This window comes from Anser anser (assembly GCF_964211835.1).
Source record: "Anser anser genome assembly, chromosome: 13".
NCBI lineage: Eukaryota > Metazoa > Chordata > Aves > Anseriformes > Anatidae > Anser > Anser anser.
In genome coordinates this window covers 15930858-16214711 of record NC_139734.1, presented here as the reverse complement: position 1 = coordinate 16214711, position 283854 = coordinate 15930858, and the positions used below count along the sequence as shown (strand labels likewise).

General features: G+C 43.9%; 10 protein-coding genes and 3 long non-coding RNA genes across 50 annotated transcripts in view; 4 read left to right on the top strand and 9 right to left on the bottom strand.

Annotated features, from left to right (window-relative positions):
* Positions 1 to 8334, bottom strand: part of LOC310881028 (transmembrane 9 superfamily member 2-like) — a 32022-nt gene extending 23688 nt beyond the window's left edge. Inside the window, exons 1-6 of one of the 2 annotated variants that reach the window (XM_083797729.1) lie at positions 8069 to 8334; positions 7516 to 7583; positions 6066 to 6159; positions 4232 to 4359; positions 3880 to 4009; positions 1545 to 1672 (exon numbers count right to left, since the gene is read on the bottom strand). In XM_083797729.1, the coding sequence (XP_083653855.1) occupies positions 1545 to 1672; positions 3880 to 4009; positions 4232 to 4359; positions 6066 to 6159; positions 7516 to 7583; positions 8069 to 8185 (665 nt within the window). In that variant the 5' untranslated portion in view covers positions 8186 to 8334. The remainder of the gene's footprint in view (positions 1 to 1544; positions 1673 to 3879; positions 4010 to 4231; positions 4360 to 6065; positions 6160 to 7515; positions 7584 to 8068) is intronic. The other variant, XM_083797730.1, reaches the window with a different exon arrangement.
* A 3883-nt stretch (positions 8335 to 12217) lies between these two features.
* Positions 12218 to 28209, top strand: RBMX (RNA binding motif protein X-linked). 3 transcript variants are annotated; one of them, XR_014572065.1, is made up of 10 exons: positions 12218 to 12499; positions 13854 to 13980; positions 14171 to 14277; positions 19561 to 19732; positions 20800 to 20916; positions 21280 to 21394; positions 21513 to 21638; positions 21730 to 21818; positions 24460 to 24546; positions 26783 to 28209. XR_014572065.1 is itself a non-coding variant. In XM_083797732.1 (9 exons), exons 2-9 carry the CDS (start codon positions 13872 to 13874, stop codon positions 22625 to 22627), a joined length of 1143 nt encoding a protein of 380 aa, XP_083653858.1. In that variant the 5' UTR covers positions 12218 to 12499; positions 13854 to 13871; the 3' UTR covers positions 22628 to 22924. The 3 variants fall into 3 exon arrangements, 2 of the variants coding, with proteins under 2 accessions (XP_083653858.1, XP_083653857.1); XM_083797732.1 differs by lacking the exons at positions 24460 to 24546; positions 26783 to 28209 and adding an exon at positions 22320 to 22924; XM_083797731.1 differs by lacking the exons at positions 24460 to 24546; positions 26783 to 28209 and adding an exon at positions 22320 to 22924 and having other exon boundaries at positions 21715 to 21818.
* A 183-nt stretch (positions 28210 to 28392) lies between these two features.
* ARHGEF6 (Rac/Cdc42 guanine nucleotide exchange factor 6) lies at positions 28393 to 69486 on the top strand. 12 transcript variants are annotated; one of them, XM_083797716.1, is made up of 22 exons: positions 28393 to 30861; positions 31841 to 31924; positions 39511 to 39595; positions 44448 to 44575; positions 44992 to 45193; positions 47906 to 47976; positions 49416 to 49510; positions 50630 to 50725; positions 51380 to 51502; positions 52709 to 52847; positions 54681 to 54740; positions 57057 to 57203; positions 58125 to 58211; positions 59204 to 59282; positions 59657 to 59790; positions 60086 to 60211; positions 62835 to 62855; positions 63691 to 63784; positions 64768 to 64857; positions 65628 to 65727; positions 66666 to 66720; positions 67121 to 69486. In XM_083797716.1, the coding sequence occupies exons 1-22, from the start codon at positions 30697 to 30699 to the stop codon at positions 67259 to 67261; spliced, it is 2322 nt and encodes a 773-aa protein (XP_083653842.1). In that variant the 5' UTR covers positions 28393 to 30696; the 3' UTR covers positions 67262 to 69486. The 12 variants fall into 12 exon arrangements, with proteins under 12 accessions (XP_083653842.1, XP_083653850.1, XP_083653849.1 ...); XM_083797717.1 differs by lacking the exons at positions 28393 to 30861; positions 31841 to 31924; positions 62835 to 62855 and adding exons at positions 36563 to 36657; positions 37882 to 38159; positions 39195 to 39286; XM_083797723.1 differs by lacking the exons at positions 28393 to 30861; positions 31841 to 31924 and adding an exon at positions 36555 to 36657.
* On the bottom strand, positions 68323 to 73181 carry LOC310881034. Its single transcript, XR_014572071.1, has 2 exons — positions 72036 to 73181; positions 68323 to 71084 (listed from the first exon to the last, which is right to left on the bottom strand). It is a non-coding gene; the product is annotated as an uncharacterized lncRNA (long non-coding RNA).
* Positions 73182 to 74035: 854 nt separating this feature from the next.
* On the bottom strand, positions 74036 to 79721 carry CD40LG (CD40 ligand). The gene is made up of 6 exons (XM_083796765.1): positions 79303 to 79721; positions 77320 to 77457; positions 76498 to 76543; positions 76205 to 76252; positions 75928 to 75990; positions 74036 to 74609 (listed from the first exon to the last, which is right to left on the bottom strand). Exons 1-6 carry the CDS (start codon positions 79456 to 79458, stop codon positions 74242 to 74244), a joined length of 819 nt encoding a protein of 272 aa, XP_083652891.1. The 5' UTR covers positions 79459 to 79721; the 3' UTR covers positions 74036 to 74241.
* Positions 79722 to 82961: 3240 nt separating this feature from the next.
* Positions 82962 to 88311, bottom strand: LOC310880609. The gene is made up of 3 exons (XR_014571801.1): positions 87671 to 88311; positions 84729 to 84821; positions 82962 to 83375 (listed from the first exon to the last, which is right to left on the bottom strand). It is a non-coding gene; the product is annotated as an uncharacterized lncRNA (long non-coding RNA).
* A 9223-nt stretch (positions 88312 to 97534) lies between these two features.
* On the bottom strand, positions 97535 to 107056 carry VGLL1 (vestigial like family member 1). Of its 4 annotated transcripts, XM_083796722.1 has the most exons (7): positions 106365 to 107056; positions 105846 to 105881; positions 103663 to 103725; positions 102627 to 102856; positions 101617 to 102036; positions 99568 to 99627; positions 97535 to 98714 (listed from the first exon to the last, which is right to left on the bottom strand). In XM_083796722.1, the coding sequence occupies exons 4-7, from the start codon at positions 102835 to 102837 to the stop codon at positions 98674 to 98676; spliced, it is 732 nt and encodes a 243-aa protein (XP_083652848.1). In that variant the 5' UTR covers positions 102838 to 102856; positions 103663 to 103725; positions 105846 to 105881; positions 106365 to 107056; the 3' UTR covers positions 97535 to 98673. The 4 variants fall into 4 exon arrangements, with proteins under 4 accessions (XP_083652848.1, XP_083652847.1, XP_083652850.1 ...); XM_083796721.1 differs by lacking the exon at positions 105846 to 105881 and having other exon boundaries at positions 106365 to 107049; XM_083796724.1 differs by lacking the exon at positions 105846 to 105881 and having other exon boundaries at positions 101617 to 101731; positions 106365 to 107039.
* Positions 107057 to 108081: 1025 nt separating this feature from the next.
* On the bottom strand, positions 108082 to 121662 carry HTATSF1 (HIV-1 Tat specific factor 1). Its single transcript, XM_083796719.1, has 9 exons — positions 121328 to 121662; positions 118453 to 118657; positions 118073 to 118120; positions 117184 to 117338; positions 115898 to 116061; positions 114153 to 114252; positions 113776 to 113865; positions 113129 to 113266; positions 108082 to 112717 (listed from the first exon to the last, which is right to left on the bottom strand). The coding sequence occupies exons 1-9, from the start codon at positions 121511 to 121513 to the stop codon at positions 112433 to 112435; spliced, it is 1371 nt and encodes a 456-aa protein (XP_083652845.1). The 5' UTR covers positions 121514 to 121662; the 3' UTR covers positions 108082 to 112432.
* Positions 121663 to 125140: 3478 nt separating this feature from the next.
* BRS3 (bombesin receptor subtype 3) lies at positions 125141 to 133660 on the bottom strand. The gene is made up of 3 exons (XM_083796720.1): positions 132397 to 133660; positions 129418 to 129769; positions 125141 to 128822 (listed from the first exon to the last, which is right to left on the bottom strand). Exons 1-3 carry the CDS (start codon positions 132825 to 132827, stop codon positions 128415 to 128417), a joined length of 1191 nt encoding a protein of 396 aa, XP_083652846.1. The 5' UTR covers positions 132828 to 133660; the 3' UTR covers positions 125141 to 128414.
* A 4711-nt stretch (positions 133661 to 138371) lies between these two features.
* On the bottom strand, positions 138372 to 194701 carry ADGRG4 (adhesion G protein-coupled receptor G4). 7 transcript variants are annotated; one of them, XM_083796698.1, is made up of 26 exons: positions 194356 to 194701; positions 193701 to 193753; positions 173963 to 174146; positions 170085 to 170189; positions 167673 to 168287; positions 162502 to 162585; positions 161939 to 162033; positions 161560 to 161612; positions 159979 to 160018; positions 159450 to 159475; positions 158044 to 158192; positions 156965 to 157097; positions 156329 to 156447; positions 155048 to 155258; positions 154323 to 154488; positions 154052 to 154201; positions 153065 to 153187; positions 151281 to 151326; positions 150305 to 150408; positions 148745 to 148866; positions 147668 to 147936; positions 146364 to 146457; positions 145002 to 145291; positions 144345 to 144446; positions 143360 to 143512; positions 138372 to 142699 (listed from the first exon to the last, which is right to left on the bottom strand). In XM_083796698.1, exons 4-26 carry the CDS (start codon positions 170173 to 170175, stop codon positions 142572 to 142574), a joined length of 3363 nt encoding a protein of 1120 aa, XP_083652824.1. In that variant the 5' UTR covers positions 170176 to 170189; positions 173963 to 174146; positions 193701 to 193753; positions 194356 to 194701; the 3' UTR covers positions 138372 to 142571. The 7 variants fall into 7 exon arrangements, with proteins under 7 accessions (XP_083652824.1, XP_083652826.1, XP_083652821.1 ...); XM_083796700.1 differs by having other exon boundaries at positions 173963 to 174110; XM_083796695.1 differs by adding an exon at positions 171547 to 171605 and having other exon boundaries at positions 193701 to 194583.
* Positions 194702 to 194892: 191 nt separating this feature from the next.
* Positions 194893 to 243325, top strand: MAP7D3 (MAP7 domain containing 3). 9 transcript variants are annotated; one of them, XM_083796703.1, is made up of 21 exons: positions 194893 to 195120; positions 208707 to 208808; positions 209613 to 209693; positions 211113 to 211276; positions 214150 to 214264; positions 214766 to 214798; positions 219918 to 220019; positions 222504 to 222602; positions 223016 to 223114; positions 224202 to 224327; positions 226423 to 226568; positions 226926 to 227056; positions 227640 to 227887; positions 232683 to 232818; positions 233889 to 234069; positions 235261 to 235365; positions 235618 to 235671; positions 236509 to 236602; positions 237182 to 237380; positions 238332 to 238627; positions 239993 to 243325. In XM_083796703.1, the coding sequence occupies exons 1-21, from the start codon at positions 195027 to 195029 to the stop codon at positions 239998 to 240000; spliced, it is 2613 nt and encodes an 870-aa protein (XP_083652829.1). In that variant the 5' UTR covers positions 194893 to 195026; the 3' UTR covers positions 240001 to 243325. The 9 variants fall into 9 exon arrangements, with proteins under 9 accessions (XP_083652829.1, XP_083652830.1, XP_083652828.1 ...); XM_083796704.1 differs by lacking the exon at positions 239993 to 243325 and having other exon boundaries at positions 226447 to 226568; positions 238332 to 239572; XM_083796702.1 differs by lacking the exon at positions 239993 to 243325 and having other exon boundaries at positions 227643 to 227887; positions 238332 to 239572.
* On the bottom strand, positions 242294 to 274558 carry FHL1 (four and a half LIM domains 1). Of its 7 annotated transcripts, none has more exons than XM_083796712.1 (6): positions 274068 to 274558; positions 246548 to 246729; positions 245540 to 245717; positions 244868 to 245037; positions 244097 to 244283; positions 242294 to 243323 (listed from the first exon to the last, which is right to left on the bottom strand). In XM_083796712.1, the coding sequence occupies exons 1-6, from the start codon at positions 274123 to 274125 to the stop codon at positions 243166 to 243168; spliced, it is 933 nt and encodes a 310-aa protein (XP_083652838.1). In that variant the 5' UTR covers positions 274126 to 274558; the 3' UTR covers positions 242294 to 243165. The 7 variants fall into 7 exon arrangements, with proteins under 7 accessions (XP_083652838.1, XP_083652839.1, XP_083652842.1 ...); XM_083796713.1 differs by having other exon boundaries at positions 242294 to 243320; positions 274068 to 274546; XM_083796716.1 differs by lacking the exon at positions 274068 to 274558 and adding an exon at positions 271235 to 271699.
* On the top strand, positions 249114 to 261565 carry LOC310880605. The gene is made up of 2 exons (XR_014571800.1): positions 249114 to 251863; positions 255131 to 261565. It is a non-coding gene; the product is annotated as an uncharacterized lncRNA (long non-coding RNA).
* Positions 274559 to 283854: the final 9296 nt, after the last annotated feature.

Below are 283854 nucleotides of genomic sequence, written 5' to 3'. Positions count from 1 at the left end.
TTTGTTTTTAAACACTGGGGCAACAGAAGCAACTGCGTAAACCTTTTAATTTTCCATTCCTATACAAGTAGTCTAATTTCACCTCTATTCAGTCTTTAATACTCAGAAAAATATAGAACAACTCTGAACAACATTCTACAGTTCAAACGCACAAACCCTTCTCTGTTGCACCTTAGAAATACTACAGCTATAGAAGCACAAAATCAAAGAAACCTTAAGGTTTGGTTGAATTTACTCCTGTGAACCTTTTCTAACACTGGAAAATAGCTTCCCTCTCACATCCTCTCGGCCAAGATGTAGTTACCCAGCGTAGCTAAACAATTATTCCTTATATGCATTATTACATGTCAACAACTGAGTCAAGCTACAAGATAATAAAAACTTTCATGAACAGTCTAGGGTGCTCCAACCTCAAATACTGCCCATTGGGAGAGACTAAAGGTTGAAGCAAAGCACCAAGCAAAACATCAGGTCACAGAATGACAAAATTAAGGTTATGTGCAACCTAACTGTGCCCCCTTGTGGTTTGCATTACAATCAAGTTCTCTTACTTCTGAACCAGTCAGGATTCAACCAATAAAGCATTAAACAAAAATGGAGAAGGTTTGTAGAATCTTCTTGCCACCATCTGGGAGCAGAGGAAAATGGAAGGAATAAACAAGTATAGCAAGTATAATTCACTAAAAATTCACTAAAAATACACCATACCATGGCAACAGAAAAAAAAAAAAAACTACATCCAAATCTCTATACAGATCATACACATCTGTATAATTTGAGAAGTTGTAGTCACGTAATTTAAGAACGTACTTAATCCCTATAGAAAAGGTGGAAGACTGAACTGCAGTTCTCAAATATAAGTATTAACTATGCATGAGCAAACTGGCAATAGGCCAAAGTAATCGCTTCAGTCCAACCTCTGAATTCTTGCATCTCCTTTCTTGGTCAACCTAGTAGTGCAGAAACCAAAAAGCTACTTATAAGAAGATAAGTCAGTCTTCTCAGATATTCTGCTGTTTTGAATGGCAGTATTAACTTGGTACTTCACTTGTACTTCAATATCCAAACTAACGCAGGAAAAAGTATATCTGTACAAATACCGCACCTTTGTACAGAGCACTTTTGGGGTGCAGTGCAGCAAAAATAAGAGAGATGACAAGGGAAACTTTAACTCAGTTAATGGATGTTTCTTGTGTATCTAAAACATGTTTGTTAAAGGAAAAAAATACACAGCCATACGCAAATCAATATAAACATGAGAATGCTTCTATTGTTTGTGTCAGGTTATAAGACTCCACAAAAGCAGTTTTTCCAATCAGGATGGACTTTGGAGAACATCTGAAAAGCAAAGTTATACGACATTTACAGTCATGGAACTGCTCTTTGCAAACACAGTTCCAGCTGTGAACCAGTACACTGAAAACTTCACCAGAGTTCAAAATAACTGGTTCCTCAGAACTTAGTAACGCCAAGCATCATTTCAAAGTTTGCAACTACTGATAGATTCCTCAGTATTAGAATTTGCTGCTCTAATGCAGAATTACCTTTGTGGTCTCAGTCGTGCCATCACCAGTCTTGCACCAGGCCAGTTTTCATCCTTCCCACTATGGTACATGATTGTTATGTCAACGTGGTTGAAGAGGTAGAAAGTGTTCTTCTTGTTAAACTCTGACTAAAAAATATCATCAAGAGCTTAAGAAACTTCCAGCAGGAGAGGGCGCAATGCAGTCATGAATTTTAGAATGAGACTACTGTCCAATGAAGGAGCAGGAAAAACGTTTTTCTACACGCTTGTATAAAATATATACACATTTTCTTAAATAGTATATTGTAGTATGTTATCTAAATAAAACCCACATAATAGTTAAATCATCACGTGTTTCTATTAAGATTTAAAAGCATTTGACACTATTTTTGTACAAAGTTGCCAAAACAAGTTCAAAGATCTTACTCAAGCTGCAAGTAATTCAGATTCACCACCACTCCCACCCAAGACATACAGCCAACCTGGTAGACACTCCAGCTACTGAAGCTGACAAAACAGGTTCTGCTTCAGAAAAATACCTTTCACTTTCAGTAGCTATTCTGCTTTGTCATCCATATCCTTCCAGAATTTGGAATTGAAGAACTATATAAAGTTCACATTCAAAAAAAATCACAGAAGATACCTGAGTCAATTCAAGTTGACTTGAATTTTCCTTTCTTCTCACAATTGTCATTGTTTAGAAAACTTTAACCATAACTTTCACTTGAATTAAGGGACCAGGATGATGGACTTCCAGTTGAGTTTCCAAGTTTGAAGTTCCTTTCTTGGTTTTATATGTTAGCCACTTTCCAACTGCCATAAAATATTCCTCTCCTGCCCCTCTCAGCAAAACATTAGTGTCTTGCACTAAAGTTATCTGGATTCCTCACCTTTAACTGCCAGAAGAAGACTAGAATCATGCCTGTATCGTACTATAACCCTATCTAAAGATACCTTTAGGTACCTTTTCCCTCCAATTTAAAGTAGCAGCTGAGGCAGTAATATAGTTTGTTAGCTGCATAAATGTGAGGATGAACAGTAGTTCTGACACTGCGTGATAACAACCTCTTTTCTGCCCCATTTTGAAGGGATAATTACATCTTCCAAAATAGTTATTTAGGTATACTTCCTGAGGAGGATGATATTCCCCAACTCAGTCCAGAGATCAGTCATATTCCCTGTGCTAGGTTCTTATTTGCCCAGGTAACAATTCTTTCTTCTACTGCTATGCTTTGCAACATTCTCATTGCAATGAGATGCTACAGACATAAAACCGAAGCTCGGTATTGCAGCTACGCTAGCAAAGCACCCACACCATAGCTAGCACACCCATTGTGTACAGCATTTCATGGATATACCATACAAGCTCCCTGAGCACTCACTGGGAAATTCAACCATTGCCACTTATGTATGAAGCTCAACCTACCAAAAAAAAAAATAAATATTTTTTTAAGTTGCTGACTTTGCCACAAACATTTTCCATGTACCACATAGTTTCCAAGACAGCATACACCAGTATCAATGTAACATAAAATCAATCTTCTCCGTAACCCTACGGTGTAACATCACAAAGTAATAGAGTTGAACACCTAACTACAGCAGGTTATTCAAATCACTGACCATTTTCAGAGTTAAGTGAACATGCATGATAAATGCATCACCTGTGAATACAAACAAATTGACTGCACTACATACAAGCAGTAAGTTATGTGGCAGAGCACAGCCACAGCAAACAGCCCCCTCAAGAGGGTGGTCCTCCACCTCAGAAGAACTGCATCACTAATATATGTAACAGCAGTAGTTCACCATACAACTCCCAGGATGAGTGACACATTTCAAACTGTTGTGAATATAATTCTTTTCTCTATCACAGCTGTGTTATCTTCCAGCCATCTGGGAAAAATCCTGAGATATTTAGGTTGTAAACTGTGCTAGACATAACTTCTGCAACTAGAGCACTGCTCATTTCTAGATCTTCACTAGACAGCTTGTATGTGAAATCCATAAAAGGTCTTGCACACAGATACAATTCAAGTTGGGTGGACACAGAATTAATAGGTGCGGGGATGGATACATATGATATTTCAGAACAAAAACTCTCAGTTTTCTAGGGCATCAAAACAGTTATTTTATAGCATCATGTAGACAAACAAGCATACAAAGTGTCTTTTTGGACACTTGTATCAGTGAGACACTGCATACAAAAGAAGCGTTCAGTTTTTTCAGTGCCCACATACTGAATATTAACTATACTTAGGAGGATACCTATTCTTTTTCAGGAAAACAAAGCTTAAAAATAAAACTCTCAATGAAATTATATCTACTATACTAAAGAAAAAAGTTCCACCACTTACATTTATAACACAAGCATCTTTAACTCTACCGTCTGGAGTAACAAAACATCCTATTGGGAATCCTGGATTACAGTACTTTTGTCCATCTTCCACATCATAGCACCATGTTACAGGCATGTTATCAATAATCCTATAAAGAAATCATCAAAGAACAAGTCCTCAGAAGAGATGCACCTTATTTCACACTGACATTTAGCATCCATGTAATGCACGGTTTTCAGTAGCACCCAGAAGATGCACAGTAAAGGACAACAATCAGATAGAAGAAGGAAGAAAGCAACCACTTAGAAGAAAAATAACGTGATGCTAAAAAAGGAACATGAAAAAAGCTCAAGCACACATCTCAGCTTACCAGTGATGTTGATAGTTCAACTGCATTCCTTTCTTCAAAAAAGCCAGCTTGCTTCTATCAGCACTGTTTTCTGGGTCATAAGACCTTGTACAAACTTTCTTGCATGTTTCCTGCTTCTTAAAAGTGAACTGGTATGAAAGTACATAAAAAGAGTGACTTAAGTTTTGCTTCAATAATCTGTCCAGACTTTTCTCACGTAAAGCTGACTTATTCGACATACATCCTTGACACGGAAGTTTGAGGCAGAATTCCCCATACAATAAATTGCTTTAACTAAATTTCAAGAGTTCTGTATATCTGGAAACTGTATTCCCCTTTCATGTTGCTAAACGTCTACAACAGCCCAGATAAATTACCTTCAGATGATCAACATTTTAAAGTTAGCAGAAAAGGTATTGCTTTCTTATTTTAACAGTTTATTTTGACAGTTTCATCATCTGTTACACCAGACTTTTAACTAAATCTTTATGGAATGTTCTGCTTTAATTTTAGCTGTGTTTCCCCATGATTAAGTTATCAGACAACACTGCCAAAAATGCAACATGTTGCACAACGTCTATGCTTCAAGGGCAGATAACACCTAATGCTAACATGCTCACATTTGTATATCAAACTGGTATTCTAACCCAGTTAGAATTTACCTGTTACTGAGCTAACATAACTAAGACCATGACTGAAAATTCTACCATATCAAGGCTTAAGTGCTAAGCAATAACAGGGCATTTTTTAATTACTGTAGTATACAGCCATTTCAAAGACTTAACTGTTACAATTCTTAAACTACAGGTATCAAACCCAAATGACACATCGTACTTTGTATTTAAAAACTTCTTGCGGTTAGCAGTCGCATGACTCAAAACTACATTAGCTCAGAGAATCAAGGAGAACGAGACCTCTAGGAGTAGTTTACACAAGGGAGGAGTCATCACCTTCTTAACAGTCCTATGAAAAGATGTGACTAGGTCCCTAATGACTGAGCAGCAGTAGACTCAAACTCTGCTGCCTCATTGTCTCACAGAGATTTGGATTATCCAGTAACCTCACAGACAAGCATAGCCCAGTTTTCAGTTTAACCAACAAATCCCAGTTTGGAAAGCCAACTTGAACAGCATAGTTTTCAAGCGTTAAGAGCCACAGTTTGACCATATCTCCTTTATTGCCAATAAATTTCCCAATCTGATTGGCCAGTACTTGACAGATGCTACTTTTTTGTCATTGGTAACACAGTGCACAAGACAGAAAAATACCTAATCTACGGAATACTTGCACATCTTTATTTTATAGAAGATTTCAAATGGCATGCTTCAAAAATGAAAATGTTGGTTTTATACAACAGATTTTAAATGCATACAAGCAGGGAAAGCTGGAAACGAGCCCCAGCTTGGCTTCCCTTCCTACTCTGGAAGTTGCCTGACAGCACAACCAAGATATATGAGAAACATTTCCTGAACCAACAGTTTATAGCCTCCTATATTACAGCTCAAAAAAATAATGATTTCAGATCACCTAACACTCTAGGCTATACAACCAGCTGTTCCAGAACTAATTAGTTTCTCGATTCCTCTATCATAGAGAAACAGGAAAGAAGAGTGATTACTGGCTCACAGCTTCCTAACTTTAATTAGCCACCCTTTGATGCTTTTGGAACTGGAAGGATTTCTTTTTTGTTCATTTTTATTGCATAAACTGTACAAAGTTTAAATGAAAAACGAAAACAAAAAACCCACACAAACATTAATTCTTCAGCCATGTCTTCAGCTATATCTACGGACTACAGCCAACAAAAAGAGAGCTATCAAATTTAAACAGGATTGTATTTAAGGGATGGAACAACCTTATATGGAGATGATGCTATCCTCTCTCCAAACAGCACTTGCCCAAGATTTTCAGATGGTCTTTTCTCTTCCTTATCTTGACAGAAGTCAAAACTGGAAAAAAAAAAAAAAGTAGAAAAGATAACCTTTAATTTTTAATTAGTATATAATTGTAAATAATAGCCTAAAACAATTTCTTAAGTTTTGTCCTTAGCATTGCAGTTTTCACGTTTCTTTCAGTAGGTCTGAAGCTGTTAATAAAAATAGAAGTGCTTCTGTATATACTAAATAGAAATATTCCTATCTGATGTCACTTTCAACCAAGATATTTCAAAGGTAAAGTATATTTAACAAAACAGGTGGCTTTTAGTCCAAACAGTCTTTTCAAGTAGAGTTTAAACAAACAATATCATGTTTCACATTAAAAAAAAAGAACCTGTCACAGACTGTCTGCCCATTCTCTTGGAAAAAAAAAAAAAAAAAAAAAAACAGAAAAATAACCACCCCCCATTCTTAAAGGGGTTTTTACAAAGATTCTTTAATATGAAACATGTTCCAAAGAAGGGAAGTACTTCCAATATTAATGTGCCACACTGCTAAATGCCATTCACCAACTCTTTTTGACTCAATGTAGTCTGAAACAGCTGAACATAGGAAAGAGAATATAACCATTCTGAGTCTTTATTATTTAAACACGGTCAGCAGTAGCTTATGAAAAAAAGAAATTCACTTATCTTTGCTGAATAAGTACTTTTCCTCAATGTGTGGGCCTAAATTCATTGGCTTTCATAAACTTTAGTGCAAATAGAGATATTGTTGGCTTTTTGAGCTAGTCTGTGGCCTTGTTGCTACTGTTGCATTACACAGCGTTAGAGCTACATTAACAGCAAGTTTCTCTTTTCTCTATGTTAAACAGCAAGGCAATTTTATTGATCGCATATAACTGCTTACTAGAAGTGCTTTTGTAGGTAGTTACAGTATTCACCAACAAGAATCAAAGTGAAAATAAAACCCAAAAATTACATACAGAGCTTTGGCGGTAAAAGAAAAATAACAGCGACTCTTCTTTCAGTTACTTTAGTTGCCAGAAACCAAGAACACAAAGATCCTGTCTTCCTGGATTTGACAAATAGGAAGGAGTTTCAAATGTGTCAAACAGTCTATGCTAAATCTAAAACTGAGCTTAAATGCAAAAAAAACTGTAGAAACTCAACAACCTCATCTTTAACAATAACAGAAGGTGGTCAGAGGGCACAGGGTTGGCCTTCATCCTTTCCACTCTTGCATTTTAGTCCTGCTGATGAGTACTGGATTTGCTCTGCTATCTGTACATCCAAAACAATCCTTTCTCTACATCCAAAACAAGGCTTACAAGAAACAAGAGTACTTGTGTTATGGGTTGTATCACTGCACTAAGAACAGAGAACAGGCTTTCCAAATGCGTCTGCAAGCCTGTTGTGATGTACTTACGCATCATACTCATAGGGCAGAACCGATTCAACCGAGTCCAGTCTGTTCACAAAGAGCTCGATTAGTGACTGAAACGGAGAAAAGAAGTGTGAAAATACAAATCTGCAAAATCAGACGCACGGCCAACACGAAGCGCATCACCAACTGTCAGGAGCTAATCAAAGTTACAGCACGGCAGAGTTACTACACTCTTCTGACAGGCCCCGACCGCAGCGCTGGGCCACGCCACAGACAACCCCCAAGAGCACCACCACCACAGGAGGCTGCAGCAATGAAGGGAAATTTGATTTTTTCTTGAGTAATGACTGAAAAATTGGGCGGGAAAGGGAGAATTCTGCCTCCCCGGGGGAAATGCCAGGTGTGCCGGGGAGAAGGCGGCGGGTGTCACTCCCCGGAGCAAAGGTTGCCTCCCGAGAGGGACCGGCCGGGGCTCACGCCGGGCGCCCGAAGGGTTCCTCGGCAGCCCCTCCCGGTCGCAGGAACCCCGTCAAGCCCGCTCGGTGCCTCCGCATCCAGGGGGGAGCCCCGGCGGGCCTCCCGCGATGGATCTCACCTTGCAGCCCTCGCTCTCCTTGTCGTCGTCGCAGAAGCTGACGGGAGCCAGGCCGGGCAGGTAGAAGGCGGTGCAGAGATGGGCCAGCAGCAAGACGCCGGCCGCCAGCAGCCTCATCTTCCAGCCTCAGGGGGCGAAGGCAGCATGAGCCGAAGCGGCAGCCCCGACTCCCGCCCCCCCCCGGCAGCGCCTTGCGGAGGCAGCCCCAGCCCAGGCAGAGGCCAGCAGCGGCGGCGTCACAACGGCGTTGGGGCCGCGGCGCCTGCGCGGTGCCGGGTGAGGGGCTGGGCGCCATCTTGAGGTAGGGCGCTGCGAGGCGCGGCCGCTCCGCTCCTCACGGAGGTTGGCGTTACTCTGGGACGTTTTGGGGGAAGCGATTTCTCTTCTTCCTCGCCTTCCACGTTCACTTCAGTTCTTGCTCTAAGAGCGTGGCTCTTACCCCTCTGCTGGCACTGGGTTCCACGCAGCTGAACTCTGCAGTGCTCCCTATTTATTTCCAGTTTCACGATAAATAGAAAGGTGCTCTTTTTCCTAAAGCCTCCTCTGGGTGATTAGTACCAGAACCTCTTTCCAGGTTCTAGCCCCCTGCATAGCAGAGAAAAACTTAAATTAGATCTTTACCAGCTCAGAAATTAGGGGTGGAAATCCCAGATATTGCAACCTGTGGTTGCAACCATCACTTTCAAGAATTCAATGTGGTGGGGTTTGTAGGGGGAGCAGGGGGATGTTGTTTGTTGGTTGTTTTTTGGTTTGGTGTTTTATTTTTGTTGTTTGTTTGTTTGTCTGGATATCCGGTTCATCAGCTTGTGATGCTTACAGCCAGTAACAGTGGGATGCACACCAGCTCTTGGCGTTGCCTGGCTCCTTCCCGCTACAATGCAGCTACAGCGGTGCCACGAACATGGTGTCAGGCTCCAGGATCGCCTGTTCAGGTAGCAACGGCAGGAGCAGTGCTCGGGGGCAGCTGCAAAGCCTGTCTGAGAAGCAGGGCATGTGAAAGCACGGGCTGCAATCCAAGCTCCATGCCACTATGGCAAGACGTAAACTCACTGCTGAGACATTAAGCTAAAAGTATGGCTGTTGATACAGGGTAGGGAATGTCTCCATCTTCCTTTCTGTAATTCCTGTTGGGGCAAACTGTTGCCACTCTGGTTTCCAATCTATCTATTTGCATTTCCCATGCAAAACTATGTACAACAATTTTATCCAACTCGTAAATCAGTGGTGTGTTGCCTTTACCAAAAGGAGAAAGAATAAAGGAAGGGTAATAATTGCTTATCTCACGTGTCTTTTCTGTTGAATCTGGGGAAACTGAGTTGTCATTTCAGGAAGCTCCAATTATAGATCAGGGAATTGTGATCCACCTTGTATTGCTAATCTGAAAGGGAGCACAACTAGATCCCAAATAGGTTATTTGGGAGAAACACATAATGGAGTTGCGGTTTAGAGAAAGTTGACAAAGTTAATCCCAGAAACAACTGGTTTGTGCTGCTTTGATCCACTCGATCCTGAATTTCACAGAGCAAAAATACTGATCTTCTACAAATACCTAGCAAGTGACAGCTGCCCAGAAAATTGTTCTTTGTCATGGAAGTATTAACCTGATCTTTTCAGTTATTAGTTTTTGACTATATATCTGGAGGGAATTATGTTCCTTTTTTATTCATTCTGATTACATTTTCTGACATACTTTTAATTCTTCCTCTGCTCAGACATTTGGAAGATAACGCAGTTTGTTCTCTATATTTTGTTTCAGGCTTATTTGATTAGGTGTTGTACGTGCAGATCTGTTTCTGTGATTATCTATGCTCATTAGCCTGGTTTTCTAAAAATGAAGCCAAACAAACAAACAAAAACCCCAAAACAAGTCTTATGTGATCGGATTATTTTTGTATTCAGTAGTCCTCATCCCCCAGCTCTCCTGATCCTTTTATCTAGATTAAGCCCAAAGTATGATGAACTTGGTGAAAGGCCAGTATGTTTGATGAAAAAATGCAGGATCTAAAGGGGGATCCGAAGTACTGCCCTTCTGCATGACAGATTCACAGATTCACAGATTTCTCTAGGTTGGAAGAGACCTCAAGATCATCGAGTCCAACCTCCGACCTAACACTAAGTACTCCACTAAACCATATCCCTAAGCTCTACATCTAAACGTCTTTTAAAGACCTCCAGGGATGGTGACTCCACCACCTCCCTGGGCAGCCCGTTCCAATGCTTAATAACCCTTTCGGTAAAGAAGTACTTCCTAACATCCAACCTAAAACTCCCCTGTCGCAACTTTAGCCCATTCCCCCTCGTCCTGTCACTAGGCACGTGGGAGAATAGACCAACCCCCACCTCTCTACAGCCTCCTTTCAGGTAACTGTAGAGAGCGATGAGGTCGCCCCTGAGCCTCCTCTTCTCCAGGCTGAACAAGCCCAGCTCCCTCAGCCGCTCCTCGTAAGACTTGTTCTCCAGACCCCTCACCAGCTTGGTCGCCCTTCTCTGGACTCGCTCGAGCACGTCCATGTCCTTCCTGTAGCGAGGGTCCATGAATTACAGGTCATCTTTCCCTTTTCCAACGGACAGTAATATCATCCAGAAACTTTTACCATTTATGCTGAAAAGTTATCTTTTAAGTACATACTACAGTCCAGAGTGTTTGAGAGCTACCTTCTTTTGTATTCTCAGCAGATCTATGAGGTAGTCTGAAGCAATGTTGCTTTCTGTTCTCACTAACACATAGGGCAGTTGAATGTCAGTAACTGAACAGAAGGGACTGAAAAATTGAAGATAAGAATAGGGTCTGGTGTTCTCTTATCAGGATGTGACAATTATGTAGCCACGTGACTGTAACTGCACTGGGCAGAATGAATAGAGTCTGTGGACTCTGTGGCACCTCTGAGGAAGGACAGTCTGAAGAATGCCACATTGGTGAATACAAGACACAGAGGGCTTGGGCAAGTGCTAAGAAAATGGATGAGAATGTGCAGCTGGACCCATATTCTTTGTCTCCTATGACTGCCACAGGACAACATGGCCTGGAAAACTACACCACCACTTCCGATTACTTTGAGAAGCCCTAGGAAAAGCCATTGGTGACCTGATGCCACTGATGCAGATGCAGTACCAGAACATGGAACGCTCTGCAAACTGGCTCCTCACAGCTAACATCCAGCTAACATCCCTCAGTACAGAAAATCCATCCCTAGGAACGCACAGGGACTGGCTGCCGGCATCCTATTTATTCCTCAAACCTGAGATGAGGGAGCTTCACGGGGGGTTCTGAGTTCCCTGGTTTTTAACTAGTAGGATATCAGCATAGGAACCAGGTGTATTAATTTACTGCGATACATCTTGTCACCATTCCCTTAATGTACAAGGATGAGTTAGGAACTATATGAACACCCTAAAACATTCAAGGAATCTACAATTTCCTAGTTTTTGCATCTTGCAGAAATCAATTTAAGGGACCTTCAAAGAGTATGGATGACATTACTAATCCTGGCAACCAGCTAGCCTTTTGAATTTTTGTAAAAGATAACAAATTGAGAAAGCACTTACAAAATAGCTATCCAGTTTAAAACCTCACAGAATAAATAATCAGGCAACTTCCCTTTTGGTTTTGTCACTTACATTTTAAAAGCTAACAGAAAAATCAATTTTTGCTTTTAAATTAAAAGACTGAATGATATTTACACTGGGGTGACTCTAAGAAAATAGGCCTCGTTGACAGTTTAGATGAAACACAAATTCAAATTATGGAAACCTAGCAAATTTCTGTATGCACAGACTTCTTTCTGACTTTTCAGCTATCAAATTTACTCGGCAAAATAGCCACAATTAAACTTCAGGTATAATTAAAAGTGGAGTTAGTTGAAAGAGTGGAAAACTCCGTGTTATGAACAACAGATTTCATTTTAAACCAGGCTTGTTTCAGTTTACCACAGGTCTCTGAGGAAGGGGTATTGACATAAGCCTGCCATGTGACATACACATATATTAACTAACAGTGCATTGAGAAAGCTCTAAGTGTTAAACTCCCACACAGACACTTCCACGGAGTTTGACCCTACTGCGAGTTGTTTCCAAAGCAGCGAAGCGACCGCTCCGGGTGGCCCGTCCCAGCGCAAGGCGAGGAGCGGCCGCGCCTCCCGAGCTCAGGAGCCTGCAGACAAAGGCAGAAGCGCGGCGTGGCTGCAGAACGTGGCTCCAGCCGGGCCTAGAAAGCCCCGCTCCTACCGCACCCCGGGGCGGCGCAGGGCCCGGCCGCGGTGCTCCCGGTGCTCGCGGGGCCCGAGGCGGCCCCAGGGAGACCCCGGCCTCCCCCCCCCCCCCGCGGCGCCGCGTGCATCCGGGGCCCCGGCCGGCCGGTGACGTCAGCGCTATAAAGGCCTGCAGCGCCTTTGTTCGCTCTCATTGCGCAGTTGCGGCACGGCGGGAGCGGGGGTGAGTGCCGGCGGGCGGCTCCGGGGGCTCCGGGCACCGGGGAAGCGGGGTGCCGCCGCCGCCTGGGGGCCGGCCGCGGAGGGCGGCGGCGCGGTAGCAAGCGCGGTGCGTAGGTGAGGCAGCCGGGCTCCGCGCGGCCGCCGCTGCGGGCCCGAGGCGCGGCGGAGCCGGGCCTGGCCGCCTGCCCGCCCCGCGCGGCGCCGAGGGAGCAGCGCGGCCGCGGCGGGGGGGGGGTCCCAAGCGTGCGAGGCGCGCTGCGGCCGCCATTTTAGGTGCGGGGGTTCCGCGCGGGGTCCCGCCGCGGGCTCGCCGCGTCCCCGGGGAGGACACAGGAGGGGCGTGCGGAGGGACGGGGATGCGGTCGGGCTGCGCGCTCGGGTCAGCGCCCAGGCGGTCGTCTGGCGCTGGTAGGGAGAGGAGTCCCCGCCGGAGGTGGCCGCCATTTTGTGGAGGTGTGTGGAGAGCGCCGAGGGTCTGCCGCCCCCCTCCTTGTCCTCCTCCTCCTCCTCCTTTTCACAGCCCCGCCGCGCGGCTCCGCGGGACAAGGAGGGGGCGGCCCCCGCGGCTTTTGCGGCCGCCCGCGGGGCTGAGGGGGCCCGGCCCGGCCCCTCCGGCCCCCGGCAGCCCCCGCCTCGGGGGGCTGCTTTGTCTCCGCGCCCCGTGTGCGCAGGGAGCGGCGCAGGCCCTTGGTGCGCCCCGCCGCGGGCTTTCCCGCCAGCGGCCCGCAGGCGTGCGGGTAACGCTCGGCCACAGGCGCCAGGCGCTGCGCCAGGCGTTCTGAGGCTGTGCTTTGTCTTTGTTCTGGTCTCTTCCCACTCCCCTTAGCCGCGGCCTCCTTGCGTAGGGTTGCGGTGATGGAGTGGTAGCCGTTCAGGCTGATGCCTTCTGTAGGCCGGGACTCTGGCGTAGCCTCGATGTTCTTAAAATAACTTAAAAGATTGTGCTTAATTCGGAGTATTGGCCCACCTGGCTTTAAATTAAGTACTTTGGTTTTATCGTGACATACTAAGTATATTTATTGGAAAACTTGTGGTAGGGCTTAAGAGCAACTGCTAGGATTATTATCAAGGGCAAAAAAACTGCTTTTCCATGTTCCCCAGTATTATTTGATGTGAAAACTGTTTTCATCAGTGCTTTGCTTTACTTCTCAAAGTTGACTTACTCTATTCGAAATAGCTATTTGCCTTAGCCTATTACTTTTTTTTTTGTCCGTTATACATCAAATCTCTTAGTTGACATCCTATTCAAGGAAAATTTCCTTGAATGTATGAGGAAAGTTGAATATTCCATGAGGTTGTCTGGAAGTCTCTTTTAGTTTAATGTTTTGTTAATGACACCTATATGCTTTTAATAGGTCATTTGTGGCATCAAAATGGTTGAAGCAGATCGTCCTGGAAAACTGTTCATCGGGGGCCTGAACACAGAGACAAATGAAAAAGCCCTTGAGGCTGTATTTGGCAAATATGGACGCATTGTGGAAGGTAAAAACAATAAAAAACTCTTGTTACTTTAAGATTAAAAAAAAAACTTGGCTGTGATGACTCTTTGGTGTTGATCATCTGAAATGATGATACCTTCGTGTCCTCTAAGAAGTTCTGAGCTTAAAGCTTAAATAAAGGCTGTGTTGTAACCTAATTATGGAAGAAGAATAACATAGCTTTATTTCCGCAGTCCTCTTGATGAAAGATCGTGAAACCAACAAGTCCAGAGGGTTTGCATTTGTAACGTTTGAGAGTCCAGCAGATGCAAAAGATGCTGCCAGAGACATGAATGGAAAGGTAGGAATTAAGATCAATTACACTTTGCTGTTGCTACTAACCAGAAATACAGATCTATGGAGTAAACTAACTAATAATAAGACTGGGAAAGACAATGGACTAGAAGATCCTGGAGACAAGTCATAGCTTTAAATATGTCAAAACATATTACTTCCTGGTAATCCTGGATATGACAGTAGAAAGTGAAGCCTGGCCATCAGTCAGTCATACTCTTTCAATTGGTGATGGATGGTTTTCTAGTAGACTGCTCTTCACTGTTTTCTGTTCTATGATGCTTTTTTAAACTGTATTTGAATGTAGTGCTGTAGAAACTACAACTTGGGGAAGTGACTTACCTGAAAACTATGAATGTTCCCCTTAACATGGGTTTAACATGACTTCCCTACTCTGTGGTGCATTGATGCACCCTTAATTTGTAGGTGTCCTTACGTATGTGAGTTGCATCGTCAACCCGCTTGGCATGTATGTGGAGCATCTTTCCAGTTACTGTGAAATAGCTTTGTAGTTAACTAGCAATTGAATTGCTTATTTACACCCTACAGTGGAACTACATGACTAACTAGAGAAAATACTAAATAATATGTATTTAATGTTTTTAAAAGACAATCAAACCTGAAAATTTGGAGCAAAGACTTATGAGATTAGCATCAGGGTAGCGTAAATTCCTTCAACAAGCTATTGTGATCTGTGTCTGTTCCAGGATGTGTTTGAAAAGCTAGATGCTGTAACTTAATGGTCAACAGCAGCCTATCTTCAAAGAGATGCTGTCTTTTTAGACAGTGCAAGCTGTCATCTCAGTTAACTTGAATTTCAATCTCTGGTCTTTAATGCATAATCTGAACAGGTCAGGTGTTAAGGTCATGCTGAATCAGCCTTTCTGTAAGCAGTGCTTCTGGTGGTGCTTTCGTGTAAGGTTAAAAAAGCTTCTACTTAAAATGATTGAATAACACTTGGGTTTTTGATAGCTGTTGGTGCAAGATACTGAATTAAAAGAAAAATGTCCGTTATTGCAGTCCATAGGTAATGCATATAAATATTTGCACTTCTGGCAATAAAAAAAATCTTTTTCTAGTGTTCACAGAGAACGCATATAGTAAAATGTAGTTATTCCTTGGTTTGTGTTATAGTGGGCTGTCTGCTGTGTGTGCTTCTTAGTTCCTGTGTGCTTGAGGACAGTCTCATGATGGTTAGTGTTGCTTTCTTCAGAGACTTGCTTTGTCTTACTCAAGTTAGTCATTTTTCTCAAGGTGGAGAGTGACAAGTCAGATAATGTCCTTTCTATTGCTGGTCTAAACATCCTTAAAGGTGTACCTGTTACTGAATGTACCTCCCATTGTGTAGTTTGCTGCAGTTCTGAAGACCTGTTTACCTGCAGTTCTGAAACCCTGATTTCCTCTGAATTAATCATTCCACTGAACCCTCGCATACGGTAACTTGAAGCACCAGCAACTAACTCTCAGACTGAAAGGAGTTTAGTCACTAATCCTAGGAACTGTTTGCGGAGTGCACCATTTTCATTTAATGCCTCTGAAAATAAATCGCCAACTGGTCTAGATCTTTAGTACTGTCTTTTTGATCACATTGGAAACATTCATGAAAATAATGCTCAGTAAAGTAGCTAAATGAGATTTAATGCTTGTCTGAGATGTCTGTGTTGGACTGCACCATATGCATCACTCAAGAACTGCTAGAAAGTACTGCCTTGTGGGTCATCATTCTAATGGATTCTGTCTTCAGAGCTGGAAAACTAAACATGCCTCCATCTGCTTTGAAATCTGAACACTGAAGTATGAAAAGAATTTCCTCACTCAGGATTTGGCCAAGAATGACTGTTTACCATAAACCTTGTAGGTGTTGCTATATATCATTCCAATTCTGTAGTGGTCTAGCATGGTTTAACCATGGTTATGGAAGATGTGGAAGATGATTGGGAGGTAGCCTCTCGTCCTCATCTTAAGAAAGCCTTCTGGACAATAAGTGATGCTTGTACTTCAAAAAGACTCTGTACTCTAGATCTGAAGAGCTGTGATGCTTGAGGCATGCTGTGGGAAGAGATCATTCTAATCTGTCTGAAATAGAAGCTTCTCTTCACGTTTGGAAGCGATGGTTTGGAGTACTCATGAAAATTCCAGGCACTTCAAAAGACGCAGCAGCAGAAGTACTGTGCAGACAATAGTTCAAGCAGTCTGTAAGGAGTAAGTTACAGTCTAGCCAGGGGAGAAGGTTCTGTGTGGCCTGTGTGTAGCTCATTCTGTCATTCCAAGAAAAATCAAATTTGCAGCCAGTAGAAGAGGCTGACTTCAATGATTTCTGCAAGAGTGTATCTGCAGTTGCTGTGTTAGGGAGGGGGGTAGGGAAGAAAAGGGTTAAATAGCTCACTTTAAAATGGAACAGGCATAAACTAGTCTCAGCATGCTTGTTGAAAATTTTAGTCCTGAAGAAGGTCAGGAGATAATAGTTTTGGGGGAAGGGCGATTTTTTCAATTTAAACCTTCTCTGCAGAATTGGATCAATCTTAGCCTGAGTAGCACAGTAAAAATGTTAGAAGTATCTTATAGCGAATTCTTCAGGAAAAACCTTAATTGCATGGTAGTAAAGTCAACATCCTGATGTCATGAAATGGACCTGCTTATCTAAATACAAGTGTGAATACTCCAAGTATGTATTGAACATTCTATGAAGTAGGCTGTTGTGATCTTCTGGTTTTAAGTCCTGAGGGGAAAAAAAATCTATAATTAAAGAGAATATGACCTTAGAGAAACATCCGGGACAAGCCAGAGATAAAATTCCATTTGAAGACCTGCCAAGCCAGCTGGAGTGTGTTGAGATGTTGGAAGCAAATACTACAATCCAAATGACAGTCTAAACTGTACTCAGCACTAGAGAAGATTGTCTTCCTCTAATCATCAGAAACCTATTTCCCATTCTTCTGGTGAAGAATTGATACAATATGCAGAAGCTCGGCCTGATAGGAAACTACCTTCAGTTCTTGAATGTATTTGGTGGAAGGAAGCCTTCATGATGTGATGTCAAGGAACATGCAGAAATGGTGGAGTCACTGCAGCATCAATAGTAAAATCTTCCACTTGAGAGGGAAGCCCTATGTGATGTTAGGCTGCTGTTTCATGCAGGTTTCTTTGGAGCTCTTAAATTATGGCTATTGAAACCTTCCAAATACACTACATTTAACTCCTGTTGGAAAGGGAGCAATTTGCAGGACAGTTCTCTAATTCTGTTTGCTTGAGGTTCCCTGGCACAATGCAAAATGGTACAGGTTGTTCATTCCACATATGAGAGTTTTAATTATGATTGCAAATCTACTACTAGCCTTAGATGACTGTTCAGTAGACTTCCCTACATTCTAGCACCAAGGTGATGCCACTCAGTGGTGCCCGGATCATACTACAAATGCTGCTGTAACACTCTGAGTCAAGATTATAAACACCAACTAATAAGTTCATTTTGACAGCTTTTTTTTTTTTTGCTTTGGGCCCATTGGAAAAACAATTCCTTATTCTGAGATGGCTTGTCTGAGTTTTATCTCTTCAGTAAGATGAGAACTTTCTCTACTTGACCTGAAAACTGATAACATGAAAATGTTCCCTCTGCTTTAAAATAGGACAAACTTTGACAGATACCTTCTGGTTTAAAAAATCTTTTTGGACTTCAGGACTGCTGGAAAGCATTTTGAAAAAGAAATGTTTTGCCTGGGTAGGATGCATAGGTTCAAGACATAAGGAAATAGTAGAAGTCATTGGGAAAACTCTGCTCCCTATATTTAGAAAAGCAAATCAAAAAAAAAACGGACTTGGCATCCAGATACTCAAAACCCCATGGTAATGAAAAGTGGTGATATTAGGTTTCCAAAATTCAAACAAGCTATGAGGAATTTCTCATGAAATGGGACAGTAGCGGTTGTGATGGCAAAGTTTAAGGCTTCAAGCCTACTTTTTCCAGTTTTGAGAAGGATGACTGAGATATGAGATGTGATGGCAAAATTATGATATACAAACTAAGTTCCAGGGATTAGTGGTATTAATGCTTTCTCCTGGAATGTTTCAGCTTGTCATGCCACGTGTTTTTGAGAAACTTCATATAATTAAAAGACTTCTATTAAGTCAAAGACGAGACCAGTGTGATTTTGCTAATATTTTTTTCCACAATGGATCGTCAGACCTTTGGATATACACATGTTTTTCAAACAGTAGGTACAACTCTGGTGGCAGAATACATGAGCTACTGGAGTGGATGATTTCAGAAAGGGACAGATTTCAGTGAAGATTATTATTTTACCTCAGTAAGTAATCACCAGCAGTCAAGAATAACATACTACTAGCAGTCAGTTTTTGACCATTATTGCAGTAAAGAAGTGCAATTAACAGCACTTCCTTTCTAATTCATTAGGTATTGTAGCAGAGTCAAATATTTAACAAAAAGGCAAATAAACATATTTGCCAGGACAGATGTGCAATAAGCCAACTTCGGTAGAGCTTGTGATCTTGACTCTGTTCTGTTGACCAAATGTGAGGTGTCTGAAAGGCAATACAGAAATTTGATAAACTTAAGTTACTTGGTATGTCTTACTACCTGCTCATATTTGAGGTACAATAAGCTGGCTGCAGAGTTCCTGTTACTGCAGGTCTGTGCTCCAGAAAAAACATACACTTCAAAGAAAAGTCCCCTCTGCAAAAGCAAGTAAGAGTAATTTGTGGCAGTCACCTCTTTTTGAAAACCCAGCTTGAAACAGTAGAAAAGAGGGGTGAATTACCATACTCAGTCTGCTTTGTAGATGCTGAAATTACTTCTAAATACTTCAGCGATCACCGTTTAATCAGGACATCAAGCAAATGTACTTAAACGGCCTCCCCATTGCCAGAAACCCCAACTGAAGCTAAGATACCTTCAGCTTAATCCTGTAACTACTGGTGCAGTCAGTTTGGTACAAAAGTTCGTGGCAATTGGAAGTAAATTGGAGCTCATAAATCATATTTCATTTACAGAATAAATGACATGGGGCTGCCGTAGTCATTGGACACTTTTGTTTTGACTGAAAGTCCTTTTCGATGCTGCTCTGTATTTTTCATCAATACAACAAGAATGAAGTACTGTAGAAATAGGCCCAACATGCTGCTGAGTACGTGGGGACTAATACTGAAGACTGAAATCTGTTCTAGAGTTGCTCTAACTTTATAAAATGGAAGCCCTGTAATAGTGAAGCAAGAGGGGCTTAATTTAAGAAATACAAACATGACTGAGCAATAAGTAAAGCAGCTTCTTCTTTAGTCATTAGATGGGAAAGCAATTAAAGTGGAACAAGCAACCAAGCCCTCCTTTGAAAGTGGTGGTAGGCGTGGGCCGCCACCCCCTCCACGAAGCAGAGGTCCTCCCAGGGGCCTTAGAGGTGGAAGAGGCGGAAGTGGCGCAAGAGGACCACCTTCAAGAGGGAGTCACTTGGGTATGTATTTACCTATCTCATTATATACTTGGACAACATACAAGACAATCCCATTGGAAGATGACAATAATCCTACTGGAAAAAGCCAAAGAGCTGAATAGTGCACTCCTTGTTCATTATTAAAATGATGAAATATGATCTCGGCAGTTGAGTCAAATTTTTGATTAGGCAAGTACACCTTAAGAAAAAGGCTTTCAAATATGAAGATTCCCTTCTACATCTAACACTCCACCTGACTTTTGGCTATGAAAGAAAAGCAAAACTCCTGCCCTGCACGTGAGAAAGGAAGTTTTCTGGTATTCAAGTTGAAAAAGTGATTCTCTTCCACCAGGGACAGGGAACTGCCTTCTGTTCTTACGTAGAAAGTGGTCTAAACTCAGTGAACTGTAGGTGTTTAAATAACTGATCCTTCTGGGTCACAGTGGCAATTAGGGAAGTTAAGCATTACTTGTTACAGTGTTTTCAGATGAAGTTTTCTGAAGTGGAGGGGTAATATGCTACTTGATACTGGATGTTCTTTAACTTAGATATATCTTTGTTTAGAGACTTTTCAGTATCAAAATAGTCATTTAAAAATAAAGCAGCACCTGAGGTATAATGAGGGGAAAAATGGAAATAGTAAAAACTCCATTCTTGGAGAGTCTGTGTAGTAGGTCCTACAGAACCTCTGTTTCCTCTTTATGTAGGATCTTCTCTAGTACATCTTCCCAGGTGGCGGCTTTTTGTCTTTTGAGGACAATAACTTGTTCAGCATTTAAGCTGTGGCTGATGACAGATACCAGTTTTCTTTCTCCCTTGCATCACACCCTGTGGCTTTTGGTTCACTTCTGTAAGATAATTCTTAAAAGGAATTAAAGCCATGAAAAAGTTGATTTGGCATGCTCTCAATTCTGCCAGTAGTATCTAGTAGTGGCCAAAACACAAGAGGAGGGGTTTTTAGGTGCCTAAAATTAGAGGTTTGCTGTTGATGACGCAGTAGTGGTAACAGCAGTTATTGCAGTTCAGGCTTTTAAGGGTATACAGATGAGTATCACAGAAGTAACGAGGTGTGTGGCTTACCCTTTTAGGGTCTTCTCGAGGACCACTTCCCATGAAGAGAGGTCCACCTCCACGAAGTGGAGGCCCTCCACCTAAAAGATCTGCACCTTCAGGACCAGTGCGTAGCAGTAGTATGGGAGGAAGAGGTAAGAACTTGATAAATTATGTTATTGCTTAGTCAGCCAGCTTGCAGTACCTTAGTCTTCAGAAACTAATGCAAATCATTGATTTTAAGTTAAATCTGTTGTGGGCTAGTGCATTCTCTTTACTAATCTGTCAGTTCTCTTATTTACACCACTTTGTAGCTGTTTGTACAATTTAGTGTGATTCTAAAGATGTTCCTGTTAGTGCTGCTTTAAAACTATACAAGCAGAAATGTAAATTACTGCAAGGTGAACTACAGATGGTATTCCTAAATCACTGTAAGCTGTTTGCTAATACTGCCTTGAGGAGTCTTCTGTGTGTTCAAGTGCTAGTTAAATTCTAAAATTTGGGTTGCTTCTCTTAAGCTCCTGTGTCACGTGGAAGAGACAGTTATGGTGGTCCTCCACGCAGAGAACCGATGCCATCACGAAGAGATGTCTACATGTCTCCAAGAGATGATGGCTACAGCACTAAAGACGGGTAAATTTTCTTACTAATTTAGCTTGGCTTAATTTTAAGTTCTTCTAGGAAGGATTTTGATCCCTGATAGTTTCAAAGCGTGACATGTAGTTAACAACACAATTCTTGTTCTTTGTAGTTACTCAAGCAGAGATTATCCCAGTTCCAGGGATACAAGGGACTATGCGCCACCTCCACGGGACTACGCATATCGTGATTACGGTCATTCCAGTTCACGTGATGAATACCCCTCGAGGGGCTATAGGTATCTACTACTGGATTTTTGTCCATGTCCTTCTATTTCTGCTGTGGTCCAGCTGACTTATACTAAGTCTCAGTAGTCTTTCCTCTTACAGTGATCGTGACGGATACGGTGGTGGACGTGACAGAGACTACTCAGATCATCCAAGTGGAGGATCCTACAGAGATTCATATGAGAGTTATGGTAAGAATTCATTTTGAGATTCACATAGTAATTTTTACAGGTGTCATTAAAATTTGACTTTTACTAGGTTGCTCATGTTTTAGGGGGAAGTGGCACGCTTTTTTTTCCCCTACAGTGAAAGTGCAGTTGTTGGTTATCATTTGATCGTCTTGTTAAATAAGCTATAAACTAAAGAAGCAAAGTCTACAGTTCAGAATTGCAACTATCTCTGGAAAATGTCTGAGTTTCTTCTCTAAAGTAACAAGCTGTTCTGGAATACCCAGTAAAGAGCCTGCCTGAATAAACACCGTCTGCAGTCCTTCAAAGTCTTTAAATCCACTCACTGCCTGATACTCAATTCCCACTTTAAGTACCCTTAACATGGCAGATTATATAAAGAGCATCTCGATACATACGAAAGAGTAACAGTAAACATTTAATACAGCAGTTCTGTAAATTCAGATTGAAATTGTTATATATAACTTATGGTGTTGCCATATTACCTGACCATTGACCCTGCAGGTAACTCACGTAGTGCTCCACCTGCACGAGGGCCCCCGCCATCTTATGGTGGAAGCAGTCGATATGATGATTACGGCAGCACACGTGATGGATATGGAAGCCGAGAAAGTTACTCAAGCAGCAGAAGTGATGTCTACTCAAGTGGCCGTGATCGTGTTGGAAGACAAGACAGGGGTCTTCCCCCATCCATGGAAAGGGGCTATCCACCGCCTCGTGATTCATACAGTAGTTCAAGCCGCGGAGCACCCAGAGGTGGTGGCCGTGGAGGAAGCAGATCTGACAGAGGTGGAGGCAGAAGCAGATACTAAAAACACTCTTAAATTTTTTTGGACCAAGATAAATTTCGCAAACAAAAGTGGAAGTTGTTCTATCTTTACTACCAGAGGACTACTAAAAGGAAAAGTTGTTTTTACCTTTTTTTATTGTTGCCTGTTAAGTTTTCCCCTCCATGACTTTTATGCTTTTGTGAAGAAAAGTTAAACCAATGTTTAATTTCATTTCAAAATTGTTAACATTTCTTTCAAAAGGCAGATGTTAAATGTATAAAAGTTGAGCTGTGTACTAGTGTTGTAATTTTCAAAGTAAAGTTTCCCTGAAATGCCACACTTCCCATCTGACTTTCCTCATGAATGGAATAAGCAGTTCTTACGATCTTCCACACAACATCTAACCATCTAGGATGGAGCTGGATTGTTCTACATATTCAGCATCTCATTCTTAAAGTATTGGTTGTGATGTGGAGGGTGGTGGGGATATTCCACACAAAGTTCAGTTTTGTCTAGAATTTGACGTTAGCGTTCCCAGTTCAAAATGCCTTCAGATCCTTGTATAAAGAAAATAGAGGATATCATTCAATTAACCTGAATGAAAAAGCAAGTGGATAATACTATTTTTTTGCCTTCATACTGTTCCGTGGGGAATTTAAAAAGATGTCCCCTCCAAATGAACCATGTACTTGTAAGTCAGCTACAGAATACTGTATGAAAAAAAGTAAAAAAAAAAAAAATAAAAATAAAAAGTTTGACCAATTCCATCAAAGAAGCTGCAAAACGATGCTTACTCATACTGTTTCAAATTTTTGCAACTCTGTAGTGTTTCACTTTTAAAGGAACATCTTTGATTCCAAAGGAGAAAATAAGATAAGCAAGGAAGTCTTTCTCTCCACTTCTCAAAGGCTTATGGCTTCATAAAAACAAGTGAAACTTTCAGCATTCCACAGCTGATTTAAAGCATCAAATGCCTGTGAAACAGCAAAGATGGTAAGCAAAGCAAACTAGTTTTTCAGTCTAAGTCAAAATTGAATCAAGTTGTCTTCCTCTAGTACAGTAAGACAAGCTGCACGTCATGGCAATGGAAGTGCTGTCTAGATTAAAAAAAAGAAAACGAAAAACTTCAATGCATTAGAAGTTCTCCAAATTCAACATTTCTTCTTGGATAAAAGCATTTATGGCACTGATTTTGAAACTAAAGACGTGAGAATGCAGCTCGCTATAGACAAAATACTGTGAAGTAGGGTTGGGAGGGGATATTTTGTGCCCAGTATCTTTCAGTGAAGATGCTTAAACAGGCTGCATATACTATTATTTTAAAAATAAAAGCCTTGTGAAATCAGGAATTGGTTTAGATTGACAAATACCATCTCGGCTATTGGGAGTTTGAAGCAAGCCATTGCAAACTTGACGTTTAGTTGGATGCCTGACTCTTTAGTTTGACACTACGTTACAGGGATGTCTAGCGCATGTGGCAGAACCTGGGGCAAGTTATGACTCAGGTAAAGCCACGAAGTTCAAAAGATGCTCTTGAATGTAATAGACATGAAGACCTCCAACTAAAAACAAAGCAAAAGCATTGTGCTACTGTTTAGTCCTCAGTAAATTTTGTCGTTCAACTTATGGATTTAACATGGCAGTGCACCATTGAAAAGGAATGAGAATCCATAAGCCATGCAACCTATCACTAAGTCATTCCAGTCCATTCCAAGCCAGTGAATCTTCCACCACTTAGAAGAGAAGTAGTAAAACTTGCAAGAGACTAATCTGCAAACCCAAGCTTGTGACTTGAAATGGGGGGAAGCACTGTAGGTTGACTTGCACTATAAAATGTACTCTTCTCAGTTTGTTATATCTTACTTTGATTGCAGGGTGATAATTTCTAGAAGATGCCACTGAAGTAATGCTGGTTCGTCTGTGGATGGCAGACATGAGTGGTGCCTGTACTAATAGAACAGGTAATTATTGTACTAATGAAGTAGCTGGATGGAAAATCTCTGGTGATTCTGTATTTATAGATTTGGGTGGATGGTCTTGGTGGCTAAATAATCCCTTATGATCTGTTGAAAGCAAATTTTGGTGGAGGCGGTCTTGCTGGGCTTTTTAATTGCCAAGTTAGGAATGACAATCTTACCAGCAGTTTAAGAACAGCAGATAATAAAATATGATAACAAGTCCATAATAAATAAAGATGTGGAGTTTACTTAATTAGCAATCTTCACTAAATTAAGACCAAAAAGATAGGAATACAAATAATAGATGTTGGTACAGACCTTTAATTGGTCTTGTTAAATATGCAGAATGTAGAATTTAATGGTTACAGTAAAATGTAGTCTTTGACTAGGAGTTAATCTCTGCAAGTGTCCTTGGATTAAATTGCAGGCTTACACTCATGTCAAAAATTGCTTTAAACTTCTTAGGTCAGTTGTACTACATGATTTCAAAGCCCACCACATTAAAGTTACTTTTCTCTGTGAGCGGAGGGACAAGTCGATGTTGGAATAACTGTTCAGACGTCATGTGAAAGTGTCACTGTTCTGTTTCTCTGATACTTACCAGGAAAAAAGAAAGCGGTAGTGGCTGCCCTGCTAACATAGCGCCCTGACAAACTTGTCCACTAAACAAACATAATTTTAAAAAAATGTGTGTAATGCCTTTTAAAAACTAGCATAGAGTGAAGGATACGTACAAGTCCTTTTTTCAAGGGCAGTACTGATGTAAGAAATATGTATATTTAGGGAAGTTTTCCAGAATTATTTTTTATGTGATTTTTTTATTAGTATTCAAAGTACTCTATAAATATAAGAACCTATTTGGCTGCTACTTTCAAGTACTGCTTTTGAGAACCAGCTTTGAAATGGTGAGAAGAAAAAGCTGTACTTGATAGTGTTGTTCATTTGACGCATTATTACTGATTTTAGGGAAGATCCATCTTGAACTAATAGGTTTTGTTGCATACTATATGGTATTATAATCTCAGTTTGCTTACAGTTTTTTTCTAAGATTCTATATACAATGTTTTTGTCAGAATATTACAGTAATATTTTGTACATGCTCCTGACAAATTCCTCTTTCATTTCAGAGTACTGGATTTTATTTCAGATAAAATACAGAAGCATCAAGTGTATTTTCTAATCCGAGTTGGAGGAAGCACATAGTTAAATAAAAGCTGTTACCTGGCCAGTTTAATATTTTGCTGTTACTGATAAAATCTCAATGAACAAAAAATGGGAAAATACATGATAAATTAAGTTCTTTTCCCACCCTTCCCCACCTACAAAAAATTAGGAGTCAGTTATCAAACTTAAAGTTTGAGGCTGGTCCAGGTCATGAATTCTATAACAGAGATGACAGCCTGTCTTTAATGTGCAGCATCCTAAGTGACTTTAAAAGGTTTTGCCAAATCATCATATAGATTGTGTCAGAATGTTTTCAGCTTCATAATACATATATGCCACGTCAGCTTCAATTCTCTGTATTAGTTGGGAAGTAGATGATTCCCCCCCCCCCCCCCCGATCTGCTCTAGGCAAATGAAAAAGCTCTCTAAAAATTTACTAGATGTGTTTTGTCGCTTACTAATGCTTAGTGTGGGCCATGTTGTAATTAATAAAGATAGCAAAAATAATAACACACTTTCTCAGCCTACTCTGCAGCTTATAAACATTTCCAAGTTTTTAACAGGAATTATGACAATCTTAGTCTAGGGAGCAGTAAATTTAATATTTAATAGAATTTAAGTGACTACTTGGCAGGAAAGGTAATAGTAACTTCCTAAAAAATACTAATTGTACTAGTTCAGGAAGCTGATTGCTTTTTTATCCTACGTTTTATTTAATTTATAGCACATTATTTATAATCTGTACCTTTGTGTGTACCAGTTTCTTAAAAGATTCTTGAGTGGTCAAAAACCAGTGGGTTTTTCTGGTAGACAGGACTTGGAGAGGACGATATAGCATGGGTGTTACAGAGGCGTTACTTGGTACTCAGTCTAGAGACGCTGTTGTTCCATATCAATAAAAATAGTTTTCAGATCATTTTAATTATTGTGGTTAGCTTCGGATGTATTTTATGATCCTGGGACAGTTTGGAAATAAGCCAAACGTATTTGTTGAATATACAAAAACAACTCAATTTGGCTTTTTTGTGTTTCTTGGTTTCTGAGAGTATACTAACTTGAATTTCCTTTTTTTCAGACTAGAAGAAGGCAGTGCAGCAGTGGATATGCTTGGAAAAGCGAAGGATAACATAAAGCAGCTGATAAAACTTGTCTTTTGACCATGGTGTTAACCAGTATTTGTTTTAGAGGGTTGTGTTACCATTCAGGGAATTGCCTAGTGCTTCTAATCTCTTGGATACAAAAACTGTTCAGATAGGTGGAAATCAGTTATTGTCTCTTGCAGCGAACATCTTCCAGGAGTCTCAGTGTACATGCATCAGTAGATTGTGCAGCAGAAAAATAATCCAGGGTATTTACATGCAGTGTTTTCCCTCTCTGATGAAAAATAGCCAGTTATATGAAAGTAAGTTGTAGTCACCTAAATTGCAAAGGACTAAATTGCTGCAAATTCTAGCTCACAAAGAAACCATCAGAAGTTTTACAGTATTCTTACATTAACAGTTTTATAATTGTCCAAGCCTTCTGGATTAGAGTAAGAAAGTGTTCATGTACTGAGATGATGTTAGTGATAAATCTCGAGAATGATCTGTTTTTACATGTACTAGGTTCTCACAGAACTCCACCCAGCAGTGCATCTCTTAACAGGTGTAGAATTCCATAGAAACGATGTTTTCTTCAGAATATTTTCTTGGTTTTGATGCATTTTTGTCCTAAATATGTGTTGATGTGCCAATGTATGTAAGAGTAATCCTCAGGCATTGGTATGTCATACAGAAAACTAACTTCACATTGACTTAGTCGTGGCTAATACAGTTTATAGTATTTCAACAGTAGACAAACTTTTCTCATTTAAACAGTTCTGTTACTATTGAGTAGCTAAGAAAGAAAAAGCATTTATATACCCTTTCTAGGCATTTAAAACTATCTTTTTTTTTTTGGTATAAGAGTATCACTAAGCTTCAGTTACAGACTGCAGACTCTAGTAGTAAGTCTGCCTGTATATAGCACGTAGGTATAATAATATTTTCCAAGGCTAATAAGCAGTTAAATAAAAGCATTATGTGTTTGTTCTTAAGAAAATCACATTACTCAGCTACACTTGCGTAGTAGAAATGTTTACCAACAAGTACTTTGTAGTGGTGGTGTACTGTTAAGAAGTGGTCTGTGGTCTCAGAGAACGTACCTTACTTTGAAAATAAATGGTCATACTCTGTAACAGTAAGAAGACTTCTTTTTCAGCAGTAGGTTATAGTCTGAGTACTGCTCTTCAGGATAAACCAGATTATAACTGAAAGCTAATGCAAGTGTATGAGTTGTATGAAAAAAGATTCATATGTATTGGAAATGTTACATAATTCACATCACTGGTGTTTTCTCATTAGCTCATGTGCTGTGTTTCAGACTTCATCATTGAAAATCAATGGCTTAAATGTAAAGCATTGTTGGGTATTTTCTTCTATGCAGAAAAAAGAGAGTTACATAAAAGTGACTTGTGTACAAACACTCTAGAATGTTTTCTTGATGTCTGAACAACGTTCTTAAATTGCTCCTGTTACTGATTGTATATGCTGTTTGTTAATTTGATCTAGACCTCCTCCTTCCTTTAAAACAAAACAAAACAAAATCTAATACTGTAATATAGTCATTATTGGTGTAAATCAGGCTGCAAATAAAAGCTTGTTGGTAACTTGGGGGTAGAGGTTGACTCTGCAAGAGATGATAGACAATTCATTTGTTTTGTTCCTCTTAAGTAAGTAATCAATGTTGAAGCTTTTTCCAAAGACCAGACAAGAAATTGTTCCTTGCTTGGTGGGTGGTATACTTTCATAACCTGGGTTCTGCAACAGACCTAATTCTACCGTGAGGGTAGGTGAACAGACTGGAAGATTACTAATTGGATGCTGACGATTTTCTGAAAAGTTGGCTTTGAAGTGGCTTACCTGCAATGTTTTAAATTTGGGGGTTTTCTGAATATGTAAGAGGTCACCCTTTCAGGCTCTTGTTAAGTATTCAAGATGCAGGAAGTATTTTCATTTAATTGTAGTTGAAACCATTAGCACAATACATACCTGGCTGCAACACACAAAAACAGGCATAAACCTCTAAAACTGCCTATCTATGGGGAAAAAAAAAAAAGTTTGCTTTGGAGGAGAGAGAGAGTGAAGTATTCTGTGTTCAGGTTTGTGACATGGACTGTGAAGCAAGTGTGTAATTCTCCATCTACTGAAATTGCTACGCACATGATCTCTTGCCTTATATCAGAAACTTGCTACGTTCTAATTAGATCACTGAAGTGGGTGTCTTCCATATGCATACGTTGTTCCTATACACATATGTTGACCCCAGTGGATAAATGAACATTGACAGTTGTCTTACCTACTATAGGTATGGTAAAAGAAGAAGCAAGCTATGAACATGGAGATTGGCTGTATTCAGTTCTACAGAGTAGTGCTCAGAAGAACTGTAAACCAAACCAACCAAACAACAGCAACAACAAAAACACACTAAAGGTCTTGTAATTAATTTGAAACATTTTGCACACATATGGATAGCTATAGATGCACATTACCAGATGGCAGTGTTTTGTGATTTAGCTTCAGCCTGCTTTACTGTTCACATTGGCTGCTGCTATGTGCTATATTTTCACACAACATAGAACTCATCTCCACATCCTGTTAGAGGTCAAAAGTCTGTATAATCCTAAAAAGGCAATGTTGATTTCTTATTGGTAGCTATTAAAAGTGATAATTAGGTAGGTCCAAGTATCAAGCATAAGACCTGGAAAATTAAGAGACAAAGCCATGCGTTTTCATTGTATGTAGTTTTTCATGTTGCTGTTCTATTTCTCTCTATGCCTCAAATTACTGTGTAAGCAGTTCAGAAGAGCTGGTGTCTTGAAAACAATAACAAGGTTAGGAATTGGTTTCGAATATCGTCATTGAGAAGTTATTGTCTCTGGGCTAATTTGTTCCTGTTTCATTGCTTTAATCCATGATATTCTAGTTAGGCATCATCAACTGATGGGAAAATTGCTTTATTTTCTATTTGTGCTGGTGTAAGCAGTTACAAATGACGATTGCAAAATGACTGGGCTCTTCTAAGTTAATGTGGCCAATATGGATGGTTAATATCTCCCAGTTCAGGGTGAAAAACTGAAACCACTTGTTCTTTAAACAGTAGCTCTTGAAGAGCTGGTAGGAAGTGCCATTTTAATAGGACAAGTAAAATAGTTGGAAATTTTCACTCAACTTTGGGTGACTTAGTTGTGAACTTTCAGACTTACCTGTGATATTTGTTTTGAGAGATTACATTTCATCCAAAGAACCATTTTGGATTATATGTGTTTCTTACATAAAACAGTTGAAAAAAATAATTTTTTTGTACATTAAGTGCATGATCATAATTTATTTTTTAAAAACATCTTGAAAATAGGTAACTAAAATGGCAATTTTACTAACAAGGCTTACTACAGAAAAAGTTTAAAAATGTTATTTAAAGTTAGTGTAACGTCCTCCCCAGTCATGTTTAGTGGGAATTTCAATTTTAACTCTGTAAATATCTCAGTGTATTAAAGACATTTACTACTTTGGGCAATAGCCACAAGTGAAGACCAGGTTTACGAGATGATATTGTCTGGCAAAAGGAGAAAGTCGGTAGGTAAGATCTTTAGTGTGGAATAAAAATCTCCACATTAAATACTTCTGTTTGCAATAATTTAAACGTGTAGTTGAAGATCTGCTTTCACTGTCTCTCTTTAACAGAGCACGCTAGAAAGCATTTTGTAAAAAAGCTGTTTCTTACCTTAAAGTATCATTACTTCAGATTCTTTAGCTTTAGTGAGCATTGGTGCTGAGCAAAAAGGAGGGAGAAAAAAAAAGTTGTTTCACGTTTGAGCTCTGCAACCAGCAAAAGAGGCAGGAAGATGTAATCACGGATGTGGGTTAGCGCAAGCTGCTGCCCAGAACTGTGCTGGTGGCAGAAGTCTCGGCAATGAATCCAGAAGAGCAAATTGTAACGTGGCTTATTTCGCTAGGAGTTCTGAATTCCCCTAAGAAAATAGTAGATGATCCAGAAGAGTTCCTGAAAACTTCTCTGAAAGATGGAACCGTGCTCTGTAAACTCATCAATCGACTTCTTCCGGGATCTGCAGAAAAGGTAATTCTCGTAAGATGTATTTTGCTAGTCTGAAATAACTGCACGGTCATTTTGGGATACCTTTTTCTTCATCGATCAGATGAATGATTAACATTCAAGTTGCTAGTTATACGTGAGAGCAGAATACGATTTCGCCTTACTTCTTTGATTTTGTCTCCTGACATCCAGAAAAACAACCCCAGACGGTTGCAGTTGGCTGAGTTAGCGCATGTTCGTTCAGGGACAGGAAATACTGGGCCTACCAGAAATGAAAATCTTGGTTTTGAATAGGGTATGCAGTTTGTATTTACTTAAATACCATGAATTACAACAGTGTAAATATACTCTTTCAGAACTCTTACTGTAAAATACTTTGCTAATCAGGAAGTACACTAGAGAACAAGATTAGGAATAAATTAACCTTATATCCATGCAATTTTGAGCTGTTCCAAGTCCAGCAAATCCATTGGTACTGAAGTCATTTAAATATGTGAAAACCTCATATTACAGTTTTACGAGGCATATATCCAGACAGTCCAAAAGTGCTATGTAACTGCAGGAGAAAAAAAAAAGGGAAGGAGTCCAATGAGAGATAGGAAATGGCAACACAGAAGAGAAGCTGTTAAATTAAAAAAAAAAAGTCTACCCTGTAAAAGAAGAGCCTTTATTGTGCAAAAAAAACAACACTTGCTAGCTCCTGTTGCTTATATATGATGGTTTGGGACTGTGTGTTCTTAAAAGTCATCAATGTCCCCCTCTCATTTAGGGCATTGTCATATGCTGACATTCAAAACAAGATGCCGACCATTTCAATTTATGCATCACTTCCTCCAGTGGCTCTTTCTTCCTGGTTCGACAGCTTGCCTGCCACCCCCATCCGCCCCCTTAAGAAGCTTCCCTAATTCAGTATAAAACACACGTGTCAATATTCATGCAGGCCTTCTGACTAGAGGCTATACGGAAGGTAATGCAATGATCTCAGTGGATTTTGTTTCTTTAGTATTGTCTGGAGCCTAAAAATGAAGCTGATTGCATCAGTAATATCCAGGAGTTCTTAAAAGGCTGTGCGCTTCTTAAAGTGGAGGTAAGTCAGCTTGTATCCTTTACATTATTTTGTTGTAATATTGTGCTCGTATAATAAACCACCTGAATGGAAGCCAAATGCTAGATGGACAAAACTGGTAGTCATTCCTAGTCTTTTGTATTAATAACGTGAATAGGAGGATCAATAATTTAATATTCTTTCTGGAGAACTTGGTGTGTATTGATTGTGAGCTTAACAGGTTCCTCCGCATCTTTGGGAAGAATCTAAATGGTCAGGTAGAAATACATGCGTCAGTAACAGGAGTTCTGTCTAAACAGAGTTAAGCAGGTGAGCCTGTGCATGTCTTGTTTTGTTTTGTTTTTTATTGGAGGCAAGGGCTTGCAGTTTTTAGCCTTGTTTTACTATAAAGGTGAAATATTCTTAATCCTGCAGTATTTTTCATCTCTTTGCAAATGTTGCATGAGATTCTGCCAAAAACATAATATTAGATTGATCCTTATCCATATAAATAATCCTAATGAAGACAAAGAGTACCTTATCAGTGGCTATTCCTGATCCTATATACATGCAGATTCTTATGCCTAAGTATAATTTATATTTGCAAGATCAGAGTCTAAATGAATGACTTAAGACTTCAGCTAATTGTGCCATTACATTTTTTACTAAATGCATATGGATTTAAAATATATTTTAAAGACTTTTGTATCACACTGACATTCCTACGGTAGAAAGAAGCCTGTAATTAAGAGCTGTCAACGTCTTGTTTAAAATACCAACATTGTGAAAAAGACAAAATCTGCCAGAAGCAGGGAATGGCATCCTTGGGCATTATGCAAAACATTCACGCACCACAGTGAGGAGAAAAGTCCAATTCATGGTAACTCTGTTCCTGCATGTCTCCTTTGAAGGTCTAAGCAAGCAAAGATCCTTTCTTCTCTACAGACCTTTTCAGCTAACCAGCATGAAAATTTGCTTATTCCAGAACTGTTTCACTAGCCTGTTGTTTCCCAGTAATCCATTTCTAAAAGCCTTTGCAGCAGCATGGTTTAAGAGCAGATATATATAGAATCACCGAAGGCCTATCACATCAGAAATCAATGTTGACAGTCTTCTGGTACTTGACCATGTGATTTTCTCAAATTTTCAGAGAGATTATTTTTCTATTTAAAAACTAATCATAATGGTTGTGATGGAAAATATCACAAAATAGAAATCTTAAACGTCTAAAAGATAAGACAGGAGTAGTCCTCAACTGTTGTGCTTTAACATCTCATAGTATTTAAGCCACTTCTGCAATACTGCAGTCTTTTCATGATTTTCAGGTATTATGGACTAGCAACACTGCATCTCGCTCCGGGTGGTGCTTTGATCTTCCCCATTCCTTTTCTTCCTTGTTTTAACTTAAGAAAATGGTTCTAACTTTGGTTTTTTTTTGTGTTTGTTTTTTTCTGTTTCTGATTTACAACCCCCTTAATCTTTAAAATATTCTCAGCCTTCAGTAGCTTTGATAATACTCATATGGCTGCCCCTGTCTTGGCTGAAAGGAGTCCTCAAAAACTGAATAAAAGCTCATGCTCAGATCTCTCCAGCTAAAATGATTTTTTTATTATTTGTTTCCAAAAAAATAATAGCCATATTAGGATGCCAAGTGAAGAGGGATGCTCAAGGCAGGAGAGCTGAGATGATGGACAATACATGGTACATGTGTTACGTTTCTCTCCAGCTCTTCTCTTCCCACATTACCAGCTTTTCTGAGTGCTCTAGAGGGAAAGCCACAGGGAACTTGAAAACCTTCTGCCATGTGTTCCTCCCAAATACTGCCCTGTCTGGACTCTCTTGGCAATGGCACTCTAAAAGCATGCCTATAGGTGGCTCTCCCTCATGTCTGATACTTAGTTTGCCTTGAGAAGGGCTGCTGCCTTTCAGAGGGATTTTCTGCCCAGCTCATTGCACTGAAAGCATGCTGGGAGCATCAGAACAGGCAGGGAACCTTCTTGTTCCAGGATCTATCAGCAATGAAGTTGTAGTGATCTGGTGTCAGGTCTGAGGAAAATGAACACAGGACAGAAAATCTGTTGTGCCCCAGTAACCGGGCTAGAGGAGAGGGTAACATCAGGAAAGCTTTTAGTTTAATAACCGGTTTGAGTTCCCTGACTGCCATGCTGCTGCTTACACAAACTTAGGATTTGAAAAAAAAACACCTAAAGGTTCTGTCAAATTCAGCCCTTCTCCAAGTGCCGCAGAACTCTTAGGCAGAAAACAGTAGCCTGGCACTAGGGCTGAGCTACTTCTCCTGTCTTGAGACTGACAAGTGCATGTTAAGGTCAGAGATTCTGTTCCTGTTGCAGATGTGAGCAAAAGAGGATGTTTGAGGACATTCAGAGCCCAGAACTTCCTCTGGATAAGGACCTGTATGAAAGGCTCATCCAGGGGAATCTCAAGCATTCATGACATTAGCATCCCCTCCTAGCATCCCATGGCTTTGTCATACTTTGCTACAGCGATCCCTACCTTTATACTATGCCTTAAATTTGTTTCAGTCTCCACGCACCTTTGTACAGCTGCCATTTGGAGCTGAATACATGCCCTCACGATGCGTCGCTAGTGTGCTAGGAAGGTGTGGGTTAGTGCAGAAGGTAGGTTTTCCAACAGCATGCAGTTGAAACCCAAGTCCCACCTTCCTCTGAGCAGATGCTGCTTGGCTCTCTCTTGTGGTGGGGGCATGCTGAGAGGTTACTCCTGCAGAGCTACATGCGTGCACTTGCCTCCCACCCTTCTTTGTTGTCCTGGTAACTCAAGTCTCAGGAAATGGGAGACAGATACAGCAAGGCAAACAGCACCAAACAGTCAGACGTACACTTGGACCCAGTGGAAGGGAGGGAAAAGGACACTGTGACCTTTCTGCTTTGAGTGGCTCTGTAAAGTTGCAGCAGCTCCACAGGCTGGTGGGGTGAGCTGGAATAGCGCATCCCGTTGCAGGGTGTAAGCACCCGACCTCTTCCTTCGCTTCAGCCTAGGACTGAAGCCTCTGCAAAGATTTGCTGCTTCAAATGTGTTAGTCCTAAAACAAAGGAGGCAAGCGGTGAAGTCAACACCTACTTCTAACCAGACAAGTGCTGTAATAATTAGGTGAAACAATGAGACTGCGTCTAAAATTTTCCTGCTGCTTTTCAGTGCCAGAATTTGCTGTAAGTCACAGGAATGCCTATCAGCCCAGCTCTGCTGTGACAGAGGATGGGGGTGCTTACTTGGAGCTTAACCGTCCTTAGAGGATTCTGTGGTGGTTTGGGCTGAGGAACAGTGCAGATAACCTCGCTGCACTTTGTTTACGCTGGCTTCAGCTCCGAGCTGTGTACATGACCCCAGCCCTGGCCCAGTGAGTGAGTGCTGCTAAGGCAGTGACAGCTGGATGCTGGTGGGTCGAGGGGGGAACTGGAAGGCAAGGGGGTCTGTCCCAAGGGCCAGAGGGAGTCTAGTGTAGCAGATCAAGGAGAAGGATCACAAGGAAAGAGAAAAATGATGAAGCGGGTAAAAAGGCCCAGCTTGTTCTAAGGGCAAAAAATGGGAACGATGAGTTGCTGTTGATACCTCTATGTATATATAACAACAACTAAATAGCTTCACTTACTGCTGAAGAATCACGAGATCATAACTTCCATTCAGCAGCAGCATTTTATTGCTAGTATGACCACAGAACTTCTGGCAAGGGGACGGATTTTGTGAACTAAGACTGGTTTCTGAAAATAAATCAATATCTGGATTAAGTCAGACTGTCCAGAATGACCATGAAGCATGCAGCGTGTCACAGGCATTGTGGGCGGAACTGAAGCTCTTTCTGAAGTTGGAGGTGCTTGCAACTTTCACCACAGTCTTTCTAGACCGAGACATTGGGAGGGCAGCTGAAAAATCGTCACCCCCTTGGCTCCCCATCCGTGTGCTTCCTCAGCCTGCTCTGCTCTGTCTTCGCTCCTGCTTTCCTAGCTGGGTAATGTCAAAAGCGAGAGCCCCTGCCCAGCACCGACCAGTGCAAGCGCCGGGAATGGATACGGCCGAGACGGTGACCCAGCACCTGGAGACCTCCAGCCCGGAGGTGTACGGGGTGCCTCTGAAACCCCTGCGTCCCCCGTGGGGTAGGGGCCTGCAGCTGGGGTCCGCAGGGGCTGCCGGCGCGGCGCTTCATCCCCTTGCCGTGCTGCAGCCCCGCTGCTGTGCGGGGGTGGCGGGGCAATCTCACGCTCCCCGCAGGAGCGCGTTCCCGAGCAGATGGGCACACGCAGTGCAGGCGCTGCGCTCGCTGTGCGAGGACACGTTGTTTCGGGGAATGTCACTGCCTCCGCTGAGCTGCGGCTCAAGCACAGCCCTGCTGCAGTGTGGCAAGAACGCTGTAAATACCGTCTCCACGGCTTGCATTTTCCCTTCTATCCTTTCCCCTTCGTCTTTCCTGTCGCTTTTTCTTTCTCTTTTTTTCTCCTTTTCCCCCTTCCTTTTCCCTCGCTTTCCCTAACCCCCCCCCCCATCCCTTCCTCCTTTCCCCTTCCCCACCTCCCGTTCCCCCCCTCGCCCTCCCGCTGCCTCCCACCCGCGGCCGGCTGAGGGAGCCGCGGCGGGGCGGAGCGGGGCGGCGGCGCCGCCCGCCACTTCCCCTTCCCCTTCCCCCTTCTCCGCGCCGCGATCCGGCTCCGGGTCAGAGCCGCAGCGGCCGGCACCCGGCCCGCAGCACCGCCCGCCGCCGCCGCCATGCCCCGGGGCTCCCCGCCCGCTCCCCCCCCGCCGTGAGTCCCGCGGAGTCGCCCCCCGCCGGCCCCCCACGCGCGTCCCCGGCCGCTCCTCGGGGGTGGCACCCACGGGTGTGCCCGCGGGGGCATCGCCATGCCGCCCTCCCCGGCCCCGGCCCCGGCCCCGGTCCCGGTCCCGGCCCCGCCGGTGCGTCCGGTCGCGGCGAGCTGTGGGCTTGGCGCGCAGCGTGGGTTCTGTCAGGGGTTGCGGCCGGGCGCGGGGATGCTGCGTGCGGGTGAGGCGGCTCGGCTCCGGCTGGAAACGCTAGCCCGGCTTCCCCGAACTTTTCTGCACCTCCTGGGGTTTCAGGGCCGGCGGCTCGAAGGGTGCCGCCGGGTTGGGTTTAGGCGTGGGTTTGGTTTTTTTTTGGGGAGGGTCAGGGAGGTGTCTGCAGGGAAGGGCTTCACCGGCGGCTGTCCCCTTCCTCGCCAGCCCGCTCTTCGCTGCGAGGGCCGGCAGCAGCAGCGCGGTCCGTCCGTCTGTCCGTCTGTCCGTCCGTCTGTCCGTCTGTCTGTCCTGCTTGCTTGCGGAGCAGCCGGAGCGATTCGCTGCCGGGAGCCGCAGTCTGCGATTCTGGAAGTAGGAGAAGCTTTTTAACCCGGGTTCCCTAAAGGCAGCTGTAGGTTTAGGTGGGGTTTTGCCTCCATCCACCAGCTCTTCCGTGAGCTAACAGCAGAAGGTCTCTCCCTCTCTCTGTTTTTCGTCCAGCCTTGAGGCTCGTCTTGTAGTTACGAATGGAATTACGGGTGGATTGCACTGGAAAAAGCGACTTTTAGCTCATAAATGAGGACTTTTCTATAAGGTGAGTTTATTCTGGAACAAGCTGAAGAGTACATTTAAATTACGCTGGCTCAACTGGACGAGTTTTTCACGTTGTTTCACAGTAGCTCTTCCAGACAAATTCTCCATGCAGAAAAGTCCTAAAAGTTTGCTTGCTTTCGTGCTAGGATTTATTTACGTATCCACCGCCACCATTTTCCTCTGGACTTTGTCAGTCTGATGACTCTGAGCCTGCAGCGTTATTCTGTGCATTAAAGGACTGGGGAAGTATTTCTCCACCTTGGTCCTTTAAGAAAAACACACCATTCATTCAAGGCAGGACTTGTTTTTCTGGACTTACTGAAGTGGAAGAAAAAAGGCACGACTGAGAAAATGACACACCAGAGGGATGCACGCAAACGCTGCAGCCTCGCTGTTTGCTTTCCGCTTCTGCTTGGCAGGAGGGTGAGGACGCGTTACTGTAACGTTGCATCCGCTAGCGGCTGCCAACGGGGTCAGCGTGCGCTGGGGCTCTCCGTTACCGTCTCCCTTTCCACGGAGGCTCTGACGTTGCTGCTCAGGGCTGGAGGCGATGCTCGGATAGCATCGGTTGCCACCGCGAGGCAGGAAAATAGTTCTCACTCCAGTGGACAGCCGGCACGGGGGACAGGGTCCGCGTGGTCTGCAGGAGCAAAACCGAGTGAGAGCGGGCGATAGATGAGCTCCAGATCAGCCCGAGGTAGGTGGGGACGTCCCAGAACTGTGCGGAGCGGTGGGCGCGATCAGAGCCGCCGATTTTAATGCTTGTAATGTTCGGGTGTGAGCCGCAGCAGCGTGTTTCCCCTCTGAGCACGGATTAAATTGCTTTCTCTCGGGTAAAGCCTTTCTCTCGGTATTGGGTGTCCGAGTCAGGTTTTAAAAATATAATCAACAAAGAGTGGCCTCGTGCTGCCCGTGTTGGACTTTTGCTGCACGGATGTGTCGGGGAAAGAGATGCCGCGAGCATCCAGGGCTGCAGAACAGGCCAGTCCCATTCCTCTTTGATATATGCCCAGCGTACCCAAGGAGCTGTATGTGGAAAGCAAGAGAGGGCCATTTTAAAGGGCAGTGCTACCCTAAGGATAATTAATGCTCTTGTACTTATTTAGCAGGATAGACTCCTTAGTGCATTGGAAGTATTTGTGCGTAGATGGTGTCTGACGGGACAGCTTTAAAATCACCTTTTGTACTTGTTGGATTTGCAGATCTGTAGCCTCTGTCTGCAAGACAGCATGTATTCATGGATTGGCAGGTGGTGTCTTGGTGGTACCACGACCAGGGGCTTTTTCTATCACTTACTTCTGCTTCATTAATGAAAGGGTTTGTACAGTCTGTCTGAACTCCAGGGCTTTTCTCGCGTGTTAGAGGGGATTGCAGTGCTTTGGAAACTCAGGTTGCCCCTCTTTGTGGTGGGGGCGATTTGTAGAGGGCTGGGTTTACAACATCGGGTTTACCAGTCACAGAAAATAAGCCGTTGCTATCCACGTATTTCTGTTTTGCCATTGAGACTCAGCAGCACAAAATTCTTGAGAGTGGGATTTTTGCACATAAAATAACCTTTTCTTGCTTCCTGTGAAAAATTGTGAATGTATTATATGTGCTATATTGCAATAGCAGAGAATTCTGTGTGTTTGTTTCTTCTGCTGTGGAAAGTGTGTGTGTGCGTGTATGTACAGCCTCAATCTCTTTAGCTTTAGATAACAAAAATAGCAACAAAATCTTTCCTTCCCTCAAGGCAAGCAGTAACCTTCTCAGCGATTTTCAAAGGAGTCCCTTCTCTGCAGGCAGCACCAATTGCTTCCCTCTGTGTCTGCAGCATTGCACTCGGTATGCCGATGGGTGCCCCTGCCTTTCCCGCCCCGCATGTCACCGCCACCCCAGCAATGCCCTAGCCCCAAAGGAAATGGGACTGATCAGCCCCAAGTAAAGCCCCTACCCCTGCCGAAACATTTGGGCTACTTAATCATCTCTGATGCCGTGCAGCAACGTGGGCTGCTCAGACGCGAGAGTGAGATGTTTTGTGCTAAACTGACAAAGTTCTTTTTTTGCAGCTGTTTGATCCACATGATTTGTACACCGGAGAACAGTTCTCCAAGGTCCTGAGTACATTAACAGCTGTAAATAAAGCTACCGAAGGTAAGAAAAAGGTTTTTTTTTTCTGTTGTATTTTCAAATACTATTTCATATGCGTGCTGGGGTGGGTTTTTTGGTAATTCATTGTTTTCTGGAGGCTTGTCAAATTGTGCTGCCAGCGTTGTGTGCCTGATACTGAATGCTAGGATCAATACTTCATGTTTCTACTAACTCCAGGTTTAAATGTGGTGTTTCAGAGTTGCTGTATGCACTTTGCAGAACAAGATTATCACTTTACACTAAGGAACCTCTGTTCATTTTTGACAGCATTAAGGGACCTCAAAGTAGGTCATTGTAAAGGAGCCTCGACGTAAATTAGCATGTACCTCTCAAAATGCAAATGTCAGATTTCAAATAGTATGTTTTAGAGCCGAGCAGGAAAACAGATCCATCTGTGTAATATCTTTACTGAATGTCAAAACAAACAACGTTGCCAGATGCTCAGTCAATTGTATTGATGTTCCTCCTCGGGGCTCTGTGGAGTGGGATCCCATAATTGGGAACCGAACGCTGACAGTTGCGGCTGATGACTTCTCCTGTCTCACTCAGTGCAGGAGCAGGCTGCTGAAGCAAAGCAAATCATCTTCTCTTTTTTCCATCCCCAATGCTTGGCCGTTCTCTGCGGCCTGCTATATGCCAATATGTTCAGTCACTTGGGCTTTGAAAGCAGAGGTTTGATGGGGAGTACAAAAAGGTTTTCTGTATTTTCACAGACAGTTCCCTGCTTTTGTACTGACAGAGGAAGGGGTTCCAGTGTGGTGTTCAGGGGAGGGATGCAAGGACCAGGGTCTCCTTACTGAGGGGCTGAGGAACAGGTCTGCACTGAGCTGGAGAGATGTTTCAGGGTGGAGAACACTTATCGCCCCATCATACAAAACGGATTTGCACAGAGAGTCCTGCACACCCACCAAAATCCAACACCAGGATGCGAGTTCAATTTCCCTGTGGGAGATTACATTTGAGATGATTAAAAGTAGAAAAATTCAAAACCCAAAACGCCATTTTCCTTTCATGGGCAGGTTTTTCTGTTGATTCACTGTGTTTTGTCTAAATTTAGTTTGTTTTGGTTTTGAGTTGTTTCACTTTTCCAATGTAGTTTTTGCTTTGGGATTCTCATCTGCTAGCACGGTGCTGCGGAGCTGCTCGGGTGTTCAGTTAAACAACCTCATCGCCGGGACAGGACCCTCTTCTTTCTTTTTCCCTTTTCTGTTCTGATGCAAGGTTTTATAAAATCCTTTTTATATTTATATGTAATACATACTGTACTTATATAAACTATTATATAAACTCTAATGTATATATTATATAAACACCAAGGGGTATATGATATATATACGTACACACACGCACGCACACGTAAGTAAGCGTGAGCGTGTGTGTGCGGCGCTGCTCCAAAGAGCCACAGGTTGCCAGACTGCCCCTCTGCAGCCAGCCCTCAGCCCTGCCGCCGGCTCGCTCCCCGGCTCTCGGTGATGGGAAGGCAGCCTCAGCACATCTCACAGCCTCTCACCGGCCCATTAAATGGCAGCACCCGGTGACCCCGCTTAGAAAATTCCCGCAGTTCAATACGATGGGGGTATAAAATGCAGATTGCCTAGACAAGGAGTAGCCTTTGCAAACGCTGTAATTGTGATTGGCATCAGCTTCATTACTCTGAGAGCAAAGAGTCAGAGGCTTTCCTGCCTCTCCTGGCATGTTGCTGGAGCGGAGGGAGCATGCCTTTGCTCCCTGCGTGACGATGGGACAGCGAGGCTGCCGTGCTGTTGTTGCAGCAGTCCCCAGATTAACAGCCCCAAATTGTTTTTTTGCAATCACTGGGGGAAGCTCAGGACACGGCTTTGCAGTGGAATAGTTTCTATCACGTGTTCCCCAAGGGGCTATGGGGGAGCTGGGATCCTCTTGGTTTCATGGCAAACATCTGTTTGAGCATATGCTTTCTCTGTTTAAATGTTAAAAAGCGCAATGCCTGTGATATAATTAGCTGCTCAGGCAGAGAGCACCCTTGGGAAAAGTACAGGGTAAAATAAATACATGCCTAAAACGTTTGCTTTTTGGTGGCTTGGCCAAGTTCCTGAGAAACAGGAGCCTGCATCCTACAAGCCGCCACTGCGGATGGCCCGGTTTGTCTGTCCGCCAGGGCTGAAAGGGGTGGCAGGACCAGCCTGGTGCCGGCTCCTTCAGCTTCTGCTGTCACAAGGGCTCCGGCAGAGCTGCACACACAGCCCTTCCCCGCAGAGCACCCGACACCCGTGTAGGAGACGGCGAGAAGGAGATGACAGCTAGGGAAGCGGTGTGAGAACGTGTTTCTGAGCATCCACTTGAAGCCCAAATCCTTACGTCTTCGTGGGCCTTGCTATGCAAATAACTAGGAGCATGGTGAAGTGTTAAACTCAGTATTCAGCAGCTGTCTGTCAGATAACAGCAACACAGAGCTTGATGCTTTTATCTGAAAGAGAGGGCAGGGGAGGAAAACCAGCTGTGATGGATCAGGCTAGGCTCTTCTGCCCAAAATAGTGTAGGAATGTGAGCAGAAAACCCAGCTATTTTAACCGTAGTTTAAGCAACATATGGCAGCAGCGTTCCATGCTGGACCAGGCATAAAATAGGACGCTGTCATGATGCAATATAAATGATACACTTCCCTGCCAAACTGTCAAAGTCAGTTTTACATTTGTTTCTAGGTTGCTGCAGATATTTATAAAAGCTTTGGAAGATAGGGAGGGGCAGAGAGAAGCATAAAATCTGCAGCAACCAAGTCATTTCCGTGGGACTGTGGCTGATTGCTTGAATAAGCAGAGAAGTCTAGACTCGCGGTCTACGCCCTCCCTTTTTAGAAGGAATCAAGGGAAGAACATCTCAGACTGGCAGCTGGCCACCCCTCCTGGTCTGTGTGTTGCTGGGAGCAGCTGAAACCACTCCTGCTCAAATATCAGGGTGCTTCAGAGAAAAAAAATCCTGTGTTTGCAAAGCGGGTTTTCCATACCAAGAGGCTTCGCTATTGCTGCTGCAGTCTGGGGAGCTGGGAATTCACTGTGTGGTCATCAGGCAATTGTGTAATGAGCAGGGCGAGAGAGAAAACTGACTCACCGATGGCACACTTGATTTAGCATGAACGTTGTCCATCGTTGGAGCAGGGGTTGGACAGCCCAGTGCGTGTTTAAGGTATGGCTGTTGACCTGTGAGGCAGCGGCGCCTGGAAGTCGTAGTCACGGACCTGGTCCCATTGTGCAAGGCATTGCAGAGAAAAACAAAGCAGAAGGCAGTCCCCTCTCCGAAGAGCTTGCAGTTTGTGTTGCTCCAGGTCTGATCTAAGGACGAGGTGTTTTTCTATTGAAACAAAAATCCTCTTGGGAGAATAAAAGCCCAGCTGAGTTCCAGTAACTCCCACCAAGCTTCCCCTTTGGAATGATTTTTCCATATTGACATTCAGACTGGAGGATAACAGGGAAACAGCGGTCTCAGCTTTGTGTTTTCTGAGTTGTGCACACACTTGGTCGCTTGATCACCTTCTCCAGTTGCAGCGTTTTCAATGAAGAACTCCCAATGTTATCCAGAGGACCTGCAGGCCCAGCCAAGTGACACCTGCAGACAGCAGTCTGCTCTTCTCAGGGCTTTTGTGATCTGTGGGCATGCAAGCTCCACACTGCAGTTGGAAAGTAACTTCTGTGGAATACAGGCATTTTCTTAGATCTAAGAAGAAGCTAGAAGGGAAATCTCAAAGTACTCCACACAATTTCCTGAAACGATAATATCTGCTGTTGCTTCATTTTTGCCTGCTGGCACATAGAGAGGAGGTGATCTGGTTGTTTTCCCACAGTGTGGCGTGGGGTACAGTAGCAGAGGACTACAGGAAGCCGCAGTGCCTTGAAACCCCCCTCTTTTCGCAGCTGTGCAGCATCCAAGCAGGATTAGGGCTAGGTGCTGCGAGGTCCTGCAGAGGCTGGTGCTTCCCTTCAAGGCGATTCTCTCTCAGCACAGGGCAGTTGCAACCACAAAACTTTTTACCCTCTGGCAAGTTCCTCGGTGTCAATATAAAAGCGAATTGCTCATTGTGAAACACAGATCTGTGTCAGAGCAGCACTGTTTCCATCGTCGGGCGTGCGGTGTCAGGATCGGGCCCAGAGACCGGTATGCAAAGCGACGAGCTCGGAGCGTGCGAAGGAAGCAGCAGAGAGCTGCTGGGATGGTTTCGCCCTTTCTGTGCGCCGTCAGCCTCCTGGGGGCGAAGCTCCTGTCCTTCCTCAGAGGAACCCGAATCCCTCTCTCACGTGGCTCGTGGCGTCGGTCCATGAACAGTAATCAAAATTGTGCATAGCCTCTCTCAGCTGTGTACTGAACCCAGAAGGACTTATCTAGAGAAGGATGTGTCGAACAGCTGTTAGCCTTTTAGCGTTCTTCCCCACTCTGCGGGGAAGCCCACGCCACAGCTGCAGAGGTGACCTAAGAGCACTCACTCGCGAGCTAACCTTTGAAACACCTTCAGTGGTGCTTGCTTGGATCCCAGAGACATTCCCAGTTGGGCAGCACCGGGCTAAGCATTAGTTTATTTTTCAGCTGTTTTAAGGGCGATTTCAAAAAAATACTGCAATTGGGTATGTGGCCGCAGGGCTGGGGTAATGTAGGAGCGCCTCGGGATGTAATTCAGCTTCTTCCCTCATGGAAGAGTTAACCCAGCCCAGCAAAACCATCCTGACTGTTGATTGGGAATGCCTTAGGTATTGTGCTCTGATAGGTGCTCCTCCAGCTGTTGTCCCCCTGTTCTTGTTTCCTTCGTGGGCTTCGTTCTTTGCTTGGTGTGACGCAGAGGGATTGGGGAGTGCAAGGTAAATCTCAGACGTTGTTTTTGCTTTACCAGATCAGCCGTCAAAAGGGCCATGTTCGCATCTGTCGTCTCTTAGCTCTGCGGCTGGAGGTGCCCACGCTGACTCCAACAGCACAGCTTCACAGTCAGCAAGGGTGTTAAGGAGGCAGTCCAAGCCTGTGGTATCCTTTATTTAAAATTTTCTTAAGGGTTTAATGGCTGTGGGGGCAGAGGGATGTGAGCAGTACCTCTGGGTCGAGCGTGCCAGCGTGGCTTGTTCTGCCCTGATCTCCATCGCAGCTTTGCTGCCTAGGCTGGAGAGAGCCTAGTGGTGGCTTCTCAAACTGTGGTGCTTCTCTCTGGGAAATGAAGAGGGCAATGCTTATCTGCTTCCCAATGCGCTGTGAGACTGAGTTAATTCTTGGGAGGGACCTTGTGATCCTCTGGCGGGAGTGCTTACACAAGAGCAAGATGTTACTGCTGTTTTGAAGTGCAATACTGAAAAAAACAGCTGTAACAACAAAGAACAATGGCTTGTCCTGCTGGCTTCTGCTTTTCTGGACTATCCACTAATGTTTTTCCATGTTTCTTTCCTTAGGAGATGACCGAGAATGGCAGTCATCAGCTGGTGGTAAAGGCCAGGTTCAATTTTAAGCAGACCAATGAGGATGAACTCTCCGTTAACAAAGGAGACATTATTTATGTCACCCGGGTTGAAGAAGGGGGCTGGTGGGAAGGGACCTTGAATGGAAAAACAGGCTGGTTCCCAAGCAACTACGTCAGAGAAATCAAATCCACCGGTAAGCAAATTGCTTTCAAGGGCTGATTGAATGACAGTGGTATAATGCAGTGTAGATCCTTATGCCTTTGGGAAAATGCTGCTATTTATTAGGGACCGTTAGTGTGCTTAAAGCAGCAGTGCTAATGGAAGTATGAATGGCGCCGGGAGGGGAAAGCTCAGGCTTTCGCATGACTTCTTTGAGAGCTGCTTTGCCCTCTTCCCCGGTGTGCTTTGCCGAGCCCCAGCAGCACAGCGGCACGTCGCTGCAGGACGAGGCTGGAGATTGCTCCGTGGGTCTGCTTGCCTCCCGCTGTTCTGGGGAGCTGTCAGGTCGCTCCAGTGTCGAAACACAGAATTAGCTTTTTGTTAGAGACCTAGGACAGGCAATGCATTTGCCTTTGATCCTGCCATTTCTGGCAGTGGTGGAATGGATACTCCCAGTCTCAGCGAGGAAAGCAACAAAAACTGTATGGCCGTAGGGAAAGACCCCTGGTTTTGTGCATAGCAATGGCTGATTTCACATAGTACATTTTCCCCCAGATGCATTTTCTGCTGTGAAGCTACAGGCAGTATTGAGAAAAGAGCGAGGGAACAATCCAGCTGATGACATTTGCCTTTATTGAGCGTTGTCTCGAGTGTCCTTAACATCTTCTGAGATGTGATTTTAACCAGATGTGGGGTGACGATGACATGAAGCATGCCCCTGGCGAACTGCCCCGTGGTGTTACATAGCCATTCAAGCAGTTCACCCTGTTGTGCTTCTGAGGATGCGTGACAGTAAACTTGTTTTTTCTTAACGTGCCTTGAAGACTTACAATAGATGCAGACCTGTTGTGTGCTCGGTGTTGTTTGTGCGGGTCAGGATCAGCCCTGGCCTCAAACACCGTGAGACATAAGGAGTGGGCTGCAAAAGGGCTGCAAAATGTGCAACCCCCATTAGACATCGTTACTCCCACACTAGCAATCAAAAAAGAAGAGGAAGGAAGAACAAAAGTAATGAGTAAGTGTTCAGAATTAGGCCAGTTTTTGTTTAACTCTAAATGAAATGATCTTTGTTAGGATATCTCATCTCCCACTATTTCCCTCTGGGAAAATGATGTCTGAGCTGGAGCAGGACGTTGCAGCAGAGATTGAAGCCATGTCTGGCACAACCCAGGAATCACTAATTAAGTCAGTGAGTGGAGAAGAGAACCACTTTATAAAAGGAGAGCAAAATTCAGTCCCATGGGATAGGTCAGATGGGAGCTGCATGAAGCAGCACCTCATTGAAGCCACGGATGAATCCCCCATTGATCCCGATGTAGGAGCCCGTCAGATTTTTTTATGTGCAAAGCTTTTGCCCCCCGGTCTTCCCACTTCACGTGGGAGCAGGGCTTGTTCCCGTGGTGCAGGCACAAAGCCAAAGAGCGGTCTCCGCTTGCTCGAGGGCCCGTGGCTGTATTTCAGCGACCGATGCAGGGAGCATCAGCTAACCCACCATGACTGCTGCCCGGGGGACAGCCCTTGCTGCAAGCCAGCGGGAGCTGCTCTCCTCGCCTCCGAAGCGCGAGACTTGTCACTCTAAATAGAGTCACTCGTTTTTCAGCAGTGTCTGTACTTCCACCGTGTCCTAAGCGTGCCCTTTGGGTCGAAATAACTAGCTGCGTGGAGCAAAGCTCCTCGGAGCCTTTAAACGAGGCACAGAGCTCCTGGCTGGAAGCGACGGGAAGCTCTACAAGGGCAATAATTAGACAATACGTCAAGCCGCGCTTCCCAGCAGCTGAATTTATCAATTTCAGCTTCTCCCCTGCTGTCAGCGTGAAAGTAATTGCTTTCCCTGAGTGCGTACAGGGAGAAAGGCCGGCCTGGCCACCCTGCACAGCACAGCCCTCCGAGGGGCTGTGGGCTGGCCGGCTCCGCAGCTGCGACCGTGCCTCTGGGCTGCCCGGCCAGAGGTGTCAGAGCCGCTCTCACCTGGGTCGTGAGACCGAACCCGGCCTGCGACGGGCACATCTCCCAGCAGATGTGGGAGTTTCCCAGCTGCGTGTCCTGGCGGCAGCGCAGCAGAGGTCTTGCTTCCTCTGCTGTGAGCACACGCTGCTTGTTGGTGGGTCTGCTGGCAGGGGACGCGCTTTGCGAGGGAAGGAGCAACGGAGCGGGGGCTGGTGTGGGGGTGCGTTCGTGCCTCTGCGCACGTGTGGCATCCGCAGCGATTCAGCAAATGCGTAAGAAAAGGACGACGAGAATTGACAAGGTTTGCGTGAGCTTTTTTTCTTCAAATCTGCCTTCATTCACACACGGATTTTGCATCACAGGTGACCACAGGGGTGGATCAGGGTTAATTTACCGATTGGCGTTGGCTTCAGTTTGTGAGTTGCCTGGAACTAAACGCTCTATCCAGCATCTTTGGTAGACACCCGTTTTTAAAACCCAAATTTTGCAGGCCAGGTGAAGGCGCACTGTAGCTCCAAACAGTGCCAGACACGGGGCTGCCGCCAGGGGTTTGGGAGCAAACCTGCGAGTTGCTGCCAGGTGCTGTGCAGTGCCGCGGCTGCGGCTCGCTCGGCTGCAGCCAGCGACTGCACGTCGTCGATTCGCTCCTGAATTTTCTGAAGCAGAAAAACCAACCCTGCAACTGAAGTTGTGTGTTTACAGGGGTGATGTTATGTTTGCTGGACATGATGCAGCAGTGACTCTTCCTGCTAGAATGAGAGCTGTGCGCTATAATTTATTGATATGTTTTTTTGTACAGATAAACCACTCTCTCCCAAAGCATTAAAAGGACTTGAAAGCACTCAGCTGACAAAGAATTATTACCCTGTGGTAAGTTTTAAAGTGCTGATCATACATTTTAATAAGTAGCTCATTATTAATCTTATGAACTGTCTCCTTACCTTAGAAATCATTGAAACGATTTGTAACAATTGGTGATGAGACTGTATTTAAAATGCAGCTGTTGCCATTTGCTTGATTCAGGGCTATCAAGACAATAAACCACAAGTGGAAGTCACTGCAAAATGTCACGAGGAGAGGCTGAAAGTAGGCAACTAAGATAGCATAGCAGAGGTGGTAGTTTGAGATCGGTGTTGGAGAATAAGGCACGATATCTCAGTCCCAGCCCTTTCCTGTCTGTTACTATCTCCCATCGATAAAGGTGGGGAGGTAACGTCACGGCGCAAGGCGAGCCAGATTAGGGCTGTGACCCACGATCTCTTTTTTGGGTTTGGCTGGAGGTGTTACACCCGAGCTGTCTGCCCACTGCCTCCGCCAGAAGCTGCAGCCCCCGAGAAGGGGCAGTGGTCACAGCTCCCAGCCTGGCTTGTTGGCTTGGTTTTGGAGCAGGTCAGTATGCCAGGCTGTGACGTGTGGCTGCAGAAAGGTTAGAGAAACTTCGCCTGTTCTGCCATCTCGCTACCAGAGTGGTGATGTCTGGCAGAGGGGGCAGGTACCTTCCTCCAGGCTTGAGTAAGCCCTGCGGTATAAGCCAGATAAAATGCATGCATGTGGACATCCCTGCCTCTCAGTGCTGGAGGTGAAACATGCTCATCAGCATGTCTAAATATATTTCAAACAAAGCAAAGCAGAAACAATATCTCCAGACAGCTGGGAACCACCTCCACTGTCTCAAAAGCTCTTCTGCATTGAGAAACTGGAGTGTGTTGTTTTTTTTTTTTCCTGCATTGAGAATCTGGGAGCGAGGGCCGTGGGTTTGATGTACCCTGTGCTGGAGGCAAATTGGCTGCTGAGGTGGAATCGCAGGGCCAAGCCAAACTGGGCACTTCCTTGCAGCGGCCAGTGAGCTGTGCCCTGGCTTGAGCTGTCTCAAGAGCCGTCCTTATTCCGGCCACTGTTGTGTTTAAATTGTTGCCTGCCTTTGTGCAAATGGTGGTCCCAGGATGCATGCACGAATCGTTTGTTTGCATACCTTGGCAGCCAGTTCTGCATGCAGGGTTAGGCATGAGCCTCTCAGGAACCAAATACTAAACTCAGATCTGAACTTACATTATATTCATGCTTTGCCAGAGAAGAAGAAACATCCCTTAACACTTGCTGTCCAGGCCTCCCCCGGTTTGCAATGTAAAATCCATAAATTGAACCACCAGGGTTTTCCTGAGCATTCTGGGTTCTGCATTAATAATTTTAAATGCATTCATGGACATAAAATACACTTCTGTGGTTTGCCACACTTGGAAGCTGATGTCATGTTCCTTTGACTAGTCCCTAGTACTAAGATCTACTCAGTGCTCTGTCTCTCACCCTAGGTGTTGCAAAATATTCTGGAAACAGAACGAGATTATGCGAAGGAACTACAGTCACTTCTGGGAACTTACTTAAGACCCCTCCAGTCTTATGATAAGTAAGATATAAGGGCATCTGAGATGGACAGAACCCCGTAAAATTGACCATAGTTCATTACTTTCCTGCTTTTGAATGTTTAGGGACTGTCACTGCCATTCTCGTAAAGCCTCACAACTTCTCTGTGAACCAGAAAAAAACCCACACGTTTGTACAGGTTTCTGCTTTTTCCTATTCCTCAGCAATCATGCAGGCGTTCAGCTGCTAGAGACGGGCATTTCTGTCCGACCGAGGGCTGGCTGCTGCCTCCATCTGCAAGCTCCTGTGTGGCTGTCCTGGCATGCATGTTTCCTGGCGGTGTGCCTTGCATGGCTTCTTCCCTTGTAATTTGTCTTGCTGTGACTTCTCAGCCCCAGGTGGCACCTCCTAGTCATCTCTTTGTTTAGTGAGCAACAGCACATATTCCTGTGGTTAGGTTGCTTCTCGCTAAACCCAAACTGCTGCTGAGCAAGAAGTGATCTCCCCGTCTCCCCATCTATGCAGCGATCTGCTTAAAGTCCCTCCACGTCTTGCCTTCCTTCCCCAAACCTTCACGTTGGGATATCTCCAGCTGTGAAAATTTCCCATGCTCTCAGCCTGCCTACCTTGTAGGCGGCAAATGGCTGAAACGAGGAGTGTAAGGGAGTGACAGAAGCAGGATGACAGAAGCGGACATGGTGCTTTCGGTTAGGAAAAATCCAACCTTAGGGAACAAAGCGACCCCCACCTGAGGGGCTGCACTGCAGGACCCTCCTCGTGTAGGAAACCCACAGCATGAGCCCATGAAGACAAAGCGGTCTTTGTGTCTGTGCACACACCTCCCTCCCCGCCCCTGGAAGAAATCCCATCTGTCTGTGTCTATTAGACAGCTAAACATCTGAGAAGATTAGCGTGATTAAGTGATTAAAATCCAATTAAGGTAATCCTTGACAGCAGACATCTTCTCCAGGAGGCTGTGTTCTGTAGCTCACAGATCATGGGTTTTGTGTTTCCCCATGCCCCATGGTGTGTCTGGGGAAACAGAAATTCTTAGGCCTTTTTGGAAGGGCTGCTTGCAGATACCATGGGTGCTCCTGAGAGCTGTGCTCAGAGGCACTGCCCAGCATCCCTTTGGTGCTAACTGGTGATTTGACTCTTCTAGGCTCAGCGCTGTGGACATCGCATCGTTGCTGGGAAATGTGGAAGAAATCAGCGCGTTTCAGCAAACACTGAATCAAGCCTTGGAAGATGTTGCAAAGTAAGCTCATGCCACAGCAGTGAGGGTGTTAAGCTATTAAACTGCAGCTAAAAATAATAGAAAGACCCATTCATTAACGTTCCTCCTGGCTCCTGTCTTAGGCTTGTTAAATATAGAAGAAAATAACAGGATTGAAGAAAGGCAGCAGGTAGTGCTTTGGCAGGAGGTAGAAGAAATGTTGACATTTCTACTATTCAGCTGTCTGCTGAAGCAGCTGACTTCAGAGTGTCACTAGCCCAAAGATGCAGACACGTGTGTGATGGGAGATATGGTAGGCTTGAAGGTGGGATTACCTGTGAGCAAAAAGCAAATTATCAGAGGTAATCCTTTCCCTTAGGGACCAGCCAGAGGGGGCTGCAGCATCCCATCTGCATCTCAGCTGGTGGGACAGGGCAGGCTGGGTCACCCTGTGTCCCGGGCTGGTGCTGGGCTGTGATACTGGCTGCAGCACAGACATCCAGTCTCACCTGAGGACCTTCTTCCTCCTTCTCCAGTGTCAGGCATGAGTGTTTGGATGGGTGCTCCAGTCTTGCAGTGACCTGGGAGTGTCCCCGTGCAGTGGGTGGCTCCTGGGCAGATGGGTGAGTGTGTCGTAGCTGCAGGGTGCAGATGAAGAGCCTCAATAACAGTGTGCTGGTGTGTTGGTGTTTGTAGGCTCTCCGAGAACCAGCAACGCGTGGGAGGCTGCTTTATGAACCTGATGCCCCAGTTCCGGTCCCTCTACCTGACGTACTGTGCTAACCACCCGTCCGCAGTCAATGTCCTCACGCAGCACAGGTGAGTAATGCAGGAGGAGACCCAGACCGAAATTCCTCCTTTAAAAGTTACTTCTGCCATTAGTGTGTGAGCCGGCGTGGCTTTTGCCCCGCATGTTAACGGCAGGCTTTGGGCTCTTCAGCATTGCCTCTCTGCTGCAGCGTGCAGACATCGCCTGCTGCTTTGGTCAGCTCGTGCAGCTCTGCCGTGCACTGACCTGAGCTGGTCTCACAGGTCCTGTCTGTGCATGCAGAGCTCTCTTGCCCTGGGTAAAGCAGAGGCAATAACCCTTTGCCTCCCTCGGCCCTTGCAGCAGCAGCTCCTGTGCTTGTTATAGGCTAAGGACCCGCATGCTGTTTCAGACCCACTGCTGCAGTGCCCACACACTTGCAGATGGTGTGGGGCACACTCTTGCAAAAGGAGGATGCTCGTTAAAATCACCCAGAGTTACCCAGTTTAATAATTGAGCTGCTGTTCAGCTGTCTGGTTGCTTTGCAGACTCTTTGATAGATCACAGTAATAACGCCTTCCTTCACAGCGTGTCCCACTTGAGCAGACACCTGAATTTGTGTAAGGTCATGCTAAAGAGCACACTAAGCTGAAAGGGTAGCACTGTGTCATCCCTAAGGCAACTTAGCTGTCTCCCTACAGTGATGTTAAAGCCAGGATCCCAGCTGTACTGTTTAATTCTTCCCTTTCTGTAATAGAAGCTTGCAATATATTTACTTACCTGCTGAAATCCAGCTTTAATTCAGCTTAAGATCTGGGTTCCTGTAAATGATTCTCACTAGCCTGACCCCTTTTGTTAAAGAATCAGCTTGGACAAATGTGCTGACATGGGCGTTGCGTGTGCTAACAGCAGCGTCCCAGAGGGGTCCCGGTGGCACAGCTCCCACCACATCGCTGCATGTCCTCTGACATGACATGAGCACTGTCAGCCAGCGCACACCATCAACCAGACACCTCGCCCTGGGCCACTCTGCTGTGCCATCACCGATGTGCCCCAGACACTGAGTGCACAAACACCCACCACCACGCAGCATCCCCGGGGAGCAGGCTCTTGTGCTGCTGTGTTTGTAAGTGGTTACTGGGAGGGGAGGCTGGAACGCCTGTAAGTCAAGTGCAGCTCAGAAGAGAGCCCTGGCCCTCAGGAGAGCAGTGGGAGGCAGCAAAACACAGCCCTCAGCGGTGGTGAGCCCAGCTTCTTGTTGTTGTATCTATTTATAGTGATGAGCTGGAGAAGTTCATGGAGAGCCAGGGTGCGGCCAACCCAGGCATTCTCATCTTAACCACGAGCCTCAGCAAACCCTTCCTGAGGCTGGATAAATACGTGACACTTCTGCAGGAGCTGGAGCGGCACATGGAGGTAGGTGGGACACCAGGCAGGCTGCGCCCCTGGGTGCTGCAAGAGCTGTCCCCAAACTGCAGGAGGCATCTCTGCTCCTTCCCCTAGTGTTGAAGCATCACACTGCTAAATGTACTTAACCCCCACTCCAAGGAGCTGGAAGGGGCTGTTATATCTGCATGGGACGTTAGCTGCCCCAAAGCAGGAAAGGTGGGGGAGGCTGGGGGAAGCTGTGGGAAGACATCGCCTGCTCTTTGCCTGAGCCAAATATGGGCCAATCCCAAAGTGGAATTCAGCGTCAGGCTACAGCTGGCATTTATTTGCCCAGCACCTAATAAATCAGTATTTTTATAACCGTTTTATGGGATTTCTATCCCTGGCTGCTCACTCCTGCTGCACACAGGCATGTCCCCATTCCTCGCCTGAGGCTTGTGCTCTGGGCTGGAAGCAGAGCCGCGCACACAGGCGTGGATCTGGCAGCCGGTGCAGACACGGGGGCGGAGGAGCGAGTGCCTCGGAGCAGGGAGAGCAGCCAGCGGGTAGAGACTTCCTCAGCGGGCAGCAGATCTGCTCTGGGACGTTTGTCACCCAGGCATTGTTGTCATCTCTGTCCCTTACTGCTTTGGCTCTGCTGCTCGCCTGGTGGTGTGCTCCAGCCATGGTGCAGACCTCCAGTACCAGGAGGTGAGGAAAGCAAGAAGTAACAATCTGGTTTTAAATGTTTTCGCTTTTCCCTCTTCTGATATTAATTACCACCAGTTAATTACTCAGCAGACTTAGCCATGATCATTCAAATCCATGCCCCAGCCAAAGGATTATAACCACTGTGTTTGAGCAAGAGGTTTTTCTTTATAGGAAAGGGCATAAGACCCTGCACCTTAGGCAAACTTGACCTCCCCTCCTCTCGCCTGGCCTGGCTGAGCTGCAGGGGCAGAGCTGAGCTTGGATGCAGCCACTGTGACCATACATAGACCGGCGTGCTCTTTGCAGAGTGCCATGTCAGGGTCAGCAGTGGATTCAGGGACACGCACGTCACCTGTTTCTTTTAGTTTCTAAGCCGGGTGTGGGAGTAGAGGTTTTATTGCATGAGTAAGGAGGGTTGAGGTTTAAGCTGTGATGCCCTGGGAAGCATATGTATGTATATAATGTGGGTATATGCAGTGTGGATGTATAGCACAGCATTCCCTGCACTGCTGCACAGCTGGAGATGGGGCAGGCCTCTGAAAAGCCATGGGGGTAGCTCCATCACAGCCTAAACACCTTATGATTTGCTTGGCATGAGGTCTGGATGGTGAAGAGCTTGTGATGTAGGGCCCCGAATGCCCAGGGAGTGTACCAGCGTGCAGCTGCAGCCAGAGATAAGAGGCAGCATCCTGCTTTCCCCTCCCTGGCCTGGGATGTGCCCTCCCTTAAACCCAGAGTTGGAGCTCCCACTGATGTTCATGGAAACTGCACCCTTGATGGTGCAATGGCTGGAATATTTGCACACTAACAGAAGTTCCATTTGTGAATGTGAAACTAGAAATCCACCCTACCTGCCTGTAGGGTCTGCCTGGTTGAATTTATTTTCCTTAAGCTTTGTAAAATCATCTCTAGTCTTGCTCTGGCCTCTTTACACTCATTAAATAGGCCGATATCATTGAATTGCATAGCTGCTTTAAAAGATGCCAAGTTGAGCAGGGTGGTGAGGAAGCCAGCACTGGTAGCTGGGGGATTTGGGCTGCCCCCTGCAGTCCCTGATGCCTGCCCCTGGGGCCCTGCAAGCCCTGGGTGCACTGGAGCCATCAGGCATGTTGGGCGCTTTGCGGGGCTGTTGCTGTTCGTGATTCAGGGTTTTTTCTCTCCCTTCACTAGGAGGCGCATGCAGATCATGAAGACATCTTGAAAGCCATCACATCCTTCAAGTCTCTTGTGGTAGGTGGCAATTCTTAAAATAGAGCACTCCATTTCAGAGCTGCATTTCATGAAGAATGAGTCAAGCCTGACATTTGTCTCCTCATTTAAAAGAAAAGAAAGGTCTTTTGGAATGGAAAAGATGGGTGATAAAGATGCTTAATTTCAGGTTTCAAGCCTAGAGTGCCCCTCTGGTTGCATGTTTCAGCAGTTACACGCTGGCTCTGTGGTCCCAGCAGCAGAAGTCTTTGGCTCTGCGCAGTGCTACAGAAGGCCATGTATGGGTAGTGGTGGTGGCTGGGACCCTTTCATCTCCTTTTGCCTTTTTACCCTGGTCATTTGCCACCTGAAACTATACAACTATACTGCCCCTTGCTCTTGAAGGTGAGCTGTGAAGGAGTAGTACCGGTGTCTGGCTCAAATGCTGGTGCCAGCCGAAGGGTCCCCTCTGAGCCACTGGACAGCTCAGGGCTTTGTTGAGATGTGCTCCACGGGCATCAGGAGGCCCTGGCCATGGTGCAGATATTTGTGGCTCCTGGTGCCATGGCCATCAGTGGGGAAAGGACAAATGGCAGCAAAACGATGAGTCAGAGGAAGGTACCAGCTCTGTTTCTGTGCGCTGTATTACCTATGCCCCTCAAAATCCTAGTGCAATGAGATCAAAAAGAGGGGTGAAAACCATCCGCATGCACAAAGGTTTTACCTAGCAAAGCTTTCTTTCGATTATTATAAAAGCTATCATTTCTCTTTGTAGCCACTAAATACCTTTCACTATAACCACTCCAGATGTGGTCCAACTTCCTTCCTTAGCATGGCAGATGCAGGCTTTCAGTGCTTAGCAGTGCAGATAAAAGATGCGGAGGAGAAAGTTCATAGAAAACAGGAAAGGGCGATCATGTTACATTTACTTAGAAACTCAGCTCCCGTTCCATTAATTCTAGTAGGTAGTAGGGGAATAATTCAGTTAAATTATAAGATGTCATTCATCTTTAGGAACGCTCATAATTTTTTTACTTGAGAAGTGCACTGAGCAATTCAGTGTAATTATGGTAGAACGAAAGGGGTTTGGCATGGGTTCGAGGTTAGATGGGCAGAGATGCTCCTCGCAACGCAAGCATGATGCCTGGGACCAGAGGCTCCTGGGCAAAGGCAGGGCAGTAATTGCAGAACTCTGCCATTTGGTGCCTCTGTACAGGTTGTGATGGATTGCTGTGCATTTAGTATGAATTTACGTCCTGAGAACTTCGAATTCAGACAATCGGGGAGCTGCTGAAGCACCCAGTAGTTGCAAAACCAGAGGAAGCCCCCACAAAATTGTGTCTTTTCATACTAGACCCAGGGCAGCCTTTCCTTTGGGCATGCCTGAAGATCTGGATAGTCAAAGAATTTGCATGAAACTCGACTCCTTCCTGAGTCTGAAAGGAGGAAAATCTCCATCAGAAACCAGGGTTTGGAAAAACCAAGCAGTGGGTGAAAACTGAGCCCAGATTTGGCCTTGCAGCAATTTTTCCCATTGGCAGAAAGGTCAGTTAAAACAAGTTTTGCTTGGATTCGCAGGGCTGCCTTTGCTCAGTCAGCATTGTCCTTTGCTTGCTGAAAGCAGCTGCAAGACCGGCTGCTCCATGGAGCTCTGAGTCCACAACTGGAAGTATCGCTGCAGTCTTTTGAGTTACGGCAGTCTCAGAAGCTGCCTTTCGTGTTGCTGTACTGCATTGCTGAAATACTGTGCCAAGTTCTCACTTCTGGGTTTGCAGATTTTGATAAGAAAATATCTGCCTATCTGAGTCGTGGGGGCTTTGCAGCGCTGCAAGGATAAGTCTTTTTGCTGTTTCAGCAAAGTTGGACGAGTCTTTCTGAACACCAGCAAAATTAGCAACATTTAACTCTGTGGCTATCTTGGTTTGGAAAATGTGACCCTGTACTCTCAGAGGTAGAACTGGTTTGGAAAGAAAAGTTTGCTCGGTACAGTATGCAATTTCTTTGACATTTTAACATATTCATTACATCATAAATTGCTGTGGTGTGATTTTTGACAAGGTTTGTGTAATAGAGCCAAAGCAGGCTTTTCTGGTTGAAAAGTAGTGATGCTTTCACAAGATGGCAAGCGTTTTGTATGTGTAACTCTGGCCAATACTATCGACCTTTGCTAAGTTTGTCTCATCGTTCTGGGTCTCTTTTGGGGTAAAGTGGTGAAACCTGGAGCACTGCAGGCAAATTTTGCATGTGGTGCAATCTGTTGAGCACTGAGCAAGTTTGGCTGGTGAAACCATCTTCCTTAGGATGGTCTGCGTTTGCATCTGCACTTTTGCTAACAAAACATACCGTGGTGATTTCCAGTCACAGTGTCAGGAGCTGAGGAAGAGGAAACAACTTGAGCTGCAGATCCTTTCTGAATCCATTCAGCGCTGGGAAGGAGAGGACATAAAAACGATGGGGAACATCATCTACATGTCCCAGGTTATGGTGCAAAGTGGGGGGAGCGAGGTGAGTGCAGCTTCCAGGTAAAGACATTGTGACCAAATGCCCTCTGCTTGGGGGATCAGCTGTGCAAGGTGACAACTACTCTGACCCCAGGCCAGCAAAGGGCTCACAAAATGTGCCGATACGTAATTTTACCTGGACAAGCACTGCATGACTGGAACTGTGCATGTCTTTGGAGTCAGGTATCAAGACCTGGTTGCTTAGCTTCAGCCCTTCAGTGACACACTTTTCCAGCAAAAGAAGTGTCTTAGTGTCAAACAGCACATTAATTCCCCTCCTTTCCCCGTGTGACTTACTCTGAGAAATGAGAGTGACTTTAACGTGTGCATTAGCATCATCATTTTGCCACGTCCTGTGCGCAGCATGGTGGCTGTAATGGTGTTCCACTCCAGAGCTGACTGTGTTTAGCAGGGAATCAGAGGGATCCCTGCCAAACCCATCGCTGGTCCCGAAGTATCACACCTGTGCTTTCAGCAGATGCTCGCCAATAGTGTTAGACCCACGAATACCGCATGTTTGGTGTTTGCTGCCTGCTATCGATGAATTACTTGCTTGCTGTAGCAACTTTTCCCTGGGAAGGGAAGACCTGTAAAACAAAACTCTGCAGAGTCTAGTCCTAGAGTTTTGTTTGGGACGTGAAGTGCTGGGGACATAAGGTCTTAGTCTTCTGAGGCATTTTGAAATGATGGGAAGAGGAAATTAAAAATATCTTTAGGACTAGCAGGATGCAGACAAAAATGTATGCAGGCTCCCCTGGAAAAGCCAGTATAGAAATAAGATGCTGTAAAGAAAAAAAGCCAAAATAATTGGTTTGGGTTTGGTCTCTCTAAGGCTGTGGTTCCAGCTGCAGTGGGTGCCTTTTGCTGCAGGAAAGTACTTGTGATACACTGTGAACTGGACTAACCTAAATTCTTATCCCTGCAGGAGAAAGAAGAGCGGTATTTCTTGTTGTTTTCCAATGTTTTGCTCATGCTGTCTGCAAGCCCACGGATGAGCGGGTTCATCTATCAGGTAGGCATGCTTAATTTGAAGTTGCAAAGCATTAGGTGTGAAAAAGGAAATCAGATATCTCTGATCAAATTCAAATCCCCTCCTTCCTTAAATCTCTGTTTTATGCAAATGGGCTGGGAACCAAGGCTTTGTTTTGCCATGCATGCCAGGACACTTACTGCAAGTAGCTTTGTCCTGACAACTGGTTAGTCAGCATTTGGGAAGTGTGAATACTTTGAAATTAGAAAAAATATAAAAATAAAACACACCAATCCCTATCTTTCGTGCTCTTCTCAAGAATTCAGTGTGTGTGTCAAGTGTCTTGAGCCAGCTGTGGGGTTTTGCCCCAGACAGCCAGTTGGCTGTCAATGTTGTGTTGTCTCCGTACAATATCTCGCTATTATAAAGCCCACTGTAAACAAGCCCAAATTTCCTGTGTGTGAGGCACCCCGAATGATGCGCTTCAGGTGTCTTACTATTCCGAATGGCTGCCACCGGGCTCTTTCGAGCTTGGCTTCTCTCCAGTTGCCTGAAACAATCGATGCCCTCCAGGAAAAGGACACTCCTCTGCTGATGTGTCATTTGTCATACGAGAAGGTGGTGAGACAGACGGTGGAGATTTGGGAAGGATTTGGCTGGGTCTTTAGATTTTACCCACCAGTGGGAGTAAGGTGAATGGGCAGCGCGCCATGCAAAACAGAGGGACAGGGAAGGCTTTCAGAAAAAAGAGGGGAAGTTGATAGTCCTGACTTCTTTGTAAAAAGGGTTTGCACCTCATGAATAGAAAGGGCGGCAGATGAGCTGGGGATGACTCAGTTGTCATGGGAGCCTCTTCTCAGGGGTTTGACCTAATTGTGCAGGGAAATCTAGATCCGTGCATTAAAGGATACTCTTCCTGCAGTCTGAGGCCTTCGCAAATCAGTTTTTAATGGCAGTTCCCAAAGAGTCAGCAGAAAGGAGCAGAACGACATTGGAAGTAGATGCAGACATTCACTCCTCCTCAATTCTCCTAGGGAAAGCTGCCTTTAACAGGAATGACGCTGACAAAGCTGGAAGACGCCGAAGGGAACGAGCACGTGTTTGAAATTGCAGGTGAGTGTGGCCCCTGCCTGGGGCCGTCCCTACCAGTCCGAACAGCAGCTGCCACCAGTGATGCCAGTCCTCCTCACAACCACCACGCTGTGCTTTTTGCTCTTTTCCTGTGCGTTGTCTGAGTTCTGGGCATGTCCCTCCTGGTTGAGGCTACCTCCTCCCAGGGCCGGTTCCCTTGGCTTCTCTGTGCTGCTCCAAGGCTGCCGGGCACTGGCAGCCCAGAGCAGGACAGGCAGCCGCATCTTTGTGGTCTCTGGCCACTGAACTTTGCAAACAGAGGAGCCGCTTGCTGCCCTGCTGAGCTGAGCTCCTCGTGTGTTTCTTCCTGCATCTCTACCACTCGCTAAAGATGATGGTTTGACCCTCTGCTGCAGGGAACATGACAGAGCGGATCACCGTGTCCTGCAGCAGCAGCCAGGACTTGCACGAATGGCTTGACCACTTGCAAAGGCTGACCAAAGGGACGTGCAACACCGTATCCAAAACGCAGTCCTGGAGCGCTCATTCGGTAAGTGTGCTGCCTCCCAGCCTGTTTGCTGCCTGTTGTTTCTCAGCCCGGGCTGATCTCTCTTTTTCAGCAGCGTGCTGTGATATTGAGGTAATACAGCTATAAAACTTTTCACATCCTGCAGTTTTGTTTATAACCATGCGGTGCTTGTACCATTTTTCATATATCCTGCCCTAATTTTGTTGCAACTTAGGTGTCTAAAAGGCATTCATGGTGAACCTTTGTCCATCCCCCTCTGCTTGACTACTTTGTTTGGTGGCTAACAATCTTCACTGCTTCTCATCTATTTTCTCAGACATTTAGCTCAACCGGACAGATCCGTGGCCCTCTGGAACCCCCCAAAATCCTCAAGCCTTGGAGCTTGAGCTGCCTCCGTCCTGCTCCTCCACTCAGACCATCAGCGGCACTGAGTTACAAGGAGGTAATCCTGCGTGCGTGCAGAGGACCCTGATTTCATGGCAATCCCTAGCGCTTGTGCCCAGGTTTCTTACCCATCGCGAAGGCACAGGTTTGCTGCTCCTTTAGTTAATAGGGATGCTGAGAAAAAATACTGTGTAAAGCTATGCCCAGTCGTGCAAACCGGTGATGGATGCTTGTCGCTGCAGCTGGCTTTGAGCTGCAAGCAAAGCATGAGCACGTGTGTTTGCAGAGTCAGCCCTGTCCCTGGTGTTTGCTGTAGCCAGCGCTCTTGGAACAGGTGCAGGGGATTTTGTTGCTGTAGCTTGCAGCGTCCCTACCTCGCCTGCCGGATGTCACTGGTCTCCTCCTCTGGGTTTGGCCAGAGCTGTGTCAGAGCAGCGCTCAGGATCAGGCCCCCAGCTGTGCTGCACCGAGAGGAGGAGGAAAAGGCCTGTTGGTATTCTGTACGATTCCCACCTGTGTTTTTGTGGGGTGCTCAACCCCAGTGCTTTGCACACCCGTAACTTGCTGGGATGCAGCAGCTGGGGTGTCGCTTCCCCCGCAGCAACCCCCAGCCCAGGAGGCAGGAGGTGGTGTGGGGAAACCCAAAATAAACCCCAGCTCCCATTCTCACCCCCTGTTGCAACTGCAGCGCTGTCCTTCCCTACCTTGCGGTAAACTTTTGGGATTACTCACCAGTACCTCTGTAACGTTCCTTTTACTGAATGAGCACTCCGGTTCTGAGTCACCAGCCTTTCTTGGTACAGCAGCCTGGGAGCTTCACTGCCCAGGCTCCCAGCAGGGACAGGGACAGGGACGGGGCTCGTGTCAGGCTCAGCGCCCCAGCATCCAAGGAATGGAGTGCCCAGCAGCCGGCGGGGCTGTGGCTCCTCTGCTCCAGGCAGATTCTAGGTAGCTTCACGGCGTTTTGTTAGGTTTACTTCTTAAAATTCATTAAACAGTGCGTTTCACTTTGGGAATTAAATTGTTCCAAAACCAAACAAGCAGGCTGGAAACCACCCTTAATCTTTGCATGTTCCAAATCCCTGATGTAGACTAAACAGTCTTGCGCTTGCATGGTGCATTAAAATATAAGGAAAGGCTTTAATTAGAGGAGAAATTTTTCTGTATGAAAGTGCAAGGATGGTATTTATTTATGATGTAGGGCAAAACCACAAATTGAGTGATATCATTAATACCACAGCTCTCTGCAATTTCTCAGTTATTCTCGGCTGCGCACAGCAGGAGTTAAACCAGCTGCATAGAAAGGAGCCGAGAGGTTTTTCAAGAGAGGCTGTGCTGGCAGGGAGCTCCAGGCGCAGGATGGGGCTGCAGGCTGGATGGCAGCATGCAGGGCGTGGAAGGACCAAAAATGTGGTCACAGGCATCCCCCCCCACTCTAATAAGCCTTCAGTTAAAGGCTCTGCAGAGGCTACTGAGTCCCCAGATAGAGAAAAGCATGTCACGTCCTTGCGTTGGGTGTGGACATGCAGCCTGTGGACACAAGCTTGTGATGACAAACATGAAATAAGTTCACTTGTTGGCCCAAAATTAAAGTAGGGCACAAAATGAACTATGCTAACAGCTCAGCACAAGTCACCTTTCTATAACAAAGAGATAATGAATGAATTCAAATATCAAATGTTATTTGCAGGGAAGGGAGTAGGGGAGTTTGGCTAAAAGATTAGAGATTTTCAGACATCCAGTGTTACTTTAATTGGCTTCTAGTAACGTAGGATGGGATGGCATAGTCTTGTGCATTTCCTCATACCTAGTTGTGTTCAGGAAACCCCAGAACCTGCTTGCATACCGCACAGCACTGTTGTTATTTCCATTGAAATTGGGTCATTTTTCCTGTTCTGTTTCCAGTAATCATTTGAAATGACAGAGCAGGTGCTGTGGGTAAAGCAGTGTGTCCGGATTCAGGTTAGCAAAGCGAAAAAGATTTACAGATGATTTCCACTTTTTTTTTTTTCCTTTTCTATTTTTAAGCGGCCTGCTTTGCATTAGGTGAAGGGGTTTTTAACACCGGGATTTCTAGCTTTTGTTGGCCAGACTGGCAGGAGAGCGGTGAGGCTCCCTGTGCCGGGCATCCCATGGACGGGACCCTCTGCAGGGTGTGGAGGGAAATCCTACTGCACGAACGCCTGATACTGTCAGGTTTCCAGTGAGCACGGCAGGTGCCCTCCAGGAGGGTCCCCTCTGAGAAGACAAAGTCCTGGAGGATTGTCACCGGGTCGGGCAGAGCAGCACATCCCTTCTTCCCCGGGGCTCGATGGAGCCTGGCGTGCTGGGTGGCTGCGGCACTGGCACCAGCTGTGTAGGTGCTAGCCTATTTTAAGCACTTTCCTCTTAAGCAACCAATATCTACAGAAATCTACTACTAACACAGGAGGCATGTTCTCTATTTTGATGTGTTCAGAGTGCATTAATGCCCACTTACCATGCGTTTCACATGTAACTTTTTCAGTTTTGCATAACACCGTTCTTTGCATGTTGATAGCAAAACCAGTACAGAGGGTGTGCCAAATTAATCACAACACTAACATTTAAATGTGGTTTAGAAATGTTGATTTAATGGACTTGGTCAGTAAAATCATCAGTCTCTCACACTCATCTTCTCTTTCTTTGCATATTCATTGTAGAGGATGTCTTATATCTTAAAGGTAAGGGTAGATACATCTCTTTGGCTTATTGTGGCAAAGACTGCTTGTTGCTGTTCATGCTTCTTGTGCTTGCATGACCCTAATTTTGCCTGGCTGTATCAGTAAGTTAACATGAGAGTCAGTGGTGACTGCTAAATGTATTTTGAGAGATCTTTCAAGAAGGATTTAGGACTGTGGTACTAAACTTCCTGGCATGCCTCTCCTGCTGCTTGTCATTCCTTAAAGTTTGTACTGCATGTAACCCATTAATATACTAATTCTCTCCAAATCAGCATGACTCGTAAGTCAGTGAAGGAGATAAAAGCTAAAAGCTTGTGTTTCTTACTTGTGGAGTCAAAGCAAGCACTAACTTTGTGTGTATTTGTTTGTTTTCCGTGTATGTTGGGGGGTATTTATACTCTCAAACAAATTGTGTACATTGAGAAACGATGTCATTTGCCCACTTCCTTTTAATTAGAAATCAAATTGAGTCAAGGAAATAAACAGTATTTAAGGTTTTTTAACAAAGACCGTGGAGTTGATAAACAGACCCAAAGTGCTGTGAATATATTGGAATTCTTTGGCCAAAGGATATTAGCTGAGGGATATTAGCTAAAGGAGTCTGTCCGGACCTGGACCTGCAGGTGCAATTCCCACCGCTGTTAGAGGGAGCAGTGGCTACAGGTCTAGTGCATAGGAAAGGCAAAAAGCATAATGTCCTCCAACTTTGTTGTCATCTGCTTTGTAGTTCTCTAATGTGTTGCGCATAGCACAGATAGCCACATTCAGCCTGAGCTGCTCCATTGTTTGAGCTGCCTTTGGTTCTGGTGAAGTACAAGAGTCTGTTTCTCTGTAGGACTCCAGCAAAAGTCCAAAAACCATGAAGAAGTTTCTTCCAAAAAGGAAGACTGAGAGAAAAGCATCAGATGAAGAGTTTGTTATTAGGAAAAGTAAGTGTTGAATTTTTCTCTTCTTTTCTGTGGTTTCTTTGTGCTCAGTAATCCCCACAGGGCTTTGAGAACAACCTTTCTTATGGCGCTGAATGCGGCACGCGAGCAAGCCTACGTGCTGCTGAGCACGGGAGGCTCCTGCAGGTGCAGCCTTTCCCAGGCACACACAGATCCCCTCCGAGCTGTGACTGTCAGGCAGCACGATTGTCCTCACTGTGATTCCTACCGTGAGATCACGTGGCTCTGGGTGGTCTTGTTGAGGCTACGAAGCCAAGAAATTACGCCAAAGCAGTTAAAAGCTGCACTAAAAGTGCACACCCATGGTCATCCAGATGTGTCTGAGCTGGGACAAACTCTTACCTGTCCATGCCGTCAGGTCCTGGAGCCGTTTCCACAGGGGACAACAGAATAAAAATAAGGCCCTGTTCTTGGAGAGGTGTTCACCTGCAAAGAAAGATGTCCTGACTGCTACCTGAGGCCAGTCTGGGATATTCCTCAGGGGAGGGAAGGGTGAAAGGCCAGTGGTGCGCTGCTGCAGTATGAACCTGAGGTCACTTGAAGACAACACTGAGCTAGGGTTAGGAATGAAGACTTCACCTTTCAGAGTCCTGTTGTGTTGTGGCTGTACCAGACATCTCCCGGGGCACTGCCCTCCTCTGGGAAGCCCTCCCAGGACGGCTGTTCTGCCTGCCCATCTCCCTGTGCTGCTGGCACCCAAAGTCAGGCATCATCCGCCGAATTTTGCTAAGGTGAGCCCTAGAAGTGCTTTTTCCTACCATTTAGTCATGGTGCTTGATGTCACAGGATGTTGCAAAGGCCAGAAAATGTAAGGGAACTCAAAAAGGGATTAGGGAAAGTCCCCAAGACTGTCAGTCAAGGAAACAATGCTCTCTTGCTCTGAAGTCCCTTAACAGGAAGGCTGGGAGAGAAGAATCCAGAGCACTTGGCTTTTTGGGGCAGCTATTGTCTGCAATGTTTTACAGGTACTGCTGCATTGGAAGAAGATGCTCAGATCTTGAAGGTGATCGAGGCGTACTGTACCGGGGCAGGCTTCCAGCAAGCTCTCAGTTCAGGTGGGCACAAACAGATTATTTAGTGTTCATTCTGCCTGTAACACTGATAACCTGTCTGGGAAAAAACAGATGGTTGCATCAGACAGCAATGAGACTCATGCTAGGAAACTGTGTGGTGTTCAATCTTCAAGATAAGGGAGCTTCATCTACCTAGTGGTTTAGTTGCCATTGTTTTTCTTCTAAACACAGAATGAGCAGGTAGGAGGGTAGATGAGACACAGCTACTTCACCAGCACTTGCAGCACTTGTTAGGAATTAAATGAACCTAGTCAGTGCCTGTGGCTGTCAGCACTGAAAATCTGATAGTAATCTCAGGTTGCATATAGCTTTAGAAAGGAAGCATGAATATTATCTCTCAATCAGCTGCGTATTTAAGAACAAGCTACTTCATAAGAACCTATCTAACATCTTAAACTCTGGAAATATAACTATTTATCATTGCTGGTAAGATGTCAAATTAAATCACTGAACTATCAAATAATGGCACATTTACAAAAGGGAGACCGTATTTCTTCTGAGAGCTCTTGACCCGAACTGAGTGATTTAATTTATAAGTAATGATGTAGCTTTAGGTGCCCTGAGCACTCTTGGAAACTTTCCCTTCGTGGCCTGGCTCTGGCTCAGCCGCACACACCAGCCCGCGTTTAACCCTGCCGAGCCTCCTGCTCCCAGGGCGAGCGAAGGCTGCGTTTGCTGTGCTGCCTCCGGCACGGCGTGGGCGCCAGGGAAAGTCTCCCTTTTTCTTCATGATGAGTAATTCTTGCACACAGGCTCCCGTAAAGAATCCATCCCCCAAGTCCTTCTTCCTGAGGAAGAGAAAATCATCATCGAGGAGACAAGAAGCAACGGCCAGACTGTCACGGAGGAAAAGTAAGCAAGGCTGCATATTCCCCTGTCACTTTTTGGAAGGATGGTTAAAAACCAGTGTCCTCTCTGTCCTCCGCCCACAGAAGTGGAGCTGGTCAGGAGCCTTGTCCTGGCTGTGCCAGAAATGCTGGGCTATTCCAGTTGCTATTTTGTCCCTTTTTTAAGACCAGAGCCACGTTCCCAGCTGCTCTGACATGGCTGCAGCCTCCTGGGAGCCTGTGCCTGGGTCTTGAGAGCCAGTTTATTGAGTCCCAGAGCTTCTCCGGATGTACTGAACTGGGTCAGGGAGTACAGAACCAAACAAGTGTTTTTTTTTTTGTTTAGTTTTGTTTTTTTTTAAGCTACAGACATAGCAGGCTGCTGCCACCCCTCATGAGGCTGTGTGATGCTGCCTGTGAGTGCTCCCAGTCTGCTCCATAGCGCTTCAGCATCTGGGTTATGATGTTGGTCCCCTCCTTTTCTAACCCAGGCAGTACATTCCTTTTTTGTTTGTTTTTTTATCAGCACAACCTCAAGGAATCAGGGCCATTTAACAAAAGATGCTCAGGCACTTGAGTTTTAAAACCTTTTTTTTTTTTTTTTTTTTGCAGTAGCATAAACAAGGAAGCCAAAGCCACAGACCTTTGTTGTTAACTTAAAGATAGCAGAACAAGGTTGCTTGGTTTGCTTTTTTTTTTTTTCAGTGTTGAGAAAAGAGCCCTGAATTTTTGGCTGGTGGTCCATAAATGCTCCTGGGCTTTGTTTCCAGAGTGACTTCATAGGTAACAGTGCCAGTGGCAGCCCCATGCCTGCAATGGACAGTGGTGAAAAGGGAGCTGGAAGCACCTTCCCCATGAGCGCTTCGGTCACAAAAGCTCCCAGGCTGTTGCTGTTTTGCTGCACTTCAGCTCGTTCTGTTTTAGTTTGGTTTTTGATGTTTTGCCTTTTTTTTTTTTTTGCAGGAGCCTTGTTGACACAGTTTATGCACTGAAAGATGAAGTCAAGGAACTGAAGCAGGTAATTTGAGTGGTTTTGTTCGTGCCGTGAGTCGACTGGTGCATGCCCAGGAAAAGTCTCACCGATTGCTGGTCCCATCCTGAAGCTGCTCCGTGCGTGCAGCTGGATGGTGCCATGACAGGATCCTCCATCCAGGCTTGGAACTAGGTTTCCAGGAGGATGCTTCTGCCTGCTTAGTCCTGGAACTTCTTTGCATGTCCGTAAGGTGGTGAGGGTCTGCTTGAACAGCTCAGAGCACATGTAATGCGTGTTCATCCTCTCAGGCAAGCATTGACCTGCCAAACATCCCCGGTATCTTACTGCCCCTGAGCCACAGGCAACCAGGATAACAGAACTACCTCACTGCATCAAGTGCATGGGCATTAACTGCATCTTTGTTCTTTTATTTTTCACCTTGTAGGAGAACAAAAGGATGAAACAGTGTTTGGAGGAAGAGCTCAAATCCAGGAAGGACTTGGAGAAGCTGGTCAGAAGGCTGCTGAAGCAGACAGATGAGTGTGCCAGGGAGGACACGGGGCGCAAGTCGTCTCTGATTGCCTGAATTTGGGGAGAAGCTGCTGGCAGTGGTGTGTGACCTCAGGTGTTTTTTGGGAAGCAGAACTGGATCCTTTGCCTCTTCTTGCTCCTTATTTTGTTGGTTTGGGGGATTTTGTTACCAAAAAAATGTCAAGAGAGAAAAAAAAAATAGTTTTTCTTCCATCCAATAAGGAAATAAAGCAAACAGAAACAATCGATCACAACTAAAACAGTAAGCAAGTGGTCCATGATTCACAATTCATCTGCAGCAACTAATACCTCATCGTACCTACTACTGGGAGCAAACACAATCTCTGCTAGTGATTGCCGCTCACAAAGGGTATGGCAGCAGTTTCCTAGAGGAAGCTTAAGCACTTTTTAATGCTTTCATTCTTTTCAAAAGCACCGGTACCTATTTATTGAATGAAAACATTACTGAGTTGGCATTGAGCAGAAACCAAAAAGCACCTTGCTCCTTTTTTTCAGATAATCACAGCTGGGGAAGCTTTTCCCATCCACCTTCTTTTTTCCCCATTAGTTGACTGTAGCGAACTAGAGCCCAGCAATACTGTGGTTCCCGTGTGGCCTTGATACTGATTAAAATGTGCAATTAACATGAAGACATTTTAACTCCTTGGGGAAGTCAGATGTGGAGCACCTGTCAGAGCGCACGGGAAGGTATGTTGCACAGTACTGCCTCCTAACAGCTCGTGATTAGCACAACAGGTAACTGCTGTTCTGTCCCCAACCCCTTTCGTTAAGCATGACCTGAAACTCCTACACCCTGCTTTCTTTTCACTTTGAGTGTCCAGGTATTGTATGAGTTTATAGTTTTGCTGTGCTTCCCCTTGCAGGACATGCTTTTCTCTGTATGAAATGCAAACACTGCTTGACAGCAAAAACAACACCCGAATATGCTTGTCCCCCGCTCCCTTCTGCCCACGTTAGGCTCTCCTTCCCAAAGGCTAGGAACGTACAGCCAACGGTCACTTCTCCCCCATTGCCCCAAAGGGGCTTTGCTCTAGGAAAAAGGAACTTTTGGGATAGGAAAGGTATTTATATTCAGGCTTTGACAAGAGCTGTAACGCTCCTGGGGCAAGGACGTGCAGTACCTTCCCGATCCATGCACAGCTCCTCGAACACAGCACACGGACAACATGCATATGTATCGGCTATCTTCATCTTATTTGGTGTTACATCCTAGTTTATAACTGATGTTTTCCTTCCTTCCTTAGCAGCATTATACAAGTAACCTTCTGTTAAAGTTAATAATAAGTCTTATGTATATCACAGGGCAGCATGGTCCCAGGGTGTGCAGATACACTGCAGCTCCTTAGTCATACCGTTACATTGTTCATGAAGGATGTAATAGAGGCAATAATAATAACTCCCTCATCGCAATTAAAATTCAGCCAGAACATAGCAAATGGTGTTTGGGGAGAGCAAGACTCTGAATCATCACAAGGAATGTAAAAAGAAGCCCTCTTTAAGCTGTTTCTAGGACAAAACAGGGGCCTTTTTTTTTTTTTTTTTTCCTCTGGCTACATTTGCTATCTCCAGGGCATCCTGGTTAGACAGCAGCTCTCTGCCTCCTTGCCTGGGTACACAGTTGAAAGATTGGGTCAACAATTGAGTTCTGCTGTGCTGGATAATCATTTTCTAGGATAACGACCTTTGCTGCACAAGTTAGCACGGCTGAACCGCTGTTCTGGGATGCCATGCCCAGATGCCCCAGCATCATCCAGTCCGGCTGCCTGCTCGAGGGTGGGCTGGAAACGAGGCTAGCAATGTGCAGTCAGTGCAAGGAAGTCAACCAAGGGCCATTTGTACTCCCACGGGAAGGTAGAAATGTTTCCCTGCTGCCCACAGTTCAGTTAAAACCCATGCTGTGTACATATGCATGTTTCTAAGATGTAATGTGATGGAGGGCACACTGGGACATTTTTGGATCAGGCGTTTGTCAAGAGCTAGAAGCCAAAAAAAAGAAAAGAAAATAAAAAGGAAAAGAAGCCATGCCAGATGGACAGCAATGTTTCCATATTTACTTTGTTTACAGTGCTTTGTAAATAGGTTCTAGTGAGTCCATCTATAGATGGATGTTGTGTCAGCTGCCTTCCAGTTTATCTTTGTCATGTAGGTTTATTTACTGTAACTACTTATGCAAGTTCAACTTTTCTAACATGTTTTTATTTTGAACAGTTTTTTAATTGACATTTTCAACAAATAAAGAAGGATAAAAATCGCTTCTTAGCCCTCAGTGCTGCTTCCTTTGTGTCTGTCTCACCTCTCTCTGGGGCTGCACCCAGGGAAGCAAGTGGGCGCAGTACGAAAACCTCGCTGAGCGCTCAGCAAACATTAGAATGAAAGCAAAGCCAACACTTGCTCTGGGCATTCCTGATTTAAGAAAAGATATCAGAACACCCACAGCTTCATCATGCCCCCTCTGGTCCATTGGGCAGCGGGGAGGTGCTTGTGTGAATGGTCATGCTGGCCTTTGGACTGTCACTCCCACCACTGCATGGCCCCACAGCAGGGAGGGAGTTGGTCCTGGGGCAGGGTGATGCATTTCCCTCCCTCAAGTCCCAAACACACATTGCTAACATGGATGCTTTATGGAGAAATTGCTCTTCGTTGCACCAGTTGGTTGCTGTAGATAAGTCATTTCCTGCCTGAGATTTTTTTTAAATTTTTTTTTTCTGGGGATTAGGTGTGGTGACAGGATTTCCTTTGGTCTACCACTTGGACAAGACCTCCTGCATGCTGGTATTTTTAACTCTTTGGTGAGGATGCCACATTCTCTACCTGTGCCTGAAGTGGGTCTGGGGCTCGGCTGTGGCTGATGCTCAGAGCCAGCAGAGCAGCGGCACAGGAGAATGGCTGAGGATGGCTGTTCTCAGCATGCAGGAGGGTCCAGCCCTGCTCTTCCTCTCCAAGCACATCAGTCAGAGCAGGAGAGAGGAAAAACAAGCAAGACACACTGACCATGGGTGGAAAACACTGAGGTCTGCAAGGGAGCATGTTTGAGTCCAAGTGGTGCTTCAGGGAATTACTGCGGAGCCAGAACAGGACCACATTCAGACCCAGGTGTCCCCGAACCTGAACTGGTCAGAAGAGCAAGGACAAGGCATCCCACAGGCTCATTTTGGAGGGAACATCTCCCCTCTTGTGCCACCATGAAGCCAAATCCAGGCCTTAGCCAGAAAACCTCCATCCTACCTTCCCACTGAATATGGGGCCCATTTGTTCCCTTCTGTTATGCCAGGTCCCAAATTTTGCCCCCTTTGCACAAGTAATATAACGGAGGCAGCATCAGCATCCTCCGAGCGGTAGGGTTTGGCACCAAACAACCGTCAGTGTGAAATCAGACCAGGAAAGAAAACACCAAAAACCAGCTTCATCTGTGCAGCCCAAACCGCCGGCGTGCCTGGGGAAGCCCCGGAGGTGCCAATTCACAGTAGCCTCCCTGGCACATGCAGCACTGCCACAAACCCCCCCAAGCCTGAGCCGAGAGGATGAGGGAAGTGAAGGCTCCCACCGCCCCCGGGGCTGCGTGGCGCTCAGAGCACTGCCTGCCGCGTCCCGCTGCGTCCCGCCACCCAGCGTGGGGTCAGCGACTGCAATGCAATGGGAAGCAGGCGAGCAGGGCTGGTCTGTCTAGGGACAGGAAAAAGATCATTTGCTAGGTTTATGGTCAGACTTGACGATCTTAGAGGTCTTTTCCAGCCCGAATGATTCAGGAAGGGATGCCAGGGCAGGCTTGTCGTATCAGCAGCCACATCACAGCCACGCGGCCCTGGGCTTGGTGGCACAAGCAGGGGGGGACCCCACTTGGAAACTGGTATCACGACCTTTGTTTGGGGAAAACAAACAAAACCAAAAGCCTCATTTCTTATACAAACCTAAAACCCAATACATTTCCCAGTGGGATCAACACTTGCAAAGCCACATGAGCACCATCCCCAGCAGATGACCACGCTGTTCTCCTGCCACGGCTCATCGATGTCCCTCTGTGCCAGTCCTGCCAACGTGCCCAATGTATTCACCTCCCCCTCAGCCCCTTTTCACTTTACCCAGAACAAAGAAAAATCAGCTCACAAACTATAAATTCCGCACCCAGAGAAGTGACAGAGAGGCCCCGCAGTGAGGGAAAAATCAATGTATTGACGACCTTCAAACTTTCCACGGGGAGAGGAAAACTGTCCGCCACGGCACCGAGGAGGGGAGGAGAACAAAGCCGCTCAGGAGAAGGCCACGGTCTCAAATTCACAGCTGGATGGCAGCACACGCATCTCCTCCCCTCCCACGCATTACCTCTCATCTGCATCCCACAGGCTATTTTTGGCAAGCGAAGAAACGGAGGCAAGAAACAAAAGCCCCAGGAAAGACAGTGGCACAAGGCAAGGAGCCCCACTTGCAGGGGGAGGCAGCAGCTGTTGTTGCACAGTTTCATTTAGTGGTTTTTCAGCCCAACAGCATTTCTGCTCCTGAAGGTTTCCTGCGCCTGAGGGCAAGCACTTCCCTCCCCACCCACTCGCACCCATCCTGCTTTTTCTCCTTTCTCAGACTGCACCACTTTGATCGGTTTTTTGTTCCCTCCTGAAGTATTCAAGACCCTATCCCCACAGCAGCCATGCACATCCCCAACCCCACGCTGTCCCTGCCGCCCCTCACTGCCCCCGCCAGCCCGTCCCGCAGGGGCTGCCTGGGTTTTGGCAGCAGCAGGGACGCAGCCAAACCTGTGCCAGTGAAGGTGCTGACCAGTCCCTGCCACCCCGTGTACGGCAGCTGCAGCATCTGACCTGATGCAGCATCCAAAGCAGACAGCCCTGCAGGGTCCAGGTAGGTGCAGGAATCTTCCCTTCTAGCCAGGTGCTGTAAATCCCCCTAAATGAGCCCCTACAGCTGTACCTCATTCCTCATCGCTGCCCTCCTGCCCCCTGCTCCAGCCCAGCCTGGCCAAAATGTGCCCAGCCTGGCCAAAATGCATCCAGCGCTGCCCAGCCCCAAATCCCCACTGTGCCCCAGGAAGGGTGCAGAGGCTGCCCCAGGAAGCGTTTGGGACTGGCCGTCCCCACCGTGCCCCTGCACTGCCCTGCTGCCCTCCTATCCCCCAGACCCCGAGCAGGGCCCCAGGAAGCCTCAGCCCCAGGTGAGAAGGGGCGGTGGCATCCGAAGCAAAGTGCCCAGCCACAGACGTCCTAATTCATCGCTTGCGTTAGTTGTAGCATGAGGGTGTGCAAAGCCCTGCACTAGCACATGTTGTGGGGCACACAGCTATGCAGCCCGCACGGTGCTTTGGATGTGCTCAGAAAGGGGGACCCTAAATGTCGAAATAAACTGCAAAACAACCATGGCCACACTCACCTCATCACGCTAGGCAGTTTCCCATGCACTTTGGGTTAGTCTCTCTTTTCTGTCCACAAACACGAGGCAGTTTTAGCTCTAGTTAAATAAACAGTTTTATACATAGCACTGGACAGGAACAGTCCATTCTCTGGCAAAGTTATGCGGCTTTGGAGAACAGCCACTGAACTGCAAATTAAATTACAGCGATACCAGGCTGGCAGCCTCCGAGCAATCCTCTACTGAATCTGGGAGGGAACAGCGGCAGGCACCCACCACTGGCAATGCCCCGTGCAACGACTGCCCCGTCCGTCCTGGCGCTGCCTGCAGTTGAGCACTACAGTAGGAGCAGGTCCGCAGCCTCAAGCCAAGCAAACCCTAACGAGTGCTCAAATCTGAAATCTCTTCCACTTGCAGACCTGCTGACTTGTAAGAGTATTGCCAAGGTTTGTGCTCAGGTGAGTATCACCTGGATATTTAAAATCACTGTACCAGCAGCCTCGTGTCCTGCTATGGCTCAGCTCACCCTCCCTGTGTGCCAAGCTGGAGAAGAGGGTCAGGGGATGCCCTGGTGAGCTGTGTCACCTGGGTGCCCCTGCCTGAGAGCGTGTCCTGCCCGTCTGCATTGTCCTGCTCTCCTGCAGCACCAGAAAATGTGCCGCTGTGGACACATCCGTCCTCATGAGGACAGCCAGGAGATGCTCTACACGTGCTTCTTGGAGGACTTGGGAGGAAGCTGTTCCTGCCACCCCTGTGCTTTCCTGGTCCTCCTCCCAAGGGAAGACAGGTCTTGGGGGAGGAAGCTGGTCCAAATCTGACCATGGTGGCCAATGCCCCTTCCACAGGGTCTGAAATAATCCACAGGCAGAGGACCCTCAACCCGGGAGGAGGACAGCCTCATGAGCACATTCAGCTCACCAAGAGCAGAGCACCACCAGAGCCTTACCAGAGCTCTGGGCTGAAATCAGCAGCCACCCCTTGGCCACCAATAGCCCCTCTGGTGTAGGGCGAATTTCGCCCAGCGCAAACCCGGCCAAGGCAATGCCACTCTGAGCAAGAAGGCTTGTTGAGCTCTGTAGATAGCTATGGGTGGAAAAAAGGGAGTTCTCAAGATAACACAGGCAGTTAGGGTGGCAACGATGCATCACCAGCAGCCACCACGTAAGGACAGTGCATGGCTGATTGATTCCCTTAGAGGAGACGTTCCTAAGCCTTTTAATGTTTTTTCCGCTGATGTTTTGTAAGCAGATTGGTACAGGAGATAAGTATGAACCTAGCGTGGAGTGGAGTACCCTGAGCCATCCTATGGTGTTAGGAAAGAAAGGCTGCTGGTAGAGCCTGCTAAATAAAGCTTACGTGGTACAACGGAGCCATCCTCCCGGCCAGGCGAGCGGGGCACGGTGGCACACGGCCCCAGCACCTCCCAAATGGTCAGCAATGAAAGAAAACAGCAAAGTGCAGACAACGACAGCTTCAAACTTTGTTCCATTTCTGTTCTTAGGGCCCCTTGGCCCTCATTAATAAATAACAAAATATACAAATTAACAAACAAGGACAATAAAGAGGCAGAGGAACATAAATACGGGAAACAAGGAGAGCCACTTGGCTCAACAAAGTCGGGCTGGGCCTCCTGGGGGGGGTGCGGCTTGGAGTGGCCCCCTCCTACAGCTTGAAGATGCCAAAGTAGGTGCTGCCATGGCTGTAGTTCACTATCGTTGAGTCTGTCACGTTGACAAAGATCATGTCGCCCTCCCGGAGCTCAAAGACACCTCCCTCCCGGATGGACTGGAGGTCACAAACAGCCGTGGAGGTGCTGTGCGTGTTGAGTCCCTTCAGCAAGAGCCGGTCCTCTTCCATGGGGAGGTACAAATAAATATAGAGGGTAAACGGTGCCGAAGCCGCTGCCTTGGTGCAGAAGCTGACTTGTGCGTAGATGTAGTAGAGCCCTGCCTTCTCCACCTTCAGCTTCCCCTCGTGGTAGGATATCAAGCTGTTCATCGGGGCGTAGTTCGTCGTCTTCCACTCTAGCACTGTGAGGAGAAAGCACGGCTGTTGAGCTGGGACAGATCCAGCTTGGGAGGCTGATTTTTGGGGGATAGCCCCATGGATATTGGACATCACAGCCTCCATCCCCTATGGGGCAGGCAGGGTGGTGCTGTCCATCTCAGGACACCATCTGCAGCCCATGGGACAGGGGTCCCTGTCTCCGAGGCCGGGGCATGCTTAACCCCTGTTTCTGGTTGCTGGCCTGCCCTGCCACAAGCCCTTGTGTTGATGATATGAGTGGAGGACCACTTTGCTTCCTTTGTCTAGCCAAGTGGAAATACTTGGGATGGAGGACTGCAAACAGTTGCCACTACAGGCCAAGTTCCCTGGTATCTCCGTGCCTTTTGGTGGCCCAGCCTCCAAGCCCTGCGAGCACTTCCAGAACACCCTTCAGTTCCTGTATTCAGAGGCACCCATCCCAAGCCATAGAGTTTTTCCAAGCCGGAAAAACTGCATTTCTTCCAAAGTCCTTTCTCCACTTAGCCTCCACCAGCTCCTGGAGAAGGTAAGACTTCTCCAGGGAAGTACAAAAATGACCGTCCCTCAGGTTTGGTGCACTGGGTCCCCGGCAGGGTGCAGAGCTCCAAGGGTCTGCATGGTACGTGCTGCTCCCACCTCCCAGAGCTCTGCTCACCTCACAGACCTGCTGCTGCCGTAGCTTTTGGGGCACTAGTGGTGCCACGGCCATGGGTGTTGAGCAGGGCTATGGCTCTGGGGAGGGTTCTGCACCTCCTTCCTACAGAGACAATCATGCGAGCAGCGAGGGTGAGCAAACCAGCTCCAAACCCTGCTCCAGGGGGAACCGCACACAATCTGTGGTCTGTGCCCGTGCATCCCACGGGGACACCCCTGCTCCCCACCTCCGAGCTGCGGAGCCAGCTCCAGGCAGCCTGCTGAGCGCGGGGCAGCGTCAGCCTGCTTTGTGATCGCAACAAGCACTCGAGCGGGGAGTTTTAAAAGGCAGCAAGCATCTCGCTTCTTTGATCTTATCTAACACAGAGCTTTCCACAGGTAGACTGAGCTCTGGGTGAATTGCTGCGTCAGAGATGGAAAGAGCAGTTGCTGATTACTGGCAGTTACTCCAGAATTAAATCAAACATGCTCAGATTGAGAAATCCTTGCCAGGTTGAGAGGCTGACCTTGCAAACTCTTATTCACCTCGGTTGGCCTTGCTCTTGCAGGTGGGAGGTTTGCTTGTGCCATGGGACACGCTCCTGTGCTGGAGGCGCAGCGTCCCCGTCCCTGTTGGATACCCACCACCATGCCCAGCCCTGCCGGCTGGCACCGAGGGCTCTGCCTTACCTGGCACCGCCTTGCTGCTCCTCTGCCCTGCCAGGTGGGCTGCAATCGGCTGCCTCTTCTCGGCTGAAATTGGGAAAGGCCGGTGTTACTGAAGGCCGAGCACCCTCTCTCCCCCCTGCAGCATGGCTCTCCACCAGGACCGCAGCGCCTCCCAGCCTTGGGGTTTCCCCAGGGGCCAAATCCAGCTCAGAGACACAGTCTCCAAAGCAGCCCCCGAGTGAGGCAAGGTCTGGCCTCTGCTTAGCAATGACAGGACCTGGACGTGTCCGCTCCTTACCTGCCACGGATGTCTCATTCCTGCTCTTCGAGTGGGGGTGCTCATGGCCTGCAAGGAGAAAAGGCCGCGGTTTTAATTTTGGGTTCATTTTCGTTGACTTTGTGCAGTGCAGCTGACTGGAGAGATAGCCGTGCCTGGCGCCCGGTCTCTGCCAGCTCTGTGTCGTGCACAGTCCTACCCCCATGGGGACGCCCTGCTACGCCCGGCTGACCCCACCACGGGCACCAAAGGACCCGACCCTGTCCCCTGCAGCCGCTCGTCTCCCCGCCCTCCAGCAGCACCAGGACACTCACCTCTTTGCATTTCAAACTTTGGCCCCTCCTTGTTGGCTGCCCCATCCTGAAACAACAGCAAAAATATACATTCAAAACATATATTCTTACGTTTCTAAAATATAATATTTTAAGATGTACAAATCAAACATTGGAAAAGCCTACCAAGCCCCCCAGGATTGTGTGTGGCCATGGTCTGCCCTGATTTTTGCAGAAGGCAGGGTTGCAAGGCTTTTGTTCTTAGGTTTAAAATGCTGTGCAATTAATTTAAAAAATGTTGTGCAATTAAAATGTTGTGCAAGGTGGCTCTTCTGCACCCAAGTGAGAGAAGTCTCTGGCCTGGCGGGAGGTGATGTCCCTGAGCCATGGGGAGGCATTTGCATAACACCTTCCTCCTCCTCCTCCTCGCAGGAGCTGTGCCGCCTGGCCCAAGCCCTGCACCGTCATCAATGTCTAGGCAAAGAGAGCATAAAGGTGCTCCCACCATCAAGTGGCCACGAGCATCCTCATGCCCACCAGGTGCAGGATGCAACAAGGTGCCGGACAGCAGAAAATCAATATTTTTCAGGCCACGATGGAGCACAGGGGTGGCAGCTCCATCCCGCCCCACCTTGGGCATGCCACAGTTGGCTCAAGCCCGCTTTGAGCAAAAATGGATGAGAGCGATGTCAATACAGTGTAAAAATATAGTGTTAAAAAGAAAAGTATAATAAAGGTCACGTGCTCTGCAGCCCCAATGTTAAGGACACCCCTGGCTTTCAAAAAAGCTTTGGGTGATGTGTGTGTGCCTGGGATCCTCCCTGCACCTTCAGCAGGGTCTGTATCCACTCAACAGCAATCTACCTTGCACTGGAGGTCCTTGAAGCCTTTTAAAATTTTTTCACAGTCCAATAACGTCGACTTCTGACCTTCTGCTGTTTGACATTTCTGTACTTTCCTCAGGAAGATGTAGTCTTCATTTAAGCTCAACGCCTCTTCCATCTGCCGGCGGGGGAAAGAAGAGAGGGTCAATGGGCTGTTACTGGGAAAAGCAGGAGCGCAGCCAGGCGATATCTACCCCTTCCCACGAGAAACCGCGGCTTGGAAGCTCGGTGGCAGTTGCTCAGCTTTGGGAGGAGAGGGGCAGACTCCCACAAGCTGCCGGCACGGCCTGCGGGCACACATCCACCAGGAGCTGCACCGACCCGCTGGCGTGCAGCGCTGGGTGAGAGGAGAGCTGCTCCCACCCTCCTGGACCTGCATCAGTAACTGATTTATATTTTCCGCTCTGCTTTTTACAAAAGGTGGCCGGCAAATGTGCGTCTGACTGCATCTATGATAGTGGCACAGAAACGCCAGCGAGCAGTTTGGGCAGGCTGCTGGGAAGCCTGCCTAGCCCACCGGGGGCAGCTCCTTGGTTTTGGGTAGCTTATTGGCTAAACGAGCTGCCAAAAGGCCAGCACAGCTTGTGAAGTGGGGCTGAATTCTGCCAGGAGTTTCAGATTAAAAAAAAAAAAAAAAAGATTAAAAAAATCAGAAAGCTGAAAAAGAATGATATATATAATTATATAGATATAAATATATTAATATATATAAAATCATATATAAAATATGATTATATATTATATATACAATTAAAATATAAATATAATTATATTATATAATATGATATAATATGACGTAATCGTATTCATATAATTATATATATACATACATAAAAATATTGATTTTTGAAATGACACCTGTTTTCAGAAAAATCTAATATTTGGCTAGGCAACAAAGAGAAGTCCAGGCTGACTTCTGGCAATGCTGGGTCATGTTTAAAACCTGCCACGAGCGCTGCAGAGAGCTGCAATCCTCCTGCCCCTTACGACTGCGCCTCATCTGCTCCGCTCCAGTGGGGCAGATGCCACGGCCCGGAGCTGCCACACTTGGCTCCAGCAGGGACCCCCAGCCCCCAGGCCGCAGCCCTCGATGCAGCAAAGTCCCCCTCCCACCCTCTGCTCCAAGCCACCCAGCTCAGATTTGCTGCCAGCCCGTGAAGATCGGCAGTCACCCACTCGTATCTCAATTCGGATCAAGAAAACACATTTAAAACCCACTTATACAAATCTTATCTTTGCATCTGCTGAGGAGATGGGTTTTCTGTAACTGGTAGTCTCTGCGTTTTCTGCTTTGGGAAAGAAATGTTTTAGATCGGTGACTTTAAGCAGCATGCAGTGCAGCTGCAGTCACAGCAACCTCAAAAACAGGTTTTCAGTTTTTTAAATTTTCAGTATGTATTGTCCCACGTGTGGGACACGATTATGGATATTGTGTCTGTTTCATAAAAATAAAGACAAAGTATTAAGATCCACTGTTTCCTTCCCAAAGCAGAAAGACAGTATCTGAAGTGAGATGTTGGTAAAATTAATACATGCAAACACAGAAAAAAATCATTTCTGGACTCCCTCCTCCTCCTGATGAGCGTCCCGGTGCTGCCAGGTGCCATGGCACCAGAACGACCACCAGGTAACCCGAAAATCCTGAAACAGTCCTTCGTGTTTAAGCCCCCTCTCCTCTCCCAGACTGGCCACTGTCTGCCAGGTTTGCTCTTAGCAGCTCCTCTTAATTGACCCATTCTCTCTTTGTTAATGAAGGGAACGGGTCTCTTCCTCTGCGTACATCTTCACTTAGTGGCAAATTAAAGCAGAAATAAGAACATGGGTGTATAAACACCACTCCTGCATCAGTCCAGTGGCCATCATCATCTTGCACCATATTCACCCTGAGGGTGACCAGGGCTCTGCACACCGAAGGCAAATTGTGTTAGCAATCCAGCAGAGACACCCTTATCTCTACACTTACCTTATCCATCTTCATGTGAAGATACAAACAGAAGAGTACAGTCCCGATCGTCTGTACTACCATAAATACAGCGAGGAAGCACATGAACATTTTCATGGTGCTGGGAGAGGTGCTGCTCATGGATCGGGGTGCAGCAGAGCTGTAGGCTTCATTCATCCTCCGGGCACGTTGCTGGGGCGCCTTCAAATGATCTGCTTGCAAGTAGCATGAGAACTGTTGTGTGAGCACCCGCTGCTCAAGGGATACAGGTTGCAGCAACCTACACTTCCTGGAAAAAAACCTTCGTAGTGGGTACGTTTGTTCACTACCATCTCCCACAACAAAAAAAAAAAAAGGTTACTTAGACTTTCTTCTCTGGTTCACTTCCATGCTTTTTCCTACCATCCTACCAGAAGCAGATATCGATTCTTATTCCGTATATTCATATTTGCCTTCGAAACGCTCCTGACTCTGCCCCGGTGTTTTTTTCCTGTTGTGGATGAAAACCTCACGACTAGTCATCCTCAGAGCAACGAAGACTGTGACTCCACGGGCAGCACTGCTGAGTGGTGGTGCGGGCTGCCAGGGGTTAGGAAGCACTTGGGAAGTCAGCTGTTTCTCAGAAGGAGAAGAAGGGCTTTCTGCTCTCTGTTTTCTTCATGAGAAGGACAATTGTGCAGTGAGGATGCTTGGCTGAGGCAGGTGGGTTGTGCTGGCTCCTGGCCTTCCCTCGTGCTCCCCATAGGTGAAGCCTGCCCAAGTAAGATGGATGCTCCTGGGGAAAGGGACGTCTCTTTGGGCACGGGGACCCCAGTGTGGGTGTCGTGCTCCTTGACGGACAGCCAGCAGGACTTTGGGTCTCAGTGCTTGGCCACCAGTTTGGAGAGACAAGTTTTGAGCCGCTTTCCCAATACCACAGTGAGGTTCTTACCCTGCATCCATGGGCACAAGGATCCTCAGATCGTACTCCCATTTACACATATGATTTTTATCATCTGGGCATAAAAATGGCTACAGGGGACATTGCCGCTCCTGACAGCCACTGACGTCCCAGCACAACCTCCATGCAACTTCAGGCGACCCATGTCCTCCCCACATCCCCTGGCCCAGCAGCAGAGGTGTGGTCCTGCCCCTGAGCATCTCCCGCCCATGTTTCCAGCTCTTCAGGCATCTGACACTACACAGCCATGGAGAACCCATACAAAAATTCATGGTAAATGCAGAGGGGCCTTGCTTTCAAGAAGGGACAGGTCTCCTTTGCTCCATGCTAGAGCAAAGAGGATGAAGCTGGGCTGCCAGGCTGCCTGCACGGGGGCTGGGGCGCTGGTTTAAAGGCAGCGCTCAAACTATCATGCAAAGTTGTTTTGAAAGTAACAGCCTGAAGGCAACGGTCTTATCAGATGTGCATGCAGCAAATAAAGGGCCGGATCCTGCCAGCAGCAGAGGGGCACTGAGCAGGGTGCTGCTTGCCTGGCAGCCACAGCAGAGGATGGCACTCAGCACCGTGGGGTTGCTCAGCGTGGCAGGATGGGGTCCAGCATTCGCTTTTTCTATCTACCCAATCTCTCGCATCCTGTCCTGTGTGGTTAGGGTGCTCTTAGCTGCAAATGCAAGCTCTGGTAACAAAGCACAAACATCTCTGCAACTCAGTCAGCTTTTGACCTTGGCAGGTTACCGTGTGCCTAAATATAGCACCCAAATCACAAACGTGTGACAGCGCCAGGGTCTTTGTTGGCAGCAATTCAGTGACCAGGCAGAGTCCAGCCTGGGGCTGATGCCCCGATGGTGCTCTGGGGCCATGCGTTCCCTTGCTAGGGCTGCTGCCTCCCTGTACCAAGGGGAGCTTTGGGTTGGGTCTGTAGCACACCCCCCACACACACAGAGCCTGAGGGCTCTGCCAACCAGTGCTTTCCTTCCTTTCTATCTTAAAATTGGTGTTACCTTTAGAAATGCCAGCCCTGGCCCCCTGGCAGGGGTCTGAGCTGTCGCCAAGCCCCCAGGCACTGTCTGCCATGGAGAGCTTTCCACCTTCACCAGCAAGAAGCTGTTTCATGGTGGACATCTCCAAGGACACCCCATGGCACTGAGGGCCACAGCTGTGCTGCTGTATGGGGCTTGGGGCCATGGCGAGCACCAGCGCCCGTTCTCCAAAGTCCTCGTCCCATGCATTGACCAGATGGCAATCACCGACATTTTCCAAGGCTCTTCAGAGTTTCCTCTGAACTGAAGAGTTATGTTTGGAGGAAGTCTTCATATGAGAAACAAGACGACATGAGAAGTCATTACTTAATACTTTCCCCGAATCCTGAGTGTCAGGACTCAGAGGCAGTCGATAACGTGTGAAACCACAGCAGTGAGTGATGCAGAGAGCAAGTGAGGTTTTGCACAGCTATTCCTGAGCCCTGGCCGTCCCCATCAGACGAAACTTTTTCAAAGACGTTTCTGGATAGTCACCCATCACCGTTTCACTGAAATGAGAAGAAGCTGCAGGTAATGACGGAAAAAACCCGGCACAGCTCTGGCCGCGTTGCACACACCTGGCTGGGGAGGCAGAAGTTCGGCGAGGATGAGGAATGGCTCCCCTTCAGCATCCCCAACACGAAACATCGGCAGAGGGCTGGCCAGCCTGCTCTGAAAACCAGGAAACCCGTACTCAGTAGTTACCAGCGCCCTGACAAAAAAGACGGGGTGGAAATTATGACGGGGGGGGGGGATCCTGGCAAAGATTCGTCAGCACGCCTCGCTGGGAGGGCAGGCTGGCTGCTCCTCTTCAGGAAAACATTGCTTTGTGTTGGCAACCCAGCCCTGGCCGTCTCCTCCAGCCCCCGTCACCAGGTCCTGTGGTGGCTCCTGCTGGGGGGCAGGAGCCCAAACCTATGAGGAGGTGTTGGCTGAGCTCTGGGCAAGGCAGAGCCCCGTCGGGCCATGCCCTCACCTCTGCTGGGCGGCGCCAGGCAGGCTGGTGGGTGCTCTGTCACTGTTTCACACAGGTGGTAGGGATGGGGCAAGAGGCTCCGACTCCTCAAAGCTCATGTCATCTCTTGCCAGGGTCAGGTTGTGTCATGGCTGCACATCCTTGGCCGCTTGGCTGCTGTAGGAGCTTGGGGGAGTGTTGCAGAGAGGTGAAAGAGGGTCATGGTCCGGCGGGCTGATAGGCAACAGAGGAGGACCCAGTGCCCGAGGGAAGAGCCTGTCTACATGGGATTTCCCCGGGGAAGGTGAAGTTCACCTGCACCTGGTGACAAGCCCATCGCTGAGCAACCAAAAGGGCTTTCTTTCACCCCAAACTCTCTGAACACAACCATAACCATCCGCTTGCGCACCCAAACGGGCACGGTTCCTCCGGCCAGATAACGCCTGGGTGAGACGATGGGAAAATGTGATCCATCGCTTGCATTCCTATTGACCTAGTTGCGGTATTTCCGCTGATCAGCAAATTGTCTCCGCTGCACTCGGCACTCGGGGCTTTGTTTACCGAGAAAATATCCGGTTGCCTGCCACGGTGATCTGTCAAAGGCTGGGAGCGGTTCTGAATGCAGTAAGGTGAAAGCTAACGAAAAGAGAGTGATTTTTTGGGTGCCCGCTGCGGTTTCGTATAACTAGCTCTATAAATCGTGCTGCTCACCTCACATACTCTTTACAATTAACAAAAGCCAGGTGCTGTGAAGTACTAAGAACAATACATTCAGAAAGAGGATTTTATTCTGAGTCACAAAAGGAGTTTGCTTGCAATGCCGTGGGAGGGATGCAAAAGGGAACCTGTAAGAGAAACCTGAATTTGTCCCTTCAGCGCAGGGCTATGGTTACAAGGGAAATTTGAGCTTGTCCATAATTTGTTTTGTCATTTCTTTAGATTTTCCTTTTGCTGTATCTCCCAAGTCCTCAGGATTACGCCTGTCACCAGAGAGACGGGACAGACAGAGCCAGAACGTCACAGAAAACATCACCAGCATCCGGAGAAAGAAAGGTTACATTGCAGTTTCCGTTCATTTCTTTAACTTCGTATGAATTAGAGAATGCTCCAGAGTCAAGAGCAGCAAGAAGCAGGCTCAAGGACAGGAGGAGAGGTCAATACTTGCGATGGTCACGTCTCCCTGTGGAAGAAAACAGCAGATGTTGGCTGTAGATAATACTACTATAATAATACTACTGCGATAATGGCAGGCTGCAGCCTGGTCGTTCGTGGTGTCCTTCACCCATGGAGTCCCATGTGGAGGTCAGCAACCTTCCCAGGCTCCAGCAGGCGTGAACACGAGCCGTCCTGGGCTGTGGCACAGCCTGGCTGCTGGGGAGCGCCCGGGCTGAGGAGCCAGGGGCCAATGCCCAGGCAGGTGAGGGGACATCTGCCCCTTCTCTGCCACCTTGCAGAGCAGCAAAGAGCAATGGGGAAAGGCTGCAGGGGACAGCACCAGGTGCTGCTGTCCCTCTGAGCTGCCCTGCTCCGAGGGCTGTCGTCTCCTGTGCCCTTCCCACTGTCTGTCCTCTCCTCCAGCCCCTTGGATGCACTCCAAGCTGGTCTTTCCCAAGGGGATTGGGGGGGTGAAGGGCCAGGAAAGGCAGAGGAACCGGCCCCGTTGGAGGACAGAGAGCACCGAGGGGCACGTGGCTCTCGTCACCTCTGGGCAGCACATGCCACATCTGGGCAGCGACGCCAGCCCTGCCGCGCTGAGCCACTGAGGGTGCGCATCTCCAAACTGCTGATGCAGAGCCTTCCTGCGGCCGTGAAACCACAAATGGCACTAGAAACTTCTTGCTGTGACGGCTGCACCTACCTCTCCCGGCTTCCTAAAAATAGAGCTTGGCACAGGGCACGCTGCAGCCCCGGCCCTGCCAAACAAGCGTGAGTCACCACGGAAGAAGGCAGGAGCACCCCGCACGTCCCGGGGTGCAGCTCTGCCCAGCGCAGGGTGCAGAGACCCAGAGCCATCAAAGCCAAAGCGAAACGCGCTGGGGATGAGCAAAGCACACGGGAGGTTTTGCACCCAGCGGCCGCCTCCCACGGCAAGGTGCCATTGGGTGGGTGGGGGGGGGCCCAGCTTTATCTGTGCGTCGCCCCCGGCTCCCCAGCCCAGGACGGGACCAAAACAGCCACGGCATCTGCATCTGTGTGGGGCTGGCGAGCAAAACAAAAGTCTCAGGGGCAGGGGAGGAATGCGGCTGCTCCCCCCATGCCATGGGGGCCAGCAGTGCCCACCAGGGCAGGGCCACCCACCCTCCAGCTCCCACCACCCCACCGGGGTCCCCGCCACCTGGGTGGGAAATGCCCCTAGGTCAGGGTCTCTACCTAAGGACGGGATCACAGCCCATGGCCGAATTTCGGGATGTGAAATTATCAGACAATGGGGAATCACCCAAAGCTGATTTGGCAGCCTCTAATTTTAATCTTCCGCCTTGCTCTCCCACTCCGAGCATTCCTCCAGCACCACCTCAACCCTCCAGAGCAGTACCCGTGCAGAGAAGGTGGCAGAGGTAGCCGGGTGCTGCTGGGGCTGTTTGGGCTTCTGTCCACCTATGGCACACGGTTTGTGTCACCAGGCAATCTGGAAAGCAAAGGCACGTTGTGTTGTACTCCTGTCTCATCACCCCACGTGAGATCGGCCATGCTCTGAGTGGTGACAGCAGGGGCTGGAAAGGCTGGTCGCTAAATCTTATTAATGTTTCCTCTTGCATTAAAGTAGAATTTAGACACTGTGGAGAAGATGGTGGCCAAACCCACTTGAAGGGGTCCCCCTAGAAATGCTGGGCAGTGAGAGAAGTGGTGTCTGCTTGGGAGACACCCAGCGTGCATCCCCTTGGGTCACTGGGGTCCCCTGGGATCCTGCACAGCCCCGAGGTGAGAAAGGGAGTCACGCTGCTGAAAACAACAGGAGGCAGGATGGCAGGGGTGAGCTGCCGAGTGGGCGAGCCTGCTCGAGAGGGGCAGACAAAGAGAAAAGCTTTAGCCCCTGCCTGGGATTGACCATACCATGGAGAAGGCAGCACCTGCATGTAAATCCACACCCTGCCACACTTCCCTAACAAATGCTCAGTCTGAGAGCCCAAGCAACGTGATGCACACGCGTCCTGAGCCAGCCAAACCAATCCCGAATCTCTCACAGAGCGACGCGAAGGCAGGGGAGCATCGCCTTCGGTCGTGTGCAACTGATGCTGCAACGGTAACCCACAGCGCTTCGGTCTCAGCGCTGGCAGCAGCGAAGCTCTGAGCCGGCCTCGTGGGTGTTGCTGTGCCTGCCGGGAGCCCTCTACCCATGCCCCATCCCGGCCATGCTGCAGCACCACGGCCTCGGCTGGTTTGCAGCGGGCCTGGCCACAGCTCGCTCCGAGGCCACGCTGCAATGGCCCGAGCCTTGGGCCGCGGTCGTGCTAAGGAATCCAACACAAAATCCCTGTGAGCTTGCGAGAGATGCGGCAGAGAGCGGATGCTAAAACAACTCTGCCATCTACTGACTCCTCGGCTGCCCTCCCTCCCCCTGCCCATCCCTCCATCCCTGCTGCGGCCACGCTGAGGCTAAAAACGAAGCGTCTGGCCGGATCGGAGCACCATCGCCTCTCTAGTGAAATTAAAAGGAAACGACACAGGCAGAGGTGGAAATAGAAGAAAAACAGCCCTGAGGGCCTCAGGCCTGGCGTCGTGCACCCGTCACCCTGCCAGCATGGGAAGGCACCTCTTGGGCTGAGCCCTGGCCACGGGGTCGGCTCCCTCCTTCCAGCACCGCAAGGCAACGGAGCCGCTGCTGCAGAAACTGTCAGTGGGAGGCACCAGCCACGAGGACGTCACCTCGGGGTGCTTCTGCAGAGGAAAATGTCAGCAGCATGGTGACAAATGTCAAACCTGCATCTCAGAGGCCACGCACAGCCTCTCCCCGTAGTCCGCTGGGGAGGTACCAGATGAGGACATTTCCGTGGCCGTGCGGCAGCGGGATGATGCCACCGAAAGCATTGATGTGAGGGTGTGTAAAATGTTTCTTTCTAAAGAGGAGTGCACAGAGGAGCTGTGGCACGGCCATGGGCTCTCAGCTGGCTGCACTGGAGCCTCAGGGTCCTGAGCTCTGCGCTGCTGCAGGCTCTGAGGTCCCTTATGCCCTCTCTTAGTGCCTTGGGTGAGCAGGGGACAGGGTGACAAAGCAAAGATCACGGTAGCTGCATAGACAGGCTGTTCCACAAATATAGTATTTTGCATACTTCGTTTTCAACACAGGCATCAATGACTGAAGGCTGTGCTGCAGCTCTAACTCTCCTGCTCACTCGCACAGCATCTCCATCAGAGCCAGGCACTTTTGTCACCAGGAAGCCCTGTTTCGAATAATTTTGTCATCTGCTGGAGAGAAGCAAGACTCTGAGCATCCTGCTGAGCTATCTGGGCTATGCATCCTTTCCGCAAAGGGTGCTTCACACTTGAAAATGAGTAATGAGGTCAACAGACGTGGCCTCACACAGCACCATGCAAAGGCATGGCATCGGGTAGCCCACCTCCACCGCTCCTTTCTGCCCTTTTCAGCCAGCCCCAGCACTTCTGATGGCACAGGCGGCTGCAGTGCCGAGATGCTGCTCCCACCTCCAGCCAAGCCCACCCCTCTCAGGCAGCATCACTTCTCCTTGGGTGTCTGCCTTTAGCTAGAAGGCACAAGGCTCCAGGAAAAGCTTGGAGATGCTGGCTCTGCCCACCAAAATTGTCTGTGCAATGGCTGGGAGCTGGCTCTGGCTCCGCAGGCAGCGGGTTGGAGCCTGAGCCAGGGTGGTCAGCGGGACCCTGGGCTTGGGAGAGGGCAGCAGGGTGAGCTGGGGGCTCAGGATGCTGTGTGGAGGTGGCTTTGCAAGGATGTCCCCAGCACCTTCACTCCTAAGGGAAGTAGCTATTTTCAGAGCCATCCAGATCTCCATCACCTGCGTTTTGTGACCAGAAGGGGCTCAGTGCAGGCAGTCTGGAGCTGACGGCAGCCTATCCTGGGCAGGCTCTGGACCATTTTAACACCCTGTTCTTCCTTCACCTCTTACCCTGCACTATGGCCCTGGAGCATCCCCTCCATGGGCTGGGAGTCCAGGTTGGCAGATCTGCTGCAGCCGTCCCCAGGCATGACCAGTGGTTTGTGTTTGCACTGCTGCTGATCGCTGTGAATGTCACCACTGCGGCATCAGCCTTCTCCAAGGTGCCAAAGGGAGGGAGCAGAGAGGGTTTAGGCAGGCCAGGGCTCCCCCAGAGCTCCCCAAGTCAGAGAAGAGGCATTTCCGAGAAGTGGCTGCAGCCCCCGTGAGTCACAGCTCAGGTGGGGAGCCGGGCATCTCCCGTCCTTCCAGGAACGCAACGGCAGAAAATGCTGCAGCCTCACCCCATGGCCCTCTGACACTGGGAACAAATTCACTGCAGTTTCTGGGTACAAGTCAGCCTTACCAGCAGATGTGAAACACTTCTCGGAGCTTGCAGGCTGCTTGCAGAGGGCTGGGAGACGTCAGCTTGCCTCGTGTTCACCACAGGGGCCAGGCTCGCACCCAGGCGGCTGCTGCAGGGTGCTGCTGCGCTGGGAGCCCCGCACCCGGCCCCGGTCATGGCCGCGTCCTGGCAAGAGCAGGGTGAAATGAAACAGTGCCTGGAGTCCCTCGGGACAGCAGGATGGGGCTAAAAACCTAAATGAGAGCTAGCCACATGCAGCCTCCCCACGGTCACATCACACTGGAGGAACAAGCTGCATCTGGAAAAGGCTACAGCAAACTTACCCCACTTACCCTTAAATCGGACACAGAGCTCTGGGTGCATGTGCCGGGGCTGATCCTTACAGCAAACTGCAGAATTATGCGATTCAGCTTCCCTGCTAACATCCCAGTATAAAGCTCCTACTGCCCCAGAAGATTTCTAAAAGCCCTGAGAAATCCCTCTCTAGCTGCAAAACACCATGAAAGAAAAACCCATAGAACATGTTGAAGGAAAACACCCAATGCCATGGACCATAAGGAGCGAGAAAAGGATTGTGTTCAGGGAGGGGAAGAGCAACATGCTGCTCTCAAGAAACCGTCACCATTTTGCTGAGCCATGAGAAAACCTACCCACATAAGTGCTGAGTGTGGTCAGCCCTGTGACTGTAACCTGGGGCAGCTGTGCTGGAAACGGGGCTGAGCGGTTTGAGAGAAAGGAAAGCAAACCCCACAAACGTCCCGGCTCCTTCCCTCAGGCTCCTTCATGCCTGCCACGGGCCAGAGCCGTTGGGATGTGGCTCCTGTTGGGTTGTCCTGCTGCAGTCTGTGTCAGGATGCTCGCGGTACCCTGGAGAAGCCAACTGGGCTGGATTTCACTAGAGGTGGGGCATCTCTGCTGCTGGGGAAGATCCAGGGGTGGAAAAAGGCAAACCTACTCCGTGGGTTTAGAAAAGAGTCACTGTGCCAGCTCTCGCCTGAAGAACAATAGGATTTCAGAGGGGAATTCGCTTCCCCTGCTGCACACAGCATCCCACGAGATGCAGCTGCTGAGGAGCACGAGTGAGCTTTTGGGTTTCCTGAGCACAGAATTCCCCCTAATTCTCAACAAACTAGGCAGACCCTCTGCAGTCAGCAGCAGTATTGTAGCAGCTTGGTATTGCGGTGCGATACCGAGCCCCAGTGCTGCTGCACACACGCACGTCTCCTCCCCACCAGCCATCCCCCAGGACCAGAGAGGTCTCTGGCAGCGCCACGTGCAGAAGCCTACGTTTGGGGCAGGAAGGCAAATTTCCCCCCAACTCCCTCTTTCAGCGTGTGAAATAACAGGGGAGCACATGGTCTCCGAGGCGGCCATCAGGACCTTCAGAAAGGGACCGCTTAGGTTTTTCTCTTTTATTTTGCACGGCAAGAACATCAATGGAACTGAAAGTAGGTTCACACCACAGTGCCCACCCATGCAAAGCTATAATGAACCACAAAACCAGGCAATTACACAATCTTCTTTTAATATTTACCAGGCTCGTTTTCCGAGCACTGGCTGATGCTGGAAACAGCCTCCGAAGAGTTTAGTGGTGGAAATGACCTCTTGGCCTGCTCTTGCTAGAAAAAACACTGAGCTTGTCCTTGAGGGCAGAAGCACGTGATTCAGGTCTCTAAGAATGAGCCCCGGTCTTCAAATAATCCCGCAAGTGCTCGGATTGCTTTTGGTACAGTCCTGGGAAGGCATATATCACTATCCCTTACATAGCTCAGCTCAAAGAGAGAAGATGTGAAGCATCTCCACCCTCATCTTCCTCACCCTCAGGCCTCTTCACAGCTCGTCAAGGCTTCCTGAATCCCCACTGCCAGCAAAACCTCAGCTGCTGGCTGTCAGGGGGTGGACACTGGGGTTTCCTTCCAGGCAGAAATCCAGTGGGGTATGTGGGCAGGACATGAGCCGCCATCACAGCATGCCAGAGCATGCCAGGGCACCTCCTGCTGTCTCCTGGAGTCTCGTGCCCACAAGATGCAACCCAGGACCTCAGGGCAGAGGCAGGACAAACCCTTTCAGCAGCAGCAAGACAAGCACAGCTTTCCCTGCCGTGAAACCTCCACTTCCACTTAGGTAACAAGAATCCCACGGTAAAATCAAAGCACCCAGAACATCAGCTCATTTGTTGAATTAGCATATTTGGCCAATTAACCTCAAGCCAGGCACAAAAGCAGTGTTGGCTGCCGAACAGCTGTTTGCACAAGGCAGCTCCTGCCAGGACATGCTGTGCAGGGCAGCCCATTAACCATGGAGATCAACAGCACGGTCCCACAGGGCTCTTTTTCACCCTGACGCTTGGGGGATGCGATCCAAAGAGAAATAAAAGCCAAGCTCCCCTTGTCAAGCTCCAGAGAAGTCAGTGCAGGCTCAGGAGGGGCAAATGTCTTCCTTCAGAGATGTGAGTGGTAGAGTGTGCTGTGCACACCTGGCAGAGGAGACATGTACCAAAGGAGCGTGGGCACATCCCGAAAACCTGTAATTCTTTCACAAAAGGCAGGCCGAGACCTCTGTAGTAAGCTGGGGCAGCGGAGCTCTCACTAAAGTCCACAGACCAGGGAAGTGAGGATGAATGCTTGCGCCCAGCATCACTGAACAGGTTGAGAGCTGGGTTATGATGCAGCCTGAACAACTGAGCCAGGCCAGCCCTGCTGGAGCTCAGGGGACACCATGAAGACAAGCCCTGAGACCAAAGGTTTGGTGCCCACCTCCAGCAGTAGCTGATGGTCAAGGAAATTAAAGTCCCACCAAAGTTTGTTTGCAATTACCTAAACTGGGGATTGCATCAAGAGCACCGCCTTTAGGAGAGCCTTGTGCGTACCTCTGATTCTCCAGCATCCCGGGGCTGGGAGCACCATAGTTTGCTTACGCACTGCAGCAGAAACGCTTCCTTCCCCTTGTCGCGCCCTGCCGTCTGATCCTCGCTGAGCCACTCTCCCGTTTTCATTTCCTTAGCAGCAGGAATTCACTAGTCCTGCTGCTGCAACACAGCAATGTAGCACTTATCAGGCTAAGCCTGGTGGGAAGTCGGCTCCCCACGCTGCACCGTTTGCTGGCAGCTCAGGGCTGCAGTGCGGCTCCCGGGGAAGCAGCGGTCGCTGTGGGAGCCGGGACCTGGCTTGTGGTGTGCAGTCTGCTGTTGCCTCCTTTCGAGGACTAAGGCACATGCAGGCACCGGCAGCATGCACGAGCTTTGCATAACACCTCTTCTGCCAGGCTTTGCAGTTTGCTTTTCCAAATATCTTCTTGTTTTATTATCAGGCAGGAGGACAGGATTTGCGTTCCTTACCTCAATCCATTCCTTATTCTTGCGGTTTTTTTTGCTGTCTGTTCAGCAAATGTAACGTTCAAAGACTGCAACAGCAGCAGACCATGAAAAATGTTAAAGTCTTTGGGATCAGCAAGCATCTTTTCATCCTGTGCATTTACACAGCAGATGAGCCTTGTCCTGAAGGAGCCTCCTGGAATTACCACGCCAGCATCAGGACTTTGCATTTTTCGCCCAGGCACCAGATATCCATCGCAGTCACTGGCAGCATGGTGAATCCACCCACAAACAAGTGGCAAACCTAACAGCGTGCGTGGCAGCACACTGCATGTCCTCAGGCTTGCAAAGCTCTGCTGTTAGCACTAGCAATATCAAACAGCGATATAACACACACAAGCAGCCAGAGGTGACCCTTGCTGTTTTGACTGCAGGTCCAAGCCCTGAATCAGGCCCTTTAAAGAAACAAAGAATAATGAATCACATTTATCCAAGAAATAAATGGCAACGTTGAGCACTCAGGAAATGCACAACCAGACTCACTTCCTACATGGGGAATAACAACATCTTCTTTCATGCCAGAATGGCTTTCTGCTCTCAGGACTTTTATTGTATGCCAGATGACTGAAATAGAGCTACTTGTGTTCAGAGCCCCCGCAGACAGAGTGCAGTTAATGAAACTGTTACTTTGGCTGAGGTTTCAGAGGAAGGGCTTGTAGAGACCTACAGCAACAAACCAAACCTAAACGCAGCCTTGCAAGAAGGGCTCTTAGATTTACATCCAACCACTGTGAAAACCTTAGAACTGACAGATTATCAGCTGCAAAATTTACCCAAACCTACTTCTAAATAATCATGAAAGTAGCTGTCAACCAAGAGCAGTCTCAAAAACACACATCAAGAGCCAACACAACAGCTTAAAAAAATCCTTTAAATGCATAGACAAGGGAAGCTGTACGGCTTGACTCATTTAATTGCTTAAATCAAGCAAAATTCCAGTTTAATAACAGCCTTATATACAAGGAATATGTCACAAATAATGTGTCAACAGAAATACGTTTAACACAAAGAAGTTAAACTGGTTCTGTGGCAGATGCTCGTTTACATATGTATTGATTTAATTACAGATTTCTCTCCCTGCTTTCAAGATCGCTAAAAAAGATTCAGAACACCATTCCAGAACCTCTCAAGTTGAGCCAGACCGTTGGGATGCACTAATTTTTCCTTTGGTTGTGCCGACAGAGATGTGCAACAATCCTGCTCGTATTGACGTAAACAAAGTCAGAGGCGAGGGCAGTCCTGGCGCTGCCGAAGCTCCTGATGCACCACTGGATGCGCCGATGTTTGTGGCTGCCTTCACAAGCATAAAACATGGAACTGGGCCAGAAGACCCTTGGGTTTTCAGTCTGCATTAAAGCGAATTTCTGTGCATGCTTCAGCTGTGTACATGAAAGATGGGGGGGGGGGAATGGGTGCGCATAGAGGAATAAACCCGACTTTAGGTTCAAGCGCTCCCCAGTTTGCAAACCACAGAAAGCATTGTTCCCAGGCGAGGAGGAGCAACAGAGGAGGCTCTTATTTCCCTGAAACCCCTCCCTTCCCAAGTGTTTCTGCATGGAGACAGGCAGCAGTTCTCATTAGTCACTGTTAGACAGTTGTTTTGTGCCCTCCGGCCTGTCAGTGTGGGAAAAATGCCTAAGAAAGCTTAGCCTGACAGCCTGCTGCAGAGCCGGCAGTGCGAGCGCCCCGCGGAGCTATTCCAGAGCTCGTTCCCAGACAGTTATTTCTCACCAGTGTTTCCAGGCTGCTTTCCTGTGTGAGGAACAAGAAGGAAGAACTACTTTTTGGGGTACCGTTACAAGCTTGCAGGCAGACACTGGGCTTCTACGCAGGGACCGCTTCAGCAAAGCGGAGATGGCACCAGGCACTTACCTAGGCACCCAGTGATTGTGCCCAGATGTAAGACACGTGTAAAAGATGTCAGAATTCACATCCCCCATAAAGGGGAGCCCCAGAATCAGACACCTGCGTCTCAGGAATGCTCCTCACGCACCCCAAAGCTAGCAAAGCATCCTGCTGGGATGCATGTGGTGACTGCTCACCCATGAACAGGGTACCTCTGCTTGCGTCCACGCTTGGGCAGGACAGCCTAAATCACCCAGGGTAGGCATTGGGCAATCGTCTCATGCTCTGTCAGCAAACAGGGAGATCAATGACTGGGTGCTTGGAGTCTGCATGCAGCAAACTGGAAACAGCCCCTGCCCCTCCTGCCCCAGCCCTTTTACTCAGTGTAAATCACACAGCGTCCTGCTACCTGCAACGCCCTGTGCTCCTTGATGCTGTGGCTCTAGCGAGGACCTTTGTGATTCATGAGCAAAATCACGCCTAGCTGCTCTTCGCACACTTAAAATCAGCACCTATTGCCAACACCTTAGGAGGGGAAAAGAGTATTTTGATGCTGAACTCTTCTTAAGATGTGGAGCTAAGCTAGCATCAACAAGTAATGCATGGTGGACGGAACTGTTAGTATAACATGGTTTAAATGCCTTGGTTATGTGGTAGCTTGACTAAAGTCAGGATTTTTTCCTTAAAATCTACTTATTCTATGTTTTAAAACCTCCTTTATGCATCAAAAAGTCCAGCTGGAGTACTAATCTAATTACCCATCATTTTTAATTAGCCCTGGTGTTTTTCTCTGGAGCGATTTGAGTACAGTACCCAGATTGCACACAGCGTTCCTCACCCTGGTGAGCTGCACATGGTGACGTCTGTTAAATATCACTTATCCGGCACTCACTTGAGAATTGATGATATCTAGGTAGTTCACAAGAAGCAGTATTTGTCCTTCCTGCCCTCCTGAGAAGATCCAAACCTGATGTTTCTGGTTACCCCATACTCCTACACAACACTGTAAAAATCCGGAGGCCCTGGTCTCCAAAGCCACCGCCAAAACCAGCTGGACATGGAGGCTGCTCTGTGGGACCAGGAGCTGGATAGGGTCTGTGAAGCCTTTGGATGAATAGAGAGTTGCTCTGCCAAGATTGTGTCAGGCTGGTTTTTGCTGTGCTTCCCCAAACTTTCTTCTTCAAGTGTCTATCCAAGAGAAAAACCTCTTTTAGGGTCTCTTCATAATTACTGCAGAGGACAAGGGACTTTCAGGATGTGGTTTACCTGATCTGTTTTATACTTCAGGGTGGGATGTTCAGGCCTACAAACTCTTTTTGTCTGCACTGTCTGTAAAGAGACCTTAGAGGGATTCCACTGTCTGTCTACATGGCTAGATACATATGGAGAAACCACCAAGACAAACAGGAGGAAAGCAAAGCTTTCATAGGAACTAACCTTTAAAGACCAAGAGAGAATTAATCGTATGAAAGGCCAAAACAAAGTGTTGTCCCTTGACTGCATCTTCCAGGGGTATCTGCAATAGTGGGGACCAAATCAGCTTCAGCAAGGATACAAGACAGGCAGGCAAGGCAAAGGGACAGAACAATAAGTAACAGAAAAACAAAGGAGGAGAAAAGTTGTTTAAATCGTTGATAGAAAACTCCTTTGTAGCAATGCACTGTGGTGGAGGCTCTGGGCTGGATGGCGACCTGCTCCTTAACATAGAGGCAATGGCTTCTGAGCACAAGGACTCTGGTGAGCCCTGGGTGCAGCCACCACCAGTGCACAGCGGGTGCCTCTCCCCAGCGGGACCAGCGCTCACAGGCGGCAGCTTGCGACAGGCAGCCAGCCCAGGATTATTTTAGGCTGTGCTCAATTACAAGAGACACCCTTTGGGTGTTCAGTACATTCAGTTTCCTTCGATCCGCTCAATTTGTTTTTCCAGCTGGCAGAGGGATTTACCTAGAATAACATTTCTCTTTGGTAAATACATGGCATTGTGAGCTAATGCAAGTGGTTTATAATGCTGAGCATAGAAACCTTTAATCCTGCTGACTGGGAGAGGGTTACTTTATCCCTCACTCAGGTAGAAAGGTAGGCTGTAGGAAACGTACAAAGTATTGCTTGTTCCTGTTTATGTTACCCTGCCCATTACCTAGCACTTGCCAGGTGGATAAAGACATGGGGAAAACACAGCTCGCTCTGCTCAGGCTTAAACCCAGAGTCTGCAAAGCCCAGGCTGAGGTGATGGGGATGCAAGAGCACAGGATGCTGCAACCCTTTGCACTTTCCTGTGAGCATGAGCTGGGGCTCTTCTGCACAACCAGGACGGGTCTGCACCACTTCCCCTGTGCTCTGGGACCTGAAAAACCCATACAGCGATGGAACCTGAATACACGGAGACAGCTCAAAGACCTCAGGTCAGCTTGGGGACAGCACTGCTGCAGGAAGCTGGCACACTGAGGGGCGTTGTAGCTGCTGACAAGCAACGCAGCAGGAGTCGCAGTGGCTCGGTGGGGATGGGGTGCTCTCTTCATGCCATGCTTTGGGGATCACCACACCTCCGCCGGCTCTTATCCAGCTCCAGCCAGCCAGGTCTGCCCCAGCTGCAGCCATGCAAAATCCCCAGGAGCAGCGGGGCCCCACACTGCTGCCACCCCCCCCCACACGCACCTTTGCACCTCTTCAGCAAAGAAACCACGATCTGGATGATGCGACCACAGCCAAGCTGCTTGCACAGCAGCACTGTCACTGAGGTGACACACAGCCCTCCGAAACGGCGTGTGATACCAAAACAAGGAACGAGTCCCAGCACCCAGCCCCTGAGGCACCAAAACCACCAGCCTGCAGCGTTTCCCTGCTGAAACCCTCCAAGATACAGGAGAACGCGGGGGAGAGCTCTCCGGATCACTTGGAAATGGCAGGAGAGGAGGCAGCCCCTCAGAGCGTCGCAGGGTTGGGCTTGGCCACCATTTTCCTGGTAGCTTCTGGGCACAGGAGCTCACCTACCCCGGAACAAGGAGCCGGCGCATTTACAAACGAAGATTAAAGCCTTTCTGTTCACATCACAAGCTTTTTCCTACCCTTGCTTTCTCTCTCCATGCTGGGGGAGGGAGGATGCCATAAATTCACCGTTCTCTTCCCAAAACTGCTTGTTTTCTTCGATGCTTGGAGATGGTTTTTTTTTCTTAAAAATAATAATAATAAAAAATGGACACCTACAATCACTAGTTTCCTGACCTTTGCAGCACTGTAGCTGTCTGAACTAAAGGTGTGAGACATGCCAGGCCTGCTCTGGCCAGAGCTTGTCCTTCCCCCAAGGCTCAGCTGCTCACCAGGAGCAGGGCTGTTTGGCAGAGCCTGCCAGGGGAGCGCTTTAAAATCAGTAAGATGGCTGTGGCCAAGTCACCTGGTAGCATTCCTGCCTTATTTTCCTTTTATTTTTTTTTTTTTAACCTTTAGGTTTTTCTTTAATAGTGAAAGAATTGTTCCTGTTTGTCACCACAGCCCGTGACTATTTTTAACGCTGCTCACAAGTGACTAAAGCAGGGTGGAGCAGCTAAGCCAGTCACGCTGCTCCCAGCCACCCACAAAGTCTATCTGACCAACAGAGCAGGAGCTGGAATGTGGCCACCTGTCCCTGCAAACGTCTGTGTCCAGGGACATACATGGTTTAAAGGTGCAACAGTTCTGCCGGCTTATTAAAAAAAAGACCCAGACTCCTTCACAGGATGTGTGTATCAAACACACTTGCAAGAGATCGATGATTTCTCTTGGTGTTCATACTCACAGAGCGCATAGTTCACATCTCAGCTGCCCCATCATCACAAAAAGATGGGAAGAAAGCCACCCATTCAAAGAAAATAATCCTGGGCTAGAGCAGAATGCTGTGAGCTTACACGCTACCCAAATGAAGGCAAATAGCTGTTTCCTACAGGGTCAGTAAATTACCAGGAAATGTAATGCCCAGGCCACATTTGTCCTTCTGTCCTTTGGAGCAGTCTCTGCAGAGATGCGTGAGCATGCAGGGAGGCGGAAGCTGCTGAAATGGGCACAGACCAAGCATCCCTTCTCCTCCCGTCACCACAGTGATTGCTGCATTCAGAGGGGGAACCGAAAATAAACGTGGGAAGTGCCAGATGGTAGCTGCTGAATGCAGGGCGCTGTTTGCCAAGCCCTTCTGAGCAAGAGAGCACCCCTTCTGAATGGGAATGAAGATGCTGTCATCGGAGCATAACGGCAGTGTGACAGCATCAGGGACATGTCGCAAGGCCGAGCAGAAAAGCAAGAAACAGTACATTCTGGACAAATAATATTGTAGAGGAAGAAATAATATATATTGTAGGCTTTTTATAAATAAGATACCCTCAGGCTGGCCAGGAACTTGCTCTCTTTTGCCAGGTCTGCTGCACAGGGGCAGGACGACAACATTGCCAGGCATTGCAGCAATAGCTTGAAGCATTCCAGTGTCAAGGCAGAACCACTGATGTCTCATGTCCTTGCAGTAAGAGACATGCATTTAAAAAAAACATTTCCACCCCAACTCCCTCCACACACACTTTGTCCAACTCTACGTTGTTGGCTCACCAGAAATACTGACTTTAAAAATCATCTTGAATATTTCTATCTGTGACATGCACAGGACCAAATTGTTTCAAGAAGCATTAAACTTTAAAAGCATTTAAATATACTGTTATATGTCTTTACAGACCTTAGGGATAAATCATTTCAGCATTTTCTTTTAGGAGGGATGGCAGAGGCAGACAAAAATTTTAAAGAAATAACTTCAATGGAATTAAAACAAATTGGTAAGACAGATGTAGAGAGTATAGCACAGAAGTCTTTGCTTTGACTCATAGAGGAAGCCAGATTATTTTACCATGTAGCCTTAAACTGGGAAAGGTGGATGTAATAACAAAAGAACTAATTGGAAATGTATTAATAAAGTTAAAAGAGAAGAAAGGCAGTTTTGTAAAAAAAATCAAAAATCACCTTGTTCAGATGGCTGAGTCCTACAGTATAATTATTTAAAAAAAAAATCAATCACACAATGGATTTAGAAAAAAGTTCCTTTTTACCTGCAGAGAGGCTGGGAAAATGAAGCATTCCCAGCTCCAGCTTTTTGCTCAGTGGTATTTTAATCGCATCCAATGATTTCTAGATTTCTTTCCAGATCTAGAGTTAAATTATTGTTTTCCAGAAAATTATACATTATGAGGGCAAAACAGAGCCTTCATGCATATGCTTATTATATAGTTTCTGAAGAATGTCCCCGTGAATTGCAAACATGGCCACAAATTATCATATTTATATTTTGGGAAGTGCAGTAATATACTTCTCTCGTGGCCTGTGGTTGTCTTGAAGTCTTGCAAAGGGAGCCCACAGTCTAATACTATTTTAAACAATATGGAGATATAAAATCAAGATAAAAAGTTGCAGCAATGAATTTATATTAATTGCATCCCTCCAAGATAGAATTGTGCTTCTTACCAAGAATGAATAAAAAGTGCTGAAAGTCCTTTCAAGAGAGGGTTAAGTGTAAAAAGCTGTAAGTAGACAATATTTCTTCACAAAAAACAGTCTGTTAGGTTCAATAACCTTCAATACCACAACCATCAGAAATTATTTACTGAATAAAGAAAGATTTTTCATTCCTAAAATAGTAAATAGTATGTGTATTCTTCCATCTGAAAGAAAAAGCATGGCATAGCTGCAGTTCATTTCTTCTTGATTCACAGTTGCAAATAATAAAAGTTCATGGCAAGAACTTTCTCTGTCAGAATAAAGTAGAAACGTCCTGTTGCTAGAAGTACAAATCCCGTCTTCTGTCATGAATCTGAATACCTGAAAGACATAGCATTATCAGGACTGTCGAACAGCATAGTCCATGCAAACCCTTAGGATGTTGTGCAAACAAAATTGTACCTTTTGGTCTTCCCTGATGCAAGAGGGCCCTTACTAGAATAACCAGAATGACCCATCCAAGGTCTCCCCAAAATATTGCACATCAAAGAACCAGCATCAGGGTAACCTCCCAGATACAGGATACAATCTCAAGACCAAGAACAACACGGAAGCCCAAATGCTTTGGGAATAATTTTGTAGAGCAACTCTCCTAGCAGTGTGGTAGGTTTGCTGGTGAAAAGGGGTCTAGAGCTAGCACACAGGTCAAACAGGGAGCTCAGTACGAAGCTGGATGCTTGAGATACAAAGCAAGGAGCAGCCTGCTGCAAAGCCACAAACTCCACAGCTGCACCTCAACACCCCTAGGGACACACAATAAACCTAAGTCCTGCAGAAAGATGTAGCATAACTGTGCTTCACCAGCAGGGAAGCCAGTAAGTTTCTTCAGCTAAGATTATGACAAATCCACCATCTTACATTTGGCATCTTTCTGGGATTTGAAACTTGGACAGGTAGTGAAAAATAGGCATGTTGTGAAGTGGCAGTCTGATGCTACAACAACAAAAACTAAGGTAGATGTGATTTTTCTAACTTAATCTCATCTTAACAGAATGTTTTCCCTCTTTCTTGTTAATGTAATTTTAGGAGGTAGTATCTCTGGGGAAAAGATAAGCTTTTGAAATACAGTCTGGAAGCAAACAAAAAAAGCTTGAATTCTTTGTGCATAAGAAAGGCAGCTATCCTTTACAAGTGAGCATTAATTTGTTCCAAACCTGCTAGCTTCATTACTCACCTGCAGTGGCATGGCTTGCACTGGGATTTTCTGAGCCCTGGTAAGAGCTTGCTTTCCTGTCTTAAAAAAAAAAAAGAAAAAAATACCGGAGATGAGCAGAGATCCAGCATAGAGCTAAAAGTAGGAAGCATTTCCTAAAGAAACCTTGTGCTTTTGCAGCCCAGCCTATAGCACAGGTGCTGGGGAGCTCTGTGCTGTCTGGCACAGAAATACACACTTCCATAAATATAAATATCAGCTGTTCTTAAACATGACACAGCGCAATGAGGAGCATATTTAACAGAGCCAAGAAACAGGGACTCTGACAGCCAGACTAGATGCATACATCCTAGGGACTTGCCAAAGGCTCCCTGTGTGCACAGGCCAGTTGCTTATCTCTTCTTTTTGGGTTGCTCGATAAGCACATGTGCAGCATTACACACGTGGTGTTATGAGGCTCCCCAGACATTCAGAAAGGCCTTGCGAACATCCCTAAAGAAAATACTTTAATTGCAGATGGTTGTGGGACATTAAGCTGTTTCACTTTCTTTCTTTTAATTTTTCACTCAATTCCTTTCTGAAACATTGAACTGAAGTTGACCGTTGTTAGTGCTATTTCCTCTTTTTGACCTGAGTTTCATGAAACATCTCTTTTTTTTTTGGAGGAGTCAGTTCCTCAGGCTCGCAAACCTTGATAGGCTCACATTGCCCCCTTGGGGAAGAGAGCACTTACCCTTGTTCTTAAATGAAATCCTAGAAGCCCAGACAGTGTCTTTAAAGCAATTAGACTGTCCTTTAATTGCTGAAAAAATCTAGAATGCTGCCTGCAAAATGCATACGTATAGTTTCAGCTAAATCTATACAGGTGCCTATCACGAGCAGAAAATTTGCATTCCAGCTGAAGACACACACTCTCCCTTTTCCATGCATGGGTAGGCATACATTAGGCACTCTAGTAGGAATAAGTTAACAACACACCTACAGCTGGGGTCCTTATAACAAAGCTTTGGTATAGCCTCAGAAGAGGGACTGCGGACCAGACCACACGCAGATATAAACAGTACTTTTAGCTCACGTCCTGCCAAATTCCTGCTGATGCAGATTAGAAACTGGGTAACCAGTAGGTGTTTTGCAGCAGGTTATTTTTCAAAACCAAAGGCTCGTGATCACTTCTTCACATGCCTGGTCCTTTTTATCCAGAAGCACCAGGTAGGACGTGTTGTTTTTTTTCCAGCAGACTCCCTGAACAATTTCACAACCCATTTTCTTGGAGGCCAGTGCCAAGCTGCCACCCGGGAACGCCCAGGAGCAGCAATGCAGCTGTACCTTAGCTGGGCACCCAGGCTCCAGCCTGGGTCACAAAGAACTTCTCAAATGCAGAAATTATACACAAGGGAGTGATGTCATCCAGCAGCCCCAGGTGCTGTAGGTATGTAAGCACCTGGGAAATGGACTTTAGTCCTGATGCACGTCGGGATTGTGATTCCTACTAACTGTTAAGAATAAATAAAAAAATCTTTGCAACTCCGGCGTGAGCTGCTTTAGGATTGGAAACTCTACTGCAGAGAGCAGTCACAGCCTTTCACATACACACAGGGCAGCACAGCTTCATGGAAGAGAGCCATTAGCCATGAGATGAGGCAAGGCTGGCCCACGAGCCCCCCTACCCACATCCTTCCAGCTGCAGACTGAGACTAGGGAAGGGAGAGAAACACCTGGCCTTTCTGATAAGGGCTGCGATTTCACATCTTGTATTCACAGCATCATTAATGCCATGAGGAGTAAGATAGTTGCTCAGGGCTCTTACCTAGGCACCCCTTTCTAATAATACGGGAGCATCAGTGCCACCATGCCTGTTACCTACAGGCTAGAGGTCTTGATAGCATATGGGTAATATCTATATTCACTTAAGCGAAGCACCACAGTACCCAGCAATGGTTATCTACTGAAAACTATTTCTATGAGCCAGGCTGAAGAAGTCTCAGATTTTAGCACTTTTGGGGCAGACTGTGTTATTTTGTCTCTTTGCATAAGTTGCCATCAAAGAATAAAGCGACAGTATTTCCTTACCTCCCCCAGGAACTGAACTTTGACTTATATTTTGTAATCCAGTAGGTCCAGTCATACAAGCAGGACTTGAGTGTTGCTTCATGGTACATTCTTGCATGGATGTTAGGCACCTTTCCTGTTGCAGAAGACCAAGAAGAGAACCGTATTTCCTGTCAGAGATCGGTTCATCTACCACGTGCAGGTCAGGCAAGGCATGATGATACACCGAACTGGTAAGAGCGGGAGTACCGATCGAAGGGAAGGGCCACAGATCTGCAGGTTGTGTTGGATGACTCCGCAGAGCTGATGGCTGGTCCTGGCCTGCCATACCAGCAGCAGAAAAATTCAGACCAGAGTTTGACATGCTTGTAGCAGAAGATGAAGGATATGGTTTGGAGCAATGTGAAGAGAAATTCCATTGATGGGGAGACATGCTATCTACTTAAAAAGAGAAAGAAAGCATCTGAAGTCTCATCAATTCCTGCTTTTTTTCCCCCCAAGGCAAATTCCAATGTATTTCTAAGGGAACACTACTAGACTGCATATTCTTTTTTACTGAAATATATATATTCAGTTTAGTGCTGCCTATCTTAAAAATCAATAATAAATTAATACTAAAAGCAGGCTAAATCACCACCACCTATACTTTCAAATTAATATTATACTGTTTTTATTCATCTTCTTACAGGCCACTGGCATAGACCGAGTTTTAACACTTGCAAGCTTAGATAAATCTCTTTTTGCAAAGACAACAAATTAAGCCATAATGCACTTACTGCATCTGACAGTGACAGAAGCTGGAAAATGAGGCCCTGGTCCTGCCAACAAGCCCATGCAGAGTTTGGGAAGCATCCCAGCAAAGAGAGGGATCTATCCAGGAAGTCCCTGCTTCATAAACCAGTGCTTTCAAAGCGTGATTTTGCTGCTATTTGCACACAGTTCCAAACTCTATTCATCAACAAGGTATGCATGAGAAAATAAAGCACATTGCATCTTATATTTCTTAGTGAGAACTAGTCACCCCGGCTCACCGTTCTTCAGGACAACAGTCTCGCCCTTGTGCTTCATGCTCAGGTCTTGTGGGTTCTTGGCACCGCTTAGAGCTCTAGAAAAATGTTCATCTACCACGCTGTTAATATCCCCTTGGAAATATGTAAACACGACACTCTGAGACCCCCATTCTGTTTTCACGGGTTCTTTGCTTTTACATGGCTTTGGAGAGAGCTTCCTTGTTTCCTCCATTTTCAATAACGAGCAGCTCCTGCCAAAAAAAATAGAGTGGTACGAGAGAAGTACTGTTCAACTTACATTGCACAGCCAGCGTGAGCCCATCCTCCTCCTGAAACTGGTAGTGCCAGAAGAACTGTTGCTGGTAAAATTAGGTCCTTTATCTGGGTTTCTGCCCTTGTCACTCACCTTTTCTTTCTGATTTCCTTAATATATCCTTCTAATGCAAAATACTTTAGGAATATAACAAAAGGAGAAATCTTTCAATAAATATGCACTACATTTTTCAGAATCATGATGGAAATGCATTTGTCCCAATCAGATAAACTGAGTTACACTCATCTAACTCATTCAAAACTGTTTTTTGCTGCTGAGCTTTATATTTGATATCTCTATACAATATATAACATTATTAAGGGATAGAGTATCTTGAAAGCAGAAAATGGACCTAATGGTTACCAGCATTGTATGAGTTACTGGTTAATGCCATAGCACAGGCTCTCTTGCAGAATAAAATTGGCACGTCTGTCCACCAGCTGCCATTTCTCACCCCTGTCTTCATCTTTATAACCCTGGGCCTAGGATACGGCACTGTGCAAAAATACCCTGAGGATGGAACTATTCTAAAAGAATTGAAGCACTCCAACAAGTAATTCAGACAAAATACAGAGGTGGCAGTAGCTGTGGATGACATTCAGGATGAACTTATCAAAATGCTTTATTCAATTCTGTTTTCTGCATTGTTCAAAAAGTATATCAATAAAGTGAAAAAAAAGGATATTAAAAAAGAAAAAAGACTAATTGAAGCTTAAAATAATAAGTTCAGATAAGGGAAAGTACCTTGATGACTTGTCAGCACACACCTCCACAAGGAAAAGATTTGAGAGTAGTCGTTTGCTTCACCTGTTAGACAGAGAGACACTCAACTTCAAATTATAGTAAATAAGTTTTAAAAGGCTCTTTTTTAATTTTTTTTTTTGGGGGGTGGGGGAACAACTTACCTAGAAATGCAGTGGATCTGACAGTTGCTTTAAGCTTTGGTAGCAAGACTGATAAAACATGCTGTAGCTCAACCAGAAATTAAGGATTTTAGGCAGGAATTACTCTAAAATCATTTGCAGGAAGTCAACAGAAGACTGTAAGACTTCTTTTTGTTCTCCTTAAAATCTTTGCTGCCAGATATGGTAAGAGTAGGGCAAGGAACGTCACCGCTTGCACTGGAAAAGCCTCGTTTTTATGCATTTGTGCAGTTTCTGGCCGCAGGGGAGTTAGTTCTATAGCCAGACCTCGCACATTCTGCTGTAATCAAAATCATATTTAGCAGTGCTCATACTATGAACGCAGTGAGAAACGCCTGCTGTTTCTATTCAGTTTTTCAGTCCCACTGTCAGCTCATCACATGGCATAGCATAATCGATTCACCTTGGTAGCAGAAGGAGGCTGCTATTTTTTGGACACCAGGGGAACCTTTGGTCAATTATGCAAAACCTAATGAATCATCAGATTTGTGTTTCAATCCAACTAACCCTGCAACGGGAAGCATTGATTAGCCCACTCCTATATATTTATCGTATTTCTTTTCTAATAAACCCTCTCGATCCTCAGAGGTTTCCCAATAAACATTGTGTTCATCTGCGTGTCTTAAGTATCTGCAATGGCTGTCTCCAATTGTCTGTGTTTCCTACACATGAAAAGACCATTCAGGCTGCAAAGTCAAGTACTCAGACATTAGGAAATTTGGGGGATTAACATTATCCAGCCATAATCCATCCCCCTTTTCATGACTAATCCTTACAATCCAATCCTTAATTATATATGTCATTTTAATCTAGTCACTCAACCCCCCAAAGCTGAGACAGAGCCTATTTCGTCCCCTCTTCCTCTTTTTTTTCCCCTCTCTCCACTGCCCCCTCCCCAGACATCTAAACTCCCCCAACTCCTATGTCTGGTTTTGTGTGTTAACTCTGCCTCCCCCATATGCTCTGTTCAGTTCTCCCCCTCATCATGGTCCCTCCCTCAGCTAGCCCTAATCCCCTCTCATCAGCTACCAATTCGTGTTAAAACTCAAGAGTTTCTCGGTCCTCATTTTAGGATTTCAACTGCTTTGCCTTTCCTGCTTCCTTTCCCCAGCCTCCAGTCCACCCGAACACAGTGGTGAGGATAGGACACGCACAGGTTGGGTACCAGTTAGGAAATGCAAGGAGATGCTCCATAACAGTTATCTGATTGGGAAGACACTCTTCCAGAAATTTTAATACTGACCAAGCTTTCCCAAATGCAGTGAAGTTAAACCAAAAACCTTCCTTCTGATTTAGATCTACCTTCCCACGGCATATGAGGGGAACAGGAACTAGCACACCTCAGCCAAACATCTAGTTTAAGCGCAAGGACAGGCACTACTTTTCTCCAGTCTTGTTTCAGAAAGCAGTGCACTATTTAGGTTATGAAACTTTCTGGTTGCTCAGCTGGAGGCTGATGCTTGCCATGGAAAATTCCAACCCGAGCGGTGAAAGTTTGGCAAAGTCATCAGCAACCATATGGCTCGAGAAAGGGTTGAGAAAGATCAGATGATCTCGACAGCAAGCACCAAACCAGCTCCTCTTACACTGCTCCAACTACACATCAGCATACAATTTAAAAGGCATTAGCTCTGGCCCAAAGGACCATTTTTCTTGTTCCTCACACACTGCGAGCCAGCCATTGTGTCTTTATACCACTTTATTAACGCGTTTAAGTTGCTCATGACATTAATTGTAAGCTCCTTTGGCACCATTTATTGGCGCGTAGCAGCTGGTACGCTTGTGTGAACTGTGACAACAGTACAGTTACAACACTAGAAAAAAATAGGCTGATAAAGAAATAAATCACCGTTCTTGCTTTCTCGTTCCTCTTAAAAATCTTTTGGGTTTTCTGACAAGCAGTCATAAGAACGCTGGATATAACCTGTTACCTCAGTCCTCTCAGTGCACGTGAGGAGTCTAATGCCATGAGAGTCAGGGCTTAGATTTTGTGGTCTCCATTACCTGAACATCTCACTCTTCTATCTTCTAGCAGGAAGCCTGGAAAAAAGGCAGAACTCCTTCCAGTCTGCCTGCCACAAACTGCTGCCAAAATATAGTAGAAGTGGAGCTCAGGACGAACAGACTCAGCTAGCCTTACGTTGCTCTCAGAATGAGTGGATTATGGCAAAACAGTGCAAGCAATTGTCCAAGTTATTCGCCCTTCAGCAGACAAGGCTACATGGTAAACAGGCTTAAGAGATGTGGTTGTTGACTGCTCACCGCAAGTGACAACACTTTGTTTCTCACATTTCCAGCCCTTGCCTGTGCTACTGATTTCCCATCACTATAGCTTCAGATAGGGAACTCTTTGCTATTTCGCACTGCCTGAATCAGTCTTAAAATAAAAACCAAAAAGTTTCCCACTTTCCAAGTGCTGTGCAATAACTCAGCAAGCAAACCATCCTCCTTCATTAAGTGTCTTTCAAATAAAGGGGCGTTTGAGAAAGCCAGCGAACATGCATTGAAATTAAATTCTCATACCTTAACTCACTGTCACGAGCTCTGGCACACCGTTAAGATTTTCTCCCGGCGGGATGGTCATACTGTGTCCAGCAGCTTGCGATCCTTCCCCTGTACAGCTATATACACAAGCAGCGACTGCAGGAGGAGACAAGCAACGTTCATGAACTCCCTACATGCTTTCTAGCCTCTAGCTGTGACTGAACTAGGCGTTTCCCCCAGCCTATCTACTAAGAATGCATGAAATGCGCTCCAACAAGTCAACCAGGTTAGGAGGTTTCAGGAATGAGGAAAATAGGATTGTAAGCAGGGCTTTTTTTCATGACAATGTACACAGCCAAGACGACAGTGTCTGGACCTCAGAAGAGTTTAGAATAAAGTGATAAACAAGTTACAGTAAAGAGCCAAACTGCTTGCTTGGCCAGGGTCAGAAAGGACTTTCCTGTTACAGGTTATATCACATTCGGCATTAAGCGTTTCACTAGAAATGTCTGCAAGGAGATCATCCATCTCCATTCCACATAGGCTGGCTAACCAATTATGGTTTATTCATTTATGGATCTCTTTAAATGGCTACAGAAATCTTCAGAAAATAAAAATATCAATCTTGTTCTGTAAGTGCTGTAGCAAGAAACCAGTGGGTTTGTTCTGTCTTTTGCTTTCATGGTAAGTTTACCAAAACTACCAAATTGCTGCCATTCCAGAAATGCTGCATCAAGGTCAAATTCACGTCTCAGCTAGAAAAATACACTGGCAAACTAGTCACCAAACTGGTGACAATACCTTGTCTCTTTTATTCAGTGGCTTAAGAGTTTGTTTACTCACCTAGGCAGAAAGTAGGGCAGCACAAGACAATTCCCTCTGTAGAAACACGGCACAGAACGGATTCACACATCTCCCAGAACAAGTTAACTATCAGCCTGTAAGATTTTCCAGGACTGTGCTTAAGCCTTTTGGTTGACACACTCTTCACGTAAACAAGTTTCAACCACGAGACAGGCTGGATTTCCAGTGTATCAGCAGGGCCAGTGCCCTCAACATCTGAATCACTCTTGGATCCACCTTTCCAAATTCAGTTTTATATTGCAGAGATAATTTCTGCTAAAGCTTTTTTAGACGTTGCTCATGAACATCCTCTGAGGTTTGCAGTTAAAGCATAGTGGTGTTAGATGGCCTCAATTTACAGCCCCTCAGTGAACACCCTGAAGAACAGTGAGGTAAAAATGAGATTGCTGTCCCTGTTTCTTTCCAGTGTATGAACTGAGACAGCGGACTACCAATGCTTTTGGTTTTAGCATTCAAAATGTCAAGCTTTCAACAAAATAACAGCTCTGATTTGTGAGAATAATTAAAAAAATCTGGTTGTCCTACTTGGGGGGGGAGGTCGGGACATGACCATGCACACACACAGCAGAAAAAAAATCTCAATTATAACTCTGTTGTTTATGCAGTTATTCCTCCTGATCATTCTATCTTCAAAAAAGGCCCATAATGCACCAAACCAGGAAACCAGGATGAAGTCTGGGGTAAAACCCACAAAGGAGGAACAAAAAATGTGGCCCAGCGTAAGCATTAGCAACTCTAGCAACGTCTATGCTAGACTCCAGTTCAAAAGCTCTGGCATGTTAACACACATGCTTTATGAACTGAAATCACTGCCCACCAAATGATACGGTACTTTTTTACTGAGGAAAAAAAAAGAAAGAAATACATTCTCTCAGAACTCATAAGAAAAGACTTTTTGTTCACGAGTTTGTTTATTAAAAAGGTAGTATAAAACACAACCCCTTTAAGAAACAAAATTGAAGACAAATCAAGGGATTTTCAGATGCTGTCACAGGTCTAGAAACTATTCAATATTTTGAAATGACTTTTTTTCTAAAAGATAACCGAAAACGATCAATTTAACTTATCAAAAGAAACTAACCTGTCAGAAAAATTCAAAGTCAACTTAGTGAATTTTAATCTAACAATATACTTTGATATTACAGAATGAGCAAAAAACCAATCTGCTGCAAAAGATTCCATACTTCTCTAAATATTTTACAGAACTTTCAAGAGCATCGTGACAGTAAGACTTCAAGCCCTGTATAATGAGCACTGAAATACACACAAGCCAAGTCAACACAAGTACACAACTTACATAATTATATTGCAGTATGTTTCCTCAAATCAGAAATTTTAAAATCCAATTAAAATCTATAGGTATCTATCCCCCACTGTTTTTTGGTTAGGTTATACAGTTCAAGAATTCAGGGTAATGATACTGATTTTTACTGGAAAGTTTAGAGGCAAGTCTGGGTTTCTATGAAGCATCCAATACCTTTAAGTTTTAAGAGAATTAAGCTGAATAAACTTGAAATTGTGAATAGATTAACCTTAACTGAATAACAACTAGGACATGGTTTAGTTAAAATGCACTGCATTTAACATACTAATGATTTTAAATGAACTGCAATCCCCATACAAAGTGTAAGTTGTATGAGGGACTAAAATTCAATTAAAAAAAAGGTAATAAAGTCAGCAGGAGAAACAGGTAAACATTTTGATGCAAAATGAAACTAACTCTCTTTACAGCTGCATATGCACATTCGAGAACCTGTTGCAATTTCCATGCCTGTTCTTTTGGGGCTTTTTGTTTCTAGATGTCTACCTTGGCCATGCTCCTCAAACACAATCTCCGATGAATACTTTTAATTCCATACAATTACCTTGCCAGCAAACCACTAAACAGTGTTTTGATTGTAAAGCAAACCACCAATATGTCTTGAATCTAAGCAACTGATTTTGTACTACATGGTTAGGAAAGCGATCACCTATGCTGAATTACACAGTAGTAACAATTAGTTGATATTCTTTCCCCGCTGTTAGATTTAAATTGCTTCACATCCAATTTGTCACACCATGCGAATTAGCAGAAACATGTATTTAGTTCAAAACTGAGCAACAATTATCCGCAAAGTGTTTCAACCCGCTGCTAGTTATTGTTTTCATAAAATACTAAGAGGAGGAGACAACTTTTCTTAAAATGAACCTCTCCCTAAAAGGCTAGGGATGAAGAAACATGCAGTACCCTGGAACAGAACCCAAGGACAATTAAAAACTTAGAAACTGAGCAAAAAGTTTGATTTTGTTGCTACTGATAAGCAAAACAGATTATAAAGTCAATCCCGCATTCTCAGGAAAGATCCACTTGAGTGAAGTCATTAGAAAGAATTTTTTATTTAAGAAAAAAAGACAGTGAGAACTGGATTGGGGCTTTAACCCTTTACTAATCTATTTATGATGATGCTCAGAAAAAAAATTAAAAGCAACTCAGCTCATTCAGCTTCCAATTTGTTAAAATTTGGTACTAAACAATACTGCTCTACACTATGAGAATTTTTATAACCTTACTTTAAAAATAGTAATTTGAACTTTTGTGAAAATGTAATTTATGTTCAGATTAATTTATAAAAGCTTGCATCATTTATAAGAGGAAATCAAAAGAATTTAATCTCAATGCTGAAAAGAAAGTCACAGCTGCATTAAACTCTCCATGAGCCATTAAATGCCTTGGTAACTCAATGAATAGTTTATAAAAATATATTTTTACATTTTACTGGGGAATAACAGAGGTAGACAAAAAGAAAATACCAATTTGAGTGTAATGTAACTTCAGAACAACATTTTTGTGGAAAAACAGCTTTTATTTTCTTAAGAATCCTAGTTAATAGGAAAGCCAATAAAGCATTTAGTCTCAGTCTTTGTCAGTGCTCTACTTCAGCGTGAAGTCTAGAGGAAAAGGTGAAGCAACTAATATCACATTTGACTTTTGAAACAAGCCAATCAAATTTGTACACCAACTGAAGAGAGGAAGATTACTGCACAAGCAATGATTCTTTATTTTTCAGTCTTTTTTCAAACACTAATACTAACCTTATTTTTCGTATTCGATATCATGATAAGGCTTCATAGAACTGTACAATATTTATACATTTGTCAATAGCTTCCCTATATCAATAGCAATTCCACCGTAAAACAGGTGATTTAACTGTGTAGAGTGTTGCATGACTAGACTCTCTTAAAAAAAGCTAACAGAACACAATAGTTTAACAGATCTAAAACTTCGAGTCTAGAAGCTGGAAGAAAAAAGGAGCACTGAAAGCAATACTCACCATATTAAATTACATTCTTTCTGTGCCAAAGCTCTTTCTGCGCCCTCAGAGGTCTGTGGTGTTGTTTACCAATAAAAATCCCAGGCTGAACAAACACAACCCAGAGATGTAATCCGAATATGCCACCACGTGCAGCTACAAACCAAGCAGTATTTCAGATTCCCTAAACTGTTACAACACTTGCTTTGCTTAAATGTACAATTCACACTCTTGTAAAGAGGAGAAAGTGGTCTTACTTAGATGGCGTTAAGAGTTCTCCTTTACAATACAGCTCATTAAAATTGGAATTTTGTCATACCAAGTCATAATTAGCCCCCAGAGTTTTAAACCTTGAATTCAAATATCATACTTGTTGTAAGACCATGTATTTTGTCACAAAAGGATGTATTTATAACCACAATGACAAGTGTTAACTTAGATGCTCTGGTTGCTATAACTACCCAAATATACTGATTACAAAAAAAATTAGAGCATGAGATAGACCACTGGAAAAAAATATAGATGGCGATCTAAGAACACACAGTTTGAAAATACCAACTTTCAGAGTATTCTGAATACTTCAGGTTTGAAATATACCTAAGAATTAGCATCTATGGTTTCTCGCAATCCAATATGAATTAAAAAAAATTAAAAGATCCTCCTTACAAACGTGCATTAACAGCCATCCATATGAACAATGTGCTATGAATTTAGCACCAATATTTTAAACAATTCCCTAAATCTTTACTCTTATATCCTTAGGTATCAAAATAATGGGACTATAAATGAAGAATGACCATGCCCAAAACAGCTCCCCCAGAGTTATTCTCAAAAGCCTGCTTACCTAAAGCTAGAATATCTTCTAAATCTTTGTTTTCGGAAATATTTCTAAGAAAGCAATATATGACTAGCTTTTGATTTTTTTTCCCCCCATAGAAAAGAGAAATATTCTTTTCAAGCATGTGTTCAAGTATTCTAACATTTACACAACAAAATGTAGTTCAAGTTGCCAAAAGCCTTTAGGTTTTATGGAATACGGGAGATCTCCCCGTTACCCATTGAAGGGCACATTAAGGCTAAACCAAAATGTTGAAGAGAACTCATACTCATCATCCTAACTAAGTTAAACAAAAACCCTTATTCTAACATTAAAAAAAAAGTCAAACCATCAAAAGCATGTCTACTGCATGCAGACCATAAGTTTAAGATCAGTCTTCTTTCATTATAGGCTAGAATGTTTGCTCATGCATTTCTAGTCTCCTTCACACAATTCCAGCCTCAAAAGAAGATCTAAACATCAATAAAGTTCTAAACAGGAGAAGAAGAAAAATAATGTACTGAATGCTGTGATTTAACCTTGTATCTTCACTCGGTTGCCTTATGTTGGCCATAGAAATCTTGTTTGTTTTCCACTTCTTTAAAGTTTGCAACTTAATATTATTCTATCATTTGCTACTTGATGTACAGCAACATATCCAATGCATTCATCCTATATGTATCACAGCATCTATTCCATAAAATGATCGAAAGTACTCAGGACAAGAATAATTTTAAGAATGAGATACCAAGTTTTGAGGGCTACATGAAAATCGATGGCAAAATCCACAAATCTTGTAATAGCTTTGCATTACTTAAGTTCTATTTAGTTACATAAACTTTAGTGTTGGAACATATTTTACACTTATATAATGAAACACAGACAAGCATAGATAGAACAAAAGCCTGATGAGTTCTGCTGTATTCTTGGCAACTTGAGTTACTTTATCTGAACAGCCAATTAATACAAACTTTAAGAACCTTATTAAATACTGCTTTTAATGAAAACTTCAAAGCACACAGTTGATGACATTCTAGTAATGCATATCATATGAACATTGTCTGCAGTCACCCTGAAGAAAGGGATAAACTCAAACATCACCCTAAAAACCATGCTTTCATAAAGCATTGAAAATGTTATGTATCTGCTTCAACATCACTGCCTGCGAGGCTGCTGTCTGTGGATGGAGCACCATCTTCATTAATGCCCTCACCATTATTCTCCCTCTTATGGGCTTCATCATTTACATCCTCCTTAGAGGTGTCATTAACTTTTGAAGGTTGTCTGCCTTCAGGCATTTTAACACTACTTGTTGCAGAATCTGAATCAGACGTAGTTTGCTGCTCCTTTGCATCAGGATCCTCTAGAAATGATCCCCACACCTTCAGCCTTTCTTCCCTTTCTCTTGCAGTCTCCTCCACCTATTAAAGATACATTTATACAAGTCACTACAATATCATACTTGTAGAGCGAACACATTTACACAGATAAAAGTTATATGAACATTTATATTGCAGTAATACCTCAAGACTTCAGTAGGACTTGACTGCAAACTAATAACGTTTATATCCAGTAACCAATCCTCTATGTTTACATCTCTAATACACAATTTTAAAGATGAAACAGGTGCTTTCTTTTTTTTTTTTCCTGAATTGAGTAATTAAGTATAATCCTGTCCTTTTGAAGGCACCCTAGCAGTTTTTGTGGAGAAGCAAGATGGGACAAGGGAGAAAGTGGAGGGTGTCGGAAGGGGGTCACCAAGCAATTCTCAAATGAACACAGATTTACAGTTTAGAGGGAGAATTTAGTGAAATAGAACCATGAAAGACTACCTGATAATCTGTTACACCATCCCACGTTTCAGCACTGAGCTGACGGCCACCAAACCACCTTCCATTTAGAGTTAGTTTGCACAGATCAGCTTCTGTTGCTTCTTTAAATGACACAGAAGCCACACCATCAGGATGTCGCTGTAAGGGGAGACAAGTTTTATTTAATAGTATTCTAAATAGCGTAACTATTCCATCATCTTTTAGCTTGCCTTACAAAGTCAGTCAGGATATAGCTCCATCCCAACAATACATAATCTTGTTTGAAAAATAGATTGTAAGCTTACATGTTTTGTTCTACTGCTTAAGACTACCTTAATTTTTCTGTTACACAGAGCAGAATTTTTGAACGCAGAAAACAAAACATTTCAGCTAGTTTAGCTATGAAGAAATTTATTTATAAACTTCAAATTTGTGGCATGTATCCGGGTTACTAGGAAAAGTTAGATTTTGTATTTACATAGGCTAAAGTGGACAGGTGCTTCAAAATTAATTTCTGAAACAGCTGATTTTAAAATACTGAAAGATTAGGTCAGGTTTCTATTAAATAAATCCATGAAAAGAAATGCTTTGCTCATATTTAAAGAATCCTATTTTGCACACTTTCAGACTACATCAATTCTGCCAACACAACATGTAAAAATACCTACATCAAATATGAGAACCTTCTTTACTTGACCAAACTTTTCACACTCTGTCCGTAGATCTTCTCTGATCTCATTTAGCACTAAGGGATCCTCCTGCAACGCAATCACACATTAATTTAAACATTTTTTGCTTAACCACCAATGGAATACATCTGCCAATCTATTACAAGTTCACAGATCAAGTGTTACACTGCATTTTCAAAGCTACTTGAAGTTGACAGCCCTCACTTGAATAAATTTATTCAAAATAAACTACTTATTAAGAAGGTTATTTTGTGCTAGCTTCTCCACTCTAACACAGATACTATGGACTCTTGGCAGGAAGTTCAATGTTAGCTATAATAGCAAATAATCTATAGTAGCAAATTGCATCTTCCTACCTCAAAGTCCTTTGGGTGAAACATATTCCTGATAATAACGATGCGTTCATGTCGCATTCGAGCTGCGCCATCTTTCTTCTCAGGCCTCCAATCCAGCTGTCTAATGAAATGAAGCAACAGTAAGAAGATATTGTTGCGGCTCTCTTCCGTTTCTACAAGTATTTGTTGAAAAAAAATCATTAATTTTGTATTTCTTGCAATACATCAACTAAAACATGTATTTTGACACAGTTAAATTACTCTTTAAAAACGCAATAAAAATACAGTTTTAACACTTCTACTACAAAGTAGTTGAGGTTTTAAAGTACTTAAATGCTCACAGAAATAAAAGCTACTTTAACAATCGAAGCATTTTCCTAAATAGTGATAAATCTTCCAAGTTTCAATTCCTCCCTCATCAATTTAGATTAACCAGCTGCTGTCAAATACAATAAAAGCGTTAATATTCTAATAACCCTTCTAAATGAAGATTTATTTTATAAAAGGAAATCCACTATTCCCTTTGGTAAAATTTTACTGCTTATGTTTAAACAAACACACAAGAACACCTTGAGTCTTACAAAGATTGCTACAATCACAGTGTACAGAGCCACTGCCACAAACTAGCAACGCAATTCAGGGTATCTGTCCTAGGACTTTGCTGTCTCATAAAAATGATACTTCTTGGAGAAAAGTCTACTTCATATCCTGTAACAAAATAAAAAGGGACAAATTCACTTACACTTCTAAATCTCAAAATCTTAGATTTAAGGGGAAAAAAAATTGTTTAAAATTCCTCTTTGTATCTGCTAGCTGAAGAAAACCTGGATTCCCCAACAAGGTAGTTTTGCAAGTAAATTATGCTCTTCAACTCAAAAGGAACGCCAACTGAAGTCAATTTGTATAAGATAGGTTCAAAACAGCTAAATGACTAAGAGAAAAACACAATTTCTTTATTCACAGGAATTGCTGTCAAATGCAATTTCATTATTTTCATACTTCTCCCCCCTCTACACTACAGACTTCTTAAAACAAGAACTAGCAGTGTATCTTTGAGGCAGATACATTTCAAGCTACTTTAATTCTTAGACTTCGATCCCTTTAACTATGGCAAAGTATATCTGCATTATTATTTAAAATGTTTAGCGGAATGATGCTTTCATTAAAATGAGAGTCCTATACAAACTTTTTCTTCTTTTTAAATCATCTTCTTCCAAAATGCAGAAAATCAATTATTAAAAGTTTAAACCAATATATGCATATATAATTAAAAAAAACAACAAAATATCACAAACCAACAGGCAGATGTCTGGGGAAATGTACAGAGATATTTTGATATTTGCTCCTAAGACAGCATCTCTTGCCATTTGCAGAAAGTAAAGTATGGTACAAATAGTACGCAGACACCTAGAGTGTTACCACCTTATGCAAGTAAGCTTAAATATGACAGAACTCAGGCATTCTCACACACCGGGGGGGGTGGAAAAAAAGTCTTAGCTCCCCAAAGTTGTAATATTTTCTTCAATAACTGAAAGAAAAATATTACATAGGGAGCAAAGATTCCTAATTTGGCAATTGTGAAGAAGTTCATTATGTCAACAGTTACCTTAGAAGCTCCTCCCCTCCACACGTATATTATTTACGCTATTTCTCTCTCAGACTCTAGCTTTTGTGCAACTCTTAGCATTTCATCTGAAAGCAACATCTTACTAATAGCACTTAGAATTCAAGCAATATTCTACTGAAAGAAAAAAAATAATACAAACTTCTGCTGTTGAGACAATTTCTTCTTGTAGTCTTTACATTTCTTCTTCTTTTTGCTTGCATCATACTCCCCCTTCAGTTGGAACTTTGCAACTTCAACATGCAATTTATAGCCTCTAATTTCTGCCTCATCCAGAAGTCTCAAAGCAAGTTGAACTGATTCTCTCTATGTGAAGACAAAACAGAGCACAAGCTTTAAAAAACAGAACAAAAAAACCACAGTGCAGTCAAATTATTCCAGTAAGGTTTAATTATTATTGTGCTACAGATTAATTCCCTGACACTGAAAGCCGTAAGGCCAGATCTCCTCTGAGTCTCGACTAAAAAAACTTCACTGAAACACACACTGTTGGCCATGTGTTTCTTTTATTATCAAAATAAAACCAGTATTTCTTTACCATTGTTTTAGCAGACTAATGCTCCCAAAAGCAATTGCTTCCATTTCAGCCAAGTATATCATAAAAACTAGTCTGCAGTACATAAGCTAGTGAACTTAAAGGAACAGAAATATCAGACGGTTGATTTATTTTCTGTATAGCTTGTATCACTCCCCCTAGAACAGCAGACAGTTAAGACTCTTAAGCCATTTAAAAAGTTTTCCAATAAGTTCTTCAGAGGGGAGACTATCTTTATACTCATGTACTAAGCAGCCCTAACTTCTAAAATCATAAAGCCAGACTGTAGAATGCAAGACAGCTGAATTAGTACTACCTGGTGCTTCCTGCGGAGTTAAAACAGATTGCACTAGCATGCACTAACTTTCCAAATGATCCACAAGTGAAACACACAAAAGAAATACTACTGGAACACTAACTTTTATAGATTAACCAGTTTTAACTGTTCTACTGAGAACAAGAACAGTTCTAAAATCAAAGTCTGAACTTAAAGCAGGTGTCAATTAAAAGCTATAAACACAGCTACAGTATATGTTCCTTTTCATCTCATTATTTCTATATTTTTGGCCACATAGAAGTGTATTTTTTTTCTAAGTAAAAGGTGAAGAGGTCCCCCGTTCCACACCGTAATTGGTGACACCTAAGACAGGAACCTTTTTTAGATATGTTCGGTAGGTATTAATGGACATTTTCAGTAGGGGGAGTGGATAAAGGAAAAACAAATGAGGCACACAGACAGTGATTCCAGAACTGCCCACATGTCTGCTTAAAACAGGCACCCATGTTCTGTGTTGAACTTCAGATACATTAAGAATCTTCTGAACATGACTCTGAGGCAGTGGCCAAAAGCATCTTTACCAGGAAGGAATACCCCATTTCATTGCACCACTGACCTTCAGATAGCAACACAGGCCGTCTCCTTTGAGATTTCCTTCCTTATCTTTGTAAAGTTTGATTTTGTGTTCTTCTGTCTGAGGATCTCGCATAATGATACCACATTTTGACATGACTTGTACAAATTCATCTTTTGTAATGTCTGGTGGTAAACCTACAAAGTATGTTAAAACAGAAGGCTAAGTATGTTCAGTTCGTTCAATTATTTTTTTTTCTTATCTCACTAGAACAAAAGAACCACAGTGTTTCTTCAAATGAAAGATAGGAAACTTGAAAAATGTCTACATACAAAATAATAAGTCACAGCCCTTGGAACCAATATTTTTTTTTATTACCTTTTAAATATTACTTCATACCAATATTTTGAGAACATTTTTACTTCTAAATAGGTTTAACATAGTGATATTGCTGTGCTCCCCAATATACAGACCTAGAGCATTCCTGTTACAGACAATACCAACCTTCAAGAGCTCAGTGATCTACGTGAATGCTGCTATCCTGACAAAGTTTTAAGTTCCACTACACCTCTAAGCAACACACAAAAAGCCTTATGATCAACCATTTTCTCCACCCACAAATTCAATAAATTTGCAACCGATAACTGAAGATAAAAATGCAAGTGATGCATGCAAAACATAGTGTGCCAGCTATAAACTTGTTCTCTTTAACCTATTCCTTACAAGTTTGCAGGGACTGGAGAATGTCCCTTAGATTACTTTTCAACATCTGTGTGACCTTTATAACTGCATATGTAATGTGGACAGGAACAACGAACGTTAAGTAGCTTGCAAATGGCAGACTAAAAATGTAATATTAGAAGTCAGTGAGACGTCCAATTCTCTCTTACCACATTTAGGTCAAAGTAGGTAAATAAATGCTGTTACTTACCAGTCACGTAAACATTTGTGTTTCTGTCCTCTTCAACATGAAACCATCCTAAAAAATAGAATTTTAATTCAGTTACATCAATACATTAAACATGGGAGCACACACCAATGCACTTCTGATGTTTATGTTCCATAAGATTTCTACAAAGTTTTTGCTTATTCAAGCATGTTCAGAGGTTTTCCTGTGAACTTGCTTATTTTCCACCTTGTATATGGTCTTAGAAAGATGGCTATGAAATATCACACAATTTAAGATTTGTTTTGGAAGTTTTCAGAACGATATATACCTTTACTGCTCATGCTAACACTGAACAATTGACAGTTTCCACTTGGTACTATACAGGTTGAGGCCTACATAGAAAGAAACACTTCATCGCTTACCTGGCTCAAGCTTCCGTTTTTCTGATTTTTGTTTTGGATCTGTTTGTTTTGGTCCTTTCTCATTTGCCGATGGTTGTGTATCTGACGTCTTAGAACTTACTGGTAGCTTGCTGTCAGTTGCCGTGCCAGAAGCAGATGAACTGTCTGTGTCATCTGCATGGAAGCCATAGTTAGCATGATACGTTGCCAGAAAATCTTCCGTTATCTGAAAAAGAAATTGGGAAAATTAAAACAAAGGTTCAAAGAACTACAAATCCAGACTTGTGTTTTACTGTTAATGTTCTGCAAATGACCCTAAATAATGATGGTCATTTTCTAATCCAGCACCATAGAAAATAACAGCATTTTAAAGCTTTTTAAAAAAACTTTGTGAAAAGCCATACAGACAGCAAAAATTATCGAGATATTTCCTGACCTGGACTAACGTATTAATTCCACACAGTACATGAAGTTTTTAAACAAACATTTCACAAGTTCTGCCTTTTTTCACGCAAAGCTTTCTGCTTTCAATTTAAATGGGAACCGCCTGAAGGTCAGAAACTAAGAGCTCCTGACCACGTTGAAGAGATAAAGTGACACTGAAGGTAAGCCAACAATTTATCCACAGATGACGAATGACGGACACCTGTAGGCATCTGCCTTTTCACAGAAACATTTTCAGAGATGAAATATATTTGTGGTGATAGACAATAAATATTGCACTTGAACAGAGTGATATTAACACGTTGTTTATGGCTGCGTGTTGTACTTTTTATTCTAATAATACATTCCATATGTTTTACTTTATATTCTACTAACAGATGAACAATTAGCTTGCTCTTTTCTGGAGAGAGATTATTTGGATAAAAGGTGAGATTAGCTAATGTCTATCTTTAGAGACTGAAAACAAACAAACTACAAATTGCACCCAGTGCTTTCAGCCAAATACATTTTAGTACTAGCCACTATCTTTTTGGAAGTTACTGATAACATATCATACCTGATTTTACTAACATCACTGCACAATAAAGTGCTTTCTGAAGTTACACACATTGAAATTATTCTTTCCCAATGCTGAGTCTTAAGCTTTGATCTGTACTGCACTTGCTTTATCTGCATTAAGAAGGGAACAAACTCCATTCCAGCACGCTATTGCAAGAGTGACACAACGGACAGTAGCAAGAGACCACAATGACAGCATGCTCTCATACTTTCCACGGTGATTTGAAGATTAGTATTTCAACTCTAAACTTTTATTTTTGACAAATCAAATCAAATATACAGAGTTGACAGAGACAGGCTTGCCATGGACCATAAGTGGCTGCTCTTACAGACACGGCATGACATAACACCGAGAGTAATGAAGAGTAAAACAAACTTTGGAGGAAAAAAAGGCTCTGTGATCCAATAACATTTAGTATATTTGACACTACCTATCTTACCAAGTCCACAGCTTCACAGCTGATGAAATCTAAAGAATTAAAAAGGTTCTAAACTTTCTGGGGAACTGTATTATCACTAGGTTCTCTGATGAAAACGAGTAACTTAGTGATTAAACCTCCTATAACTAGCCACCGTTTTCTAACAATATCATTTTCAACTTCACAAGCAACCTTTTCCTTATGTAAAGTTAAATTTATTCTTAGCATATGACCTACTATGGACTGTCAAATTCTACCAGCCAATATCAAAGACTTCCGTCATGCGTGATCAGAGCACCATTTCCATCATTACAACTACATCATTTTTTAAATACCTCTGTACAAGCATTAAGGAATGCATGCAAGTATAAGGGCTTTTACTGGAATTTAAGTGACTCTATGCTTGCATGGAAAACAAGCAGCCACAGAATTCCTTAATGAGGACTTCAAACTAGTTCTGGTGGCAGACATTATGGACAAGTAGTAAGATCTATCTCCATACCCACTGTTGTACAGTTTGGTTCACTTAACCTTATAGGAAAAGAAATACAATACTACAGGACATGCTAGCATATAATTAGCTACTAATTACTCTGAAGTGGAAAGGAATCAATTAACCAAATGAAACACAGATACTCCAGCCTTACAGAACAAAATCCCACATCTATTTTTTCCTAGTAAGCAAGGAAGGCAGATGAATTCAACGCGTGATTTTGTGCTGTGTCTGAAGGACTATGAAACGGTGGCATCCATTCTATGGTACCTTCGAAAGAAAAAATTATTAAACAATACACAAAGTTGCAAACGCTTTTATTAAGTATTTGAACGTCTCCAACTTTTTGAACAGGAAGGAACACAGGGAATGGAAGAACCCTTTTTTAAAACTTCTGTGCTTACTGGATACGGCAACCCACAGGGAGCCAGAGAATACTCTGTTCTCTGCTGCTCCACCTTGTGAGTCTGGATTTTGCACATGGTTTTAGCCCTCTGCGAGCCATCTGCTGCACGGACACCTTACTAGGGCTATGATACACAAACCTGGCTTCATTCTCACTCAGGTTCTCTGAACTGCAGTGAATTCATGGTCACAAACATGAACTGGCGCAACAGATTTCCCAAACAGATGGGGTAGAGCGTCTTCATACTCGTAAACAAAGTAGCTACCCCTCACTGCTGTACGGTAACAAGACTATTTACTTGCAGATGGGCAGACTGGCTCACCACGTTAAACCGACGCCACCTCTCGCCATGCTCCCCTTTTCTATTTAAGATACTCGAAGGAAACGCTGCGGAACTAGCGCTTCCCACCTGCGGCACACCCGCAGCTCACACCCACTGCGTTCCGACGCCCAGGACCTCAGGAAAGGCGGCAAGGGGCGGCGAGGAGCGCCGGGGGCAGGAGGCAGGAGCTCCCCCACCTCCCCCCGGCCCTCCCCGCCCCCTGCCCCTGCCGTGCCCGCCCCGCCCGGAGGCACCTTGGGGAACCAGGCCTTCTTCTCGCGGTCCCACTCGTAGGCCGCGCCGTCGGCCGGGTCCACGTAGGTGAAGGGGTCGGGGGCGGCCTCGCCTTCGCCCTCGCCCTCGCCGCCGCGCTCGGCGCCGTACTGCTGCTGGAGCTGCAGCTGCCGGTAGAACTCCTCGTTGCCGTCCTCGCCGCTCATCCTGACCCGCGACGGGGCCGGAGGGGGGGGGGTGGCCGGGAGGGCGCGGACACGCGCAGGCGGCCGCGGGGGCGCGCACCGGCACAGGCCCACCGCCGCCGCCGACCGAGCGGCCCCGGGCACCGCGCAGCGCAAGAGCGGAAGCGGCTTCCCCGCCCGCCCCGCCTCAGCCACTGAGGAGCGGGCTGGGCGGTCACGTGAGGGCGGCGCAGCCAATAGGGAGGAGAGCGAGGGGCGGCGGGGTGCTTCCTGGTTGAGGGCGGGCTGAGGCCTGCTGGCGAGGCTGGGGAGCCCGCGCCGTGCCCTCCCCCGTGAGGCGTTGTCCGTTCGGGCGCTACTCCCCCGGAGAAACAAAAGGCCGCTGGGGGTGCCGGGCCTCGCAGCGCCCTGCTGCTGCGGTACCTTCCCCCGCCCTGTGCCGCAGGGAGCCGAGCAGCCGCGCTGCGGCCGTCTTGTCACTGAGCCCATTTTCACGTCGCGCTCCAAGCAAACACAAAAGCCACGGGCGGTGGAGGACGCCGAAATGGCGTGGAAAATGCCAAACCGACATCGGTTCCTGCCCCTGCCTTGGCACAGGTGGCAGCCCAACGCCTTCCAGAGTCGTCCCCCCCCCCCCCATCACACTGCCTTCTGAAAGGGTTCTGGCCGTCGGTGCTACGCCAGGCATCAAGCTTGTCTTCGGATTTTTAAATATGTTTGCATTAACAAAGTTCGTAATTAGGTACTCACCGGTGCAGTTATCTATAGGTGCTTAAATATTTTTAATAAAAAAAATCTTGAATCGGTTCATTTAACAGAGCCTTACTTGGTGCCATCTAGTGGTTTTTACACTGCAGTCTGGATAGGTTTGCATCAATAGCAAATTTACTTGATAAAGGGTGTATTCAAAAGTATTTTTATTTAGGGTAGGAAGAAGCACGCTATTTACGTGTCAGTATGCAAACTTTAACATCGAGCTATAAAATCTAGGTATTAAAACAGTGCAGGTGTTTTAAACGGAAATATAACGGTTCCATCAAAGATGGCAGGGGCAGGTTGCCAGGTGACTTTAGTGACAAAGCAATCGTTGCGCTCAGAAATGAAAATGATATTCTGTACAGAAGCTTTCTGGAAATAAGCGTTCCAAGAACAAATATATCTTTACTGTCATATAGACTGGAATGATAATAAAATCAAAGACACAGTCCTGAGCTTGTGAAGCTCTGTAGGGAGAGAAGACCAGTGTCAGCTAGCTGGCTGGTCAACAGACCGTCAGATGAAATTGCTAAGGATATAAATATAGACTTTTAGTAACCTTTGGCTGTTACACAAAGAACACGCAGCCTAGTTAACAACATCTTTCATGCTTCAAGAATTTTCTCTTGGCAGGGCTATTCCAATAGTTGTCGAAAGATTGTTTCATGTTCTCTTACCAGCCGACAGCTTAAGAGACTCTTATTAGCTCTCAAATAGCTCATTTTGGTGGGGTGCATGTGAGGCTTAACATAGAATCACAGAATCGCAGAATGGTTTAGGTTGGAAGGGACCTTAAAGATCATCTAATTCCAACCCCCTGCCATGGGCAGGGACACCTCCCACCAGACCAGGTTGCCCAAAGCCCCATCCAGCCTGGCCTTGAACACTTCCAAGGAGGGGGCATCCACAGCTTCTCGGGGCAGCCTGTGCCAGGGCCTCACCACCCTTATAGTAAAGAACTTCTTCCTTATATCTAATCTAAATCTACCTCCTTTTGGTTTCACATACACTGTGCATATTTGAAAAGTAAAGTATATCTAACTGTAGGTCAGAAAAATTGTTGTCCTCGATATGTTGCTGACACTGGTAAACTCAGAGTAGCCTAAACTGATGTTTGAGGGAAAAAAAAATAATGAGTTAGCTACTGAGGTTTGATGCCCACTCCCTCAATTTCCATTCTTAGATGGTAAAATGAAGGGAGGCCAAGTCTAATTGTTCTAAGCATTTACAGGGTTTGAATTGGATGTATGTTTGAGAGTAAGATAATCATAGCATTAAATCTTGTAAGAGCTATACAACGTAAGTCTTAAACTGCTCATTTGATTCTGGCATTTTTTTTACCTTTATAACCTGACTAAATGTAGTGAGCACTGTGTGGACACAGTGTCCACTACATTTCACAGTGTTCTCTGTGCTCACCATAGTGTTTTGCATTTTACTTTAATGAACAGTGGATCAGATGTCCTTGGACCAATCATCCAGTCGGTCGTTGGACCGATGATTCAGAGAGTTAGTACATAGCTCTCTTTTTTCCCAGTTGAGTGCTTAACAGTTAACTTAAAAATTCAAATTCCTTCTTTTACTTTCCAGTGCAACAAATGTTTTGTTGCATGATATAGCTGTGATGGGAGGAGTGGAAAGTGTTTTCACTGCAAACCTGCCTAAAACAAGTTGTTAGGGCACTGTCCTGGGGAGTAAGACATTGAAGGTTAATCCCCGCCATCTGATGGAAGTGAGAGCCTGGTTGCATGCAGCAGGGTTAACAAGCTGCCACACATCAGTTCCTGCATGGTAAATCTAATCTGTACACTTTCACTGCAGATAAGAGGACAAACTACCTCAAATTCCTTCGCACTTCCCACAGAGAACAGCATGCATGAAGGCAGCTACTGAGGAACAGCTGACATCCAGTAGCTTCCTACCTTGTCACCACCATCTGTTCTCTTCCTCTTCAGTAAAGACTGCACAGTGATCCAGCTCAGGGAGCTAATTCAGCTGAAAACCAGTAACTTTTTTTGGTTGAGACAGCTTTCATCTCAGTCATGTCCTTGAAACAATTGAATTCATGGCTGCACAAACACAGCCGCTGCAGCAGTGGAAGGATGAGCTGCAGGTTCTGGGCTATGTGAACATCACAGCTCAGATCAGCCTAAACTGTCAGGAAATGGCATTTTAAATGACAAAATATCTCAAAGAAAACAGTAAAAGGAGGCATTAGCATGTTAGGTAATGATGATTTTGTATCTGTGTCTGACTTTTCTGAGTGATAAAAGGAAATCTTGATTCATCAGAGCTGATTGTTGTTCTAGAGATACCACCTACTAAAAGTACAAAATCTTGGCATAATAAAGTGTTTTGATTTCTATTAAAGCAGAACCAGCAATTCACTAGCTAATGCTAATCAGCTAAACATTTAACACTTTTTTCTTAAGAAGATTCTTTGTTACGTTAAATCAAGGAGGCAGTAAATACTAATTAATTACAGAAAGGTTACTCCTCTTTGTGCTTTCCGTGGGGCTGGAGCCTTACCTGGTACACACACACACACGCTAGGGAGAGTGAAGAGGTGCCTTAACTGTGCGAAAAATGACAGGACTGGATCCAGATGTGCTAAAAACTAAATAAGCTTTCCTATGTTGACAATGGAAATTCCACAGAACAGTTAGCCTTTCACTGAGGGCATCGGTTGCAGCAGAGCCTGTATATTTTTTTTTAATTCTAAGTACCACTGATTGAAATGTACAAGTGGTGTAGCTGTGTGTAACTTTAGCTTATTCTTTAATTGCAATATTCTTAGCAGAAACACATGATCATCAGCAGGCAGACCATATTTAACTATGTAAAATAAAACAATGCTTTCTATGGAAACAAGAGGGTGAGCTTTAAAATGGCTATAGTTTCACAAACTGATTTTAATGTTATTCTGTGCCATTTGCTGCAGATGCAGCCTGTTACACCATATCCATGCTTTGACATGATTTTGTTCATTTTATCTGGAAAATATTTCTTGAAACTAAACCAATATCTTACACTGAGAGTGCAGATCAGAGCACCGATACTGAACCTGTTGCTGACTCAAACATGATTTGTTACATCTATATCTATTAAAGCTGGCAGTGTGAACATATTCACAAAACAAGCTATAAAAAGGCACGTCTTAAAAATAGTATTTACTTACCAATAAAATTCCACATGAACAAGTCCTGTGATAGAGTCTTGTCTTTCAGTATTTTGTACCTTTCTTCTACATATTCTTTCATTGTGGATATAAATAGTAAAACGCTAATTCCTCATGCCAATTCTTTGCTAAATGGCATTCAATATTTCTGTAAATACACATTATTCCCATTTTTTTTATAGAATTGCACGTGTATTACCTAGGGCTGAAAGAACTGTTTTTAACACTGAGAAAAGGTACCAAAAGAAACGATTCCTTTCTCCTAAATCCAGTTATGGTAACATGGAGACATTTTATGGATAGTTATATTGGATGAATAGATGGAATGAGTAACATCAGATCATTTAGATAAAAATAAATATTGACCAATATATCACCCCCATTCAACATTTCATGAAGATTTGAAAATATAGAATTATTAACATAGAATAGTTAAATCATGACTTGAAATATTGCCAGTCTTTAACCAAGATATGTGTAGCATATAGCAAAACCATCACACTTCTAATACAATATATTAGCAATGGATAGACCATCCAGTTGGAGGAGTAGTTACACAAGCAAAGAGTAGCTGCATGCAAAGCAAAGAAAATGGTGAATTAGGAAACTGATTTTTAAGGGCTACTGTGAGGTATCACCAAGGACTTTGCAGTGAAAAATATGCCCTCCAGCAGAGACAAATTGTGAAGTCCAGAAACATGTGGCAGATTTATTTTCTAAAAGTTTCAATAAACTAAAATAGAGAGTGTTGTAAGGGACTATAACGTTTGTTGATCCTTCTTTTATTTAGAATTCCCTATAGTAAGATCTAGGAAAAGAAAAGTAGGGTCTTAAGTGTGTAGGCTTATTTGCCCATTTCAGTCTCACCCTGCAGCTCCATTAAAGAGAATGAGAAGGGGAAAATATCAGTGTAATGTGTTGCATTTGTACGTTGCTCAGTACCAGGGAATGTGTTCTGTTAAGACAAAGAGAGTAAGATGAGGTCTCTGGAGTCTGCTTTGCCATAAATTGCATTTCTGTGCTGTTACATTTCTATTTACTTCAATGATCCTATCCTGGCATACAATTGGTACAATAAAATGGAGAAACCGTTTGAAAATTAGTGCTTACAGTCTTGCAGCAAATAACGTGAAGAGCGTAGTACAATAAGGGCAGGCCTGATGGGATTAAAATGGGCTATCATTAAACTGGTTTAAGATGACTACAGAGGTTGTATTCCAATGCCTTTGGGATTTATAGATTAGTTTTATTATTCTGATTAGGACAGTCAGAAGAGAGAGACTGCAAATAGATTTTCTGCATCTTATAATGAACTCAAATAACAGTGCACGGATGGATGGATTTCCGTCCATGTGTTGTTAAGGGCTCTGTACAACTGGAGGAGTGTTATGTCTTCAAGGGTTAGTTAGTCTTTCAAATAAGAAATAAAATTCAAACTTCTGTGACTGACAGCAGCAGTTTGTATAATTCATATGTTGCAACCTCACTTCAATAATTCAATGCACAACTTCTTTTTTGAAAAAGCAGTCCCTTATTTTAAGCAATAGAAAATCTATTGTGGATTTTTAACACCAACTCCCACAGAACAAAATTTTGGTTCAGGGTACACAAGCCTAATAAAAATAGGTTTCATTCAACGTTTTGCTAATGTGGGGCTGGAAGATTTGCTTCTTGTATTTCCTGATAGGAAGACAGTCCCTGCCAGCAGCGCTGCTTTGCTTTTTAGGCATAAACAGGCTGCCCATGACAGGCTATAGCTGACTTGGTTACACATACAGAGTCATCAAAATCAGTGGATTTGAGATTAAAAGGCCAATCTCATAAAGACAGTCTATTATAATATGAAAAGGGGATGTTACTTGAATAACTCAAAAATAGAAGGCTGGTACAATAGAAAAATCCAGCTCTCCCAGCATGCTTGTAGATGTGCAGATGATTTAGAAATGACCACATTATCAAGCAATACCCTACGGGTGCAGTGGATCTGTACAGGGAAATGGTTAGCCTGACACCCACAGTCTACACTTTTGGGGGCTCTAGTTCACTCCAGCTCCAGTCTGGTTCCATGGACCGAACACAGTTTTATCTGAAAGAAAGGCAGGTTGTGCGCTCTGGGAGGCAGACCAAAGTAAGGCAGGTAGGGTTGTCTGAGCAGTTTGCTTCAAAAGTGCGCTGCAAATCCAAACTACAACTCTCATACAGATCCAACCCAATTGCTCGATGTAAAATCATTATAACTATGAATAATTCTGCTCATTTGAGAAGTATCCATAGATCACAAAGAACGTTACAAAAGTGGCTAAAGATGATTATCACAGCTTAAGAGAGATGATCACCTACTGGATTGCTTGACCTTCTTGGGATGTGAGAAGGGCATCACTTTAAACTGCAATCAGCTCCTACCCCAAATTTCAAAGTCACTGGCAGAGCAAAGGGTAGCATTGATCTGGCTCATAATGCTTTTTTTTTTTTTTACTACATCATATTACAAACTTTTTTTTTTTTTCATTTTGACTTGCTTCCCAACGCATTTACTCATTTTCAACATCTGGGACAAGGAAAGGAATAAAAAATCTGTCAGGCTGATGGTTTTATCAAGATGCATGGTTTTACTTGCTTGCTTTAGATGGAAGTACTTCACAGAAGGGAGCTCCCAGTCGCAAGTCACCAAGGACAAAACAATCCCCACAGCCAATTTTCGCAGCAACTTTGCTGGCTCCGGTCCTGCTCAGCCCAAGAATCTCCGCTAAGGTCGCCTGTTGATGCTCGGGCAAATGAACAACTCCTTTGAGCCTACGCTGAAAATTTCAGCTGCTTTATCTTCGTCTGCCACACACTTTGATTTCTTTGTTGTATGCTTTAAAAAATTAGGAACTCCTGGTGAAAATCTTTTCAGAGGCAGGGCAGGGCATGGCATTTCTCCATGACGCAGACAGTAGTGACTCAACTGCAAATGGTCAGTTTCTGTCCTTCTTCATCACAGATGGACTAAACACTTTCCTCTTCTTTTGTGATACTGTAATCTGTTAGCAGTGTAACACTGATTTCTGAGCCGTGTGTGCTGCCTGTGATTGACAGGGCTCTGGTAGGTGAATTGCTTTGGGTAGCACTGGGAGGCTTTGTACGAAGTTTTGCCTTGCAGCATGAGACTTGCTTTTTAAAATGTTGCCGGAAACTTTTACTCAGCCAATAAAGAGCAAAAGGGTTGACACAAGAATTGCTGAAGGCCAATGCACGGGAAAAAATAGTAGCTATCAGATGAAAGGTGGAAGCATCTACAGAAGAATGGTATGTAAAGGAGCGGTATAGGTAGAGGATGTGGTTAGGCAACCAGCAAAAGGCAAACAAAGCAACAAGCACCAGCACTGTTTTTGCAACTCTCTTGCGGGATTCAATCTACAAGAAAATAATGCATACCTGGTATTAATAGCAATTAGTAACACATTTATGTACTTGCTGCTGATTTTCAAAGGAGTTTAAAAGCCTAAATGCATTAGTGACCAAAAAAAACCCCAACATGAAATGGCAAAGAAAAAATAAATAAATAAAATAAATCGATTTCATATTTTTTTAACAAAGTATTTCCAATGCAAAGCACATTCCCCTTCTATTATAAATCACATGGGAATCTCAGCTAGATTAGGATTTATAAGTAAGTACAGGTCAGCTAACATGGATGAGGTCTTACTCTTTAGAATTCAACTTCATAACTCCTGAGGTTCATAGGGTCATAATAAAGCAAAGCAAATTTTTAGGGAAAAAAAAGTTTCTCTTTAGGAAAGCATGTACACTCACAATTAAGTTGATGAGACATAAGTATATGCGTAAGTGTACAGCTGCATTTGGATTGCTAATATGCACTGAGTTTATGGAGAATTTTATTCATCTGTTTGTGCATATTATTAGGAGGTTTTGCACTCGAGAATGAAGACTTGAATCAGCTTGACAGATTCTGGAAAATTGGACGCTTTAGTCCTTGATCATAACTTACCTGCTTACGGGCGTGACCGTGTTCTTCTGCTGGCATGTTGAATGTACTTTTATATAAAGTTCTGGCAATGAGAAAATAATAGACAGAAATGACAGCTAATGGCACAATGTAGAACACTAAGAAGCAAACCAGGGAGTGAGCTTCCTGCAGTATCTTCTCAGATACAGGATAGGGGGCACATGCCTCAAAAGTTACATTTTTCTCAGGATTACTGAAAGAATACAGGTCTGAAAAAACGGCCTCTGGAATAGCAAATATCATGGAGACAATCCAGACAGAGCCAGCTTTACAGCAGGTCTTCAGGAGCGCATCTGAGGTCTGCAGTTCCAAGGGCTTAACAATGGCTCTGTACCTAAAAGCAACCAACACCACTGTCAGAGTAAATACAGTAGTAGTACAAGCACTGATTGTGTAAACTTTCTGAGGATAAAGCCATCCCTATTTGCACTAAACTAAATTTTGAAGAATCATCTTGGAAATGAAACATATACTAGCTCATTATAATTAAGATGAAAATGCAAAAGTTAGTTTCAAGCATATATCGTTTTAATGAATTGGCTGGCAGGACTTGTGATTGAAGCCTTCCTTAGTGAAGGTGCTTTCTACTGTTTGGATTAGAATCAGTAAACTCTCCTAGTTTCGTGGAGCTGCACAGAAAGATAAATGAGAGAGTTAGCTGCAAAACTGGTAAATGTATGAATTAAGTTAACTGGCTTATAAATACATGAAACCATCTATGTGCACTCTTCGTTTCCTCCTTGTTCCTAAGATCCTAGCTGAGTGCAGTGATCTTACTCAAACTAATGCTCAGGTGTTCATTCACATTCATAAAATATGAGCTAACACTGCTGTTGATTCATGGCTGTGATTCTGCTGCATCCGGACTGAGTGAAACGTATGAGAAAATCTGGACAAATCTATGGATGAGTCAAAATCTCTGTGGAAAGGGGACATGGAAGAGGAAGCAGCTCCCACAAAGGTGGGTGAGGCACACGAATCAACATACCCTGCTCTCAAAACATCAGTGACACTTAATGATGCGGACAGAAGAGGTCTTTCCAGGGGTGCACAAGACTGGCATGAAAGGAAACGTAGTGAAAAAGGATCCAGAGAACAAGACAGTTCAGATGTACTATTTTGCACAAGCTGAGGATCTGGTCTTCTCTTTCTCCTCTAGTCAAGTTTAAATAGAAAACTGAAGTCTGGATTGTTGTTTATCAAATAAACACAATTTTTATTGACCTCAAGCTCTTCTAGTATACTGGAACATGATTGTGCCCATGACTTATGTTCTGAATTGTCTGAGTAAGTTTGCCATATAGTTATCCTGTGAAAACATCTTATGGAGTATTTATATAACAACTACTATGAAGAATCAAATACAGAAGGAAGTGTCTCAATGATGGATGTTGAACTGACTTCGTGCAGGACCACAATCTTGAAACTGTGATAAATATTTCAGTGAAAACATCATCTTAATATTAGTAACAAATAAAATGCAAAATGTTAGGAATTATTAGGAAAGCAAAGGATTGAAAAGAGAGATTGTGCAATTATCTTTATGTCTGGTTCAGGCAACTCATGAATACCATGTGCTGCTCTGCACACATCTCAGAAAAACATACTAAGGACGGAATATAACATGAGCAGCCTGGAGAGGATGGATAGGGATTGTTAAGTCTTCTGGCACAAGAGCCAGAGCCATCAAATGAAGCCACGTTCAAAACAAAACAAAAATCAAAACAACAACAAAGAAGAAAGAAAGAGCAGGGGGAAAGTCATTGCTAACCAAGTTCAAGAAGAGACAGGACAAGGATCTAGAAGAAAAATACATTGAGGTTATTAAGTAGACAGAAACCACATCTGCTCAGGAGATCGTCTGAAGGCTTAGGTGTGTTATTGTAACATCACTGTGTTCTTACCCTACCTATGTGTCTTTTCTTGTCTTCGTATTACCACTGCTTGAGTCTGGGTTTCGGCCTGCATGGACCCTTGATCTGACAAAGCATGGCCGGTCTTATGTTGGCCGAATTGTTTTAGGTTACAGTTACAGTAGCATTACTTGGGATTTAAAGTCTGGACACGTGCTATTACATACAATCTACAACTGCTGATATCTGAGATGAGAATCTTTTTATTAGAACTAAAACTAAATTTGTCTTTTTCTGCTCCGTGCCATGCTCATGCTGATTGGTCTGGAATCTCATCATAGTATTGTTCATTCAGAAAGGAGGTGCACTGAAAAATGGTTATTCAGCAGTTCCTTACAACAAGAGTCAGATGGGAGCACTGATCCCTATTAACAGTGCTTCATTTGTACCCCGACTTTAATTTCAGGACTTCTGGGCTAAAATATATCTGGAAAAAATGTAAGAACTGTAAGCTCAAAGCAGAGAAAGTATTCCAATTGTGCCACGTTATCTCACACTAAGCACTTACCAACATGAAAACTACTATAAGTATTGCAGTAACCATCAAGTCACAAGAGTCATGAAAGTAGTTTGTCCCACAGTCTGTTCGGAGTTTACTTTTGGCTCTTCATCCCACATGTCACTTGTTTTAGTTCTAAGATTTTAGAGCCTCACTGAGTGCACAGGAGTAAGACAAAGGATTTCCACTCAGTCATTTTTCACAGTTTTATTTTTCATCTTCATTGACTACTTTAGTGCACCACTAGATAGCACCAATATACTGTCTTTTCCCTGCCTTAAGCAATTTACCTTTTCTGTGCAATGGAGAAAAAAAAAAAGTACTTCAAAACTAATAAAAGGTCAGAAGACTTAAAGAGTCTTTCTCACTTCAGTCTATTAAAAAGAACTGTTCCAATTTTTCTAACACACATTTTTAAAATAAATGGGAGGGTTTTTTCTTTTTTTTCAGTCCATTAAAATGTGCCATTTACTATTGTGCAAAATGATCATTTCTGCTCTTTTATTCATTTCTAATTTCACACTGGCAAACCAGTTGCATCAGACCCACCTGTCAGCACTGAGAACAGTCAGTGTGAACACTGATACTCCAACTGAGGTTAACTGGATGAAAGACAGCAGCTTGCACCCAATTCTTCCGAAGATCCAGGTATCCACAATGTAACGTGTTGCATCTACAGGCACACAAGTTAATAAAAGCAGTAGGTCTCCAAACGCCAGGCTGGTGATGAAGATGTTTGGAACCGTCTGCATTGATTTAATCTTGAAAAAGACTTTGATGAGTATAGCATTTCCAAGGAGACCCACTGAAATGATCACAGCATATGTAACGTAAATTGTGCACAGTATTTCTAATCCTGGAAAGGAGTCTTCAGTCCATTTTTCACTTGTGGTTTCATTATCAATGATTGATTTCAGTTCTGTACCATTTGTAGATGCACACAAAGTCTGATTAGATGAATGCAAGTATACTCGAGACATTTCTTTAACTGTTTCTTCTCCCCAGGCTGGACTTAAATTGATCCAAAAAAAAAAAAAAAGTTTAGTAATTAGCTTGCAGCATATCAGCAAGGTCAATAGAGAGGTACAGATTAGTGTCTGAAGTTAAGATTCCCGTTGCACATTGACTACTTGCATCCCCTTCTGGGTCTCAAAGCATGCCTAGGATAAATGCACACAGATCTTGTTCTGAACTGTGTAGGAGGTGGAGAATTTTTTTATTGGCTTTTCAGCTAGTGGAGCAGAGAGGGAGGAGGAAAAAGAGAAAGGGAGTTTCTTTAAAGATAGTAGCAGAAATGGTGTGGATTTTTTTTTTTTTTGGAGGTATCTGGCAAATAACTATTGTATTATATTCACTGTGCTATTACAGTTCACATAGTACCTATCAGATGTTTGTTAATATTTTTTCAAAATACTCTAAAAAGAAAATAAAATGAAAACCTGAAATAGTTTTATAAAACATACGGGTAAGCATAGAATATACTAATTTAACATAAAACTGTAAAGTATACCCTGATGACTGATAAAAATATCTCAAAATATAGATAGTATTCGTTTAAAAAAAAAGCCTTAGAGACAGCCTGTATTCGTCTACATTCTAATTAGTATTTCCATAACTGAAATGCAATAACGTTCCTGAAGGCAACATAAGATAGAAATTTATGGCCATAACGCTGCTAACACTTACATTAAAGTATAGGTTTCTCCGTTGAAACAGTCCCGTTGATAACAAAGCCACAACTTATGCTGAAGTTTGGACAGGCTTACAGACAGTTGCAGTACAGAAGCCCACTATCTTGCAACAGTCCATGTATTTATAGGCTGTGAATGGTACAACTGATGATTCAAGTTTTTTGAGAGAAAAACAACTTTTCATGATGCTGTCTCAATCACATATGTTAGTACTACGGGTTTTCTTATCTTTAGATTAGTCAACAGTCAAATCTGAAACTGTACTCTGTGATGAACTCCTGATTAATGTTAGTGGAAACTAAGGTATGAGGAATGTGACCTATTGGGCTAAATTTCCTGAAATTGAGAAAGTCAAAATCTTGTTTATAAATAATGAAAAAGGAAAGGATGTAAAAGGGCTGAGTTTTATGTCTTGAAAATGAAGATCAGTAGCTGGAGTATTTTTTCCTCCAGATTGGTCTTCAGCTGTGATGTTGGAGTGAAGAAAGTAGTCTGCGCAAATCACAAAAGCAATCTTATTGCCAAGTCCATTACCTTTCGCTATACACACACACACAAATCAAGCTTATTTCATTCAAAATACCTCTTCTACATACTAAATACAAAAAATCCCAGTCCCAAGCCTTGCAAGCACAACTATGCCATGGTTATCAGGCAGTGATGCAAGTAGACCCATGCTATGGCCAGGTGGAAGAAGTAATCACTGATACGACAAGGATGTAGGGGTTAAAAATTCCAATTACATTTTTTCTGAGTGCTTTTAGAAGAAAGTTCTTGTCACGATCAACCATAATATGTCCTTTTATACAGGCACAGTATGTAGGTTGCTCACAGATTTAGGTGTCTTTGAGGATGCCCGATTATGTTGTCCACCCACACCAGTGTAGTACTGTGCATTATATTTAATATAGAGTTCGGCAACTGTAGAAGATTGTGACAGCTTAATGTCAGATACTTATATAAAATGTTTAGATTTCCTGTATAGGAGAAGTGGGGTATCAGCAAACATTAGGAACTAATTGTTACCCACCAAGTGTTGAACACTCAAGGGTAACATCTGAATGAAATATCGGGTGTTTGGCTAAAATTGCAATTTAGCTGAAAGAAGCTTGTTACTTTCCTTGATTTGACAAGAGGTTGGTTGAGGTAGCAAAGTTCAGTTAGCAGCATAGGTTCTCAGCCTTGTGCAGTCCCAGAGTTTTCAGACCCATCAGATTTGGGCTGACAACTTGAGATCGTATCATAGCTCAGTTTAATCTGTCCCTTGATTTTGTACAGCAAGATAGAGGACCCAAACTGGTACCCTTCTGTGTAAGAGAGAACCTAGAGGACTGGAGACTTTTGAGTTATGAGGTGCTCCCAGTGTTTGGCTTGGGGGATGATTCAGGTATGAAAGGAAAGGTGACAGACCTCCCAAGCTGTATTTAAAATTCTTGACGTTGCTAACATCTGTCACAGATGAAAGCAACCCCAGAAAGGTGCGAGGGCTTAAAATTCTGTTTACTCCTGACATTTTGTGTGCTGTTTATTCATAACAGGACCTGAATTTAACTATCTGAACCTGAATGTTCTGTCTGATGCTTCACACTGTGAGGCCTGCATTATCTGGAAGCACAAAGACATTTTTCCTGCTCTCTCTCTAACAGGGCACGGTACATACGTCTAACCAACTTCACAGCAGTATGAAATTCTACTTGATTCTCTCTTTCTATTGAGAGAATATATTTTTCCCAACTTTCTGCCTCCTTGATGGAATATGGCAGAAGAAAGCTCTTTTGCTTCTCACAATTCTTCCTACAGAGCTTGTATTACTGCAGGCTTTAGCTCGTCAGAGAGGTCCTCTCCTTATAGAGCATAAGATGTTCTTAGTTGACTGTCAGGAGGTGAAAAACATCATTTTGAAAAACCACACAGAATCATCTTCTGTAGGAAAATCCAGGAAAATTCCAAGGAAATCCAGGAAAACTGAAGAACAGATAGTAAACATCAGACACACAGTTTGTTAGTGATGGTAGAATTTCAGTGTTTCTGTTCAACAATTCTTGTGTGCTCTTCATTGGTTTCATGGGTAGAAACCAGGCAAGGGAAAAAACACCACATTTTTAACACAGACTCCAATGACTGTGAATCTGAGAATCCAGCTTAAAAGGAAGAGAATGGCATCATTATTCTAAATAGTAAACAACTGTAAGATGTTATTTTAGATCTCTGTCTTCTGGTGTTAAAAGCAATTTGGGTAATTCTGACTATTGTTTAAAGCACTGTGTTTCACAGAAAATGAATGTTCCTTTCAAACTCCATGCTGAAAAAAAAGTGCAAATAAAACACTCAAGAGTATATAATGTAGCAGTATTTTTCATGCAAATTTTCTGTTTTAATGCAGTGTGACTGCTGACTTAAGTCATTTCCATGTGCTGTGTAGTGTCACCCACTCAGAAAAATCTCTTTTGGAACCATTTGCTCTGCACCAAACCAAAATATGGAGAAAGCAGCCAAAATCTTAACTTGTGCAACACATTTTTATTATTTCAATATACACTGGTCATTCAGAGTTGATTGTTATTTACACAAATATGTCAAAATGCTTTGTAGCTAGAGTGGTAGGAATTCAGAACTGATGCACAGGGAACTACGGCTGTATTTGTGAGCCTGTTCTTTTTAGGCTTATTTTAACTCACTTTCTTAGGTCATTATTTGTATCAATGCTCCATCGAACTATTTAGTTGTCTTATTTTTTCTTCTATGTCTCAAACACATTTTCAACCCTTGCTTTAATTGAATCTCCCAGCAGTGTTGCCATCTGTTTATTGCTGGCTGATGTATCTTTCTGTCTCTCCGCTGAGCGAACTGACGTTTATGTTCTTAGGGTGTTAACAACAGAGAGATACCGAACAGCTTGTCTGTCCTAGTAGGTGGAGTCAGTCTTGAATTTTGGTAGACTCTGTCGTGGCATCCTCTCTTAAAAAGGCTTTTCTCGGATATAGAGCTCTCCTACAGATGAGCCACTTGACCATCCTGAAAACTCCAAAAAAAGCCCTAATGCTCAGTCTCAATAATAGCAGCGCCCTTGGATGCCTTGTGAGTACACCATCAAATAGCTGCCGTGAAGTGCCATGCTAAAAGAATGGATATGATGTACTAGATTAGCACCTCGGATGGTGAAGGGGGTGAAGGGAATGCACCAAGGCAGAAGACTGAGACCATGCAAGCGCGGTGGGAAATGGTGAGCTTCCTGGGCAGCTGCTGCTGGCATTTGTGCCCCAGAGGGCCAGCAGAGCAAAGCCCATCACACACCCTTTCCCAGCATGGCGGAGACCTGCAGACCCATTATTTTAGGCTGTTCACAACAGAGCAGAACTCTGCTGCACTGCAGACAGTCCTCTTACTCCCCTCCTTCAAAACTTATTTGAAGCTTAGCAGTCTGCTGAGTTCCATGTAAATATTTTCTTTCCAGGACAACAGTCCAGTGATTCTCAGTAGCCTTTTTTTTTTTTTCCCCAGCTTATCTTATTTTGACATAAAGGTGAAGGAGGGTTTTTTGCTCCTCCATCAAGTAGTCCTAACCTGGAGTTCTTTAACAGATCTAGCTATTAAGCCACAGTCTACAGCTATAACTAGAGCTATGTTATCTGAAATGTATTTTTCTTCCTAGTGTTTTCTGAGCTGGCTCTGCTAATGGCAAATAATAATAATAATAATAATAATAATAATAATAATGGTAGGAAGATACACACTTCTGCTTTGTTTTCATCGCCATTCTCTCCTCTCATGCTAGTCTCTGTTATACTTAGATCTGAATTTTAATTTCTCTATGCTCTTTACAAGCACACAGCACACCTTGCTGTTCTTATAAGGGAACTGTGCCCACCTGACTGAAGAGCACTGCAATACTTGCATGACCACAACTCCTCATTTTTTCATTTTGAGCGTGTCACTGTGTTGGGAAAGGAGTACCTGCTATAGAAACTGCAGACTGACAAGGCTGGGAGTGTGCAATTTGTTTCCGACTTGCATCTGAGTTGCACCTTTAGTATCTTCCCCTTAAATTGAAATTGCCATGAGTATGACAAATAATGACAAGATATGGGGTCAAAGAGTCTCATATCTCAGGTCAATAGTAAGAATGAAGCTTTTACTTGACAGTTATTTCATAGGTTGTATGACTTGTATGACTTCTGAATCCATTTTCTGGTACCCGGGCAGGCAAGTATTAAATGGGAAAGAGTGAATGCACACCCAGAGTGAGCTCTGCTGTCAGAGACAGCAGTCCATGTTTAGAGCAAATTACCAGCAAATCCAAGGCTGTTTCCAGCTCTGCTCTGGGTGGAATGAATCATTTCCGTGAGCTGCATCTGAGTCCCTCCTTAAACAGAGGGAACATTTTCTCCCCATCTCGTCAGACATTCATTTCTGAGCTACCAAGCGTCAGGAAATGGAAGGTTACATAAGGTACTGCCCATGCTGTATTTCTTCACTTGTGAATACAGGAGCTTGGTTTCCATGCCTGTCAATCTGATGTTTTTCACCCGTATATGGGAACTCTTCTCTATCCTGTATTTTGATTTTTACCATTGCCCAGTGTCCTTGGCAAAACACTGATGGAGGCAAAACATAGCTGGAGCTATTAAAAAGAATATCTTTCCAGGGCACTTTAGTGACAATTTGGTCATCTGTATCGCATTCATACTAGAGTCTAACCACTCATTGTCAAGACCACTTATTTGTGAGAAAAATACATTGTTCTATTACTGGCTCTATCCCCCTGTCACCTGTGCAGAGTTGATACTAAATGAAGACCAGGTGGAGCTGTACAGGCACCGGGACTGAGTAATGTTAGATTGGAATTGGTTTTTGGAACTGAAGATGAGTTGCCAAGTTACACTTCCAAATACCTCAAGACTTACCAGCAGGATTAGGAGCAAAAAAAATGCCATCCCACCCTGCAGCATTACGAAGGTGAGGTGGAAGGCCAGTTCAGATGAGCTATCAAAAGCAGCCTTCAGTGACACAGCAACAAGGCTGGTATCTTGTTGGTTAAAACCTAAGAAAATAGCTTTTGATTTTGTTACTAAGTCTAAATCCGGACTGTTCAGAAGAGTTAGTGGGACTCAGTCTGCCTGTGACAAGATCTCGAAGGCACTCACTCATCAATGGTTCCAAATACCTTTCATCCTGTTTTCTCCACTCTTGCATCCCATTCCAGACCCTCTTTCTAAGAGTTTCCTCAGCCAGCTTCAGTATGAGAATGGCAAGTGAAATACCAGTGTCAGAAAAGAGAGAAAAATAAACATTAAAACATATCTTTGAATTTCTTCCCTCAAGGGAACAGTTGGGGAATGAAATAATATAGCAAGCATATTCTTTTGGGCATCCTTGAAACACTCAATGATTCATTTAATTTAAAACAATTAGAATGCCATTACATGTGAAATACTTTCTGGTAGTTAAAAGCACAGAGTATTATGCAATAGGTAATTATCTTCCCAGTATTTTGATTATTAATCTCAATTCTTTTCCCATAATGACATTTCTTTCAATGTCCCAATAATAACTGCCTTCTAAATTTAGAAAGAATTTTACATCTTGGGCGTAAGTACATACCTATATTGCTAACCATTACTGTAGACTCATAAACTGTCAGAAGGAAACTTAAAACAAAATTACTGACCTTTAACTGTCACCCTATGTAATATCTATCTATCATATCATATCAATGTGCTGTAAATACAGGTGGCAGCTTTAGCCACCGGTCCATGCAGAGGAATAAAAAAACCCTCTATGGCCCCTTGGGTGAGCTACCAGACCTCGGGTCTGAATGCATGGGCGTAGCTGGTACAAAGGGTGGTAGGGTTTGGTGCTGGTCTAAGCAGCAGGATGGGAGTGGGGAGGGTTTTGTCTTTCTGAGTCACCACAGAGGCTGTGGGGATTTTACTATCATTTTTTATTTGTTTTGCCCATAACTGGGTTGTCTAACCCATTGTTAACAACTCACTGAGATCTGACATCAAATAATTGCCTTCATAGATAAATACACTTTTAGAAATCCTTCTTTCATCAGTTTAAAATAGAGCACGCATTTTTCTGGTGTATGTATGGCTAAAAATAAGCAATTTAGGAGTAACTGAGAATGACTTAAAAAATCAAAGGAGCTTTTAGATACTGCTTTTCCTGATAGTGAACAGAGACAACTGATAGAATCGAAAGGGGGTACAGAGGACTCGTTCGTGCTGGTAATGCTCCTCAAACCGTCAGGTCCTTTTCCAAGCCAGAGCTGCAGGAGCTATTCCTGTCACTTGAAATTGTCAGGATGTGAATCAGAAGTGCATAGCAATTTTTTATTAGACTTGTCATTGTGCATGTCCTCTCCCTGTGAAAAACATCAATGCACAATTCTGTGACAGAATGTCAGCATAGATACATTGGAGAAGAGCAAATGTAATGGTGCCAGCGCGGAAGATATTATTTCAGCCCAAAGAAAATTACACATCTTCATTCTGGCTGACAACCTAAACAATGCCATGCTTGAAACATAAATGATATACTGTTTAGCTGGAAAAGCCATTAGGCATATGATGGAGAGTGGAAGTGAGCTAACTGCCTTCCTAGAACAAACAGTGCTTTGCATTTCACATAAGCATGTTGACAGGTTTTTAAAAATTTACTTCCAGATTTTGCTTTTCAGACAGAAGAAAAAAAAATCAATAGCAACAATTGAGAAGTGACATAGCTACACGCCATGCTGCTTTCTCTTCTTCCCACTCTTACACCTCTGAAGCAGGAACCACACACTGACCGGCCAGCATTTCCATCCATTTTCAGGCAGTCTGAAGTATTCTAGCATGTCTCACTGCTTGTCCAGCTTTTATCCAAAGCTTTGTTCCTCCTGGTCATTTAAGCATGTTATGGGGGTATTTAGCAAAAGATTTAGAAAATCAAGGTAGGTTTCATATTTTATCAGGAATGATACAAAGCAATTACAGTATGCAGACTAGGCCAATCTCATGTTGTTTCCGTATTGAGTCTCTTTTGATGCCATTTTATTTTAAAACAGAATAACAGAAAACAGAGTTAGCAGAACTTTCAGCAGGTCTTGCAGTCCATTCTTTTCCCTAAGGCAAAATCAACCTTGCTTTTACCAATTATGGCAGGTATTTGTCTTAGCACCATAAATGCTTTTTAGGACTTGCAATGACAGCAGTTCCATGTGCTCTCTAAACCACTTATTCCAGGGTTATCTGACATTAAAAGTAGAAATTAGAAAAATTAGAAAAATTAGAAAAAGGGAAACAGTGTCAAGCTGTCCATCCACCTAGACTTGGTGATATCACAGCAGAGGCAAACTGATGTGAACGGGGTTCAGGGAAGGACTGAAGCTCCTCTTCCCCCAAAGGCCTCCCACCACAGCCTCCGTCCTTACCCTGGCAGGACACCCCGGGGGTGGCCCAGCCAGGTTGAGTGCACAAGGGGAGTCAGGCACTATGGTCAGCAGCAGGCTGTGGAACAGAGTTTTCATTCATGCTACTAGTGAAAATAAGGAACACAAGCAGAGGATTATAGTTCACATGCCCTACGTACTGAATTGTATTTCATTGTAAATTTCTTACTTTTTTTTTCCTCATTAAAAGCAATTTCAAGTTACAAACAAGTGGGTACTAGGTGGAACTTGTTTGGCTGTTTTTAATGCTAACATTTCTCCCAGAAAGACAAGGATCTGAAGGTGGTCTGTCTAATTTCAAGTAGGCTGGCTGTAGCTACTGTACATTGAAATATTCATCTTTTCCACTAATTGCTGTGTGGGAGTTATTCACAGAATGAAAGAACCTTTTGTATTTGCTGTCATACATACCAGCTCTAAGACAACGTTCCATTATGTTTTTTTTTTTCTTCTCTGCCATTGGTACCAGTTAGTATTTTACTATATTAGCAATCATCCAAAAAATCTTTACTTGAATGATACAGAGAAGGGCATTCAAAATTGAAACTAGCATTTGGTTAAGCAGGCAAGTTACTGATTCAAGCACGCTTGTTGAAATAAAGACCTTCTTCAGTAAGAGAGGAAAGCTACGTCTCCCAGTAGTCAGGATGGTGCATTTCTTCTTACCACTACTGTGATCAAATTCCTTCTTTTACAACCACAAATCTGATCCAACTCCTGCTGCAGTTATTCAAGAGAGTGCTGCAGACGTTGAGCGTGAGCTGCAGTCAGGTCACAAACAAAAGCAGAAGTGGTTGCTGATACCAGCAGCAAATGTCAAGCAGTTTCATTCCAACCTGTAATGCTCTACTGTTGTGATGTTATGATATGGACTTTGCCTCCTGCTGTATTCACAGAGAAGTATTAGTAAAGGGCAAACTTTTTAATTGCCACCTCCAAAATTCTAAAATGATAGGATTTTATCTGCTTTTTTTTTTTTTTTTTCAAGAGATGTAATCAGATACATTTATCATACATGTGGATATCCATTACAGGTAGGGATTTCAATTTTTCTTGATTCTACATTCCATTTTAGGGTACTGGGCAATGTTTTCCAACATTTAAATGATAGACTCCTCTTTAGAGTTCTAAATCTAAGGTAGAAGTGCCAATACATCTGAAAACAAAAACATACAACTAACAGGAACATCTTGGAAAGCTGAGTCCAATTTGTGTAAGTTGGTCAGAGTCCATTTTAAAAAAGCAAGGAAAGATGGTCATTGAGGAACCTAGACATCTATGCCAGAGATAGCCAGCTAACAAGCTCAAAAATATGACTGAGGACAAACTGTGAGAAGTGAAATGACAAGAAAGAGAAAGCTTCCAGTCACTGTTTAATATGACAGCTAATCTAAGAAACACAGGGGGACCATATTCTTAAGTGGCCAGTAGTGTCATGCTACTGAAGCCTAGATAGTTGAATCATGGGAGGGTTTAGCTCTATAACTGTGTGGAGAGTGATAATTGTACATTAAAAGTAATTATTTAGATCAATGTTTATTTCTACATGCCACAAAAAACAACCATCGTTAGAGAATCAGAAGAAAACAAATTCAATATCAATGAAAAAACCTTGCTGTCTGTGGATAGTGGAGCTTTTTATCCATGGATGATATTCTATGTGAATAAGGATGTTTGGCCTCATCATCTTCTGGAGTTATAGCAGTTGGGTTGTAATGAACTTCAGCTAGGGAAAATAATGGGGGAAAATTTTCAGTGGTGCTAATTTGTTTTTACTTATTTAGAAAGAAACCTGACTATGCACAACTCAATAAATACAGCTATGCTTTAACTTCTTTGTGAAACTAACTGAAATCATCATGTTTCCAAAACCAGCTAGGAATGTTTGGTGCTTAGGTCAGAATTCCTATAAAAGAATTTTGTTTTCAAAATACAGCTCTGCAACAATCTCTCCATCTTGAAAGGCAAAATATTCTGCTGGGATTCTTCTGAACTAAACAGGCTCACAGCAGGTCCTGTTCAGTTTTCTGTAATCCCCCAAATCTTTGAGCTTTTGGGAATGCATGAGATAGAATAGACTACAGTACTCCCTAACTGGGAGCAGGTGCCATGAGAATGACAGCCAGCTGGCACAGGGTAGAGCATTTCTTAAGTGCCTAGGATGGAAGCTAAGCTGAGAGTTCCCCTCCTTTTGGAAAAAAGCCATACCAGGATCTTAAGGGTTTTCTTACTTTCCTTCATATAGCAAAAGCCATCTGTAACACAGCCATTAACCCCAAACTGAAGTCTGGCATAGACAAAGCAGTGAAAGCTTTCCTATATATTTCCATTGGTTGGGATTTGACAGTCACCATATGGAACCTTAGCATTTAGTCTATTTTCTTACCTATCCTAAAATTCATATCCGGAGAAGTCCTAGAGGGGAAATCTGAGCCACTCAAAGTTGAGCTTGTTCCATTGCAATTTAGATTCCACAAAGTTGGGGACGGGTGTCGGTGGTTTAAATTCCTTGGTGTAGATGCACTTGATCCACTCCAGTCTGAAATCAGAGAGCAGAAGGCACAGGAATAAAATCGTGTATGGGAAATTCTTCCTGGTGTGTCACATTTCAAACTACCAAAGACCAGGGAGGAGAAAGTTCTGGGCTTGTTTCTTGTACCATCCTTGTACCTGCCCTGAAGCACTGGTCTCTGTGCGGCATAACGCACAATTCCTGATGTTAAGTTTTACACGAGCTATGTCACACTTGTGCAGGTAAGGCTGGATACCAGCAATTCAGTCTTCTACTTCCCCTTTAGGAATCAAGTCCAGTAATACTCATTTAGATAAGGCCATGCCAAAGAGTTCAGGAGATACACAGGGGAAAGGAATGGCAGTCTTACCCTTATTGTATCATACGGCACAGAGCTGGCTGATGCTCAAGGGAAAGTACACCATGTGCTGCTTAGAGCATTCTTGCTGAATTCCCCCAGCAGAAATGGAAAGCTACATATTCCTCAGCAGCACACAATGCACAGGACTGTACACACAATGCTCATGACACAGTACATTTGTGTTAATACAGGGTAAGTTTCTGAATCTCAACTTTGTGAAAATTGGAAATCCACCAAACACATAGCTCACACACTGGAACGACGAACTGCACATATATTAGTGACCAAGCTGGAATCTCTTTCAGAAAGCTACATTTTTCACTGCATACTGACACCTCATGCTCATATCATACAAGCAGTTAAAGGAAGAGGAAAAAGTCCAAAAAATTATCCAATGCACTGCAGAAATAATAGAAAACTATTGAGAAGAACACCACACTTCTTAAAGTAGGACAAATGTGACACAAGCCAAGCTAAACAAAACCCCTTAATGCTTACCAGAATAATTCTTCCGATTAAACCTCCTCCAACAAAAGTGCACCTGGCACTGCTTCATTACATTATCCTTCATTAGGCAATGAAACACAAAAATAAAGAATCCTAAAGAAGTAAGAAGAAAAAAATCACATTTTTGGGGTTGATTCTCCAACCTTCTGTCCCTTTTCTGATGTTTTTGTATGCCACTGAGTTACAGTAAGTTATGTATAGGCAGAGAGGTGGCCTCTGGGCCAGTATCATGTTGGTCCAGAATTATACTTGAAAGTCATTTGTGCATATGAAAGGGTAATGGAGAGAGCTGCCTGCACATTTGGTATAAGAATAATCTCAAAATCACTGGAGATTCTCAGCAACCATTTTTATTCCCAGATGAAAAAGACTGTACCAGCTCCTGAAAAGATGCACTTATTGGGACCCATCCTTCTGAAGCAAGCATTCGTGTCTTTAACAGTAATATCTATCATAGCAATGCTATCTAAACAACGCTGTCATTTCACTTCAACAGAGCTTTCCTACTGAAATAGCTAAACAGTATAACACAAAAGCTATATGAGCTCTCTGCTTCCCCCATACTTGAATTATATAATATTACAAATGTATTTCTGTTCCACAGTCCTAAACTGTTGCATTTATAGCCGTACTCCATTCAGAAATTACCTTGCAAGCTGTTAAAAATGCTGAAGAGATACAAGAAAAATATCCTTACTGCTCCCCAGGCAAAAAAGGCAAAGCCCCAAGTTACGCCCAAAAGGAACATCAAACTGAAGGCACTTTTGACGTCCTGGAGAAAAACCTGCTTCCAGAATCTGTCTCTCTTTTGTGTCCTTGATTTCACAGAGTGGACTTGAAGGAGAACTGTGATGAACATGGCTGTATTCATCAAAAATGCTAAGAAGATATAGGCCACAACGGAGATGTAAAACACTGTGTTATCTTGAATCCAGCAACTGCAAGAAAAGGAAGCATGAATTTGATAATGAATTCTGCAGACAGTGAAGCTAATGAAGCTTGGTTTCCAAAATAATCCTCATGTATGGTTCTCTGATACCTAGCAATGAGCATTCCCTAACACCCATTACTTTCCCCCAGTAAGGACTTTCATAGAATCTCTCTAATTGGTTGCCTTTTTCATGGATGTTATAGAAATTTAATATCTTGGAGAATTTAATATTTCTGTCAAATTAAGATAAACTTGATAAGTGTTTCACAAATTAATAATGTGCACACAAAAAGATACACTGCCTTAGGAAAACCAAGTTAAATATGACTTAATTTGGAGTTTAGAAATACAAGCATTGGCTAGCTTTTCCTTGTACAGCAGTTACTGAGTTTTGTTGACTTTTTGCTAAAGACTGGTAACAGTCTTCCCTCAAAGGTGTTATGGGTGTGTGTTGTCCCTCTGACAGTACAGAATTCAAATATTTCAGGTAATCTTCACCAATGTCATAAAACCCTTTTAAAGGATGAAAGAATGTAGCGTTTTCCCACTGGAAAAGAGGAGGTTGAGATGATTAAAATAAAAGAATTTGAAATGATCAAAGGCTTCTTAAAGATGAAAGAGACAGTGATGTGAATTGACATAAAAAATAAAAATAAAAAAAAAATAACAGAAGCAAATGTGCAAAATACTAGAGCAATTATTCTGCCTTTAGGGTTTACCAGAAATCTAGAACATGCAGGAGCAGATACAAATGTCACAACAAACTGAGTTACTGTCGTGTAAAGGAAGAGAAATTTTCCAGAAAGAAAAAGTGTAGCTGATACAAACAGTGGCAAACTACTGGGCATAAAACTGGAAGAATCCCATCCTGTCCACAATTCCAGTCCACTCAAGTGAGAGTTACTCCATATGTTAGCCACGTAGTCCAAAAGGATCCACTCAACCAGAACCACTAAAAGCAGAGGGTTAAGATGGCAGAGAAAAGACAAAAGCGAGAGCGCAGTTGTTGCCTTTTGGTTATTTCTTCAATCTTTAAGATACTTTGAAAACCATCAAAACAATTGAAATATTATACTTACAAATTGCTGAACGGATTCTTCTCAGACTGTGATCCACCGCCATAGAAATCTTTATTTATAATGAGTACAATAATAATTACAATAGCTGGTATTCCTAAAGTGGAAAAACAGAGGAAAGGAAATATTTCAATTAAAAAAAAAGAAGAATATGGGAAGATGTCAGATAATTTCTGGTGAGTAATTACCACAGACATGTACATCTTGGGATCAAACTGTACTCCTAAAGCTCCTTCTGAAATGAGTGTAATTAAATGTGTGGCATAGCAGGATTAATCTCCTTATTTATGTAAATTACAAATGAGTAGGCATAAAATATCTGTGTTTGCAAAATGTTTGTGAATGTTCAAACATCTCCAGAAGGGATCCAATCTGGTAAAATAAAACCAAATGATTATTACAAAAAGCAGAGTGTTAAAAGATACGCAGACCACAGCATTTTGCATTAAGATCTGATAGAGACAGACATTTTCCAGCCAGTGTTTGATCAGTCTTTTCTTCCATTCATTTCCTATTTGCCACATTTCTTTCAGTTCTGGCTCTTCTGTTCAGAATAACCGCTGCCAGCAGTGCCATTACGTATGGCTGCCCCTGAGAACAATTATGTGCAATATTAAATCTGAGGATAGAGATGATTATATGCTGCACACTGTTCAAAAACATAAAAAATGCTTTAAAACAGCACCTAATGGCCACCCAAACAATATGGGTCAAATTCTGCTCTAGGTCACTGCCTTTGATAACACCTTTTCTAATAACTGAGCCAGCATACTGGGTCCCTTTCATTATGTTTCTCCCTAACAAGTCTCTTGACGCCAAGTGCTTAGAGGAAAGGTGAATCAGTGAAGTCCCCAGGAATGAAAGCCAAATCCATCCCCTGCAGGGGAATTATGCATAGATAACAGCTAAGAACACTAGGCCTGGTGGGGGAGATCAGAATTACCTCTGTGCATCACCAACACAGGGGCACAGGCTGTGGTCAGCTCACACCTCTTCAGGCACATGCACTGATGTCAGCTGCCATGATAAATCATTCCTGTACAGACTAGGAGCAGTAGGGAAGGCATTTCTTTACATTAACTTTTGGCTTTCCTTGCATATAACTGTGCAACATGCACTTCCTGCTACTGTCTCCGTGAGCAGGAGAAACTTAAGCTGAACCTGCCTGGGGGAAGAAATACATCCTTAAGGCTTAGAGAAAGCACCACATTTCTACTAGCTCAGTGTCCTAACTTACTTTTGCAAACATGCCCCTATCTTAGAAAATGTAACGAGCACAGAAATTCAAAAGAAATTCACTTGCTTACCCCATCCAGCAATGCAGCATTTTAAGATGTACTTTGGGATGTAAATATTGAAAACTTTAACAAGAGACAAGTAAAAGTGAACAGACTCCAGGCACATCCATGTGAAAGCTGCAAGCAGGAAATAGTGAAGGAGCGCAGCTACAGTGATACAGAGAGCTGGCTGGTTGAATGAGGACAGCCAGGGATTGACCAGGAAGACCAAGTTCAACATCAGCAGCGTGGCACAAAGATTTAGCAGGATTTTTGCAGGATTGTCTCTCCGCAGCTTTCTAAATGGAAGTGGAAAGTTACAAGGTTATCATTGCACAAATTGTGCTGGGTACATTCTATAATACCAGGTAACATAAATGTGTGTTCAACACATTACAGATTGGCTTCCTGTAGTGTAATTTGTATCTACATTAACATTTTGAATCAAATCATTAGTTTATTTCTGAAGCACATCTTTCAGTCTGAAAAAAATAGAGCTTCTATATACATGAAAGACTTACTAGGCTATTCACACTTGGTAGAAGAGAGATTTAACTTTTTTTTTTTTTTACTACTGCATGAAATGTTAATTGTTATTGCAATATTACTGTCTTAGGAAAACACCTACAGTTGCCTAAGGCTAGAGCCCCATTGTTCCAGGAGCTACTTGTGCATACAGTATGAAACAAAAACTATCCAAAAGAACAAAACACCAGAACAATCAACAGCAAGAGAACAGAAATATAAGCATTTCTTTGTTATTGTTAGTGTCCTCTAATGTACCGTCTATATAGAGAGAATATTCCGGTTTCTTGACATGGTATCTTACCCATATCCACAAAACACCCATTTATGAAATTACAAAAATTTAGGAACACAGAAGTTGTTGAACAGTTCAGACTAGTGCATGTCTCAAAGTATAAGGATTTTAAACCCTCCTGTTTCACCACAGTCAGAGGTCAAAATAAAGCAATACTTATACTTTCAGATCTCACTCTTGCCTCCTGTGCATCACATTAACAAATATTACCGAACATTCTGCTAGTTACTGAAAAATCGTTATTGCTAAGACATTAAAAATGACACAAGACAAAGGATCAGACTTACTCAAAGGCTAGATATGTCACCAGTGTTATACCCAAAAAAAGGGAAGAAGCACCACATCCTGCATAGCTTATCAGAGTTAATACACGATCATTTTTGGTATCTATCTCTGTCCGGGATAAGTCCTGTGTTACAAGATAAAGAATCACAGTTGTTTGCCAGATAAAGAAAATTGCTTTCCATATTTTCACATGGATAAGAAAACAAACTTCTACTCTGCCTACTGTTACTTTAAGAGGGTTTCCATGAATATTTTTATGTGTTTCTTATTGTATAGCCCTACAGAATATCCACACTAGTATGGTCAGCTCCTATATTCAGTATTTAAAATATCTAGTACTTAGTTGTGAAGCTAGAAAAGCTGTACTTCAGAAACCAGAAATTCAGCAAGGATTCCAGTATCTCACACACATTGTTCAACTGGGAGCTTGCTTTGTAGGAGAAACTCTGGTTTGTTTCACTGGCAGTTGCCGTGCTGGGAAACTGCATAAACTTGCTAAATGTCTTGGAGTGTGGGAGGACTCTCCACATCCAGAAAGCATCACCCTGAAAAAGTCATCTGGGAGGCTGGGTCTTGCTTCTCCCAGCTGTTGCCAGGAGCAATATTGATGAGATTTTTGATGTTTCCTGCTACAGTTTCTCTTCTCTTTGGTGAAACTTTGAACCTCGAACAAGTAACCTACATAGCTGGTGTACCATAGACTTAGTGCTGTTAAATACCTGTATCCATGCTTATTGCTTAAGTGGAAGTGCAAAAGAGGTGAGTTCTTAAAATCAGACTGATTTCTGTTTGCTTGAATAGCAGCTTCAGCAAGTTGTCTAAAATCTGTAGCATCTAAATTCCTTCTTGCAGAAGTCACATTTTTAAAGCCTAGAGAGGGCTTCCGTGCCTCTTCTTGAGCAGGGCAATGCTGACCTCTAGGGGAGGCTGGGCAGGCATCTGACAGGGAAGGGACAGCCTTTACCCCGTAGGTTGTGTCCTACGGACATTAAACAGTTCTCAACTATCTACCCAGTTTGCTTAGACCTTTCCTATTCCTATGCATTTGTTGCAATCCATTCTCAGGCAGCCATCTCTGCACTCTCATTTTTTGACATCTGACTTTCAGAGGCAGTTTTCTGTGTATTAAAATACTGACTGCCTTTCCTGCCAAGAGATGATCGTTAATGACATCTACCATATTTATATTAAATTTACCTTCCTGATGGAGTGTAGACAAACCCTACAGAAAGATGTAATATCATTAATTGCCAACTGGTAGGTAATAAATTTAACACAGTATTTCCAATGCAGCAAATAAGGCATTAATATGTATTAAGTTACATTTGCAAAGAAGTGCAAAACACATCCATAAAATGAATTTGTCTTGAAGCAAGTGACATTTAGAGGACTTTATACCATAAAAATTATTATAACTGTTTTGTTTGTTGTTATCAATTTTGGCAAAATTGCAGATAACTAACAGCTAGTATAGATATGAATCTCCCATCTCTCCCCAAAATTAGTGATGACTTTGTCTAGTGCCACGGGACTTTTTTGGAGATGATTCATGCAATACTTACCAGCAAGACTCCAAAATGGGTAAGATGGTTACAAAAACAGATTGTGTAATTCATATCTGTATATTCCATTTCACACCCTGATGTATTCCAACCACCCAGTCCATCTGTGTAATATAGAAAAAGAGATTTTTAAGTAGAGTTAGTCATGCTCAGTCATTTATAGCTCTGCAGCATGCGGAATGTGTGAAGATGAGCTCAAGTTAGTACAGATTGCAGGGTCATTTAGCAGCACACAAGTGATATTTCACACAGGAACACATCTTACATAGTTGCCTGAGTACCTCAAAACTTGGATGAAAGCCTCTGGTGGAACGAAGAAATATTTAAAGTCATTTATATGCCTGCACACAGAGAAAGCAAGAAGGTAAGGAAAAGTCCATTTGACTAGATTGTACTGCAGGATATGGAAATATAGAAGGCAAGAAATATTTATAGGGCAGAGAAATTGTTTAGACAGCATGTAGCATTGAAAAAGCCACATCTTCCCTAGTAACGTTAAATTTATGACCCTATTTATGTGGCATGTATGGCATATTCAGAAGCTAAACTTCTGTTAAATAAATAAATAAAATCTAACACTAATAATTGGGAATCCTCTCCCACATGAGCTGAGTTAACCCAATACATGGTTATCTTTCTGTGTCTGTTCATTCTCTGAGCCATATCCAAGGCTCGACCCCAGCAAAGCCCCCACTGACTTCCCTGAAGTGACTGTGAGAAGTCATCTGACGTTTCCTTGCATTTTTGCTTTTTTCTTAGACTAACTCTTCTTATCTGTGTGGATGCACCATTGTACAATGCCAGACACATAACCACTAGTAATAATGTCGATTATTGAGGTATTGGTGCCAGTGGAAAGGAGCAAAACAGAAGGGGCCACACTGAAGAGCACAGACTGAAAGTTTCAAACTCCATGTCAAGGAGCCAAAGGCTCTGGTGACACAGCAAATGCGACAGCTCTGTACACAGCACTTACTGTTCTTCTGAAAATCCCAAAAGGCGCAGTGCACTGCTGCATTACCCTGAAAGCAGAGAAAAAAGAGGCTGTGACATTTATTCAGTACATCTGTGCATTGTCCGCACTTGCAGACAGTGCATCTTGCTTGTAATCAGGATTTATAACTATGGCACTTTGATTTATCTTCCCCTGTACCGCTTGACAAGAAAGCCCACTGAGGAATGAGGAGAGTTTGGTCTCTGATTATTAGCATAGTAGTGCCTCAAAGGGTCTGTAGGTTACTGAAAATGCTGCGGTTCAGCAGCAGTGAGACAGCTGGTCCCTGGAAACCAGCTGGGACATGGTGCACTCATCCATGGCACTGAAAACCAGCAGAGGGTCCCCATTTTTGCCTTCCCCATTAATAAGTGAAATCGTAGCAGTCAGTGATTTTCCTGGTTTTACCAGCCTTTCTGCATCTTTCATTGTCTGTTTAGGCATAAAAGCTGACAAGTTGTCCAGTTTAGATTGATTCCTATGTCTGACCTCATTGGCTTCATGTGGTGTCTGAGGTGTCATACCTAATTACTGGTGACATTCAAAAATTATGGATAAGACCTGGAATAACAACCTGAGATTTTACATGATAAAAAATAATAATCATAGTAATAATCTCAAGATAAGAAAACCTTTATTTCACAATTTCAGTGTTTCTGTTCTCTCTCTGAAACCAGTCAGGGAAGAGACCTAAGAGAAAATAAAGCTTGCCTGTAGGTCACAAGCAGATGAACAAATTTAAATGGATATTTAATGCAATGTTTGCTCTTGGGGACATTCTAGTTTATTACTCATAATGCTGCAGCAAACTTTCCCAAGGCGCAGATTCATTTTCCTTTATTATGAATAAAGTTTGGTAAGGCACAGAGTTTACAGGAAGCCACCCTAACAGATAAGCTGTTAGGACTTGTGATCTGTAGACTGCCAAATATAATTAGGAAGAGAGCCAAAGATGTAGGTTAGGATGATAGCTCATTAAATATTTAATTAGGATATTTTTAAAAGGTCAAGGAAAAAATCTGAGAGGTGCCAGATGGCCTGGTGGAGTAAAAATGACAGAAGAGAGGGGATATCTGGATGAAATTTTTGTTTTCTAGAACTGTATGTAAAGAGCATATTGCCAAAAAAGCAGCATTTTCAAGCTGTCATTAACTTGAACTTTAATCAAATTCATCTTATTGAGTAATTTTGTTCTGCCCTCAGTTTGCAATGTGTTTGTGTGGAGACTGAACCATAAACATTTGCAATACCAAAATGTTAAGGAGGAACCCATTCAACAAGTTGGACCCATGCCCACTAAAAAACAATTTAAGATGGATTTTACTTTTGAAACATCATTTTGAAAGAAAACAAAGCAAAGTAATTTTGAAAACATCTGCAATGTTTTTGAGTTTTTTGAAATTTGCCCCTCTTGGTGACTAAAACAATTGGCTGAATTAGGAGCAACCACAAATCATTTCAGTCAAACTCAAGCTGCCATTTTTTAGCAAATAAACTATTCCTTGAAAAGAGTTGCCCAGATAAAACAAGGAAAACATCCCTTGCTTCTAGCATGGATTTAGCACGGAGACACAAGCTTTACTAACCTGCAGGAATAAAATTAGCCACCGAGATTTGTGTGGACTGTCAATCTTCTAGCTGATAGATGTTGGACAGGTCAGTCAGCAAAAATTTTTAAACTTATCTGACTAGTTGCCAGTTTATTTTAAGGATAAGTGAAATAGTTTCTATTTCAACAACTCTCTGATTAAATGAACATATCCTACCGTATTTTGGTCTATGTGCTGAAGAGTTATATTCACAGGTTCATTAAGGTTCTGAATCAGTGAATTTTCAATGCTGGCACTCACAACATAAGTGTTCAGCCTCTCCTTCTGTAAACTGTCATCCTACAGTGGAAAAATACACACATGCAAACAACTCCAAGTCATTTAAGTTACCAGCAATCGTACCCTTTGCTGCTTCCATTTTTTTCAAATTGTCTTTCTTGGAAATTGTGATCAGCTAAACACCATGGGATGCCTGATATACTTTAGCTACTTTCTACTTAATTGGAAAATGTAGTTAGTAGCGAATTCAGGGAAAGTCTCCACATCAGCAGAAACAGAACACAGTTTCAGATGCATCAGCTGGATTGAGAAAGCTGCATAACCATTTCAGTACATCAAAACATTCAGTTGTACATCATTTAGCTCATTAGACAGTAGACACAATCGTGAATGCTTCTTCTGTATGAAAAGCATTGCTCAGCATAATATATGTTTCATCATACCAAAAGAAACGCCTTCCTTTTTAAATGACATTCATGCCCCAGAGTTAGGAAAACACAGCGAATATTAGAACATTCCTAAATGATGCATATTACTTCTGCTATTATTTTGATGGAGAAAGAAATCCTGAAATTATTTTCATGATATTTGACGTGTACCGTATGTGTTTTTTAAGCAAGAGCTTACTGTTTCCTAGAGGAAGATTAGGGTATGTTCTTTTCCTACAGAACATAAGTATTGGAATAACATCAGCTACAGAAAATGAAGAAAATATCTACAGTCTCCAGACAATTCTCAGAGCATTATCACTACTGAGAAGGTTTTGCTGCTTGAATGCATTTTCCCTGCACATTTCTCAGGGCTCCATCAGTCTGACACTAAATGCCTAGAACAGATTACACTGTTAGGATTTTTCTTTTGTACACATTAAGGACAGCTGAACCAATTGCTACCATATTAGCATTTGTTAGGAATCACAGTTACCACAAAAAGTGAAGTCGTGCCAAAAAAATTAAACTGGATCTTTGGATGCTTTTCTGGGTCAGAGTACTTGTCCCCTAAGAATGTCTTCAGTGATTTTGGCAAAAACACTGAGGCCAAGGCCTTTTTGAAGGAGTTTTCTTGAACATTGATCTGCAGGAAAGAAATGACATGCTCAGAGCTGCCTTCCTCTAGTCAAATACACAACAGTACAAAACAGCAACAGGAATTGCCTGGTTTAGTCAGTAGTCCATGAGGTGACACTTATTCTCACCTTGAGATCCACTCCTTGGTCATATGAGGTGATACCAAAGGCCAGTCCTTCAAATACACTGGGATCTGGACGCATCACCAGCAAAGCCAAGGACGTGGTTACAACTGATGCGTTTCTTTCTGTGTAAGCCATCTTATAGCCTATCTTCTCAGTTGTCTCCAGGATACTTTATCAGGAGCAACAGCAAGAAAAAAAAGACACACCTCTTGAAATATTATCCTAGTTTCACAATACCCAGTCAGGAGACGATCAGCTAAAAACCTCTGCTCTGGTGTATGATCACAAAGAGCACTCACTAGAGCAGGATGGAACCAACTCAGGATAGATGGCATTTTGTTTGGCACAGGGTCAGTTGACTGCAAGCAAATGAGTTATCATAGAATCATAGATTCATCCAGGCTGTGTCATACGTGTCTCCATGCTGAGCTGTAAAGACCACCTCTGAGATGAGGTGGTAGCTACTCAGTGTCCCTGATCTGCCTCCAGCATGAGATACTCACATACAACAACTCTGTGATGAGGACTTCTACCGAACTGGTTCTGGTAAAAGCACTTCGGACAACACAGAAAACAATTTCTACTCCTAAGAACCGCAAAAATGTCTAAGATCCAGGTATGGAAAATTGCTAACTCTTGTGGCAATTGTTTAACAGACAAAAAGCATGAATTTCCCCATGCTTCCATTTTAGATTAGAAAGCTACTTCTGTGCAGTGATATTACTTACATATTGGTCATTTTTCTAAAGTTCTGGTCTTCTATTTCTTGAAGTAAAATATAGTTCAATATAGTCAATATATCCTCTGCAATTGTCACACTTATATCTTCCAAATTCACAACATCAGAAATTTTATTTGCAATGATTTCTAATTCTTTCATATCCAGTGTTGCATCTGGCAAGAGATCTAAAATATGCTGTACAACATCTTGTGCATTCTCTGAAAAAAAAAAAAAAAAGGAAACACAGATGATTTAAGCAGTACAGCCATACTTTTAGCTATGTAGCTACAAGTCTCCATGTTAAAGCAGGGGGGCAGAGTGTGCTTTTCCTCTGTTTCCATATGGTCATAATGCTTCTGGTCTATTACAAAATTATGACCCCAAAATATGTCAATATGCCCTCCACATGAAACTGGCAAAAACTTCAAAGCAAAATCTGGATGTCTTAGGTTATATTTTAAAGGGGGAAAACAATGTAGTTTTCATAATATTATCACCTGCTTTTGGATAATAAAGATTATCTGTAAATACTATTTAGTTTTAACTTTGATCATGTTTACAAGCATTTGTGAGCTCAAAATTAAACAAGACTCTCCCTCAACCCAAATACTGCTTAACTGGTATAGCAGCAAAAGCAAATTATGAATGGTATAGTTTGAAAAATAAGTATTTGCCATTCATTATATCATCATTCTTCTATAATTTTTTCATAGAAAGAGAGCTTTACACCCTGGGAATCAGAGAGACTATGCAACTGCAGATATCTTTCAAAGATCTATTTATTGATGCCATTGCTGCGTAGGTGGATAAACTATGGTATTGGTTTTGTACACCGTTCAAACAGCTTGCATTGTTTGACATAGTTTTAAAAAGAGATATAACTGGGTGATAATGGTCACCTTGTATACCACACAAATTAGTGCAGACACTTTCAAATTCCATGTGCTAATTCGTGTTTACTTGCACGCAATCTACAGAATATGAACTCTTTTGACATGGTAACAGGGAAAGTATAGACAGGCAAAACTTGTCATATTATTCTCTTGTTACTTACTTAGTTCTACATCTAAATGTAGAATTTTAGACTAGTCTTCAGAGTAATAGCTAGAGAACTTTGAAGCAAATGTGAAATTCATTTACATTAAAAACATTTTAAGATGACCACGTGAGTAGGTTGCACATAACACAACCTTATAGCTTCAGTTTTTCAGATGTCCAACACACACATTATCTAAATATAAGCGTTCTACTTTGATTCACTGTGTCACTGAAGTATCTGGTGGCTTACCGTCTGTAATGGTGATATCATGAAGATCTAAAATATTATTTGGAAGTTCTTCCAGTAATTTACATTCAGTCATATTGGGTTTTTCCCAGAAAGCTTGCTCAAGATCAATGTTAATTCCACTGAAACATGAAAACACTGCACATTAAGTTACATGAAAAAATATGCATTTTTGAAGTTCCCCATATTTAAGTAGCTAAAAATGTAATTAATTGGCCCAATTTTGAAAACTGACTTGCAAGTGAGACCTGATTTAGCAGTCATTTAGCACAGTAGGAGCAGAGCCCAAATGCCAGAGCAATTTGAAATGCACCTAGAGATCGTGACTTTCTGCCACTGAAGGGCAACGTGCCATAAATGTAAGCACAAATGCTACGGTGCATCTGTTTCCTCTCCCTGCTAAAGCAGAAAGTCAGCTTCCTACTATGCTGGCTTGCACTTGCTGCAGGTGGTGGAAATGATGCAATACTCCCTTTTCCTGCATCCTACACTGGACTGGCCCTGTATACTTTCCATTTTCCTTGGCATGGCACTGTCATGTGCCATTACAGATGACCATCTGGACTCTCATCACAGGAAGCCTTGCACTCCCTCCTGTTTGCCATGCAAGAACCAAAATGAGATGATCTCGTCACTCACCAACTCCTTTGAGCAGACTCCAGAGGGTTTTTGCTGCAGTTGACCTCAGCTTTGGTAGCTGGACTTGTTAGCGGCCAGTAATAATTACCCTTGTATTTTGTCTGTGAAAAGCTCTCTGGACAGTCCATTAGTACTGAGGAAGAAATACAAAAAGCTCTTAAAAAAAGATTTAGTAGTCAAAAAGAAGAATTCCTTGGCACCCAGGGACCAGCTGTCCAGTTTTGGACTTCCACTCCTTCTGAGACCGAGCTGTACTTTTTACTTCTTTTGTAGGCCGGATGGGATTATTTTAACAAGTTTACTGGCTGAAATAAAACATTTTGCCTAAATGTTTTGCCTGTTCTTCTGAGGCCTTTTTCTTTTTTGTTTGACAAGGTCAGTTCTAAGGTGAAGTGCTCCCTTCCCAACATCAAAAATCGTAATTTAATGACAGTACATTCTGCAGTCTTCTCTAATCTATCTGAAGCTACTTTCACACTGCCTCCCATTATCCCATCAATGTCTTTTCCTTCAGGCTTGCAGTTTTATGCTTGACCTTTTGTAAGTCTTCGGTAAAAAATATGTTTTTGAATTTCAGGCACAGTCTGTTATCTCTTATCTCTGCCTTATTTCTGTATTGGAAGGACTGATAAAGATTGTAACCAAACCAAAGAGATTACTTACAATTTAAGGCTTGATCCAATAAGCATTAGCATTAAGAGAATGCCTGCAGTGGGTTTGGTTTCAGTGTTCGGCTCATGTCTCCCTCAATAGCCAGAACCTGGGGCACTGCCTGTGAGCAGGGGCTCCCAGATATGCAGCCATATCAGTCTGCCCTCCCCTTCATTGCAAAGGTGCTCACACCTGCCTCAGTAGCAGGAGTCATGGTTTAGCCTACCTCCATTTGTCTAGAACCAAAGTTTTTGATCTTCTTGTCATTACATTGCATTCTATAGCTTGTGTATCAGATAAGGTCAGTTTGGATACTTGCAGGGATGTTTTCTAGCCCTAATATCTCCACAAAGTTTCAGTTTGATAAAACACTTGCAGCTAGAGTTACAAAGCATATGATTTCCAGTGAGGTTTTAATGAAGCATTACCTATTGGCTTGACAGCCACATCTTCAGGGTTCACATATAATGATAACAGTCCATCTTCATAAGTGTCGTTCAGTAACAGCTTTATCTTGTGAATCAGCCCTTCTTGTGTTTCAAGTGACGTGGCCTTTATAATGGCCTTGCAGACATAGCTAGAAGTATAACACAAAATAAACAAAGCTACCATATTAGTAATTTTCACAGTTATACCTTATAATTTTACTGGCTACAAAATTAAAGAGTAACACAAAATTATATTGAATTGAATAATTGATGTATTTTGTTCACTGTAAGTGCTATTCTCCAGCAAATGTCACCAAATGCCACTTCTTATGTACATTAGTACCTTATCACTTGAAATACTTTACAAAGTACAAATTACTGGGAATGCAGGTACAAGAATCTATTTATAGTTTCACGGTAAATACCTCAAAAGGTTTCCTAATCATGTTATCTTGGCAAAGGAAAATCTCTGTGACAAGTAAGCATTTTTCAACCATGTTTTAATGTTCAGAGTGAGCTAGTCATAAAACAATGAGGTACTTTAGTACCCCTGTGTCCAAACAGAAGTGGCAGACTCCAAGGCTCCCTGAAAAACAGAGATTTAACTAACTGTTGTCGGTGTCTCCATTGGTTTCCAGCTTTTTTTTCCTCAAAATGGCCAAGTATGTTTGCTGATTCAAGCAGGTTTGGAAAGACTGTCTCTCTCTTTTGAGTTGCTTCAGACATGGCAGAAAGAACAAACAAGTTGCAAGCTCTCAGTTGTGGGTGGATTACCTCAACAGACCTCTAAGTTAACTGAGGGCTAACCTATGAGACTTTTTTAGGACTGGGATGTTTCAAGTGTTTCCAACTCACTCCTGTTTCTACTTGGTTGTTCCCTGCTCAGCATGGCCTTTGGGGTAACCATTTACAACCCTTTGAAGGTGATGGGAACTCAGTTCCCTCTGCTCTTCTGGCCTGAGGTCAGAAGGCAATTAGGATTTCCTCCAGAAGAGGTGCAGGATTCATCCTGGCAGACTTCTTGGGCACTGTCCAGCAATGCAGTCTTCCACTCACTGTTCCGGCCTCAGTGAAGGACACTGCTCACAGTCAACTCTAATAGCGCAGCGCAAACCTCCCAGCTTGTCATGGAATCAGTTCAAGACTTCCCAGATATGGGGTATGAGAGGGAAACCTTGGATGCTCAAATACATTTCCCCAAGTCAAGCATTACTGTGCATCTGACTCCACATGTGTTTTTCTGTTTTAGACATCTAAAGGTTCCCGCTTACCCTGAAACTAAAATAGCCAAGAAGGGGTATAATGTTTCCTCACCCTGTTTATGAGCAGGCTTATAGCAGGAGGCAGAATTTTCTTATTAAATCAGTACGAACTATGAAAATCCAGCTCATAACCATGTGTCTTACCTTTGTGACATCTGCTTTACCTTCATCTTCAGTTTTCATAGGACACAAAAAGTTAGAAGCTGGTTAGAATCAACAGTAGAAACTCCGTGTGTTCATTAAAATAGAGTCGTATTGGTTTAAATGATATTAGAACCTAATTATCTAGAGTAGCCTTCATTTCACAGTACTTCTGGAGGTATATCAAGACAAAACAGAACATCACAGTGCATGGATGCTAATTCATACAGAGAGCAGAGTAGATCTATATCTTGCAGTGCTCAGCAAGCTTGCTCATCAGAAGGCTATTCCAAGGTAGACTGCTTGAAAATAATGCTGAACACATCCTGCCTTCCTTGGTCTTACGAAGAACATTTCAATATTTATTGAGACACGGTGATTCTCCAGCCCAGTTACTTACATGGGATACATTATATTTAATACTTTCTACGTAACACAATAGTATCAGCATTTAGACCATGCAACTACTATACCCTCTGTAAAAAGATAAGAGAAAGTAAATTTTAATATTAGAAAATAACAAGTTACATACTTGAGTCCTCTTATAGACACTGCTTTGTGGATAATTAGTCCTGCAAGCAAACCAGAATAAAATAATTGTTTGATATTAAGTATATGGATATAACATGTTCCATTATGCTATCACCTAAAAATATCTTGTGACCACAATGAGACAGACTTTGCAGCAGAGAATTCATCTTGAATTCAGCATAGATGTATCTGCATAAATCTCTAAGAAAAATGCTGTAACAGATATGCACTCAGACAGAAACCTCTTCCTCTTCCAGAACGGGATGCACGACAGTAGGGTTACAACTCCCGTCCTGCTCCCCATGCCACCAGACCGTGGCATCTCTGACATGGTCCAACCAGTCCTGTCCTGCACAGCAGAGACAGGAGGGATCCAGTTCAAGATCTGTTCTCTGAAGTATCTTTGAAAGTATTCTAAGCCTATTCCATCTGCCTACAACATTATTCAATTATTCAATACTAAAATTCATTTAAAATTCAAATTTATTCAATACTAAAAGCCTGTATCAGTGTACGAATTGATTGTATCATGTTTCCTATTTTTTTAAGTTTAACTCTTCCTCACACTTTATAAATATTTTCTCTGTTAATTCCTTGGAAATATTTAAGCAACATCACTTCTATATGGGGGATGAAGATCCACAGGTAACCCTGTCTTTAGCTGGTCTTTATTTCATTTGATATTTCTGTTCTTACAGTTTTCAGACTCAGATTCACCTCACATAAATAGTACCATATGTTATTGCATTGTTGTCATTTGTAAAGCAAGCAGTAATTGCAGACGTCAGAGAAGAAAGTAGGAAGACAAATATGTATAAAACGATAAAACTCAAAGGCTAGACAAGTGACACTTTTATGAATCTAACAGCTACTAACTATCCCTCTTAGTTGCTCACAGTTTGGCTATAAATACAGATTAATTGGTTTGAAAGGTACATAATTGGAGTCTTGGGCAAAATGTCATTGTTTCTGAGCAGGGTTTTGGAACTGTAATGTACTTTCATTAGACCCTGCCATGATAAGAACCAGAGTGTGCCTAGTTATCCAACCTGGACAGCCCATACGGGTCTGTGACCCTCGCTCTATGAACAGATGTGACCCTCAACTTCCCTTGCACTCACATGCCATCGCTGAAACAGGGGTTCAGCAGTACTAACGTGAATTCTGCAGATACCAGCACTCTGCCCTCCTTTCTGTCCCCCACAAATACCAATTTCTACACTCTTTGAATTGCCATGATGGCACACAAATACATCAGCCCACATGACTCACTGCTCACGTATCACAGAGGCAGCAAAGGCTTCACCTTCATCATGAGCCAATTTATATGGCCAAAGATGAGTTCTTAGTTTGGCAGCAGATACTTGCCTTGCATTAGGCAGGATATATATTTTCAGGTGAAGTGAGCCGCATAAACAAAATGCAGGTGCTCCAAATGATCACAGTTGTATAGATCTGGGGGACTGATTTACACCATTGTCACAGGACTGGTCATATGTTAAATGGGTATTTGGAACATGGCTGCTATTTCTCTCAAAGGACATAGTGTCAACATGACACCACTATACAGCGAGAGGCTTACCTGACTTTAAAGTTTGTCACAACAAATTCTCCTCCAGTGAATATGATATTAAACTGGAAAGAAAATGATAAATTTTTTATTAACTTGATTTATCAATGCTTTATCTAGACCTGCTTGTAAATTTAAATTGTCATCAAAATTCTAAATTCCAATGAAAAGGGCTAAAAATATTTGCAAAATGTCAACACTTTTCCCTTCTTTCTGAATTTAATTTTATCCTGTTAAAAATGCGTTGGATAACATGATTATGAAACGCCACAATATTGTTACATGGATACTTATTTTTGTGTTGTTCCATAAGTTTGCATTCTGTACCAGCTGTCCTCATCATCTGATACTTTCTAGAAATAAAAGAGAATAAGAAAAGAAAGCTACTCACCCAGTTTTCTATAAGCTTCCTTGCATCATAGTAATCGGGAGCTCTCCCAGTTTTGTAGAAAAGAGAAAAGTTCATGTCAACGTTATAGAAGCTGACTGTAACAAGAAAACAGAAGTGAGATGCATCCTACAGTTTGCACAGAAGGGTACCTGCACTGTCTCCTCGTCCCTCCCTGTAGCCATGGCTATGTTTCCCATTCCCAAAGTCATGAAGACTCTTCAGGAAATTCTACCCTCCAAGAGTCTAAGTCTAGATTACTACTGCATTGCTAGAAATTTAAGGACTCTAAGGGCCCAAATTCATGGCCAAGTTATCACAGTTTAACAAGCAAAGGCACTTCAGCTGAGCTGATTTTAATACTTGTGGGTGCACTAGCTTTGCTTTTACCATACGCTAAGAATGCATAAGAAGAGATAGGAAGATTTGCTGATATACAACACCTTGCCAAGCAGCAATAGCTTAAACATGAGACCAAGTCTGAAACTGTCATGTGTTTGGTGTCAGCCAGTGTCAGTGATGATCAGGTCAGCATTTAAAACAGTCTTGTTTAGGAAAGTACTTACGTGCAATGGTAACATTGGCACTATTGGTTGGAGATAACGGTGGCAACGCAGGAGCCATTGTTGATGATGCTTCACTTGAACCAGCTGAAAAAAGTATTGAAAGGCCTAAGAATCCGCAGTGGCACAAAGTGCAAGAATTAACATAGTTCGTAGGAGGGAGACGGTCTCTCTCTGTTCCTTTCTTGTTTGAATAGTCTGTGCCATCCTTCAGGAAAAGCCATGTGTCAAACACAGAATGCTAAAGGGTTGACATAAAGTAATGAAATTGAAACAAACATTGACATTCATGGGCTTTTATTTGATGATAACCTGGCATAAGGACTCCCATTATAAATGCCAGCCATCCTGCCTGTATGTTTTCAAAGTAAAGAATTCTGAGAATTTGTTCTTAGCTAATTTTCCTTGAAGTGAATCACCTTGTCAAACCAGATAGGATTTTTGCATTTCACATGCAATCTGCCACATCATCAGACAGACAGGGACAAAATGGGTGATGCTTGCTCACACGTACTACAGAAAATTGCAATGAACCGAATCACCGTATAAGATTACAGGCCTCGGTGATGAAAGAAAAGCATGATCACAACATTTTGCTCTAGAGATACAGTTTCCTTGCTATGCTGGTGATTTGTGTTTTTTCTTCACTCACATGACTGTCAGAGACTTGACAATCTAGTTCTGACTAAGAGAAATAAACTTAACACATGAATACAAAGCCAAATATGTATGAATAAGGAGTGCTTGGAAATAAGTAGAATAAGGCTATGCTTCATCAAACATTGTTTTCTCTACTGGAGTTCAAGGTAAGAATCACCCCCGCTTAAAACAATAACAGCCCATCTCTGACCTGTTTAAATCAAGAGCAACACATCCATGGACAGTAACAGAAACAGAGGCTGTTAAGAGCTTGAAGTAATAGTCTACTGTTTTTATCCTAAATAGCTCAAATTATTTTGAAGCCAAAACACCCTACTGAACAGGCACAATACACAAGCTATCTTCTCCCATGGTCCTTAACCCATTGGAAATAGGAGAATTAGCTTACTCTTCTGCTTCACTCTTCCAGCAAAATGCGAGTAACTCCAGGACCAAGCTGTCACATTGCCATTTCAAATCAGCAGCTTGCAGCCAGTCAGACACCTAACCCGACATAATGGCTATCTGCCGAGTCTTGATTTGGAAAAGATCTGCAGGCTTGAATCATTGAGCTGCAAGACAGACCTAGATATTCAATATACAGACCTCCTACCGATATCCACTAACACTGTTTGCAGACGTATGAATATGCAGAAAACACGAAACCAGAAATCAAAAAAAATAAAAAATAGAGGCAACAGAAAACAATTCTTTAAAAAAAAACACAAGGACCTGAAACCGAAGACCTGTGCTTTATCCTCCAGCACCCATGCACACCAATCCCTCCCCATTCTCACAGCACTCGCTCCCGTGAGAACACAGAGTAAAACCTCAGGTACCTGACCCGTGGTGCTGCGGAGGGCCTGGGACCCATGCATCCCATGTGACTTTAATCCCAGGGTTTAAACTTCTAGTGGAAACCTGTGTGCCTTCCTGCGACGTGAAGCTGCAGATGCGGGCTCCCTGAGCCCCAGTACGACACTACAAATAATTCGTCCCTGACTTCAAGCTGTCAGAAACAGTGGAAGAAAATGAGCGTCTTTCTATAAGAATTCCTGACAGATAGGAAGTGTGATGAGAATGCAGAAGGGATAGTGCTGTGCAGACATGCCCTATCATTGGAAAAAAAAAATCTTTTTTCTTTCCTTATAGGAATACAGACATGATATTAGGCTATGATTTATCAAGTCATAAGCCAAACTATTTGTAAACCTGAGGTTCAATTTATCCTCCTGACTGTCACAGTGCTGTAGATTCTCTCCAGACAGGAGCCTGAATAGAGCTGTGTGATTGCAGGCTCTGTTCTGTTTTCAAAAACCATTGCCTTAGGGGTGATGTATGATATGTAATGATGTATGTATGATATCACCCAGTGTCAGTCAAGATGAATCAGAAAAAATCTGCTGGGAAGAAAAAAATAAATACAGAAATGGCCAAACAAAACTCAAAACCATTTTAATCAGGACTCAACACAGTTTTCATCTCCCAACAAATGAAGCATAATTACAACTTCACAGATTCAAATTTCTTTCTTTCTCTCTTTCTCATTATCACCTGAAGAAAAAAAAATCTGTTTATTCTCACATGTCAAGGATCATTACCAGCAGGCAGGTGTGGGACTAGCCACCTGCATCCTGTAACTTCATTTGCTTTAATTAACATGCTTGTAATTCCCTTCACGAACCAAGGGCTAAGAAGTGATGACAGATGAGATCTAAAGCTAGAAAAATACTGTACCACCACCGTTTTTGAAGTCCCAGTTCTGGATTTTTATTTGATAATGTAATAAATGGTTTATTTGGTATCCTGCAAATATGCTTTGTTTCCAGTAGAAGAAGCAGTAAAAATTAGATCAATGTATAAACGAACTGTAATAAATATAATTTTGTATTACTAGCAGTAATTTTCATACATTGTATATTAATTCCTCTCCCAGATTATTTAAAATTAAGAAGAAAATTAGAAATCAGTGTGTGGGTGAGGTAGGGGGAGGAAAAGATGAAGACTGAGTCAGAGGATGAGAACGCACACTATTACTTCTACGCTTTTAGCAAAGGCCCAGCTGAGCTGGAAAAGTAAAGGATCATCTTCAAGAACTCCGGGAAAAAAACACAAAGGTAGAAAATAACTTTACTCCTTGTACCAAGTAAAACCAATGCAATTGCTACAATAATTATATCACTTGTAAAAAGTCAACACACCCTTTCAAGGCTGTTTCCTTCTATATTTGTATGAACAGTTTCACTCATTTTGCCTAAATGTGCCTTGTCTTTCCAAAATTAATGTAGGATGCAGCACAACTGCATGAACTGTCTATTGTTAAGTTGAATCAAGCCCTGACAACTAAAGCAATTCCCAGGTATAAACAGAGTATACAAATATGAGAAAAAAACTTTGCAACTAGTAATTGTCATAGGGCATAACGATTTGAGTCGTGTCATTAGCACTGAAATGGCACTTCACCATGCCATTTCACTACAAAGCAACACTTTGGCACAGCTGTTTTGTACACGTGTACTTCAGATGTTCTGGCACAGACTCAGTAGTTATGGTCCCATATGGACAAACTAGACCCAAGCTTCCCCTGTAAGACTGAAATCTTGGTATGTATTTTATCACACAGGACTGTTTGTACCATTCACTGGTATCTCTATCTATTATATCGCCAGTTTGTCTCTCTGCAAGAGCTAGCTCATGAATTTCAGTTAATTAAAGTGAGCAGTAGATTTATAGAGGAAGCAAAGGTCTTGCCAAGAGCTGACACAAGTCAGATTCTCATACACAATTGAATGTTATGAACATCTTTACAACTGGGATAGTCATCTAAGTTATTGCTCCTGGAAAAAAGCCAGATTCTATCAGCCCTTGTCCCTGTGTGAAACACCTACCCAGAGGCACATGGCACCATAGGCAAGACTAGCCTCAGTGCCTTTTAGCTTTCCTCTTGCTGATAACCTTTGAACATTTGGACCAACATTTTCCAGACTGAATGTCCCATTCATGCTGCATCGGAGAATCCTAACTGGAGGAAATCACCTGGTTCTTGGGAGCACTTTAGAGGAAAACAATGCTTCATCCACTGAAAGCCTCTCTCCAATGTACTTTGTCTCACCAAAAATCTGCTCAAATTCATCCAAGTTACTGTTTCGAACAATCAAAGTCCAGGAACACTGAGGGGAGCCTTTGATTTTAGGTGCTGCACTTCTTGAAGTTTTCATCAGCAAACATGACTAAGCCTCTCACAGCTCCTTGCCAAATCAAGCACACACCTTTCTCACAGCGCAAATGGGCCCAAGGGCAAAGGCAACAATGGTGTTAATTGGAAAAGGGAAATGGACTGAGCCTTCCTCCTCCCTCATGGCCCCCCAGTCAGTGACACGAGTGAGGGAATATCTCAGGCAACAGGCAGCGCAGAAACAGGACTGCCTGGATAAAGGCAATGGGGCGAGGAGCCAAGAAACAGATGGGAAGGTTGTGATTTACAGCAGTTGTTATTTGTGCCTCTTTTCTTTGCTGCAGAGCAAAGGGGTGTGTAATGAGAGGTGGGGGAAATCCCTCTGAACAAATGTTTCAGAAGCAGTTGTTTGTTTCCTGTTCTACTCATTTCCTTGGGACGCAGTTTGATGTAACCCAGAGCAGGAGATGCAAAAGTGCACAGGGAGCTGAGGTGAAGTATGCAGTTGCTGCGCTTGACAGAGAAGCACTGTCTGGTGGGAGGCTTCTCAGATTCTCAAACTGGGCACCAAAACTGAGCAATTACTTCTGACTGTGTGTCTGCACTCCCTGTGAAACCGCCATCTTACAGAGGACGAGTAAAGATGCATATACTTTTATTGTCGAGCCCCTAAATATCATGGCATGTCATTAGCTTTACGTAAATTAGTCAGTCATAAGCTTTATGTAAATGAGTCAGTCAAGCAGTCAGTCTCAGACCTCTGGTTCAATACTGTGTAATTCAAATGCTGTTTAGTACATACAGACATCAGGACTGAATGGTGAGATAACACCAAACACTGCTAAGAGTGTTTTTCAATGGAGCAACGTCCATCTGGGGCAGAGAACAGACAGAAGTCTTGTGGAAAAACAATTGTTATCATCTAAATAACGGCTGTAGTTAAATATCATTAAACATGTTGGAAGAAAGTTGCTGAGTCCAGCCTACATCACTCAGTGCCAGGCCAGCTGAGTAGCAGGTTGGTACCCCAGCAGAACAACAAACCACAAGAAGGTTCATCTAAATCATGCCACCTGCCAGCATCCTCCAAGGGATTCTGGTGGCAGAGCCAGGCTCTGCCAGCTTTTCCCCATCCACAACCTCTATAACTGCTTCAAGAAGAGCCTGTGTGGTGTGAGTGGGGAAAGCCATATGCGAGGCTAGCCCTGAGCACTCCTGGTCTCAGGCCCACAGCAGTAACTCAGGATATAAGACAATCCCTGCTTATTGTCCTGAGCAGCGGAGGGTTTCCCACTCTCTGACGTGTACGATCCCCAGCAACACACAAGCCCCAAGGAAAGAAAATATTGCAGAGACTCACCACAGCGCAGGCGATGGTCAGCAATTGGAGGAATGCGGAAGTCCCAGTACTCTTCCTTCCAGCCGACAATATTGCCCTCAGCACACCCCAGTAACTCTTCCTGACGCATCACAGTGTCCCACATTTGGAAGTAGTACAAGCTGCCAATGAAGCTGTTGCTTACTCGTACAATAAATCCATCCTTTCTTTTATGCAGGTGACCCAGCACCAGGTTTCCACTGGGTTTCAGGCACTCAGTGCTGTCTATGGTTTCATTATGCATGAGATTACCATTACAGTAGACCTCCAGCAGTTGTTTTCTGTTGTCCCATAAGCAGCACACACTATACCATGTGAAAAGGGCTAAATCAATCCCAATGTTTCGACTGGTGCCAAAAAGATATACTCTCAACTGCTTGTTTTCTCCAGAGAGACCAAGCTGTAAGTCATTTATGTCAGTGGACGCGTTGTTAGTGTCATAGGAAAATGCTGCCCAAGAGCTTATGTTAGTAGTCCGGTTTAAATCAATGCACACAGTGAACTGACATAGCTCAGGAATGCTGTAGTTGATCAGAGACACGTACTTATCGTTCCTTCCCAGTAAATCCAGTCTTTCTCCACGCAGAGAACGTGTTTCTGTAAGAAGAAAAAGCATTAGGAAAGAAGGTAAGGAAGGAAAATGAAGTGTCACTTTCAAAGAAAAAGCTGCAATATGACCTCATTCAGGTACTTCCCTGAAAGTCAATTAAACAAAAAAAGAAAATTAAAAGTTTATTCTATTTCTGGTTTCTGCTGTTTTTGAAATTTAATTTTGAGACCACCCACACTACCAGTAAAGAGAAGATGAGTTTAATTCTCCAAAGGAAATGCTGAGGCCCTCAAGACCTACCAAATACAGAATTCAGGTCCACATAGTCCAACATCTGTATGGGTGTTCAGTGTAAAGGTATTGGTCCGGCATGCTCTGGGAAAAGACCTGTTTGCATGTTTGGCTCCCAAGTGACGTATCAGACCCCTGACCTTTAGTCTTTAGGTTAGGGTTTCTGTTAATAATAAAGATAGTCAGAACAGTCCTTCTCTCAGGCTCTAGAAAGTTGGTCTGGACAACTTTTATCTTGCTTATTTTTAATTATCTAATTATATCTTTACAACCTGCTCATAAAGGTTTTGCTGACAAAGGCCAGAACCTCCCTGAGTAACACCAGCCACAGCCCCCCACTCACAGGGAGAAACTTGTCTGCATGCGACCCCACTGCACCTGTAGTAATGCAGCTCTGCAGAGCAGCAGAGCAGTAGTTGTAACGGCTGTAAAACAGCCACCTGAGATCAGGGGTCAAAAGAGTAAGAAGCCAGGCCTCATGGGTTGGTCCAAGAGAAGGGAATCACTATGGGATGTATGACTGGCAGAGCTGGCACCCATCCCACGACTGACCAGAGTACCATTGTACTCTACCAGAGACAGGCTGACAGACAGCCCTTTCAGGGGTCAGCCCTTCCGCTGTCTTACAGCAGACACATTAGGAGCCTCTAGCCAAAGCTGAGAGAAAGTGTGTACATTAGGCAAGATCTAAACATTAATTCAATCTTTTCATTATGGAGGCTTTATCTGGAAAGAGCTAATTTTTTCCCCAACTGCACTGTGTGCTGGAAGTGACCCCAGTGCAACAGGACGCATTTTAGAAACACAAATTATCTCTGTGTTCTGCATTATTCTCAAGAAAAATTAAAGAAGGAAATACAAAAAAAAAAAAAGAAAAACAGAACTAATTATTGGAGATCTATGGTGGAGTGAGAGGGTGCTGAATGTGTGAAGCACAGCTTACCGTGGTTGACTCAGCACCTAAATTATTACGGGGGAATTTGGTTCTGCCTGTAGCTTCATGTTTTTCCCAGAACACCATGAAGCAACTAAATGCACAGTTCATATTTTACAGTGATCAAAGTAAAACAAGAAAGAAAAGAAAAAAAATGCAGGAAGACACCCAGGAAGGAAACAGGTGAAAAACAACAAAACTTAAAGACTTTTTACCTCCAAACATGAACAACTCCTGTGATGCAACAGAAACTTGACATTTCACTCCTTTTCATATTTTCTCATTTGCACTGACTCATCTGTGGCCCAGACTGAACCAGAAGAGGGTATTGTATCATGCCCAGACCTGTAAGTCTGCAGGCCCTCATATACTTAGGGATGCATAATAGGCAAGGACCCCAGGCCCAGCTGGAGTTACCAGCAAGAGGTCCAGGGCAAGAGTAACTCTTGCACTGGGGCAGAACAAGAAAAAAAAAAAGGTCTTCTATATATATACTGTGTTTGGACAAACCAAGGGAACAGCACACACCTCCTGGGCTGTGGGGTATGCTGTGAGCCTCTGCCAGCAGCAACAGGCACCTGACAGCACCATCCCTATGGCTAATCCTGAGGGGAATTACCTGCAAGAAGGAAAAATCCAGCAGCAACCATCAAGATGCAAAAAGCCTTGTCAGAAGGGGGCTGTCCAGGTCTACACGTGAACATCTTCATTCTTTAGGCATGTTCTGAAAGAAAGATGTTAACACTTTCACACTCACCACATGCTTGCATGAGAAATTCAGTCTGCTTTCTGCAGGTTGCTGAAATGGCATTTGCAGCACGTGAGCCCAGAAGGCCTCACTCCCTGTGACTGAGCAGAGTCACTAGATCAGTAATCTCAGTGAGGGTCACAGCTATATAGCCCTCTGGTTTCTGCTAGTTTCTAAAATGAGGTCTAGGCGGTCATGCTGTCAGTGCATGTTTTGTCCAACCATAACTCTGCAAACCTGCTAGCTGGTTTCAATCTGCTCTGACAAAGGAGTCAATGTCTGAACTGGTGAAGTTCCTACACGTGTTGGGACAACAGGAAGAGAAAATCCTGCCAGCAAAGTAAAGCCTGAAGTGCTCGCCCACAGCTCTGTGCCACAGATTCTGGTGGGATGGGGGATCAGGGGGCAGCAGCCAGGGCAAGAGGCATGGAGAGAAGCAGGATGCAAGGCTGCACGCAGACAGCACGGTCAGACAAACTGTTCTTTCTCACTGTTGGTCTTTGTCTACAAAAAAGCTTTCATCAAATTAATTAAGCCCTGGGAACACACTGGTAATTGGAGAAAGGCTAATTCAAGGATATAAACATACATTGGACACTTAAAGCAAAATGAAAAGATGCCTCTCTAAGCTGGAAGAAGTTTGTCCTGTTTTGTACTTCAGTTTGACTGAAGTCTAAGACAACTGTAGTTAAACCAGAGCAAGTGAACGGACAAGCAGCCTAGATTCCTGAGCATCCCAGACTCAGTGCTGGCATCCTGCACGCTTCCCCGTGGTGGTATGTTTTCTCTACTCACTTCACTGGGGTCAAACGCCAGGGCTTGTATTGGTTTAGGACTACACTGGATTAAATCTTCAACTCATATGTATAAAAATATCTGTAAGGGAAGGACTTGGTCCTCAGATTGTCTAAATTGGCCAAGCTCCACCTAGAGAAGTCACCTGGCTTAACATCAAATGCAACCCTTACCTGGGGCTTTCCACTAAGGGTTACTACAGTCTGACCACTGACCAAATGGAAATTATTCCTTTGTGTCCAGATGTGCATGATAAACATTAGAAAATGATAAAAAAAAAAAGAGAGAGAGAGAGTTAATAACCACTTTCTGAGTTTCCTTTTAAAGCTGCACTTTACAACATTTAAAGAAAGTTAGGAAATTTCATCCAGCTTTCCATTTAGTGCTGTGACAGTGACTTTTGCAATAACATTTCAGAAATAAATCATTATACTCCCAGCCTGTGGTAACTAAACAGAAGATCCTGCACATTTCAGGTGATTCATACTTTCTCCTAAAAACATCATAGTCTTTAAAAAGGTGCTGCTCAAACACTCACCTCCCTGCATAGCACAGAAATCAAGGTAGATTTTTACCAAGTCCTCCACACTGCTTCTTCTGGCAGATGCCAAAATATAGATAAAGAGAAACATGAAGAGAAAATCAGGTGGGATGTTGCGATGTTTTCAGTGGGTCAGGCAATGAAAAGCAAGTGATTTCCATTCTGAAACTTCATTTCTTAGGTATTGGAAAACCTGCTGTGACAACAAATCTCTCCTCCCAACCTTCTCCTTTATCATTCCAGCAATGATTTGTTTACTTTTTCGATAACTTTTAAGAAACAAATCACTATGCTTCCAATATGTGATACGTCACAGGTTGTATTAAGTTTTGTCCAGAGCAAAGTCCGGAACATGTAGCCTTATAAAACACAAATTAGGAAGGAACAGCTGAAATGTTTCTCTTGTTCCTGATTCAAAAGTGGCTGCAGTAAAGGGCATTAGTTTCAGTTTCCCTACAACAGCTCTCTAGCTCTTTGTGTGGGTAACACTGTAATGTGAAGATCAACTTAACTGCTGCTTGCTACTGAGAAAGATTTAGTGTGTTGAAAGTGAGGGGTGAGAGGCACCAGGAAAGGAGAGTCCCACGTGGCTGTCACTTCAGCTACCTTGAGGTTGTCTTGAGTTCAGCGAGTTAGCTCTGGAGGAAGGAAATGGTTTGCACAGGACCCTGGAGGGTTTGCCCCCGTCTCCTGCAGCAGCGCGTGTGATCTTACATGTTTTGGCTGTGGCTCCCAGCAGTTCAGCTCCCTAACTGGATCTGAGTAGGGAGATGAGAGAAACCGGAGAAAGCCTGAACCTCCCAAGGCTGCTTAATGCTGCAGTTCATCCTGCTCCTCCAGACACTCTAGTCTCTAAACAGGATGGAAGTCTCCTTCTCTTTCACTCCTAAACAATCCAGTCCTCTGTCTTCACTTTTTTCTTGACAAATCTGCCTCCTCCTCCTGTCTACCCTTGTGTAAGCACCCCAGACTGGAAGTTTCTCCTCTAAAGACCGCTACAGCACCACTTAGCCAAACTGCCCCACGGCCCAGGGACCCCCCTTCTGCCCTGCCTTCTCCCTGCGCAGCAGCACAGACCTGCTCGTGGTCAGCAGCTGCTGCAGAGCACCCACACACCTTTTATCCGCCAGCCTGAGTGGGAGGTTTTGCTCTGTTTCTTTTATGGGCAGAGCATAATCACTGAAATTACTAGGCATGAACCGCTTGCCTCTTCAAATCCAAGTGTATTTGTTTCAAGTATTTACATAAACTCTTGCGTGGAAAGCCATTCTTCAAGCATGGGACAGAGCAGGACTGTTCAAGGATGGGTGCTTTAGAAGTCATCCTTTTTCTGTACCTGTTAAACCAGCATTATAGTATCATGGTATGCAAGGAGTTCTTACTGCAACCCCAGAGCAATTACTGAGAAGGCCTCACTGTCCCCTTTCTCCACTTCCTCCGTCTTCTTCTTTCTGTTTCCTGTTTTGTTTTGTTTTCAGTTTAGTCTTTTTAATTATTCAACACAAGTTGTTTATTAACTTTGCTAGAGATTATTGCAAGGGGTCCAGAAAACCCAAGTGGGGGCACCTCCTCTTTGACACTAAGTCACAGGCAAAGCCCGATCTCATAATCAGCATCCCACATCCATTTCTGATCAAAACTATCCCGGGAGACTTTAGAAGAGAACACTCAGGACTCAGAACAGAAAAAAATGCTCTCTGAATAAGGAGTACAATGACATGAACAGAAGCAGAAAATGGCCATGAACACAGAACACTTTCAAACTCACTGTGGCCGTTCAGATAAAAAGGAATTTTGCTTTACTTTGGATGTGCGAAGATTTTTGCCAGGAGGTTGCTATGGTGACTTTTCAGCTTTCCCAAACCTCTTCTTACTGTAATTACATCTCATAGCCTTTGAGCTGGGAATCTTTGATTCTTTGGATGAAGAATGTGGGTGGCTGACTCTTCAGGATGTTTTTCAACCAGCCATATTTATTATAAAGCAAAACAAAAAGATTCATATCCTTGTGCCTTTAACAGCTGCTTACAGTTCCTGTTAAACCTTCTGGCCTCATTGGCTGTCATCCTCCTGAGACCTTCTTGAATATTTTTTAACTAAAAGGCTTCCTCTTCAGAACACTTCGGTACTGCACTGACCATCAGCTAAGGTTGTTTAGAGAATGCTTAGATCTCAACTGGACTGAGCTTTCTTCACACCACTGTACATTTACGTTTGGTCCCTTAACTAAAATATGCATAATGACAGGGTATTTTTGCATTTCCTTAGCTTTTGTTATTTACATCAGGTGTCACTGATTGAAAGTTGAAGGCAAATATCCTCCTTATTTTCCTGTCAACAGACACCCCCACTTATGCACAGTTCCCCTGGGATAATGCACCATTAAACAAGAGTTGTGGCCAAAAATACATACCTGTCAGTTGAGCCGGTGTTCATTCCTGGACCACAGATCTCCCTGTGCTGGCGATGGGGCTCTGGCGTAACGCAAAGAAGCAGCAAAGCACCGTGCTGGATGCGGTTTGTTCACAGGGCAGCAGCTGACTGGGGCTGACCTCTGGACGCTGCCCTTCAGCACATGGCAACGGCAGAAATACGGTCTGTAAATAGCACGCTTGATCATAAACTGCAATCCTTCAAATTTTATTGTAGAAGATTAGATTAGTTCACTAAATAAGGGTGGGAAGGAAGAGATTAGCAGTGTGTTAATCTTCTCTTTCAAAAACTTTGAAGGATGTAAATATTATAGTTGGGTTTGGTTTTTTGCTGCTTTTTTGTTTTTGGAGGCAGCTAACAGCTACTCTGCGCAAACTGTTAGGATAAAATTGGTTTTAATACAAAATGATTTTTTTCCCATTCATTTTTCATTTCAAAACTATAAGAAAAGCTTTTTGATCATGATTTATTAAATCCCATAGTAGGTATGCTAGAAATCTGGGTAAAATCCTTATGAAGTTCTAGGCATTCAAGAAGTATGACATTAATACAACCAAACTTTTGGAGTAATTCAGGTCCTTTGCTGCAGGCTGATTCTAGAATGACATATATTTTTGATTCTGTCAAAATATCCCAAGCAGGTATTTTTAGAAGGAAAAATTTCAAAATTCTTCTACATTTATTTTTAATTTTTTAAAATATATACTTGTAAAATTCAAAATGAAACAAATATTTTGTGACCCAAAATAATGTGTTCTGAAACATGTTTTCCTCTTTCTTTCCTGGTTATGTTTCCATACAAGAAATAGTAGAATTTTTAATGAAGTGAAAATCCCACTCCCCCCTGGATGATTACCAATGAAAGAAACTAGCCGTCAGCAAACATCTTGCACCTTGTTTATTGCAGTCTCCTGTGCCATCACCTCACATTGCCTTTCTGTGTGGCAGAACTGGATGAACTTCCAGAACATGACACTCAACAGGACCACTGCCACTTTCTTTTACTGCCACCGTGAGACAGCACTGCTGTTTTGGCAGAGCTTCCTGGGCAAAATATGCATCTGTGCATCCCCCACTGGGCAAAATACACCACGGGTGTTTGTTCACTTGCATCAACCTCATTGCATGCAACTGCTAAAATGTACAACCACTTTACTCGCCACGTGTTACAGCTGGAACACTGGGCGCAGCTGCCTGCACTGAGAAAGGGCTCATGTGAGGTTCCTGACAGCCGGAGTGGCTCAGCCTTGGCCTTTCGCCTGCCACAAATGTTGCGTTAGCCCCAAGGATCAAGCCTCACCAGCATTTCGTCCAGCAACTTTAACAGAGAATCTTCTACACGACCCCTGAAGCTCTCAGCAGCACCTACTAGGTGGCTCATTGATCCAGCCCACTGCTATTGCTATTACAACCACAACACATAGTCTCTTAATGCTGGGATGGAAAATGCCACTTCCACGCAACACACCCATGCTCCACTCCCTAGCTTAATGGCCCTGGAGTGACTGCAGCATGAAGGCTTACATAAATTGCAATGTTAATCTCATAACTGATTTTACTAGCAGTACTGCCTCTTCGTCCTCTGGAGCTGTGGATTATGAAAATTGCCTTGAAAGTCATTTGACATGATGAGAATTTAAAACAGGACCAGAATGGCCAGAGTAGTTAATATTGTGTTAGACTCACCTTGTGGGACATTTAGGCAATGAAAGAGAAGAAAAGCTGAGGTAGATGTGAGTGGCTGTAGTGGGATTTTAAAAGAGGAGAGACAGATCTGTAGCAAAACATAACTGAAAAAAAATATTAAAGTATTCCAGCAATGACCTGTTTAAACCATCCTGTCTCCACAACAGAGTATGATTGAAGACACCTGGTCTGCTCTGAAAGCAGTAACTCAGATGCCCTGCTCTGCACAAGCTGATTTACAACATTTATAAAACCCTAGCCTGTGCAAAAGACTAGTGTGAGTCCCTCACAGGGACTCTGATGAAATCCCCCACCTTTGTCACGTCAGTCTGCACCACCCTCCGGTGCTTGAGTGCATTTAGCTGTCCTCGATGAACCGAGCTGTGCCTTAGCTGCCCCCTGCCCGCCCAGTCCAGGGGATGCTGCAGACACACGTGCACAGACTGGACTTAGGAGCAGACCACAGGGCTTTGGATTTGTTGGGGTGGAGGGGATGTTCCTCACTTTCCTTGGCTTCTTTGGTTTTCCCCACTAGAATCCCATTTCCAGCCTACCTCACCGGGGAAAAGCAGTGATTCTTTCCACTGCAAGAGTAACTTCATTAAATACATCCCGGGCTGCCTTCCTGCAGAACTCTTGACTCGTGACTTTAAACTTCACCTCGAGAAACATGAAGAGTGGGGTCCTTAGACTAACGGTTCAGCCTCGCTAGACCTCCCAGTAGGTGAGCACAGTAAATATATACAATAAACAGCAGAAGGGCCTACAGTCACATACCGTAATAGTTGTGCAGGTAAGCTACAGGTGCAGCTTTCCTTTTATGAGGTATTTGTGACACATAGGAGGAAATATTTTCATGGAATTGCACTTACATTTTATTCTGAGCAACTTCTCGCCCTTCCCGTGTTAAATCATGTTACAGCCACGCAAGGTGCTACCAGCACAGGGTGAAATCCCGACTCTGTGGCAGAAGTGACAACCGCTGACTTCAGTGGGGGCCCAGTTCACTCGCCACAGGGAGCTGAACCCTGGCCGACCGATACTGGCAGATGTTCGCAGGTTCTGGGCTGACTCGGGACCACTGGATGTCACTGTTGCCCCACGCAAGTTCTGCTGGTGGGCCTTTTCCTGGGCTCGCAGCAGGTGGCTCCCGCAAAGAAAATGCCGCCACTGAAGCAAGAGTGAAAGCAGCACAAAGAGGAGACGAACGCCGCTTATTTTTCCAAAGCGGCATTTAAAAGAAAGGGTAGAACCGCAAGAAGCAGAGTGTGAATTTTGCTCTCGGTTCGTTGCTTCCCCCCGAGAGTGACATAAGCTTGATTCCTCGGGGCTCGCAGCAGCGCGAGAGCGGAAGGAAACTTGTGCCAAGCTGGCGCATGCTGAACGAGGCACAGGCTGCATCCCTGTCAGCTCCGTGTTGCTGCTTAATGTATGAGCCTGAGAGACTAAAAAGGTTGCTAAGCACGGCTCGCGGTACACCGTAACCCACCCGAGGAACCGCAGGGCTGATCTGTAGCATCCCTAGATCCTCCTCGTCTCCTTTGCTGGGTTCAGCCCGTTTTAAAATATGCTCCTCTGCATTTCCCAGGCACACGGACAGTACAGGAACAAAAACAGTCATTACAAGTACTGTCCAGTGGTTAATAATTCCCACCGCCATTCGTCTTAAAACAGAAGCACCTTCTGGAAGAAGAGTAAGAACCGTTGGCATAATCTGGCCTCAGAAATTTCTTAAAGTCACCTTTATAATCATTTGTGCCAGTGAGACAGAGTCCCCCTCGGCATGAGGCCACCAAAATTACAGAGATCTGTCCCTGTGCCTTCAACACCTGCCATGTCACACTTTAAATCTCCCCTTCCTCAGTAAAATCTTAGTGGTATTCATGTACACACAATGAAGTAATGGTTCTCATCTGAACCAAGTGCTGCTACCCAGGCAGAGTTCAGAAAGAACAGAGACCTCAACAATAGCCTGCAAAGGGAGCTTCCTTCAAGCTACTGAGGTCTCATAATCATCCATGACCTTTTCATGCCTGTTGGTTGCGGTTTCAGTAAAAAGGATCATCTGCTCTGAATTTTGCATCGGACGTTTTGCACTGGAAACATGTGGTGGACCTGCTCTCTGGCTGTCCGTCCCATCTGCAACTGCCACCAAGATCCAGTGGTTCAGTAACGGTAACATTTCAGACAGTCAGCTGGGGCTGAAAACAGATAAAAGCAGCAGGAAGAAATCTTATTCCAGAATAGTTGAGGGGACACATGACTGCAGATGTGGAGGAGAGAGCACAACGCGGTGACTGTTGCAAGGGGTGCACCCCACTGCACCCGGCTGGGGAGCCAGAGCAGCCTGAGCTATGCAAGCTATTCTGCTAGGAAAGTGCAGATGACGCAGAAACTCAAACAGATAAGTGTCATAGCCAAGATTTTTTCCACAGCCTGAATTCAGTGTGTCACATCACTGCTGCTTTTCTCATTCCTGTGGCCGGGGAATGTCTTAAAGTGATCATAACATTCTCACTAAATGTGAACCAAAACCCTGCAAAAGCTTTGTGGTTAAACATACGAGGGTGAGATTCATATCTCGTGTCAGTGGGTATAAATTCCTGCTTACACTAGACCAGGATTTAGCCCCGGTTGTGCCGTCAGGGGCCCAACACACGAGGACATGTTACCAGCTGGCAGCACACCACACAGTCCCATCAGCACTTGGTTTTCCCAGGATGGCCTGACTTGCTAAGGGGCAAGAGCCCTTCTCTGTAATGTGTCTTACAGGCCATGATTTATTACTAGTTTGTTTGGTTTTTTTTTCCTATTACCGAGCAATGCCAGGAGTCTTTTTACTTAGTCTCTTACCAAAGAGAAATGCATTTTATCCATTAATTTTGCATATTAAATGTGAGTGGGAGGAAGAGCTACTGTTTTCTCTCCGTTCCAGCTACTCAACTGCTTGCATCTGGTGAGAAGGCAAGACGCTCACACAGAGGCAGAGCCTGATCATTGGAAACGTTGCTCTGGGGCCTTCCCTGAAGAAGCTGGGGGTTTTGGTGCACCTCTCATGTAGGCGGCGTGCACCACACAAACTGCTAGCAGATCCCGCTTACCCCTCTGCTGAAAAATGAGCTACGCCTATCTTTTCCCACCAGACGTCCCTCCAGACAAGTGATCTGCAAAGGGAGAAAAGGAAGATGGTGTCCTGTTTTAGGATGGATGGAGGCCGGAAGGACTGCCTGTTCTCAAACAGTACCTCAGCCCTCGCTTGCCATCACGCCCGGGGTCCAGGGGCTGGCCAGCAGGGGGGCTTCCTTCCCCTCCCGCAGCGGCCAGACCATGGGCACAGCAGCGCTCACATGGCCGGCGTTTGCCCTGGGTACAAAAGGCTTTGTCCCGTGGCTTCTGCCTCCTGCCCGTGCCTGCGGTCGGCTGTCCATTTTACCTCTGCTAGCACAAGGCAAACCGCAGCGGTTTGAACCAGACAGGTTTATCCTCAGTGCATTCTCATGCCATCTGCACTTTGTGCAGAAAACTTTGACTGGGAATTTCATAAGGCACCCTTTTAACTCTTTTAATTCCTCTGTAAGTAAGCAACGGCCTTCACTTAGCAACTGCCTGACTCATTTCCTTTCTGAGCAATCCCCTGGGTTCACTCGACATTACTTCCTGTTCACATTTTCTGCATCTTCTGATATTTTTTCCTTTTACAGCTGAGACAGGCAGTTAAAAATAGCAACAGGATTGCAGTGTGTTTGTAAAATCAATACTGTCACCCCAGAGATCTTCTCAAGCCATTTCTCTGAATCATTCCATTTTCTGTTGCAAAATTAGCGTTAAGTCTTGAGAAAAGACATATTTTAGTGTCCTGAAAAAAAATCTTTATGAACATGTTAACTTCTTCAGTACAATTCAGATTTATGTGTTTTAAATACCTCTGAAATAGTATTGACATTAACAATCTTGTCAGAGTAGAAAAAAACAGACTGAAGGGATGAAAGCTTTTTGCCATCTTTGTATTTTCTCCAGATGCCTACAGGACAGGATATATGGGCTTCTGATACACTCTTCTATACTAGTTTACATTATCATTTAAAACTGTCCTAACACGGAGTTAATTTTTTGCTGTACAGAGATACCAAAATTCCAATACACGGAAGCCCAGACCCTGTAACTACTGAGTGGGATGAGCTGTGGTGTGCCAATCAAGATCATTTCAGCAAAAAAAATAGCCCTGATTTTAGGTTAAGGAGGAGTTTGAGATTTACCAGCTGCAATAGCATTGCTTGAGGAAGAGAAAATTGGAAATACCAGTTATTTTTTTGTCATGATTATGCTAGCTGTAACCCAGAGATCCCAATCCGCCAGTCAGCGTGCAAGGTGCTGTACCCTCACACCATGCATAGCTCTGCTACGTACTGCAGGTGATGACCTGCTCCCCTTCCAGGTGATCCTGGCCCCATTCCAGGGCAAGGGCCTCACTGAGGTCACGAGGAATACAGCTTAAATCTGAGACCTCACTACCCAGCCAGTAAAATGTCCTTTTGAAACCAAAAAGTTATGATCTACAGCTAGTGATGTTTTTGTGACCGCCATTTGTGCTGGCAGAATCCCAGCTCGTGCTGCTCCCAGGTCGAACCCATCGTCTGGCAGCTGTCAAGGGCACATCTCTGCCAGGAGTACCAAGACCCACAGCCAAAAGTGTGTCTCCAAGCCCTGGGCGCAGGAGATGCTCCCATCTAAGCCTAGGTTTGAATTCTGTGGGATGGATTTATCTTTGTAGGGGACACAACACTCTCCCAGTTCCCACCCTGAACATTACATCTGTGCTGTTCAGGAAGTCTGGGAGCTGGAGAGAGCTTTTAATTGTGTTCTCCCAGCTCATTTCTAATTGAATTTTGCTTTAGCGCTTGTACATGAGAGGAGCAATAATTGAAGGGGTAGGGACTCTGCTTGAGTCAGAAGCATACATGTTGAGCTGATTTATAACAGGTAATAACTGGGGCCTTACTGCATTGTTCCCATTAGGAAGAGAGGCTTAAAAGCCCAGCCAGATATTTACATTATTGCACATAGTCTCGTTTCCTTGAGCACAGTAGAAGAAAACCAAGCAAAGTTTCTTCTGTTAAGCGTTTCCAAATCAGGGTCATTAGCACGGCCTACCCCCAAGACAGTCTGTCCTTCTGCTATTTCATGAGTCCATTAGATGAGTCCTTTTCTCACTGACACACAAACCACATGGCTTCCTTCAAATCCTCTGGCCTTTACATTTGCAGGTACAAGCTTTGACACGTAGACCACTGTTTTGGCTAGGAAACCAAAGAGAAACATTGACTCTTAGCTGTCATTACAGAAATAGGTGGTAATTGCTCTTTCTATTCAGTTTCAAAGAGCAGAGTGGTAAGAGAACCACCAGCTTTAGCCATGTCTGCAATTGATGCACCCACCACCCCAAGAAACTTTCATAATTCCCAATTTATTCTGTTCTGCTAGAGCTTGCTGGAGATAAATTTCAGATCAGATGCTACAAAGCACCCCTGTGTGCTAAATCCTACATTTAATCACTTCACACAGGTGTTGAAACATCTTGTTTCCTTTTCGGTATTAAACCACGCAGTGTGTTCAAGTGAATGGTAACTTAACAGGCCCTACTGCATCGAAGGCTTTTAAGGAAAATTGTCCCATGACAGCAAGATGAAATCCAAACGCAGAATACAGCTTTGTGCTTGTACCATTTCCCCCTGGAAATGAGCTACTTGTCAGAAAAACAGCAAGCAGGCATGAGCAGTTCTTTCTTTATCTCTGCAGGTGGCACCAAGCATTTAGTTCTGAGACATACTTGCTCTTTTAAAGCTATTTTGAATATCTAAAAGTTGATCTCTGTGCTATCCTATCAACCCTTCCCATATCAACCTATATACTAGAATGATTCATAGCTAAGGCAACAGGTTCTGTTCTGATTCTTGTCCCTAGACGGTGGTGACATCAGATGCATCTCACTGAGGTGATGCAACGCTTCTTCCACCAGCACCTGAGTAAAACCATGACATTTTCAGGAGCTTCCTCTCCCTCGCATAGAACAGGAACTAAGCAATTTTGGCTAAAAAGTACCTATCTTTCAGGAGGCTGTATATGCATACTCCTTTAAATGTTCCTGCTAGGGGAAATGAAGCTGCTCCTTCCACCCGGACCACAGCAGAAGCCCTTGCTCAGCCAAGTCCTCCTGCGCACCATTTTCTTGCAAGGGCTCTCATGCTGTGGGTCAGCAGACAGCCCCACCTCGCCCACCCTTCTCCTTTCCTACTGCGAAGGCCCCGGTCCTGTACTACTGGATGCAATGGGAATGTGTCTTTGAAGCCTACAGAAGGAAGGCTGAGTCCCATCTCTCTTCTGTGCCAATCCCCACGCCTATCTGTAGGATGTTTTTGCAACCTCGTATGCCTCATTTAATTTTTTTAATTCTTCTCTTTTTGTTAGTTTCAAGAGCTTTTCCCAGCCCTTGCTCCTCTGCTCTCTCCACAAGAAGTACCCTCTGAGCGATGAACACTGCACCCGGGATGTTTCAGGCTGAAAAGTCACAGTGACAGTGACATCTGCTTTGCTTGAGCTCTTCCATCCAGACTGAAGGGGATCAAAACTTCACCCTGACATTAACCGAGGAGAGAAACTATGGACACGGGGAGGAATGCTGAAAATGTAAAGCTTTCCTTCTTGGATAGGTACCTAGGCAATATAAGGCACAAAAATAAAGGCAGAAAATACACATTATAGGGACATGTAGAGGCAAGATGTGCCGTACCGTACAGAGCCCCCCGTAGCTCAACACGCTGCTCAGCTGCACGCCCGCAGTGGCAGCCCAGCACATGGCCTCTCTCCAGCTCTGGGACTCGTGGACCGGTCCCAGCTGCCAGTGTTTCGCCCATCTGCCTGTGTCGTCCCTGGGACTGTGAAGGGAACCAGGGTGCAGCCCTGCGGAGGTGTGAGGTACGGACAGGCCGAGCCAGGGGGAAGGCTGCGCAGACGTTGGTGGCGTAAGGGAGAGTGGGGTTACAGCTGTGGCAAGCCAGCAGCTTGCTGCTCTCTGGGAGGGGACGGCAATCACCAGTCCCCCGTCCCCAGCTCTGGAGTCAACCCACACCTCGCACCATCCATCCACCTTGCAGGAGCTGCTGCGGGAAGCTGTATGCTCGCACCCTTCACAAGGTCAGTTTTCTGCTGATTTAATCCGGCTTGGCACAAGGACAGAGACACCCAAGTGCTGGCAGCAGAGAAGCAGTGGCACCGCGTGGCCAAGGCACCCTTTCCTTTCAGCTGAGATCTGCACAGCTGGATGCTCACACTGCACCAGAGCATCCTGCCCCACGACAGCTCTGGCTGACCAACATGCCCACACTGGTTTGGTGAACCAGTGGAAGACCCAGAAGTAAAAGCGGGCCCTGGTGAAGAAATATAAACTAAATATCCTCATTCCCAATCACTTGCAGTCACCGTAAAACTTCTATGCCACAGTCACAGCTCTCAGATTTGCAAATTATAAACTCCCACATGGTTAGCCTGGGTTCTTTAAGCTTTCAGGGCTCAGCTAGGGATTATCAATCTTTGCCAGTCACCTTTTTGGGTGCTCCTTCACACAGATGCCCTGATTTACTGCATTGTGTCAGAATCATACTGCATTTCACTGCAGCGTTTTGGAGCTATTACTCTTTGCCCAGGCTAACGTATTTGCCATCCTCACAAGCAAAGCAGAAAAAGACAACTTCATGGCCTGAGCCAAAAAAAATGTTATGACTTATTAATTTAGCAACACATTTTATTCACCACTGGCAGTACTGGCTGATGAGCAAAATAAGGATGTCAGATTCGTCCTTGACTCCCGCATTTCAAAATAAACAAATCCATCTATACACTCATCCTCAGAACAACCATAGGATGCTGGGCTGGACATAGATGGAAATAACTGGCAATAGATGATATTATACCTGTTCCATCCTCACCCTCATCCTGCTCCACAAAGCACTCTGTTGTTCAGCTGGATTGTACGCAGGTTTGGAACTGCATCCATCACATCTGACAGCTATCGGCATTATGCTTGATTTCTTAGTTGGGCTATCCATGTACTCAAGGTACATACACAACAAATTTAGAACTAATGAAGATTTTCCTTTATTTCCTTGTGTCTTTGGGACACGGGGTCATGTATTATTTCACTTACGTAGCGTCTCTGGGCTACAACTGAGTGCGCTGCTGTACTTGTTACAATATGTTATAGAAACATTATAATACTTAAAAGGTAGATAATGTCTTATAGTTTCAAAGCACTGTATAACCGTGAACTAATTGAGGTTCATGGCATCACTTTTAAGCAGATAAGGAACTACCACTGAAAAGTAAACAGCAGCCAACATTTATTACCCTGAGGTCACAACTACAGTAGTTACTTTTCCAGGTGTGGGATAGCAAAACAATTGAGTTTGCTCAGATGTCACAGTGCAGTAATAACTGGTAAATGTCAGTATTCAGATGGAAATTTGAAATGGAAACCCCCTCACCCCCATGTGTTGTTCCACCCACTCACCAGCAAAAGTTGCACAGCCACAGTGCTGTTATTGCAGAATTTGTCATAATTTCTTTTCACACAAGCTATGCAGCCTTGATACCGCCCTGAGTCAGGGGGTACGGGCTGTCTGAAAATCATGCCCCTGGGAATCCCCCGAGAGGAGACAAGCCTACAAACCCGGTAGGCCGAGCAGGTTGCTGTTGTACCAAGAAGAATAACCTGTACTGCTGGTGGATGAAAGCACCACACACTCAGATCTACCAGAGCACTAGGTGCTTCTTTCTTTTTCATTTCCTGTAGCAGAGCAAGCTTCAAAGGGCCTCTGCATGAGCCTCCTGCTTTCATCCAGCGATAAAATGCCTTGAAATTGGGAATCTCATATACCAAGGCAGGTGCTGCATCACCCTGGTAAGGTAAAGGATACTCTTCAGGCCTTTTCAAACGTCTCTCCCTTTTCTTTTTGCACTGGACAAACCATGCAGCCTCAACCACTGATTTGCAGCTGAGCCTAGACACATATGGGTATTATCGCACTGTGTTCACAGTAATTTGGACTAGGCCACGTACCACAGGATTTCAAACCACTTAGTGCTCACCACTGTTGACTTCAGCCAAACCTCCACATGTCAAAGCAGAAGTCCTGGCAAACAAGCTAGTAGAAACTCTATTAGCAACTCTGTGACCTGTGCTAATAGCAATCACACCAAAAGCCGTGCCAGTCCCAGCAAACAAGAGCCCTAGAATTTTCCATCGGCAGGGAGAGAGGGCTGAAGAGTACCCAAACTAGAGAGTTTGTTCTGAAAAGCTCACTAGAGCATGAGTTTGACTGCAGTTTGAAAGCTGTTTTTTTGGCTACTGGCCATTTAGATGATTGGTGGCTGTTGGTCATGGCACGCTGTGCATGGGACATGGGACAGTGATGGTGGGTACACTGGAGGGTTCTGCTTAAATTAATGTCATTTATATGGTCAACAAGCATTGCCACAAAATGTATGTAAAGGATTCACACATGCTACTCCTATACCTCATTTATTGCAGAATTGTGTAAATCTCTTGCTAGTTTGGCACTCATATTCCTTGGGGAAAAAATAAAAAAATAAAAAATCTAGCTGTCCTTGGTAAAGATATAAATAAATGCAAGGCTAGAAGGTAACAGACTGGAAAGAGTGGATTTCTTGGGGGGCTACAACCCTGCATTTTGCTGAATCCATTGCCCATAGCATCAATTTACTCATCATGATGCACTTACCTATTACCTTATACTCACGATGGTAAGAACTGAGCCAGTGCTCATTACAGACAGCTACACTGGAGACCTAATTGCAGAGTACATCACTGATTGCATTAGAGGGATGTGTAATAACTGATGGGCTGTGCATGTAAAATATAAGTGGCACACTTTTAGCATGTGCATGATTTGTATCTCTTATTTAGAAAACTCTAGTTACTATAGACAAGCCTGACATATGACACTCTACATAGCAAAATCTTGCTGCCGGCTTATTGGAAACTGATCATTTTATAGTCTTAATTTTGATCAATTTAGTTATCTTTTGGAAATGGAGATGTCCTTTCTCCATGGTGGAAAGCCTACTTCTGTTGCAGCTCCCAGCTGTATTTTGAAAATGACTTCTGCTAGGAAAACTTTGCAAGCACATTCTCCAGCACTCAGTGATGCCCCAAAGAGCAAAGCACAGCTCTCTGCAGATCCCTGAGTAGGGGAAGCACGGAGGGATGTGCTGGTGTCTGCTCCCTGTTCACCAAGGACATGACATGCAGGAACGGCACAGAGCTGTGCCAGGGGAGGGTCAGACTGGACATCAGGAAAAATTTCTTTAATGTGAGGTTGGTCAAACACTGGCACAAGCTTCCTAGTGAGGTGGCTGATGCCCCGTGTCTCTTGGTGGTCAAGAGACATTTGGACAATACCCTCAATAATATGCTTTAAATTTTGATTAGCCCCAAACAGGTCAGGCAGCTGGACTAGATGGTCTTTTCAAGTCGCTTTCAACTGAACTATTCTGTTCTGTTCAGTACTCCTTGCTGTTATTGCTTCAAAACCAAAATGCTTTCTTTAGACTGCAATGTCAAAGTCTTCCCAAAACTGAAGTTAAGAAACAGATGTGAAGCCAAAGGGATCATGGAATGGTTAGCTTTAGGGTGACAGATGATTAGAAGATGCTCAAGGAGAAACATCTGGCCTTTCTCTTCATACTCCATGCCACCATTCAGAGCTTCAAATGAAGAGTAATCCAAATGGGAAAACATGAAACCTGCTTATGACAGATGCTAGATTTATTACACCTGTCCCTGCAATACAGTCCACAGTTCGAAGAGTAAATTGTACTGCTGTTATTCTGTCAATGAATTCTCTAAACAACCCCCCAAAAATCAAACAGGGAAAACAGCCACAGATGAGCTGACGCTTGTGTTTTAAAGCTCCCAGCTCCAAATCTAGCCACTTATCACTCCTTTCTGAAACTGAACTCCTGACTTTCCCAGTAGTACAGCTCTAGTCGGGCGACTGTTTGCCAAGTGCCATCTAATGGGTTCAAAACTGACTTTCAGGTTAAATTCAGAGGGGAAAAATGTGTAAAAAGAGAGTTTTATCTGGGTAGAATAAGCACAAGTCTGATCAGAATCTGACCCTGCATCTCTCCCTATGTGTGTGCATGGATGTGTGGGTGCAGGGAGGCAGAGGAAATATGCGACAGAAGTCATAAAAGCTCCTAGATAATGCCTCTAAAGTATTTCTAAGGCATTGCACAAGTAACAATATTCAGAGACATAAATTCAGACAGAAGGGATCTATTTTACGTGGACAGAAGAATACTCATGTGGAATACACGCACAAAGAAGCTTCTTTAGGCAAAACAAACAAACAAACACTGGAGTCATTTATCTCCTTGCCCTCTTTTTTTTTGCTGGAATACAGGAACTCCCCAGTGTTACAGCCTAAAACCGTGGAAGAGGCCTCCCTCTGTCCCTGCTGGGTTCATCTGCAGAATCCTGCTTCAGCCTGTTCAGCTGATCAGGGGTAGAGCGCCCATTTCATGGGCGGACAAGGTAGGGTCTCTGGAAAAGCAGCCTGCGAGAACACGGCAGTCTTTCGAAATCACGTAAGAAGCCAGTGGGAATTGCCAAAGCAGCAATCTCCATGCCAAAACAGGAAAGAACGCCATAGATTTCAGTAACAGCTATACTGCTGAAGCCCCTTTTCTAAATATTTTTCTTACAAAAAGGAACTACTCTGTTTGCTCAAGTGTTATATCAGAATGAAATTGGTCTTTGAAAACTTATTAAAGCAAACCAAGAACTAAAATCTCTCTTGATATAGTTGAATAGAACTTTTACCCCTCATTGAACTCGATAAATTTGAATTAATTGCATGGGGAGAGGCAGATTCAACAGCAGAATTAACAGACTACAACTTCCATATGAGAAATGGAAACACAGCTTCTTGACACTGCAAATGCAGCCGGTATCCATCTGTGCCAGGCACACAGACTGTCATTATTGCATAGCCCTAGCAGTATCCTTCTCATACCAGAAGCATCCCTGGCTTCTGACAGAGAGGAAAACAAACTGGGTGTTGTCACCCTAAAGTACAAATTGTTAGTGCCCATTCCAATGTGTGGTAGAAGGGTCCCCCTACAACCTGCTCGGAACTGCAGCTAGATGGCAGTGGGACAGAGGAGGGCTTTTCACTTAGGTACATCCCCAGACACTGCAAAAAGTTGAAATTTGGATGAACGTAGTTCCAGCTATTAAGTGCATTAGTAAAATCATTATTGTCTTTAGAGTTTTGGTGGATTTTTGTTGTTGTTGCTGAAAAGCGTTTACTGCCTCCTCTCCCCCCCTGCGAGCAGGGTAGTGTAGCTGTCACTGACATATTCTCCTTGGCTCGACTTCACTCTCCTTCAGCATGGGAACAGCTGGGCAAAATGCTACGCATTGCCTATACTAAAACCGCACAGGGAATAAAGATGATGCGAGGAGGCCATTAAATCTAGGCCTGGCAATAAATCTGGGAAGAGCAAGCAGGAATATGAAGCAAAAGGTCTACACAGAGCTTAGAAAATAGGAGCTGTTCCTGACAAATCTCACTGTTACTGCAGGTAGAGTCTCTATTCAAACTGCAAGCAAACAGCTTAAATCAGCTTAAGAAAGACAAGAATTCAGCCACAGCTTGTATCCTTGCACTAAGAACCTTCCTCATCGTCCTCACTGCAATCTGCTCTTTATTTTTGCTTTCTCCAAAAGCAGAGAGGCATCAGGAACTCTCCTCTGCTCTGCCAAGAAGCTCTGCACATAATGGAAAGCAGCGTGACCAACTGTTCTTTTTCATCCAAGGAGACTTACCGGAAAACTGATCTTTCAAAAGAACCCACCTTTGAGCTGATAGAGAGAAAAACATCTAAGCAGTCTTGAGTTACTGAGAAATATGTTAAATTCTCAAATAACTGAAAAAATTACTCTTTATTCTCAAAATTCCCATGAGTACTCAGTTCTACCTGGAGAACAAACAGAAGGATTTTCAGATCATTACCTAGATTTGAGGGGTCATATAAGAGTTTTCAGAAAACATCCTCTCAGTCAGATGCACAGCGCTGTCAGCATAGTACTGTAACTCTCCACAATGGTGTTTTATCTCAACACCGCTTTGAACAATAAAATATTCATAAAAAGCCACTGCTGGAATATATTATCTCACCAGCACATGATGATAAGATTAAATTGTTTGGTATTAGAAGTGATAAGGATTAGCGTATCAGTGTTTGGCTTGTTGGACTTGTATTACATAGTGCCATTGACAATAATCACATCAAAAATTTGGAAAATTTAGCAATAAATCAGTAATGATTACCAGATTAAGCTGTAAGGCAAAAAACAGTGCAGCATTTGTACAACGACTCAGTGTGATAGCTTTGTACCTAAGAAAATTGATTTTGCTGATTCACCTTAGTCTTTTATTTGGGGAATGTATGCCTTCAAATGAGAGCAGGACAAGACATGAAGGATATATAAGAAAACTATTTTCAGAACCGGTCAGCTACTCTTCAAATCCTGCAAAAAGTTCTGGCCTAGATTTTGGCCCGTTGGGGCTGGGAGTAGCTTACTGTGGTTCAGCCACTATTGCTGCAGGCTCCCAGGCACTGTGGTGATACAAACAGCGAGTGAAGACAGCACTAGGTGTTTACACATGCCGTGAGCACTTGAACACGAGGCATCTCAGTTCAGATAAACAGATGCAGCGTTCACGTGTGTTGTTTAGGCAGTCACTTTAGCAAATTTCACCCAAGAGATTAACTTTTGTTATTTACCATTATTTGCTTGCTATCTTCAGCATACTCAACCTACCAAACACGTGCGTATAAAACACAAATAGAGTGACTGTTAACCTCGGAGGGCTTTGCTTGAAGGAAAGCCGTAGAAGAAATAAGTAGTTGTATGAACACTGAAAAGAAAAGAGATGGTAAGAACAGGATTTTATATTCCTATTTTGACCCCAGTTATAACTACAATTTGGATGTCATGGGGAATACATGTGCTAAGGCAACACCTAGGTGTTATTCTGTTAAATGAGACCCGGTGGGCATGCACAGGATTACAGACAGGAAAGGAGTGGACCTCTTTCCATATTTATTATGTTCTAATGCATCTATCATATACCTAGTGCTTGTTCATTCTCACTTTATTCTTTTTCATATATATTGGACTCCTGTACTTACAAAACTATTATATAGCAAAGGATTTAAGACACAGAATTGGTATTATGCACTGAAGCATCAAACCATTTCTGCCGGCTACGCAAGGTAGCCACATTGTCACGTTGCCTTCTCTTGAACTCATTTATCTTTTGTCACAGCTTAGTACATTCTATCTAAATTTAGAAGGCAGTTTTGCAACGCATACATGGAATAACCCTTGTTCTGGCCAATAGGCCCAAAACCCACAAGCAGGAATTGTAGAACCACAGAGCTAGAAGAGACCTCGAGAGGTCATAGAGTCCCTTCCCCTACCCTATGATCAGACCTCTCCTCCTGGGCTGATGCTCATCCACCTACAGATTTCCATTGTCAGAGATTTACCACTTCCCACAGTGATCCACAGTTCCCTATTTCTACCGGATAATGTTTTCCTTAAAATTAAACATTAATCTTCCTTGATTAAAATCAAGTCTGTTATCTTTTATGCTTTCCACTGCAGTCACAGAAAGCAGATTATCACCTTTCATTTGTCTCTTCTTTAGGCCTAAAAAAAATCCCAATTCTTTAACTTTTTTTCATTAATCATCTCATTATCCTTTTTCACCTCCTCTAGATCTTCTCCAGTTGGTTTATATCTTCAAGTATGCTGCCCTAACAGTTGTCCTGCTGGTGTCTTACCATTGCTGAGCTGAGTGGAAGTGCTGCTGTCCGTCTAAGAGGCTACCCTTCTGGTCATGCTTTCAGGAAGGGTGCTTCCCTTTTCACAATACTGTGACACTGTTGACTCACACTCAGCTTGTGACACTGCAGGTTTTCTTCTGTTCAATTTGCTCCTTAGCAAGCTCTCCCTTCTTGTCTTTCTGCAGCTGTATGTTTCTGTCCAAATATTTCATCTTGCATCGGTCCCTATTTCCCTTCATTTTTCATGGTTTATGAAAATTTTTCAAGATCATTTTAAATTCTAAGCTTGTCCCCTATATATCAGCAGTCCTTACAAATGCAATAGGAATGCCTTTGGTTCTATTACTCAGGTAATTAATAAACATACTAGACCACAAACAAAGGGCTTGATGCTGTATCTCTTATATTAAGCAAGGTTGTCTGCTAACTTTACATCCAAGGAATTATTCATACAGACAAACAGAAGTGAACTTGAGCTAAGACTGAAAAATGCAGCCCTTAGAGTGCAGATGTATTAGTAACACAGATTGTTACAGGTACTTGTCCCAGCAGGAGAGTAATAAACAAGAATGTGCAGTTAAAGTCCATTTGGAAAGAATGTTCAATAGGTACAGCAGTTTTCATGCCACCAATTTTCTTCCTATCAGTGATGCCAGTTACATTCACCACAGGAAACCTGCTATAATCTGCCACAATATATGCTTTATGATTTTGGATTTAGAACGTTTTGGAATACTTTCTCCTGATTTTTTTTTTGAAATTCTGTGCACAGATATATAGACAGATCTAATTTCCCGGGTTTCTAGTTTTAGCCCGTGTTCATTGAGATTCTTACATAAACGAAGCTGAACACACATGGACATTTTACTGTTAGATACTTCAGTGATCAAAGCGATTAGGATCTGCATGCTTACAGAAAACTTGGGGGCTGTTTTGAACTAGAATGTAAAACCTGTTATAACAGATCTCAAACTGAAGTCGAGTCAAGCACCACATCTAATGGTGTGTAACACTAGATAACTGGGGAAAAAGGGTAAGAAATAGGAAATGGGTGGGTGTCTCTTCTAACACCAGATCTAACAATGGCCTAAGTATTTTCTGAGCAGGCATTTTTCAGCATCTGGGTCATTGTATGCACAAGCTTCTACTTGATTAATTTCAACTACTATTATTTTGATTAATTTTGATATTGTTTAAACTGAAATACAGAGTATAAAACCCCTAGAACCACAAATTGCATACAGTGCCATAGCTCTACTGACATTCATCTCATAATGCCAATATGCACCAACCAATGATTTGACCTAAAACATTTTGGAAAGAATTGTCAGAAACTATTGTGTGAAAACTAAAAGGATAGAAGAAATGACTGTAAAATTAAATTATTCACGTTTCCACAGGGACAATGGGAAAAAAAGGACAGTCTTTAAAGGATTAGAATAAATCAGCTACTGCAATCAAATCTGCAAATGCAGCAAAATTGAAAGATGATTGCCAGTGCTGCTGAAGCCGTGCTAGGTCAAAATTTTAATGAAGTTATTCTAAAAATGCATAAGCAGTAATTGCACGATTGAACTGAAAATCTGAGAAACAGGGTTAAACAGGAAATTAAGATGGAAGTTACAGTTACGATTGCTGAAACATTAGCTCAAACATTTCTAAGCTGCTCACTGAAGAAAAAGATATAATGCATTTTCCACATTGGGGCAGATTTTCTCAGATCAGTTGTTGTGTGCTTAAAGATGAAAGATACGCGCATCAAGCAGTATGTATATGTAGGGAGATCAGGAAGGGACAATGCCCTACTTCTAACTCAAGAGTTCTTTTATCATTCATGAATTTGATGTCCTTGCCCTTTTAAATTGCCTCCACTGTCCCACCACAGATATACCAAGTGTGAAACACTCGGTTTATTGGCCTTACTGTAATTTATATTCTGAAGCTTTGCACGTGCAGAGTATCAGACATTAAATTCCAAGGACTGAGGCCACTTGTATTTGCGTCTATTGAAATGGAAAGAACATAATAATATCTCACTGGAAAACTCATTTTAGCTGGCCGTTCCATTTGTAAATGTTATCTTCAAGCAGAGGGATTCCTCCCATGACAACTATCCTATTTTTCTCAGAGAAAAAAAAAAAAAGGATAGACATTGACCCTTTTTATTGCACAGTGTGTTAAACAAATTCTGTAACTAAAGGGACATACATGCAACTTAACCAAAATTCAAAAGCACCCCAAACATTCACGAGCACCCTATGCAGATATGAAAAGTACAGCCTCAGAAAATGTATCACTTATAGAACTTGCAAAAACATAAAAATTACATTTTTTCAGGTAGTCTGACCGTTTTTTTGTACCATGACGATTGTAGTTTATGCTGTAGAGAATCAATATAAGCCATACTGGTGATATTTTACAATAGCTATTGAAAGAAACAGGGAAAAAGACGAGGATACAGAACAAGGAATCACGACACCTCAGCTGTTTTATTTGCCGCACTGCTTTGTACATAACATAAGCAGAGACTTTGATTTCAGTGACTCAGTTTTCCCACCTGTAAAACGAGGATAACATATCTACATGTCTCTCAGGGTAATGGTGCAATTTAATTTCACCGTGTGTATAAAGCTTATTTAGATTGCTAAGTGGCAAATGCTATATAAATGCAAGGTATTATTATTACATTACAAACACAAATTTGGGAAATTTGGCACAGAACGTTTTGGTTTTATCTCCTTTAGCTGCCCTTTTATTTTAAATAATAATAATCATTGGTATTCTATAACATTGAGAGGAAACAACAGACAAAGGATTCTCTGTACACACATGCTGAAGTGGGGGAAGCCAATATAACAAACAAGAAACAAAGAACAGGGCAAGTCTGTAGTCTGAAAAAGCAAGTTAAAATGGAGCCCTGCTCTAAATTTTTGTAAGGTTCCTTTTTACTCTCTTGAAATACCACATGCATGATCTTACAGCTACTTTTTCCGCATTCTTCCCATTTATGGGATAATGCTGTGGCCCTCTGGCAGGTAAACTTTCCATTTGTGATTTCAAAGGGAGCTTTCAGCATAAGGTCCAAAGAAACTAACCTTTAATAGAGCCACTGATGTTGTTTTATCCTCAGTCTTCCAAAAGCATAAACCTAGAGGCAAACCAAGAAGAAACTGCTCCAGAATTCATTGATAACCAAGGCAGCAAAGTAACAAGAGACAAATTCAAATTGTCATAGAACAATAACATCTGGGAATTTATTCAGCATTTCTAAGCAATCTTTTATTTATTTATTTATTTTTTGAAAGCCTTGACCACCTCACCCTTAACCCCATTCTTCTTTTGGAAATGTGTAGAGAAACAGTGGTGCTTGAAATACAGGACTCAGTCCCCAGCACAATCGCAAGCCAGCATGCACTTAGTTACAAACTGGGTGTAACCCAGCTCAGTCATTTGTGGCTGCTTGCTTCTTTTGAATTCAGTGGATCTGAATTTCCATACGACTGATAAATCCCAGGATGTGCTTCACCTTCAGATCTGGGGACAACCGAGTTTAGCAAATCATCGGCGGCACATAGCAGTGTCTGACAGCATCAGCAGCTACGGCCCCTGCTAGCTCATCCAGTTGTGTAAGTCTTCTAGAGCTTCCAGCCAACTCGGCATTTGTCACAGCAAGGTGACTCCACTGAACTGTGTCAACTTTTCAGCCACCCAAGCTGAGGCTGAAACTGGGTGCACCGCGTGGAAATTCACCTGCTTCTGCTTCGCCTGAGCCCCTCTACCAGGCTATACAGTAGGAGCGTTTATAACGGCTCGCTAGCCTGGACATCTGGACAGCCAGCTGAGGAGTTTATTTCTTTGAGGGCTCCCTCGTTGCGGGCAACTTATCATCACTAATAGCGGGGTAACGTTTGCAGTTGCTGCAGGGCCATGCGGGGCAGCGGGGTCCCTCCGGAGCAGGCCGCAGTGGCGGCGGGGGGGAGGCAGCGGGCGGGCGGGGGGGGGGAGGCCTTGGGCCGGGGCTCGCCCCTCCGGGGGCCCGGGGCGGCTGGGGGCGGCCATTTCTCGCAGCCTCGCCAGGCCTCGCCGTCCATTTCGGCGTGCCTCCTTGCGGCGGGGGGGGGGATGGAGAAGGGGGCAGCACGCCGCTCCTCGACCTCCTCCACCGCTTGAGGCAGGAAAGGGCCAACCCCGGGCCTCGCTACGCCCCGGCAGGGAAGCACCGCCCTGCCCGGCCCCGGCGAGCGGCCGGAGGTGCGAGGGGCCGGCGCCGGGCGGCGTGGCGGCTCGGTGCAGCCCTGCCCAGCCCGTCCCGGCCCTGCCCAGCCCAGCGGCGGCGCTGCCGGGCGGCGCAGAGCCTGCGCACTGCGCTCCGGCTGCCCCCTCCTGCCCGGCCGGCGGAGCCGCGCGTCCCGGCGCTGAAGATGGCGGAGGGCGGCGGTGGTGGAGGAGCGGCGCCCCCCTCCTGCTCTTCCTCCTCCTCCTCCTCCTCCTTGAAGGGACTGCGGGAGCAGATGGGTGAGAGCGGCCGGGAGGGGAAGGGCTGCTGCGGCCGGGCGGGGGGCGGCCGGGCGGGAGAGCGAGGGCACGGCCAGCCTCCGCTGCTGCCCCCCCCCCCCCCACACACACCTCCCGGTCCCCTTCGTCCCTGCGGGGGCCGGGGCGGCGGCGGAGCGGAGCCTGGGGCCGCCGGGGCTTTGTGTCCTGCCGGCTGGCTGGCGGCGGGGCGAGGAAGAGGAGCTCCTCCCGCCTTCCTCGCCCGGCCCTCAGCACCCCGCTTCCCCCTGCCCGGCTGGGGCTGCGGGGCTGCGGCGCGTCCCCTTCCCCCTCGAGGCGGGCGGCGGGCGGCAGCCGCGGGACCGCCCCAGGACCCGGCTCCCCCGGGGGTCGCCCCGCTGGCGCGGCTGCTCGGGGCGCTGCGCTCCCGGGGGCCCCCCCCCCGTTCAGGCCTGCAGCCCCCGCAGGGGTTTCGTCCCGGCGAGGCGTCCTGTGACTGCGCCGGCCCCTGCAGAGGGAAAGGGACAGGATGTGGCATTGCTTCCGAATCAAAGATTTGATAGTAACTTATTTAAAAAAAAAAAAAAAAAAACTAAACTAAAAAACTGGTGTCTTAAGAGAGCTAAGGAAACTCTGCACTTCTTTGCTTTTGTCCTCCAGTGCATTTGTGTGCCTGTTTGTACTTAAGACCCCTAATAATTTGTGCTCCGAAATGCGTATTGTGCACACCTGATGTATGTTCCAAGCATAATTTCATGGCACAGCTGCACACATTAGGTTTGCGGGTGAGCCATTGTAAAAGATAAATATTTTCTTTGCCCAGACTAAAAAAAAGTGAGGACACGGAATCATGGATTTTGATTTAATTTCATCTAAACTAACCTGGACTACGTACAAAAAAAAAACTAGCGCGGCAACCTACCGTTTAATTGCTTTCAGTGTATCTGTGTAATTACACGAAGAAGAATGCTGGCAAAAGGTCCTGAATGATCAGCTCATATCGGGCAGTCTTTCTTCTTCGCTGTGTTCTGTGTCAGAAATATTTTTTTTTCCCCTTTTGAAATTAAGACAATCTAATGTTTGAGAAAGATAACAGCCTGCCAAAAGATAGCACCTCTCACCTGCCCAGGCCATGTCTATTTGATCCTTATCCTCACTGCTAGAACTGCAGAATTTCCTTTTGTGCGTTGGATGCTCTTATACTGTGGATCCTACATTTTTCTCTGGCAGAGAGCACCCATATTTGCTGACAGCTATCACGGCCCAGATTTAGTCCCAAAAAAACAGAGGTGAAATGTTCAGTGAACCAGTCAGCTTCTTCTCTCTTTAACTACACACATTTTCCAATGTGCGCATTGTGTTTAAAAAACAAAAACCCCTCACTGGATTCTAGAAAGGATAGACCTTGAGGTTTTTTTTTTTCCCCTGAGGCAACAGAAGTCACTGAACCAGAATCTAAACTTCAGTTTATACAGAATGGATTTCTACCACTTACGTGTTGGAAGATGAGCTCATTGCTAATCTGAACTGAAGCAATGCTGTCTGTGAGCGTACAGTTCTGTTCCTAACTTCTCCTCCACTATCTGGAGAAAGCAAATAATGTTTAGAAATCATCCTCACAATCCAGTGTTTAACAGTGGAATTTGTGAGATAATTGCCACCGCATTTGCTGCTGTTTGGCAGAGTTGTGAGCAGTAACTAAGTGATAGAGCAGCTGTTTGGGGAAGATCTGTTAAAAAAAAGACAGCATGAGGAACCTTGTTCTGTCCCACGCTGCTGTTTGTCGGGTTTGGAGATGTGGGGAGAAGGACATAACATTCTGCTTTTGTAAGGTCAGATGGCTGAGTGGGGACCTTCTCAATTCCAAAATACCTGCTAACCAGAATTCTAACACCCAGCCTCTGCTGGGCTGTGGACAATTACCTACTTTGCTGTCTTAATCTGCAGATCAAACATCTCTGCAAACAAATACAGCGCTGCAAGTACATTCAGTCCTTTGCCTTTGAACTTCTGGTTGGGAATCTCATGTTTAAGGCCAGTAAATATAAGTGGGCAGTATCTTGCTGAGAAACCATGACTCCTTCTGGTATATGTGTGTGTATATATATGTATGTGTATATATACATGCATATGTATGTATATATACACATACATCTTTTGCAAAGTTATCTTTTGCATGGGTTCCTTTTGTAGGTCTTTAGTACAAGACAATGCCAGGTCCTTGTTCCCTGCCTTCGCTCTCTGCTACCAGCCTTTTGATACTGGTTTGATTTTCAGCTGATTGATGCTTGTTAGTTACTTTAGTCCTTGAAAATGTAGAATCCCAGGGTGCCACTAACTTCCTTGTCTATGTGGTAAGTTTAAAGAGAATCTTTTTCTTGCAATTCAGGCTGGTATTGAGATAAGGAAAAGGTGTTTCTTTTTCTTTGAGTATCAGCTGTAATTAAGAATCTGCGGGTCAAATCATGCTTGCTGTATCAGTTCTACAACTCCTTTGCAATATTTTTCTGTCCTACACACCTGTCCAGTCTTATTTCCTTTAAGAAGGTGACAAAAAGCAGAATTTGCTATTACAGCTAGAAGCTATTTAACGTTGCAATCAGTGATGCATGAACAGGCAACTTCCATTACCTATAAATTGTGATTATACACTATGAAACAGCAGCATATAAATGGCAGTTTGTTTCTCCGTTCTTGTGATCCACGCTTGCTGTTGTCATCCATCAGGGACAAAGAAGGATTTTTGCTCAGATTCTAATACTGTAAGCACTGCTGAGGCTCATAAAGACTGAAGAAGTGGGGGATAGTCAATTACTTGGTAGGTTACCCAGTAAGTGAGGGGTTTTGAGTAGTATGGGTAAGCAGAGTTTTTAAAATACATTTTTAAGCTGTTGTAGTCTGCATTTATTTTATTGTTTAATCTTCATTTTCACCGAAATACGAAAATCTCATCTTGTCATTTGTAGTATCAGTGACAGGGGATGTGTCTTTACCTTTGCCAGAGCTTGGATACACAGTTGCTAGGATTTCCACTTGTATTTTGAGTCATTGTAGTGAAGGTGGTTCAAAACATGCATTTTGTATATTAAAATCCTGTATGTTAATTTTCCCTTCCAAGGCCTACATAGTCTTTTCGGGAAACCTGTTGCATGACATGGGACAAAACTAAAGAGCCTTTTTTCTTTGGCCTTTTTGACAAATCTAGCTGCAGGCCTAATTCCCATTACCTCCATGGCCAAGCCCGGTTTGGTCAGTTGTCTACTAAAGCAACAGCTTCAGTCAATCCAATTGTTTGTTCTGCCCTGCTTAAGTGACTGTCTGCCTTTGTCCGTTTTGCCTGGAACACAGCTCCTGGTAACTTCTTTACCAAACACCGATATACAGAATTGACATTAAAAGAAGTCTGAATGGATAACTAATAGGGAAAATTAATTGCTCAAGCAAGTATAGAGGAACATGTGCAGATTTGTCTGGTCTCCAGGTAATAGTCATCTAATAAAACGTGACTTCAGTGCACAAGTTCATTGCAACAGCTATGGAGGTACTAGAGAAGTGGCGTGGAGAGAAAATGCTTTGGGACCCAGCAGCCTCATCAGACAGCTGATGATTTGATCTCTGCATCAGAGCTTCTGGCTGGGAGAGAGGAAGAACTAACATTCAAATTTGGCTCTTCAAAAGCCTTTCAGTTTTACAGAGTGGTTGTGACTAAAGGTGGTCTTCAGAATTTTTCTGGGAAACTGCAAGATGAAGAATCTGCCTTTGCCAAGTTCCTGATGGCATGGAGGGTGGTACAGTAAAAAGCATCTTCAGGATTCAGTTGTCTTACTTGGTAGTGTTTGTACAGGTGGCTCGTGTTTTCCATCTGTGGAGCAAAGGCGGCCTGGTGACTGGGGCGTTAAAGTGGCATTTGGTAGATCTGGGTTCAGCTTCGTGTGTTCTCAAACTCCTCATGGCTTTGGAGAAGGCCTTTGAGGTTCTCCTTTGCTTCATCTCACTATGCTTATACGTAAAGCAAAAAAAAAAAAAGTCTCAAAACCATATGCATATACAACATATTTTGGGAAATTTCTTATTCACGATGTTCCATTTCCTACTTGCTTTTTCAAGCGTTAACATTACAAAAGATACATTTGGATTCCATGCTTCAGTTGAGATGAAAGTATTGAACAAATAATGACTTACAAGGATCACAGCTGTGTAATGGTGGAAGCCCAGAGATTCTGTCGTTTTTGCTATCCCTAACTGTATACAGCCTTAAAACATGATTGGAATTAAGGACTGCTTTTTCTTTATACGCTTGTCTTTTGAAATAAGAAAACGGATAGGAGTATTTCAATTACTGATATATTGTTATTGATTCTCAGTTCTTAAAAGCAATAAGGCAGTTTAAGCAGAAAAGTGAGGAAAATGGAAGAAATATTCTGGGATAGTCATAATTATAGAGGTATTGAATTCTGCTATCTTTATGTAAACATGATTAAATAATCAAAGATACTAACAGTCCCGTTGTGAAAGAATATCCTGACAAATAAAATTCTGAGCATGCAATTCTAATGACTTCTCTGAATATGACTTACCAGATGACTTGTGATGCTTTAAAAACAAACTAGGGACGACAAATTCCTGTCAACCACAAATGAATTAGAACGATTTAGCTTCTAATTACGCAGCTTACAACCAGGTAGTTCTTAATTGATGATATGCTTTTGATACGTTTGCACATGCCTGTCCAATAATTAAAACTGTTCTAGATGTTAGTGATTAACTTGCTAGCGGTGTAGGATTCATGGAACAAAACCAAATGTTGCTCGATGTGTTTTCATTTGAAGGAGAACCAGTAGCTGCCATGCATAATGCCTCAGCAATCCACAGCGTGCGGCTGTTGTTCACGGCATACGTAAATGGACACAAGCATTTGCTCTTAAGGAACGATGCTCTAGATGCTTGACATTTGTTTTCTTTTGAATTATTCTCATTTTCTGGTCAGTTTTAAACTTCTGCCTTGCAGGTGAAGGAGTCCACAGTTGTAGTTGCCTTTGACAAAAATTGTTACCATCGATAGTGTTCAGAATACCTCTTCCTTTCCTCTGTTTTCTGTCTTCATAATTCACAGGGAACTTCTAAAATACTGTTTTATGAGTATTTAGCTGGCTCTTAATTCACTGACACCCTCTGCTGTTTAAATGCACCAACCTGAATCTTGGGAGGGAGCAAAGATACTGCTGTGGCTTTTGAATAGCCTTCTTTAAGTAAGAGTTTTAGCACTTTTTAGTGTTAAAATCCTCCCAAATCAGAGGGGGGTTGGCTACAAGAGTGTAGAAATTGTATAGAGATCTTTATACTAAAAGAACATAAATGAATAAATGTGTTCTATGAAATTGAATGTTTACCCCCTTTTTAGTTTTCTCGAGATAATTTTGTAAAGAAACAGTTTGGTGGAACAGTGCTGATCAATGATACATAAGTTGAGTTCTGGACGTTCACAGCCTAGGACAGCAGTCTCAAGGCCAGATCAGCAAGTGTCACCTTACATTCAGATTTCTCTGAAAGATTTTCTGTCACTAGGTAATGAATTAAGCAAGACCATAGTCTCTTGATTGTTCTCTCATGCCCTTTTATCCTGCTTGTTGTGTGTTTTTTTTCACCCATTGGTCATTTTTAACTTACCTTACTTCTAGTGAAACACCTCAGAACTTTTATTTTTTAATCGCTTAGGTTAAGCACGCAGTTTTAAGAAAATTTACAGTTTAATTCCTTTTGCATTTTGCGCCACCGCGTTCTCGCTGTTGATCTGTCAGCATCTGATAGCACTGAGCTGGTGCACGGCTGCATGTGAGCGCTGTATGGGTCTGGAGGTTGGTCTCTTGGAGGTAAATGCCAGCGTAGTCTCCCTTCTTCTGAAGCAGAGAGAGTGTTGGAATGGGTTCTTAAGCTGCCATAAGAAATTCATCAAGTGTAAAAGGCAAAAGCAGTAGTTTTCACTGCTTTCGTGTAAAGGAGCTATTATCCTTTCATCTAAAGAAAGCTCAAAATTGTTTTCACAGGATTTGTCTCAAGTTAGTTGTGACTTGCAGCGCTAGGCTGTGTTCTGGCATTGTTTTGGCTGGGTGAATTAAACAATTGGCAGCCAGCAAATAAGAGGACAAAAGCATTTACAAGAAAATGCTTAGAGCAAGCAAAAGAAACCAAACTATTCAGGAAAGGGGGAAGTAGGGGATAAGAGAAGTTAGCTGATTTCCAGTGTTACGGATAGTGCAATATAAAAGAAAGAAATCATAAAATAGATGTGAAAGAGGAAAAGAGAACAGAAGTTTGTCCTGAAGTTACTTTTCACAGTGGCTGTGCAGGTGTATGAAGAGGAGTCTATTTAAAGCAACCTCTGTAGCTGGGGAAATACGCCAGGTTTGGCTGATGTCTGTCTGTCTTGCTTTTGCTGGCTCCTGGGCTGGAGAAGCACGGCAGGAACTAAACTGCTCTGTGCAGGTTCGCAGTGGGACTGCTCTGACAGCTGTTAAGCTAGTCAGCATGAGGGACAAAACACATTAAAAATAGTTTTTGAATTTATTTCAGGAGTCTGAGGCATTGCAAAGTGTTAGTAAAGAAATAAAATTATCTGTACCAAAGAGCGAGTACAGATAATCTTCTGCACCATGTATAAAACGTCACTATTTTACCTTTTTGTTCCTTCTGTAGCTGTTAAACCTGTCTCATTCCGTCAGGTTTGCATACACCTCTATATAAGCATATAACCTATGTCATGTAACACTTAAATTTCATAGTGAATCCACATAAAATGATGTACGGGTATATTTATTATATAAATTACTTTCATTTTAGGACAGTGTATTGGGATATTAGGATATTGAAATTTCCACAATGCAGTAATAGGTAAATATTGATTTCTGCTATGGTTGTGGATGTCCACAAGAGATTTTCAGTCATAGTTTATTTCATCAGCTTTAAAGTCATTGTTTAATAGCTCTTTAAAAGAAATCACTCAGGATGGATGAAAGCAATTTTTGTTCGTTTCGCAGTTGGCAGAAGGAGTTTGTGGCTGCCAACCCACAGAAACTTTGTGCAGAAATATTCTCTTTACATCTAAAATGCACCTGTAATGTGTTCTGTTGGAGGATTTTATTGAGGCATTTTAGTGCCTTGCTCTTTCACTGAGAAACACAATGAGCGTTCCAAACTTTCCAAATCTGTGGCCTCCCTGTACCTGTGTCCAAGTAGGACTCTGCTTCTAGACAGCAAGGAAGCAATAGCAATGCATGGCCATTTGCTAAGGAGTACAGTTGGGACTGTAAGCTTTGTATATGCCTTAGGTAGGAAATGTCAGCTCTAACGAGAGGTCATTGTGCGAATGAGCTTGGTAAGCACAATGCAATAAAGAGATTAATAACTAATACCACATAGAGCAGAGAAGTGATCCAAGTTGCATTAAACCTTTGCAGAGAGTTGGGAATATGTGCGTTGGGGAAGCATCCTCTTTGGCGTGCCTTTTTGTACGAATCGTATCATATCAAAAGAGGCCGGTGAAAGAGTACTTTCTTATTTAAAAGGGAAAAAAAAAGGAAAAAAAGGTGAAATCATGCTGAACGCAAAGCCTTTTCGCTTTACTTTGGGAAGGTGAGGAAGAACTGTGGGGAAGAAGAGAGTGGCAAAGGAGAAAACGAAGGGAGCAGAAAGCCCCTGAGTAATTGAGAATAGAGTATCTGCCATGACTCAGTTTCATTTCTTTCAGGTGGTGAGTAATAACATACTTACTAGTAAAGAACCCCAAGCTGTGAAGCCTGGTCTCTTTTCCAGAAAAGGGGGTTGCATGTAGCTAGTCAGCCCTGTAGAAGTCCTCTGTGTACATGGTTTAGGCAGAGCTTCCTACCGACTCTGTGACGGCTTCTTGAAGAGTTGGTGACATCTCTCCTTCCTCTTCAAGCCTTGTGCGGGAAGTTGCTTTCCCCATTAAGTAGAGAGAAGCATAACTCCGGTCTGAGTGGTGTGAGTAAGGTTAAAGTAACAGAATATGAGAGAGAGTAGGAATTAGTAAGACTCTCCATAGGAGGTTGGTTCACAGATGTGTCGCTGGCTTTTGGACCAAGCATGGTACTCAGCTGATTCTGCTTTTGGACAATGGGATAGCTTCTCTGGCTATAGAAAGTTTTTGTAGATGGCTGCCAGTTCATTTAAGAACAAATTTTGATTCTTTGGCCTGTGCTCTTACTACATTCAAGTTTGGTTTAGATTGTATGCTTCCCTTAGGGAAACGTGTACAGAGATCAACCCGCAAATTAACTAACAATCTTCCTGGTGCCTTGCTGAGCATGCCCTAGGCTGAAAGAGCATGTAACATCTTTTTGAGATTGCTTCTGCCACATCTTTGTAGATTTCCTAGTAAGAAGTAGTTTTTTTTTAATTATGTGGATTTTTTTTTGATGTTTCCAGTTCTTAATCTGAGTATGGATATTTTAAGGGTAATTGAAAACTTACTTTCTTGCAAATATATCTCAAGTATTTATTTGTAGAGCTGCTAATTTGTATACTACAAATGCATGTGTCAAGCAGTTTTCCGGTGGGAGCAGTACTTTTGATGAGCTGAAGAAATCATCCTAAGCTGCCTTGAGCATAGGGAAGAAAACCAGATTGTAGTAGAGAATTAGGTGCAGAAATAGACTTAAACACTGCAGGACAAATGCTGGGGGGGAGGAAAGCACATAAAGGTAATAAAGTAGATATCCCATGTAGGGAATGCGTCTAAAATGAAAGGCTGCAAATAGAAACTAGAATAAGGGTAGGACAACAGGAAGCTCTTCTGGCCCGCTGAAGCTGAGAGACGGCGCGCTCTGTTTTCGGAAGATCCGCGTGCTTCCCATCTGGTGGCCGCCCAGACAAAACAGGAGAACCATCTGCCTCCCAGCTGGTCCGTCAGAAGGTGCCTGCTGGGCGGCACGCGTGCCGCTGGGGGAGCCCGTCGGCCCCTGCAGCCCAAAGGTGGGACGTGAGGAGCACCAGGGAAAACAGGGAGAAGGGGGAAAGCAGGGAAAAAAGGAGCGCGTAGGGAGGGGGCTGCTCCGTTCATCATTAAAAACCTTGTTGTCCACCCGTTTATGAGAGGGTGCGGTGCGTCCTGCTGCCAAGGAGTAATGCTGTGAAGACAGTATCCAGTTTTTCAAACCGTCTAATGGATGATCTTGCATCTGTTTATCTTAACCTGTGGTAATTAATAGGTGGAAATCAGCTTAAAGGAAAATACATGGAAATGTCAGCCTTGAATCCTAACTTCTTCCTGCTTTGGAAAAAATGTTAAAAGAAATAGGATCAGAGGAGCGTTACCGAAAGGGATTACTAGCAGCTAGGCAAAGAGTTACTGATTGAGGAAAGAGTTAATGCAATACAAAAACGGCATCTTGCAAATTTGATAGTCTGCTATAAAATCAGAGATGTTTAGTGGGAAGTTCAAATTCGTTCTGTTTTATGCATTGCTCGTTGGCTTCTTGGTACCTGATTTAAACATTTGTGAAAACGTGTAGAGTGATAATGATGTTTAACATTGAAGAGATCTTCTAACTTTAGTTTCAAAGGCCTACCCTGGGGTTTTTTTGTTTGTTTGTTTGTTTTACATAATGAGTCATTAAATCATAAGAACCAGAAGGATTGCTGTGAAAGTCAGCATATTCCGCTCTCCCTTCTGGTTTGGCACAGGAGAGGAAGAGAGAGTGGGGCAGCATCTGGTCGGGTCAAAGACACCGTGAAAGACGATGCGATGGAAGCCCTCAACCTTGCTAGGTAAAGGGACGGAGCCGGTTCAGGTCCTAATGAGGCTTGCTAAGAACAGCAACTGTGTGGGTCCTTTGACAGTCTTGGCAGTGGCCAAGAGCATTAACTCGGCGCGAGGATAGAAATAGAAATAAAGCTGTATTTATAGCAGCGGGCTCTTCAGGGCATATTGGAAACCTAATCAGAGAGGGAAGCGTCGTCATGCTCGGTGCGAGGGAGGTGCCACCAGACCCGCGCTGTTAGCTGGGCTGCGGGCTGGAGGTGAGCTGGGAGACGAGTCTGCCTTGTCCAGCCCGTGGCAGCTCTTGGTGCTCCGGTTGGGTTGGGTTGGGTTGGGTTGGGTTTGTTTGTCTTGTCCGAGATGAGCTGGGCCAGATGCGTAACGTTAGGTGGTAGCGACAAGGCAGAAGGAAAACTGCTGCCCAAGTTACCTAACCATTTTCTGTTCCAAATGGCCCTATTTTATTATGCACAAATGCAGATATTGGTACTGGCCACATGGCCTCTATTAATTTTAGCTGAAGTATTTAGACTGCTGTAAAATAAGCACACACATCATGCTGATAACAAGTAATTGTTGTGAAAGCCTTCAGTGACTGCTGTGGGAGGGAAGCTCAGAATAGAAATGAGATTTAGTTTGCCTCTAAGAGAATTTTTCTTCTCCAGGAAGTTTGCTGAATGTGTCTGTGAAGGCACCCCCCAGTAATACAGCACATGATACAGGCTGTAGTGAAGTGGTTGTTAACTGGTTTCCTGTTCTGGGGTTTCCTGATTAATTACAGAAATACTAGGCTTATTTTACAAAGATAGATAGGTTTTGTGGGAAGTTCATCTCAGTGAAGCTTTGCTTCATAGCAGATTGCTGCATTCATTATGGGAAAGTATTCTAAAGAATCACAGGCATCTTATGCTAAAGAATATTAAAATCTAGTAAAAAAAAATCTTTTACCGTATTAAAGAAAAATAAGATCTGTGTTTTTTAGAATTTGCACAGTACAACAGTGTGTAGTTAATCTCCCCATACAGTAGAATGTTGATGTTGAAAATTACAGATTTTATCGTAAATTTACCGTAAAATTGACAAGGGCCGTTAAACCTTTCTGCTGATATGAGATTGGTGAAGTTGAGCTCACACATTTTGAGGATACATCTAATGTGATAGCTGTTTCCCTTTTAATAATCTTGTGCTTAAATCTGTAGTTCGTTTTTAATTCTGATTTTGTTAGTTAAATGGATCGTTTTGGTGTGACATGAAGGTGCACTCCTAGTGCCTCTGAATCTGCCACTTTCAAATTTGTAAGCACATCATTTCCATTAAAATTACAGATCGCTGAATCAGTGATCAGAAATGTTTTAACTGCCATGCAAAATCCTTTGGCTAAGTATTTTTAGACCTTTTCCTTCTCTATGTCCTTTGCAAGTTGTACTGGTTTTGTAACCCACTTTTATGTTCTTCTATAGAACCTCAAATATTTTTTGCAACCTTATTTTTAAAATGAACTAATTGCCTTGTAGATAGGACACATTTTTAAACGGTGCCTTCTAATCATAAACATTAGTTAAGTGTTTGTGTTCTTTTTTTTAATGAATAAATACATAATCCCATAAATCCACAATAACCAGTTTGTTCATCAAGATTTCTAATAGTAAAATACTTCCGCAGGTAAAGTAAGATTAATTTGGTACCTTTTTACATTACGGCTTGCTTCTCCCTGTAACTTTGTTACGGAAATTTGGGTGTTTAAAGTTTCTGGGAGTACAGGCAAAATTCCTGTGTTGGTTTTGACTAGAACCCGTGTCCAAGTCGGGCGAATTTATTCCGTTGTGCTCAGTTCCCGGCTGGGCTGGGCTGAATTGGCTCAGCCCACCTGCGTACCTCTTCCGATGGAGACTGAAGAAAAAATGCAGCTGGGTTTCTATATTTCTCTTAATTTAAAATTGTGTTTGAGGGTGCTCATTTTTTTTCAGTCTTTGTGGTCCACAGGGGTCTCACTGGGTGTAAATGTTCTGGCTGTTCTTGTGCTCAGAAAAACCTGCAGCAGGCTGTCCTTTCTCAGAGTGTTTTCAGGTCTTGTTGTGTGCAGCAGATACAACTTTCCTGTTTTCTGGCTGGTGACCTGAGCTAGATTCATGTCCATGTGACGTGCAGTACTCACAAAATCAGCTTTTTGCCCGGCTTTCTGTCTATGTGGTGAAATTACAGTGTGCCCTGTTTTAGCTCTCATCTTTGCAAATTGGTAATCTTACCATGTCGCGTTATATCAGGTCTCTTATTTGTTTGAAAAGAGCCTCAGAGATGCATTGGGTAGAATTGAGGAAGACTTTTGTTTGGGGCTGCAATGAAAAATTAATTCAAGACATGGCAACAGCTGCGGGTGACAATTTAGAGTTGCTGAATAAGTATTGTAATCAGCATTTATCACTGACATCACATGGGATTAAACACTTTGAGGTGATTGTTCTTGGGCACAGCCTTAGGGAGGATTATTACCATGACAGAGCTAGTTGTCATGGCAATACATGAAGAGGAGAGAGGCTCTTCCTTCCTCTTTTGCAGTTTGCACTCCTCTATTAAAGGAAAGCCTGAGATCATTGACAAAGCTTTTTTTTTTTTTTTTATATATATATATTATAATATTTTTTTTAATATAACACCAAATTCTGCTATTCGTCCTCCGTGTTATGGTTTAAACTATAATTACTTTGTGGATTACCCTTTCTGTTTAAAACAGGCGTTAACTTCTACTTTTTAATGTTGAGTTGATGGCAAATCTGACCGTCTGGTGCTGCCTGGTGCTTCCTCTTGCTTTTTCCAAAGTTAAGCTTTTCTGAAAGACCCCAGGTGATCTCCCTGTATCTGTCAGCCAAGGTGACTTGATGCTGATGAAAATGCATCGCTGGTGTAAAGACTGTCCCGTTCAAAGCTGGGCAGGACAGTGGGGTAAAGCTGTCTGTCCCGCAGCCTGCCCTCCCTGCTCCCCTCCCTGCAACACTTCGCCTTCAGGCCCTAAACATCACTAATTAAAGTGAAAAGGGATACCAAAATAAAGCAGATTTGTGAAAAGTGATACAGTAAATAGTCTCCCAGACTTCTTAATGGCTTTTGTCATTTAGTGAAATTAATATGGCCAGCATTCAATTTCTGTATGATTAACCGGGAGCCATAGTCCCGCAGTTCTCTGTATTCACCTTGGTAGAACTCAGAGAAGGTGAATTGGTCTCTCCACGATTGCTCAAATTACTATTTTGGAATCTAATTTATAATTAAAATTTATTTTTGAAGATCCAATTTCAGAAGTACAATGTGAGCATTCCTAATGGCTTACTTTATACAGCTAATTCACTTTCGGTTTCATGTCATGAAATAATGAAAGATGCTTAGAAACTTCTTCCTGCTTGGGTCTCATCAAAATATTATTCTATCACTGCTAACAGTCTATTATGTTTGTTTAAGCCTGCAAACACAAGTGCAGTAGCAAAGAGTTTTTATTACGTGCTTAAGTGTAAGTCAGACTCATAACTTTACTAAATATTGTTTCTCTTATAATAGTTCACTATTAAATAAGTTTGATTTTTTTGAAACTGTGTAGTCCTTTCCTATGCATTGTAAAACATAAGCTTTTGTCTCTGTTGCTTTTACAAATAAAAGCTGTGTCACCTCTGAAATCTCATCTGAAAAGTTGTTTCTTCTTAAAAAATGAGCAGACCCAAGTTAGTTATTAAATTAAAGAATCTGCAGCCTCAAGTAGAACTTGATGCTTTTATTTCATGTATTTATTTCATGAGTTAGGGTTGTAGAAATTTTCTTAATGTGGAATGATTCTTTCTCACAGTTGCTGCAGCCCAAGCCATAGCAGAAGAAAGAAGAAGCCAAAGTGGTGTTAGCCCTATTGCAGTCCAGACCTCAATAAACATAAAGACAGCAACTAAACCAGGTAAGATTATTGGTCATTGTTCTTAGTGAAGTATTGGGTTTGGGGGGGGGGTGTTAAAAAGAAGTTCGATGCTCTTTCCTTAGTAGAGATTAGAGCATGAAGTGCTTTTTTAGATGGTTCACAGATTCATTGAAGGTCTAGTTCTGATGACAGGCTTTTTGTTCTCAGCGCTCTCAGAGTTCAGCCGCTGAAGTTGCCTATCATTTCAGCAGGACATAACAATGAAGATAAATGCATTCTTCATGTTCTGGTTTGCTTACCAGTTCGCTTCTGGCTGAAATTCAAGTTTTTATACCTACAAAGACTCAGGCAGTCTTGGTTCTGCTTAGCCTGCAAAGTAGCTATCCTGCAGCACTTTGAATTTGTCATGATGCATAAACTATCTGTTCCCAGATGGAGTTTTCCTAGATTCCTGTATTTCTTGATCACGGGAATTAATATGTGCAGGAATAAGGATCAGAGTTGAATTTGGAATAAGTGGTATGTTCTTACAACGTCTGATGTTTGCTCAGGCTTTCTTTAGACTGTACACAGTGGGCCTTTTAATCTTGTGCATACTTTCAGCTGCACATTAAAAAAGGATCAGTTGTAGTGAGGGAGGGGAAAGGGGAGGGTATTCTGCCTCTTTTTAGTTTTCCAGTTGAGATCTTTAATCTCTATATAAAATGTGCAGTGTTTTGGTGGTATGCATCTGTCAGGATGTTCCATAATCCTGTCCGTAGGAAAGACTTTACGACTACTTTATTTAGATTTAAGTGTTCAAAATAACTGACAATTACATGTCTTCAATTTTTCTTTTGGCAGTGATAGACGGTTCCACTCTAAGAACAGAAGAAAGGCAAAGACTAGCCAGGGAGCGTAGAGAAGAACGGGAAAAGCAACATGGTATTTTCTTGTTCCATTTGAAATATAATTTCTGAAAATCTTTGTGATAAAAGGATAACTCACTCTCTTACTCCTTGTTTAGTCACTTTTTTCAGCTTGCTGGAGACCACCAACCAGGTCTGCCCTTGGTGTTGCTTCAGTGACCATCTGTGAGCCTGAACGGAGAAAAATTAGAGTTGAGAGGAAAATATTACAGAGATTTTTGGCTTCTTCAAACTGTATATTGCTTCTGTCCTTCCAGTTCCGAGGGACCACCAGGCAAATATAGCCAACTTCTTGTTGGAAGCCTCAGCAAAAACATTTCTGAAATGATAACCTTTATCTTAGAGCTTCTTCCTGTAGCCCTGAAGACTGAGGTTTGGGAAACACTGATTCAGAGAAAACCAAAAAGGGCTTAGCTAGTTGAATGGCTTGATTGCCTTGAACACTGCTTCTCTTGTTTCTTAGCATGCTGAAAAGACTCGTGGATTTAAGTGTCAGCAATATATGCTTTATTTTAGCTAAGAATCTGAGACTTAGAGAAGAGTAAAACTCTTGCCCAGCTTTATGCTGTTTGTGATGTGAATCTCAGCTTATATATGTGAAGCAAGGGATGAAAGGGTCACGGTATGCCCTGCAGTCCTTGTTCTCAGTCTCCCAGCTGGTGAGGAGCAGTGGCTTACTCTGGCCTGCATGTCTGTGTTGCTTAATGTGTGATCAAAGACACGCAGAACAGGAATGATTGTCTTATCCCAACAGGAAGAGAGAACAGGACTGGGATGTACGTAAATTCAGAAGTATTTTGGGGGCCTTGTCCATAGATAATGCCAATGCGTTGTTAATATAATTATCTGGTCTCTAAGCTCATTTCATCTGTCTAGCCGCAGAAACTACCTCTACTGTGTATTCAGCCGCTAGATTTTTGTCAGAGGAGGTGAAGCTTCTTGTTAAGCTCTGCACAGCTGTATCTAGGTGGAGGCTGTGGAGAACAGTGACATAACTATTTTGTAGTCAGACGCAGTATCTGCAGCGTTTTTCTGTGTTGTTGCCCAACGCTTTACATCTTTTCTGTGTATCTTTTATTCTAAAAAACTGAGAATTGCAACAGAAAATTCCGCCCTTTGATACTCAACTTACTACTTACTTATTAAGATTTCACTATTATGATGGCAAGGAAAGTGTTTATATACATATCCTGGCATTCCTGTCTAGACAGCGAAGTGTAATGGCAGAAAAGGTTCAAATCCATTGCCATCCTGGGGACAGAATTAGACATCTCTGTCATCATGTGAAGTGTCATCCAGCACTGCTAGCTGAACTTGCTATGTGTTTTAGTTTGAAGGGATGATAATTTTGCTTGGTAGTCTCTTGCCTGTAATCCGTGTTGTAATATCAATGAATAGTTAAGTTTGATTTTAATTTTTTCTTAAAAATTTACAGCTGCCAAAGAGACACAAATCCTTGAAAAGGAGAGAAAAGCAAAACTTCAGTATGAAAAACAGTTAGAAGAAAGGCAGAGAAAGCTAAAAGAACAAAAGCAGAAAGAGGAACAACGGAGGGCAGCAGTAGAGGAAAAAAGAAAACAGAAAATAGAAGAGGAAAAGGTACTGTGTCTTGAAGTTCTGTAGTTTTATAGGAGCTCCTACATTATGTTCTTACTATGCTCTGAATGATGAAAAATAGAGTCATGGGAATGCTGTGTGTGTTGGAATGTAAAAACATTTTACACATCTGTACAGTGGGCACATGTCCTCCATCCCCATCCCAGGCCTAGTTTTAACTGTACCTGAGGAACTCTGGACTTTGGGAGCTGTGTTTGCTGTTTGGCTAGTGATTATTTTTCACATTCACAAAAAAAAAAAAAAAAAAAAAAAAAAAACACTCTATATTCCTAAATATGTTGCTTCTTTTTGGTGCACTTAATAGATCCCATTTGTAAATTAGCATGGGTGACAGGTTTTAAACTTTTTTCAGCTCTGTGTCTTGCTTTCTGGGAGCCCAGCTGTGGCCAAAGAGTCTCACATTCTTTTAGTTCTCCTAAATTATAATTTGTTACCATATGTTGTGCAGTTGATGTTACCTGTGTACTTACCATTTACTGCTTTGCACTTTGTATCAGCTGTTCTTAATTGACTGTCCCTTTGCCTTTGCTTTGATTGCACATGGACCAGCAGAGCAGTATTTAACTTGTGGAGCATGTTGCTAGCTTCATAGAAGCTGAAAACAGAAATAAATACATAATTATGTGCCATCCCCTTTGACGAGTTGGTCTGCTGATGCATGTTAAATATGTTGCAAGTTATGAAAGGGTTGATTTCCAGAAGCGGTGTGTCAGCACTAAAAGCATAACACACACACATGCTTTCATAAGCTAGCTGTAAGAGCTTGCTGTGGTCATTGATGAAGAGGATGTAAGCCTGGCTGGATGTCCCCTTGGAGTCCAGCTATTGTCATGCTGTTCTAGGAATAGATTTTGTGGTGGTTTTTTTTGACTGGCAGTATTCTACGCTGGTGTTTTGTTATCTGTAATCAGCTTCTGGGTGTGTTCAGATGGATATTCCGTTTGAACTTCATGGAATAATTTACATTGCTGAAGAACAAGCAGAAATGTTTGGGGTGGGCCTTGACTGGAGTCCAGTGTGGTATTATCTCTGCAGGCTACTACTTTAAGCATCAAACATCCCTTATGCTTCAATAGGTGCTTCCCCTAAGCCTACAGTATGTTTATTCATGAAATTTAGAGGACGATAGGTATGTTTTAAGTAGCCACTGTGGTGAGTGGTGAAGGGACTAGCCGATGAGTTTTCGATTGATCTTAACCTTGTCTTTTAATTGGTCCCTGGAGGAAGATGATCTTGTACATAGAGATATGTGAAGAATCAGGGAGGTAAGAAAATAGTGTGCACTTGACCTGTAAACCTTACTTTCAACCAGAAAAGGAAAACAGATCTTGACTTTTGGACTCTCACACCTGAAAAAAATTGCTTCTAAAGAAGCTATCTTAAGGCAGTATTTGCCAGCAAGATACCATCTTCTCTCGTAATTTACCAGATAGAAGTGCATCAAAAATACATACTCTGCCACGTGCTTGTAGGGTTCTTTAGCCAAGTCTCATTTAGTTAATCACCTTCCTTAGATAATGCAGAGGAAGAAACACAATAGCGAGCAATGTGAAAAAATAAGTGGTTCTCTGTCTAAGCCAGTCTTGAAGACAATTAGCAGTGGCTACCCTTGAGATACCTGTCTTATAACAATTACTCAATTATTTTGTACAGCTGTGCAACTGATTATGTCGATGTCTTGAGTTGATAACTGATTTTCAGTTGTTTATAAAGCGAAGTCTTTAACTCTGGCTTTCAAGAATTACCACACTGCAAATACCTTCTCATCTACAGATTACGTAAAGACTAGATGCTTAGGCATGTTAGGTAAACTCTAATTCAGCTTTGTTTAACAAGGGGTGGGGGGCAACAACTAAGCTTTATGTTTCAAAAAAAAAAAACAACACTATTTCATTTTATCTTTTGTCAGTATATGGAATGCTGCTTTCCTTCCTTCCTTCCATTCCTCCTTCCTTCCAAGTTTACTTTGTCTGTTTTACACTGTGACCGTGTCAGTCTGTGTTGTGAAATGGTGCTGAAAGAAGGTGAAAGTCTTACGTCCTCAGGAGGGAGGAACATTTGGATAATAAGTCCCCTTGGCATCTTACTGTAAGGTATCGGCAGTAAATACTGCTTCAAGAGGTCGCTTGGGATATGACTGTTCCAGAAAAGAAATCTATTGTTGACACGTGGATGGAAACCTGGCTGATCGTGGAGAAGAAATGGTCTAGCATGATTACATTTTGTCTTTGTACACAATAGCTAAAGTTCCCACATTAGCAGTTCTTAGTCCTGGATGCAGAAGACAGCATTGTTTGGTACTCCTCATCCTGTCAGCAGCGATCGCTCTAGTCTAGAGCTGGTTAATCTTTTTTGCAGATTTTTTGCTTTCATATCTTGCTATATCTGGTTTCATTGTGCATCTATTGATGTCAGTATCAGTTAATATTTGGACCAGTGTTCATATAGTTCTCTGACAAACAACCTTATACTTACTCTTGGTATTTTATAATGGAGAATTTCAAGCATCTCTTAGAAATAACTTAAGAATATAAATAGTATAAAGAATAAGCAATTTTTTTTGTTCACTTTGGGCTTCATCCCTGTTTAGAAAATAAGTAGTACTGTTTACTGAACAGGAAATCTGATGGCTATTTTAAGTAAAGAGTAAAATAGATTACCTGTGCTGTCACTCAATCTAATCATGTTTACGCTTTTGAAACTGTTAATTGTCATTAACATTTTTGTGTGATAGTTTTTGCAACAAAATAAAACATTTTAAATCTTGCTGGAAAAAAAAAACAATCTGTATTTTGTCTTTAGCATAGCTGTGCTTTGTAGTTACATAACTTCATAGTGGTGTTGTTTAATAATAGGAGCGATATGAAGCAGCTGTGCATCGTACCTTGGAACGGAGTCAGCGACTGGAAACACGACAAAAGAGATGGTCCTGGGGAGGGTCTGTAACACCAGATTCAGAGAGCAAAACAGGTAAGTAGCACCTTTTCTAGCATGGCTAATATTAAGTGTGAACACTGGCAGGTGTAGTACTATTCGTAGAGACCTGGGCATCTTTTCCTCTGTTGGATCTTGTAACAGGATCCGCAGGTAGGTTTGGGGGGAAAGATTCCTGTCTGTACTTGTCCTGAAAGGGTGCACTGGGAGAGATCTTTTCATGTACTGCCCAGCTGGAAGGCCCCTGCCAATAAGTAACTTTAAATTAGTTATTGTCCAGGAATAAAGTAAAGCCAAAAACTCCTCAATTCAGCCTATCTTCTCAATTGCTGGAATTGTGCTGAGTGTGTTTTGACTTTTGTTTTAGTAGTGTCTTTTTCTGCCAGCTTGAATGTTAATTTTTAAGTGTTTGTTTAAAACATGTTTGAATGTGCTTATGATAGAAATAATCATGATATCCAACTTCCCCATTTTTTTTGCTTGACTTGCATTGTTTATTATTTGACCTTGTAACTTATGAACCTTCTTCTTCCACAGAGCAACAGACCACAGATGAAGTTGGAACTGGTGGTATTGATTTCTAAAATTTTCTTTTTCTTTTGTTTTATACTCGCTACTAATCTTTTAAACTTGAGTTCTTGTTTCTCTAAAACTAAGAAAAACCATCTCCGTGTAGATTTTCTCCTGGATCTTGGCCAGCTATGCAACAAATGCGATCCCTAAGTGGAAAGCAGTCCTCTACGTTTTTAACTATCCCTCCCAGCTAATTAAACTACAGCTTTAGTTGTGGCATCCTGAGGGAATTTTGAGGGAGAGGATATGTGCATTTGGGTTTTTAAAGATGACTAGATGCAGCATGGGGGGAGGAGAAGAGAAATTCTTAAAGGATTGTATTTGAGAATAAATTAACTCAGTAGTCAGCTTTTTTTCAAAACTGGAAATTTTGAACCCTTTCACTGTTTCCTACTTTGCAAAAAGTGTGGGGTTAGTTTATTTTTTGTTTTGTGGTTTCTTTTTCTATTTTTTTAATGAGCGATTGAAAATACTTGTAAAATCAGATGATTTTTGCTAAAATTTTGTAAAAGGCAATGGGTCCTATGTGCAGTTTGATTCTTTTTCCACGTAGGGCTTCGCAAAACTAGATGTCTTATTGTCTAAATGTAATTCTATATATTTAATGTATTTTGATTGTAGTTCTGGTATTTGCCAGTGTATAGAGTGAGCCATTCATAGAAACATTTTGAATCACTGATATATTTGTGAAGTCTGTATGTTTAATAAGTAAAATTATTTCGTGTAGGTAGTTTAAGACAACAGCTTTCAGCTGAGACCCAGCTAAATCTGAATTCTGAAAATCTGTGCATGCTCACAGCGTTACTAATTCAACACAGCTGTCTTGCAATGCTGACAATATGAGAATTGAAAATGCAATGAAAGTCTGAGTGAGCATGATTTAACTACTGTGGCTTATTCTGGCAACACAGCACAAGCATATGTATTTTATTTAAACTTCTCTCATCCCTTTCTCTGCACAGCATGAACCCCTGATTTTCTTCAAAATTAGCCACTTTCACTGTATTGCTTTACCTGTTAAACATGTGTTCCTTAGATATATAAAAATGTTTATATGTAATATCTATATATATTATCTATATATATTAAAGATATATAAATATATATAAATCCAGATAGCATATTCCACATTACCAAAAGTCTTTGAACTTGGAATGTAGGATATCACATTTGTTATGGGTATTTAGGAAAGCATTATTTTTTTCTCCTGAATTCTTTTCTACCTTCTCTAATTTAAAAGCTAAACTTTATAACCAACATAAAGTAATGCCTTGGCTTTCTTCTAATTTAAGTGAGGAAATGAGTCCTGTCTGTCCCTTTAATCATGAAGACTAGAATCACAGTACTGCTGAAGCATGTTACAAATAAACAGTCTTCCAACAAACATGTTCCTAATGTGAAAATGAAGACTTAAGCTGTACCTTATGCTTCATGAAGTAGCAACAGGAAGGACATGTATGTTCTGCTACATTAGATCATTTGAATAACTTGGCACCAATTCTGAAAAAATTGACTTTAGAAATAAACAGATAATGCAGTGTTTGACCAAGGCACTTTTATGCACACTTTTTTAAATTTCTGTTAGTCTTTAGATTGAGATTTCAAACATACAGCTGTCTTGCCTGGGCTGGACAATATGAAGTCATGATTGGATTAATTCTTTTAATTAATTCTTTTCATATTTATTCCCGTTTCAGGATTGTCCCTGGCTTCTTAACTTTCTGGAGCTCATTGCTTAATTGTTGTTAAAAATCTAGAAAAAACATATAGGATACATAAATCCAGCCAGCTTTCGAAGAAAATAATCTTTATTTGATCCCTTTCACCTTATATTTATATAATTGCTGGAAAGAAAACAATTACTTTTAGAGTTTGGAATGAGCTCTGCTGCATTACATCATTGTGGCTGAGTAACGCACCTGCTCTGACAGCATGTCTAAAGCAAATTTCTGTAGGGTATTTTTCCATCATCAATTTCTGTGGCAGATTTGGGATTAAAGTCTCCATCTCCATTTCTCGAAATGAAAAACACTGTGGGGCAGATTTCAAATATTCTTTATTTATTTTATATGCTAGTCTTTCTTGTCTTTTGTGTTGCTGTGCAAATAAAATAAGAAATCAGTCATGTCCTTCCATGAACCAGCTATGCCGGTGGTAATATTTAGGAATGTTGACTGGTAAAGCACTGTTTGTGGGTGATGGAGATAGCACGCTCTTGAAAGTAAACCCCATGTAACTGAACATTTCACCAGCCATCAGGCGTTCTCTATTATGTACAGAATGTGATTCATTGAGGCTGCACCAAATACCCCGCTGATGGTCTGAAATTTAAAAATTGATGAAAGCCCTAGAGTCTAATGTTGCATTAATGACGTTGCTGTCAGTGCTACGATGAAACATGCAGGGTGTGGGTCTACCAAGAAAAATGGCAAGGCTGTGTAATAAAGCATCCCTGACAACAGAGCCCTTATAAATGAGGGAGGTTTAGTGATGACTGCTAAGCAAAACTAGACATTCAGGTGCGCTTGAAGTGGAGACTTGTGCTATTAGAATAGAAATTGGGTTGCAAGATTTTTCCCTTTCTAAATAGATTCCCTGTCCTTGTAGGAACTCAGGAGGAGCTACAAAACAGATAATTTTATTTTGTTTAGCCTAATTTTATGCGACCCCAGATAGGCAGTGCTCCAGCACCCTCTGTCTCTCAGTGAAACTTGGTTGGAAGCCAGGGTTGAGAGCTGTTCTCTCAGGGATATTTGTAAGATACCATGTTCCATAGCTCCTTTCCCCATTGCTAACCTTGATGCATGGCAATCATGTTCTTTCTTTGGCTTTGTTGCTAATTTGTTTTTCCATACCGTTAAAAACCAGATGTTTGGTACCACGTGAATTATGCTATATGGTTTTTCCAGTTCAAGTCCCTTGTTGCAAATAATTTAACTTTCCCATCAAAGTACAGAAATATTTACCTATGTTACCAGACTAACTTACTTGAGAAAATCATGTCTGTCTTCTAAAGTTGTTTTTTTTAATAGCGAACTGTCCAAAGCTTTGGGGTTTTCAGAAGCAATCTTGTGCTTGAGGTAGGGAAAAATATGAGGCCCTCTGATCATATATTTTCAAATGTATTGATCAAAAAAGCATTGAGTTCTAACAATTTTAGGCAATTAGTGCAAAGTAAACTTTTCTGGAAAAAGGAAACTTCAAATATCTGTATGACTATGCTTTACCAATTTGATTTTTTTCAGTCAACGTGTCAATTGTGTTTTTTATCTGAACAGTCACGTATAGACTGTACATTTTTCTTTTGAGTCTTCTAGCAGCAGTTTCATCACTTGTCTGTACTAAACAGCACAGTTCACCTTCAGAACCTGAAAACTTGCTGAAAAAGAAGTATTTTGCATAGTGTAATTTTTCTCAAGGCAAGATTTAGTTTTCAGCCCTCTGGGTCTCGGTAGGTGATTGACTAAAGCTCATAATTCTGGTAGGTGCTGAAGTCTTAATTTGAACAAAGAGAAATTATTTATATAAAGTATCTCCACGATGTTAGGCATTTGACTCGCGTGTGCTTAAATTCAGGCAGGAGCCGAGTGTTTTTTGGTTGTTGTTTGTTTGTTGTTTTCAAATCAGCCACTAGAGGGGAGTGTTTCCCTTTGGAAAGACCCAAATACTAAAATTAAAAGCTCTGGTTTTTGTATATGAAACCTTGCAAGGCTGTTTTAGTTATCAGAGTACTCAGGCTTCATTCACAAAATACCATTTTTGTTACGTTAGGAAAGTATCATCTAAGCTCAGATTTTGTTTCTTAACTAGATTGACTAAACTCCCTTTTCTCTTACCCCATGGGGACTTGCCTTTTAATTCACTGTGACAAGAGCTTTCCATTTCTTTAGATTCAGCTTCAAAAGGTGTTTTTCACTTCACATGGATTCGCATTTGTTGCTTTGAGAGGGAGACCCTTAGCTCATGGTGTTTCAGGAAGTCTGGGTTGGATACATGGATCAAAAGTAGAGGTAGGGCTGTCCGTAGGAGTGCTTGTGCCCCAGCTCTTGCTGTAAGGAACTGCTGTAGCACACTAGCCAAAGGGAAAAGAAGCTGCCCCCTGTGGTGAGTAGTGCTGCTTTTTCCTTTGGCGTTTCGTATGCACTGATGAGTTCGCATTAATCATCTTTGCAGTCCACTATACCAGCACAATCAATTATTTGTGTTAGATGTACAGAACTTTCGTGTTTATTATGCTAGTCCATAATGCTCTGCGTGAATTATCATTTTCTACTTATTGAGTTTCCATAGCAATAGATCCATGCTTTTTCAAGGCTTTCATGCTCTGGAGTAGCGTTCATCCTGAAAGATCATTATTTGAAATTAAAAAGCAGGTCTTTGTCTGGCTTGTGGTAAACTTAAAATTTTGCCGTGTGAGTTTGTGATTTTGTGTGTGTGTATGTGTGTTTGTATACTCATATAGAAGAATTAATTAATGTCTCAGGGTGTAGTTGTTTCAGAAGAGTTGGAAAGCTGGTTGGAAACATGAACTTAAGGAATAGCTTTTAGAAAAAAGAAATAGGAAATTTCTAAAATAAAGGAGCCCTTCAGAAATAATCAGAAATAAGAATGCTTTCTTGACTTCCTTTGGGACTTGGTTTTATACTTCCAAAAGCATTTATTTTGTTTTGCTTTTCTTAACTAGTGAATGAATAACTGTTCTGACATACCTGAGTGGAAGTTACAAAGAAGGAAATTACAGTTATTCCGTTTTTTTGTTACTTCTCTGTCTTGCCAATGTAGTAACAACACACAACCTCAGTAGCCTTTGTCTTTGTGTTAGGAGCAGAGAGTTTAAAAATAACTTGTTTGCATACACATGCTTAAAATCTATGCTTTATTGTACTAAAACTGAATGCCTTTCCTCTGCATGTTACAACTGGTGTTAATTGTATCAAGTACAATCAAAGGAAAACAAACAAACATCAACAACAAAAATAACACTTTTGTTTCTCATTAAACAAAACTTGAGATAGCTTTCAGGATGTAATACTTCCAAAGTTGTCTCCAAGGAAAATGTGAAAGGTTCCTCTGCAGGTATGAAGATGAATTCTAAAGTAACCACTTTTTTACACAGCCAGCAAGCGGTCCACCTCCACTGCAAACCTCAAACAAACGGAAGCTGTCATGAATAAGCGTTTATCATCATCTGCAGCACTTTTAAATGCTTCTGATCGAAGTAAGTGTTTGTGTTCCTGCTGGTAGCAGGTATACTGCTTAACTGTTATTTGGGGAGGAGACATGAGGACAAATGATACTCCTCTTCCTCCCTTGATGTGTAATTCACTTCATATTTTGATCTCAAATGCATTTCATGCAATTTGTTAATCCAGCTTGACTGTTCAGGGCTTTGACCCAGTTGATGTGATCTCTATTAGAGGAGAAGAGTAACGGTAAAGATTACTGTCTTTTTTATTATTATTATTTTTATTTCTGTAATCATTTTACTAAAGTCAAATCTTGGTGAATGATTGATTCATAAATCATTTCCCATCATCTTTAGGGGGTTGCATGCGTTAAATCACATCCTAAAATTTCAGTAAACTAAAAATAGTACAAAAGTAAAGTTTAAATTTTGTTAGACAGCTTTAGTCATTTGTCTGTCTGTGGGGAGGAAAAAATCAGCTTAGTTTTGGCATCTTTCTTTTGTGCAGGTCCTGTACTCTATAGACACACTTTCTTTTTAATCTTAGAATTCTGCCTTAACCATATAGAAGAGAATGGATAAAAAACTCTTGACACTTCTGGGAGTTTTTTGGATGGGAGGAGGTTGTTTTGTTTTGACCTGGGGTTCTAGTATGATTGTAGCCATAGACTGCAGCTCTGCCATTTTCTAGCCCAATAAAGACGTGTAAGTTTGATACTGATACACAAATTATGCATTTCTCAAACTGTTAGTGCACACCACTGCTTCCAAGCATTCTGAAGTCTATCTTACCGTGTTAACGATTGTCAAGGAATAGAAGTGGACTGCAAGACAGCTAATTCCTTTAATTTTATTTTTAAAGGGTTTCTGAGAGCATTTGTGCTCTTGAGATCCTCTATAATTTCTGTGGCTTCCGATCTCATTTTTGATTTAAAATGTAGGTTCCATGAAGTTCCTGGCTGCAGTGTGTCGCATTTAAAATGTGCGTCACTTGACTAGTTTTAACAGAGATCTAGAGGGATGGGATAGATCTCTGTTTTTTTCATTCTGACAAGCTTAAACGTTTCAGTCTTCTCTCTTCCTCCTCCCTTCTGCCCCATCCCAATATGTATACACTCCCTGTAGCGAGGAAATGTGAAACAGACCTTCCAGAACGTAACGTCAAGGTCATTCTGTAAATCCTAATGATCTGCCTTCTCCAATTAAAAAAGAAAATAATTATTTAATTAAAAAAAAAAAAAGAATTGTACTAATCTGCTTGTTGTTTAGGAAAGTAAAGATTTGTATTAGCACATATCAACTTGTTTTAGCATGAGACTTCCTTGTGGGAATCTCTTCTGTGTTTCATAGGAGCCTGCCTGTAACCGAAATGTTTCTTCCCAAGGTAATGAAAAGTATTAATAAGCCAAGAGCTGTTTAATACGAAATCACGTTCAGTTAGGTCTACACTGAAGTGTTCTGTCAGTCTTACAGCATTTGATCAAATGAGCTGTGCTAGAAAAATCTCTAACATGGACATGGCTAACAGTATGTTTGCTGGTTCAGGTTGGAAGGTGATGCAGCAGAAAAACTTGTATTCATGCACTGTTTGCCTGGTAGGGGAATTGGTGAATATATCCATACTGGCATAGCTGCAGGGGCAGTCTCTCTGAGTCACTGCAGACTGCTTGTGATCTGAAATGATATTTATGTATAATGTGCCTTGCAGGGTTCAGCCCGGGTATGAGTCAGAAACAGGGCTGTAGAGTAGAAATTAAGCACCTAACAAAGGAAGTCAGTAATTATCAGCTAATTGGGATTGCTTCCAAACTTACTGTCTACTATGAAATCCTTTGTGACTCTTTGTATGCATTGGAGAAAAAAATCTCAGGTGGTTTGAAATGGAAGAAATTTGGGTAGGACTTGTGACCTCTTGGATTAGCTGGATGTAAAGGGTGACTTACTGACGGATTTAGATCACCACAGCAAGTTAGAACAATTCTGTGCTCCTGGTCTGGTGCTCAAGAAGAAATGCCTGTTTGGTGAATGATGACTAAATTCAAATCACAGAGGAAAATATGGTCACAAAATTGACCAAATTGCTTCTGCCGTGTGTATGTGTCTGGGAAGGTGGAGGAGCAGAATGCATAAATGAGGGAAAGGAGCTTGTTCCTGGATCAGTGGAGTATTTCTTCAGCTGTGTTAAGCTGTGTACACTTTGTTTCTGTCTCTTACTCATTGATAATGTGAGCAGAGGCCTTTTAAAATTATTTATTCAGAAAGGCCTACAAAGATGATCTGAGTAGCTCAAACGAGGTCTGTTAAGATTGGCATCATGTCTCTGTGATAAGCAATGTACAGGAGTTTAAGATATGCATATATGGACTGATTCTTCCCTGTTCCAATTTTCCTGCTTCTGAAGGATCTGTACTAGGAAGTGACTTAATTGCAATTCTGTATATTAGGGAAGTGGGGCTGGTGTTGGAGGGGACCGTTTAGGCTTTTCAACAAAATTAATCCATGCGCTTTCACTTCCAGGTACCACAAAGCGAAGTGCCTCATTAAACAGGCTGAATAACAAAGTTCCTCTGCATTCTCAGCAGTCAGCACTCAAAGGTTCACAGGTGGAACAGAAAGGTGCTAGAAACAAGTTCATTTTGAGAACTGGGAGACGGTAGACGGGGTATTTGATATTGACTTTAAACCATGTCCCAGTTTCATTGTCTGGGTTTTTACTCATGCGTTCAGTGCTGTAGATGTGGTCTGTGCACTGTGGCATAAATATTGTTATGCACGTTCCAGTGCCAGATATTAGGTGATTTCCTATAAACCAGACTTACTCCTCTGAAAAGTGTGGGGGGAAGGCGGGGGGCAGAATAGACAAATGCTAGCCAAACCATTTCACTTACAAGAAACTACTGGTTCATAATGATAGATCAGTGTTTTTAGCTGATTTCTTGGCAAAAGCAAAGCATGAGAATGACAATTTAGAAAATCATATATATATAAATACTATGTTAAAAATAATCTTCCTTACGCTTGGTCTCCAGGAGGAACAGAAAAGAAGAGGAGCACATCTTTGAATAGAATGAGTAGTAAACCCCATTCCTCTCCTGAACTAGAAAAAGTGAAAAAGGAAGAAAAAACAGGTGGTTGTTTCATAAAGCTCAATATTTCGTTTAAAAAACATTCACAGTAAAGTTTGGATAGGCTTACTTTCACTAGTTTCCTTTGGTTGTTAAATCTCTAGGACTTTTTAAGGGCTTTTTAGTTGTCCAGTGGTAAAGATAAAATTGTAAATAGTAAAGATTGAATTTCTAACTTGGGGCAGAAAAAAAAATGCTGTAAGAAGGATTTGACTTTGTTAGATTGTGCTCTGAGTAGATTGCAGAAAGTCTCTGCTCAGGAGAGGGAGAGGTGTATTTGAAAGCTGGTAGGATTAAATGTAAGATACGGTAAAAATGTTAGTGATGTTTTCACTTCTTAGTTAAATGTTACTTTTGCTTTCTAAGCTCTCTTTCACTATTCAGTTTAATAGCAACTTCTCTGGTCCCGCTGCTGGTCTAAACTTTCTGCATGCGAATGATGGGGGAAACCTGCTTTCACTTCAGTCTCCTTCGTTCTGTGTATTCCCCACTAGGTTACAAATATCTCTTTTTTCTAGGGGCTCTTTCTAAAGCAGAAGACTAGCAACTTTTCTAACTCTTTTTTTTCCCTTTAACAATTCTGAAACTTTCCTTTTTAGCAGCTGTTGCCAACAGTGGGAAAAAACATTATTCTTTTTCAGAATCTTTCCTGTTTGAGAGAATGATGAGTGCTGTCCATTTGTCTGTGCAAATGACGCCTGATGATAACCATTCACTTTGGCTTGAAAGCCTTCTGTTTATGTCAGAATAACCTCTCTTGCAATCTAGAGTGTATAGCTCTGAAGAGCTGGGTCAAAAACTTTTCATATTTTGACTGACTTCAGCATTCATCCCTGTTGTATGCATCTGTCTCTATGTATTAAATGGATTGGTATTAAGCAAGCCGAGGACAAGTGCAGCATAAGAGATTGCAGTGTTTATTCTTTCTGTGCTATTAGTTTGGATTTCTCTCTCCATGACTTCAGTGTTTTTCTTCTAAAACTGCTATGATTTGCAACAATGCTCACAAACCTCCTTTGCTTTGTACTGCTTGTCTTTTTCATTATATGATTTCATGTTGGATCCTTTTTGATTTGTTCCCATCATTTAGCTCGCCGCTCCCAGGTCAGTCCTCTGGACAGTAGCGTTATCAGTCGCCTCCTCGCCCCTACACAGGCATCCTTAGCTAGGAGTAAAAGTGCTGCTACCTTATCGGCTGATGGACAAGATCCCTCAGGTAACAGGAGGGCAGCAAAGTGAAAGTTTTTTGCAGTCATTCTTCAAGCAAGAGCTTAACATGATAGTTGCTAACTGCTGTGTTTCAGTCTGAATCAGACAGTTAATGTATGCTTATGTATAATATTATTTATCCAATATTTTCTTTGGTCAGTGACAACCTATTCATATGCTATGTTCCATGTTTATTTAGTAAAACCAGAGGAAAACACTGGCTTTTAAAACTTAAACAGTGCCGGTTTACTTGGTTTGTGGAGAACCAAAATTCTGATATTTGTTTTGTTTTTTCCTTTTTTGTTTTTTTAACTGACTTGGAGATCTGCATTTGGGTGTATACTCAAATGAATCTGAGAAATACTAGTCAGAGAGCAGTGCTAGGAAACTAACAAAAGGGAAGAATAAATATATATATCATTTCAAAGGAGGCTGAAAGAAGTTCAAGGCCTAAATTTCTTTAGGGGGAGAAACTCTTGTACAAACATGGCAAAGGGGTTGTCTTAACGTAAGTGCAGGAGCCCTGAGCTGGCTCCACTCAGGACGACTAGGAGTAGTGGCATAGCAGAAAGAGAACATAGTGGAGAAACTCTGTCTGGCCCAAGTAATTTTACACTGCTCCAGACTGAGCTAGTAAGCTCACACAGTGGCTCAGCTTAGTACTAGCAAAAGAATCTCTACATCATGTTCTGTTGCAAGGAAGGCCTAGCTGCATTCCGCATCTTACAATTGTTACTGGTGTTAAGTATGCCCCGGTAAATATTTGTATGGAACCAATGTGGAGTCCTTTCTCCTCTCTTACCTTATAACTTGCATTCCCAGTTTTGCTCATTTCTTTAGTATATTCTTCCATCTTTTTTTTTTTTTTTTTAATCTTATGCCACTTAACTTGGTCCTTGTTAACGGCAACATTTCTGCACTGCTCCCCTTGTGTAATAATCAGGTTTTTGGTTCATAGTCAGTGGTCATGTTTTTGCGCAGCTATCTATGTGCCACTTTTATTTTACCATGAATATTTCAGATCATGTCATGTGGGGAAATACCATCTTTTTCACCATTACTGACAGCATGTGACTTATTCACTATTGCTGAATTAAAGATAACTTTTACATTCTTATCAGTTTACTTAGAAATACTTTCTTCTTTTTGGTAGAAACCTACCTGTGCTTTAGCACAAACTAAGCACAAACAGAATGCAGTTCTCCTTCCACAAATGCTGCAAATATAAAAATAAAATGTATTTTCCATAAAGTTACAAAATTAAGTGCTGGCATCTGTCACAATTTGTTCATACTCTAGAAGAATCACTTGTCTAATTTCAGAAGTAGATTTTTACATATATGTATGCTTGTCCATCTATGATTATTTTAGTAAAAGAAGTAATTAGAAGATATAGTTTCTTTCAATATTGTATTATTTGTGAAGAGATTGACACCTAAGATAGAAAAGCTATTTTAGTTTAACAGTTGACTCTTCTCTCTTATATGTTTATTTTACGCCACTTAAATTTGATTTGTTAACGTGGATAAAGGGTGCACATATATAGTAATAAAGGGGTCAGAGAGGCAAAGCAGAATAAAATACCGTTGCATAAATGCTTATTTCACAAGAAAAGTTTGTGAAGTAATTCTCAGATTCCTAAGGTAATGCTGCCTTGTAAGTACGTTGTGAAAAGAAGGAAGTTTTCCTCCATGAGTATGGGGGGAATGTACTTAAAATTTGAATGAAGAACTTGTAAAGAATCATGCTAAGCCATTAAAACTGTTCTGAAGTATTTGTGATGAGATGCATTTTGACTGAAATGAAAGTAATACTGGTGTATTGCAAATTTAGGCAATGTTTGGAAAAGCATTTTATTTTTATCTACTTCAGACTCTGCTTTCAGAATGGTTTTATTCTTAGTGCTGTTGCTTCCAAAGTACTAATCGTGTGGTGGTGGTGTCTGTGTCCATGACCCATTGCAATGTGCACTTCCTGTGATGTTTCTCTGTATGGTTTCTAACACACACAATCTTTCTTTCTTTCTTTTTTCCTCTTTTCTCCTATTCTTATGCTGTGCACTTGGTTCTTGTTTTGTCTTGTCAAATTCCTAACTTTTATAGAATCTCACCTCTGTCCTCGTTCAGCTTCAGCCAGTTCCATCAGTTCCCCAGTCCCAACTCCTAAAGTGCCCGTGCGCAGTCGTAGCATCGACAGATTGAAGCCCTCTGTACCTTCATCTGATGCAAGTTCACCAGATTCAACCCAGGTTTGTTGAAAATCCACAGGAATTAGGTTTGTATTAATCCGGGGGTTTGGAACAGCTCAGGATTTGTCTGCTTTGTTATTGAGATGTCTGATAGTGTGTGCTTCAAAAACATAGTATTGAAATTGAGTTGGAATTTTATGGTCCTTGGTCTCTCTGGTATCTTAATGGCAAGCTGTTTTCTTCTTCTGGTTCCTAAAGTTTCATTTAGGTAACATACTGACTGGGTCTGTATTTTGGAACATAAAGGAAATGTAAAGTACATGTTTTTGAGGAGTTGTATGTTTGTTGTGGTAGCAGCTACCCTGTCTTTAATGTATCCTAGAGTGAGCATTATTTTATTCTTACATATCTTCTTAGAAATCAGAGATGGAAAAACCATCCCCAGGTTCTGGGTTAAGACGCCCTCCCTCACCATCTGTGTCTGCCCGTAGAAGATCCCCTTCTCCTGCTAATTTGGTGAAGCGTCCTCCATCACCTTCTACAGTTAGGTATGTGTCCTGGTTAAATAGCTTATTCAGAACAAAATGAAGGCTGCTTCCTGTCTCAAAGAAAGCTGTGCTGTTAGAATTCAGATGACCTATGCTACACCGTGTTGATATACACAAGGATTTCGCTTGTGGTCTGATTTCTCTTTTTTTGCACATTGAGGAATGCAGCACTTACTTAAGCCTTTGTCTCCTTTGTGCAGACAAAATACTCCTGTTTTTTTGTACGATCTTTGCACTGAAACCAATAGGAAGCGTGCGAGCTTCTGAATAAGTCAGTATACCTGTATTACGGTAGGAATTCCTTAGACTGGAATCACAAGGTTTATCCTTGACATGGAGTAAAAGCAGAACTGGTCTAAAAGACCTGTTTGGATGTTAGCCCAGGTGCCCAGGGTATTTCAGAATCCTCTGTTTAAGGTTTATGAGGAAGGCAACAGTATTTGTGTATGTATTTATTTTTAAAAGCAAGGTACATAATACAAACTAACTGAATAACAAGGTACATAATACAAACTAGACCACTGTCCTCTGTTGCGTATTTGAGGTTTTTGCTGTTATCCCTGAAAAATATTCTTTACTTCAGCAGACAAAAGACTCGCCCACCTTCACCTAGTATATCAAAACAAAGGCCACCATCTCCTACTCCGGTCTCTAAACCAGCACCCATCCAACGTCCACCTCTCACACCAGGTGTTATAAACATTACCAAAAAGAAGAGTGAAGCAGAGAGCAAACCAAAGGAAAAGAGCACAGAAGGAATGGGACAAGAGCAAGGTGCTTCACCAGCCTTGGACAGGGATGCAGTAGCAGCTAGCACAAAGACCAAAGAAGGTGAGTGCATCTCCATGACTGAGACTCTTATTGAAGACATCTCCAGCATATATTAAAACTGATGAAATAATTCATTCAGGAGACAGACCACTGGAGATAAGGATGCTATAAGGTGAAAGCTGTGATCACTTATATAGTGATTACATGATTACTTATATAGTAGTTTTATGTGGTAGTGGATTTTAGTGCAATAGTCGGTTTATTCAACTTGGTGATTGAAGACTTAAGTCAGGAGCTTTCAATATTACTGCTTATAGTATAACTTTAAGAAAAATAGAAATCCTGTTCGCCTTCTGGACTTCAGGTATAATAGTTGAGAGATCTGTTAGCTTGAGGCTTGCAAAGTCAATATTTAAACTATACAAAGGTCTTTCAATCCATTCAATAGTTCTTCTAATTGCTTGTGTAGAAACTTGCTTGTGGGAAGAAATCAACTATTGGTACATCTCTGTCTGAGAGCCAGTTCTCACAAAGCTGCCTCAGTGTGGATTCCAGTGAACATGCTGCCTCAGGGAAAAAGTGGTCAGTGAATGTATCACGCTGAGAAATTACTGTGGTAGATTAAGGAGAGGCGTATACTGGATAAACAATTAGTCTCCTAGTCCTTTTCATTGTGCCAAGTAAGCACAGCCTCTGTCCCTCTTACTGGAAGAACACCATGTGCCATGTCCAGAACAGAGTCTGGGAGAGCCTTCTGATGAGGTCTTGCAGGCGTTACTCTGTGGAGAAGGACTTAGGGGAGACTTAAGAGGAAAAGGTGGGATCTCTGGAGTTTAAACTACAGGCAGTGGGCAGTACTGAGGGTGAAAATCCTTCAGAAATAAGGTAAGTGGGAACATATGCTTGCTGCACGTTACTGCATGTACAGTTCCTGTTGTGCATTCCTCAGCTGCTACAGTTATCTGTGATTTTTGAGACACTTCCTGACACTACGTGATGTCGGATGTGAAATACTATTAGTCACCAGAAGAACTCATTTATGGTATGGTTCTTTGAGCATATGTTCCTGTAGAAGGAAGCTCAGATATTGTAGTCAAATGTCAATGTTACTATGAGTTGCATATGCATCTTCAGTGTCACGTCATCCATCTTTGCAGTCAGGATGTCCATCTCTCAATGCACACTGTGAGAAATGTCTTGCATGCCTCAGAGAGGGCATAATCAATTGTCAGCAGTTGGTTGAAACCTCTGTAACATGTCCTATTCCTGTATCTTCCAGTTGTTCTGGAACAAGAACACCTGTCCTTGTTCCTTGGATGCTCCACCTGTCTCCTGTCTGCACTGAATTCTGGAGCTGTATTAGCCCAGTTTATCTGTTTCCATTTTATTTTATTGCTAATCTCCAAGCTAGCCATCTTTGTAGTGGTTCGTAATGGGGCTGGGTGAAGCTCTTCATCTTTGGCACATATGAGGAAATTGTGGCCATGTTCTTGAACCTAGATATGATTTGGTTTATCTTTTTCAATGTTTCGGTACAATGCAATATTGCTGAGAGAGGCAAAATCTTTGCTCTTATAAAAAAAAAAAGTTGCTTTCACTTGTCACAGTGTGTGCAATAGATAATGAAGAAAAGGAACTAATAATGGACATCTGTGTAGACAGTTTACCTTGTGGGTTGGGGCAATACCATATTCCAGGCAGCTTCTGAAATCAAAGCACACCAATGGCATACAGCAAATCAGTCTCCAGGTCTTGTAGGTTCAGCCTAATTTCAGCTTTGTGTACTTCTGTCTTCATACCATCTCTTCGCCCTCAAACTAAGCTTGATTGCCTGTTGCTGACAGACGGCAATCAAGTCTTTGTCTTGCTCTTTGTGTCTTCATACTAAAATACACTGTTCTGCAGTAAAACACTTTTTTATTTTTCAGTGACTCGGAGCAGTTGTCATTTCTGGCAGCAGCCTTTCGCAGCTTCTCTGAGAGTTAAAAGGCTTGTTTCAACTTTAAGCATAAGTGCTCCTTCATGAGCTCTCACCTTATGCGTGATGATAGGTAATAAACTATCATGGAGCCTCGCTTCTTTTCTATCTAAGTAGTGAAGGCTTTGCGATGTGATTCCTAGATTAACTGTGAATACATGACTTGCCTTGAAATGATCTGGAATCCTCCGTGTCTCCAACTAATAGTACAACACAAACACATCTGTGCTCTTGCTGTCAGGCTAGAAAATAACAGTCCGGTGATGAACTGACACCAGTTTCTCCTCACAGAGTAGATCTGTGTAGTATTCTTTCCACCTTGTTAAAAAAAATTAAAAAAAAAATCCTGATTAATGGGAGAAGAGGAGGAGATTCAACTTCCACCTCTTCTTAAGTTACAGATTTCCTGCGTCCTTTCTACTCAGCTGGCAGGATAATACTGCTGGAGAGGAACTACTTAGAGCAGTCTGTATTCCTAATGGCTGCAAGAATCTTAAAAGCAGCTCTTTGCTATTAAACCACAGGCTAGAACTAAGTAAGACCGACAGATCAGCTATTAGTCCTTTAGATGCATTTTACAAATGTTCTGAGACATCTCTCTTACCTGTTTCCCTCTTCACCTTTCTATCATGAAAATGTCCTTTGAGAAAAAGACAGTTCTTACCACTAATGATAGTTGGGAGTACAATGAAAATGGAGCTGAGGAGCTGAGTATAAAACTCTGGAATAATATTCTTAAGGCATGTTAGCCATCATGTCGGGAAGTCCCATGTCCAGCCCTATGGAAACAGACTACAAAGGGCACATGGGCCTGAAAGCACTATTGAAGTAACCGTATGGAAAGTGTCAGTAAAGTTTCAGCAGTAAAAATGCAATAGAAAGATCTTTCATAGACTTGAGGTCTCCTACACTTGTTTTTATGCTCCCCCCCGCCCCGTTCTTTCCATACCTGTGGTATTCTGAATATTTTTTTGACTAATTCTGTCATTTTTGATACCAGGTATTCATAGTATTTCAAGCTATTATTACCATGTTATAATCCTAAAACCTATACCTGAAAAGCCTAAAGCCCTTAGGCTTCCTGCTGAGAATTAATTTATCTGTTTTAGGTTCAGGTTTGATGGGGGAAGGAGTTAAATCTGACAGTAAATGTCAACCAGTTTTGATATCATTGAGATTCCTGTAGCGTCGAAATAGGGCTGCTGTGCTGGTTGCAAGTGCATAATGGAAGATGGCCTTTGATGTAAAAAATGTCTAGTTTAAACTGGCAAGACACTTGAGTGGTAGAGAAGAAGAGAGGCATTTTGATTTTCTTTAGGGTTGTATGCTGGCAACACTAAATGAACCCCCCCCTTTAAATGAAAAATTTGCAGAATATAGAAAGAAGAACACTTAGTTCATGCAAGTCTTGAGTAGGCGGATTCTGCTAATAGTTCTCACAACTGCAAGGAGCCAATCTTTTGTTCTTGAGGAGGAGGTGGAGGAGGTTCCCTTTTGGCTGAGCTTAGATTTAGAAGCATCGTGGTTGGATTCTTGTTTGTACCGATATAACTGTATTTTTGCCCAGATAAGATGCAATGTGCATTCTGGGGAGGTGCTTCAGTTTCAGCATTGGGTAAACCTAACTGTCAGAAAACTCTTCTGTGACTGCCCTCTCTCAGTGCTGTAATCCTTTTCCTGGGACTGCAAGAACAATTTTTATGCACAAAGCACTACTATGATTCAGCAATTAAGAGTGTACTCAGTGAATTATGCCCTATAGCTGCAGGTAGTGATTACGTGTCCACAGGATTTAAACAGATTTTCAGGTATTAAAGTGCCTAATGATGGCATTGTGTTTTGAATGATTTGTCTTTAGGTTGGAAGCAAAATAATGGATAAAACCCTGATGTCAGTGTTCGTTAAAATTAACTTGGCTTGAAGGCTTTCTAAAACTTAAGCAGACATCTATGTGCTAATTTGTGAGATATTAAAAAGAAGAAAGACACATCCTGACCAATGTTACGGTTCTGTTGCTCTACTGACACCAAGAGTGAATATTCAGATGACCTCTAGTTATGGTAGAACAGTATTATTTTTAGAGAGTGGGAATAACTGATAAAAATCATAGTTCTTTCAATATATATTGAGAGCAACTGGGTGGCAAGGGATTATTTTTTTTAATGTTAATTTATAATAGTATCTCTGAGGTTCAGACATCATAACACCAGGCAGGGTGAACAAACAAAAACCGCAGAGCTATATAAATATCTACTAACCTGGTGGTTGGAGCTGTTTTGATCTCTATGTAAACTGGAGAAGGATTTGTTGCTAAAATATGATATTGCTGAAGTCATTAGTATGTGCCTTCAATGCCAAATTAAATGGGTGATTATTTGCATCCAAAGATACCCTATAAATATAAAGGCGTTAATGTTATTCATTTTAAAATTTCTCATTTCATATTTCCTTTTTATAATCACAGATGTGCATTCAGTTTTATTAGAAGGAAGTTAAATGTATTTCCTGAAGCAGTCTTTCTTCAGTTTTCTTTTAAGTGTTTCTAATTGTATTAGAATGAAAATATCTTTTTTAGAAATATGTTTTTAAGTTCCATGGTAATTGGAGAATGCCATTAAACTGTATTGTCTGAAATACGGCTGGAACGCTGTCAGTTGAAATGATTTGTTATCTCAGTGAGATTTTGGTGCCCTGCCGCCTTCTCTTTAGGACTGCCCTTTGGCTCTTGTGGGCCTCTATACACAGAGTATACTTACTGAGTGATGAGTGCTGATCTAAAAGTTAGTGGGTTGGTTGGCCAAGAAAAACAGTTATAATGTCTTTCTTAATTTTAAGTTGCTAGGTCTTTTTAACAGTAATTTCTTTCAAACTTTGCAGAATCAGGTAGCAAAACGGTAGCAGGGACCACCACAGCTGAAGAAGCTGCTAAAATCTTGGCAGAGAAACGACGTCTGGCACGAGAGCAAAGAGAGCGTGAAGACCAAGAAAGAATTCAGAGAGAGGAAGAGGAAAGGTAACAGTTCAGGAGAAGGAAATGTTTTCTTTGGTGTGGGTGTGGTTGAAATGGACACTTCAGTTGCACATTTTCCTAAGCGTTAAATTCGAGGTAGGACAAATTGCTGTGTATATCATTAATCTATACCTCAGTATATATGCAATGCATAGTCACAGTGCAAATCACTGCTTCCTTTTCCTAACAGTCACCAGTACTGCTTTTACTTCAAATCTAGAATGTGTTTTTTACGCCATTTATATTTGTTTTGTTGTCTTGAAATAATCAGCCTCTCTGTATGAAACTTTCCTTTGATGAACTCAGGAAGTGAGTACATTAGATCTCATTTTAGTGATCCTAAATCTGGATAAGAAATGTAGCCAAATAATTCAAAGCAATAAATCAGTATATATTTGGTTCATCACAAAGAAGTTGTTAACGATAACAATTTTGTGCTGACTAACTTTACTCCAGGTCATGGAGTAAAGTCTGAGTAAGGTCCTGTCTGAGCTTCTCTGAACACTATGGAATATCAGATTTTGTCTATTTTCTGCTCATGGGTATAAAGCTGTCATGAACTTTAATAGAGTCTGCTACAGATCAGAAATACATCATGCCCTTATTGGATTAGATCTGATGTGTACATCTGCATGATCTGGCAGTGAAACACCTAGTATGTCTCTGGAACTAGGACTATAGAAGAAAAAGTGTTTTAGAAAATCTGACTAAATTTGTTTGACAGTGATTGAGAGCTTCATTCATGTTTTGGATGCAGGTGGTATTTATTAAATAGTTGTGTCTTAATCCAGTTCTCAATCAAACATTCCATTATTGGAACAGGTGGCTTTAGACTTGTCGTAATCAGCAAAGAACATTTAAATGTATAGATAGTTTCTTTGAAGTTATTCTGCTTTTTCCTTTGACTGCTCTGGATGGTGGCATTTGTAATTCCACACCAGAAAGTATCATTATGCAATTATTCTACGACTGACTAACTTAAAACTTTCTTGCTTTCCTAGTCTGTCTCACATGCATGCACACTTTTAAAGAACGAAATGCCCAGTCAGTAATCTGTATCTTGGAAACACTAGAATCAGAGAAGAAGAAATGGCCAAGAGAGCAGTTGAAGAAAAAGCACGACGGGAAGAGGAGCTCCGCAAACAGGAGGAAGAAAAGAGAGCGGCTTATGAAGAACAGCAAAGACAAGCTGAAGAGGAAAGAATCCGTCGAGAACAAGAAGAGCAGGAAAAACTTGCAGAGCTTCAACACCAGGTCTGTTTATTTGTACGCTTCCAACTGTGTTCCTTGAACAAAGCTGCTGGTGTGTTTTTGAGGGGGTTGTCTTTCATTTTCTTTCATAGAACAGTTTTGACAAATCTCTGTGAGGAATGATGTAAAGCAGAGTTCATCTTGTCCGTGACAAGAGATTGGTTTAAAGAATATCTTGCAGTTCTTCCTTGCCCTAGTTGTATGTGTTTTCTTTCAACATTTGATGAATTCAGGTGTGGGACAGAGGCAGATACTTGGGAAGTTTTCAAAAATTTTTTTTTAGCCATCTGGGATGTTACTTTTCACACACAAAAGTATTTGTACTGAGACCACTTTACCACTGTACCGCTGTGGATTATAAGAAAATGGTCTGTTTGGAAAGTCATCCAGCCTCCTCTGATTCCAGATGAGCAAAAAGAAAGATTGGTAGTGTTTCCAGTCTGCTTTTCCAGTTGCTAGATAGTCTTCCACAGCTAAGATATGTGTACCTTTCCAAAGGCATCTTTCTAAGTGAAGGAAACTGTTTCGAAGAAAGTGGACTTTCTTTAAATGAGATTAATCAAAGCAGCTTTACAATGAAGTGATTTATGTTTAAAGAGTTGTATCTTATGGACAGCATTGTAATGTGTCTGAACATTTCTTTAAAAGCTTGCTTAAGTGTAGTTAACACTTAAGTAATTGTCATATGCTTTTATTTTCTTTCCAGTCTTAGTGGAAAAGCTTTTCCAGTGTAGAAGGAACAGACGATGCTCAGCACAGAGTATCTTGCAGACTATACCTGACTGCCAAGATTTTTTAAATTAACCTTGCAACATACAGAATTCAGTTGCTGTCCTGTTACTTCATAAATTATCCTTCTTAGAAAAACTTCATCCTGAAGTATAATTTGAACTCTGACTAGCTAAACAACATCCAGAACATTTGCGTAATCGCAATAAAGAAGTGAATACTATTTTTCTTTTCAAGTCAGTTTTTAAATGTCATAGTAATATAAATTTTGTTTCAGTAACTGTATCATTGGCATTTAGCTGCAATGCATGGTACTATTAAATAGCGATTGTCTGCTATTCCTGTCTATCTTAAACCAGAATCTCTGTAACGGCTCTGCTTTTAACTCTTGGAAATGAGTTGTACATTAGATGCTCTTTTTTTTTTCTTTTTTTTTTTCTTTTTTTGGCCTTGCTTTGTTTTCAGAGAGAAGAAGCTGAAGCAAAAGCTCAAGAAGAGGCTGAAAGACAGCGGCTGGAAAGAGAGAGAATTATGCAGCAAAATATGCAGGAAAGGCTTGAAAGAAAAAAGGTATGCTGTTTTGAAAGCAGAAAGGTTTCTCAGCCTGAAGTAGTCGTTGAAGTGTTAGTATTAAACTGAGCAGGCAGACTGTCTCAGGTGCGTTTAAATAGAAGTAGTAGGTTTTTTTAAAGCTAGCTCTGGTTTGTGAGCTTTAACAACAGTGAGTAAAGCAGTAAATTTATGAAATACATGATGAACATTTAAACCAGAATGCTGAAACATAAAACTCTGTCATTGCAAATATTTTCCCCATTTTAACAGAGAATTGAAGAAATAATGAAAAGAACGCGAAAATCGGATCAAAACGAATCCAAGGTACTTGTTTGCTTAGATCTGTAGAATGACCCTTCCCAGAGAAGGCCTTGTCTTGTAGCCTGTGTTCCTCTGTTACCTTTGAACAAACTGGCTTCCATATGAGGGTAAAAGTTCTGGCACGCTAGAATAATGTTCAGTAGCTTTCCATGGTATACATTCTTCTGCATTGCTTGTTCAGACCAAAAGTCTTCGATGCGTTTTTGTTTTAGGCATATAGAAACAATGTGATCTGGCATTACTGCTTGCAGATCAATTCCAAAACCCACTGATTGGTAATGATTTTTTTTTAAACATTACCTGTTCTTCTTGGGCTTTTTTTTCCCAGAAAACTTACATTCCTGGCTTCAACTGTTTGCTTAAAGGAAATCTTGGAATCCCTTTTGGATTTCTGTGGTAAACTGGATGTATTTTTGTTAGTGTAGTGATCCCTGACCTAAGGTTTGTGGTAAATGATGAGTATTTTATTGAGGAATAGTCATCCTTTTCTGGCTATTCAATATGCAGACTCAAATCTCCATATGGCTGAAAACCAATAAATACTTAGTGCACACCTTGGAGAAGTGAGGGGAAAGGAAACTCAGGAATAGTGTATGGGTAGGAGGGGGCAGCAGGTCTCCCACATGTTCCTTTACAGACTCTAGCTCAGCAGAGCATGTTGTGGTGAGTGACCTGAAAACTCAAAATTAACTCCAACAGCCCTCTTAGTTGACTTCCTTTCCCAGCCATGGATGCAGATTGTCAGTCAGCCTCTGGACTGTAGCATGAGAGCTAGGATCGAACCATTTGTGAAATGCTGGATGGTAGCAAGCAATGGTGAATAACACTTCCTGAATTCAGTTGCAGAGTGAAGGGAAGTCTGCCTCCGAGGTTATCGAGGGAGAGGATATTGAAGAGGAGGAAGAGTTGGGACTTGAGAAGACCAGTCAATCAGGTAAAGAAATCTGATGAGTCAGATCTAAGTCGCTGCCAGCGTCTCAGTGATATTATAGCAGTGTTAAAATGTCACTCAATTTATAGCATTGTGATGAACTGAGACACAAATTCCAGAAATGTCACAGAATCTCTGCTTAAATAGAGTACATAGTTGCCAGTTATAATAGAATAAACCTTATAATAAAATATAATAATAATATAGTATTATGTATAATTAATATATAATGATATGCTCATATAATATATTATTATATATTAATTATATCTAGTAATAATGTTATAATATTATTATAATATTAATATAATAATATAATCCTTAAAAGATATGCAAAATGATTAAATGCAAAATGATTTCTGTGTGAAATGCAGGCAGCATGTTTTCTTTTTACAAATGTATTTTGAAGGTGAAAAACAACAATCATGTTGTTACAGCTTGTCTTTAGATTAATTTCTCTACAGAAGGAGAGTGCATCAAATTTTGGCTAGGAAAGGTCATTTTGACACTTGTATTTTATTCATTTAGAACAGCAAATCTGTTACTGAAGCTCTGTTTTTGTTTTTTCCTACACACTTCCAGGAAAGCTAAATGGCATTGACTTACCCCAGGAAGTCAAGGGGGAGACAGAGGTTTGTTTACAGACTGCACATAGCTTGATCTCTACAGAATTTGAGCAACAAGACTTGTCAGAGTTGAAGGCCAGTGAAGTATTTATGAATGGCAGCAATTTGAAAAGCGATGACGGGTCTCTACTTTTTACTGAATTAAAGGATTCCAGGTGAGTCTGTGTAGGTGGCTGTTTTATTGTCAGAGCAGTTATCTGTCACACAAGAAATCCCTCTGTGTTTAAATTCAATTTACTACTGTACATAGCATTAGATCAAGTTTTGCACCCCACTAGTTTTCTGGTATTTCTCTGGCTTGCTCTAGGCACATGGTGTGTACATGCTGTCAGTTTGCAGGTTCATGCAGAGTCAGTTAGCTCAGGGTAATTGTTTGTTTAGATGGCACCTTGTCGACAGTACAGGCTTTGCGAAGTGAGACACATAGCCAGCAACATGGCAGTGTTACTTATAAAGAATGGTATTGGCTTGAAAACGTTTTCAATTGAAATAGCTAGCAGTTCTTTTCATTAACAAAATATTAAACAAGGAGAAGGGAGGACAAAACTGAAAAGGAAGAATAGCCTACAGAAAGCTCTAGAACAATTCTAGTTGTGCTGAAACAGCAGATAAAACAGAAACTTCCCTTAGTGGGATTTTTTTTGGTATTTCAAATTTTATCTCTTTAAACATAAATTTATTTCTATGTAATAGTGGAAAATGTGTCCTCTTATGCTAGTTCCATTTGCTCATCTAAATGCTAAAGGTTTAGAAATGACATTGAAAACTTCTTTTTTTAAGTAAGAGGAGAAACGCACAGTGCTAAAATACAATTTTAATAGAGGAGGGCTTTAAACTTGCTGGTTCTTCATATCATTTCTGGAGCCAGACCTTACCTGAAAGTTATTAGTATAGTAAAAAGTTGTTATATGCTGGTGGGTCATTCTTCACCACTGGCTCTTGGATGGGAGATCCCATGTGGCAGCTGGAGGAGCTCGTCTAGGAATGCCCTTCAGGATATGCAGTGCTTTGCAAGCTGTGTAGACTGCTAATTCAGCTGGCCTGTAATGAATCTAAAGAGTAAATATCCGGAAATAGTAATACTAGTATCCATTTGCTTTTTCCAGCCATCCTGCAAAAGAAATGGTTATTGATGACTCAGTGAAGTTGGGTGTTAATGAAGCTGATCATACAAGTGGACTTACTCAGAATCTTAATGGAAAATCTGATTCATGGACTTTTGAGGAGTTTATTGACGTTGGAGTACATTCCAGGTCAACAAAACTGAGTTCAGACAGCCTCTCTGCTGGTAACTGTAATCAAAACTTGAATGATGCTGCTACAATACCTTCTAGTCCCAAATTGGCTTATGAGGAAGATGGTGCAGTGAATTCTTTGACCAAACCTATAGATTCTTCATCAGGTAATCCAAGCTGATTTCCCTATCTATCCCCTCCTCTGGCTGGATAATTAACTTTGTTGCATTTTTATTCTCCTTGCCTTAACTTCAGCTTCCTATTTTCAAGGCACTTTTTCCAATGTGTAGACTGGAGGGAAAGCTCCTTCTTTAGTGCTTCTAACTTGAATTCTGTCAAAAGGAGTCACCAACTGATGCCTTTTTAGGGATTTGCTCTATACAGCAGCTAAGGCCTGACATTAAGGCTCTTCCAAAGACAAAGCTGGGCCCCTGTGAAGCTGCTGTTTCTTCTACCAACGCTCAAGCCCATCTGTTGTATTTTAGGCTTCTTCTAAAATTTCTTAAATGGCACATGTTACTTTTGAAGATACTAACAGTTTAAAAGGTGTCTGATGTAACTCTACAGACAAGACCTGGCTGCTTTCCCCTTTCCACTCCTAGGCATGTTCTGTAACTTTTTGATGCTGATCTGCACGGTCTTAAAAGGTCTTTCAGGCTCTGGCAAGATACTAGCTGTCCTCTATACTTACCATAGAACAGTCTCTCACTTCACTGATGGGTGTAACCCCAACCTTGAATTCCACAAACGGTTGTATTGCATTTTGGGAGGAGTAGTAAAGCTACACACACGATACTCAGAATTTTCTGAAAGAAACAGGGTTGCATCTGAAGCCAAACGTACTCGCCAACCCAGGCCCTGATGCAGTACAGCACAGTGTGTCAGAGAGGCTTCAGCATGCTAGTTTTCATGAGACTAAACTGCTCTGTTGTTGTAGCTAAACCCCAAATGAGCGTACTCACAGCAGGAGATCTCTGTCCACGAGATAAATGACTGCATGAAGAGTTGAAATAAATGACAGTGGGGAAAAAACAAAGACTTGCTATCCACATTTTCTTTAAGTGATGTGTAGCACCTTTTTTGATTAAAGTGTAGCACTTTTCTAGACTGAACTGTTTCCTGAGTCTCCTCTGTCACTCTGCGTCTTGTGAGTTTTGGTCTTACGGACATAGTTATATTGAGACTTTCCTCCGGGCCACTACTGTGTAGGCTGTGGGAATAAAATGATTTAATGTGATATTGCTGATCACATTTTTTTCTGATCATTCACTCCTTAGTGAGGAAAGAGTTGCCTTTTAATTTTGAACGTAAATGTGTTTTGAGACAATCTGATTTAAGAATTGTGTTTGGAAACAAGTGCTCATATTTAAAAAAAAAAAAAAGGCTACTATGCTGATTTTGGACTGTGAGTTACTAAGTGGGTCTGTGCTTACCCCCCCCCCCAGATGTAGACTCTGACAGTGATGATATATGTATGTAGAATACGTGCAGTATGGTGGTTAAACATTTTCTTTTCTTTGCTCTCTGGACAGAACTGTGAACACTAGAGACCTGGAAATAATCTGATTGCACTGCAGTAATCCAGTGTTTTATCAAGTACCGAAGGCCTTGTTTTGAAAAGCTGCTTGTTTACCTTTATCCATCTTCAAGTTTGAAAAAAAAAAAAACAAAAAAACACATCAGGGGAGGGATGACAAACTTCTAGATTTGCACCTTGAAACATTTCAGGGAGACTATTGTGCTGATGTTCCTTTTCCATTTGTTTAGTTAATTGTTGGATAGGATTTCCTTGTCTAAATATCACTTACTTCCCTCTTACAGACTTTACGTTAACCTGTTTAAGTCTTTTTTTGTTTTCATACCAGTAATGTACAGCAATGTGCCACTGCAGACTTTCCAGTTTGCTACTGGTCAGATTTTAGATATTCCTAAAATGGCACTTGATGAAATAAGACTTTTTTCAGTGTGTGTTAAAGCTCAAGTCCATTTGCAATGTTCTAGAAAAAAGCTGTACGCTTTCATTCACATGCTATTTTAAAATGCATAATTGAGTATCTTCTGTTTTGAATCGAGAAGGAAAAATTCATATTTTCCAACATCAAATTTCAGAATATTTCAAAAATGTTGAAAGTTCAAAAGTTTCAAAATGCAGTGTTGTGTCATCACTAATATGTTTTAATCAATTGGAAAACATCAAAACATTTTACAGGGTATGCACTAATATTACAAAAAATGTTGAATACCTAGATTTGTTTGTCATAGCGCAGTTTAACATGTCATGCTTTTAAAAATGTTTTCCTTTTGATTTATTTATCTACACTCATGTAAGTATTATGTTATTGTGTACATAACAGTATTAGACCATTGAAGTCATGTTTTGTTAATGTTAATTATTCTAAGTGTTCCTGTTCTAGCTTTATAACATTGACTGCAAGCTGCATATATATATTTCCCTTCCCCTAAAGCCTGTATTAAGTAATCTATTTAACCTAAACTTGCCTGCTTTTTACAGCATGAAGAGATTAACTAAGCATCTTCTGAAAACTGCTACTAAAAGTAATACTGCAGTCTTGTTCTTGTGTCTCCTGTAATAGATATACTAAATAAGTAAGTGATTAATTTAAAGAATAGCTGTCTCAAATCCTGCTATAAACCATTGGCTGATAGTTCAATTTAAATGAATCATCCAAATGGCAGCTGTATTTTCAGTGGTGAAATGCAAATGTTTTTGCTGGAACTGCATTCTTTCCTCAACATCTGCAATTACAATAGGAAACCCTCAGCCTTCTTACTCTCACTATTTGCTATTCAGAATATGTTAGAACTGTTTTAGACTTTAGAGCAGTGCCTTAGGTAAAAAGAAAAATGTATTTTTGTATGATAGTTATTTCAGGCAGAGACAATCACTCTAACAAAGATGCTGATATTTTTTCTGTGCTGATATTATTTGTCGAATGGTCTGTTACAGCTCTATGTAAATATGTGCGCACTGTTAAATAAACTTTGCAGTTGAACAATGCTTTATTTCTGTAATGCTAAACATTACCTTACTAGGAGTCTCCAACCCCTTGCCATGCTGAGATGCGCTCTGGTACTGCTCTCTAACTACTGCACTCTGCAGATTCCCAAAACTAGTAGCCTCTTTGGTAATTGCATTTATGTGGTTGGAAAGGTATTTGTACTAACACCTTTAGATTTTGCTGTGTTTGTACATGCGTATAAGATTTTTCATAACAGTTGAATTCTTTAACTTGCTTTTTACTGCAAGCCTTTGCCTTTTACTTGTAGCACCAGCATCTTTATGTTCTAACAGTGAGTCTAGCGGCGTTCTGTGGCCATTGTGGAGCAGCAACCATCACAAAAACAGCAAGATGCTGCTTTCTGTTTATCCTGAGAGATTTCGCTGTTTCTGGTAGGTGTTTGTGAATGAAAGGGAATAACCGTAGTAGCATCCAGTTTTATAAATATTTCTGTATGGTATCATCATTGCTATGGAGAAGGAAAAAAGAAAAAACTTTAAACCAGCATTCAGGTCACTGAAGGGTGGTAGACTGTGTATGGACTATTGCTGTACATGTGTTTTCCAAAGGGTTTTTTTTCCACACAGGTGGTTCTTGGCAGAGGGTCTAGTGTCAGTTATGTATTTTTTTTTTTTAGTTTATGTAAATTCTTGCTTTGGTCCTTCTGTATTTAAGGACACTATGGCAGAACAGCTGACTCTCTACTTTGCTGTGTCAAGGCATCAGACTTGATTGCAGTAGCTCAGCCATAAAAGATGTCACTCATGTAAGATAGAAAAATAGAAAAAAAAACAGTTTTCCAGACTGTATGACTCCAAGCAGGCACTAGTCTCATTTTTATTAAATCATAAAACATATACTGACATAATAGGAGAGCTATGGTCATCTGAGCTATTTTTAAGGCACTTCTAAATGCATATGCATTTTGCTGTAGTTGAAAGATTTACTACTTATTAATGGATTAATAATTATATGTAGATGGCCTCATTTAAACAATAATGTAAAAAAAGCTAGTGAGCAAAACTTTTGACAAACCATGCAAAAATCATAACCAAAACAAGTTTATGGAAACTTAACTAAAGCTAAGTTGTACTGCCAAAATGTTGTTATATGTAAGAGAAAGCCACTCCATACACTTGCTGCGCTTTGGTATGGTAGGATAAGCAAAGTTAATATTGAGTTTCTGTTAATGGTGTGATATATGTATATATATGTACCTGTACTTGTAAAAGCATAATAATGGATCTCTCTGATCCTGGGTGCAATGTTTGCATCTCTGTTTCCAAGGTGCTGAGGCTTGTGCATGCCTTGTCAAAAACACTTCATGTAAGTTCCGAGCATAAATGTATACTAAACAAGTTTAAAATGAGCTTCTTTTTTTTTTTTTAGTTTAAGCCACACACAGATTATGGTACTACTTGGATTTCTAATGCTAAATCTAAATGGCATTTCAGGCCTTTACACCAATAGTTACTTGAAAGCAAAGTTAGCTTTTTGCAACAGTACATGCTTTCTTGCTGCAGGAGCTTCAAAAGTCAAACCTGGTATATTTAGGCTATTTTAGTTTGTTTTATGCTTAAATGGAAAAAGGTAAAATTCTTAACATGCAAAACCTGCACCTTTACCAGGACTATTTTGAAAAGCAGGCCTTTAAAATCCATTTTATAGTAGTTGCTGTCTGCTCCTTACAGTCGTTTGGGACACTCAGCACAGTAAATTTTTCCATTATGGCAAACAAAGCGCTTGTTGGCCAGACCACGGGCACACTTTGTGCATTTGAAACAATAATCGTGCCAGGATTCATCTTCGTAGTTAACCACACTGGTTCCTCTTCCAAATCCTGCTAGGAGAGAAAACAATTATAGGACGGCGATAGTAGCTTTTCCCGTGGCTGGGTTAGCCCATCAACCAGCAGATCCCATTCTTACTGCCTCCTGTGTGACCGTATTTGTAACATTTAAAATACTAGCCCAAAATGCAACTGAACTGCAGTGTTTGCTGCTCTGTATTAGTGAGATCCAGGCACTTTAGCCTAGGCATGTGCGGCTTGTCTACAATAGACTTTTCCCTTGGATCTTTTTCCCAGGGAACTGTCAAGCTAAAGGAAAGGTCAAGACAGAGCAAGAAGAGGTTGGGCTAAACAGCCCACCTGGTTCTTACAGGCTCAGATCCATGCTCTGAAATGCTGAATCAAGTGCAAGACTTACAGGACTAGAAGGATAGTGCACACATTTCAGAGCTGAGTTCTGTGCAATTTTCATATGCAGTAACTAACTGGGGCATGTAAAATATATTAGAATTAAAACAAATAGTCAGTTTGGAGCAATACGACACTGCTCTTTTTAGACTTCAAGTTCCCAGACTAAGATTGGAGTGGGAACAGTTCTACCTGGGGCAGTTTTGGAGGTAAATTTGAGGAGTTCAAAAGGTGAAGAGCTCAGTTACTAACTCAGCCTCCATCCAACAGGAGCATGTGGGTTATGTAAATTGTTGGAATAGGGCTTGGGATGTTAGAACTGCTTCTGGTGTTGGTGGCCTCTGAGCTTCATGTCTTTGGGGATCACAGTTCTGACTTTAGGCACCCAGTGCCCTCAAGCTGCATTTATTGCAACATACCTGTAATCGGATTCTTGCAGCCAGCACACTTCTTGGCAACGCATTCCTTGTAGCACTCAACACAGTAAAACTGATCCTCTACGGCTGTGAAGCGCTTCCCACCCAATTGCTTCTTGCAGTTGGAGCAAATGAAGCACTCTGAATGCCAAGGCTGTTCCTGGTAAGTGAGACCTCCAGAAGTGATGGGCTAGGAGGAAAAGAGCAGGGAAGAGGATTCAGAATCAGTACGGAAGAAAAGAGGTGATACAGGCATGGGGTGTATGGTATAGGGGAGCTTTGTTATGGTGAAGATCGTTTGAAAGTTTTCATTAAAATGAAATATTGCAACACTTAAGTTCCTCTGGACTGAAATCTTGCATGCCTGGAGCTTTCATAATAGTTTATTTTACCTGCAATGGCACTGCAATTCTACATTAATCAATTGCAAAAGTGTACAACAGCTGTTTTGCAAAACATTGTTTTGTTGCTTGAATATACAATACATGCTAGAGAGCTATAAACCTTCTTAGCCTTGCCATCCCTAAAGCTAGCATAAGGCTGGTGCTCACTTTTTTCCAACAGATTTACACCCTGTTCAAGTACTCATGTGCCACAGCCTCTAGCTCTCACATTATTATTACATCGCCAGCTGCTTGCACCAGTATCTCAAGGAAGAAACATAAGCAATGGTACAGCTACAAGATGATATGTCTACTGATTTACTCTCCTAGCTTCTAACAGACATGTCAGGGCCAGTTTTGGCAGCTGCCACTGCAAAGTGGAAGGACTTACATTCTTGCATTTAGCACAGGTCTTGGCAAATTTATGCTCGTGGCAGGAGACACAGTAGAAGTCATCACCCTTTGGGAAGAAGCTCCCAGATCCAATCACTTGCTTGCACTGGCTGCAAGTGAAACAGTCCTTATGCCAGACCATCTTCTTGTATTCAACATTTTGGTCTCCTACAACAGACAGAAATAACTTGTTAGGTGGGATTTCAGGCCTGTGACAAGCTCCGCAACCTCATGCAATGTAACATACCTGTAGGCAAGACCTGCCCATACAGAACTTTAATCATAACATGGACAAGGGAAGAGCTGTTAATTTCTACATCCAATTTTAACTAGCCAGGGCCTTCCAGATTTTCTTAGATATTTAGTCAGTCAGGTACCAGATTCTTTCTGAGAAGAGGATCTTCACTTACAGAGCAAAGCTTTTGGTAGAACTTGTCTAATACTGACTATTAAGGTGAACAATCCACATGAGGGTTAACTGCAAGGCAGCCTTTGAACACTTCTCTAAAAAGGACAGGTAAGAGCAGCAGTCAAAACGTGTACCACTTCTGTAGTTCTCCAGATTTTCACCATGATGCTCCTAACTGCAGCCTGCGCGGCTCTTTTAACCTCCATGGTTTTGCCCTAGAACAGCACTCAGCATTCATATCAGTATTGCTAGTACCAGTACCTGCAATGATCGGCTTGAAGCAGCCCTTACACCTGGGTGCATCCTCAGTGGCAGTGCAGTTACTGCACCAGACCTTGTTGTTCTCCCTTAGCATGAAGGGCTCATTCACCAAGGATGTATAGCACTTGAAGCAGCGGAAGCAGTTGTCATGCCAGTAACGGTTCTTGAAATGCAGCTCCTGCAAAAAACAGAAACAAAGTGAGCAATAAGCCCTTTGTTTTTTTGCTGAGCAGCTCTGAAACGACCGTCTCACCAGCCTTGGCATGGAAGTATCGATCTGCTGGTTCTTAAGCAGGGCTGCATTCAGTGTTTGGAGGTGCAACTCAGCTGCAAGCAGCTGGGGAAGGCCATTTAACCAAAAGCACTGACACAAGGGCCTTACTTATAATCACATTCAAAAAACTACAGCTATACGGGGTTTAAATTCACTTTGGACTTTCAGACTTGAAGCTTTGAGATTCAAGGTTCTGTAAGTGTGGTCTTCTCTGGTCATCTTGTTCCTTCTAGTTTATGTGTATGTTATTACTGCCGTAAACGTGAAGCAATAAACATTTGACAAACTGAAAAAAATCACATCCTATGTTTCCAAGTGCTTTGCCCATAAGATGAGTCTTTTGGGAGTCTTATGCAGGCTGGATAAACTGCTGTACTTCCTTCAGGACAGTTCAACATTTGCAGCAGTTGGGTGGTCCTGTGTGGATCCAGGAGTTGGACTGAATTATCCTTGTAGGTCCCTACCAACTCAGGATATTCTATAGTTCTATGATTCAGCTCATTGGGCTGAATCTAGATCCTGGAATTAGATCCAGAAGCAGCCCATTGTGAGCAGCCCAACTGCAGTGCCCCACAGCCTCTGGCTCTTTGGCCGAGGAGTGCATGCAAGCATGGCCCAACAGCCAGAGTACTCGCAAGAGAACTTGCTTTTGCACAGAAGCTTGCAAACAGGCCAAAGCCAGGAAAATACGCACCTAGTCTAGTTCTCATCACCTGCGTGACCGCTCACCATACCTTGGAGTCGGCACCGATGGGTTTCTTGCACTCAATGCAGGTGTTGGCACAGATCTTGTCAAAGCACTTGACACAGCAGTGGCGGCCCTCCTTCTGCACGTACTTCTTCCCTTGCAGCGGGTCACGGCAGTAGTGGCAGTCAAAACGCTCCGACATGGTGCCCACAGTGTAACTGCCAGGCCCTGAAAGAGGAAAAAGGGTAAAGTGAGAACACCGAAGGCCTGATAACTGCTCCAGCTTCTTGGGTCTGGGCAGATGAAGAGTAATGGGAAAGGTGGCTCAGCCATGAGCGTATGGTGGAGTTATGTGCCTCGAGGGCTTGTTGCTAGAGAAAGCAGCTTCTGGAACAGCAAAAAATTGCCCCAACAGTGCTATCAGACAACTCAATGGTTTACAAAACAAGACAGTTCTCTACCCACTGCACAGGCATTTTCCAGGTGCCTCCTGCTTTGCCTTTAGGGTCTAGGATAGGCTAACACACCATCATGCTCAGAGAGGCTGGCTGCAGCAGACAACCTGTGTTCAGTCACAGCAATCATGAACTGTACACCTCCTAAAAGAGGTGGCATCCCATGTCACGTATTGCCATGTAGGATGTAGGGAGAGAGGTACCAGGAATTCAGAAAAACGTGGGCTACAGCGTTCAGCTCTGTGGGCTGGCTCCTGGCTGTGCTGCGGCGCTTAGCAAGGTCAGGGGCCGCCCTGCCTCCTGCAAGCGCTGTGCTTGCCACTGCTCTTAGCATAAGCAATCTGTTAGTAACGCAAATATTTTCAGTTCCCTTAATAGCCATCCAAGATATGAATGCTAGATTTCTGCCTACAAAGAGGCAGGATGGGCTCTGGCCAAACACAAAAACGCAGCTCTCTGCCTCCTGGAGTGCAAACCGCTGTGCTTGCAGCGCTGCCAAGCTTGCTCGCTCCATGGCTCCAGGAACACAGTTGCTGGAGAGGGCAGAAGAGTCATGCAACTGTCTTCCCCCATCACCTTCTTAAGAGGAAGGATACTGGACTGTTTTATTTACTTGTTTCACATCAAGCAAGGGTAATGATACTTAATCACTCAGAGCGACTTGGTTCATTATGGCAGGCCCACTGCAGGGCTGGCGAGATCCCGTCTGAGGCACGGCATAATCTGAGCAGAAATCACCGCCAACCAAGAGCAGAATAGTTTCCATGTTTCCAGCCTAAGCCTGCAGCCAGCTGCAGCCCTCTGAGGCCTTTTGTGCCAGATATTTGTGCAGCTTCCAGCTGCCTGTTTCACTAGGCTTTCACATATAAAGTCATGAGGAAAAACAAGAAAAGACCTTTTACATTCTTACATTTAAAGAAACTTCTTCAGCTCATGCCAGCAGGATTGGCCCAACGGATGACTGCTCCCCATGGCCAGCTGGCTAATGCTCCAGCTGCGAGCCCAGCTGGGTGTGGGGGTCTCTTGACCAGAGGATTTTCCACTTTGGCCAGAGATGCAAGCTCACACTTTCCGCAGATACTTGCCCCAGCCTGCGCCCAGGCTCAGCCTTCCAGACCACCTCTGCTAAGGAACAGCTCTCTTCATTTCCCCACGCCCTTCCTCAGAGGAAGCCAGCAAAGCCCAGCCCAGGAGGCTGCAAAAGCCCCTGGGGGTTATACGAGTCTCCATGCATGTGCCTCCTGCGTGCCTGTGGCCCCAGCTCAGCGGAGCTCTGCTTCCCCGTACCACAAGCAAGCTGGGATGCAACCTTGAACCTTCATCAGTAACCAGACAGGAGCTGTGGCAGCAGTCTGGCAACGGGACGTCAAAGAGGAAATTTAATTATTCTTTTCCTGATGGAGCTGAAGCACCAGCATGGAGTGAAAGAGAGAAGGATGCAGCCAGGCAATATAAATTGCTGCTGCTTCCTCTCGTTAGGTGCAGGAGGCCTTTCATGCTTCCCCGCATAGCCTCACCTTGGACCCTGTCAAGCCCTGGTTTCAGGGTCAAAAAGCACTGAGACCAAAATCGCTCCCACTGTCGTTGGCTGCTTTGCTGTCTGTGACAGCAGAATCAGCACGACAGTGTAAGTCAGAACCAAGCTTGGGGTTTTGGGGTATAGAGAAGATGCTCTAGGGTAGCTGTCATCCCTAGAAGGCCTGTGGGTCCCGTAGCACTTGACCTCGGCTGCTGGGTGCTGCGTGGGCAGGACTACCATGTTGTTAAGGCATGAGGCCCCGCTTACACAACTTCTTGGGCACCTGCCCACCCCCGTAATTCTAGATTTACCCTCAACTGTGTAGCCCATCCTGGCAGCCACTGAAATCCCCCGCTGGCATGAGAGCCCCAGGCCCCAGGATCGTTGCTGCTGCCCCTGGGAGGAGCAGGGCTCAGCCAACACAAACGCACATCAAACCAAACAGGTCCTGACCCGGGCACGGCCCCGCCAGCGCTACCCTGCAAGCCCAGGCAGCGGAGCAAGCTGGAACATTTCTGTTCCAGAAAGCTGGACGGAGGATCCCAGGGAGAGGAACGTGACACGAGGAGGCTGCAGCAGAGGCAGGGGCTGGGTTCACACCCTTCCCTTCCCTTCCCTTCCACTTACTGAAGCGGAGGCCGAGCTGGCCGGCATTGCGCTCTGTGGGGACCGGGGCTGGAAACGCCGCCTTGCCAAGGTCAGGAGACGGCCACGTCCTGCTGACAACTACGCCAAGGGTTGTGTTTGTACCGGTTCAAGTAAATGAAACAAACAAACAGCTGGGAAACATGGAAACTATGTGAGCCACCGCCAGCCCTGCAGAGCTTTATCAAGCAAGCGGGTTTTATTTAGAAGAAACGCAGTTGCAGAGAATCCAGGGCAAATGGTATCGAAACGCTCCCCCTGATATCAGGTTTAGGGTTGCTTTCAACCAGAAGATGTAATTGTGAACATATGGCTCAGGGAGTAACACGATCCAGTGTTCCCGTGCAACGCATCATCTGCTAACGTGAGACACACATTTATCACAGGAGCTTTAGAGCCCCGCAGACAATTAACATCGGGCCTGGCAGCCCCGGGATCTTCTGCCCACCTTGTGCCATCTTATGGACCAAAAAGCCCCTCTCATACCTAAGCTGTGGCATGAATTTGCTCCCAGCTCTTACAGGAGCTTTCTGCCCCCAGCAGAACCACCCCTGCCCTAATCTAGGCCTAGAAAGGCACCTCTGTCCCCTTGCCTGCCACGAGGACACAAACACTGACCACGTTGTCCCAGCAAAACATCTGCCCACCCCTGCCACGCCGAGAGCCCACATCAGCCACACCGTCCCCTACAACCCTCCCACAGGAGCAGCAGCCCCCCAGGGGCTGGTGACGAGAGCCCAGAAGTAGCGGCAGCAGCTACACCGGGACCGCAGGGACATTTCCCCGGGGTGGAGCAAACGTCCGTCACGGCTTCAGAGCACGCTGCCCCCGGGAAGAAACGTTTGGCACCCTACTGCTGCTCCCCCGCGCAGTTCAGTCCCCTCTCACAGGAGGCAGACAGAACAGAACAGGTACTTGGTCTGTAACCAAATAAATACATTTTCTGACTGAGTCTCGATTTTGACTGAGTCTAGATTTTGGAAATGATTTATCATGATTTTGGAAATGTTTGTCTCCTTAATAACCTCAGGCTCCAATTGCTCCGTGGTCCCACCACTCAACTTTCCAAAGCTTAACCCTGGCCTGTCTTTGCTGACTTGGAAAATAGGCAAATCACGAAACTCAGGACACACCAGAAACTACCCCCACTTCAAGCAAGGTGTCCCTCTCCTACCAGCCCGGCAGAGTGCTGTCTAAATGTAGCTCCCTGATGAATTTGGCTACAGCTAAGGGGCGGCTGGCCAGACCAGTGGCCTTCTCGAGTATCAGGGCATTTGGCACAAAAGGCCTGCTGGAATTCAACCCTAACATTTACCTGAACACAGAGGTACAAGTTAGCCACTTGTCCCAAAAGAGCATCCGCAGCTTTACAAAAGCAACCCCGCAGCCCACACCTTTCATCTTTCAAACAAAGGTCTCAAATGTTTGGGCCCCACAGGCTTCCCGTGCACCTCAAGTCTTGCTGATACCGTGCTGTGGAGCAGCCGCAGAGCCGTCCCAGCCTGTGCTCAGGGCTACACCACCGCAGCACAGCAAGCTTTGGGACTGGAAATGGTGCAGAGCTGAGAAGGGCAGCCCCACAAAAGCTACGGCATTAACACAAACCCTGCCGCTCCCTTCAGTTCCCGTCTCCCACGGCCCCGTGTCGCCTCATCCCGGGCTGCGTACCGCCACGCAGTAGCGCAGTGGTTTGCGGAACAAATGAAATCAAAGCGCTCAGCAAATGAAGCTGAAGCACAGCTGATAAGCAAAGCACTTAGCACAGGATGTGTGTTAATGTCTCCGGGGAACGTGTTTAAATGCGATAAACCACCAAGGAAGAACTTGAAGTGTGGTCTCTGAAAACAACCAGGGAAACTGTACTTAAACCGTACGGACTATTCTGTCACTTGGGAAGGAAGATGAGGCTGAAGCTGTTAACCCTCTGCTGGGGTACTGGGTGCACTGGGAAAGAGCCATTGCTTTTTGGCTCTCCGTCAGCTTTGTTGTTCTCAGCAGACCGAGTAAACAGCCCCCATGTCACCAGGCAGCGACAGCACCTGCCTGTTTCAGCTCACTTGAAGTTGTGTCACCTGGGTTGCTACTCTCAGCATTCCTCTATATGTTTTGTGGTTTGCTATAAATACCAGGGAATACCCTTAAAAGAAGGGTCCTGTTAATCAGAAAGGAGAAGCAATGCTGAGAGCTGCATCTCAAGGTCACTGGCGCACTGCCCTGGACAACAAACATTTCTCTCTTTCCTTTGGCTTTGCAAATCACTTGCAGGTCATTTTCGCTGGGAGGGCTGGCAGTAAAGAGCGAAGAGCTATGCTCTCCCATTGCCAGGCTGGGGCACGTGCAAGTCTCATACTCTATAATTCAAAAATTAGTCTGATGATAAAATAGAATCTTCTTTATTTAGAACAAGAATGGTTCCAAGTTTCTCAGGCAGTTGCCAAAATCATTCCCTATGGTCCTATTGCCACCATGTCTGAGCACATCCCAATCATTATTAAATCTTCACAGTTCCCCAGGGAGTAGGGACGTGCTATTAAAAACACCCTGCAAACACATCCCCCAGGCTAGCTTTTACACTTACTACAGAGCTCAGCTCTGTAGTACAGAGCTCAACAACGAATGCTGACAGGGCAGACCCTGGAGGGGTCAGGAGGCAGGACCAGCAGCCGGGCTGGACAAAGGCCCCTCGCACAGACCTGAAGGCTGGGGCATTTCTGCACCCCCTGAAAAGTGCACAGGATGTCAGGTACCACCGCTGTCATTGCTTCGGTTTGAACACTGGCTACTCTGGCTCGTGTTCATTGCCGAGGAGCCAGGGCTTTTGTGACCAGCCCCAGTCACTTGTCCAGGGAGTATGGTAATGCAGGAATTCAGACTCGGCTCTCTCATCATCTCAGCGCAGTGCCCGAACTGCCCAGCCAGAAAGAAGCACACAGCAGTGACAGCTACTTTTATTATGCATGTGTGTTAATTGTGATTACTGCTATAGTAGCACTGGAACCACAACCACTCCAATGCCAAGCAAAGCCCGGTCCTTGCCTCTGGGGCAAGGAACATCTTGGGGCAAGGAACATCTCCCCACAGGAACATGAGAAAGAAAAGAAAGAAACAGCTAGAAGTAGAATGAAGTGATGCTACAGTATCAGTCAGTCTGGTGGGCTGAAGTTAGCAAATAAATGTATTCCTATATCTGAATTGAATGAATTGCACTTTTTGAACACCTTTGAGATGTTTAAAAAATGATGCCATGGAAGTCAGATTTCACTCAGAGATATATTGCGTAATGTGTATCTGCCTCACACAAGCAAATCCTAAGTGAGTTACATGCCACGCAAGAAGCCTCATGCTCGTGCCTTGTCCCGGGTGGCTGAGCGTGAGGCTGACTTCCCTCCCTAATTTTTAAGGAGCTCTGCGCCCCCAGCCAGGTGAGGAGCACCACAGTCCCCTAGCTCTGAGTGTGCAGCAGCTTGGTCCGATGCCCACAGGAGCTGCAGCCCTGCGCTCCAGGGCACGTCCACCCCTTGGGCCACGTCCCGTCAAGAGATGCAATAGCACTGCAATCGTACGTTGTCACTTAGGGCTGTAAATACATGCTGGGCACACACAAAATCAGTTTTTAAAAACCCCGAAGAGCTTTCAATGGCTTAGTAATTGCAGGGCTAAAGGAGACTAGTCACAGGTGGGGAGACACCAAATACCAGCATGCCAATGGGAACATGCAAAGCAAGAATCCTGTCAGTGTTAATGAGAAGGGAAAAATAGGTTTTTATATTATTACTACTGGAGAGAGTCGACCTGTTTGATCTACAAGATAAACGCAGAGAGGAGGGAGCAAGCACACACCGCCCACTAGAGCAGAGCAAACCACCTGGGTTTACCCAGTGGGCTTCTGCTGCAGGTTTCCCCTGCCCCAGGCAGTAATGCCACTACAAACTAGCTGCGGGGAGAAGCGCCGTCCCCCACCTTCACCCAGCCTTCCCCAAGTAACAGCTGAGCCCCAGCCCTCTCACAGCAGCAGATACAAAGCATGCACCCAATGCATTTTACAAACGCGTAAACATTTACAAGGCATCCAGCCCATGCCACCATGCTCTTCCCAGCGCCAGTCCCACACACCAGTCACAAGCCTGTTTGCCATCATTAGTTACAGCTGCAGATCGCAGAGACTTAAGACCACATTTAAAAGTGTTATTTCTCTGTTAGCAAAACCTTCCTCCCTGTTTAGCAGGCATTGCACGCACAGGGCTTCTCCCACAACGCGGACTGCAGCATGTCCAATTTACCTGTGTGCCTGTGGAAAGCCATGATTAACAGCCCAAAGTCACAGGCAGCCCCTGAGGCAACAGAGCGCACGGTCTCTTGGCTGATTAGAAGCTGCCTCTTTTGATAACATACATTTAAACGGAGGCTATTAATACAGACGGGACTCCTACCAGATGTCCACTCCCCTCCCCAGAGATCACAACCTTAATCCCCCTTGAAAATTCTTACCATTTTAGGTGATCCGAGAGAGAAGAATAGGATCCAGAGACCTCTGTAGGCAACATTCAAATACCTGCCCAGCTACTCAGCACCCAAATTAGTCCCAAAGGCAGAGAGTGCCTTAGGAACTTGACCCCATGCTAGTACTATTTGGCCTTGGCTTTGGAGCTAGATTGTGTCTCATAACAGTCCTGAGCTAAATTACAGACCCAGCGTCAATTCTGCACCGCTGCTGCCGAAGGGAAGAGGAGAATCAGGTCTCCAGGGCCAAAGGGGCTGTGGTCCAAGGAACCAGCTCCAGACCATACACGAGGGGCTGTCCCCTGGCTGTAGGGCCCAGAAAAGCCAAGGGTTGCACGCCTGGGGACCCAGCAGAGATTATGGAGAAGCACCAGGAGCTACATTCCTGGGAGTTGGACTTGCAATCAGCATGAGAGGCAAGCTGAAGTTTTACTGCCTGTAAAACTACCATGCCTGGTCCTCCTCCAGCTTTTACCCTAAGGAACCTCAAGGCATTAATCATCCGGAGCGAATGAGTCCTTGAAGACCAGCACTTTAAAAGCCAGGTTTCATGATTATGGGGCTTCTCTAGCATCTAACAGTATGGTTGGGCTCATTCCCTGGTAGGATTACAGAGGGCAATGGCTCACAACTCCGCCCTCTTTGCTCAGGTGTCCCCAAAGCTCTGTAGCACAACGGGAATTTTGGCGACCTACTCCTACTCGAGCTGCGGCAGGGAGCAGAGGGAGCTCTGGTTCCAGGCTCGCTCCTGCATGCAGACACAGGCTGCAGCGGCAGAGGCAGCTCCACGGCCACGCGTGCTCTGCGTCATGCAGTCAGCAGCAGCACGTGTGGTCGGGGCCGTGGCCAGGGACGCCCGGCTGCTAATCCCGCCTTGACACTGACTCACGGCATGGCCGTGGGAAAGGCGGTTAACCTCCCCGACAGCCAATGTTTATCATTCCAGCCACAGCCCATCACGGTGGCGTCTGGCCTCCGAACAGCCTGGCACTGGGCACGTCACTGCTTCCCACCACAGAGGTGCCAAAGGAACTCCTCAACCGCGTTTATGGGGCGGGGAGTACAGTGCCTTCGCCCCAGCACCAGGCTTGGTGACCGCCCCGGGCCTCCACGACCATCATACAGCCCCCACGTAGTGCACGTGAAAGGTCAGCATCATTCTGACATTCCCAAGTTTTCGGCATTGCCTGGAAAAGGCCACGCTTGACAGCGTGCTGTCCCAAAACGGCATGGCATGGATCCACTTGTGTAGCAGGATGAGGCTGGGAAATGTGCTAACATACTAGCGCACCAAAATACTTTGGCTAGAAAAAACCCTACGTTACTCTGCCCCAGCTCATCTATAAACTCAAGCAAATTGTTTGCATAATTCAGATGGTAACAGGAACCCTAACAACTGGTATTTTCCTGTGCTAATCTTGCTGAGTGCAGTGTAATATTTACAGACATGAGTTCATTTTTGGCAATGCGTGTCGAGTTTGCACCATTAACCATTCTCATTCCTTTCTAGCTCCCTACACAAAGCGCTGGCACGCTCCCACCTGGCCGTCATTTCCTGCTTCCCCAGGATACCCTCCGCTCCCAATCCCAAACAGTAACCTTTGCTCCCCACCCTGAAAAGCAGCGCAGCGTTGCCGTGCACCGCCAGCAGCTGCCACGTCCCACCCAGAGGTGGCTGCAGGCCAGCTGCAGCGCGGCAGCATCTCAGAGGCGTGCGGAAAGTAGGGATGGACGCTTGGCCACCAAAGCGCTTCTCGTGCACAAACGCACGGGTGTCGGCAGCGTGACAACAGGCACGAGCTGGAGGAGGTGGCAGGGAGGAAGCTTGACCCAGCAAGAGGAGCAGGACCCAGCCCTGCTGATGCCAGCGAAGCTTCAGCGTGAGCCTCCCTGGAGCTGCATCTCGTTGCACAGCTCAGAGGCCCTGGCGATCCCCCCCCCAGAGCTGTCTGTAATATTCTTATTTTGCTTGAATTTGCGGCCTCCTGGGCCAGCACAGCAGGGGATGGATGGGAACAACACTTGCTGAGAAGACAGGGCTGCTCTTGTTGTTTTGGCTTGTTTCAGCCACATGACCCTGGGCAATTCCCATCTTCCCCTATAAGCCTCCTTCTTCCCTGCAAGCCCAGCTCCCTCCAGAGATGATTAAACACTGGTGGTGCAAGGTATGGCACAAGCACCAAGGAGGGACACTGTTGCCCTGTGAAACACGGCATGGAGCAGAAACCACCAAGCAGGAGAGCCTGCCCCAGAAAGAAGGCAAGCCAGCCCTGCCTGAGCACCCGCCAGTGCCTGCAGACAGCGTGTGCCACTCGTGGGCACATCGCATGGCCTCGTGCAGTGTCACCACGAACTCCCTGCTCCCACCTCCTCCGTGCCACCGCGCTCTGCCAGAGCTGGGCAGAGAGGAAAGCGCGCTGCAAACGCATCAGCAAGCGCACAGCAGGACACACGGGCTTAGGTTTTCAGGTCCTTATCATGAAACCTCATCTGTCCCGTAGGTTTTCAGCCCCACAGGGAGCTGGTCCGGACACAGTCACTCCACCATGCAGGTCCGACTGCAGAGCAGCGTGGCTGGCGCATAGTGTCATCCGCTCGGATAGACAAATGATTCACATTGTGGTTTCCAGAGTATTTTCTTGCCCTAACAATCCTGCCAGAAAAGGTCTGGGCGTCTCAGCTTGCCCACACATCCTACTGTCACTCAACAGGCTGCAAGTCCTAAATAGAGACAGTATAACCCAGGCATTGATGAACTATTAGTCACCATCATCAAAGAAAGAAGCAGGCAGCAGTAAATACGAGCAGGAGAGGGGGCACCTGTCCACCTCTTAGGATTAACACTTTACTTTCTGCTTCCATACGCTCTGCTTAGCTACGCACAGCAAACCCGCACAGAAAAGCACAGCCACGATTCAGTGGGCTCCCCACAAAAGCCGGGGCTGCAGGATGCCCCCCAGCCTTTCCGTCCCGCGGGCTGTCGGGGCTGCTGCGATAGCACGGGACCTGCACGGCCCCACCAGGCAGGGCTGCGTCAGGCAGCACGGGGCTTAGCACTCCTCATCCAGGTTTGCTCCCACCATTTGCACAAACGTTTCCTTCGTTTCAAGTAACTGCAGATTCTGGTGGGTTTTTTTTTTTGGTTTTGTTTTTTCTTCAAATCCACTTGTAGCTTGCATGCAGTGTGCATTCTCCCACAGCAGGGAGCACTCCTTCTGCCCAGCCTACTGCAGACCTGAAATTTCCCTTGGCTCTGCTGAGGCAGAAACTAAACAAATTTTATGAACAGCTCTACGAACAGCTCCCTGCACCACCACTTTTTCTTTTTTTTTTTTCCCCCTCTAATGACACAGAAACGCCAGCAGCGTTAGGGTCCAGGACTGACACCGAGGGCTGACCCAGCTCTCCGAGCACTCAGTATCCCGCGTGCTTCCTGCTCCCAGCACTGGTCCCGTGCTGGTGAGAGGACTGCGGAGCGGTGTTTGCACGGGGAGGACCACAGGCAGGGAGCCCCACTGCGAGAGGACTGCCAGGGGGTGGCCCTTGCTGCCCCCTTCTAGCCAGGCACCCTGTGTCCAACCCACACTAAGACCTGGACCGAAATGCAGAGTTTCCACCTAACTCTTTCAAGCAGTGGAAAAAGCCATCTTGGTTATACACCAGACAATTTCTCTTTAAAGTATCGCATAAACGCTTCAGAAGACTCAAACCCGGCACAGTTCCCCTGCTTTGCACACAAGGATGGCCCTCCGCACCCCTGATGCATCTTGCAGGTGGACTCGCGTGAACACAAGACATCACAAGGATGCACCGACATCGAGAGCAAAGCCAGCAAAGACATCACTGCAGTGACAGAGGACAGACATACCAGCCATCAGGCAAGCCCCCTGCTCTCAGGGAGCCAGCTCAGCCCATCCTCCATGGGATCCCACTTTCCACAGGGAAGGTGGAAAAGGAAACGGGCAGCACGTGGCAAAGGCACCCCAGCTGTTTTCCTTCCTTCCACGCTGAACGGCCAGATCCGCGTGCTGAGCCTGTCAGTGCCAAGGGAAGCTTCTAGGATCAGCTACGGAAATGTGGGGCAGAGGAATTGGGAATAAATTTATAAGAAGGGTTGGGTAGCCCTCCACAAACTGAGATATAATGTGAGTCCAAAAAACAAAACAAAAAAAGAAAGAAAGAGGAGAAAAGACAGACGGATAAGAAAAGACAGTAACAGACAGAAAAGAATGGCCCAGAGATAATGGAGCTGGAAATAAAGGGATCTGAAAAATAGCAAAATTGGGAAGACACGTAAACTCGGTTGTTCCCATCTGCCTCCATCCACAGTCTGGACTGTTTCCAGGACTATTCCCATGGCAGCTCCAAATTTATTTCCCTGCTGCCATCTGCTCTGCAGCTCCCCTCTACACACGCTCCCGACTGGCACTTGTTCCTGTCAGCTGTTGCTGACATGGCAGACCTCCGGTGGCTGCTGAAAGCCAAGTGACACCAAGGCTTGTGGAGGGCATGTGTATAAATCAAGAGCTGCTTTGTAGGCGCAAGGTTTTGTTCAGCTCCTGTCCTCCTCCGGCCTGCATCGGGAGCAGTGGAAGAAGTCCCCAGCTGAGCATCTCAAAGCCACACTCTCACCCACACTGGCCAGGCCCCTGCGTTCAAAGCTCCATGAAGAGCTCCAGGGCTTCTGCTCACCGCAGTGCCCGGAGCTGTGGCTCCAGACCTCCAGCTAAGCAGTGCTGCTGCTTCAACAGTGACGGGTGCGATGCCCCTCGGTTACCTCCAGCGCTCCCACCAGATGGATTCCACGTGACCCCTGGGGAAGCCCTCCCCGAGGTCAAGCAAGCTGCACCACAGCCGCCGTTCCCCCAGCAATCACTTCAAAGCTTCGTGCTTTGGACAGCAGAGCTCTGTTAGGGCAGACCTTGGCTGACTGCAGACGTCTTTGTTCAAGTTTAGACGCAGTCACATGCAGGAGGAATGACTGGTGGGGTCAAAGACATGGCAAAGGTTCGCAAGTCACAGCTTTCCCCCATGGCTTTGGGGCTGGCTTCACAACCGAAGCCTAACTGAAGTCCCTGTCAAATAAACACCGCGGTGATGCCGGCCAGGCAGCATGGCAGTCTTTTCCAGGAGAGACGAAGTCTGATGAGCACTCACAGCAATATAATCTTACCATACCCATGCAATAAGTGCTCGTGTTGGGGCTTCACCAAGTAGTTACTGAGCCACCGCTGAAACGGTATTTCACAACCTCCGTTATGCTCTCTGCACTCCTAATTGCTTTCAATTACTTCTCATAGGCACGGCAGCTGGCTGAGCGATGCTGTCCCCCGGTGAAGTTAAACAGCTCACTGTGGAGAGCACAGAAGGAAGTTCAGCTATGTGCACCGCTGCCTGAAAGCTGGGTCATTCACCCTCACTGGAAATCTACCCGTTACAAATCAGAAATTAGCAGCTACCCAAGCCAGCAGCTCTCCAGCGTCCACCACACGGGCCTCCAGCAGCCCTGCCACCCCGCTGCGTCCGTTCAACGGGACCTGGCGGCCAGAAGGACGAGGTGGGCACTGCAGGCTACGCCTGTGCCCTTCCTCCAAAGGCAGGGAACACACAGCGTGCTGAGCCCAAACCCCACTTCTACTGTTTTATTTTCAGGAGAGAAGAAGAAGGAGCTATTTGCGGGTGGACCACCATCCTGGCAAAAGACCTTCCGGGGATTTAGCACGGGGGAGACACCGAGGACACAAAACTTCAGCTGAGGTGGTCGGAGATGGGTAAAGCAGACGCTTCTCGGAATAGGGCTAGGCAGAAGCACGCTGCCTGGCTATGGTGGAAGGTAGGCCACCACTTCGATGAGAAGGACGTGCCCTTCCAGGCATTGGCATGCCGGCTGGGAAGACTCCCTGGCATCCAGCACACCATCAAAGCACTGCCCGAACTTGGCACAGGCACCAAGGCCATGTCCTGAGCGCTGATTTAGAGCTGGCAGAGCCAGCCCTGGCGTATGGGTTTAGCAGAACAACCAGCCCATTACCTCGGGCACGGGACAGTCGCCTCCAGCAAGATTAGCGTTTGGCTATCTACGCTTTCTGTTGTTAGACGGCGCTGGTGGCTGAAAGGACCAAATCACCCTTGTTACGTGGTCATTTTTAAAAATAACATTTCCCAAAGCCCCACAGTGCATAACCCTGTGTCTGTCTCAGACCCAAGAGCCAAAGGAGATCAGCTTGCAGGGCTGACGGGGTATTTTTGGGCACTCTGACTAATTGTCAGGACATATGCTGTGCATTCTTTACAAGGAAAAACAAAGCTGCAAAGTCCCCTCCGGTGAGGCCTATGGGGTTGGATTAGTCACAGAAGTTATTCTCAGTAATTCTCTGCTTTGGGAGGGTTTGATTACATTTCCAAGTCCCGAGAAGGGTGTTTTAAAATGGAGGAAGGGGTCCGCTTCCTTGCAGCTTGATACCAATAAAAAAAGGCTGAGCCACGTTGCACCAACAACAAGGGCAGAAGTGACAACCCTTCACCTTGGAGTGACTCCAAATTCACAACTGCTTTTTTTGCATCACACCACATCGGCATTCGCCCGAAGTGCCAAGGGACGTGCTCCAGGGCAGCCTGGAGATGTGCTCCAGGACGAGCCAAGGAAAGGACACTCATTTGAGGAGCACGAGGAGGCCCACAAGCACCCACACGCTTGTAAGATGGAGCTGTGGTGCAACCTCCTGAGACGCCTTGCTCTGGTCCTGCCTTGTCACACATTTCCTCTGCTGAAACAAATGTCATTTAACTTTCCCCTTTCCCCAGGCATAGTTTGCGGCCAGAGTTCCTTTCAGCCGCTGTTCATGCTAATACTCTGCAAATCAGCATTTCAAGTCTCTCATTAAAGCCCTGCTCATTTAACAGCTGCACACCACCCCGCTCAGCCAGGCTCTTTGCCCATCTCCTCTTTCAGGGAAGTCAGAGACCTTGCTGGACTAGGAGACCACTCGCTCTGCTTCTACTGAACTTGCCTCGGCTGCTCCTTCCCAAACTGACTCCCAAATACAAAGACTCAGGCAAAATCAGAGAAATCATCCAGACTTCAAGAAGAGCCTGAAGCCCTGATAAATGAGTATTTTGCCAGCCGTGTCCCTTTTCCTCCTCCAGACTCAGGAGAGAGGTGCTCCTCGCTCAGCAATGGCAGAGCCTTGATGCACAGCAGCCAGACAAAGTCCTCCTCAGAGGCCATCTCCCCAAGAGGAGCATCTTTCACCCACCTCCTCAGCACCTCAACAGCTCTTCACTCTCACGCCACTTTAAGGCAGCACTCACCCGGCTCCATCTCTTTGTACTTACTTATTAAGGCAACAAAACCTCTGTGTGCAATATTGCCACAACACTCAGGGACACGCAAGCCCAGAGCAGCCCATGTTTCCCCATCACTGTGTGAGATCTGAGCACACTTTGCTCTTCAGTCTCAAAGCTGTTTTAATGCTTTAACCCTCGCTGCTGCCACCCCTGTGCTGCTGGCCCACACATTTCTGCTTTCCCTTCCTCTGGCATACAAACATCAAACCTTGCTCTTTTTGTTCAGCAGAAACACTGCACCAAAAGCACACACAGCTCAGGGTGACAAGAGCTCTCTGAAGTCTCCACCAGTGCTTTCTGCATATTTTTCCCCTAAGCTGCACAGCAATTTCCACTGAGAATAAGTGTTGTCAATTCAATTTCTAATAGCGGCATTAAAATGTATGAGCCATTTCTCTGGAGTCAGGAATAATTTTTTCAAAGTGCCTGTGTGCTACAAGCACATAATTCTCATTTTTCATAAAGCTATCAGGATCCCAGGTCTCCCTGGAAATCATGTCAGATCAGAGCTGGGCAAGGACTACACCGAAGAGCGTTCTCCACGGGGTTGGCTGGAAAACACTCACTCAAATTAAAAAAAAAAAAAAAAAAAAAAAAAGGAACAAATATCTAAAGTTTTCATCAGAGTTAGGATTCAGTTTCTGAATCTGAAAACCAGGGGGATCCAGCCCAGCCCTCAGCCCAGCTCTGGTTTGCAGCATCGCAGCTGAGCGCCTCGGTGGAGGCTGTTCGGGGGGCTGGCAGGGAGCGAGCAATTCGCCTCCCCCCGACACCCTCTTGCTCCAGTTCTCGGGGAACCTAGCAAAACCACAGTCGCTTTGGTGTCTTTGGAAATGTTAAGATCAGTAAACTAACACTTGACAAGACCTAGCATAGACAGACCAGCCCAAAGCAGTTACGGGGAGGCGAGGTTATTTATGCTGCTAAACTGAATTTGCTCCACATTTGCTGAAGCAGCAATTGCCTTCGTCCCTCACCTCCGCGGGGACAGGCCAGGGACTGGGACTCCTCTCCCGCCTTCCCACCGCAGGTCTCACAGCAGCAAAGCACGCTACAGCATTACTATCAGTGCTCACTCTTGGAGCGATGGGCAAAGCCTACAGGCTGTTACATTTATCATACAGAAACCCTGGAATAAGAAAAATAAGATACTTAGAAGTGTGCTTAAATTTATACACAGAAATAAACCAACTGGAGTTGGTACAACCACTTATGTGTTTCATTAAGCCATCCTCTGCTCTGCGGCTGGATCCAGGCCCAAAAAAATGATTTTGTTTTCTTTTTCAAGTAGCAGTGAGACAATAAATTGAGGGACAACGAGTAACACAGCCTGCAAAGGGAAACAACCCTTCTCAGTACGATTGCTGCTGGCTGTCAAACTACTGTCCAAATCAAACTACCACAGGATCGGCTCCATAAGACAAAAAAGCGGTGTTAATTGCACACAAGTGCCAGAGAAAACTGTCAAAAAGCTAAAGCAGATGTGAAGCAGTGGCTTGCTTTCTCTTAAAATGAGCTTGTGCAGCTGCATTACATGAGAGCCCACAAGCGCCTGCATTCCCCTGGGAACAGGGCAGAGCCATGGGGAAAGGGAGAGGTTTCCAAATCCTCAGCAACTTCTCCAGTAATTACGAGGGACTCTGCTGAGTGTGGGACTCTACTGTCACCTTGCTCAATTACATCTATTAGGCCAAATTCTCTTCTCAGCTGTGCTAGAGCCAGCCCAGTAGCAAGGCTCGCCTGCTTTATACCAGTGTTGAGCCAGGTTAGACTCGGTCCTGGCCAAGCCCAGGATCTGAAAAGTATGGCAGTGGTTTCAGCTGCGCAGAGACAGCCAAGAAAGCAAACATGCCTTGGTACCAGGAGGTGAAACAGTGGGGTAAGGACAGGCTGCTGGAGGAGGACACAGCCAGGAGAGACGTCGCAGACCTGCAGGGATGCCTGTCCCACCCCCAAAACCCAACACCTACTGCTCCACGGCACAGAAGAGAGGAGACAGAGAATATCAAACCCTGCGTCGAATAACTCACATGCACACTACACAAGCAGTGCCTTATCTCCAAAGGGCTACTGAAAGCAAAAGACAAAATGCCACGGAGCAGCCCGTTAGCTGCCTGCCAGCCCAGTTACGGGCAGCACGGGGGACGTGGCAGCCAGGGCACAGGGCTCTGCCATACAGCGGGGTAACGCAGGCTCCAAGCCAGCCGCTTGGGTGGCACAGGCACTCCTCCGAGAGTGCTCCCAGCTCTGCCTCAGCTATAAAAGGCAGATGCACGCGGGTGAACTCATGCTTCTCTCACCCAAATCTCACTTGGTTATATCTCCTCACGTTAAAAATCACCTTCTTCAAATGCCACCCAACCCAACTGTTAGGGTCTCATGAAACCCTTCCCTAGAGCCGATCACTGAACATGCTGGCAGCTGTGACACGGAGCTGCCCGTGATGCTGAGGGACTTGGTTGTGTCACCAAAGCATTTTCCGCATGGCCCCAGAGAGCAGCTAGAAGAAATCCACCCACAGGCCTGGAAGGGATTTGCAAGAACACAGAGACCTGTCACTCAGCGCTTGTAAAATTATAATAAAAGACTTCCAGAACATAAAAATACCTCTGCTGAAACCAATGTGCTGTTTATAGACACAACCTTTGTCCCTTGCTCTAGAATACATTTGGATAAGCCATGCGGTTAATCCAAAAAAAGGTTGAGGGTTTGTATCATGTGAGTATGTTTGTGGATTATGTTTCAGGGGCTCAGCTTTTGTCTGCTGATAATTGCTGCTGTTGATAATTGGTATCTGCTTTCAATCACTATGTCTTAAAGGGTTTGGTGAACTCCATCAATGGGCCTCGGGCTTACGCGCTGCTCCATCAAGACCTCCACCCCTAACCCCTAGCCCTACTTCCCTTTTGTGGTTCATCCCCAAAGGAAAGAGGAGAGCAGGAGCAGGAGCACGGGGCGCTGCTCCGTGGGTGCCACCAGAAAGGAAAGGGGAGAGTGGGTGCTTGGGGAGCACTGCAAGGATGGGCAGACGCAGAAAGGTGCCAGGTGCCGTCACCAACATCAGCCCCTCAAACAGCAAGTGCTGGTCTTGGTACTGTTCTGGTTGTGTAAACTGGTAGGTGCAATAATGGCCAAACGTTTGAGCTCCTGCCGGGGTACATTGCAGCAGGGGGGTCAGGTTTTTCTGAGCCCTTGTTCCAGCACCTGGAGCAGCAGCAGGGGAGAGGCTCCACGGGTCAGATTCACCCATGTAACTTCAGATGCTTAAAACCAGCCCTTATCTACAAGCCAGGCATCACAGTTCACCCCACAATCCTTGCACAGGGAGCGGTTTCCAAGATAGGGGAGAGAGCAGAGGAAGCGGTCACTAAACCCCTGGGGCTCTCTGACCCGTGGTCCCACCGGGAACAGCAGCATTTCCAGGAATTGTGAGGGTCCTTGGCTCAGCAACGGCCCCACGCACTGTCCCCTGCACGAGCTCATTTGCAAGGCAAAAGCCTTCTGGCAAAGCAGCTCGCGGAGCGTCCAAATGTCGGCAGAGCAGACAGCGTTCCTGGCGCTGGCTCCCTCTCCATCCGGCTGCTCCAGCTCAGGCACCAGCATTGCTCAGGGGATGAGCTCATCGCTATTTCAGGTTGAATTTGCACTTGGCCATCTCCCTGGTAACCAAAACAAATTACTCATTGGTTTATAGTGGATTTATTGGTTGTTTGTTTCAGCGTCTAGCGAAGTACGCAGAGTTTCACCACACTACAGCAGCGACGTAGCCTGGTGCCGGAGGGCGCGTAGGACGGTATTTACAGCCATTGCTATGGGGATGGGCCGCGCTAGCACGGGGGGGTCAGAGGGAAAGGCAACCGTGGGCTGGTCCCAGAGACGTGGTACTGTAAAAAGCAGGTGTGCGGCACGGCCTGAGCTCACACACGGCGCGGATGTTGCCACACGGCAGCCTCCTGCCACCCCAGACACCGGGCAGGTGTTGGCCGCCTCCAGCACAGCAAAGCAGCCAAGGAGAGGCTGCTCACAGTCCTCCTCACCCAGAAATCACAGAATCCTTCCCAAAACAGGTATCTGACACTGGTATATCCACTAACACCACCTATCATCAGCTTCATTTCACAAGTCAGAGCCGTGAGGACACGAGCCAGTTATAGGAGTCGCTGCCTGTTTATGCTCTTGGACAGGAATTTTCCCCCATTCATCATCACAGGCAGCAGCACAAAGGGCACAGAGAAGCCAGGGAAACGGGACTAACTCCGCTGTGTTTGCCCACAGAGTGCTTGAAAGGAATCAGCAGTTCCCGTTTTTCTGTCACACGTAGACCTGAGCCAAGATACAGCTCAGAAGTTGCCCAAATTGCCATGTACATTTAACAGAGGGTTTAAGCTTTTGTTTTTGCTGAATGTGTTTTTGCAAGAAAGAAAAACTCTATCCTGATGATCTCAATCCGGCAATCCAAAACGTTCAGAGGTCCTGCAGACACACAACTGGTGGCTGGGGCCCCAGCCCTGTCTTCGCCGACGAAAGCCGGCAGGTTGTGTCCCCTTCCCGCAGGAGACCTGCTGCAAGCAGCCCATCCTGCCACACAGGCAGGTCCAGAGCTTCCACTTTTAGTTGAAAACCGCTAAGGTGATGACGGTATAAAAGGGAAGATTTCAGCAGATGGCATGTTCATGCGTTAAACAAAGAGAATCAGGATTAAAAAAAGAGAGACTTCAGTCCCTGCCGAGCACCTCTGTGCCTCCACGGGGCAAGCGTGGGCTGCCTCCTGGTCCTGCTCTGATACCGCCAGCCGTGCCATCTCCAGAGGCAGCACCGAAATTCTTTATACATCAAGTGGCATTTACCTGGCAGGCTGTTCCAGGGTGGAAGCGTGACTGGCTTTCAGTCAGCAGAACAGGGGTAGACAGGAAACAGTATTTGCATGCGCTGAGTGAAATATATAGCTCTGTGTATTTTTAAAGTTAGATGAGAACAGAGAGAGAGAGGGATTCTTGCACCCTCGACTGCTCACTACTGGCTCTCCAATGGTACTGTCAGAAGCAAGACCAGGTCAAGACTGCTTAGAGATCACCAGGGAATTTTAAAGAGGAAATCAATCAGTAGGAATTACTTGTATTTCTGCATCAGGACTAAATTAGGACCGCACAGCCCGCTGCTTCTGGAGGCGCTGTCTGCGTTTGCATTCCCTCAAACCACCGACAGCCCTGCAGCAAATGCTGTACAGAAGAGCAGGATGCAGTGCCTGGCCCACAGGATGCTAACAGGATCCTAACACTGCCTCGGCAGGTCGTTAATCTGAACAACCGGTCCACTGGATCGGGTAAATCGTGCTAGAAAAATTCTTGTAGTGGCCAGCAGCAGCATGACTGTGCACAGCTGTCCCAGGGTAGCCCATCCCTCAGGATGCAGGTAGTCCTGGGAACGGCACATCTGTGGGATGTTTAAAAAAAAGCTCTGCTATGCCAATAAGAGAAAGGGCAAAGCAAGGGGGCAGAGAACAGAGTGAAAAAGACTCAAAAGTCCAAAAATGAGAAGAGAAGACAGAAGCTGGAAAGGCAAGCGGGCAGTGCCTCAGAAGTGACTAATTCCAAGCCTTTGCTCCAGTGTTTATTATAGAAAAGAGAGATAAGAAAGGCAGCTGGTGGTAACAACTGCCAGGAGAAGCCAGTCCCAAGCTAAACAAATTGCAAATGCCTTGCAAGTAGCCAGCCAACTCAGAATGATTCCCATCACTTGGGGCATTTCTTCAGAAGAAAGTACATGATTTTCTCCCACCCCACCTTGGTATTAGCAATAGGGAAGCTATATTTTGTGTGGTTTCATAGTAACTCTAAGGGGTACTCAGCCAGGTACCACTGGAAGCACATGAAGACTGAATATTCCCCACTGAAGGCACTGCGGAAGGGCTGGGACAAAAGCCAACTAGCAGCCAGCTGTGGGTTTAGTACTGACCACTTATTTTTCTTAGCAAGGGAATAAAGGCACATCCAGCACACTGGTCCATAATACAAAGTTCTGGAAAACTGAGTGTTGGTGTTTTGTTTGTTTTTTTTCTTTGCTGTCTTTGGCCAAACAAAACAATGGCGACCAATTCTTGCTCTGCCAGAAGCTCTGAAGTCCTCTTCTGCTTAGACGCTGCTGCGATACAGGAACACTCACATGCTGGTGCAGCCACTTTGTCACTAAAGGCAGCTTGCAAGAGTCAAAAGCAAACTAGGTGGATCATCCACCCCTGTGCCAAGTGTGCCTCCAAAAAAAAAGAATCTCTTGGCACATCCAGCACATGCAAGTTCTTGTTAACAGTGGTCTCTTAAACCCTACATGTCAGGACACCACTGGAACTAGCCATCATGTGAGTTGAAGCTCCCCTGTCTCAAAGCATCAGGGTCTCTGATGTCTTGAAGACAAGTGGGAGGATTTTCCTGAAGGAAAAGCATTTTTCAGCTATTTATCCTGTTCTTCCTCTCGTCTACATCACAGATGTACAGATGTCAGAACTTGTTGAACTGTTGCGCTACAGTAAAATAAGAAGTAAATGGACTCTGGAAGATTTTATTCTAAGTTATTACACCTCGAGATACACCTGTCAGGCAGCTCCTGTGAGGCAGATTTTATTCTTTTCCACTCCAGTCTGGTTTCCCCTTTCCAGGAGTAGAAAGACACCAAAAACCAGGAAGGCAAAGAGCCACCCTGCACTGCTTATTCCCAGCAGGAATAGTTTTTTTCCTGTTCTTCCTTTGACGTCAGGGGGACAATTTGTGCTCTGCACTTGATCCCAGCAGATCACAAATGTAGCCATACCCCACTTTTAATCCCTCGCAGGTACTGGCTGCTCACTGCCCACTCGTGTCAAGCAGCCAGCTCTGCTGGGCAGGTGAAAGCAGGTTTCCATCTCCAGTTCTTTTCCACTACACAGGAGAGAGAGATCCCAAGTTACACCAGTCTCTAGGCTCTCCTCAAGAAACAAAAAAGAACAGGCACATCCGTGGAATGAGTGGATCTTCTGAAAACACCATTCTCTCCAAGCAATCTGAGGTCAAGAGGTTTTGAATTTCCTATTTGCAAAAATAATGCAGCTCTGTAATGCCATCCAAACCAAAATTGTAACTTTGCCTTAAAGTTTCCAGTCAGGCGCACAGCAAAATACCACCACTTCCACCCTGGGCTGCAGCTCCCTTGCTGTCGGGAACCCTGTCATGGCTGTCCAGCCTTTTCCAGGACACTCTTTAATTTGGCCTTTTTTTTTTTAAAAAAAAAAAAAAAAAAGATTACTTCCACAGGACCCTTTTTATCCCACTCCAGCACGGCTACAGTACAATCCTTGCCCGGATTTTGAACAGCTCCTAAGTCCTAAACGTCATTTTAACCCTCTCCTCCCATCGGATGTGAGCCCTATTTGCCACGAGGGACAAGCCAGTTCCTCAGAGGGAGAAGCACAAGAGCATCCGCCCATCATCCGTCCCCCAGACGACACTGCTCTGTCTTGCTCCAACAGCAGGAATTTGCCCTGGCAGCACTCTTGCCACCGCACACGCCGGGGTGATGTCCCAGAGCTGGCTCTGTGCTGCCCGTCTACAAGGATCCCAGTCAAAGCATGTCGGGGAGCTGAAACGCAGCGGGCTGCACCCTGTGTCTGAACCCAAGGGCAGCCCCAGTGCCCTGGCTCGTACACGCTGCCGAATGCTGCAGACACGGTTTTGCCAGAGCGCAGGGATTACAGCACTCAAGCCAGAATATATAGCGCAGCCCTTCTAAAACTGCGTTGCAGAGGTGGAAACAGGCATTTATCTAAATAGCATTTAATCCTTTGGAGTTCTAGTGTCTCAAGAGCCATCTGGTTAAAATTCCTCTCCAAATCAGGATATCTAAATGAAACATGAGGTCTCTTTCTTCCTCCCACACTTGCTTTGCCAGAATCAGACATAAAATGACTGATCTCCGACACTTTTGTTTTGTTATTATCCCTGAGTCTTCCATAATAAAGAAATGGAAAACAAAAAAAAAGGAAAGAAATCACAGTGAATCAAGCTGAAGCATCTTGACTAAAGCTGACACTGTGTTTTTCATAGCAAAAATCGCAGGTCAGGTCTGGGAAGGTTCCTTACATACACATTATTTCCATTATCTTTTCAAGCAAAAGTTATGCTGCCTAACCAAAGTTACGGAACTGCACCTGAAACCTCAGCTTTGCTACCTAAATTCCCCAGCATGCCCCCCAGAAGGGGGGTAAGCTCAAAAGGGCATCATTCACATAGGCTACTGCTGATGGGGCAATATTATTCCTGGCTCACATCAATATTATAAGTTATGTCACATCAATATTATAAGTTATAAGTATGACTGTAAGTTACATTTAGGGGATATGGGCCCAGATGAGACATAAAGTGCATCCTACAGCATCATTCCCTCATTCAAGAGCAGGGACCCGACAGAACTCCCAGGAGCTGCTTCGTGCCGTATGTCCAGATTTTCCATCCATGGTGCACTTCGATGGAGAGGCTGTTTCCGAAATAAAGGCCAGCCAAGACGGGCTGAAGAGTGTTTACATTCAAGTGTTGGAGTACCATAAACGATGCCTCCTTTTGAACAGCTGCCTTTATTTACATCCAGGCAGAGAATTATACCAGCATACGTGGAAGCAAGCCATCATTCACAGCGGGGAATAACTTCTCCTGTTAGAAACGCTTCAAGAGACCAATCCTACAGACCTCTCTCAGCCAAAATTCCCCAAGAGCAGTGCAACTCAGAAAGCAGCTATAAAACCCAGCCCTGAACTGGTTCCTTAGAGCTCCAGTACAAAATCGGAACGGTTAAATTTCTGTTGTGCTGAGCTCATGTGGTGCTAGCTCTGAAACACCCCCGTTTTTCTGTCAGGTATTAGTCAAAAATGCATTTTTATATACTGCATTCTTTACCAGGAAATTAAGAACTAGTTTGTATTCAAGAATGCTGTACTAGTGGGGGAAATAAAAAAAAATTAAAAAGAGGGTGTTGTCACTGAAATGAAGTAGGTGGGTGCTTTTATCATTAAAAAAGAAAGTTTAAATTTTAAAGCCATATTTGGTTGCTTGATCAGCTATTTACTTTGTACATCATAGCTTAAGAATTTAATGAGTTTCCTTTCTGAAAGTTAAAAAAAAAAAAACAACTTTTCCTCTCAAAACAAGGTAAGAAACTAATCAGTAGCTGGATTGTTTTAATCATTTTTCCCTTTCATGTGCTAGAGTACAGTGATTTAAAAAGCAGCTACATCCATTTCTAGACCACAGACAAGCTCCTGCTTACACAAGGTGAACTGAACCAGAGTCACATGCATTAACTTATCTTTTGAACAGTTGATAAAGAAAAGATTAATGACAGAAACACCCATCTTGCAAATCCACAGGTGAATAGTTTCACTCCTACAAGTAACTCCACAAATACAGATAGATACAAGGGTGCAGCATTTGCGTAAAGTTAAAGGTGTTTGCATTCACATGGGGACAGCTGCAAGTGTGGCTTGTTAGAAAATCCACAACCGTCCAGTACTCCGTAATACAGAAGGAGGAAGATGTGGTAATTATTAGCTGAAAGCTTGCATTTCCACCTTCCCCAATTCTGCTAGAGCCAGCATGTTCCCACAGTTCGGTGGGTCTTGCTTTCCAAGAACATCACATCACCTGAGGAGCTGACAAAACAGCCTACTAGTTTAGTTATTTCCTCCTCAGCTGTCATTAAAAACTTCCAACAGGCACATCTGATCCCCCGCCTAGGAAAACAGGCTGCTGACAGCTCACACACAGCTCTGTACCACTGCAAACACTCCCGAAACGCCCACTCGGCTGGGAAGCAAAGAGAAAAAGCTATATTTATACCCCAGTGGCTGCCTGTACTTTCAAAGCCATCACCTTCCAGGAGGGAAGGCATGCATCAGAGAAAGGATGCGAGAGAAATCAGAAGCAAGAATTCGGATAAATCCCACACCCGAGACACCCCCTAAAACAGAGGCGGTCTCTGAGGTTAACTCGCTGATCCATGAAAAAGTTGTTTGCCGAGAAGCGTGTTTCAGAAGTACGTTGCATACTCACGGACTTCCCGTTTCCCCCAGCCCTGCTCTCACAAACCCTTCCCCGGCCAGTTCCCCAGGCGAGCAGCCACAAGGCAGAGGAGACCCAGCACGAGCCCTGAAATCCGAAGACCCGCGAAGCGCGGGATGCCGAAAAGTCTCCCCGAGCTGCTCGCCAAGACGATGCTCGAGAAGGGCGAGACGGAGGCATGTGCTTACTGGCTGCCGGAGAGCCTGGGAGCTGCTGCGAGGTGGCTGCTGCCCGGAGCAGGAGCAGGAAGGGATGGAGCACAGCTCTCGGCACAGCTGTGCGCGGTGCTGCGGCAGCGGGCAGGACGTGGGAGCGCCTCTGTCCAGGGCTGTGCCTCCAGCCCCTGGCCGGACAGCCGCTGGTTACACACTTATAGCAGGGAGGCGCGTTGCAAAAAATTAATCCAGCCAATAGCACCGGTCCTGCCTGGGGAGCAGCTGGAGGGGAGGGGAGGGGGGGGAAACAGCCTGCTCCTCCCAGGGCCTCTGCACCAGCCCTTTGGGGGGAAAACCCAACCAGCAACGGCACTTTGCTGGCATGGCTGCTCTCCCGCTCCCCCACAGTCGTTGCTGGGACCCATGGGGTTCAGCAGGCTGGGCAAAGCACCGCTACCCCCAGGGTGCCCCCCAGAGCATTTCACACATGGGGAACACAGCACAAAAACTTCGTCTGGGGAGTCAGGGGGAGAATATGTCGTCGGTCTCCCATCCTGCCCAAGCTACCCTCTTCCAAAGCTGAAACATTTCCTGGCAGCTCTGCCATGATGTGTGCCACCGTCAGGTTCATAGACAGAGTTTTCCAGGACAGAAAACAAACAGGAGGGATGTTTCAAGTCAGCAGCCTGCAGGCAGGGAAGGAACCCGGCTGAAGAGAACACAGTTTATGTGATACCAAAAGATGAATATTTTCTTCAAAGCAAATATAGAAAAAGCACTATCAGGTGGCAAATCATTCTTACGTTTAAATAAATCTGCCTGTTTGCACTGCACACCAGGCAAATCTGACAACATTCACTTCTGGTTTTCCCCCATCCCTTATCCCATTTGTTTTCTGCTCATATATCTTCCAACTTTGTCCCGCTTTCTTCCATGCTCCTCCTATTGGATACATAGCCCAGCAAGTTTATTTTCCACAGGAGGTGCTTGGGTTGGAGCTCCTGCATTACAAACAGGTTTTTGCGGTGCCTTAGAGAACCACAGAGCTTCTGAGTAAAGACAGGAGAGGCAGGGTGAGTACGCTGGGTATACCACTGCTATCCTTGGAAAGCAGATCACAATACGTGGGCCAAGGGATTTCTGCTTGTTTAGTAAAAAGAAACAAACACTGCACTGGAGTAAACACACCCTTTTCAGAAGCATTTGCATTTCTGTGTGTCTGTTTTTCCATGCAAACAGGTGAGTACCACATTCTTCCAACATTCCCATCATCCACATTAACAACGTTCCTTGCAGCTACAAGAAAGCTGGGCTGTCCTGAAGTTCAAGGCTCAGACTGTCACCACTCGCCAAGAAAAATTTCAGGCATACATAGAATACAGATATGAAACACCCGTATTATTTAGCATTATATACTGAACTGATCCATTTTCACAGAAATCTAAATACTCGTAGGAAATCTAAAAGCTGTCTAGAATCTAAACTCGCCCCCCCCCCTTTTTTTTTTTTCCTCTCCCAGCAGCTCTCCCAATCCACATAAAAACTTAGTTACCGTCAGAAAGAGGTTTTCCCTAGTGGCTCTCTCAACAGGAACTTAGCAAAAGCCTCCTGACTAGAGGTGGATGGGTCATTACCCCTGCCACCACAGGGGTATTTGGGGACTGACCCTGCATCTTTGCAGATGCATCTTGGAGGAGCACAATCACTCTAAGGAGCAAGCAAGCCCGCTGGCAGGTACCTGCAGCCCTCCAGCAGTGCAACAAGTGCAGGGAACAGCAGCTGGCTGCCACCAGGACCCTCCACCTCCTATTTAAAACATTAGATGCCGTCTACAAACAATGCAAACCGGAGATTTCACCATCAAATCCCAAACACCAGCCACCATCAAAAACAGCTCTAAGGTACAATGTCTATCAGCCTAATGGCATAGCAGCTAAACAATAAAATCTATTTAATGTGTTCCATGTCATTATTATAAGTCCCCCCCATGATTACAGCAGAGCAAAGTGTTATTTGAGCAACTCATTGCTCTCCTCAGGCTTCATCTCAAAGCCTGGTCCTGCACACACTGCTTGCTCCAGACCCCATTGGCTTTCCCAGCCAGCCTCATAGGCACAACATCACATCCAAAGAAGAGGCAGAATAAAGGGCCATGAAGGCGCGTGGCACAGAGAACTGCTCAGCCCCACCTTCAGTATTGCTGCTCCTGACAGCAAGTGAGTGTTTGCAGTACCAGACCTTAAATCTGCAGACTTAAAATGACCGATATACCTGACACAGAAAAATTTAAGCACTCTTAACCTCACGCATATCAAAACAGCAACTTAATTCTGTTTGGAGAAAAAAAAAAGTGATTTAGAAAGTAAATACAGTATGCAACTTAAGTCAAAGAAAAGGCACTCAGGCATTGTTGTATTACAGATACAACATGGCACTATAAAAGTCTCTGCCAAAGTGCTGTATTAAACAAGAATAAACTGCAAGAATGACACAACTCATTTCACAGGGCTGAGACAACTCTGAGTCAACCCCATGCTATCACCATTGCTTGCTAAGGAATATACCCAGATATTGCACACACTGATTTTTGGCAAACACGGTAAAACTTTTTTCTTTTTTTTTTTTAAAAAAAAGAAAAGAGGATTCTAATGTACCCTTGACTGGCTATCCAAACAAAATGAACTATGGGCAGAAGCACTTAAAACTAGGTCGGTTGAATTACTCACCCAAAAGCTAACTGCTGGGAAACTTTATTTGGAAATAGCGGAGCTCGTACAGTTGGGCAAGGAAGCCGCTTCATAGCAGAGCTCCCTGCAAGAAACCTCACGGAGCAGGACAGTACCCCCCACAAAAGCACAGATCTTACCTGAGGGCAGGAGATCTTGTCCACACTGCAAGGAAAACGGCATCGAATATTTCACCATCTTTGAGACCTCCGGTCTGTTTTAATTCAGTCGCTCTGCATCCACAGAGGAGAAGTCTTCTGCACCATCGGGCCCAATTTTTAAGTCAATGCTCTTCAGAAGGAAGCCATTTTGGGGTGCATCCATGCAGAAGGAGGTTCGCGCGCCACTTGGGGGGGCTCGGCTGTCCTCCTAGTTTCCACACACCGTGCTGGGGGGGACATGCCCCACACAGCGCTCCCAGGCCAAGGCTGACAGCAGTTACAACCATCTGGTGTGAGGGAACAGGGCCGCCGCACTCACCCGTCCTCTGTGGGACACCACAGCCCTGCAGAGCCACAACAGCTCTCCAGGCCAACACGGGTAGCCTCTCCACACACGCTGGTCTCTTCTCCTGGCATGCAGGACATGATGGGACCTGACCCGTGCCTCAGCCATACCAGCTGCCTCAGCTCTTCCTTCACGTCACAGCCCGTCCCACAGCTGCCCCACTCCATGTGGGGGTAATTACCAGTTCCCTCCATTAGCTCTCTGCGGGCAAACCCCCTTTCTCACAAGCAGCATTTCTCCTTCCTACAAAACCACCTGGAGGGGCCCTTTTCTTCTCCCAAATTGCAGCCTGAAGGAGGCAGCCATTTGGGGGCTTCAGTTGTGCAACCACCACCACCACCTCCTGCCAGTGCATGAGCACAGGAAACCTTCCCGGAGGTGTTTCAAGGGATACAAAAAGAGAGGAGAGAAAGGAAAAAAAAAAAGAGGGAAGTAGATGCAGCAGTCTCCCTGCCCTGCACTGCCCCACCATTTTGCTGCTCAGGGGACAGCTCGTGGCCAAGCTGAGCCCCCACCCTGCAGGCAGCTGGGCCTCACCTGCAACGCACTAATTACCGTGCAGGCCGTTAGCAAAACGTCTCCAGGCAGGCGAAGTAATGGAAAAGCTGAACTATTTCAGAGTCATTCCTCTTGGGGAGTAAGGAAGGGTGGGGCTTTGGGGGTTTTATAATGGTGTGGTTAAAACATCGGTGATGTAAACCCTTTTTCCACAGAGTTTAATGCGCTGGAGTGGCTGGGCTGCCTCAGCCGAGGAGCAAACCGTGGCTCTGGGCCAAGTGCACCTCTGCAAAACCCAGGCATCAGTCAGCTCTCTGAAATAGGGAGCAGAAAGCAAAGCCTGAAGAGCAATGGCCAGCTCAACCAGTGAACCTCAGTAGGAGATGGGTGCCCCATCATTTCCACCTCACTGTTGTGGAGCCCAGTGAAGGGCAGTGTGCATGCACGTGTTCAAAGAAAAAAATTCCTGAAGTATTGGTATGACCTTGCTAGCTGGAAAAGGTGCTAGAGCAATGCACTAAAGACAGCAAACCCATCCAGGTCCAAGCGGGATTTGGTTAGATTTTGCTCAGCTTCTTTGTCTCCAATATCAGGTGGTAAATAAAACTGCAAAACAGAGAGCACCACTGACAGAATAAGGCTTCTGCAGTAAAACCAGTCTTTGCTTACAATGTAATTCTTCCTGTCAATGTAGTTTGGACCCTACACACATGCATATGTAAAAGAGAGGGATTAAATTGCTGCTGAGGGGTATCTATGGATGGTTCTCCATCTGTGGCTGTGCAAACCAGTAAAGGATGAAGTAGGAAGTTCTCCTCAGTTTAGGGGGCAGACAGTAAGACACTAAAAAGGCGGGTTGGTTGCTGCTAACCTACTCATCTTTCCACCATTTAATGTCAAAATATATTTGTAGCATAGCCCTATAATGCCATCAGCAAACCCGGATCAACAGATCAAAAGAGATTTTCAGGAACTGGAAAATCACCTGCTGAAAGACCAATAGCAGATATGCCTTTGAGTAATTACAGTGACTGCGTTATTCAAGGCATCACCGCTACTCAGATTTTCCTGAGTGACACCAGAACCTGCACTTTGAGAGAGTATCAAGCTAGAGATCGTTCCCACCTTTAAAAAGCAACTGCGGGGAGGGCTCAGCTATCAGGTTAAGAGGAGCGGCTGTGTCAGCCTGCCTGTTATCCTTTGGCAGAGGCCAAAATGCTTCTCCCAGTACAAACAGCTCCTCCTGTCCATGGAAAATTATGAAGGTGACTCCCATTTATAAAGGATGATGCACCAGGGCCCTGCAAAATGGACGCATCTGTTGGCTCTGTGGGTACATTTTGAAAAGGCAACACAAACGAAGGTTTCCACCTCTCTTTCCAGCAACAATATAAGTTTTCAAAGAATGTTGGCAGCACTGGCAGGCATTTATCTGCAGCCTGCAGGGGGCTGTTCAAACACGAGGTTTTCTGCCAAGGGTAGGGCTTGAGGTTTTCTGCTGCACGGTTATTTGAAGCTCAGCATTTCCAGCCACATTCGCACACACGGTCCTTGTGTTGTTTCGTTTCCTCTGCTGCTGGATGCGGAAGCCACAGGGTACCCTGTACGGAGCCATGCTCCAGCTGGGCATACACCCATGGGATATGCTAGCCCTGCGAGCCCACACTTCTGCTTTGTCCTCCCCATGTACAAGCCTCTTTTGGTCTTACGGTTTGTATAAACCGTGTCTAACTGCCTTGCAGAGCCCACAGACTACAGCATGGGGAATAGTCTGGGCAAACAAATAACTTTGCTCATGCAGAACTACTGCTATGACTAAAATTTTTCAGCCACCATCCACTGAAGTCAAGTAAGTTTCCATTGACTTCAACAGCTGCTGGGTCACAATTTGTTTAAGTGTTTCCAGACTTTGGCCCTTCCAGCAAACACCTTGGCCAACCCTTTAACAATAACTGAAATCCATCAAATATTTGAGTATTTGCATAAGCAAACCAGATAAAATTTGAGACAAGGTTTGGTTCTTCTTAGTCTTTATCTATTATCAGTTCTGGGTGGATACATATCCAGAGAGATTTATCAAACAAAGGATACTAATAGCAACGAGATAAACTGATGGCAATATAATATTAGGTTTTACTTTTAACATACCAAGGGGATTTGTGAAGGTATCCGTTATCACCACCAAAAACATGCTTATTTTTATCTTACTATACGTAATTACCCTAACAGTGTTCTTTTTCCTTGGTGTCAGGCTCACCACAAGTTTCATGTTCCAGATTTGAAAAATAGCTCCCAGACATCGGATCAAAATTAGGCTCCTTTATTAATTTTAGCTTTAGATTTTAGTCTCGGGAAAAAAAAATAATAATAATTTAAAAAATCAAGGTGCCCACAGGCTAACATAAGTAAAATAAGTGTTTTAATGGCAAAGGAGTTTTTCAAAGCATGACAAATTTAATTTTACTTGAGTCTGCAGCTAAAATCAAATCAATTAGAAAGCTGAGGACCATGAAAAAACACACACAACTGGATTAGATCATTGAAAGGAACATGAGAAATGATAGGCACAGCATGGGCTGAAACTTAGAGAGTTAGCCTACAGCTCAGGGAACCAAAATTGAATTCCTCATCCTGCTACAAATGTCTTGCTTGACTTTGGCTGAGTCATGTAACATCTGTCCCTCAGGTGCTACCTGCCTGGCTCTGAGGCTGCCGTGTAGACGTAACCCAGAAAGGAGTAGTTGTGCTCAGCAGCGCCTGCAGTCCCTCACATTCCTGGGTTGTGGCTGCCTTCACCCTGTCTGCATGCCCAGGCTGGAGGGGTTCACCTGCTCTCACTTGGGTTCCTGCTTGTACAAAAGGGCATAACAGGACTTTTTTTTTTTCTCTAGGGAGGGCTGCATCAAAGAACGAACTGCTTGGCTTCTGTTTAAAATGCAGCCTTTGCAAACACAACCGATAGGTAGAAAGAGAGAGGAAGCAGCAGGGAGAGGTCGAGATATCAGCTGTAAAAGCAAGCGCCCATGGAAAAGAAAGAGGTTCACAAAGCAGAGCTGGAGACAGCAGCAGCACTGCAAGGGGTTCACACAAACCTCCTCCGCTGCCACGGCCTCTTCCAGACCGCTCTGCTCAGATGTGGGACAGGACGTGAGAGTCACACGCCGGTCCCCTCCACTGTCAATGTCTTCATGGGTGTCTGAATGAAAGCCTTGAGCTGTCGAGTCTTAGTACGTGCTCTGCTGGCTCTTCACAATTTTATATGACTCACAGTTAATGCCAGTGAAAGTCTTATTTAGTAAGAGAAAGGCATCTGAAGTGCTGGAGAAGCTTGAATTTGGTGTGTTCCCAGGTACCAACCTAAGCTCACCACATGGAGATTGTGCCACATCGCGGTGCAAAGTGGGGAACAAGGCTGCTTGTCCCAGGACAGGGATGGGATCAGCCCAGGGGCTGGAGCTGACACAAGTCTCCAGCTGAAGAGACTTCTAGCCAAACCAGAGTCAAGTCCTTTTCTCGTACATAAGGGTTCTGGGAATCATGTTTACTACACAGCCCTGGGCTGATGGTAATAAAAGAAGCCAGGTCACACCTTTCTGCCTGTTCTGCTTGTTGCTTGTGCCCAACAGTACTGGCCGTATGAGTATTCTTACCTTCGCTCTCAATTCAATCTCTCCTTTCGTGGAAAAGCTTTTATTAAAATTATAAGGCTATTTATAGAAGGTTTAGTCTCTAATAAGGTTGGGGGAGGAGGGTTATTCCCTATGTCAAACAAGGTAACAGTATCCCCTTAAACTGCGTGCTTCATGTTGGCTTCGTAGTTAGGCAAAAAGAAAATCTGTGAGTGCTTTTCAAAGGCTTTGTATCACAAACAACAACAAAAAAAAAGAAATAGTCATGGGAAAATTACAGACTGTTTGGCACTAAGGAAATTATGAATGCAATTTCCTGAGTTCTGTGCTGAAAGAGCTGCAGTAAATAGCTGTCAGGCAGCTTTCTCTACCAAAAGATTTTAGACATGATACCAGTCTGTGAAGGAGATTTGTCTGTGCTGGACTTTTGCTTTCCTTCCTTTTCAGAACAGATTTTCAGCTGATTTAGTTCTGCTGCACAAAGGGAGCATGGGTGTGTTTTCTATGGTTTAAACCAAGTTTTCTGGGAATCAGCTTTTATGTGAAAATGAGGAAGCTCCCTTTTTAGCTGAACTCTGCTGAAGAAAAGTGATTTAAAGATGGGTTGCAGTCAAAGCTGAAAAAGACCCAAGAGAAAGATCTCAGATATATGCATGGATATAGAGAAACTGTCTTTCTGCCACTTCCATACTGAAATAAATACCTTCAGTAAAAACAGATTGTGAGTTTTTTTTCCCTCGGCAGCTCCAGTGAGGGTTGGGAACAGATGAAGGAACTGAAACAACAGCAGGGAAAAATATTTGGCAGTAGAGACTTCAGATCTGGGGAAGAACGTGAGAGGTATGCCGAGGCTGTTTAGATTTTGACAAATGAGCAGCACGCTGCAGCGCAGGGTGGCGGAGCCCGTCTGCGCAGGCTGGAGGCTGACGCACACGTTGACCTCGTAGCGGTACCAAAAGCATTCCTGCGCAGCATCCCCACGCTCACAGTAGGGCCCGGGGGGAGGCTATGGTCCTGAAGGGATGTGCTCCAACGGAGTGTCGCTAGAGACGTCTTACTGAGGTGCCCTTGCCCTCCTGACCCCAAGAGGAGAAGGCCACTGGGTGCTGTGTATTCACTTCCCACCTCCCTCATGCACATCAGAGCCGGTCAGTGAAAAATACTGCTAGGCTGACTTTTAGGGACTCAGCGTTGCCTCCTGCCCCCTTCCCAGGGCTTCTGGCTAGGACGCGGGAGCTGGTGCCTGGTGGGTGCAGGGGGTGATGCCGTGCTGTGGCACCGCAGCTGGAGCCGGCCCGTGCCCTAGGCACTGCTGCCTCGGAGAAGTGCTGCAGCAATGCCCCTGGCTCCTTCAGAGAGGTTTCTGCCCTTTGAGCAAGCCTATGAGTGTCCCTGGCAACTCAGAGCCACAAACATGGAGCGGTAGGAGCCAAGAGGGACCAGCCAAACACGAAACCTGGTAACTGGGGTATAAATATTTACACTCCACGCCTTGGCTCTACTCATTCTGCTGCATCAGGAGCACGGCCAGACAGAGAAGGCCAGGTATTAACTGTCCCACTTGTTGTGGTCCAGGACTTCCAGATGGACCATAATCCCCACCGCCTCGATGTCCCGGGTCAGATCCATGCCCCAGAAAGCTGCAGGTGCTCCTCACGCTCCTCTTCCTAGCCTGAGGGTGCCAATGCATCGTCTTCCAGTCTCAGCATCTCTACAGCACTAGATTTGCCCCGCTCCTCCCCAGATCAGCCGATCCTTGCAGCCCAGCCTGCTCTGTGCTGCTGCTAGCACAGCTGCTCCAGTGCCCTCTGGGCACAGCCGCCTGACCCCGGCTGTCCTCTCCTCCTTGGGGCGACGCAATTCAGCCTTGCGAGCACTGCTGAGGCTTGGTGCTCGCTCTGAAATCTCTGGGATGATCGCTTTTTTCCAGGGAATATTTTACTCAGCCCCTACACCCTTGTCACGAGTGCCATCAGTCTATTATCAGCTCTGTCATCGGAGCGCAGGCTGATTCCAGCTGAAGCAACAAGTCGCTGCTGGGAGCTGAGTTTAGGCATGCGACTGTGCCAAACGGCGCTGGCATCTCTCTAGCGGGACAATAGCACTGAGCCCTTTAAGGCATCTGGCCCAAAGCTAAGGCATTTTATCGACAGCAAATATCTCTGCAACAAAGCTCCAGCTGGTGAACCAGCCCATGCAAAGCAGAAATGAAGTCACAGGGGAAATTCACTTGCCTTTTGTAACAATTTGGGCATTCTCATGTAAGCAGCAGACACAGCTCTGAAATCCCAGGGTGGAAAACATGACCCGGACATATCTTGTGCTTTTGCAGGGTTATATCACTCACTTCACCAGGTAGTCACGCCTGCTCTGTCAGAGGAATCCGGTCTCCAGCTATTGCCTTGGTTTTGTACCTTGAAAAATGGACAGCAATGCAAATAGTGACCTTAGACCACACAACCAGACATACCTTAGCTAAATAGCTTTATGTTTATTCCAAATCTAAAAAATGCGGTGGAGTATCTGGAGAAGGGAAGAAGATTGTGTTAATTCTGTCATTGAGAAAGAGGCATTTCCAATTCTCTCTTATTACAGATCTCAAAACCTTCAGAGGCTAGGAGAATTCACACAATGCATCCTGAAGCACCAGTGATTAATATTAACTGCCTGGGAAAAAGGGAGAAGTCAGCAACACTGCATCTGTTGTTCCCCTTCCTCTTGTACCTCTGGGAGATTTAGGAGCTAGCTGTATCACAGAAGAGCAGATTTAGCCATCCATCACAGTGAGCAGCGGAGCTACTTCAAGGTGCTGCAGAGAATGAGGACACAGCGGGGAGGTGGGAGACAGGCACCCTGGCAGCGAGGTGGCAATAGCTTCTCTTGCTGCATTTGGAGAATGAGCAGATCAGGAGCTTGTCACGGACCATGGGCACCAGGCCATGGAGGGAGGAGGAGGGGGGAGGTGTCCTTGGCAGAAAGATCAGGCCGAATTCAGGGTACAGAAGTCCCTCATGGACAAAAAGTGCTCAGGAGAAGCTGCTGGGTACCTGCAGCTCTTGGCCATAGCTTAGCTTGTGCCTGCAGGAGGAGGAAGGGCAAGGGAAGTATTCCTGCTGCTGTTTCAGCCTGAGATGAGTACAAAATGCTCTGATGCACCGTGGGTTGGTATTTTCCTATTCACAAAGCATCCTTTGCACCGCGGTGCCTTGCCAGCTCAGCACAGCCCGTGTGGGCAGGCTGGAACAACTAACCTTGCCGCTGCTGGGAGGGGAGCTGACACGCTGCATACAGCTGATGGCTTTAATTTACACACTTTTTTATCTTTGTCTGCATTCCTGGGAGCTTATGCATACGGGAAGGGGAGCGATGCTCACACGTGTCCTTAGAAGTAGCTGTGACCACACTATTCTGCGAAACACGCCGGGTTAGGAGATTGCAGCCATATAAGGACTCCTGGGGCCAGAGCATCGCTGGCACCCCTCGCGAGGACAGATGGTGGAATTTCCTACAAAAGGCCAATTAAGAAAGATCAAATCCTTTTGTATATATATAATGTCTAAATATTTGACAACAAGTTTGAAGCTCTGCTACCTTGGAGCCCTGAACCTTACAGTGTCTCCTGCAGCCTTTAGGGGATCTTGTAGCCCCCCCACGCCGCCTCTGAGTGCCCATCGTGGACCGTAATGGCTGGATTAAGCAAAAGCACCGAGATGGCCTGCATAAGGGCTGCATGACCCCACAGTAACATGCTCCAGAGCCCCTGGTTCCCAAATCCGTTCTGAGAGCAGACCTTTGCACGCCTCTGGTGCTGTCCTGCAACACCGAGGAGTGACAGGCTCGACCTCTGCTTTCCCCAGCTTTGGGCTCTCCCGTCTCCCCACGATATCTCACTCCGAAGCAGCCAACCCACCAAGGCTTAGCCTCGCTTGTTTTGGGGCTGGTCCAGGCATGAAGTGCCCCATCGCCCCAGCGAGCAGGGGAACACAGGGTGCTCACGCCGGGCAGTGCCAGGAGATGTTGCTACGCTTGCACGGGACACGGAGTACACAAACACTGCGCTGCCTCTGGGCTCTCTCAGCGCCTGGCAGGTTTCGTTGCGACTGTCAGCAAGGACACCATTTCTTCACCCCCCTCGCCTTGCCTCGTCTTCCAGTTATTCTCTATTCAAGCCAAAAGAAAAGGCTTGCACCACTGCAAACAGCCATCACAGCCGCAGACTGGGTGCAGTCACCCCGCAAAGCCCAGAGCCCGTTAGTCTTGCAGGCTGGGTGTTGCATGTGGAGCTTGAAGCAGCTCGGACACTTGGCAGCAGCTCCAGAAAGGCTGCACCCCGGCTCTGGAGGGCCACAGCTGATCCTGCAGCAAGCTGGAGACCACCAGCCTTAAACTGCAGCTTCCAAAAGCTTAACCAAAATGAAAACGAACAAACAAAACCCAAGCATCTGGCTTTAAAGGGTCAAGCAAGGTGGAGTCTGAGCACGAGGCCACCTCCAGCCTTTCGGGTGGCAGTGTCCAGCCACAGATGCCCAGCTGAGAGCCCTCCCCAGCCTGCCCGACCAAGTGCAAAGGCAGCAGCGAGGCCATCGCTAAGCCAAGCACGTCCTTTGTGAATGCCAGCTCACAGCTGGCTTCAGCGAGAGGGCTCGGTGGAAGAGCTGGTGGTGTTGCAATGGGGCATTTCCTCCTTTCTGCAGGTGAGGACTGGAGCTGGGTGGTGGGAAGGCACGGGGAGCACAGCAGGGGATGGAGGGGCTCTGGAGCAGGGGTGGACTGCAGCCTCTGCACCTGCAGGGACACTGGTGACGGACAATTACTGGCCTTTCCAATATTGCCATCTAGAGGACCCAGCAAGGACAGGAGATGGTTGCAGGATATGATGAGATAAGGAAGATTCAACAGCTTGCCTTTTTTTTTAAAAAAAATATTTTGCCTCACATAAAGATTTTGTCAGCATGGCATGGACGGAGAGCCAAGTGCACAGCACCTGAGAACACGGGATTGCTCTGAAAACAGCAAAACAGCCCTGTGATTCTTCTGAGGCTGTAGGTATCTTTGGGAAGGAAGGCAGAGCTGATGGCCTCTTGGCTGGCTGCTGGGCTTGGGACGCTGGTGGAAGAAAAGTTCTTGGTTTTCTCAGTGCCAAATCATTACAAAAGAACTGCTTTAAACCAAAATGTCGCGGACGTTTTCAAAGCAAGCAGAGTTGTTTGGCAACAGCAGAGTTCCTCTGTTTTGCTAGCACAACAGAGCAGCTTTGCTCTCTTTTTTTGTGGTGGGGGATGGCTCAACACAG

Bases quoted from the DNA above. Each gene is read 5' to 3' on its own strand.
- RBMX (XM_083797731.1), top strand. From the start codon at position 13,872: ATGGTTGAAGCAGATCGTCCTGGAAAACTGTTCATCGGGGGCCTGAAC. The intron at 21,639-21,714 runs GTATCTACTACT...AAGTCTCAGTAG, and splicing joins TACCCCTCGAGGGGCTATAG to TCTTTCCTCTTACAGTGATC. The intron at 21,819-22,319 runs GTAAGAATTCAT...TTGACCCTGCAG, and splicing joins AGATTCATATGAGAGTTATG to GTAACTCACGTAGTGCTCCA.
- ARHGEF6 (XM_083797716.1), top strand. From the start codon at position 30,697: ATGAATCCAGAAGAGCAAATTGTAACGTGGCTTATTTCGCTAGGAGTT. The intron at 50,726-51,379 runs GTAAGCTCATGC...TGGTGTTTGTAG, and splicing joins GCCTTGGAAGATGTTGCAAA to GCTCTCCGAGAACCAGCAAC. The intron at 63,785-64,767 runs GTAAGTGTTGAA...AATGTTTTACAG, and splicing joins AGAGTTTGTTATTAGGAAAA to GTACTGCTGCATTGGAAGAA.
- CD40LG (XM_083796765.1), bottom strand. From the start codon at position 79,458: ATGAATGAAGCCTACAGCTCTGCTGCACCCCGATCCATGAGCAGCACC. The intron at 75,991-76,204 runs GTAAGGAGCGGA...TCCCAATTTCAG, and splicing joins GAATGAGACATCCGTGGCAG to CCGAGAAGAGGCAGCCGATT. The intron at 74,610-75,927 runs GTAAGGCAGAGC...TTCTCCTCACAG, and splicing joins GAGCAGCAAGGCGGTGCCAG to TGCTAGAGTGGAAGACGACG.
- VGLL1 (XM_083796722.1), bottom strand. From the start codon at position 102,837: ATGGAGGAAACAAGGAAGCTCTCTCCAAAGCCATGTAAAAGCAAAGAA. The intron at 99,628-101,616 runs GTAAGGAAATAC...TTTTTTTTTAAG, and splicing joins AAGTTCAGTTCCTGGGGGAG to ACAGGAAAGCAAGCTCTTAC. The intron at 98,715-99,567 runs GTGAGTAATGAA...TATGTCTTTCAG, and splicing joins TGCAAGCCATGCCACTGCAG to GTATTCAGATTCATGACAGA.
- HTATSF1 (XM_083796719.1), bottom strand. From the start codon at position 121,513: ATGAGCGGCGAGGACGGCAACGAGGAGTTCTACCGGCAGCTGCAGCTC. The intron at 118,658-121,327 runs GTGCCTCCGGGC...TTTCTTTTTCAG, and splicing joins AGAAGGCCTGGTTCCCCAAG to ATAACGGAAGATTTTCTGGC. The intron at 113,267-113,775 runs GTAGGTATTTTT...CTCCCCTTACAG, and splicing joins AGAAGGTTCTCATATTTGAT to CGACATCCTGATGGTGTGGC.
- BRS3 (XM_083796720.1), bottom strand. From the start codon at position 132,827: ATGTCTCGAGTATACTTGCATTCATCTAATCAGACTTTGTGTGCATCT. The intron at 129,770-132,396 runs GTGGGTCTGATG...GGTTGCTTTTAG, and splicing joins ACTGTTCTCAGTGCTGACAG to GTACAGAGCCATTGTTAAGC. The intron at 128,823-129,417 runs GTAAGTTATGAT...ATTTTCTTGTAG, and splicing joins ACGGTCACGCCCGTAAGCAG to ATTGAATCCCGCAAGAGAGT.
- ADGRG4 (XM_083796698.1), bottom strand. From the start codon at position 170,175: ATGAAGATGTTCACGTGTAGACCTGGACAGCCCCCTTCTGACAAGGCT. The intron at 150,409-151,280 runs GTAAGTGCTGTG...TATATTACACAG, and splicing joins TTGGGATTTTCAGAAGAACA to ATGGACTGGGTGGTTGGAAT. The intron at 146,458-147,667 runs GTAAGCAAGTGA...TTTCCACTTTAG, and splicing joins ATGCTGCATTGCTGGATGGG to GAATACCAGCTATTGTAATT.
- MAP7D3 (XM_083796701.1), top strand. From the start codon at position 195,027: ATGGCGGAGGGCGGCGGTGGTGGAGGAGCGGCGCCCCCCTCCTGCTCT. The intron at 214,799-219,917 runs GTATTGATTTCT...TTTTTTACACAG, and splicing joins AGATGAAGTTGGAACTGGTG to CCAGCAAGCGGTCCACCTCC. The intron at 222,603-223,015 runs GTGCTAGAAACA...CTTGGTCTCCAG, and splicing joins TTCACAGGTGGAACAGAAAG to GAGGAACAGAAAAGAAGAGG.
- FHL1 (XM_083796712.1), bottom strand. From the start codon at position 274,125: ATGGTGAAATATTCGATGCCGTTTTCCTTGCAGTGTGGACAAGATCTC. The intron at 245,038-245,539 runs GTACTGGTACTA...TGTCTGTTGTAG, and splicing joins CTTCAAGCCGATCATTGCAG to GAGACCAAAATGTTGAATAC. The intron at 243,324-244,096 runs GTATGTTGCAAT...TTTCTCTCCTAG, and splicing joins CTGCAAGAATCCGATTACAG to CAGGATTTGGAAGAGGAACC.